The sequence below is a fragment of the Erpetoichthys calabaricus genome, chromosome 3 (assembly GCF_900747795.2).
Source record: "Erpetoichthys calabaricus chromosome 3, fErpCal1.3, whole genome shotgun sequence".
In the NCBI taxonomy this organism is placed as follows: domain Eukaryota; kingdom Metazoa; phylum Chordata; class Cladistia; order Polypteriformes; family Polypteridae; genus Erpetoichthys; species Erpetoichthys calabaricus.
This window is the reverse complement of record NC_041396.2, coordinates 276,539,794-276,828,151: the sequence shown is the minus strand read 5'-3', so window position 1 is coordinate 276,828,151 and position 288,358 is coordinate 276,539,794. Positions and strand designations below refer to the sequence as shown.

Below are 288,358 nucleotides of genomic sequence, written 5' to 3'. Positions count from 1 at the left end.
CAGCTTGCTCTGTCAACGCAAATGTTGTGTGAACAACCGCCCTCTTTCACCAGCTGCCGTTCATCCATTATCCAACCCGCTATATCCTAACTACAAGGTCACTGGATGAATATATGCGGGCGGCTTGTGGTGGATGACTTTCAGTTTTAGAGTTAAAAGTTATAAGGGTTAAAAACTAACAGCAAGAATATTAATTCAAAAACGAAAACTAAAATTATTTTATTTCAGTTAGTCTTTCCAGCTACTTTAATAGTTTCGTTTAGTTTTAGTTTTTCATTTCAGTTTTTTTTAATTATTTTGTTTCATTTTACGAAAATGCTTTTTTAATAATAGTTTCAGTTTTGATTTTAGTTTTCGTTAACTATAATAACCTTGGTGCCCACTCAGGGAAGATTGCGGTCTTGTGCATGATGCTGCCAAGATAGGCTGGAGCCTAAGAAGCCGAACACTCTGTGCTCATTATTCTTTTGACAAAGCAACCCCCATTTCTGCTCCATTATTGAAGTGTAAACAAAAGAAATTATTCACAGTCTCGTATTTAGGTCATTTCTGTCTCTTGAAGCAAGTACAGTGGTACCTCTGGTCACGACCGTAATTCGTTCCAAAACTCTGGACGCGACCCGAACGTAATTTCCCCTTAAGATTGTATGTAAATACAGTTAATCCATTCCAGACTGTGCGAACTGTATGTAAATATATTTTTTTTAAGCACAAAAACAGTTAATTATACCATCGAATGCACAGTGCAATAGTAAACTAAATGTAAAAACATTGAATAACACTGAGAAAACCTTGAACAGAGAAAACTAACATTGTAATAGTTCACGCTACACCCTTACGAACCGCTCGCTGTAAACACCTTTTTTATGAGTTTTAAGCACAGGGAATAATGTTTAATACCGCTTCTCTTGCAAAACTTTTCAAACCATCCTCTACTGGCTTTAAATTCCTCACCTTCGCCACTCAAAGAAGGATTTTTTTTCAGCAAATCACCATGAATCTTCCTGGCTTTCGCGCATATGATCGGCTCGCTTACGCTATCCCCTGCAAGTTGCTTCTCGTTCTACCACACTAGCAACAGTTTTTCCACCTCTTCCAGCACTTGAGTCCTCTGCTTGGTTAACATTGTAACTCCTTTTGCCACATCAGCTGCTTTGTTAGGCCCTGTATATGCAAACAAAAGAAAATGGGAAATCATTGGCGTGTAGGGAAACTGGCTGCCAGTGTTTTTGTTCGCCACCAGAGTGTGTGGTTGTGAACACATGCAAAGTTTTGGCAAACTTTTTGATTGTAACCCGATTTTGTAGGTGTTCAGAAACGTTCCTGACCAGAGGTTCTACGGTATTAGCTTTATCAACGGTCTAATCACTCTGCTGGCTTTATAATAATAACAATAATTCTTTTCATTTATATAGCGCTTTTCTCACTACTCAACGCACTCTCCATGCAGGGAGGACCCAGGAAGCAAACTCGCAATCTGAAGGAAACACTGGAGGTGGTATGGCCAGGTGTGCTTCCCTCATAGAGACAAATGATCTGTAATAGAAGTATGACTTCAATAGAAACACTTCCACAGAATCCTCAAAGAGTTTTCTGAGACCCCAGGTGATACATTGCTGGAAATGAAGGTTACCTTATTGTATAATCATTGGCGGCAGTGAACGCGCATAACAAAAATAATAAATACTTGACAGTATATCACATACTGGATATTTTTCTACCTGAGACTCTAAACTGCTCACCTTAGATTTCTGTTCTCTTATCTTCATCTTTAATCAGTCATTCTGTTTTCTGTATAGCACATTTCAATACTCATGGGCTGCTCTGTGAAGCACTTTTAAGAGTGAAATATGCAATAATAAGGTGTAGTAGAGACTTTCTTCACTCATCCACTATCCGTCTTCCAAACTCACTTATCCTGGGCATTAGCATTGCTCTAATGGCACTAGTGTGTGTTTGCCCTGCAGTGGACTGGTGCCCTGGCTCCTGCCTTACACCATATGATTGCTGAGATAATTATGGGGCAGCTATAGTTTATCAATATTCATTACATGTAAAGATTTTTTTATTTACATGCAGACTTTGTGATTTTGTTTTTCTGCCATCAACCATTAGTGCATATTTTAAAAGTCTTTTTCTTTTGAGTTGCTATTCAGTATATGGAGGATTTTGAGTCTCAGCCTAGCTGCTATCTGTGCAGGGTTTGCAAGTTCTTCCTTGTCTTGTGTGAGTGCTTATCAGATACTCCGGTTTGTAATTGCATCACGGAGATCTCCGTTGTAGGTTGACTGTGAATTGTCCCTTTACGAATGAATGTGGATGTGCTATGCATGGAGCTCCAAACCGAGGGTGATTGATGGTTATGTTTCTTCCATTTCTGAATAATTGCACCAACAGTTGTCACCTTCACACCAAGCTCCTTGCTGATGCTCTTGTAGCCCATTCCAGCCTTGTGCAGGTCTACAGTCTTGTCCCTGACGTCCTTTGACAGCTCTTTGGTGTTGCCCACGGTGGTGGTGAAGCTGGAAGAAATTGATTCTGTGGACAGGTGTGCTTTCTACGCATCACGAGTTAAGATCAGGACTATCTGTGACTGATTGATTGGCTGGGCACAAACATTGCAATCAATCAATCAATCAATCTGTGGAAGCCAGAATTCTGGCTGGGTTATAGGGGATCAAATACTTATTTCACTCAATGACATGCAAATCAATTTATACCTTTTATGTCATGTGTTTTTTCTAGATTTTTGGTTGATATTCTGTCTCCAGTAAAATGAAACTACCATAAAAATGACAGACTGATCATTTCTTTGTAAGTGAGCAAACTTACAAATTCAGCAGGGAATCAAATAATTATTTCCCCCACTGTACATCTGGCTTCAGCGGGACAAGGCCAACGCAAACTTGACTGTAAATGGGAGAAAAAATATGTCATTGAAGTGTTACTAAGTTCACGTGGCATTGATAATTTAAGTTTTTTTTTTTTTTTACCAAAAATAGACTTGGCCAAACATTTGTTAGACAGAAGCCTTTCTCATTGTAGAAAAAATAAAAAATTGCAAAAAAACTTGAATGGGGGTCATACAGGTACTATAGGTGCACAAGAGAAAAATATTTGCCCCCCTCTATATTTCCTCTATTATTGTAAATTTGTGAAACTGAATATTTTTAGGTCATCAATCAAAATCAAGTAGAAGAACACCAGCATGATGAATGTCATTTATTGAATGAACAAAATTATCCAGCACTAATGTGTGAAAAAGTAATTGTCTCCTAGTCAAATAATCCCAATTAGATTGATAATTTGGTGTTAACTGGTTGAACACACACAGCCCTGCTCATTATAAACTTCACTTATTTTGACCCTCATCATCAGAGTCGAGTTGCTAGCACATAAGGACATTTCTGCAGAGACCAGAAGGAAAAAACCAAAGACTGATGAAAAAGTGTGGAAAAGGCTACAAAGCCAAACATATTCTAAAAAGAGCTGTAAGGAGATCACCCCTGTCTGAACACAGGGTACAGACGCCTTACGTGAAATTTGGTGATGGGAAGCATCTGTAATCCATAAACGGGTCTGGGAGACGAGGCAAATGGCCCAACTCTGTCCCATAATAAGTGGTGTTTCACAGAATCTCTAAGGACAGAAGAGCTCTACTACCTTTTGATGGCAGAAAACAGAACCCCCAGAGTCGTGTGCATAGACTGTGAAGAACACAACTGTGGTGTAGCGGGTCCACAGCTCAAGTCAAAAAGGCCACTTTTTAAATAAATAGTCGCCGCACTCGCTGCGTAGTGAGGGAGTGTGGTGGGAGCAGTTCCCGGGTGAATTTGTGATGTGGGTGGTCCTCGCTTAAGTGCACAGTGAGGAGTCATCCACATCCGTAATTGATGCCAGGAGCTGCCAACTGCCACACCTGATCCCTGTCCCCGTGATAAATAATAGAAGCATGAGGCGGGTAAAAAGGAAAAAAAAAACAACATGAAGGGAGGTTAAGGGAGAAGGAGAAAGCCAGTGCAGGAGAGTGCTAGCGAGCGCAGGCTCACGCTGATTGTAGGCAGCATGGAGAGGTGAGCCCGAGTGGGGTGTTTGGCCGGCACCCGAGGGCCGACGGTAGTGGTCGCTCCTGCTGAGCGCTTGTTTGGAGCAGGAGTGACCGGGAGAACGTTGGCTCACCGCAGCGAAGGCAGCGGGAGTCGGGGACTTGGAAAGTGGAAGCCCCAGCGTGAGCGTCCTGGTCACTGGGGAGCCCAAGTCTCGGTCTGGGTGAGCAGAACCGGAGCCAGGGATTGGAAAGGCCACCAGACCAGTACAGTTAAGAAGGTCAGCTGCTTGTAGGGTGACTCCCCTGGTGCATAGCCTGGATGGGAGAAACGGGGGAGTCACCAGTAAAAGAAGGCACCGGGCTTTGTTTTAAAAGAGTGCCTCCAGCCATTGTTTTAACCTCATTGTTTTTAAAAGGATTTTTTTTCCTATTGGATTTTAACCTCCACCTTTCACCTGTTTTATGGATTATTTATTTATTTGAAGACTTTTGAAGCATTGCATTATTTATTTGATTTTGTTGATGTTAAAAAAAAGCACCTTTGCACTTTTTGCACCGTCCCCTTGCTTCATTGTTGTGCCTCACTGTCCAGCTCATCAGTGACATTACTGACGGTGTCTGGTTCAGAGCTCCCAGAAGCAAGATGGGAGCATGGAGTGGAACCCGCATCGTCACAACAACACCTCTGTGGGTGTCTATGAAATCAAGCATTAGGAAGTGGAAAAACAAGTCAAATGTATTGATTTTTATTGGTAGATCGCTTATCAATGCAGAATGCAGAAAACAGATTATCACTTTTATGGAGTACAGAGGTAAATGGATGGAAACCAAAGAAATTGGGCATATTCAAGAAATTTTAAATAATAAAAAAAAAATTGCAGTAAAGCAACAAAGGCTTGAAGGGACCCGTGAGACACACTGATGACAAGTTCCTGTTGTCATTTTCTGTTACTACAAGAACAAGTTGGAATGCCACGGAAATCGATTCAATAAAGAATGTATGCTGCTATATGCTGAAGCAGTCCTAACATCGCTGAACACTCGCATCGACGACACTCAGTGGCCGAATGCACCTTTTCAGCAGGGCCATGGAGCTGCTAGCCCAGCGTTTCTCAACCTTTAAGTATTTGTGACCCGAGTTTTCATAACAGTTTTAATTGCGCCTAATGTTTTTTTGAAACCCTAATAAATTGTATTCCTATACTTTTTTGCTGCCGATACACCACTACAAGTTTAAAATTTCCCTACGAATAGTGAAATTACGCCACATATGGCAACATTCGCGCCCCCTTTTTTGTTACTTAGGGGGCGTGGCCCACAGTTTAAGAACCACTTGTTTAGCCTGAATGGATTTTTTTAAAAAGTTTTCATCCGACCACTGATTGGTTTAAATAAATCACATGATCTGCAAGCATTACAGGTAAACTCAGTAGCAACCTTTGTTGTTAGATGAGACACCTGCTGCACAGCAAGTATTTTCTAGTCAAAGTGAACAGTTATCTTCAAAGATGACAATTCGTCTAATATTTCATTGCCACATAATAAAATTGCAAATCCCAAACCCAAATTAAGATCTATAAACCAAAAGTGAATACCAAAAAGGTGTTCTGTTGTAAAGAAAAGTAACTCTACATGGAGTAACATGCAAGTATAACACAAAATCTCAACATCAACTGAAGCCTAAAGGGTACAGCTACTGTATATATAGGAAGGACCCTTTCTGTCACAAATGTAGTGGCTGGCCCTCTTTCCTAGGTGTACCCCATTCCCATTACCGCCCTTCTACTACTCATCATAGTCTTCTGTAATTAGTGGTGTTACTTCTCACTTGTCGCCCAACTCCAATCTCACTCATCCCTAAAATGGGATCACCACCAGCACAACTGTAGGAATTATTCTGGGCTCATGTAAACTGAATAGATTCCCAGCTGCCACTTGTCTAGAGACCCTTCTGCCAGCCCCAGGTTATCCTGCAGTTCCAAGCTCCTACAATTATTTAAAGCAGTGGTTCACAACCTTTTCTATACCCCGCACTGCAAAGAAAAAGGATTAATTTATGTTCAGACCCTCTAGAAAACTCAACTTTCTCATTTTTGAACCACATACAGTACTGCAGGTGAACAAACTGAACTCAAAAAAAAAAGATCTTTTGAAATGATCTTTGAACAATTTACCATTATAGATCTCAACGGTCTTGTAAATGTGTCCCCTGTGAAGCTTAGACACTTGAGTGATGATCCAGGGGTTAGGGTGTCCCACAAAGCCATCCAGCACGGTGGGAAAATGACACACAATCAGTGATTGAGGGGTTTGGGAGATTTGGAGACCCTCGTGAAGTAACAGGTGCTGGTCCACTGCTTAGCAATGAAACCCAGTCAATGAGCTTTGTCCCCCGATAACACCGGCACTGCAGTTCAAAAACAGGTGGGGCGCAGTTTAAATTGCTGTGCTACTACCAGGACCACCAGCAGGAGAGTTGAGCTGGATGAACGCAACAGGTGTTGCAACCAATGCAGACCCCCTTATCCAAGCAGCCCCCTGGAAAAATTGTCAATTAAATCATAAAATCAGTGACGTTTCACAATCATGGCTTGCACGGATCTCGTGATTCATTTCTTGTTAAAGACGACTTTAAATGTATTTGAAATATCTTGCAATAAAATTCAAGATATTTTCAAATTGAGCAAATACCTATTTAAAGATATCCTGAAATGATACCAAAATACAGAAAACGTAGGCCCACCTCATGAACATTTAACATATATGGACATATCAACATTTGATCTTCATTTCTTCAGTGTTTACAGGTAAAGGTGATACACTGTGATAAGACAGACATCATGTCACAAGTACATTTTGTAGTCCATTGTATAATTTATATAAACATAGTGCAAAATTTGCATGTGGAAAAAGTAAGTGCCCCCCTCAAATACTTAAAATTAGAATCAGGTACAGTAGGTGCACCAGATCAGGGGTCACCAACTCCAGTCCTGGAGGGCTGCAGGTTTTCATTCTAAGCCTTTTCTTAATTAGTGACCTGTTTTTGCTGCTAATTAACTTCTTTTGAATTCATTTTAATTGACTTATTTTAAGATTTGTTCCTCTGAATTCCTTCAATTCTTTCCTTAAATGGCATTCAAACAGAAATGAAACGTGAAGTGAGTGAGCAAACAGATGACTAAATAAGTCAGGGCCTCAAACTGCAACCAATTTCACTCCGACTAGTTGACTAATTAGGCGCAGAGTCTTCTTGTTAATTAACCTTGTTCTTTAATTCCATTGCTTGTTGCTGTTCTCATTGTGCAATAGGAGACATTTCCAAAGTTGTTGATTTTCTCTTTTCTAAGATCACTGTTGAAATGTTTAGGGGACCTGAGCAGATCAACATTCCTGACACCTTCACCTTTCTTTATTTTAAGATGTTGTATGATGGATACAGTCTGCTGGACCTGTTTTAGCTCATTTTATATCTCATTATTGTTTGGCTGCTAGTTAAGGAAAAAGACGTTTTCAAGAGCAAGTCAATTAAAATTAATAAAAAAAAAAGTTAGTTAGAATCAAAAGCAGGTCACTAATTAAGAAAAGGGTAAAAATAAAAACCTGCAGCCACTGTGTTCCTTCAAGACTGGTGTTGGGGACCCCTGCACCAGATCATTGGTTAGGATCTTGGAAAAACTGTCATATTTAACCCTCAGATATTTAGTTTGTTGTTCAAGTATATGTTATCACCATATCATTGCCTAGATCTAAAGATCTCTCTGTGGTATATCTGAATAGAAGCTCAGACCCAATTAGTCAGAATAACAGCACATGGAGAGGACTGTTTAGGTGATGCATTGTTTTAGCTTTCACTGCACAAAGACATTTGCCAGAGAGAAGACTTTGAAACAAGCGATGCCCTCAGTGAATAAGATCAGCTATGATCTTTGTGGGAGGTGTGCCAGAAGGAACCCTTTGTTCTCCAGAAAGAACATCAGGGCAAGACTTAAGTTTGCCATGGACACCCAGGCAAAGACTAGGACTTCAGGGGCAGACAAGGTATGGACTCCTTTGGTACTGTGGCTTCCTGTCCATTTTCAGATATCTGACACACACTTCAAAATATCACAAAGTACCTTCCTGCTCATTTGGAGATATCTCCTATTCACTTCAAGATATCCATAAATAGATGGGAAGTCTCACTGAAAAACAGAGGCAATGTTACGTCATTTTGCCATTTCCTGAAATGTATCTGAGATATCTCTAAATGCACAGGAACTTATTTCAAGGGTTAGGGTTAGTACTGTTTGCCTCACCTTGTGCCTTTTCACTGCGGTTTTTTACTGCCGATCAGCAAGACTAAATATGTCACACACATTCATTAGAGATATTAGCCAGACAGTGGAAAGTCAGGGTGTATAATAAACGTGTCTGCAAACATTATATTGGCGACGTATAGAGAGACAGCAACAGGCACGCACCAAATGCATGCATTAACCCAGTCAGAGGTGAGGTGAGTCTCGTCACTGCCGCGCCTCGCATTTCTCCTGTTTGAACAGGAAATGTGCCAATTCAGCGATTTTGACTATAAAAATTATCAAAATTATTGAAGGAAACAAATTTATAGCACAGACCAGTAGACAAATTAATTTTATGTTATCCTTATTAGTTATTTTACTTTTTATGATGATGCCTCCCCTGACCACATGTCCCTGCTTGTAGATAGATAGATAGATAGATAGATAGATAGATAGATAGATAGATAGATAGATAGATAGATAGATACTTTATTAATCCCAATGGGAAATTCACATGTGTTAACATACTGTATACAGTATCATATATTTTTTTTTTACTGTATACAGTATGTTAACACATGCAGTGCCTTGCAAATATATTGAATATATTGAATCCCTTAACCAATTCTCTAATTGTACTGAATAACAAATTTTACACTGAAATTTTGTTCTCTGTAATACTTTTATTTCAAAACACCAAAACCCCAAATGAGCTTTTTTTGTATGTGACACATATCACACACATGTGCCTGGGAGACAACTTAAGGTCTCCTCTGGTTGTTATTCCACCCCAAGCCAAGGGTTGGCGCTGGTGCCTGATTCTTCCCCTCCTTTTGCTCCTGCAGATCAGATGACTGCCAGAGTCTGTGACGCCACTTCTGGGTTGTTGTCTCCTGGCCCCGCCCCTTTCAATGTGGCTGCCTGTTAAAGGTCAGCACCGCCATCTTTGAGTCAGATGACATTCTGATTGTCGTCTGACCTTTTTGCCTTCTTTACTTATTTTTGACCATCAAATAAAAGGGGTTTGCCTTCTTTCTAACTGTCCTGTGCTTTTATTACACACGCTTTTGTGTTTCAAAAATCTTAAGAGGAAAGAAAAAGGGAATATGTTGCTTAGTTTTTCAATCTATACACATGAGATATGAAATATGGAATATTATGTGTGCCGAAATTAAACGTAATCCAATGATGATTAATCATTTATTTTTACTTTTGTAATATTTAAGGTGTTGTCTCAAATCGAAATGTAACATACAAGGGAGTTACCGCTAAGTGAAATGCAATGTGTCCACTTTTCTTTTAATTAAGACCCATGATCTATGAACATGAATTAACACGCAGTACACTTTTGTATTGTATTATAAAGTGACACAAAAAATGTGCTTGCTGTAGTGAAAAGCAATCAGTCATTTGGTTGATGTGTTTTTAATTAGGACACGGTTAAACGGTGCCAAAATTAAATGTCCCACTTGCATATGTGCTGCATTTTAACGTATTTAACACGTTAGACTGCATTTAATTTTGACTTGAATAACCTTCCATAATCAAAACAGTGCACACCCTGAGTGAAATTTCATCTTTGGATGTTGTAAAGGGAAACCGTTGGCTCAAGGGTACCTCTGGGGAAAAGACTAAAGGAGTGGTTCTGGGGATTTCCCTCCCAGGAAGGAGTCCCATGCTGGCATATAAAGCCAGCACAGCAACTCACACCAGGGAGGAGGAAGTGTGAAACCAGACCTGAGGGTGAGAGAAAGAGAAAGACAAGAGCTACATCTACACTACTGCGTTTTCATTTCAAAGTGCGGATATAGTCTCCATTTTTGCCTTTTGTCCGTAATACCCTGGCGTTTTTAAACCCCGAAAACAGAGACTTTTGAAAATGCTCTTCAGATTTGTTTGCTTATAAAAACGCAGTAGTGTGGAAGTAGCCAAGGAAGGATAAAAGGAGTTGGTGCCATACTTGTTTAGAATGGTTAAGTGGTTAGTCACACCATTGGTTAGGAAGGGATATACGGTAAGCTGGCTAGTATGGTCCCGAGAGGCAGCAGGGTTTTATTTCCTGCTTATTAAGACTGGTTGTCCTCCCTTTTGTATACTTTGTGTATAATAAATGTCCTCACTATTGCAATTCTTAGGTCCCTTTGTTATATTTTGTGGTTGCAGTGGACTTGCATCCTATCCAGGGTTCTTACCCTCCTTGAGGTCAGTGCTGCAAAGTGTTAAGAAATGAGAAAATAACAAGAAGGTGATTGCAAAACATTGAGAGTGAAGAGGGGTCGAGCCAGTGTCAAAACCAGAAAATCATACAACGGCAAACCGTCAAGTTTAAGGGGAAACAAACACAAAAGTGAAAGATGAATGAAATACAAAACCAGAAGAAGGAAACGGGCATTTGGCCTACTTGAAAGAAAGCTAATTAATGCTAAAGACAGACCTAACACTTTTTTCCATCGAGGAATACTGAATGATTTGATTGCACCTGTATTTATACCGGAGAGCAATGATGTCACTAAAGACGGTGATACTTGTCCAAAGGCAAGGAAAATGGTGGCATCCAAAATGGTGTCAGAAAATGAAGGCAAAATAAATCCACAGAGTCAAAACAACATCAATCTAAAAGTCAAAACTAATAATAAAAAATCATTTTATAATTTAGAAAACCCCCAAAGGGTAAAGAGGCATTTGCAAAAAGAATCTCTAAAGTATAAAGAATGACAAGACAAGGATTAAGGTCTTAAATTCCTTTTTCCCTTAAAGTGTCGCACTTCTGCGACTGGGGATCATCTTCCTGGCTCGACTGAGGTAAGTAATACTGCTCTGAGACGAGAGAGGGCGCTGTCAATAATGGCATCTTCTCTTTTACCCAATGGCACCCAGTGAGGGTACCCAACCCCGTGATGCCCAGAGCAGGCCTCTTCTGGTTGAGACACCATAAAATCAAAAATGCCACCACCAGGAGGCAATCGTGACTGAGATGGTTAGAAAAGAGAGAACTCTCTGTGGGCTGATTTTTCTGGCCAGCTGTCTGTTCTGTTGTGCTGCAGTGCGCCCTTTTGTTTTTTATTGCAGTTTGCTCATTAAACGGGGTACCGGCTTGGTACCTCAATGATTTCTGCAGCAGATACACACTGACAAAGCCCACCACTGACTGCAGTGTATGTGGTATATGTATATATAGGTGACTGTATATGATTTTTATAAATAATAGTGGAACACGTGGATCTAAGGTCTCCCAATATCATAATAAAGTTGGATATGAATTTTAGACACACAGGCTCCACGTCCTTGGGGCACCATGTCCTTGATGGCAGGTAAGTAGCTGTTGATACCACATATGTGTTTGTGCGATCCTCAAATAAAAAGCAGTGGAAAATGTCATTAGAGGTAGTGTAATGTACCAGTCCAAGATAAAAGAAATGTGTTATACTGATAAAAATAAAAGGTAAAGTACCACTTCTGGTTAACGGAAATAACCCAAAAGTTGATAGAAATCTACATTTTGTACCTAATACTTGTATGCAAAATTTGGTAGAACTAAGTGAAAGTGTACTCAAGTTATCGTTTTTTACATACACACACACAGACAGACACACAAATATAATTCCAAAAATGGTATTTTCGGACTCGGGGAGGACTAAAACATCGAGATTCATCAAAATCTCGAATCTGAATTTTTGGACAATTACAATACTTTCCCAATACCTCGTATACGAGAAAATAAAAAGAAAAGAGAAGCAAAACACAAAGATGAAGTGCTGAAATATTAAATATTATACGAGAAAGTCAGGGAGGTCTAAAAGACATCGAGATTCATCAAAATCTTGACATCGAATTTTTGGACGATTACCATACTTTCCCTATACTTCGTATACAAGAAAGTCAGGGAGGTCTAAAAACATCAAGATTTATCAAAATCTCGAATCGGAACTTTTGGACAATTACAGTACTTTCCCTATACTTCACAAACGAGAAAATGAAAAGAAAAGAGATGCAAAACACAAAGATGAAGTGCTGAAATATTAAATATTAAATATACAAGAAAGTCAGGGAGGTCTAAAAACGTCAAGATTCATCAAAATCTCAACATTGAATTTTTGGACATTTACAGTACTTTCCCTATACTTCGTATACAAGAAAATAAAAAGAAAAGACATGCAAAACACAAAGATGAAGTGCTGAAATATTAAATATTATACAAGAAAGTCAGGGAGGTCTAAAAACGTCAAGATTCATCAAAATCTCAACATTGAATTTTTGGACATTTACAGTACTTTCCCTATACTTCGTATACAAGAAAATAAAAAGAAAAGACATGCAAAACACAAAGATGAAGTGCTGAAATATTAAATATTATACAAGAAAGTCAGGGAGGTCTAAAAACGTCAAGATTCATCAAACTCTCAACATCGAATTTTTGGACATTTACAGTACTTTCCCTATACTTCGTATACAAGAAAATAAAAAGAAAAGAGATGCAAAACACAAAGATGAAGTGCTGAAATATTAAATATTATACAAGAAAGTCAGGGAGGTCCAAAAACGTCAAGATTCATCAAAATCTCAACATTGAATTTTTGGACATTTACAGTACTTTCCCTATACTTCACAAACGAGAAAATAAAAAGAAAAGACATGCAAAACACAAAGATGAAGTGCTGAAATATTAAACCAAAATCTCGAGATACTGTGTGTTGTAACAGCATCGGTCTTATGGTGAGGGAGTACTTTTTAATTTGTGGACAGTGTGGGATGCTTTTCTGTGCCTGTGTTCTGTCAGTAAATGGTGGTGGGTACAGACCGAGGAAAGTAGCTACAGTAAGGGGGGTAGTACAGGACATCATCAGTGGCAGTATTCAGAAATGTTACAGAGGTGATTTAAAGTTGATTCACTCAAAACCAAAAAGTGGTAAAAATTCTGGCATCAAAGCCTAAAATTAGTACTAACTAATTATACAGTGAATTTAAATAAATGTGTAACAATAAAAAAACAAATAAAATGTAATTACTTCTAGTCACTAAAAGCGTTGGTCTGTTTCTATCACATTCTAAATAACAGCAAGTCCATGAGCTATAGAAAAAATCGGCGTTCCCTCTGTTTCATCACAACTTTTTTCTTTCGTTTTGTTTTTATTAAATTCTGTCTGTGTGTTTCTTACTTCAAGACACGGTTAACGCTGGTTGTTGATTTGTATTGCGAACTTAATGGCGATTTGCAGGTGGGCAATGGTGCAGATTTATTATGACAGGTTGTGCACACATTAAAATGAAGTACACGTGTGACCAAATGCAGAGCCTCACTGCGTAGATGATGCCAAATATAACATCATAATAGGCAGTTATTGGTTAAGACTGCAGCCACTTTTAGACTTCTACATTTCTCAGAAAATGGTGTAGATGATAATTAAGGGGTGAAAATGTCTTTTGTAATTGCAATTTGGCTAAACAAAACCCAGCATGAGTGTAGCAAGTCTCATAGAGAACATTTGTGAATGTGGCCGTCAGGAGAGACAGGAACCCCAGTGACACCATGTTTGTGAGCGGAAGGCAGTGAGGACTTTGTGAGGGTGCAGACATGCCAGACTCACGTGATGAAGACGAGCAGCAGGCCTGTGTGACGCAGGTCGCAGTCAGCACTTGGTAGGTCATGTGGCTCAAATGCACGCCGGAGCAGGTGGTGTGTTCGCCACTCATGAAAGCCAGCTTGCTGGTCACTGCACTAAAATTATTGTAATGGTCTTCTGTCGCTGAGGTTGTTTTCATGCTCTGCAGGAGTCGGCGGGTGTGATTGGTCAGCCATACTTGTGGCAAGACTTTCCCAGCAGTGGTGAGTGCAGCCTTTGTTTAATTTGCACATACGCCTCCATTCTTGTTTGTGCAGGGCCATGTGTCTCCTGCCTAGGGATCAACGCTGCTGCATCTTGGGTGGCAAAGAGAAGGAGTCAAAGACAAATTTTGGGGTTGCCGTGAGCCAGACGCCCCAAATCATGGGTGGCATTGTATGTGTCTTGACATAAACTGTTGATGGAGACCAAGATCAAGCTTCAAGCTTCAAAGGCCAGAGGTGCACAAGTTCTTGAGTGACAGACAGACAAAACGTACAGTTGTATTTATTTAGCTAACTCATTCACTTTTCTAAGCTACTCTTCCTGTAATAGAGTCGAGACAAGGTAAGTCATGTAAGGGCCAGTTTTAGTGTCACCAACATGACATACATTATTAGCAATTTAGCAAAAATTAGAAAAAGATGGAGAAAGTCTACGTGCAAGCCAAAAAAAACAAAATGCTAGCTCTACTCAGACAGTGAACTCTGGAAGTGTAGGTCAGCAGCACTTACAGTACCAGTGCACCACTGTGCCAAAATCTGACGCAGCTTTTTTCCAATTATTAATTAGATTCAGATTCCCAAGCCGACAGGCCATAAACCTTTTACTTTTCATGCGTGAGGGAAGAAGAAGAGGAGATACTTAACTATCAACAGCACCACAAAGAACTTCACAACAATGTAATTAATAAAAATAACTATATTATGATTAGTTTAAATAACAGTAAATTTATCCTGAGGTAAATAACATTTTTAAATCCAACTAACCCAATTTAGGGTTGCAGGGTGATCACGCCTCTCCTAAAAGGCACTGGGTGCAAGGCTGAAAACAGCTCAGTAGAAGGTGCCAGTTAATCCCTGGATGCTCTCACAAACACTCAAATTAGAGTCGCTAATAAACCTATACTCCATGTCTCTGCAGACACAAGTAGAACGTAGAAATTCTACACAGATAACATCGAAGTGCAGGATTTAAACCCAGGACTCTGGATTCCCCCATATTGTCTTATATAAATACTGCAATCAAACACCATCCCCGGTGAAGGTACTGTATGTCTAATGTCTGTTTGCCGTCAGCGCCTACCGGGGTGTTTCTTGTCCTGTCAGGTATGTGGGGTGAACGCGAGTCAGAGCAGGTGGTGCATCACTCCCAGCCACTGCACTGACATTATTGTAACGGTCTTCTGCTGTTTTCATGTCAGAATCAGATTTATTGGCCAAGTATGCACGCATACAAGGAATATCGCTTCGGTTTTGGTGACTCTCCAATTACAAGTTACAAAATCAACCTACACACAACAGCTAATCAGATGCCTGAGATTAAATAAAAAGAAATCAAAAAAGAAATGTCCGTGTAATCGCTCTGCCGTAGTTGACAGATGTCATTGGTCGACTATACTTGTAGTGTCAGCTGAGCGCTGGGCGGTGTGCACCGGTGGCCGTTGTTCATTTGGTGCATATGCCTCCGTTCTGTCTGAGCACAGCCGCTTGTTTCCTGCCTGGGAATCGGTACTGCAGCATCATAAGTGGCAGTGAGAAGGAGTAGGAGCCAAATGTCAGGGTTACTGTGAGCCCAAAATCATGGGTCACGTAACCCTGAATAGTACTAGAGCCGGCCCTAGACAATTTCGGGCCCGAAGCAAACTGATACCGAGGGCGCAGTGGGCCCCCTCCATCTGTGGGCCCGAAACGGTCGCTTCGTTCGCTTCGCCCTAAGGCCGGCTCTGATGGTACCCAGCTGCTCAAGGTCTAAGAAAATAACAAATGATACATGGATGATGTCAAAGTTAAGGATGATTTTTCAATAGGGAATACATTTACATTTACATTTACATCATTTAGCAGACGCTCTTATCCAGAGCGACTTACAACAGTGCTTAGTAGTCTACGACTGTTCTTCAGTCTTTAAGGCTAGGATTAAATCTACTGTCATTAAACAAGTTACCGCTGACCAAGTTGTATACAAAACCCTGCTAGAAGAAAATAGTAAGTTAGTACAAAATTTATTTATTTATTTTTTTTTTTTTGAAAAAAAAAAAAAAAAAGGGTAGAAAAAAAAGTATGGGGACTTTAGTCCAAGTGCTGTTGAAAGAAGTGTGTCTTCAGGCGACGTTTGAAGACAGTGAGGGTCTCCGCTGTTCGTACAGCAAGAGGAAGTTCGTTCCACCACTGAGGAGCCAACACTGCAAAGAGTCTTGATGCATGTCGTCCTCTTCTTTTAAGTAAGGGTGGTTTGAGACGTGCAGTGCTTGATGTTCTGAGACAGCGAGAAGTGACACGCTGCTTGACCAGTGCTGATATGTAAGGTGGTGCAGCTCCAGTTTTGGCCTTAAAGGCAAGTGTTAGGGTTTTGAACCTGATGCGGGCAGCCACAGGGAGCCAGTGCAGGTTCCGCAGCAGAGGTGTAGTGTGCGAGAATTTGGGAATATCAAAAACGAGCCTTGCAGCTGCATTCTGGATCAGTTGAAGTGGTCGTGTTGCCTTTAGTGAAAGTCCAGACAGCAGAGAGTTGCAGTAGTCCAGCTTAGAGATGACCAAGGTCTGGACGAGAAGCTGAGTAGCCTCTGTAGTGAGAAAGGGGCGGATTCTCCTAATGTTGTAAAGGAGATATCTGCAGGACCTGGAGAGGTTGCTGATGTGTGGAGAGAAAGACAATTCTTCGTCTAGAGTGACACCAAGACTTCTTGCCGTTTTTGAGGGGACGATAACCGAGTTGTCAAGAGAGATTGCAAGGTCAAGATTCGGAGATGAGTTGCCTCTGATATACAAGAGTTCAGTCTTGCTGGGATTCAACTTGAGGTGGTGGGAAGTCATCCAAGAGGAGATATCAGCAAGGCAGTTTGAGATGCGGGTTGAGACCTGCTGGTCATCGGATGGAAAGGAGAGAATGAGTTGACTGTCATCCGCATAGCAGTGGTAAGAGAATCCATGTCTAGCTATTACCTTCCCAAGAGAATACGTTTGTGTTTCATTTTAGCTAAAAGCCCAAGGGGGAATCTTGCTTTGAAAAGACAAATGTTAAATGTCAGGTAAGGAAAAGAGACTTTATACAGTGCCTATAAAAAGTATTCACCCCCTAGGAAGTTTCCACATTTTATTTTTATAAAACACTACAGATTTAATTTGGCTTTTTTGACACTGATCAACAAAAAAGAGTCTTCAGTATCAAAGGAAAGTAGATCTCTGTTAAAGTGGTCTGAATTAATTACAAATATAAAACACTAAACACTTTATTGCAGTAAGTATTCACCCCTGTTAGGGTTGCCAGATTAGAAAATTAGAAATATGGGACACTCTTAAAATCTTTCTGTATATTACTATATACAGTATATACATTTACTGTATACATGCCCCCTACACACCCAGACCAATATATTGTATAAAAGTAGAGACATAAAGTTAAAAACATAAAGCAAGGATTTTAATGGGTTATGAGGAAAACAAAAGTAAAATCATTTGAAAATGATTTAATAAAATCCATCCATCCATTATCCAACCTGCTATGTCCTAACTACAGGGTCACGGGGGTCTGCTGGACACAGGGCGCAAGGCAGGAAACAAACCCCGGGCAGGGCGCTAGCCCACCACAGGGCACACACACCCACACACCATTAATACAAGCTAAAAAAAAATTCTGTAAAAGTGAAATCATTTGAAGATATTTATTTAATACAGACAACAGAGAAATATTATTATTATTTAATACAGGCAGTTATAAAAAAGTGGGCCGTGGCGAGTAGTAACAACACCCTTTGTGGACAGTCACTGTATGTCGCAATGCTGATCCAGAACTGCACAATAGCGCGGCTGGAGAGCAAAACGGTAAGAGTGTCGCCGTCCTCAGCCAACCATAGCAGCTGAACAAGTTACAAACTGGCAGCAAACACTACTGTAGTTTCCTCGTTACATTTGGGTTATTTTCATCTAGAGAATCTGAGAAAAGAAAGTATAATTACTTATAAAGTTACAACTAAGTACCGTAAGAAGTAGTAAAAATATATTTTTATTACGAAATTTGAAAATGAACTAAATACGGGACATTTGGGTGTCCCTGAAAGGTCAGTATGGGACAGGAGACAAAATTATCAAATATGGGACATGTCCCGTATATAAGGGATACGTCTAGAAACCCTACCCCTTTTAATATGACACACCTAAATCATTACTGGTGCATCCCATTAATTACTTTAGTGGAGATTGTGGAGATCTCCTGGAGGCTCGTGGCTATACTAGCAGATGACGTTTCCGGTACCGTAATGCCATGGGAAAACGCGCTTTTGTCAGAAGGCAGAACTAAGAAAAGTCAATAAGTAACACAGAAGATGCAGAATGATTCAATCACAAGCGATAGTAATCATTTTGTACAAGTTTAGTGCTAACTAGGATCTGTCATGCGGGCCGCACAGATTTCTGTTGTGGGCCACATGTTTGACATGCCTGGTCTATAAGGTCAAAGCAATGTAGGAATGGCTGAAAATAAACATGTTAATGTCCTGAAGTGGTTAAGTCAGAGTCCAGATTTCAGCCCAATTGAGAATTTGTGGCAGGACTTGAAAAACGCACTTCACTTGCAATCCCCATGCAGCCTGACAGAGTTTCCCAAAAAAAGAATGAAGACATGCAAAACTGATATGAGCACGAGAAGCCATCATGGCTGACAAAGCTGCGTCTGCTAAATCCTGACTTGAAGGGGGTGAGTACTTATACAGTCAATTCATTTTTGTTTTATATTTGTAATAATTAATTTTACATGGCAGCGGATGTTTTTAATTATGAAATCAGGAGAATAAGTGGGAAAAATAATAAGAATAACCCATGTAACAGGGTCAAAATGGGAGATGTAAATTGTAGTCAAGGAAAGAAAGGATTGTGAAACCAAACAGCTTTTCAAAAGAACAAACAGAACGTTGAGTGAATCTAAACTTGGAAAACCAGACCTTTATACCACTTGACATGTAATGTCATGCTGTTTGTGACCTCCAGTGTCACCCCAAACAACCACATAGGCATCATCAACAGTAGAGTCCCAATGCCAATATGGCACCACAAGATGATGCAAAATATTATCTCTCTATTATAAAAAAAAAAAATCTTGGGGAAGGAGACTAGGGAGACAAGACGTGATCTTCTCGGAAGACAATTTGAAGTCCCGTGAGAGACACTTTAACTTTCTCCCAGCTCTTAAAACAACAACAAGCGACAAGCAAAACATGCAGCACACCAGCAGTAGAAAGACAGCAGATGATCTGATGGCATCTTCTTAGCATGCGTTCAGCCGGCCCCCCTTCACAACGCGAGCAGCGTTATACATCCTGCGAGAAGGAGTTTTAACCATGCCCGGGGCCGGAAATAAAGGACAAGTATTGTTTTTACAACATCACGCGAGACAAGGCAGTGAGACATCAATTAAAACAAGTCCATAGACATCTAACCTAGCAATTGTTGGATTGCTGTTGGCAGACACGCTTCATGTGCTCCCAGCTCTTAAAACAACGACAAGTGACAAGCAAAACACACAGCTTGCCAGCAGCAGAAAGCCAGCAGATGATCCGACCGCTTCTCCTTAGCATGCGTTCAGCCACCCTAAACACCCCCCTCACAACACGAGTGGCAGAAACGCAAAGTGGCAAAAGGACAGCTGCTGTACAGGCTTTGAATTGATCGATGGGCAGCGCAACAAGCAGAACAGGCAGCTCGCCAGCAGCAGAAAGCCAGCAGATGATCCGACCGCTTCTCCTTAGCATGCGTTCAGCCACCCTAAACACCCCCCTCTCTCCCCTCACAACACGAGTGGCAGAAACGCAAAGTGGCAAAAGGACAGCTGCTGTACAGGCTTTGAATTGATCGATGGGCAGCGCAACAAGCAGAACAGGCAGCTCGCCAGCAGCAGAAAGCCAGCAGATGATCTGACCGCTTCTCCTTAGCATGCGTTCAGCCACCCTAAACACCCCCCTCTCTCCCCTCACAACACGAGTGGCAGAAACGCAAAGTGGCAAAAGGACAGCTGCTGTACAGGCTTTGAATTGATCGATGGGCAGCGCGACAAGCAGAACAGGCAGCTCGCCAGCAGCAGAAAGCCAGCAGATGATCCGACGGCATCTCCTTAGCGTGCGTTCAGAAAAAAAGAAATAATTAAGGGGGACAGAGTCTTAAATAGCAAGCCACTTAAAATGAAGGTAGAAGAAGATAATAAGCCGCAAACAACTGGTCACTAATTAAGAAAAGGGCTAGAATGAAAACCTGTAGGACCAGAGTTAGAGACCCCTGCTTGAATTAAAAGTCATGTGGACTGGCACCCCGTTCATAGGTGGGTACCGCTTTGTTCTTAATGTAGCTGAGATAGCCGTTGGTAACTTGCATAGATGAAATGATTATGGAGGTTGGAAAGTGTATGGAGGAATGGATGGACGGATCAAACAGGGGACCCTTCTGCCCTCTGTGGAGTGCCAGAGGGTATGGACTCTTGTTAAGAGGAACAATTAAAATTAATAACAGGGGTACAGACATGGCTGAAAAAAGAACTGTGATTTTTAGACAAAGCAGGACTTCTATTTTGTTATATTTTAGCGTGCTGAAAGATTTCTTTTGGGTCCCAATGAATTTCAGCAGCAACACAATCTGGGAAGAAAGCAGCGTAGACTATCCCCCTTGAGGAGTTATTAATAGCTTCCAAACCTGTCGGCAGCACTGTGGATTGCCAACACTTGCATGTTAATGTTGTTTCGATTTTAGTCTCACTAGTGGTGTCAAGTGTGGCTTTGTCTTCATTGTTTTGCCAATTTCTCTCTTTCCTTCAGGCTGTCTGCTCTGGTGTTATCATTTTAATGTTGAAAATAAGACTTTGCTGTTTTCAGGAGTTGCCAGGAATCCAAAGCCCAACTGCACACAGCACTCAGCCTTATTTAAGTTTAAGGGAGGGGGTGTTGGGGAAAGGAACCATGAGATTTCTGAACTTGAACACTGCGAAGCATAACAAGTCCTTCTGAGATTGGTAAAAATACTTAGCAACCTCGACAAGCACACTTAATTGGATCCCGTGGTCAGAGCAGCTACCCACGTGCCCACTGCCTTACTATGTTTATTTATTCCCACTGAGATATGGCATTCTGTCTAATAGAAAGGTGTCTTGAATATAATACTGAAACGGGATTTTCATTGCAGCATCGCATACAAATGCGGAAAGGTGACGATTGTTTCATCAGTACAGCATGTTCATCCTTCCAGGCCTCTGCCTGATGTTTGATCCCCGTTGCCGAAGGGCAGGATCTGTTTTGCGGCAGCATTGCTGATGCGCAAGTTCGACTCTTGAGATGGTTTGCAGGCTCTTGTATGAGCCCTGCATTCCTGAGTACTCCTTGATTGGCACTACGTGACTCAAGTCAGTCCTTCAGTTCTTTAACGTGGTGTGGTGTACCTCCGATCTGCTCTGGCCATTTCTTCTAGTTTTGTCTTTCTGGCATGTTATTGCACTATATCTAAAGCAGTGGACAGTGTCAAAATTCTGAAATAAAAACAGTACCTATAAAAATATGAATTCTCCCTAATCCTCAAGGCTTTTAAAATTTTTATTATGCTACTTTAGAGAGTTATGATGTATTTAATTTGGGATTTTTTTGCAAATTTTACTGTGCTGCAATATATACTGCTGAAAAAAATTAAAGGAACCCTTTTTAATCCGAGTATAGCATCAAGTCAATGAACCTTCTGGGCTATTGATCTGGTCAGTTAAGTAGCAGAGGGGGCTGTTAATCAATTTTAGCTGCTTTGGTGTTCATGAAGTTAACAACATGTGCACTAGAGGGGCACCAATGAGGTGACCCCCAAAACAGGAATGAATGGTTTAACAGGTGGAGGCCACTGACATTTTTCCCTGACTGTTTTTTCACTAGTTTTGCATTTGGTTACAGTCAGTGTCACTACTGGTAGTATGAGGCGATTCCTGGACCCTACAGAGGTTACACAGGTAGTCCAACTTCTCCAGGATGGCACATCAATACGTGCCATTGCCAGGTTTGCTGTGTCTGCCAGCACAGTCTCAAGGGCATTGAGGAGATTCCAGGAGACAGGCAGATACTCTAGGAGACCTGGACAGGGCCGTAGAAGGTCCTTAACCCATCAGCAGGACTGGTATCTGCTCCTTTGGGTAAGGAGGAACAGGATGAGCACTGCCAGAGCCCTACAAAATGACCTCCAGCAGGTCACTGGTGTGAATGTCTCTGACCAAACAATCAGAAACAGACTTCATGAGGGTGGCCTGAGGGCCCCAACGTCCTCTAATGGGCCTTGTGTTCACTGCCCGCCTGGTACCGTGGAGCTCGATTGGCATTTGCCATAGAATACCAGAACTGGCAGGTCCACCACTGGCGCCCTGTGCTTTTCACAGATGAGAGCAGGTTCACCCTGAGCACATGTGACAGACATGAAAGGGTCTGGAGAAGCCGTGGAGAACATTATGCTACCTGTAACATCATTCAGCATGACTGGTTTGGTGGTGGGTCAGTGATGGTCTGAGGAGGCATAACCATGGAGGGACGCACAGACCTCTACAGGCTAGACAACGACACCTTGATTGCCATTAGGTATTGGGATGAAATCCTTGGACCAATTGTCAGACCCTATGCTGATACATGGGGTCTTGGGTTCCTCCTGGTGCACGACCATGCCCAGCCTTATGTGGCGAGTGTATGCAGGCAGTTCCTGCAGGATGAAGGAATTGATACCATTGACTGGTCCCCACACCTCTGGGGCATTATGTTTCTGTCCGTACAACGCCGCCAGGTTGCACCTCAGACTGTCCAGCAGCTCAGTGATGCCCTGGTCCAGATCTGGTAGGAGATCCCCCAGGACACCATCCATCATCTCATTAGGAGCATGCCTCAGCGTTGTCAGGCATGCATACAAGCACGTGGGGGCCATAAAAACTACTGAGTATGATTTAGAGTTGCTGTAATGAAATTTCGGCAAGATGGACTAGCCTGCCACATCATTTTTTCATTTTGATTTTTGGGTGTCTTTGAATTCAGCCCTCTGTAGGTTGATCATTTTCATTTCCATCAAACACTGTGGCATCCTTTCGTTCCTAACACATCACCCAGTCCATATCAGTAGAGATATCCTGCAGGATTATTTTTCCCCATTGAGATCTGATGTGTTTTTAAAGTGTTCCTTTAATTTTTTTTGAGCAGTTTATTTACATTGGAGTGTTGTGTCATCCTTTTTTGTGCTACAATATGAAGACTTGCAAAAGGGAATTAAATCTGGTTAATCCAATGCACTGCGCCATTCTGTTTCAATGCGAAATCATGCAATTTCTAGTATGGAAACAACAAATTATGATACATTAAATTTCACAATTTAAATTAGTTCTACTGTAATATGGACTTCCTAAAATATTTACGTAGCTAAATTGTTTTGCCATTTTTAAAATAGAAACTTATACAGTACATACAGTGGATTCAGTGTAAATCCTGTACACTTTATTGTGTTGTAGATTTAACTTTAAATAGATAAATGTGCCATTTTTACCCATCAATCAACACTCAATAACAAATAATGACAAAGTAAATACATGTTTTCAGAAAGGCTGGCAAATCTATTAAAAATCCAAAACTGAAATCTCGCATTCATAAAAGTATCCAGACCCTCTGCTGTGGTGCTGCAAATTGTGCTCAGCTATATCCTGTTGGCTTTAATTCTCCTTGAGGTGTGTCGAGAACTTTATTGGAGTCCACTTGCGGCAAAATGAATTGATTAGATGTCATTTAGAAAGGCACACATCTGCGTATAGAAGGTCCACAATTCACATTGCAGGACAAAAACAAACCATGAAGTCCAAGGAAGTCTCTGTGAACCTCCATGATCAAACTGTGGTGAGGCATACAAAGATCAGGGCAAGGATATGAAACCATTTCTAAAGCTCTCCCAGAAGTACAGTGGCCTCAATTATGGTGAAATAGTAGAACGTTGCTTCCACCACAACTCTACCAAGTAGAGACTGAGTAACCAGGCAAGAAGGACCTTGGTCAGGGAGGTGACCAGGAACTCAGGGTTTCTTTAACAAATCCTCTGCTGAGAAGGATGACTATCACTGCAGCACTCCATCAACCAGACATTTATGGTAGAGTGGCTGGATGGAAGGCACTCCTTAGTTAAAGGCATATGACAATTTGAATGACTCTGAGAACATGAGGAAAGGGGTTCTCTGGTCTGATGAGACAAAAAGTAAAAGCTTTGGGCAAAACTCCAAGCACTATGTCTGGTGAAGACCAGGCACTGCTCATCACCTGCCTATTCTCATCCTCAGGGTGAAGCATAGTGGTAGCAACATCATGCTATGGTGATGCTTTTCAGTATCAGAGACAGGGAGACTGTTCAGAACTGAGGGATGAATGCAGCCAAATACTGAGAGGTCCTTGAAGTAAATCTGCTCCAAAGTCCACATGACTTCAGACTGAGGCAATGGTTCACTTTTCAGCATGACAATGACCTGAAGCGTACAGCCAAGACACTGCTGGATTGGCTTCAGGACAAGTCTCTGTGTATCTTGGAGTGGCTCAGCCAAAGCCCCGACTTAAATCTCATAGAACGTCTGTGGAGAGACCAGGAGATGGTGGTCTACAGTTGCTAACCATCCAATCTAACAGAGCTGTGTTTTCCTTTAAATGCAATGAAGTTACATTCTTGTTTCTCAAGGCTTCTGAGAGTGGAGACTGATAGAAATCTTTTTTTTTTTCATCCCGTTTGCTTCAATGTTGTGATTTTATGCACTCAACTTTTAGTTTTTGGTACATTGACATTTTTTATGATCATTTTCATGACGTCACCACAGCACCATTTTGCATATTGTTTTGGGCTTCAGCTGCTGCCATTTTGGGTAATTCTGTGCAGCTGCAGCCATGTGATTATTATGAGAGATGTCTACTCGCTACCACGTGAATGTCGTTCGAATATTTGACGTCAACCTGGTGCCACTGTTATAGATGGCAGCACAGGTTATTCCAGTGTCCAAGTTTCTGAATTTCACCACAAATCTTTGTCATAAATTTATCTATTTTAAAAAATACTTTGGGGATTTAAGATGTTTGGTTATAGTTTTTCGATAGTTTGGTTTGCTAACTTGTTTCATTTAAACTTCTGAATTTTGAATTACAACCTTATATGTGAATTCTCCATTAGGCTTAAATTTGGGTAGAGCTGCAAAACAAGAAACCATTGGTCAGGAAAAATCACATTTAAACCCCATATAAATTTTGGAAGAGGACACATTCAACCTCCAAAAGTCATGTGAGAAAATGTCTTCTGAAGAGAACAAGGTTGAAGTTTTAGGCTTCAAGTCCAGAAGATATGTCTGGCATAAACGCAACAATGGTCATCAGCCACAGAAAAGAAGAGCTTACTGTTAAGTGTGCTGATGCGTGTCAGCATTCATTCTGGGGCTGAGGAGCAGTCCCCTGGGTAGTAGAACTGAAATATGAATAGTGTCAAATATCTAGCTCTTCAGGAGCAAAAACTTTCTGCACTCAGCCAGAAATCAAAAGTTAGTAAAGAACTACATCTTTCAGCACTCCAAAAATTTAAAGCACCTAGCCAAATAAAAACTTGCAATGAGACTTTTTCCCGGGACGAGACGTGATCTTTTGAAGAGAGACAGAGACACAGAGACACTTTCACTTCCCACGAGACGGACAAGTCACATCATACTTACAACCTTTGGAAGCAAGTCCCGTGATACACATGCAGAGCAGGTGAGAGATAATGGAAGTAGGAAAATTCAAAAGTCTCAACAAATGACAGTAAAGATCGCATTAGCGCATTACTCGGGGAAATAACAGAACAGTGAAAAGAGATCGAATATCCATCCATCCATTTTCCAACCCACTGAATCCAAACACAGGGTCACGGGGGTCTGCTGGAGCCAATCCCAGCCAACACAGGGCACAAGGCAGGAACCAATCCTGGGCAGGGTGCCAACCCACCACAGGACCCACACACCAAGCACACACTAGGGTCAATTTAGAATCACCAATCCACCTAACCTGCATGTCTTTGGACTGTGGGAGGAAACCGGAGCGCCCGGAGGAAACCCACGCAGACACATGGAGAACATGCAAACTCCACGCAGGGAGGACAGGGGAATCGAACCCAGGTCCCCAGGTCTTCCAACTGCGAGGCAGCAGCGCTACCCACTGCACCACCGTGCCGCCGAGATCGAATATTCAGGTGCTATACAGGCTTTTAAACGTTCGAAGCTCTGCATAAAATGCAGATCACGCGGCACGCAGCAGCAGTAAGCCAACAGCTTCTCGACCAAAGAGGAGGAGAAAAAAACACCTGTTACTTGTTTCCTAATGTATCACCGTTTAAGAGGGGTTTCGTAGAAGCAGTCACTGGCAGGGGGTGAAAAGGGTTGGCGAGCAAGGGGCAAAGTCCCTTAGTTGTTTAACAAATTAAGTGTATTTGAAAGATGCTATAAGGAATTCTCGCTGCCCATTCCACATATTTATGCACTGAATGCTGGTGGGGGAAACAATTAGTCACACACATTAAATAAAGAGCTCAGTTTGGTTTATCCATTTACAGCCTGTGAACAGCAGGACCAGAACTTGTTCTAAAGTGTGATTGCCATAAGGAGACTCAGAAAGGAACAAGCAAAGTAGATCACATGTCCGATGTCCCCATTGGTTTTCTCCCCAGAAATAAAGTCCATCCTAGTTACAAATCAAATAACTAGACCCTTCTCCATCCTAGTTACAAATCAAATAACTAGACCCTTTTCTGGCTTCCAAAATGTCTGCTCCAGTCTGCCAACCTGCTACAACCACAACAGACTCTACCTAACGATAGTGACAAAAAGTCAGAAGTATTTGTTCTGTGTGTTTACTACTACACTCTTTTGGATTGGTATCTGATGTGTAGAGCATAAAGTCCAAATGAAATAAGTAGAAATGTACTGTACATTTATTTGTATTCATGGTAGTACGCCTCACCCAGGATGGCAAGATGGACATGTCTCCCATTTAGGACTGGGTGCTGCCTTGTGTACAACATTGACTGAATGGACTCTTTGTCTTGGTGGTCAAGAAATAGCGGATTGGCATCCCTTAGATATCTATATCCACATTTTTTTAATATATTGCTCAAACTGCATTGCTTGTAGTGATGGCTAAGAAAATGTCCTCATGTTTTCACGGAGAATTAAAGAACGAGAGAGAAAGGTTAGGAGCACATGCTGATACAGCCCATTGCTGCACCCACCACATGACAAACCACCTCAGGATCCCAGATTAGGACCCGAGTGCAGCCGTGCAACGGGTGACACCTCAGCACCACTAGTTAAGATGGAGTGGAACAGTGGGAGATTTTTTATGGTGGCTAGAGGTTTTTCCCTGGAGGGCCTACATGCAGGGCTGGTATCTGATTAACATCATACCCAGGATGGACATGGAGAATGGAGAAAACAAAATTTCTGGACTTTGGTTGGGGACCCAAAATAAACAACAGCAAACAATATTAGAATGAATCAAAACAAGGTGTGAGAAGGATCTTCATTTAAAAAAAAACTTGATCCTGTTTGAACATTATTCATAGTCATGCCCAAAAGGGTTTTCCAGAAAATGGTTTATTGAATGATATTTTTTTCAAAATATGTGTTTGGGATGGCGTGACCATTTGACTGGATACCTGACATGTGTATTATGTAACAGAGTTTATTTGAGATTTCTTCATGGACATTTTGTTACTGTTTGCTGTTGTTCAATGTGGGAAATCATTGAAGCCCTTTGCGTCAGGAATTTTGTTATCACTGTTCTCTATGAAACTGTTCTTTCTGCCATCCAGAGGTGCCACTAGAGATTTTGGTCCCTATGAAAGGATATCATATTGGGCCCCCAACCCTGACCAAACTACCCTGTACACTGGCTGCGTCGCCACAACAAGAAGCCAAAATCCAATCAAAGCTTTTAATGGCTTTACCTTTGCAGGCTGCTAGGCCCTTGGAATTATTTTAACATTCGGTCCCTCTATTGGCATCACTACCAGAGGTGGGTAGTAACGAGTTACATTTACTCCATTACATTTACTTGAGTAACTTTTTAAAAAAATTGTACTCTAAGAGTAGTTTTACTGCACCATACTTTTTTACTTTTACTTGAGTACATTTGTGAAGAGGAAATGCTACTCTTACTCCGCTATATTGGGCAACACTCAAATCGTTACTTTTTTCCATTAAATACGCTATATGTTTGCCAGAGAGAAGCAGCCAGTGGATCTACTGCATGACTGTTTCACCAATCAGACGTAGCAACAATAATCACAGGACTCTGTTTCACCAATCAGACGTAGCAACAATAATCACAGGACTCTGTTTCACCAATCAGACGTAGCAACAATAATCACAGGACTCTGTTTCACCAATCAGATGTAGCAACAATAATCACAGGACTCTGTTTCACCAATCAGATGTAGCAACAATAATCACAAGACTCCGTTTCATAAATCAGACATGGCCATTCAGTCACATGACCACACAAAAACTGTGGCGGCATAGCGGCACAAACTCCTCACAGACAGCGGACAGGAAAAGAAAGAATGCATGAAAAATGAGAGCCAACTCCTGCTGAGGCTTAACCACCACTTCACTGAGTGAAGAACAAGCAGGTTTTAACCAAACATGCACAGACACAGACAGTCATGGTAAAGTGAGACTTCTTGTACCTGCACAAGCTACCTTGTTCTAATGTTATTTTTTATCAGCTGTGCTATTTGGAGGGCAAGTGAATATACAGTATTATACTGTCAGTGTACAGGTTATCTTGTCACTGTAAGTAGCTGGCACTGTTCAAACATCCATGTTACCTACTGTAGGTTTTGGCTTCAAAAGCTTTGTTGTGAAAAACTGAGATTTGGAACTTTGTGTTATTTGTGCATCTTTATTTTGTAAAGATGTTATTTATTTTTTACAAATTTTTTATTTTATTATTTGGAAATAGCAGAATTTGCACATTATTTTACATTTTTGTCTGTCTTATTACAACATTTCTAAAAAACAAATCATTTATTATGATCAAGCAGTTACTCAGTACTTGAGTAGTCTTTTCACCAAGTACTTTTTTACTCTTACTTGAGTAATTTTTTGGATGACTACTTTTTACTTCTACTTGAGTAATATTATTTTGAAGTAATGCTACTCTTACTTGAGTACAATTTTTGGCTATTCTACCCCCCTTTGATCACTACACACAATTCAGGGTAAGTAACAGATTTAAAATAAAGTTTTGGATGCATCATTATTTTAAGAGAAAGTGCATCAAGAACAAGTACAACCCATAAACAATCTCTGTTTGATCAAACCATTAGCCTGTATTTGTAAATTTGCAATTAGGAAAGACATATTAACTGTGAACTGGAAATGGTGCAACATAAAATAAAGACTGACTAGCTTACCCATCATGTACGGACTAACAGACATGAGCTTTTCGATTGTATGCTCTCACATGAAGACACTCGGCAGATTTGTTTTTGGATCTTTTCAAATCCAATGGCTGCACAGAAAGACTATAAACCAACCTGCCATTAGTTGAACGTAAGTCACTGTTAGACAAAAATAATTGTCCTGGTAATTTTGCAGATCAACAGTTTTCACTCCTGAGTATTTCAGGTAAGAGGACATTGATACTGAATAGTCATGTGCCGTGATTATGACAAGAAGTCTGGACAGAAGATGTATATCCAATTGATTATAATAACTATTCATGGTGGCTCTAAAATCTGTACTAACCCCTATTCTCTCTTCTGTTTCCTTTTCTGGTGTCCTTTTGGTGGTGGCTTGTGCCACCACCATCTACTCTAAGTACCATGATGTTCCAAAAATGATGGATGGATTAAAAGCCAGAAGTCTGTATGACCATCAGCATCAAGTGACCCCGTGAGAACCCTAACTACAAAGAGGACTATTTCATTTATGTTAGGTAGAATGCCCAGAGGGGACTGGGTGGTCTCGTGGCCTGGAACCCCTACAGATTTTATTTTTTTCTCCAGCTTTCTGGAGTTTTTTTTTGTTTTTTCTGTCCACCCTGGCCATCAGACCTTACTCCTTTTCTATGTTAACTAATGTTGCCTTATTTTAATTTCTTATTTTGTCTTTTATTTTTCTTTTCTTCATTATGTAAAGCACTTTGAGCTACTTTTTGTATGAAAATGTGCTACATAAATAAATGTTGTTGTTGTTGTTGTTACAGTAGTGGCAATGAGGGCAAAGAGAAAAGAACAAAAATGTTTCCATTGATTTCCTGTATTCACTAACTTTACATTTACTTATTTGGCTGACACCTTTATCCGAGGTGACTTACAACATTTATGATACAATTGGTTACATTTTGTTTTAGTGTTCCAATTGGAGCACAGGCAGGTCACATGACTTGTTCATAGTCACACAGTGATGTCAGCAGCAGGATTTGAACCCCCAACCTCAGGGTTTGAAGTCCAAAGCCTTAACCACTACACCACAAACTGAGATTGAGATGTTACAAGACATAATGGTGTTGAAAAATGATGGATGCGAGAAATGGGTGGGTCACAGTTCATCAACTTAAATCAATTCTTCTAAGTGCCTTTGTTATCCTGAAAACATATTTAGCTTCACTCTGGAGTCAAACTTTAGAGTTCTGTGCCAAGGAGACAAATTTAGGGCTTGTAAACTTGTAATTCTACCCTGAGTCAAGAGATGGCACTGCCTTATAACACATCTCCTCTCCTTCCCTCGGCAGATCCAAAAATCAACCTCTCAAGGGCACATGACATGACATCATATCCTGTCCTGGTGCTCCTGGCCCCGCCCCTTCCGCCTCATCGCCTTCCTAACCAGCACCGCCACCTAACCCTTTATCCAGGGCCGGATTAAGAGTTTTGGGGGCCCGTAGCACATTTCAAATTTGGGGGCCCTTTTGGTCTGCATCATCTGAAGTTTAGATTCTGAACAGTTCAAACCGGACTAAATAATTATTTTACTCTCGATTATAATAAGAATCTTATAATATTTATGTGAATTTTATGTGTTGGGCCCCTAAAGTTTTGTTGTGTAAGAAATTAACAGTTTAAAAACGTAAAGATAATATTTTTAAAGACCAGTTTTTCAATGCTACACTTTTTCATTAAATATTGGGTCCACCATTTGGGGGACCCCGAAATGGCGGGGCCCGTAGCATATGCTACATGTGCCTATTGGTTAATCCGGCACTGCCTTTATCTCATCTTGTCATAGAGTCTTGTCTGAAAAGACGTCCTTCTGATACACCTTAACTCTTTTTATTAATTTGGCAACACATTTTATGGGGATCATCTCTGGTGCCCCAACCCTTTATAATCTCTCTTTGTCTTTTGGTAGAATAAAACTGAACGGTAATGAATAGGAACCAGCAGCTGCATGTTCGCCAGCACCATTTATCGTGAGATTATGACATTATGGTACCATTTAATGCTGACATAAATTATCTTATGGTTATGACACACAACATCGAACCAGCCATCTTCCTAACCCACTTATCCAGGGCAGGGTCATAGGGTAGTTGGAGTCTATCCCAGCAGTCATAGGGCACAAGGCAGGAACAACATCTGGCTGCGACACACACACACACACACACACACAGGACAATTTCGGAATGGCAATTCACCTAACCTTCATGTCTTTGGACTGTGGGAGAAAACCAGAGCACCTCCACACAGACAGAACTTGCAAATTCCACACAGGGAACAGCCGGGATATGAATCCTGGTCTATTTACTACTACCACCACCATGTGCCGCCATGCCATTAACAACAAAATTAAGATGCATACAGTACATCCATACATATTAAGAACAAAATGCATGTCACAGTCCTCATGTGAATTATCTGGTGCTCACAATAAAATGTTACCTTTGAAATCCACAGTTATAGTATAAATGGTGATCCCATCGTAATCTAGTACTGTATTTCCAACCAAACAATCGTCTGTACCCATTTTGTCCAACTGAAGATTAAGGGAAGGCATAACCTATGGCAGCAGCAATGGGGTGCACACATCAACCCACCTACATACTCACAGCAGGCCAACCTTACAAGCACATTTTAGGATAAACTTAATATATATGTAAGATCAAAACTATAAATAATCTTACATTCACAAAGGAAGAGACAACATAATTTGAAAACCCTGAAATAAACGATTTCATAATCCCAAAATAACAATATGGTAGCAGTGATGTCTAGAGCTGTATTATCTAACAATTAAAATCTATTGACATAATGTGCTGCTGGCTGCTGTCCCTCACAACACCCACACTCCTCCTCTGCTTCGCTCTCCTCACAGGCTTCCTAGTGCTGCTCAAGTCCAGCTTGTGTTGAGCCTGTGCAAATGTGCAGAGCCCAGATTTATTTATTTACTGTACAGTTGCGAGAGGCTTTCAAGGGGCAACCCAAAAAGAGTAGTCATGCATAATGGGTCAGAAAGCGTTAAATTTAACACGTTGACCAAAACTAAAGGGTAAAAGCTGAAGTCTTTAATCATGCAAAAGGTTCAAAAAATCAAAATAAAAAGAGGTACAAACACGTAAAGATGGCTGCTGTGATGTCATGAGCACACACACACGTGCAAATGCATCCTAACCACATGCAATGTCACACAGAATGGTGCTGGTGATGATGTCACAGATGGAATCCATAAAAAAGAAACAAAAACAAAACAGCATTATTACTTCATTCCTGTTAGTTGCATACCCTTAAGCCCCAGTGCTGGTCAAAGCGCATCTGGAGTTCTAGGCGGGGTGGACAGACAACGTCCCTCATTGTCCACAGTATTATTTGTCTTTGATGACCTGTTAGATTCCCACTCCTTGTATGGAGCGCGTGCCTCTTCAGAGGCAAAAATGGCGTCCCATTGTGTGTATGCCACAGACTTTAATGAGTGTGCGACCCTTGGAGTAAAGCGCGTACACAGCTTCACTTTCACATACCGTGCCAGCACTCAGTATCATTAGAGTTTGACGACTTATGGTCCTCCCTCGGTGTTTGGAGAGCGCTCCCCTTAACTTTCATAAATGGCACTTTTGGTAGCCACCTATGTTGTCCAATAGATTGGCCGGCTCTGCTTAGCCCTGATTTACAGGTGCAGGCATAGTTCTGCCCCCTCACAGCCCTCATTCTCTTGTTTCATTTTATGCTTCTCAAAAAAATCCATCTTCTGTTTCTGCCTGACTCTCGACTGCCACCGCACTGTCCAGATTCATTGAAACATGCATAGTTTCTCAGCTCTTGTTTCCAATTTGTGAAAGAAGCTTTCCAGAGCATCCTAACTGCTTCCACTCCATTGCTGTTCAGGTGCTCTAGAGCAGGGGTCGCCAACTCCAGTCCTGGAGGACCACCGTGGCTGCAGGTTTTCATTCTAACCCTTTTCTTAATGAGTGATCTGTTTTTGCTGCTAGTTAACTTCTTTTGAATTAATTTTTTATTGACTTGCTCTTGAAGACTCAGACACATTGTTTCTTTTTCCTTAATTAGCAGCCAAACAATAATGAGATATGAAATGAGCCAAAACAACTGGTGTCCGTCATACAATATCTGAAAAATAAAGAAAGATGAAGGTCTTGGGAATGTCGATCTGCTCAGGTCCACAAAACATTTTAACAGTGCTCTTAGAAAGAGAAAATCGACAATTTTGGAAATATATGCTAATGCACAGGCGGCACGGTGGCGCAGTGGTAGCGCTGCTGGCTCGCAGTAAGGAGACACTTCTTGGGTCCTCCCTGTGTGGAGTTTGCATGTTCTCCCCGTGTCTGCGTAGGTTTCCTCTGGGCGCTCCAGTTTCCTCCCACAGTCCAAAGACATGCAGGTTAGGTGCATTGGTGATCCTAAATTGTCCCTAGTGTGGGTGTGTGTGCCCTGTGCTGGCTGGGATTGGCTCCAGCAGACCCCCGTGACCCTGTGTTAGTATATAGCGGGTTGGAAGATGAATGACTGACTGCTAAAGCACCACGAGAGCAGCAACAAGCCATGGCATTTAAGAATGGGTTTAATTAACAACAAGAATCAGCACCTCATTAAGCAGCTGGTTGGAATGAAAATGGTTGGAGTTTGAGGCCCTGACTTATTTAGTCTTCTGTTGGCTCACTCACTTCACATTTCATTTCTGTTTAAATGCCATTTAAGGAAAGAAATGAAGCAATTCAAAGGAACGATAAAGAAATTCAGGGGAACAAATCTTAAAAAAGCAATTCAATTATAATGAATTCACATGCAGTTAATTAACAGCACAAAGAATACACTCATTAAAAAAGGGTTAGAATGAAAACCTGCAGCCATGGTGGTCCTCCAGGACTGGAGTTGGCGACCCCTGCTCTAGAAGACCCATCAAAGAATCTTTGAGGCTACCTATCGCCAGAGAACATTCTAGTTATCTACAGCTTGTTCAGATGATGTCAGCCGACCATTAAGTTGATTAAATTATCTGCTAGCTTGTCATATAGCCCTCACAGAAACTGCTAAACTTCAACATCTGGTGCTTTGTGCTGTGTTGCTAACAGCCTAAATGGCATTATACGTATATTCATTTTTATATAACACTTTGGATAAAGGTGTCTGATAAATTCATAATACAAAAAAAAAAAAAATACCCTGAAATAAAAAAAAGCATAAGAATCTTTATAACAAATTACATCCATCCATCCATCCCTTTTCCAACCTGCTGAATCTGAACACAGGGTCACGGGGGTCTGCTGGAGCCAATCCCAGCCAACACAGGGCACAAGGCAGGAACCAATCCCGGGCAGGGTGCCAACCCACCACAGTATAACCAATTCCCGCTCTCATAATTAAAACAAATATGGCCATCATGGCTATCTTTAAGTTGCATTGGATAAAAGCTTTAAAATGAATGCAAAAGTATAGATCCTTTTAAGATCGTAATGTTTATTTCTCAAGGTGTAAGAAACTACAAGCTGTAAATAGGGATAAATGAGAGAACTCCTGGAATTATTAGTAACAGAGACACGCTGAAGAAATGTCAGGGCAGTGCTGTTATGTTGACGATGGGAAAGAGGCAAGTGCAAGTGAAGGAGAAAATCCCTACATGGAATGATGGCATGGAGCAAAAGACTGCAGGTATGGTGAAGGTGATAGTTGGTGGCATAGAAGCGATGAGGACATGGCTGGGGAGCAGAGCTAAGCTTCAAATGTACTGGGATTTGAGCACATGAACTCTCACAAACCCAAAGGCTGCGAGTTTGGCTTTTATTTTGACACTTTCTTAATTAAACAGGAACAAAGGAAAGGCCCCTTGGTGACTAAGTCGCTCCCTGGATGAGCACTTAATGGCAAGTGATCTTAAGCAGAACAGGGATGAAAGATTTCTGTCATGAATTGAGGATTTTAGAGGGGCATGAGCTTGAGAAAAAGCATTGAAAATTACGATTTGGTTCTGAAAAGTATCAGTGATCTGGCAGTATTTTCTCTTACTAGTCAATCTTGCAGTATTGCGTCTTTAGTCTGTTCTAAGTCGCTTGGACAAACAGTGTAATGGCACTGAGATTAATGAGATAAGAACAGGAACATATCCATCCATCCATTTTCTGCAGGCATTAAGTGTAATTAGTATTTTTTTATTGGAATGACAATATGCAGCTAATCCACAAAAACACACCTTAATAAAAGGATAAATGTCCGTGTGTCTGTCTGCGTGTTATGTCTCTGTCTTTACAAAAGATGTCTCATTACAAACATTTTAGTAGGGTCAGCTCAGGTTAGACGATTTGGAGACAAAGTCAGAGAGGCGAGATTGCATTGGTTTGGACATGTGCAGAGGAGAGATGCTGGGTATATTGGGAGAAGGATGTTAAAGATAGAGCTGCCAGGGAAGAGGAAAAGAGGAAGACCCAAGAGAAGGTTTATGGATGTGGTGAGAGAGGACATGCAGGTGATGGGTGTAACAGAACAAGATGCAGAGGACAGGAAGATATGGAAGAAGATGATCTGCTGTGGCAACCCCTAACGAGAGCAGCCGAAAGAAGAAGAAGAAGTAGTAGTAATAAAATGCATTGCATTTGCCATTCCAACAGTCAGCGCACCACAAACATTAACACTGCTTTAGATAGATAGATAGATAGATAGATAGATAGATAGATAGATAGATAGATAGATAGATAGATAGATAGATAGATAGATAGATAGATAGATACTTTATTAATCCCAAGGGGATTATCCCATACCAAATGGCATGTAACAGAGACATATGCACTGCATGCTGCATTGCTAAGGTCTACCAAATCAATGTGATTTCAGCTCTTCTTAGACAGGTAGCACAGCTAGTATAGTATAAGCTCCAGTCACAACAATGGAAAAGGTAAATGTGAAACAAAAATGATTTTGATTGTGATTATAATTGCAAATATTTTATTGAAATAACAACACCACTTGCATGCAGTAATCATCATTACCTAACTGTTAAGATACATGTATGCCAGTGTTTGTTCATTTTTCTTCTGTTCTAAATCCATTTTTAGACCTCTGAGGATTTCCACTTATGAGAATCTGATATTATAGTTTGCTTTATATATTTTGATTTGAGGGATTTAAATTTCTACTCACATTATGCTTTGAAAACATCTGTGATGCCATTCTGTGGTTTGTGGCAACCATCATTTTGTACAGTATGTGCCATCCCACTGCTAGGGGAGTTGGCCTGGAAGTCACGCAGCATGACGTCATTTACACACTGGCACCACACATGTCCTGCAACATCCAAGATTGTGAATAAACTCTGAATGACTTTTGCTATGTGTAAAGAAAATCTCAATTCTGTATTAGGACTTTGACCTTCACTCTTTCTCTCTTTAACGTTGATTCCTGATCTAAGTTTTAGTTTAGTGGTTTCTGTTTGTAATATCATGACTCTGCCCTGGCACGTCTTTGCTTTATGATTCATCTCATTCGTTTATTATGGCCAGCCGTTTATCTGCTTTAGGGCAGAACACTAACATCTCAGGAATTTCTACAGAGAGCTCAGAAAATAAAGGAAACATTTTGAAGATACTGATTTGATTTACATGGTGGTGTTGCTGCCTTGCAGTAAGGAGATCTGGGTTTGCTTACCAGGTCCACACTGCGTGGAGTTTGCATGTTCTCCCCGTGTCTGCGTGGGTTTCCTCCCACAGTCCAAAGACATGCAGGTTAGGTGCATCGGTGATTCTAAATTGTCCCTAGTATGTGCTTGGTGTGTGGGGGTGTGTGCCCTGTGGTGGGCTGGCACCCTGCCCGGGATTTGTTCCTGCCTTGCGCCCTGTGCTGGCTGGGATTGGCTCCAGCAGACCCCTGTGACCCTGTGTTAGGATATAGCAGGTTGGACGATGACTGACTGATTTGATTTAAGCAAAATGTTTGGGGAAAGCACCTCCAGGTGTTCTGAAGAGGCGGATTGTTTCTCCAGCACCCCAGCACATCTGCATATAACTCCCATTTCCTTGACTAATTTTCAACACTTTCCTTATTCACTTGAACGTTTGTGCTTAAATGTGCAACATTAGTTGGTATTTGTTGAATTGCTTCAGCACTTTTTTGCCGTATTATTGTAAAATTGTATCAGCTTCTTCTTTTTCATACAGTTTTATTTGGCTGGTGCTCCTTCTACAGTATGAACACAATCAACCAATACGACTGTGACGAAGGTGACACTACATGGTAGACATAATCGCACCATCGGTGAATGATGTCACAACTGTCATTTTTCCTTTAAAAAAGCAGTAATATTCCTTAACAATTCATTCCATTAATTTGTAAATCTAGCTAAATGTATTTTGGTGTTTTGTGTTATTGTTTTTTTATTATTTTTATGGCATCTTTCTTTTTTGCTGTGTTGGTGACAAACATGGCTGGGCAGATGCATGTGTTTGGTGTGGCATTTGCATGCATGCGTCCAGTGTGGTGCAAAGTGTATGCACTGGCGTCTGGTGTCAGTTTTTAAAAAGGAATGAAAGTATAACTGTAAGCTGGCAGCCTGTCCTCATATTTTTTACTTAGTAGTTAGTTTTTTAAACGCACAGTACATTATTGTTTTTTATCATTTATTTTTCCTTTCATGCACTTTTTGATATTCTGTTGTGCATTTTTTTGCCTACGGTATTGGCATGGATCTGGAGTTTCTCTGTTTATCTAGAGTGTTATTCAGATGCCACCTCCAGATCTTTTTGGGGCTAGATACTGTAACTGACTTGTTTCATGTTTATTTTCATGTTTAGTAGGTTCAGTTCAATACATTGTAATCCTACTCTAACAGCCACTTCTTTGGTTTTATATAAAACAAACATGTAGAACTCCTCAAACTTACTCTGGAGATGGCTTAAATGTTTGGACATGTTGTCACCAACACACCTACACCTACTTAGTTTACACGAATCAATTGGCAAGAATTGTGAATAAATTACAATGGAATCCAGCAGTGATTAAAGCTAAATTACATAAACACCAGCAAAAATCTTCTTCTTCTTCTTCTTCCGGCTGCTCCCATTAGGGGTTGCCACAGCGGATCATCTTCTTCCATATCTTTCTGTCCTCGTCATCTTGTTCTGTTACACCCGTAACCTGCATTTCCTCTCTCACCACATCCATAAACCTTCTCTTAGGCCTTCCTCTTTTCCTCTTCCTTGTCAGCTCTAACCTTAGCATCCTTCTCCCAGTATACCCAGCATCTCTCCTCTGCACATGTCCAAACCAACATAATCTCACCTCTCTGACTTTGTCTCCCAACCGTCCAACTTGAGCTGACCCTTGTGAGAAGCTGCCCGGACACAGACAGACAGACATCGTTACGTCACCCAACACACGTTTATTATTTACACTATTTACAAAAGTCACTGCACAAACCCAGTGCCTCCAGCACCAATCCCCCAAAGTCCAGGCCTCTCTCTACAGTGCCTGCTTCCTTCAGGCCGCCTCCACTCCTCTCCAACACAACTCTCGTCCACTTCCACTCGACTCCAGTCTTCTTCTGAAGGGAGGTGGCCCCTTTAAATAAGCACCCGGATGTGCTCCAGGTGCTTCCTGACACTCCTCCGCCGACACTCCCCTGTGTGGCGGAAGTACCGGCTGTATCCCCGGAAGCACTCTGGGTGTCCCTGCTCCTCTTCCCCCCCAGCACTTCCTGGTGTGGCAGAAGTGCTGAGGTCCAGGGCTCTCTAGGCACTGGGGCGCCCCCTGGCGGTGACCACGGGCCCCTACAGGGTTGAGCTTCCCAGCTCTGTACCCGTGGCCCCCAAAGCAACCAGGGCAGTCGCCCCCTCGTGGTCTGGAGGAGGCACAAGCCCTCCTCTGGTCCTCCTGGGCGTCCTGGCTGGGTACCACCCCCATCCGGGTACCACACCCTCTAATGTCTTCTTCTTCTTTTGGCTGCTCCCGTTAGGGGTTTCCACAGTAGATCATCTATTTCCATATCTTTCTGTCCTCTGTATCTTGTTCTGTTACATCACCTGCATGTCCTTGCTCTCCACATCCATAAACCTTCTCTTAGGCCTTCCTCTTTTTCTCTTGCCTGGCAGCTCTATCCTTAACATCCTTCTCCCAATATACCCAGCATCTCTCCTCTGCACATGTCCAAACCAACGCAATCTCGCCTCTCTGACTTTGCTTCCAAACCCCCACAAAAATAACAAAGGAAAACCTCTGACAATGCTGCAAACAAAAATAATTCAATAGAATTTCAAAACCAGAAATAAACACGATACAAAACCTCCTTTTGAAACATTTGAGGCCATCTTTCCACTACAAATATAAAGAATCATTAGTTGTTTTGTTTGGCTGAGAGAGATTTGCATGATGTTGGGACAAGCAGGGGATTAATCTATTAAGCGAACTTTCACTATAGGGGCTGTCACACACGTGCGCTTAGGAGGCAGTCAACAGGCCTAGAGGTGAGTGAATGGTTATCAGATGGGGGGTTGTATGATGGTATTAATGCCTCTCTTTCTGACCTTACAGAAATAAAGAAGACAAATAATGAACTACCCGAGATAATTAACATTGCAGATAAAGATCCATCATCTATTTCACCATCCATAACACTTCCGGCTCCTGTTTACATCGTCCCTTCCGATTCTGCCTTGATGACGTCACTTCCGGCCATGCAGTGATGACTCACTTCCGGTCATAACTGACGATGACACTTCCAGCCATAACTGATGACGTCACTTCCGGCCATAACTGATGATGTCACTTCCGGTCCCGTGCTGATGACGTCACATCCTGTTTTCGTCATTTCCTGTACCCATTTTTGATTGCCATGTTGTTGTATATAAAAGCTGACAGAAGAAATAACGGTTGTCGAATGTCTGATAAATGAAAATCTATCATCTTGACCAAACAAATTATTACAAGGGGCTAATCCCCAAACCTTTATATTTTGTTTTGTGTTTTAATTGCATCACAGGGCAAATTAGAAATTGTTGTCTTGAAGGCTTAGGTGGGAGCCTGTAATTCTTTTACACTCTTTTTGAATAGTGTCCTGCCTTTAGTTTTTAATTAAAGTGAAGCAAGTCAGTGCTGCAGCCCTGGCCATAAACCATGCCATTAATGGACGTGTGTGCAACGAAATGCTTCAACACATCCGTAGATTCTGAAACCTGACATTACACTATGGCATGATGTTATTGAGATGCAAACGAGCAAAATATGGACAAATAATGAAAGTTTGGAAAATAAACAATACATAGAAAAATTCCAAAAACAGATCTAAAATACCTGCTAAAGATGCTGAATACTGCACAATGTCCAAATTCATGCTCATTTGTCATGCTGGCACAATGCTTTCTTTTTGAATAAGCAGATTCAAATACACCATTTACACTTTAAAAACTAGGGGGCTCTGCCCCCAGCTCACTGCGTTTGCCAACCCCGGGGCGGGCGCTACACACTAGCCACTTCGCAGATCTTCCGTTCACGTATGGGGAAGCGGATGTACAATTTAAACAGATTGTTATTTTCATGGGAATTCTTACATATGCATAATAGAACTAACTATTTTACATTATAGCAAGTAATTAACCATAGTAAAAAATAGTAAAACGTAATAATATAAAAAAGAAAATTATGTTTCATGTTGCGTTAGAGGTATTTGTTGCCTTGTACGTTTTTGTTCTGTTTGGCTATGAAATTAACACGCAAATACTTTTTAAATTTACACTTTTACTGTAAAACATCAGTAAAAACAATATTTGTAATTAACTTTTCGTCAATATCGCATTGAATTTTGATTCTGTGTTTAGACTTACATCGTGGCAATGCAACATATAACTGCCTGTGAGTGAATATCATTTCTTTCTCTCTAATAAATAAGAATGTTTGTCCCTGTGATTTGTTAATTGTCATAGCAAAAGCTATTCTAACGGGAAACTGTAAACATTTTAATACGAATGGCATATCAAGATCTCCTTTAGTGTCTAATGTTATCCGCGGAAGATGTACTACATTACCTTTCTTGTCTCCTGTTAAAATTTTACATGTCAGAATTGTTCGACCAATTTTGATCTTGTCCAATTGCATAGCCCATCACTCAGACATAAATTACACATTATGATACATCCTTCTTTCGACAGTAATTCGGCCGGTGGAAGACCAGACGGTGTTAACGGTTGTAGATATTCTATGTGATATTGTAAGTTGATGTTTTGATCTTCCGCACCATCACCACCAACTCTTTCAGCTTAGTCTATTGATACGCACTTTACCAATTTGTTGTGTAACCGATCGACAATTTTCATGTTAATTCGTTTGACTTCATCGTTTCTCTGTGCTAGGATTGCCCGTGTACTCATTTCTTCTGTTGATAACCCTTCGGGATGAAATTCTTCAATAAGATTTGGACTTAATAAGTCTTCTTTTATTGGGAACTTAAAGTGAGGAAAACGTAAAAATTTGTAAGAGCTAAGAGTGCAAAAACTGTGTGTGACAAAAGCATTCACACGAATGAGAGGTGAGAGGACCGTGGGTGTGGGCCGTTAACCTGAAATGGTTGAGAGGAGGGTGAGACTTGAAAAAATCTCTTGGCAATAGTCTCGTCTCAAGATTTTCTTTTATAATAGAGTGAATGTGTGGGACAGACAAACAAAAGAAGGTAATTTATTTGTCAATGCTACAAATTTGGCACCAGGACAGGGACCCCTTTCCCCTTCTTATTACCTTACTGTTCAATAAAAAATGTTTCCTTCCAGTCCCACTGGTGCAAAGACTTTACAAAAATGTGGTACCACAACATAGCAGCTACAAATTTACAGTATAAACAATAGGAATAAATAAGTAGTAAATAAGTAATTCATATAAACATGAACTACCTGTAACTGACCTACAAACAATCAGTAACGCTATTAACAAGTTATTAGTACAAACTGATTGGTGTTATGATTGCTGCATTTCACTAATTTATTTGCTCCTTTTCCGGGGATTTTTTTGGAGCTAATATGGTTTCTGAAACCAAGGAATTTGATTTTGACAGTTTTTAGTATATCATTTCCTGAGGAAGCCATTCATTTTTACCGTTTTTCCATGATGCCATCTTGAAAATCGATGGCCAGCACCATTTCAAGATTTTCACGTTGGCCGTTGAATTACCCGAACATGCTCTTTGTATGACGTCATCAGGGGGACCCTATAAATAGTCATATTTATCTGCTGTTTAAGCATCCATTTTAGGATTCTCTTAACGTTTTTATGTGCAGTTCTTGTGTAGTTTCTTCTAACAGCTTTTGAACATTTGTTTTGTATTTCAAATCTTCGGAAGCGTTTACAGTTTGGCAAAGTATTGGTTTGCCTTTTTAGTAAAGACCCTTGCTTGTATTTTTGACCTTCCTTCATCTCGTGATCCTAAACTAAAATATCCTCTGCTGCGACAGAACAATTTATATAGCAGGAGGTTGCATAATGGAGTCTTAGTCACAGGTTAAATAGATGTGTATTTACACCATGAGCGGTTTTCAGACTTTCCTTCAATTTATATACATGTCTTGTTTTCAATGCCAGATGATCTCTGACAACAGTCTTACAGTGTGCAGTTCAATTCCCTACCCACTACACCATGTTTTCTGTCAAATATTACATGTAGGACACCACTAGAGTAACTATTTCTACCTGCAGCAATCATGTTATACTATTTTCAACAAATTTATTTCTGGTTAAAAATACAAGAAGACTTCAATTTTGGCCCAGCCACAGTCTGTGCAGAGAACAGGTTAGGTTATTTGTTTACTAAAAATCAGCCTCTCAGGAATTTATTATTAACATGTGTTTATTTTCTGTTTATATTTTTAATCATTCTGTCAACATTGTGTGCTTATTCACGAGGATTGACATTTGGTCAAGTAATTCTTGTGGATGCCACCATTCAGGAGTTTGGTTCATAAGAGCTCTGCGCATTGCAGAGGATATGATAAAATCATTAAATCATCGCCATCATGCTATAAAATATAGACGTGTACACCAAATAGTCTTTGAATTCCATTAAAATAAAAGAAACAAGTATTTAGATTTTGGTCGTGATTTAACTTAATTCTCTTCCTTACATTTATTATAGCGAGCTTTGTGCGATGCGAGTATTCTTCTGTTTAACTCCTAAGGAAAGTCCTCACAGATCTTTGACTAATAAATTGTCTGTGAGGACTTCGCTTCACGTTCTTGTCAGTCACCACACTGTCCAGTGTGGATGAGTGTGTGATGGACTTGTATGCTGTCCAAGGCTGTTTCCTGCCCTATGTGTATGTTGCACTCAGGATTTATGTGAATTTTCCTTTCATTGCTGTTTTTTCATGTTTTCATGTAGTTTCCATGATGTTATTGCTAATTATTTAGTTCTTATGTACTGCATGTAATGTATTTAGGTGTATTTTTGTTCCTTGTGTTTTGTGTGTAGAACCCTCAAGAAGTGGGGCCACCCTGACGTCACTAATGGAGGACCAGTTTTCGCCTTTATATCTGAGACTGGGAAGTTGGGCATTCAGATGTTTATTAACACCTGCAGAGCGCTCTGGTTTTGGATTTATTGCTTCTGTTTTTGGCATTCAATTATTGGTTTACATTTGGGACTTGTTTTCTCTGGGTTGTCTTTTTTGGCAAACCCTTTTCGCCTTCTTCTTCTCCTCTTTTTGCCATATTCTTATTCTTTGGATTAAATCCAAATAAATACACTCTAATATATAAAGGTTTCATATGAAATGGGTTTAATTAGACAGAAGTTGTACATTTCCTCACTCTGGAAGGGTATTTTTGTAAAATTTATTTTGAAATTTAGGCCTGTGCAGGTCGAAGCCTGCCTGTGGTGGTTGGGGCTGGCTGCCTGGGGTGAGGACAAATCTGGAAAAACTAGTGAAGGTCAGTCATCGTTCAACCCGCTATACCCTAACATAGGGTCACAGGGGTCTGCTGGAGCCAATCCCAGCCAGCACAGGGCACAAGGCAGGAACAAATCCTGGGCAGGGCGCCAACCTACCACAGGATACACCCACACACCAAACACACACCAGGGACAATTTAGGATCGCCAATGCACCTAACCTGTATGTCTTTGTACTGTGGGAGGAAACCGGTGCACCCAGAGGAAACCCACGCAGACACGGGGAGAACATGCAAACTCCACGCAGGGAGGACCTGGGAAGTGAACCTGGGCCCCCTTACTGCGAGGCAGCAGCGCTACCACTGCACCACCATGCCGACCCTAGTGAAGGTCCTAACCTGTTTTATGGGATGTTATGGAAGCCGTACACCCTCTCGTCATGTTTGTGTCATCTGTTTACTACTGTATACTGCTCTTAGGATAGGCTCTGATTGTCTTGTACCCTGTATTAGAAGAAGGTGATTCAGAAAAATGGATGTATAATCTTTTAAATTGACCAGTGTAAATATGTATGTGACTATATGGGTACCCCATACAAATATGGCTTATTGTGCCTGCTGCTTTTGATTCCGCTTTGACAACCTGTCTTCATCTTCCATAGATATTCCCCTTTCTATATGGGGTTGCTACATTTTTGACTAGACTTCTCCTGTAGATTTTTTGGCTTGATTTTTACAGCCTGATGCCAACCCTCCCCACCTAAAAACCCTTCAGTGGATAAATAGTTTCAGAAAATGATAGAACATTGGCATATTTTATGCTTCTCATTGACTGGAGGTTCTGGCTCCCTGCAATCATGAATTGGATAAGTGTGTTTGGAAAACAAATGGATGAAACGTCTGCACTGCATACCTGTAATAATGTCATGATCACTTCCAATAGCATCATTATTATAAATGGTATGGTTATAATCCTGGACCCATGGAGATTAAAAAACGGAGGAGTAAAATGAACAAAGCTTTACGTAATACCGCAAGCAGATCCTAGTTAATTGGCTGATCTGTACTTTAATTAATTCTTGAATGACCACAAAAATAAAGCTTACTTTGTAACTGGCAGTAAATGAATGACATGTGGATTCTGCCAGATAGACAGATCAATGAAAATATTTGACAATGTGAACTAATTAAAAAAAATGTTCAGATATTCTAACCATTCTAACCAAGTATTCAAAGTAAGTTAAAAACAGTCCTGGGGTGCAGCCAGTTTGTTGCAGAATGTGTGTGTGACCAGCAGAGGGTAGTCATGGCTGTTGTATGTGGGTACGGTTTGTCTGGAAACCCCCTGTGATGCTGAAGGCAGAGCAAGGAGACATGATAGCTCCACGTGTTTCGAGTTGTTAATAAAGTGAACTGCACCAACTGCTAAATGTTACTGTGTAAAAAAAGGAGAAACAACTATCATTAGGTCCAAGGGGTTTTTTTTTGGAATGCAGGTCCGAGCCCCTAATCCCACATCATGAACAATGAGACCTTGATGTCATGTTCATTTGATAGATAAAGGAGTTTTACCTGCACCACTGATGCCACCAGTCTCCGTGGATGTGGAGCCCATGCTGAGAGTCATTGTATTTTGGGTGCTCTTTCACAGTACAGGCATTCTCAAGCAGCCATTACGAAGTAAACTCAAGTGTCACCTTCACTAGGGGGTGGCAAAACAGCTTTCTCCTCCTGGCAACTTTCAGGTGTTTCTATGCTGTTTGGTAAGGTATTATGCCTGACGCTCTCCACAATCAGCAGTATGACACTGACCACAATGACACAGCTGCCAATGATCTCAGAGACAGAGACTGCTTCCTTCAGTATGACGGACTGCAGCACGAAGGACACCACCACCTCAGACTGCAGCAGGCCACACACCAGGACGGGGTGAATCTTGGTGACAGCATAGTTGGTGGCCAGGAAGATCACCAGTCCAAGGATGGCAACAGCCGACATGCATAGCCAAGTCGGGACCCTGACGGGCCAGATGAGTGGGATGAAGAACAAGGCAGGCCCACAGATTATTGTCCCCACCAGCCCAAAGGTAAAGAGGGAGCTATTAAATTTGGCCTTGTGAGTGAAAGACTGAAAGATACTCAGGCCAACCGCGCGTGCAGTCCCTCCCAAGCAGGCTAAGGTGTAGCCCAAGATGGCTTTCATGTCAATCCTGTTGTGAGAATGGATAAAGCTGGGGAGTGTGGTGATGACCAGCCCCAGTAACGTGCAAAAGAGCCCAAAGTAGGTGTAGCCAGAAAGGTGCGAGTGGGCGATGCAGAGGACCATGACTGTAGAAGAGATGGCGAATGAGCCTTTCCTCACGGTGGCAGCGATACCCGCAGAGACTTCTATGAAGGACGTGTAGGCGCAGCCGACTGAAATGACCTGAATGAATCCAAAGATGATGCTGCGTTGCCAGGTGACTCTGGGGCCCAGGCACAGCAGGGTACGGTTCTCTCTGTGGCATGGCAGAAATGCACACACCACCAGGTGCAGGAGGCAACGCAGCAGTAGAATTTGCAGAGGAGAAACAGTCTCGACGCTCTCAGCCAGCTTACTCAGAATCGGGATGAAGCCTGCTATCACCCCACCCACCAGCAGGGCCACCAGAACTCCTTTGGCAGAATCTGACAGCTCACAGTAACGCAGGTTCTCCATTGGTGGCGTCTCCTTCCTTTCTGACCTCTGTGACTCATCTCCCGAGGAAGTGGCATCCTGCGGCCAGTCTCCATCTTCTGATATTACCTCCACGGTCCAGATATCTGTGATGGATAGGCTGTGGGGAAAGAACATCATCAGTTACCGTGTGCCTTTCACAAATATTAGACTGCTCTGTGGTATAATGTCATTTAATTACGCACATTTATTTCTGTCCAATAAAAATTATAAACCATTGTGCGGCAACACTATCTTCATACTTTTGCAGTTCTGTCGCTGGCAGGTGAAATGATTCGCTAAATGATGAACTGACCACCTTAAGATAACAAGGCAACGTCTCAGCCAGTAGGCCCCATCATCTGAGGTGAATCGTGTACTTGAGGACACGGGGGGGGGGAACTAAAGGGAAGTGCATTGAAGTCTGAAGCGAGGAAGCACTCCTTCACACAAAGAGCCATGGAAACCTGGAAAAGACTAATGAGTGTCACATACGTGGGCATGGGAGGCTCAAATGAGGGGGTACTCCATGCCAGACCAGAGGATGGCAGAATGCGCTAATCCTTTCTATCTTTCCACTGCAGACTAGTTTTGGGAAATTCCACCAGGCCCTGATGACATCATTTCTGGTCCCGAGGACGCCACTTCCGGTCACAACCCTAATGACGTCACATCCGGTCCCGGAGGACATCACTTTCGGTTCTAGTCCTAACCCCAATGACATCACTTCCTCCGCCTTGCTTTAAAACCACCATCGTTACCTCACCAAGTCAGTTCTGTTTTGGACTCCAGTCTGTACACTACTGTACAATTTATGTACCAATTTTGCAGCCGGGTTCAAGTATACGGGAGGCTGCCCCAAACCTTTTTGTGGCTCTTTTGTCGTTCTTTTGACAAGTTGAAGAGGAAACTTTTAAAATACTTGGATGAGATATTGGGACAAATTAGCTATTAGCTCACCAGATGAACTTTATTTTTATTTTATTCTTTATTTCACCTTTTACAGTTTCTTGTATTGGGAATTTGTTAGTTTTCGCATACCCCTTGGGGTCAGAGCGCAGGGTCAGCCATTGTACAGCGCCCCTGGAGCAATTACAGGTTAAGGGTCTTGCTCAAGGGCCCAGCAGAGTAGGATCTCTTTTAATAATAATAATTATTCATTACATTTAGGCAGTGATGGGGATTCGAACCAGCAACCTTCAGGATACCAGCACAGATCCTTAGCCTCAGAGAACTGAATGGCCGCCTCTTATTTGTCAAACCACTTAATGTTCTACTGTCACCCTGTAGTTTCACCTTTAGTAAGATCTTCCATCTAACATATCTTAGTTATTATTTTCATTAATTATTATTATTATTACTTCAGGAAAAATAATTGAAAATAAAAAACTTTAAATTGCTTTCCATTTATGATATGAGACTTTGGGTAGTGTAATCAATTAATATAGCTCCTTTTCTGAAATTATATAACAGTCCAGTCAATATACAGTTGTATTTCTCACTTTTTATAATGTAAATAAATCATGTAGAATGTAAATGTCACCACTTAGAGAAAAATCTTTCAGAAAGTTTGAACTAAACATCAAATTACTGTAATCCCATTATATAGCACCTTTCATAAAAATCCTATAATAAAACAATCTGTATGATTGCAGTATATGTGTAATTGTACATAATAAAAAACTCTGCTTTCAATTTATGTGATTAGCTTCACAATTTATATATACAGTAATGTCAAAAAATAAAAACACCCCCTGACATGGTTTGTTTTTTAACACACAATATAATACAATTTATTTTTGTATAGCCCAAAATCACACAAGAAGTGCCTCAATGGGCTTTAACAGGCCCTGCCTCTTGACAGCCCCCCAGCTTTGACTCTCTAAGAAGACAAAGAAAAACTCCCAAAAAAAAAAACCCTTGTAGGGAAAAAAATGGAAGAAACCTTGGGAAAGGCAGTTCAAAAAGAGACCCTTTGCCAGGTAGGTTGGGCGTACAGTGGGTGTCAAAGAGAAGGGGGTCAATACAATACAATACACAGAACAGAACACAAGTAATCTTCAACATACGTCAACATATCAAAATTTGATCTTCATTTAAGTAATATCTTTCAATTACGGTGAAATTTGACCTTGTGATAATTTATTCCCTGGAAAATTAATGGGTATGCCATTTGCGTCTATGAAAAAAGTAAGTCCACTCTTGGCTCTAATAGCTGGCATTGCCCCTCATGCAGCCATGCCCGGTAACTACCTAGTAATCTCTGGCCTCAGCTGAGAGAATGTTTATCCCCGCTCGTCCATGCAGGCAGTGTGGTGCAGTAGTTAAGGCCTTGTACTTCAAACCCCTGAGGTTGTGAGCTCAAATCCCCCTACTGACACTGAGTGACTAGAAACACGTCACTTCACCTGCCTGGGCTCTAACTGGAAAAACTAAAGAAATGTAACTGATTGTACCTCAAGTATTGTAAGTCACCTCAGATAAAAGTGTCAGCCAAATTCGTTAATAGTAACCGAATTCTTGAAGCTGTGTGATGATGGAGGGCTGTCCTGCATGCACAGGCTGTTTCATATTCCTCCACAGCATCTCAATCAGATTCAGAGTTGAGCTTTGACTTTGCTAATTTCAGAACCCTCTGTTTCTTTCTTTTTGGACATTCCATGGTGGATTGACCAGTACATTTAGGGTCATTGTCATGTTGCAAGGCCCACTTTCATTTGAGCCTCGATCTTCTCACAGATGGTCTCACAATATCTTCAAACACCCCCAACACAATGTAGAATTCATTGTGGATGCTGTGATGGTAAGCTGCTCAGGACCCTGTTACAACAAAGCAGCCCCAAATTACAACATTTCCACCACCATGGTTAGCATCTGGAATCGGCTCATTCTGGTCAAATGCTGTCTTTAAGTTTCACCAAACATACCTTCTGGTGCTGTGATCAAATACTCGTCTTGGCAGAGTCTGTCCAGAGCACATTGTTACTGAAGTCCTGGTCTTTGCATTGCTGTTCATTGCCTGCCTTTAGTCTTCTCCTGTTATTCTTTCTGGGCAGCAAAGGTTTCCTCCTGACAATCCTGCCATGTAGATCTCATTTGTGCAGCCTCTTTCTAATGGTAGACTTGTGCACTTTGAAATCAATAGCAGCAAGAGCTACTGTAGGTCAAGAGGTATAATTCTGAGCTTCTTAAAGACCTCTTTCAGCATCTTGTGTTTTTCTCCCAGGGTGAACTTACTAGCAGTTGTTTGAAATCTTCGCTACTTGTAAATGATTTCTGAACTGAGCAATAGTTAATTTCCACTTATTTGGAGATCTTTTTCAATTCCTTTCCAGGCTGTTGGGCATTTATCACCTTCTTCCTGAAGGCCTCAGAGAGCTCTTATGATCTACACGTGGTGATAACACACATATCAACAATAAAGAGCAAACCAAACTAAATATCTGAAGTTTCAGACAGACAGACAGACAGACAGACAGACAGACAGACAGACAGACAGACAGACAGACAGACAGACAGACAGACAGATAGATAGATAGATAGATAGATAGATAGATAGATAGATAGATAGATAGATAGATACTGTATTAATCCCAAGGGGAAATTCACATACTCCAGCAGCAGCAAACTGATAAAGAAACAATATTGAATTAAAGAGTGATAACAATGCAGGTATAACAGACAGTAACTTTGTATAATGTTAATGTTTACCCCCCCGGGTGGAATTAAAGAGTCGCATAGTGTGGGGGAGGAACAATCTCCTCAGTCTGTCAGTGGAGCAGGACGGTGACAGCAGTCTGTCACTGAAGCTGCTCTTCTGTCTGGAGATGACACTGTTTAGTGGATGCAGTGGATTCTCCATAATTGATAGGAGCCTGCTGAGCGCCCGTCGCTCTGCCACAGATGTCAAGCTGTCCAGCTCCATGCCTACAATAGAGCCTGCCTTCCTCACCAGTTTGTCCAGGCGTGAGGTGTCCCTCTTCTTTATGCTGCCTCCCCAGCACACCACTGCGTAGAAGAGGGCACTCGCCATAACTGTCTGATAGAACATCTGCAGCATCTTATTGCAGATGTTGAAAGACGCCAATCGTCTAAGGAAGTATAACTGGCTCTGTCCTTTCTTACACAGAGCATCAGTATTGGCAGTCCAGTCCAGTTTATCATCCAGCAGCACTCCCAGGTATTTACAGGTCTGCACCATCTGCACACAGTCACCTCTGATGATCACGGGGTCCATGAGGGGCCTGATCCTCCTAAAATCCACTACCAGCTCCTTGGTTTTGCTGGTGTTCAAGTGTAGGTGGTTTGAGTCGCACCATTTAACAAAGTCATTGATTAGGTCCCTATACTCCTCCTCCAGCCCATTCCTGATACAGCCCACGATAGCAGTGTCGTCAGCGAACTTTTGCACATGGCAGGAGTTGTATTGGAAGTCCAATGTATATAGGCTGAACAGGACCGGAGAAAGTACAGTCCCTTGTGTGGCGCTCCTGTGTTGCTGACCACAATGTCAGACCTGCAGTTCCCGAGACGCACATACTGAGGTCTGTCTATAAGATAGTCCACGATCCATGCCACCAGGTATGAATCTACTCCCATCTCTGTTGGCTTGTCCCTGAGGAGCAGAGGTTGGATTGTGTTGAAGGCGCTAGAGAAGTCTAGAAACATAATTCTTACAGCACCACTGCCTCTGTCCAAGTGGGAGAGGGATCGGTGTAGCATATAGATGATGGCATCCTCTGTTCCCACCTTCTCCTGGTATGCGAACTGCAGAAGGTCGAGGGCGTAGCAGACCTGTGGCCTCAGGTGGTGAAGTAGCAGCCGCTCCATGGTCTTCATCACATGTGACGTCAGAGCGACAGGCCGGAAGTCATTCAGCTCACTAGGACGTGATACCTTTGGGACTGGGGTGATGCAAGATGTTTTCCAAAGCCTCGGGACTCTCCCCTGTCCCAGGCTCAGGTTGAAGATGCGCTGTAGAGGACCCCCCAGCTCCGATGCACAGACCTTCAGCAGCCGTGGCAAAATTCCATCTGGACCCGCTGCTTTGCTGGCACAAAGTCTCCTCAGCTCTCTGCTTACATGGGCTGTTGTAATTGTGCGTGGGGAGAAACTCTCTCCTATGTTGGTATCAGTAGAAGGATGGGTGGAAGGTGCAGTACTCCGAGGTGAGAGTGGGTTAGGGTGGTCAAACCTGCTAAAAAAGGTGTTCATCTGGTTTGTTCTCTCCACGTCTCTCTCGATGGTGGCACCCTGCTTCGAGCTGCAGCCAGTGATGATCTTCATCCCATCCTACGCTTCCTTCATGCTGTTATTCTGCAACTTCTGCTCCAGCTTTCTCCTGTACTGCTCCTTCGCCGCCCTGAGTTGGACTCGGAGTTCCTTCTGCACGCGCTTGAGTTCATGCTGATCACCACCTTTAAAAGCCCTTTTCTTCTGGTTCAAAAGGCCCTTGATGTCACTTGTAATCCATGGCTTGTTGTTAGCATAGCAGCGTACAGTTCTTACTGGAACTACAATGTCCATACAGAAGTTGATGTAGTCAGTAGTGCAGTCAACAACCTCCTCAATGTTCTCACTATGTGATCCCTGCAGGATATCCCAGTCCGTAGTTCCAAAGCATTCTCTCAGAGTATTCTCAGCCTCCGGGGACCACTTCCTGAATGAGCGTGTAGTTGTAGGTAGGACCCTCACTCTTGGTTTGTAGTGAGGCTGAAGCAGAACCAGGTTATGATCTGCTTTCCCAAGTGTAGGCAGCGGGGTGGTGCTGTATGCATCTTTAACGTTTGCATACAGTAGGTCAATAGTCTTATTTCCCCAGGTGTTACAGTCCACATACTGGGAGAAGGCAGGTAATGTTTTGTCCAGCGTCACATAGTTAAAATCTCCAGAGATTAGCACAAGCGCCTTGGGGTGCTGTGTTTGTAACTTAGCAACAGCACAATGGATGATGTCACTCGCTGTCTCCACGTCCGCCCGAGGAGGGATGTAAACAATAACAACAATGACGTGTCCAAACTCACTGGGCAAGTAATAGGGACGCAGACTTACTTTAAATAAGACTAGGGGGCTTTGCGCCTGCTTGCTTCGCTCGCCAACCCCCCACCTTACGTCTCTGCCACTTGCGCATGTGGATTTCAATTTCACCAAACAAATCTTTAAATTCTCGTGGATACGCCTTTTCATTGGGAAGAAACACTACTTTTCCCTGATGGTAACACAAATGAGACAATCTACAAGTCTCCAACTTAAAGTTTAAATCCAAACAATATATTCAATCTCTTTTCGCTGTTCCGTTATTTCACTGAGAAATAATTTCCGTTTGTCTGCAGTAATGCGATCTTTACTATCATTTTTTTAAGACTTTTGAATTTTAGTACTTTCATTATCTCTAATCTGCACTGCATGTGTATCGCGCCAACGTTTTTTAATTCTTTAGGATGTTCTACTTTGTCACCTACTCTTTGTCTTTTATTTCCGGCCCTGGACGTGGTTAAATCTCTTGGCACAAAGTCTCGTCTAGCGGGACGTAAAAGTATCTCTGTGAGAAAATCATGTCTCGTCCCAGGCTAAAAAGTCTCGTCTCATCCTAGGATTTTTTTATTATAATAGAGAGATGGGTTCAGACAAGATCCTTGATAATGATGTGCTAAACATTTACACCTGATTCTTGTTTGAAGTATTTGAGGTTGTGATAAATGGAGAGGTGTACTTACCATTTCCACATGTAAAATTTGCATTTAAGTTTATTTAAACTTTAGAATGGACTATAAAATGAAGATGTGGTATGATGTTTGTTATATTACATCTCACTTATCTATAGGAACTCATTAGATTAAGGTCACATATTGATATTTGATCAAAATGTAGATTTTTATAGAAACTCAATAAATAAATATTATGACAAACAACCCCCCCCCCCCCCCCCAAATACACACCAGAATTACTAAGAGAACTTCTGATACGGTTAAAGATAAAAAGAGCAGTCCCTGTGCTGCATTATGCAAGCATATTGTCGTTGGTATGAAGGAGCCCCTGTGGCATTTCTTGACACACTTCTTCTGAATAATTTGTTGGCTGACAGTCCTCAGTGTTAGTGTGTCAGGAAGGATGCGCAAAATTATTCACAATGGCAATCAGTTTTGTTTTAATTCTCTCCTCTTCTACGACATCCAGGGAGTCCAGAGTGCATCCCATAACTGTGGCTACCCTTTTAATCAGCTTGTTAATTCGGTGGGCTCCTCTTGAAGTGATGTCACCAGCCCAGCACACCACAGTGCAGAAAATCAACATATAGATTGCATCGTCATATGTGGCTGGATATTTATTATATCAAATATATCTAATAACAAAGGAACATCTTACTGTTTGTTACTTAGTGAAAGCAGAAAATAAGCAATGATAGTCTTTCTCTCTTTTTGTAGCATGGGAACCACGAGGGTCTGAAAGACAATAAGATGCTAACAAGGGTTCAGATAATAACCGACAATCAGTGCCTGCTTGCTTGTGTTTGCTTCATTCTCTCTTAAGAACTTAAATCTCTTTTTAGCCTAATATATTGACTAATGATCAATAAAAATGAGTTTATCATGTAGACGTCTACGGCTTTGATAGTGATAACAAAGAACCAGTAAAGAGGAACAAATGAAGCACTTGAAAATTGGAAAAAGCTGAAAAAAGAGCGAGCTCCGTCAGCCAGAAGCCCAAAGAAGTTACTACAGTCCAGGCACAAGAAGCTGCTTCCCAAAATCAACTCCATCAGTCTGACACCTAAAGGCTGCAGCGCAGGTTCAACTCTACGTGTTCATTAATGACCAAAGAAATGTACCTTGTATTTTAATGTACACCGTTTTTAAAGGTTATTTTAACTGTACTATTAACATATGACAAAGTATACAGTGCAGTATATATGCATCATGCTCATAGACATATAGATAAACAAGTATATATATATATATATGCTTATGTATGTATGTGTATGCAGATATTATAAATATAACTACAGCTCGCATTCTTTTCTGTGCCTTTCACTCCTCTGGGTCCTTGCATTACTTTTTTGGATGGCCGGAGAATTAAGCAATAATGCTGATGGATTCGTGACTGCAGCGCGAGCCAGCTCTGTGCTTTACGATTGTCGGAATAAAGACGGAGTTAACACCAGCAGAGAACAATAAATAAATAAATTCATTCATTCTTCATTTTGTTTTAATATGCCCCAGACCTGCCCTGTTATTGACTAACAGTCTCCAAGAGGATCGATGCCAGCAAACCGAAACGCAATTCCTCCTTCAAAGGATGGAACCCATACAGCTTCTTACAAATCACTGTCAGAAACGGCGGACGACTTGGAGATGTTACCTAGCAACAGGCGCGACTCTTCTAGCCAACTGCAAGCGTACTGGAATTTGGTGGGCGGCCCCGCTGCGATTCGCCTCAGCCTTGTCGGCCGTTATTTATATGCAGCGCGCTGTTCTACGGGCAGAAGAACAAATTAAGGAGGTCGTTTATAAAAAGATTTAATTCATACGTGCCTTGACATAATTCATTCAAGAGTGAACGAGTTTATGAATGAGAGCTAAAATTTCTAAATCTGCGGTTTAATGTTATATACTGGTTAAATTAAGATGTATCATGATTTAAAAAACACATCTATATACCGCCAGTTTTAAAAACAACTCGTAATTTTAACCTTTATACATTATTTAAATAACGATTAATATATCGAATGTTACCATACCGTTAAGAATGTGTATTTTTTGAATTGACATCGTTTTAACAGTACGGTAGTCTCATCTAAGATGCACTGGCATCCCATTCTGGAATGGTTTCCGCTTTGCACGCGATGCTGTCGGGCCTAAGCTGCGCCTCCTTTAATTAAAGGAATTAATGTCCCGTCTTATTTGGACATTTACTTTGGTTGTCTACTGGCTCCCGGAGAGGTTGAGAATATGGGTTCAGAGATTGGATTGCAGGTAGATCTTCTGCCTCACTTCAGAGGTCTCGTTTTTGAACCCCTTGCCCAGATAGACATCTATGTAATTTACACAGTTTCCCCTTGTGTACGGGGGTTACTTCAAACGTCTCAAAGAGGAGATATTAGGTTATTTGCCGACTGTAAAATTGCCCATTTAGTTTAACTGGCGATTGTCTTGAGTTCTACTGATGCCCCTTCCAAGCTGGTTCTTGCCGGAATATCGAGCAGGCTAAAGGGTAAATAAAGAAAATGTATGCAGGGGTTTCAGTACTTCTTACATCCGGACCTGATAAATTACCAGCGCGTTTAGCTTTCAGCTGTTTCAACTGTTTAGTTCCCACAGAATGCGTTGAACCTGTTTATGTTAGTATCTTTCGCTATTGCATGCTTTCCCGTTGCTTTATGGATTATTTTTGCCATCTCAGTCCAATAACAAATTCCTGAAATAACTGTAACACTTTAGATAAATGCGTAAGTGTATCTAGTTTAGGACATGTGTTTCTTTCTGGATTAGTTCGTGCACTACAGGTATGTCTGCCGGTGTAGAGGCTGGTTTCAGTTTACCGGTGCAAGATCAAAACAAAATCCAATGTTTAACTCAGAAGCACTTGAACTGTATTTATGTGACTGTGGCGCACTATATGTGCTGGTGTTTACTAATAAAGATGACATGTTTTGACTGGAGCCCTTACCTCTCTTCCTCACTCTCCTGCTGCAGCTGAGAGTATTGAGCAAGATTGGAATGGGACATCCCTGCTGATCACTTTCCTGCTGTCTTCTCATCATGATTTAAGAAATTTAAAAAAAAAACAACAACAACAATCAGAACGACAACTGGCAACTCTAACTAAGAAAAGGAAAATCTGCACTATCTTCACGATGTTATACATTACGACTAAACCACTAGAGGACATGGGAGGGTAGAGTAGTGGACAGTATCGTAGCTATGACGACAGAAGGAAGAAATGGGTGGGCTGATGAAGGGAAGTGTGTTGAGTCCAATCAGAATTTCGGAGAGGCGGGCACAGCAGGATAATTGGCTGATCTCATGTCAATCTTGATAGAAACTTTCACGCGGCCTAAAGAAGACACGTTAACATATTTCTGGCTTGAAAAAGAAGTGGCTATGAAAAAAGAACATACATAAGAGACAAAAGCCGAAGATGTTAATGTAGTAATCAAAGAACTATCAATATTTAAATTTAACATTTGATGCTGCCCCAACCACACAGGAAATGTGCTCGCTAAATGTGCTGCTTTGTTAACGGGAAGCTGAGGCGCCGTACTAAATTACTTAAATAATTAATATTTATTTATTTGTTTATCTGTGTATCTTTTATATGACGCCTTCTCAATCTGTCTAGTTATCTATCTTATATATTGTCTTTTCCTACTATCTATCTATCTATCTATCTATCTATCTATCTATCTATCTATCTATCTATCTATCTTGTACCATTTTAAATAATGCTCTGCCGTCATTTCGCTATTTTATTTATTATGTAAGTTTTGTAGAGATAACTAGTGGAACGTCTCATCTGAAACGCGCCATTCTTTCAAGTTTTTTTGCAGCAAGTTATTTTCCTTCACCACGTGGTTTCACGTTGGCGTCTGTAAAACGATATTAACTTTATGCCTTACCATCTGGCGCCATCTTGTGGTTTGAGTTAGCAATGCGCCCACTACACGGTGTACTGTAATCGCTATTGTTTTTCTTCGAAACAATGCTGTTTATTACAATTTTACTCATTTTCTTTATGCAAACGAGCGGAATCTATATTTTATGTGCGAGTGGACTGAACACGCGAGGTTTAATTGGTAACATTTTAGAATTAGGGTTCCCTATAGTGTTTATTGCTGTGTGCTGAATTACAGTAATGGCTAATAGAAGTACTATAGATATTTCTATTCTTTGAGCTACATACAGTTTATTTGAAAAATTGTTATACAAATATATGTTGTCACAGTTGCTTTTTGAATCTTGTAAAGCACTAATGTCTTATAAGTCATATACCACATTTGTTAAGTTACTGTTATTTAGCAGTAAGTGACTACTAAGATGCCACTAGAAAGCTTCATTCTAAAGAGTTACTGTTTCAGTTTCAGTGCTTTAGTCAAACTCCGTCCATCTATCTGTGTTCTGGCCTTGCTTAACTCATATTCAAATATACATGAAAGCCAATGCTTATTGGACACAAGGCAGGACCCAGTTCTAAACAGGGTCTTAATTCATGACGGGGTACATTTGTTTAAATAGACCCAAGCTAGACTCGCCAGTCACTCCAGGTTGTGTGTTTTTGGGAAGAGGGAGGAAACCAGAGTATTTGGAGAAAAACCCAGATGGCCATAGTATTGAAAGAGACAGAGAGAGCAAATTCCATACAGAGAGAGTTACCAGACCAGGAGTTAGACTCCTGAAGATGTGAAGCAGAGGTGCTCATTTCAGATTGCAGTGACATTCATTCATGCTTGATCTAAGGCAGAAGCTTGAGCCCAGTTAAATTACAGAAATCCAATAGCCCTATAAGACTAGACCATTCAATATTGGTCCTCTACTCTACTTGGCACAGCAACAGGTACATGGAAAGTATCAGTTCTGTATGGGACTGTAAAAGGCAGCTCACAGCAATTGTCACACATTTGTATCCACGTTAGCACAGGCTCAGGTGACCAATGCAACGGTCACTCCTCCTCACAGCAGGCCCACTCCACTTGAACCCTGCTAAACACTCTCTCACAACAGGGGAATTAAGATTTGCTTTTTGGACATTTCTTTCAACAATTGTTGGCACTCTGTCCAAGATTTGTTTCTGCCATGCAGCTAGTGCTGCTAAAATAATCTTCTGTCAACCATGACCCTGAACTGGATGAAATGGGTTTGATAATGGATGGATAGATGAACATGTAACATTTTTGCTTAATCCATCTTAGAGTCATGGGGGTTAGAGCCTATCCCAGCAACACTGGGTGCAAGGCAGGAAGGAGACCTGGATGAACAGCCAGCCCATTGCAGGGTGGATTGATGTGTGCAACTCTGAACATGTCTCCTTTAGTCTTAATACCTTTAAAAGTAAAGTGTAATTCTACTGGCCTAGAAAGAGCATGTATGTGTGTACATCTTTGTTTAAAGCAACTAACAGGTCAAGTATACTGAAAACAAAGATGGCAAAGGGCTGAATGTTTACAAGTTTTGCTGAGTTCCAAAAACATAGTTTGTTTTGCTGGCATAATGAAAATGCTTCTAGTTAACTCCCCATTTGTAAGTCACAAGTTTATAGTGTATTTGTAGGACATTTATTATACCATGATTATACCATCAACATCTATGCAAAGTGAATCCATGAGAATGTAAAAGCAACACTACAGTTTCAATGAAAGAGCGCACGATAAAACTGGTCCCATACAATTTGAATTTAATGTCCATTAATGTATTTAGTCTAAAAAGAGTATAAATTATGACATGTGGAGATACCTCACTCACGTAAAAAAATCACTTAAACCAATTTTGAGTTACTGTGGGCCTGAGCCTATCTGGTCTGCAAGACATGAACCAACTTAGAATGGAATGCCAGTCCATTGTAGGGAAAGAAACACAAATAACAGCCTAACCCAGGACCCCACAACAGCCACAAAGCCATTTAAATTCAATTCAGAGCTGCATGTTGGGGTTAGGTGTCCTGGAGCCTGTCCCATCAGCATTAGGCACAAGGCAAGAAACAGTCTGCAAGGCCATTGCAACGCAAAGAGCACACATAACCTAGCATAACATAACATATCTTTATCAGAGTCGCTTAACCAAATTCAGAGATAGGTGGGACACAAACCTATCCTGACAACACTGGGTGCAAGGTAAGGGACTAGCTTAGTAAATGGTCGCAGTTCAGTGCAGTGCACTAGGCCTGTTTGCCAGACTGTTAGTGCACAGAACAGAAACTGATCTCTGTCTCTAAAAGACAGAGAACTGTCATCTAAGGATGAAACTTAAAGAAGGGTTTTTGTGCCAGACCCCTTGGCACATACAATTTACAAACACCTGACAACTACGTTATTCTTATTCTATTGTGTGTGTGAAAACTAAAATTTCAAACAAGCTACAAAATAATAGCCTGCACATGACAGAGATCAATCTTTTTATGCTCTGGTATACAGAGAAGTGCACCAATTAGACAGGCCACCATATGTCCACAGGAACTATAAGCTATGTGAAAAGGGCAACAAAGAAAGAAAGAAAGAAAGAAAGAAAGAAAGAAAGAAAGAAAGAAAGAAAGAAAGAAAGAAAGAAAGAAAGAAAGAAAGAAAGAAAGAAAGAAAGAAAGAAAGAAAGAAAGAAAGAGGAAAAATTAAGAGTGTAAGGAAGAACAGGCCATCAGTGATCTCTAAAAATGACTTCCCTTTTTGAGAATGCCCTGAATTAAAGAGTAGCTTATATCATTTTTAGAGCACTTTTCAATAGTGTACACAATTACAATTATATATAATAATGTGTTACTAAGAATTAACATCCTCAAGCACACTTCCAGTCCAGGGTTGCAAAGGGCCAAAGCAGTGCATGGGGAACCAGTCCATCACACTCACTCATTCATACTGGGCCAGTTTACAGTTGATAATGAACCTAATGCGAATGTCAATGGGGATGTGGAAGGATAAGCAAAGGTCCCAGAGAAAATCCTCACCTGAACACATACTCTGCATACTCTACACAAAAGTGACATGATTCAAATGCAAGGCATTGCCTCCACGAGGCAGCAGAGCTAACTACAGTGTGACACAGTTGTTTAAACAACAGGAGCACAGGCAGGTTAACAGATAACAGACACCTTTATTTTAATAGCACCTTTCTTAAAAGAGAAACATCTCAACACTCAGTGCAAGTACAGAGATATAATGGCATCGCCTGCATATATTGTACAATTAAAAATTTGCAGGTTAATAAACAATGACCACCTTTATTTTATATTGGGAATCTGTATAGAAAACTCCACCTTAAGGATCTGTACAGGTAGTGAACTATTATAAAACTGTTTGCTTAAATGTTTTGAAACAACAACCACCTTTTATTTTAATTTGCAGCTTTCAATAGTGAACACCATTTCAAAGCTCTGTGCAATTAAAGAGTACAATTTACATGCATGTTACATGCATAGTTACACAGATTTTTGACAAATGCAACAAAAATGTAATAAAAAAAAACTTTATTTTCTATAGTGCCTTTTTATTTTTAAAAATATTTAAAAAAAATGGAGCACAGTCAATCAGAGGTAAAAAAATAACCTAAAGTACACCTGTAGTTCAGAGCCTCAGTATAACTTGTCCTGTCCTCACCCTATGCAATGAGGGTCTCTCATTTGAATCTCTAAGAAATATTTGTAGCTACTAATACAAAATGGGATAGAAACAAAAGTCAAACTTGCCAACCACATTCTGACCTGAAACTTCAAAATGGAAATTCTCATTCATCCCATGAGATTAAGGCAGAAACCATTCTTAACCATTAGTGCTGTTGCTTCTGTAGCCATGTCCAGATTACTTGTTTTCTTGAGCATACAACCACTAGATATATCAACACATCTCATCTGTACCGACTGTAGCACCAGAAATCTGTAATTAGTTGTACCTACCTGACAGGGCTGATACAATTCTTTCCCGTTAGGTATACAGAATATCCCACATTTCTTTTTCTTTTTTTGCATTTTCTTGATTTTATTAAAATCAAATAACATTCCATACAAGCAAGTCAAATTTAACAACTAACTGCGAGGCAGCAGCGCTACTCACTGCTCCACCGTGCCGCCTGGTGATGTATAAATTAAAATAAAATCAATAATAGTTATTGAAAAAATTTGTGTTACAGTATATTGAATACAGTTTTTAATATTGTGTACACATTTATATTTCCATGATACAAAAAAATGTTTAAATAAAATACTACATCCAGTGGAGTAATTTTTCTCAAATTTTTCATATCTATTTGCTTTGTATCATTATAAATATCTATACAAAATTTGAATGATCTGTAATTATAACCATAGTTTACTTGAAACTTCACAAAAGTATTCAGTTAAAGTACCATTTCCAGTTGCCAGAAGTGGACCCAAAGTTGATAGGATTCCTAACTTTTGATATAAAGCAGGTGTACAAAATCAGCATTGACTGAGGTCAAAGCGTATTCGAGTTGTCGTGTTCACACACAGACAGACATAATTTCTAAAACATCAAGATTCATCAAAATCTTGAGGTCAAATTTTTCGCAATTCCAACACTTTTTCTATACTATGTATATGAGAAAGTAAAAAAGAAGAAGAAGAAGAAGAAGATAATAATGTGATGGAAGATAAGATATTTAACTTCTCCTCTAAAGAAAATAGTTGGGAGACAACGACAAAAAAAAGAGATAAAGTTAATTTTTAAAGAAAGAAAAAATTAACTCTAGGAAAATGCAAAGAAACAATAAGGTGGAAGAGACAGACTAAGAAAGAGAATTCAGCAGACATAAAAATAGTGAGAAGTCAAGTAAAATGACACCTTTGATTGGCTAACTAAAAACAATATGCAAGCTTTCGAGGCAACTCAGGCCCTTTCTTCAGGTAAGATGTAAACTGAGTTGCCTTGAAAGCTTGCATATTGTTTTTAGTTAGCCAATCAAAGGTGTCATTTTACTTGAATTCTCACTACATCCATAATGGCTAACACGGTACAACACCCTAGTACTACAGGTAATGGTGAAAAAGTGATAATAGGAGACTTTTTCTACATAATTTTTCTGCATAATCTGTTTTAACTGCGCTACAAACTTACACCTTAAGAAGATAAAGGACGTTCAGTATAAAGATTATCAATGTGAAGCAGAGTGCGGTTCATCCTGGGATTTGCAAGATCACCGTAAAAGGCTCTTATAAGTTGCCCTGGTCAATGCATAACGTCCAATGAGAGTGGCAGTGAAAGTAGGGTTCAAGAGTATTGAAGTAATAGTAAATGGGATCTAAAAAACAAAATAAAATTGAATCAGGTGAGGCAGGGATGCCTGATATCAGCTATTTTATTTTTATACTATACTAGCTTTCCCCACATATTAGTGAATTAGGACAGCGAGGAGGGCCACGCCCAGCTCTCTACTCCTGATGTCACTCTTCCCCCTCCCCTCGGCCCGTAGCCTCTGTCTCGGATTAGCGTGAATATATCGCTCATGCAAGCGAACTATGATACTACCCAAGGTAGACTCATGAGTGAGGAGGGCCTCGATGATAAGTCTCTTGGATTCACGCTAATAAATCAGTACCGCAAGCAAACTATGATACTTAGCGCAATGAGAAAAGTCACAAAATCATCCGGAATGTTCAAGCAAATACTAGAAAAAAAAGATTTAAATCCGTTAAGTAGTTCTCTAGTTCGCAAACTAAGAGGAGCTAAGGTTACGCCCCGAGGCAGACGCGTGAGTGAGGAGGGCTCCGCCCCTTCCCAGCAGCCCGATAAGTCTCTCAGATTGGCGCTAATAAATTGGTACCGCAAGCAAACTATGATACTTAGCGTGAATGAGAAAGTCGCAAAATCAACGGAATGTTCAAGCAAATTATAGAAAAAAAACGATCTAAATCCATTAAGTAGTTCTCATATGAAAAGCGGACAGACATACAAATGGGTCTACAAAACTATAAGAAATTTTGCGTTTGGACAATGAAATTTCTAAAACCGTTTCTTAGTGAGCAACTATGCGCCAAGGGTAACCTACATTCCAAATTTCAAGTCCCAAGTCCTCATGGTTTGGGAGATTTAGTGATGAGTGAGTCAGTGGTATTTGGCTTATCTACATATAATTTAGAAAAGAAGAAAATGGGTGGCACGGTGGCGCAGTGGTAGCGCTGCTGCCTCACAGTTAGGAGACCCGGGTCCTCCCTGCGTGGAGTTTGCATGTTCTCCCTGTGTCTGCGTGGGTTTCCTCCGGATGCTCCGGTTTCCTCCCACAGTCCAAAGACATGCAGGTTAGGTGCATTGGCAATTCTAGTATGTGTTCCTAGTGTGTGTGTTTGGTGTGTGTGTGTGTGTGTGTGTCCTGCGGTGGGTCGGCAATCTGCCTGGGATTGGTTCCTGCCTTGCGCCCTGTGTTGGCTGGGATTGGCTCCAGCAGACCCCCGTGACCCTGTGTTTGGATTCAGCGGGTTGGAAAATGGATGGATGGATGGACAAATTCCAGGAAGTCATGGAAGGGAAGTGAAGTGCTTGTGCTATATGGACAGAATAATAACAGTTTATAGCAATGGTGAGTCTGCTAGGAAAGCACTGCTTCTAGCAGAAGGGTTCTATGATGCTTCAGGTCTGTCTATTAAAAAAGGAGACTGAATGCCTCTAGAATGGTACACGGGAAACAACACCAGAAAGTGAGATCAAAACCAAAAACACATCAATGAGAAAATTTGCTGTAGGAGTTCTGTTTGGGGAATTCAATGCTGGAAAAACAAACTGGAAAATGTTACAAGGTAAAATTGGCACTCTATTGGTCAAGAAAATTAATTGAAGGAAAGGTTTTACTATTAAAGTGAATACTTTTAAAAATTTACATCTTGGAACAGAATATATATGCCAAGAGAAATCATAAATTCAGTTATAAGACAGTTATTCTTATTTTTTTGTGGGGATCCTTATTTGAACTTTATGTAACAAAATAAAACAAGAGATAAAGATGTTTAATGAATGGTGAAAGATAAAAAGACTGAAAAAGTATAAAGTAAGAAATATGGAGAAAAGGCATACTGAAAAAAAAAACAGCAAAAGAAGCCTGGAAATTGATTACAATAAAAAGATGATTATCAAATAGGATTTTGCATGGAGGTGTGCCCACAGTATACTTTAAAACCAATTGTGTAGGATGGGAAGGGTGCCATGAGGAAGGTAAATGCTTCTTTGTCAAACAATTTTGGGAAAAAAAACTGGAGAACTAGTTAAGGTTGATAAAATAACAAAAGAAATGGTTATACAGTACATGGGACTCTTAAAGGGTAAAGTGGAAACGACAGATAAATGGTATAAAAGAAATAATAATTGAAAGTGTGATGTAGATTAACAAATCTAATAAAGGTTTTGTCTTTGAAAGCTGTGATACAAATAATTAAAGCAAGTTTGGAAAGATAGAATAATAATCAAATATGGAAAACAAAAACTGTCTTCTCCCCTTTTTCTTCCTATGGGTAAGGAGACCCTTTTCTTCAATTTTAATATAAAACAACATGAATTAAAGATTTGTCATTCTTTTTCCTAAATATAATGGTAATAAATACATAGGCTGAAAAAATGACTGACAGAGTAAAGTCTAATTGATTTTAATTTGAAATGATCGAAATAAAGTAATTGGTATAAAATTCAAATTAAAAAAAGTATGAAAAGGGTGACATTTTACTGGGGATGCTCCCATCAGGTATTTTACGGCCGATACCAATAACTGATTTTCATGTTACTTGATCAGCCAATTCCGATACCAATTTTTTTTCCTTTATCCCTTTAAAAAATGTTTTACACTAAGCTCCTGCATGACCAGACACATAGGAGTCTTATGTCCTACATTAAAGTACATTTTATGATTAAACTGTAGACCACAGGTGTTAACTGTTCATTTTTTGTTAACAAAATAAAATTCTGTTCAGTGACCATAAAATACTAAAATAAGTAAAATTTCCTTAAAATACATATTTTACCTAATAAAATATGTACAAAAAGGGTTACTTAAAAATACACAGTTCTGACCATTTCTTTAACAACAAATATGCACGGATATATATTCTCACACAGTCAATTGATTGGTATTGGCAATTAAACACTGCTTAGATATAAATATATATGTACTTATAGGTTTTAATCATTTTAAATCATTAATTGCACTAGAGTTTTTTGCTCTTAAAATATACATTTACTATATTTATACAGTTGTGTTTTCATCCTTCAATGTATCAGCTAGGCATTCTTGAGGTGTAATTATAAAATATGGATTACCATTTTAAATATGTAGTACTTGTATCTTACCGAAACTTATGCTGTATGACACACACCAACAAATAATGAACACAGTATAAATCTTTTAAAAAAGCGTATTGTTTACTAAGCAGCAATTTCAAATTCATCTTTATCTTTTCTTTTTCCAATTAAAAGCGTAAGCTGCTGCATTTTAAACAAGCACGCTGTCCAATCTCAAGTGATGTCCATTTTAATTTAAAGGACAAACTTAAGGTCTGAATTCCTCAAAGCAGCTTTTCTTGCCATTTGTCTAGTTGCACAAGATGACTTCTCCGATTACCTTTTTTTCAGTTTATTAGGCCACTTTCTTTAATGTAAAAGGCTAATATACCTTTGGCCTCTCATTCAGTGATAAAACAAACTTCCACTCACTGCTCTTTGTTTACACTACAAAAAGTCTGCACATCTACCATAACACCTTCTGTAAAGGAGCACTGCAACTAAATTACTGCAAAACTTGGAACATCAAGGGCCAAAAATATCAGCTATTTTACTGATCACTTCTGATTCCTTGTTGAGGAAGTAACAGGAAATCTTATCAAATAAAAGTCAAAGTTCAACAGGTACAGACAAAGAGAGGGGTTGGAAATGGAAGACAGGTGCCCCCAGAGCATTTTTAATAATCTATGTATGTGTTTCTCTGTAAACCCTTCATTATAAGTAAACTATATTGCCATGGGTTTTTATACAAGCTTCTAGAGATACTTATAACTTTTCAAGATGCTGAGAAATTAGTTGACGCTTTTGTTTTCAGTCGACTAGAATACTGTAGTGCACTCCTCTCAGGACTACTCAAAAAAGACATCAATCGATGTCTAGAATCTTAACTAGGAAAAGAATATCCGAGCACATCTCTCCAGTTTTGATGTCACTACATTGGTTACCTGTGTTATTCAGAATTGACTTTAAACTCCTGCTTATGGTTTACAAAGCCTTAAATAATCTCGCTCCATTTTATATTTCAGAATGTCTTACACCTTGCACTCCAAATCATAACCTTAGACCTTCAAATGAGTGTCTGCTTAGAATTCCAAAAACTAAACTTAAAAGAAGTGGTGAGACAGCCTTCTGCTGTTATGCACCTAAAATCTGGAATAGTTTACCGATAGGAATTCGGCAGACTAATATGGTGGAGCACTTTAAAAAACTGCTAAAGACTCATTACTTTAACATGGCTTTCTCATAGCTTCATTTTAGTTTAACCATGATATTCTGTAAATGCATTTAATTATCATCATTCTTGGTGGCTCCGAAATCTGTACTAACCCCTTCTTCCTCTGCTGTTCTCTTTTCAGTTTTCCGTGGTAGCGAACTGCACCACCATCACCTGATCAAAGCATCGTGATTTCCCTGCATTGGTGGACTGAAGGCCAGAGGTCCATATGACCATCATCATCAAATTCTTACACGTGCAGCCTGAAAATCATGATGAGTGATTGAGGTCATTTATGTTAAGTAGAATGCCTAGAGGGGGCTGGGGCTGGGTGGTCTCGTGGCCTCAGAACCCCTGCAGATTTTGTTTTTTTTTCCAGCCGTCTGGAGTTTTTTTTTTGTTTTTTCTTTCCTCCCTGGCCATCAGACCTTACTTTTATTCTATGTTAATCAGTATTGCCGAAATTTATTTTTATATTTTCGTTTTGTTCTTTTTTTTCACTTCCTTCATCCTGTAAAGCACTTTGAGCTACATCTTTTGTATGAAAATGTGCTATATAAATAAATGTTGTTGTTTTACGAGACAAATACTGTATCTAAGGGGAGTATTTTTGAGTGTTCAAATACAATCTTGTTTAAACGTTTTTGCCCCTTTTCACTTCTGTGTTAATGCAATTGTTTGACAGTGATAAAGGACACCTTAATGAACAATTGACACATTTTTTACACAGTTTAACAAAGTTATCCAACACTTTGTGAAATGTCATTTGCCCTTGTACACCCTTTATCGTGACCAAATGCTTCTTATAATTTAATATTAATCTTTCATATCAGTATCAAAAGCTTACCCACTCATCCTTGCTGAACGGCTTTAATTAGGATACACTGCTCACTTCTGTACCTGCCATACCATCTTCTGATTTAGGTCTAGACTTTGACATGGCCACTCATAAACTTTAATTTTATTTCTTTTCAGCTATTGTAAACAAGCTGTTGTGTCTTGCTGCATGACTTAACAATGCTCATAGATGGATGTCTGATATTCTCCTTAAGAATTTTCAGATACAGTTCATAGTTCCTTCAGTTATGGCTGTGCAGGGTCAGTGCTACTGTAGAGGAGGGCAGCTACTCAGTGCCAGCACTTCCTTGTTCTGCTCTTAAGAGTACCTATGTGTACTGGTACCCCTCACAAGGCACACTTCACTGCCAACCTGTATTTAGAAAAAAAATGTCCTTTCAATAAGCTTTTGCACTTCCAAGGGGACACCTCAGCTCTCTCAAAATAATTTCTGTATATCAGCTCACTTTTCAACCTCCAACGGGGACCCAAACCCAACCCATATCCATTTATCCAGTTTACATCCTCCTTGTGTTTAGGACATTATACAAGTGGGAAGAGGATTAAAAAGCAGATAACAACATGGAGTTCCATCAGTTCTTCTTTCCATCTTCAGCACTGTTCCACTGAGCTGCAAAAGGACCGAAGGACTCATTCCAGATTTATAGCCTGGAAGTACTCCCAAGTCACAAGGACGGGCTGAAGAAAAAGATAATTCTCCATCTGACCTGGAAGTGCCGACGAGTCACGTGGACGGAAGGAAAGAAGCACTTCCGGGTCGAGGACTATATAAAGGACTGATGGACACCCAGCAAGCGAGCCGGAGTTGGGAGGAGTGTGACGGAGCTTGCTGGGAGGTGTAGTGGAGAAAAGAATTGTTTATTATTGATTTAATTGTGTTTATTGTGGCTGTGCTGCTTTGAAGGCGCAATACAAGAAGGCAAAATAAATTAAAATACTGTTAGATATTTTAAATAAGATTATATGACAGGATTTTTCTTTTTGTAGGGTTCCTTATTAAAACCTTTTTCATAAAAAAAAGTTATTTTAAATAAACCATGGGGCGGGAAGGATTTTCCAAATTAACTAGCTTTTGACATATTATTCTTTCATGTGCCATATATAATTTATTTGTACTTTAACATTATTGCATTATATTGCTTGCTCTTCCTTGTCTCATGAATAATGGTCATGATCTACACTAGTAAGAGAACTGGTTATACAAACTCCATAAACTAAAATGTCTTCTGTAAGAATGTGCTTTGGTCCAGGGCTTAGTTTGTATTATCATTTAAGTCAGTTTTGAAGCACCTCTAAATAACATAAAAGTACACTCTGCATATTAAATGCACCAGGGTTCGTGTCGCAGTTTCTCCCTGCTTGGAGTTTGCATGGGTTAGGTGGATTGGTGGCACTAAATTGGCCCTAGTGTGTGTTTAGTGTGTGTGTGTGTTTTCTTGTGAAGGACGTACGTCCTATCCAGGGTTTGTTCCTGCCTTATGCTTTGTGCTATCTGGGATAGTCTACAGCCACCCCACAACCCTGGTCTGGACCCTGGTTAGAAAATGACAAGGCATGAATTCACCTTGTCCCTCTGTCAGTGCCTTAACTGAAGTCTTACAATCACAAAGGGAGGTTGAACATTTTTCTGGGATGTTTTTATTACTATACTTAACATTTTAGAAAACGATGATCCGAATAAAAAAGGTGTGTTTATCTGCCTGTATGTTTGTCCTGTGTCGTCAGCTTAAGCCAAACAGGCTATCTCCTATCTGTTTCAGATCGACTGTTTCTTATGTTTATGCACAAGGCTGATTACATTTTAAGAACTTCCAGGTACTGTACATCCTTTCAGTAGCAGACAGTGACCTTGAATAGAAAATGTTGTTTCAATTTATTTCAATTAAACACATGCAACATATAAGATATACATAATAACATACATAAAAGATGGGACAAGTATCACCAATATCCAATAAATATAATTGATTATTTTGCTTCTGTCCTCCATTAAAAATGTAAAAGCCATGCATTTTACACTTGTGGCCAAAGTCACTGTTAATGTGTTTTGCTTGTAAATGTTTGCTTCCATTACTAAGGGCAAGTGCTAAAAAGAATTCCATTACCTTTATGCCATATGGCAATGAAGCAACTAAACTAATGAATGCATAAACACTTACCTCCCATCACTGATAAAGGGTACAACATTTAATTTAAAAATTATCCTCAGGCAGGCAGGATGAAAAGAGAGAAGAAGGAGGAGCACAAAAGCCAATCTTTACACATTTAGATGTTTAACTTACATTATGTTTGACAGTCTGTCAAAGTGATTCAATAAGAGAAGGTGGGAACTATGGATAAATGAAGCCATTAGCTTCCCAAGCACCTACATTCAATTTTAAATTTTACATTAGACTAAAGAAAAAGAAATGGTTAATTTCATGAATCCGTGTTGCAGGTTTCAGAATTTAGACATTTGAGAGTTTAAATTATGTTGTATTGTAAGATGTCCAGAGTGGACATCTGCTAAGAGTGGCAGAGTTGGCTTGTTGGCCTAAATCACCTGGGGCCTCATGTATAACGCCGTGCGTAGAACTCACACTATAACATGGCGTAAGCACAAAAGCGAGATTGTGCGTACGCACAGAAAAATCCAGATGCAGGAATCTGTGCGCACGCATACTTTCACGTTCTTCCACTACATAAATCCCGATCAGCGTGAAAAGTAACGCACGTGCACGCGCCTTCTGTCCCGCCCCAACTCCTCCCACAATTACGCCTCTTTGAATATGCAAATCAATATAAATAGCCTTCTGTGAAAAGACAATGGGAAAAGCACAGGGGAAAATATAAGAATTTCAGCGAATACCAAGTGGAGGCAAAGGAAAAACGTACTATTTGTTGGTTTAAACAGTGGTATAATCAACAAAAGAAAGTTGATCGAGTGACAGAGTGTCGGAAAAACTCGAAAGATCAAATTCACAAAGTCGCACAGTGCCCGAAATAAAAAAGAAATCATATATCAAAGTTGCCGTGAAAAGGCAAGTCGTAGCCCACAGTCTGAGTGTCCTATGAAAGCGTATTAGGGTACAAACAAAAAACATAGGCACACAGTGGGAAAAAAGCACGAAATGTCAACTTTAATCTCGAAATTTCCACTTTAATCATGTAGTTTATTTTGCCATTAAAGTAGAACATCATAAACTTCATCTTAAAATCGTTTATTTTACTAGTTTCTCAAGTAGCATGTTAAATGCTTTGTTCTGTGTTTGATCTTCTATGTGCTCTATGTGTGTGAATCACTACGTGCTTCCGTTCTTTCTCTTTCTCCGACAGGACACAGAATGCATTACATTCGAGATATTACAGCTCTCTGAATAATTAAAATACTGAGATGTATACGTGATATCATCTTCATGAGATAGGAATGAAAGCATGTTATTAAACATGGGAACACGGTGGCGCAGTGATTGTTCATATCTCACGCAAGAGGCTTGCTGCACCATGTGCGACCTTCGATGAAATAATTTATTACAGAAGTACTGTCTCTTTCAAACGTACTAACCTCCAATTCCTGTCCATACTTTTCTTTCTCCAATCGCCACACAATCATCTCTGTAATAGATGTTAAGCCATTTGTAAGCTTAGAACGCCGATTCTTCAAAACTTTTAAGGAACATTGAAATATCTTCGTAGTACATGTTTCATTATTCTATTCGTCTATCCTTCCAGTGTCACATCAGCACCAGCAAGAATACAGCACAAGGCAGGAGCTATCCTTGAACTAGCTATACGCTGTGGCACCGTGTCCTCACATGTTTAATTATTAACAATACAGATTATTTAAATGAAGTTAAAGTTTTATCTGTATACTATAAGCAACATATTTTGCTGCATTTCATCTTAAAAATGATATTGTCATCATACGCGCTTTATAAAGTAGAGCAGGTTGTGCAATATTATAACTGTAGTGTAAGTTTACAGTGAGGTGATTGTACTTATAAGTACAAACAGTTCTACAAGGAGCACTTGATGGACTGATTGAGTGCGTTTATAGTTCTTGGGATGAAACTGTTTCTGAAACGCGAGGTCCGTACAGGAAAGGCTTTGACGCTTTTTGCCGTGGTTGAGGTAGTGTGTACTTGAAACTGTATACCGATAATTCTCTTTCTGATCATCTGCTGCTGTGATTCACACTCAGATACAGTGATATAAATACTCCGAGTGGTGCAGTGAGAGTAATATGGAAAAAGATGATCCGCAGTGGCAACCCTTAACGAGAGCAGCAAAAAGAAGAACAAGATGCAGTGAGCGTAACAACGCTAAAGCAGTTATGGTATTTGGAATACTATGGCTATTCCCTGGCCCATTATATTGCTACAGGTTAATTACGATCAGATGCATTACACTAATAAACAATATGCAGTTAGTTTCAGTGGATTTATAAAGCCGCCTCAGGAATGATCCTGTGATCACACAGGAACAGTAGCACTGCTTTGACGCTGGGTGCCGCCAGTCTGCAAAACCGAGCGGAGAAATTGCGTACGCCAAGTTATGAGTTACCGTGGAAATGTGCGTGGCTTTACGCCAAGTTTAGGTTTTATACATCGCAATTTGAGCGTGGAAAGGTTCGTACGCAACATTTCTGTGCGTACGCACCGTTTATACATGAGGCCCCAGGACTGAGACATTGTCTGTTACATTCAACCATGGACCCCTCCCCAGAGGCGTATCTGCTCCAGGAATGCTGTTGAGGGAGTTTCTTGTGTTTCTGTCCTATACGGTCAATTTGTCATATCATATTTATGAAGTAAATTTTACAGAGTCAACAGAAAGTGTTCACCTTCTTAGACATTTTCACATATTATTATTTTTAAACATTGAATCAAAGTAGATTTAACTTGGAAACATATCTCTGCAAAGTGGTCTAAATTAATGACAAGTATAAAACACAAAATAACTGATTGCATAAGTATTCAAGACAGTATTTAGTAGGTGCACCTTTTGCAGCCATGACAGCCTTGCATCTGTGTGCACAGATCTCTATCAGCTTTGCACGTCTGGACTCATTTTTTCACCATTCATGTTTGCTAAACTGCTCAAGCTCTGCATGGAGATCTGAGTGAACACTCTTTTGTAAAGCCCAGCCACAAATACTCTGTTGGATTGAGGTCTGGACTGGACTCTGACTCAGTCACTCCAGAAGAGTAACATTGCTGTTTGTAGTCTACTCCTGTGTAGCTTTGGTTTTATGTTTGGGGAGAAACATACAATCTGAAAAACTGAAATCGGGGTCACACAGTAAGCACTGTATCAGGTTGCTATAGAAGTCATTAGAACATTAGAACCCTCTAGACAAGATCAGGCCATTCAGCCCAACAAAGCTCGCCAGTCCTATTCACTTATTACTTCCAAAAAAACAACAAATCGAGTTTTGAAAGTCCCCAATGTCTTACCATCTGCCACACTACTTGGTAGCTTATTCCACGTGTCTATTGTTCTCTGTGTGAAGAAAAACTTCCTAATGCTTGTGTGAAATTTACCCTCAACAAGTTTCCAATGGTGTCCCTGTGTTCTTGCTGAACTAATTTTAAAATAACAGTCTCGATCCACTGTACTAATTCCCTTCATAATTTTAAACACTTCAATCATGTCACCTCTTAATCTTCTTTTGCTTAAACAGTAAAGGATCAGCTCTTTTAATCTTTCCTCGTAACTCATCCCCTGTAGCCCTGGAATCAGCCTAGTTGCTCTTCTCTGGACCTTTTCTAGTGCTGCTATAATAATAATAATTCATTACATTTATATAGCGCTTTTCTCAGTACTCAAAGCGCTGTCCTTCTTGTAGCCTGGAGACCAAAACTGCACCCAGTACTCCAGATGAGGCCTCACCAGTGTGTTGAAAGCTTGAGCAGAACCTCCTTGGACTTGTAATCCACACACTATAGCAGGGGTCTCCATCCTTTTGTCCCCTGAGAGCTACTTTTACAAAATGAAAATGGCTGAAAGCTACTCATGTTTTCTAACATTTATTCTCATGGCTTAATTCAACCCAAACAAACTGAATTGGCTTGTTTTGCCTGAATATTTACAAAATGTTGGGAGTCCACAACTTACATTTTGCATTAAACATCACAAAAAATATTTACTTCACTTGCAAGTGCATTTTTGTACGTCTGTATGCATATTTTAGTGTATCTCGCACTATTGAATTAAGACATGAATGCTGTCAAAACAAAACAATGCAATTCCAAATACACAGATATGACTTATTCATTTGTCATTTTGTCACATGTCACTGTGTCACTTCATTCACATGTCCAATTGCATGTGTGATGAGTTTTTAATCAGTCAGATGACTGGCACTGTGTGGAGTCAACAAGAGAGCTGTTGAGACTTTAACTGCACATTATTTTGAAGGTTTAGTAATATATAATATATAAAATCCAATGTCTCTCTGTCTGTGTGTCTGTCCGCTTTTCACGAGAGAACTACTTCACGGATTTAGATCGGGTTTTTTTCTAAAATTTGCCTGAACATTCCGGTTGATTTTGCAACTTCTGTCATTTCACTATGTATCATAGTTCGCTTGTGGCACCGATTTATTTGTGCGAATTCGAGTGAGACGCAGCGGGCACAGTGGTAGGGGGGATTGGGTGCAAGTGGGCTCTCCTCACTCACTCGCCAGCTTCAGGGTGTGTTCCTCAACTCCGCTTAGCTAGCGAATGAGAAAACAATTTCATTCAACTTTGTTTGATATTTAAAATTAATTGTTACTTAGGTCTTGATGAGTTTGAGTCCAGATATTCTCTTTAAGTGTATGCCACATTGAAAAGATAGATTGCAATTCAGACTGTGGATCGTGATATGATTTTTTGGAGAGATTGTCCACCTCTAATTTGACTAATCAAGTTTTTAAATTTATGTAGGATTCATTAACCCTTTGGCGAGCTACTTGGAAAGGGGTTGCAAGCTACCGGTAGCTCGCGAGTGACGTGTTGAAGACCCCTGCACTATAGCCTTAGCTTTTTCACTCTCTGACTCCTTAAGACAGGTTCAATGTTTCAGAGCAGAGGGACGGTTAACGGCAAATATGACAGGGTTGTCTTGTCTCTCTTGCTATTATGATGTCTTTGCAAATGGTTTTAAAATCCTTTCATATATAGGGTGCATTAGCTGAAACATGACAACTAATAAATTCCCATAGTGTACTTAATTGCCAGTGTTTTTAGCTAACTATGAGAAACCTGTTGACTTACAAAGTCACAAACCCCTGTTTCACATCTTCTTACAGGCATATTGTGACGATGCGGGTCTGCTCCATGCTCCCATCACTCTTTCAGGGAGCCTCTTGAACCCGACACCATCAGTAATGTAACTGGATGAGCTGGACAATGAGGACACCAATGAAGCAAGGGGAAAGGAGCAAAGTGCAGAAGTGCTTTTTTTAAAACAGTCATAAGCAAAAAGTGTTCAAAACAAGTGCAGTGCTTCTAAAAGTCAATCAATAAATAATCCATTAAAACATTGAAAATGTAAAGGTTAAAATCCAATAAATAAATCCAACTAAAACCAAGGTTAAACCAATGGTTGGAAGCAGTCCTTTAAAAACAAAACTTGGTGCCTTCTTCAGCTGGCTGCTACCCTGCTTTTCCCATCCAGGCCATGCACCAGGGGAGTCACCCTACCTGCAGATGACCTTCTCCTTTTGATCCCTCTCACCAGACCAAGACTTGGATTCCCCAGCATCCAGGGCACGCACGCTGGGGCTTCCACCTACCAAGCCTCTGACTTCTGTGGTCTTATGCGGTGAGCCAAGCACCTTCCGGTCACTCCTACTCCTCTAAAGTGCTCAGTAGGAGCAACCACTTCTTGCTGTCGGCCTAACACTTCTGAGTGGCTCTCTTCGCAGCTGTCTGCTCTTATCAGTGAGCCTGCCTTCGCTCGCTCACTCACTCGCACACTGTCTTTCAGCTTCCAGCTTTCTCTTCTTTCTCCTCTAACCTCTGTTCTCTGCTTCGATCTTTTTTTTTTACTTTTTCCCCACTGCACTTGTGCTTCTCCTATTTATAATGGGGAGTGGCACAGGTGCAGCAATTAGCAGCTCCAGGCATCAATTACGGATACGGATGATTTCTCACCTGTGCACTTAAATGAGGAAACGCCCGCACTACTTCCAATCCGAGAACCGCTCCGACCACACTACCATGCCCCCTCTATAAGCCGCGAATGTGGCAATTATTTACTTAAAAACTGGCCTTTTATTCTAAGCCGCAGACCCGCTATACCACATATATACACAATGGTTAGTTTTTCTGTGCTGAACCTCCTCATGTTTACTCCTGGAAAAGCAAGCCCGAAGTGTTGAATTTTTTTTTCAACAACAAAAGTGTTATTGTGTTGTAAATGAGTGGACGCTAGGTGGCACTATTGCCCCTTTTAAACCCAGCAGACAGATACTCTGGACACAGGTTAAAGCACTATGAAGACTTTTCATAATTTTCTTCTTCAAAACAGTGCCTTCAAAGCACCACAGCCATAATAAACAGGTAATAAACACAATATTCTTTCTCTTCCACACCTCCTGGCAAGTGTTGTCCACCTCCTCCCGACTCAGGCTCACTTGCTGGGTCTCCAACTCTCCTTTATATAGTCCTTGACCCGGAAGTGCTTCTGTCTTTCCACCAACATGACTTGCTCGCACTTCCAGGTCAGATGGAGAATTGGCTTTTTTCTTCAGCCCAGAAGTACTTCGGGGCTCCCGTCCTCATGACTTAGGAGTACACAGTTCCTCCTAGCAGCACCCTCGGTACCCAACAGGACTGAGAAATTACACTCCAAGTCCCAGATTGTCCTGCGGGATTCCGGGGCACCGTTACACTTCAGGGGAGCTGCCATGTACTGTTTTAGGAGAGGGAGTGTCCTGGAAAAGCTGTCCTTCCCCCATCCTTCCATCTCAGGGGCATCCCAGCCGGGATGAGCTGTGCCGTCTGCCACAGTGTGTAAAAGAAAAGAAAGAAAATGTGTTTTTATGTGTATTTACTGTGTGTAAATACCCATACAGTAGGAAAAGTATGTTTAGTGTCCACTGCTATTCTGCTGCAGATTTAGTATCTGTGCTTCATGTTTTGAAACAGTCACCAGCCCACAATGACATTGTTTAACCAAATGTTGACAGATTTTTTGTAATATTATTTCTGTTGCTTGTCCAGGAGAGGGTAGAATGTCAGTCCCTGATCGACACCATTAACACTGCCCATTGTGTTATTGCAGCTTACCATAGCACAAGGCATAGTGACTTCCATATGTCTCCTGATGCAAACATTGACAATTGCTGCATTGTGAACAGTTCTTAGTAGGCAGGCATCTGTCTGGTCCTTCACTTGATCACAATTGTGCCTTCTTGCCACACACCTACTGCACCACGCAGCTTGACATGTTCAGAAGACCGGAGTTTACAGGCATATTACGGTGGTTCAGTCGTACAGTGCTGTAAACATCAGTTTTCCTTTGAAGCAAAATTTCAGGCAGTTCAGGTGAGGTATAGAAACTGTCCATCGTTATTCAGTAACTTTGGCCAAGCATAACATAAAACATACAAATTAAGCAAACTGTAAATGTATATCTTTGTTACATGTTACACAACTCATACAATGTTACAGCCAGAGTTGATTGCATAGGCAGCCTTATGGTTTGTACTGCAAAGTCTTCCCACTAGGGGGCAACACCACAATGTATCCATTTTGAAGACTAGAATCCCATCCAAGGGTGGCTTGTATCTGGTAGTTCCCAGATGCAGTAATGAAAATCTGAGTTAAGAAGAGGGCTGTATGTATAAATGAACAGGTTTTTTAATGTTTGATTGAGTTTCTCTATTAGTTAGCGGTTTCAAAAAAGTGTCTGACAAATTTCCAGGTTTAATAAGATATATTAACAGTGTATCTTCTGTTTCTCGCCTTTTAATTATGTCCTAAAAAAACACGGAAAATATGGATTGTGACTTATAGTTTGGTGAATTCAAAGAAGATCTCCTGTATTTGAAGGGCGCATAGTGCTTACATACACAGGTTTTTCTTGTTCCTTTTTATGAAGGACAGATGTTTGGCACACTCTCTGCCACAGAATGTACTGTAGAGCCTGCAGTCATTTTCCACAGGACAGTTTATCCTAGTTAAGGGTTATGCTGCACAACTGGCTGCTAAATGAGCATTTGCCAAACTCTGAAATGATCTGTTTTGTCTTTACTTATATAATTCCATTAATAGCCTGTACTATATTGAGCAAACAGAATTACAGATCAGAATCAAATACAGTATAACAGTAGTTTGATAACATCTTCTTCTTCTTCTTTTGGCTGCTCCCATTAGGGGTCACCACAGTGGATCATCTTCTTCCATATCTTTCTGTCCTCTGCATCTTACTCTGTCATACCCATCACCTGCATGTCCTCTCTTAGCACATCCATAAACCTCTTCTCAGACCTTCCTCTTTTCCTCTTACCTGGCAGCTCTTTCCTTAGCATCCTTCTCCCAATATACCCAGCATCTCTCCTCTGCACATGTCCAAACCAACGCAATCTCGCCTCTCTGACTTTGTCTCCCAACCATCCAACTTGAGCTGACCCTCTAATCTACTCATTTCTAATCCTGTCCATCCTTGTGACACCCAATGCAAATATTTGCATCTTTAACTCTGCATAATATTCTCAAATCTGCTTGATTCAGTTCAGGTTTGCTGAGATCTGGAAACTAGTAGCTGTGGGAGCAAGGTAAGAACGAACCCTGGACAAGGACACCAGTTCATCGAAGGGCTTTTTTACAGCAACATCCACACAGCGCTAATTTAGCACATGCGTCGTAAATACAGAATGGGCAGCACCAACAGCGAAGCCTGCCACCATAAATGACACGTGACTGTTCATGCTTTACAGAGCAAACATTTCAACCTACAAAGAAAGTGGGAGCTAGGAAAGTGGCAGAATGGCTAACACAGTTATCTCACAGCTCCAAAAAAGCAAGGCTCGGCTCCTGGCCCAGTCACTGACTTTGTGGTGTATTCACATTCTCTCGGTGCCCATGTGGATTTTATTAGACTTCTCCAAATTGTTCCCACACCCCAAAGATTTGTAGGTTAGATTGACTGTGACACCAGGTTGTTCCTCCATGTGAGAGTGTGTGTGTGTGTGTTTGTGTTTGTATATTATATGATAGCATAGCACCTCTGCAGAGTCAATTTGTGCATTACACCTGATAAACTCCATCTTATCGTTAACCCAAGAAATTAGATTAAGAGAATAAAGAAGAATAAACACAGGTTGTTAAAGATTCATAGTGGATCACAGTCTCAAACCTGTTTAATCCAGTTCAGGGATGAAAGGGGACCAGAATCTACCCAGTAGCACTAGGAGCAAGGCAGGAAACAGCACTGGACAGAGCACCAGTCCATCACAGGGCTAACTCACATGCACAGAGGGGCCATTTAGCAATACTGTAGCTGACGGTATATGCTGCATGTTGATTAGCACATACAAGTAAGAACGTCCCTGTACTCTATACGTGACAACAGCGATCCTATAGACTTATAAACCTACATACATATTTGTGTGTATCTGCAATATAAAGTAATACCTCTAGTTACCTTTTATTCACATGATTTGCTTTTTATTAAAACTGTCTTTGTGCAGTGTGTGGTGGAGAGCTGGGGCTCCTGCCCAGCTGGGACACCTGGAGGACGGAAGGACCGGGAAAGGGACAATACCTCCCCCGGGACACGATAGGGCAGCCACCCCGGTTTGCTTTGGGGCCACGGAGCTTGGAAGCTCAACCCTATGGGGGCCCGTGGCCATCACCAGGGGGTGCCTGGATGGTTACAGAGCCATAAACTGCAACAGGAAGTGCTGCTGGAACAGGAACCAAGTACACCCGGAGTGATTCCGGGTGCCCAGGCAGCACTTCCACTACACCAGGAAGTGCAGCAGAAAGGCCATCAGGGAGCATCTGGAGCACATATAAAAGGGGCCGCCTCACACCATTAAGGGAGCCAGAGTTGGGAGGTAGAAGACAGAGTTTGCAGGAGAGGAGTGGAGGTGGCTGAAGGGAAGGAGAAGAAAGTAAAGTAAAGTAAAAGGACTGAGCATTGTGGGTGAATTGTGCATTGTGTGTGTGTGTGCAGTATTGAACAAAGCAAAATAAACGTGTGTGTTCTGGACATTGGGAGTCCTGTGTCTGTCTGTAGTTGGGCTGATCTTCACAAGTGAAAGACACTATATGCAATAAAGGAAGTCAGTCAGTCATTGTCCAACCTGCTATATCCAAACACAGGGTCACTAGAGCCAATCCCAGCCACCACAGGGCGCAAGGCAGGAACAAACCCCGGGAAGGGCGCCAGCCCACCGCAGGGCACACGCACACTCTAGGGGCAATTTAGGATTGCCAATGCACCTAACCTGCATGACTTTGGACTGTGGGAGGAAACTGGAGCACCCGGAGGAGAACATGCAAACTCCACACAAGGAGGACCCGGGAGGCAAACCCAGGTCTCCTTACTGCGAGGCAGCAACGCTACCACTGCGCCACCGTGCCGCCCCAACAAAGAAACTGTGAATTACAATTTAAACGCATGATTTACAGGTCTTTTGATATTGATGGATATTATTTAAAGAGATGTTTCCTGAATGCTGAATTACAGCAAATTGTCTATTACGTCATTGTATCTGACCAGAAGGAGCAGTTGCTTGGTGACTGGTGGGCTGGCCATAATGTAACTTGGTTTGGGAGCTCTGTGACTTTGAACATAAACTCCATTCAACTATGGTGAACGTTTATATTTAGCAGCACATTTAAAATGGGAAAATCAATCCATCCAACTGTATTTTATACAGCAGCTGTCACTGAACACATCAGCACAACTTCATAAATACAGAATATGTACTGTATATTTTTGTGTATATTGAATATTACTTTGTTAATGTTTCAACAGTGTACTTTGTGTTAAGGTTGCACTTTTTTTCACACTATATTTATTATTACTGTACATTTACTTATTTATCCATTTATGAATTGGTTACATTTCTTTGGGTTTTCCAATTGGAGCACAGGCAGGAAAAGTCACTTACTCCGCTCCTGGTCACACAGCATCAGTAGCAGGATTTGAACCCACAACCTCAGGGTTTGAAGGCCAACCACTATGTCATAAAGTGAAAGTGCAATTAAGAAGAATACATTTAATTGAATTGAACTGAGAAAGTATAAAATGTCTACTGGATATGTTTGCCTATAAAGTTATCATCATGGATAAAACTTTATGTTGAAGGCTGCAGGATCACAGGTTTGAAGCCTTTGGTTACTGCATAATAACTGAATAATTGAAAATTGAAGCTGAAAGTTGGCTGCTGTCCAGTTGGTCACTTCTAATTTGGGATAGTAGAGTAGGGTCTGGCTATTTCACTAAATTAATACAGCTTAACTGAAAAATATATTCCATCATTCATTTACAGTATTTTTCTCAACATGATGCAGAGGACAGAAAAATATGGAAGAAGATGATCCGATGTGGCGAACCGTAATGGGAGCAGCTGAAAGAAGAAGAAGAAGAAGATTATTTTAAGTGGTGTAATAGCACAATGTTTAGTGCTGCTGCTCTGCAGATCCAATGTCTAGGGTTTGGATCTTGTACTTAAGCGTTGTCTGGGTTGAATCCGCCTATTCTCCCCATGTCTATGTAGGTTTTCGTTCAGATACTCTGGGCTTTTCTCCTACATCCTCAAAGATATGCAGGTTAAGTCAATGGGCAGCTCCAAACTGACCCATGTGTGAGTGTGAGTGGGCCCTGTGACATATTAGAGCCCTGCCTGAGGTTAATGCTGCCTGTCACTTAATGCAACAGGGATTGGCTGCACCCCCTCCACCCCAGTGACCAGAATTGGATTAAGTGGGTTTGAGAATGAGGTTAGATGAGAATTTTCTTGTCCCTCACATTATATCTTACTGAAAGACAAGGCACATCATCCTAACCTGAGATATTGGAGAAAACTACAGTACCTAGAGAAAAAGAACATGCACTTTGGGAGAACATATATAATCAACATAGACAGAACTCTGGAGCTATGAGGTAGCACAGTCTACCACTGCTATTTATCATGATAAATCCATCCTTCCTTTTTTTATAACCCACTTAATCCACTAAATGTTGGTAGTACCCAGAGCACTGGGCACAAAGGCACAGAAATATTGGATGGGATGTCAGTTCATCATTGATTATAATTTACCGATCCTATTTGCTGCTAAGTGTGTTTGGCACAATGGAGACCACTGCTGACTACAAAAAGACAAGGTGCACACAGACTTATGATCCATGCATTCAATTTCTTATTGTAAAGCCAATTCAAATATTTGACCTCTTTTGTTCAATGGTGAATTTTAATGTTCAATGTTGTCATGAATATTTCTTAATCATTACTACATACAGTATATTATATATCTGACACATTTTTTCCTGCTTGAACTCAAGTATATAATTTAAGGTTTGATGCCACTGAAAGCTCTGGACTCCCTGCAAATTACCCTTTATACAGAGCTATTCAAAATGAAAAAGCAGATTGCAAAAATTTATTTCAAACAAACTGTGAAAAACCAGAAACACCTTCCACACATCACTAGATAGAAGAAAGTTCAAAGTTTGGGTCCTATGGTCCTTGAGGTTGCATGCACTCAACACGAGCACCACATGTAGGGCGACAAACATCACAACGGTAGACCATTTCTTGCCACACACGAGTCAACTGGTCCCTAGTTACTGAATTCACAACTTCCTCAGTTCGATGTAGCAAATCTTGTAGATTAGCGGGCATAGGTGGAAGAAACACTCTTTCTTTAATGTACCCCCATAGATAAAAATCGCAGGGGGTAAGGTCTGGAGACCTGGGAGGCCATAGACGATGAGCAAGATCTTGTTGTCCACCTCTTCTAATCCAATGTCCTGGAATGGTGTTGTTCAGGTAACGCCAGACCTCCACGCAAAATGATTTCTCTTGTGGTGTTGTTGCCATTTAACTAAAAATGAGAAACAACACTCAGTGGCATTCACTGGTACTTTTAGGCGGGCTTTTAAACTTTGAACTTTCCTCTATCCAGTGATGTGCAGAATGTGTTTCTGTCTTATACAGTTTGTTTGAAATACATTTTTGAAATCTGCTCTTTCATTTTGAATAGCCCTGTATATCTCGGCTCTTATCTAAAAAAAATACATACACAGCCATCTTGACATATTTACCTTTTAATTGTGGACTTCTGCCAAGAGTCATATTTTATAATGTGCACTCTCAGATAAATATTAGAATAATTTGTGACTTCTCTAGGCTTCTTAAAGAATCTTTAGTCTTTTTGTAATACCCATAACCTAGACCCACTCCTGTGATGTAATATTGGAGTACTTTAAAAGTGTGGCATAGTTTATTTTTCAATTTTTTTATAAACAGGTAGTCAAGGATCAATAACCACAATGTTGAGTTTCTAACGTTTTTTAACTTCTCACACTTTCACATTAGTTTTTGAAATACTGAAAATTGACTACTTCAAGCATTTGTGAATTTCAGAGGAGTAAGGCAAGAATAAACAATAAACAATCTAAGATAACAAGCAGCTGAAAAAGACAAAAGTGGGGGATGGCCACTGCTGACAGCCTGAAGAAAAAGAGGTACATTCCCATTTGCTAACCACAAAAAAGTATAAAGTACTGTCCTCTTGTTAAATTTCACCTTAAAAAAAATGCTTACATTTGTTTCAATGCTGCCCTCTGCTGGCCAGACATTACACTTCAGATGATTTTATTTTAGGCTGATTGGGCCACATGTAATAAGTTATTCCATTGATCAATGTTCATATTATTTAGGGACTTTTGCAGTGATTGCTATCACTAACTGCTTTACAAAACACATATAACTACAATTTAAAAGACATAAGTGAAATATGTAATAAACTACAGGAACTGATAAACACACAAACAGACAGAGAGGCTACAAATGAACTGAATGTCTATAAGAAGAGACTGGCTGAAAGGAGTGACAAATAGAAGAGTAAAATACAAATGCTAGAGAGAAGACAAAATACAAAGAGGAACAGGCAATCTGAAGTGCAAGAGAAATTTAGGCCTTTCTAGGTTTATAACTGCGCCACTGGCAGGTAATTAGACTTGCATGGATCGACCAGTAAGCCAGTGAAAGTGAATGCTCCCTTATAATATAATATAATATAATATAATATAATATAATATAATATAATATAATATAATATAATATTCCCAAAAATGTATAATTCTGTTCAGGGGACAGCATCAGAAGACATTAACTGGGCATAGATTTCAAATCCAGAATGCTAGACCCATGATGCAATCCAATAACAGTGACATCCTGTAATATAATATAATACAGTACAGGGCAGAACAGTTGTACAATGGTTATTACTACAGCCTGATGGATTTAGAGCCCAGATGTATTACTATCAGTGGGTCATTTGCTCAGTATCCCATTGTACACATGGGTTTTCCTACCTTATCATACAAATTTGTATGTTAATTCATAATTCTGAATTAGCCGTGTGTGTGCTTGTGTGTGCGTGAGACAGGTTCAGGTTATGTGCCTAATGCTGGATAAGTGAGGTTAACGGTATACAGTAAGTTTAATTATTAATATAATGGGGGGGGGGGGGGGATGTTGGAAGCAGGAATAAAACCTGGACAGGATGCCAGTCCATTACAGGGTGGTAACATAACATAATATAATATAATATAATATAATATAATATAATATAATATAATATAATATAATATAATATAAACTTTCCTCCGGGTGCTCTGGTTTCCTCCCACAGTCCAAAGGCATGCATGTTAGATGAATTGGCGATCATAAATTCTCCCTAGTGTGTGTGTGTGTGTGTGTGTGGGTGTGTGTGCCCTGCGGTGGGCTGGCACCTGCCTGGGTTTGTTTTCTGCCTTTTGCCCTGTGCTGGCTGCGATTGGCTCCAGCAGACCCTCGTGACCCTGTAGTTAGGATATAGTGGGTTGGATAATGGATAAATGGATGAATAATATAATATAACATAATATAATATAATACAATATAATCTGTAGCAGAAAGGTCTAGTAATAAGTATTTCTCTGGGTTTTCTGTTTCTCCTCCCACATCTCTAAAGGCAAAACATGCTAGGTTAACTAATGGCTCCAAATTGGCCATGTGAGTGAGAATGTGGATGTGTGCACGAGTGGGCCCTACAATGACACAAATACACAATGTAACTCCTTCTGGCCTTCTCTATACTTCTCCGTTAACATCCTCAGAGCAAATTTTACATCTGTTGTGCTCTTTCTTGGCATGAAACCATACTGCTGCTCACTAATCATCACCTACCTTCTTAACCTAGCTTCCACTACTCTTTCCCATAACTTCATGCTGTGGCACATCAGTTTTGTACCCCTGTAGTTTCTACATTCCTGTACATCCCCCTTATTCTTAAATATTGGCACCAGGACACTTCTTCTTCATTATTCACACATCCTCTCACTTTCCAAGATTTCATTAAACAATCTGGTTAAAAACTCCTCTGCCTTCTCTCCTAAACACCTCCATGCTTCCACAGATATGTCATCTGGACCAACGGCCTTTCCATTTTTCATCCTCTTCATAGCTGTCCTTACTTCCTCCTTGCTAATCTGTTGCACTTCTTGATTCACTATCTCCACATCATCCAACCATCATCAGACTCTCAAAGTACTCTTTCCATCTGCTCAACACACCTTCCTCGCTTATGACTATGTTTCCATGTTTATCCTTTATCACCCAATCCTGGTACCCTATAATGCTAAAAATAACAATTATTAAGTTAAACTGCTAAAGTTTGCTGATGATACCACTGTGATTGGCTTGATCACAGAGGGCAATGAAGTGACATATCGAAGAAAGGTAGATTGCCTGGCCAGTTGGTGCAGAACCTTTACCCAACAAGGGGAACTTCTCCCAGCAGCACCTAACTTGAATTCCTTGAAAACAGTGAAAATGATTGTGGACTTAAACGAGACACTCTTCACCTCTTACACCCTTAGCTATAATTTGTTTAACACAATTATCACTCACAGTCTTAACTGGGATAAAAATACACCTGCTCTTATTTAAAAAGCTCATCAGTATATGTTATTTTTCTCAGTGCTGGTATTGATCTATCGTGCGGTTATTGAGACATTCTCACTTTCACCACTCAAAACATAACATTCTGCATGTTATTCAGACAGCAGAAAAGATTGCAGGCCTAATATTGAACTCCTGCATACATCACGGGTCATGAAACATACCAGAAGTACAATCCAAGACTACACTCACTCAGGCAACCATCTCTTTCGGTTATTACAATCGAAAACATGTTACCAGTGTGTAAATGCAAGAAGTACTAGAGATAGAGACAGATTCTTTTATAATGTAGTCACTATGGTTAAAAGCAGTTTCTGGTCCATCTCCATCTTTTTCTGATTTCTAAACTCCTCTATCCAAACTAAATTATGTCTTTTTTATTTTCCATTTATATTATAAGGACTTGCTCAGTATATTACTGGCAGGAATGCCATTCTGTTTTACTATATTGTCTTATATATTTGTGTTTTGTGCAATATATTTTTCACCACTACTGTATATAATGTTGTGACGGTGTTACATGTTATTTAATTTTATTGAGTAGTGATAAAAGCCCTATATAAATGTCAAGAATTATTATCATCATTTTCCTTTTTATGTGTATGGATGTAACACTGGCATAAATTCCTAGCAACTAAGTTGTCTGGCAATAAAGTTCAAGTTCAAATGTTGCAGGGATTCTGTTGCTTGACCTCATAAGAGATGTCTATGGGCTATTAGAGTGACATTCTGTTATCCGAATGGAAGTGGCAGGAGGAACTGAGAAATGATAGGATGCTGTTGTGGGAATATTAGTGTAAAATGAAAAGCCTGTCATTATAAAAGTGTGTGTTGGTGGGGGTACCAAAGATCATTTGATTCACGAAGAAGCAAACAGTTCTATAGATTGCTAGAAAGGAAGATGACAGAAATGTCCTTTAAACTGGTGAATAAGGAGTTAAACAGCATGACCATTAAAGCTAAAGGATGAAACAGCCATGCTAGCACTATGGCTACACTATAAGCAAGAACTACAAACTTGTTCTCAGGGCTATTTTTGCCTTCTCTCTTCTGGTGAAAATGAAATTCCCTTCCCCAGTAAGCTTAAAAATGTTTGTTTTGGTGGTGGGTTGAGTGTCCTCAACTATGTCAGATGGGTAAAGGCCCAAAGCCACTAGTACTTAGGCCTTCCCTGGCATACAGCCTTACTGGATGCCAGTTTGCCGGCAGCACTGTATTATTGACGATGTTGTTTATGTGTGTCTGCATATTTGAGGGGTAAACTTGCAGGGGGAGCTTGTTGGGACTATCCATCACTACCTATCACCACCCCCACACCACTTCACCACAGTGCTTCCGAGTAAACTTTGGCTGAGCAATGCTTGCAGCAGATGATGTCAGTGCTTGCCTGGTTTGGTGTGCGTGTGTGAGCGAGCAAGCGAGCGAGCGAGAGAGAGAGAGAGAGAGAGAGAGAGAGAGAGACATAACATAGCAAAGAGTGCGTGCGCAAGAGAGAGAGCGAGCGAGAAAGAGAGTGTGCCAGGCGCTGAGCACAGCACAGGGGAAACAAGGGACTCCATTTTGGACAGGAGACTCTGGAACCCTTATGGAAGCTGTGCCTCCTCCACCCCCCGTCTCTACTGAGAGGTAAGAAACTACATAGTGCACCCTTTCTCTCCTGGCAGAGTTAAGGCAGGTGAGGGCATTCCCGAAGTGCTGCATGCTTGAGCATCTATGCCAGCTCTGGGTGGAGTGGGCAGGGTGTTTTTACTTAAAGGATATGTTGCTTAAGGGGGTGGGGGTTTGTGAGCACAAGATGATTTCGGATGACTATTTTTGGCATAATTCACAGCGTCGACTACCTTCCCTCTCAAACCAGGCCTGTTGGAATTGTGCACCTGCAAAGGCACTGAGCAGCTCTGGTGCCAGCGTGGGCAGTCAGGGGTTAGATGTAGAGCGCAAAGGCCAGACTCTAGAGTCAATGAGGAGGGTTGAGGACAGTTCTCAATTGTAATTTATTTCTAGAGAGAGGATTTAAACAACATCAAAATACAAGATACAGGGAATGTCTAAATTAAACCTCCTCACCTTCCCAAAATGTAAACATTAGCCTCAGCAGAGGGCATCCTTCACGGTGAGAGGTCCTGGCAAAGTAGCCAGGTAGTCAATGCCTTGCACGGCTAGGGTACTCATTCTTTGATGGGAAGGGGAAATGGGCATAAGGGCTACAATTTTTATTCGATGGTGGTGTCGCAGTGTACCAGGTTACTGACAGCGACTAAAAATTTCCAGACTACAAACTCATCTTTTTTACCTCTGGGCTGCAAAGGAAAGGCGATTTGCAACCCAAACAAAAATGCACTAGACAAAAACAGCCCTGCAGCCTGACCTGCCTTCACTACATGAGAAGAATCTTAGTGAAAATGCAGCCACTGGACAAGAGATTCTTATTACCTTCATCAACTAATTACCAAATGGTGACCCCAGGGCCGTATGCAGCTGATCATAACTATAGAGCTGAAAAAAAATCCTCAACCTCACTTTAACTGCCCCCAATCTCATTCTGCAGGCCATTTAACTCAAACTGGACTGCAGAGTGATATGGGAATCCTTATTCAGCTGCCCACTTATAAGTAGACCATAACTCCTCATCAGGTTGTAATGTTAAGGCTTAGAGGAGTGGAAGTGGTGGCACACATCATACTCTCAGAAGCTGTGTACTTACAAAAAATTCTGGGATCTTTCCAGTGGAGGTCATCAGTGAGTCAGTCTTCATATCCGAGAGCAGGGAAAGCAGTTCTAAAGCAGGAGTCAGAAATTTGTTGGTGGGCAAAGTCAATTGCTAATTTCCACGCAGAGAGGATGGTAAGGTTGAGGGTGTGACGTGGAGAAGGTGATCCACAGGCATTAAGTGTTGAACCATAACCACTAGTTCATATATTGATTGAGGAGTGGACAAAAAACCTGACTGAAGGAACACACAGGGGGCACCAGTCTGAGTGAGAATAAGAAACAAAAAGATTATTTAGGCAACTGTATAGACAGAAGTAGTTGTTTTTCTTTAATACAACATAACATAATATTCTCAAACCTTCTTAATTTAATTCACGGATGCAGGCTGGAGACCATCCTGGCAGCTTTACACACAAATGATATCATCTTAGTTTTATGATATTCTGCTTTATGTTGATGCCCCAACCTCCCCAGGTCACTGTCCCTGAATAAGATGTCTTACCCAATTTACCTCTCGGTGTGTTGTCACTATCAGCCTTGTTTTCCCTTTCTTCCTTTTGAAAAAGAACAGATAGAGCTCAACTGCTTTTCAATCACAGTTGGAAATCAGCTGTGGAGAATGGTAGTGGTGCCAACAGCATGTAGAAACATGCAGGACACTCCACCTGCCTCCCCAAACTTTTCAAAGGTAATTGCCTTGTGAGCAAAACAACCTGTAGCAAATTTCAGTAGGGAAGAACAAGCACAACTGGGCAGAGTCATAGAAAAATGTGGCCAGCATTACTGGGGTTCATTGGCACAATATGAGTTTTCCAGCAGTTACAGCACAAATTCCCCTGAAGTGAACTTGGAAATAAAACTTTTGCCTTCCTTCTGAAATTCATTTAAGTAACTAACACAGGTGAAGAGGGAGGATGCACCTCAAGTAGACAAGTAGGTTTGTCCTCTTTTAATATTTTAGTCTTAAACTGGATGTAACTTTATATAAATTGGGAATTGTTTTTACAGAATGCTTTGCCTTGCCCCTTTACCACTGATTCCATCACTTAACGTTTCCTCAGTAGAATTTCTCCCCATTCAGTGCCCTCAAATCTTTGACTTACCCCTAGCAATGGTCATTCTTCTTATCTTGGTAACTTTTATGCACAAAGTGTGTTATGTGCACATGAAAAATGAGGCACCTAGGGTTGTGTGCCTGTGTGTGAGTTATACACCTGGAAGAGATCACAGCTTTCAGCATCATTTTCTTGAAAGGCTCTCTGTCAGGTACTACACAACAACAGTCATGATACCTTAGGTTTGAAAAGCTGATCTGCATTTTGTGATTTTGCAGAGTACTAATTTACAAAATGTTGCAATTCTGTCCTAATGGCTGCTTCCAATTGCTTTCATCAGCAAGAGCCTGTTGGTTTATTTACTGTTATCCTGCACATACTAGGTACCGTAACTAAACAGGCTAACTTTTCTAACTTATTTTTAACTCTCTGTAATAATTATACACTCATTTTAAGAGAATATATTTAATCTTCCCTTGGGTACTCACATTTATCTTCCACAGTCCTAAAATATGCATGTTAGGTTAACTTAAACATCTACATTGGCCTTTTGAATGAGTAAAATGCAAATGTGGGTCCTGTTACAGTTAGGTATCTTGCGCAGATTTGGTTCCAGTCTTGAGCCTAATAGCCTGGTGAGTGGGAAAATTGTGAGGGTATCATGGTGACCCAGTGAGTAGTGCTGATACCTCACTGATCCAGCATCTTGGGTTTGAATCTTATCTGTGAAGTTTGCATCTTCTTGCTGTCCCTTTCCCCTGGGTACTCTGGTTATCTCAAAGATATGCAGTTTAGGTTATCTATCTATCTATCTATCTATCTATCTATCTATCTATCTATCTATCTATCTATCTATCTATCTATCTATCTATCTATCTATCTATCTATCTATCTATCTATCTATCTATCTATCTATCTATCTATCTATCTATCTATCTTAGAATAACTAAAAAAGACATTCTGTTTTTCTATTGAGGCCACCAGGAGTCACCAGAGAGTCCCAAACCCAAGACACAGTATAACACTTTACTTTATATGAATAAAACAAAAGGTATTTATTTATTCCAAGCCTCCTTTCCAGACCTCTTTCCAGTAATATGGCACAATTACACAATAAATGACAAAAAAAAAAACACTAATTCTTCCTCCTTCTCTCCTCTATGGTGTGTTGCCAGTTGCCTCCCAACTCGTCCATATGAGGTAGCGGGCTCCTTTTTAAGCCGGATCCAGGAATACTTCCGGTGTCATGCTGTAGCTTCCTGGGAGCACCTCAGGGCCTTGGAGAAAGTAGGGAAGTCCTCCGCTCTCTCCATCCACAAAGGAGCATGACAGGGCTGCACTTCTGAACTCCATCCCCCACGTACCCCTGCAGGTGTCCCGACTGGGTTCCCATATGAGGATCACTGCCAACTGGCATATGGGGAATGGAACCACTCCAAATCCTTTGTTTTTCTCAATCTGTCCATTATATCACTCTGGCCGGACCCAAAGTTATTTTCCTGTCTCACCAGCCACTTCATCTGTCATTCAACTCTGGCCTCCCGTCCGGGTAAGAAACTGTCCTTCTTTCTGGCCGGGACGCCTGTTCTACTCCTACCCTCCCACACTATGTTAGTACACATATGTAAATAAATGGCACATAATTTTTAAAGCTATCAACACTGTCATCAAATCAAGCTAATAATGTTTAGCATTTTTTTGTCTTACCCCAAGGGATTAAAGCTTTGGTCTGTAAACTACATGGTTGAGTCACAGTGTGACGCTGATTGAGTCAATGCTTACTTTGCAGACAGAGGAAGGCATTTTACATTATCAGTAAAGTAACCTTGGGTTTGTGTTCATAATGGAAAGCCTCTATATTTTTTTCCAACACTGAGGTCAAGTGCCTCAGATGTTAAGACTATAAACAAAAAATTGTAATTTTTGACCCCCATTATTGGCTTCTTTCATGTACTTAACTTATAGGGTTACCTTTGTAGAAATATGGAAATGTAAACAACTGTACATATATGATTTGTAAGTAATACTGGGTGAATGTAGCAACTAAAGTTAACAATATTAATAAATTAGTTTCCAGGGTTAATTATTTGATGTTATTTCCTCTCTGTTCTTCATTGAAGGCTATATTCAATTCAAGTCCCTTCATTTTTTTTATTTATTGACATTGCTGTTGTTCACCATATTGCTAGCTTTAACTTACATAAAATATATATTCATTGATATTTCAGTGCAGGAGAGTAGAATTCCTGGTGGGGCGGGGTGCGTGCAATACACCAGAGTAGCCACCCAGCTGATCAGAGAGGTGCACATGGGGAAGGGAGACCTGGTCATGCGTTAGCTTGATTTCACCAGTACTAATGGGCCAATACACCACATACTGGTGAAGATTACACTGGACCAACACCATATTCTCAGAAAGGTCAAGGACCTCATCATGAACTACCATGGCAACTTCAGACTAAGAGTCACCCCTGGTGCTACGATAATAACTGGGTGCACGATTTCGTTATCCTCTTTGCTCTTGTCATGACAATGATTATCAAGGCAGCCAAAGGCAGAGTGCAGAGTCCTGCTGATCAAGTCTGGCATCCAGAAGCTCCTGATCAGAGTCTTTATGGATGACCTCACTGTCAGCACAATATCAGCAGTCCAGGCAGCAGGTGGATCCTATATGGCTTGGAACAGCTCATACCCTGGGCAAGAATGAGCTTTAAACCAACCAAATTCAGGTCCCTGGTGTTTTGGAAGGGTAAAATGGTGGACAACGTTCATTTTACCTTGGATGTCACTGCAATCCCATCCATCACTGAGAAGCCAGTGAAGAGCCTGGGGAAGGACTTCAACTGTAGCCTCAGGGTTGCAGCTGCCATCTAAGCAACTACCAAGGACCTCAAGTGCTGGCATAACATGGTGGACAAGTCAGGTTTACATGGCAGGTTCAAAGCCTGGACCTATCAATATGGTATCCTACCTCAAATTCTGTGACTTCCATTAGTATACAAGCCACCCTTGACAATTGTGGAGCTGCAGGAAAGAATAATCAGTATCTACCTATGAAGGTGGCTGAGCCTACCCTGCAGTCGAAGCAGTGCAGCACTGTATGGAAGGAGCAATAAGCTGCAGCTTCTCTTCAACAACTCAATGAGTTTGAGTTTTCCCACATAAGAGAGGCACCATAGTACAGGTACTCCAAGGACCCTAAAATGGCAGTAGCCGGGCATTCAGGTATGGATGGGCAGGAAGTGGAAAGAAACAGGGAGGCAAAGTGATGGCAGAGTCACAGCCTAGACATAGGGCTGTGGTGGGGACAGTGGCAACTGGATGAGTGGGGCTGGGCACCTTCCCACAGCCTCGCCACAACAAGGCCAAAGGCAAGGACAGACTCCAGCCAGTGCTAGAGTCATTCAAGAATTCATTTGCTGAATTTTTGCTTTTGCTTTACAGGGATATTCAAAAGTGTTTTCTCTTCATCTGCCTTTTACATCTTGATTCCTTTAATGCCAATACGGCAAATTTGACAATATTCCGGCATAGGTGCAAATATCGGCCTATTCCTAATGCATGTGCATCTGTATTTAGAGGTCAACATACTCTAGTGTTCAAAAGTCTCTCTGAGAAAATCACATCTCGTCTCCTTCCAAGATTTTTTTTTTTTATAATAGTGAGATTATTCATATATGACTGCAAAACCTCATTTTCAGCAGCCATTCCTTCAGTGGCCTAATGGTCAATTCTCATAGCTTATCCTTAATTAGTCATCCTTAAAAGCTTATTGATTATTAGAGAACCCTTTGTAATTGCATTAGCAACACTGAAACCAATGTCTGTATTCTTTTGCCGATTTTAACTTTTTCTTTTTATCTGTCAATTTCAAATACAGCTTTTTCATTAAAACTCTGCCTCTAAAGCCAGCATCCCAGGGTCATCTTTTCAATGTTGTAGATGACACTAGTATTCAACATTTATTTTAGGAAAAAGCCTATGGAGAAACTTAAAGTAGTTTGTTTATCAAACTAAGCACTCTGATGTCCTTGTCCTCTTGTACAGTTGAGCATCAGGGCCTTCCCCTTCTTTTTCTGTCCTGGTTAGATCCGGTTTGCCAATTACTCTCAAGACAGTAAAAAGACACCTTTGTATGAAATAGACAGATCCTTGGCAATAACAATAGACTGACATGTTTGTGGAGAAAGCTGTTTCATTTTGACCATTTTTGAACCCAGAACTAAACTTTAGGAATGCCAGTATCTTGCAACCTAAGGAAAAACAATTTAATTGCTTTACTGAACAGAACAACAGATTTCAGGGGTGCTAATGCAATTACAAAGGTTTCTCTAATAACCAATTTGCATTTAAGCAAGACTAATTAGGGATAATCTAAGGACGTTGACCATTAGAGCAATGAAGTAATGCATGCTGACAATGGGGCTTTGCAGTTATATGTGAACAATAAATTTAAAATTTGGTCTTTTCAAGCAGTGATATCTTTTAGAAACACTAGTAATGTCGTGTCTATATCTTTAAACTGGTTTAATGTTATCTTGATAAAAGAGGTTTCAGTCAGAAACACAACAATTTCTGGATGTCTCCAAACGTTTGAGTGGTAGTGTATGTGTCTTGCTTGTGCTTGCATGGGGTTGTCCGTGCATTTTTGAGTATGTCTCTGAATCTGTTATTTTTATGGTTGCATGGATCTTTAATTCACTGCGTCTCATTCTAAATCATTGTGAAGAAGCCTATATGACCACCACCCTCCACTACCACACTAAAGACACCTTTTATTGCATTGCCACCTACTTGCTCCCAGCAAACACGTTGCCTGTTCTGCTTAAACTGAGTTTTTATAAGTTTGCTCTGCATATACAAAATAATTAAACACTGATGCAATAAATTACCTATGTAGCATGAATGTGACACCTATGCCACTAAAATACAAATCTGTACATGGGTAACTTGAGAAATATTTTATTAATTTTTTGTATAATTGAATATCTGAAAGACGCTTTACTCCAAGGCAATTTACACGATTGGGGTATTGCACATTTTTTTACATAGCATTCTTTTAAAAGAAAGCAAGGTAGGTGAGTTTCTCAGCGCCACATAAGGCCTCACAATTTTGATGCTGTAAATGAGAGTATGTGATTTTAAAATGAGCATCTTGAATTCCCCCGAGAGAAAGGCTACACACTTGATTGCTGTCCATACTTCTCCATTGAAAAAATGTAATTTTGAAACTTAGCCGATAAACTGCTTTGGTTAAGAAATTTATTTTGATTTCTTATTGATTAATATTACAGGCAATATGAAAAAATGTACCTGTGTAGATTGAATCCACCAGATGGTAGACCCGGGAGGTTAAGAACTGAGGTTTTATGCATTTACTGTCAACAGGGTTTAGACATAGATTGAGTGGGATAGAAACAAACGCATATATTTATAAAATGACCAGTAGCTAAGCCAATGATTCTCTGTTAGAAGTAAACAGAAGAAAAAAATTGTCTTTTCTCATTATACTCACAAATAAAATCAACATTGCCATTGCCTCTCTTGAGTGCTGCTCTTGCAGATGTCTTGTTGCCAATACAAATGACTGAACCGTTTCTCTTAGACTGAGTTGGAGCGTCTGTCTCACTGCATGGACTGGGCTCTTAGAAGCAGGCATGTTCTGTGGAGGACCTGCCAAGCATCATCTTTTCCCTGTTAATGCACAAATGACAGGTTTGCAGTTGCTCTGTGCAGGAATCTCCTGCAGTTTCTTTGGAGGCATATTGTAAATTCTGTACATAAAGGACAACCTACTGAGAATCAAAATTGTACAAGTGCAGGTATTTAATTACAGTGCCTTCTTTTGTTACTATTCCTTGCTATTTATTTTCCCTCTTTAGATGAGTTCTCTGTCACTTACACCATTAACTGAGTAATCCAGGGTGGCAAAAAACAGCAACAAAACAATAACTAATATAGTGATACACTGGCTCTAGTAAGGCTCTGAAACCCCTACTTGATATCAACAAGACTTTGAATCCAATAACCTATTAGCTTGTGAACTATGTAGCTAATCATAATAAGACTGTTAATGTATTCAGTCTAGTTCTTCTAAAAAGACCATTTTTGTTTTTTATTTGTGGCGTGGTCTTTGCATGGCCATGGTAATGTTGTTTATTATTGCTAGGCTAGTTGCCAGTCACAAGCCATGTTATATCATCAATTCAATTCAATTCAGTTTATTTTTGTGTAGTGTTCTTCACTGAATGCCAACTTAGAACACTGTAAGAAGTTCACAAGTACCCTAACTGCCAATTTAAGATGGCTGCACACAGCTTCACACATCCAAGCTGTTGTATTTTTTGACAACTACTTTTACAGTAGCTAGTATGAAGATTAAAGATTTTGAGCTCAAGTTAGGATTTTTGCAACATATAAATAGACTGGGCGTCACGGTAGCGCTGCTGCCTCGCAGTTAGGAGACCCGGTTTTGCTTCCCGGGTCCTCCCTGTGTGGAGTTTGCATGTTTTCCCTGTGTCTGTGTGGGTTTCCTCTGGGTACTCCAGTTTCCTCCCACAGTTCAAAGACATGCAGGTGAGGTGCATTGGTGATTCTAAATTGTCCCTAGTGTGTGCTTGGTGTGGGTGTTTGTGTGTGTGTGCCCTGTGGTGGGCTGGCGCCCTGCCTGGGGTTTGTTTCCTGCCTTGTGCCCTATGTTGGCTGGGATTGGCTCCAGCAGACCCCCGTGACCCTGTAGTTAGGATATAGCAGGTTGGATAATGGATAGATGAATATATATAGACTAGGATTTTGGGTTTGAGATTCTGGCTTTAATCAGACAAATCAGTTCTGTCTGCCTTTCACATTTTCTAGACCCCGGCCCGATCTTTTGACTAATATTATTGCCTTTGTCATCATTAGGGTCGAATATTAGGGTCTTATGGCCTTTTTCTATATTAGACGCCATTGTACATAACAATCATTAGAGTCGTATCCCGTGTTTCTTGGGGTGCAGTCTCCCACGTTGTGACCTTCAGTTTGTCAGCACACCAGGATGAAAGGTCATCATTTGCACCAAGCTTTTTCTGACCTGCAAATAAATCCTTTAAATTATAAAAGAAATTCTCTCTTTGTTATTGATATTCATGCTGTGCCTGGTTGTTGACTTCTTGACTGATTTTTGACTGTGATTCTTGCCTCTGGTGGGTTTCAGTCACTTTATTTATATTTTATTTCTTTTGTTTTATCTTTTGCATGCATCTCCTGGTTCGACTTAAAAATGAGCTATCTGTTTCCTGCCAAGTCAGGTCAGTCTGCTCCTATTACCTTTATTTTTATCTCTTAATTTTATTTTTTATCTGCTATTCTTCTACACATGTATTTATCAGTAACTCCATAACAGTTTAGGACAGAACCAGAGAAAATTTAAGAACAAAATTAATATGAAAAACGACAACAGGTCATTCAGTCCAGCAAGTTCACTTGGTCGACTAAGAGCTAAGTTACTGCAAAATCTCATCCAGATATTTTGTGTTATGTTTACCAAGGTTTTACTCATTGGCAGAATGTTTATTTTATATTTTACTGTGGTTTTTGTTTAACTTGAATTATTACTGTTCATGTCTTCATGTTATTACTTTTCATTAATTGTACACTATTTCTTTAGATATAATCTATTCCTTGTGTTCTCTGGGTGGTTCTCCAAGAGATGGGGCCACCCTGAATTCATAACTCTTCACACCACGCTCTGGCTATTAAAGAGCCAATAAAGAGGATCTCAGGAGTGATGCACTGAGGTTTGCAGGCGTCATTTGTAAGTTTTGTTTTTTTGTGTTGCATATACTGATTTTTTGGTCTTTTTTTTTTTTGCTCTGATTATTGCATTTTAGCTGTAGACTTGTTTGCTTAGATTTCCTTTCAGGCAACTCCTTTTAACCTTTTTCAAGCTTTTTGTATTTGACATATATCATTTATAAAGGTTCTTTAGGTGATGTCTGTCTCTTCAAGCCAGTGTTTTATCACAGTTTTTCTCCCTTAAGAGACTTGTAAGATATTTTGGGACTTTAAAGGCACTTTTGAACTTTGAAGCCAAAACCCCTTTTAGGAACGTGTAGGCCAAAAAATGACCAGTAGATTTTGGGGTGAGATCTGTTCTAGGTGGGCCAGAGAAGGCCTCAGACTGTTATTATTATTATTTTTTGTTTCTTTTTTGATGCCTTGCACCCTTTTTGCCAAGTCTGAGACTCTGTATCATGACACCTTTTAATAAACAGTCAAGGTTACTGCTGCAGCTATAACACACAGTAATACTACTGATGGAATTTAGTATGTAAAAGTACAGTGAAGCCAGTATCTGACAGCCAATGCCTATTGCCAATAAGACTCTAAAGCCTGTGCCTGATGTGACTCTGAAACCAGTACATGATGCCAGTAATGCTCTGAATGAAGTGTTCAGTGAGTCTTACAAATCTTTAGCTGAGCAGACTCTGTAGACAGTTCTTGATGCTAATAAAGCTCTCAAGCCAGTACTTGACAAGACTCAGAACCAGTCTTTGTTGCCAGCAACTCTGGAACCAGTGTTTCCTGTCAATAAGACTAAGAAAAAGTATCCATGGAGACTCTGAAACTATTGCATAATGCCAATAACTGTTACACCAGTGCTTGGTGAGACTCTGAAATCAGTGTCTGGCAAGATCCATAACTAGTACCTAATTAGAATCTGAAAGCAGTGCCTAAAGAGGCTTTCAAAGCCAGGGCCTGACTTCAATAAGACTCACAAGCCAGTGCTTGATCTCAATAACAATTTCAAGGCACTGCTCGATGCCAACCAGTGTCTGACTAGACTCTTAATCTAGTGTGTGGTGATGCTTTGACACCATACACTGGCGACAGACATTGGATTTTGAGCTTTATCAGACATATGACTTTACTGATCTGAGAAGACTTAACACGGTAGTTAAAACAGTTCTTGACAAGAAGACTCTTATATCAGAGCTACGTGTCACCTTGAAACCAGGTATTGCTTTAGGAATCTTAAATAGAGCATTGGTCTAGGGGCTTTTCAGGCACTATCTTGAAGCTTATTGTCATCAATTACTGGTTTAAGAGTCTTATTTATATCAGGCACTAACTTTGGAGTCTTGTAAATCACTGCTTTCATAGACCCATCAGGTAATAGTTTTAAAGTCTTATTAAGCACTAGTTTAAGAGTATTACTGGCATTAGAAAGTTCTTAATTCACTACCTGACAAGATGCTAAAACACATTTCTGATGCCAATAAGACTCTTAAACCCGTGCTGGATCAGACTGCTAAATCTTAAAATAATGGCCTTTGGTAATAATATTCTTAGTCAGTGTCTTTACACTTTATGAGATGTTAAAACTAGGCACTGGTTTAAAATTTTCATCTGACACGTTTATTTCATAGCCTTATTAGGCCCTGGTTTGAATCTTGTAGGTACCCGGCAGATGTTTCAGTTTCTGGTATTCAGACTCTTAAACTAGAGCCTAAATCAGCACCTGACAAGGTTTTGATATCAATGCCTGATGCCAGTAGAACTCTTAAACCAGTACCAGGTGTTCATTGTATTATGAATGTCATTAAGAAAAAGACTGTGATCCTGGTACCCGAAGCCTATACAACAGAAAAGAAGACTGATGAGGGACAGAATCTGAAACAAGCACACCCTACCACAGTGCTTTCTCACACCACCAAAGATGACGGCATTTGCCAGCGGCCACTTACAGGAAACGCACTTTGCTTTTTCTCTTAGTGCTGGCAAGCTGTAGCCTTGCTGATTAGGGTGCCTTTGATAAAGGAAAAAAAAAGTCAATTAGAGCACAGCTGCTATCGAGAGGCTTGCTGTGGCGCAGTCTAAAGGAAAAAAAATGTAACTGCCGACTTTCCACTTGCAAACAAGAATAAGGAAAACAGGGCACCTTTATTAATATTGCTCCTGGCTTCCTGCATTTGACAATACAGCCATTAAATCCTGACCTTTAACCTCTCCTTCCACGCCATAGCCACTCTAACCACTTCTTTTCCGCTCTTTAGACACGTTATCTTTTCCATCACTGTCTGCCATTCCACTTGGCAAATGAAATAATGAAAAAGAGAAAGCATGAAAGGAAAAAAAAAGCCTCAGCGTCTGTCTTTTTGTCTCTGCATTCTGGCGAGCACCGACAAGCGTCCTTGAGGGTGTGATTTCCGTCACAACGTTCCAGCTCTAACGCATCAATTTTAACCCCCCACCAACAGAAAATGTTACATGGCGCAGCACCTTTAACTAAAATCCTGCACGCCTCATCATTCCTGCACAGTGGAAAGAAAAAAAAATAAGCCGACGCAAGACATCCGTCTAATTCAGGAGCTACGTTAGAGGCAGCCACCGTGAGATTCAGCGAAAGCAATTTCACAATTCAGGCTCAAGCTGTTGTTAGACGTCAAGCTGAAAGTGTTGGCTTTCTTCCCGCTCTCTCTCTGCCCTTTTTTACTTTCATTGAGATGTCAGAGATTTGGACAATTTGATGCCCAGCTTCTCCTTATCATTTTCTCTGAACCATGAAACAAGAAAGAAAGAAAGAAAGAAAGAAAGAAAGAAAGAAAGAAAGAAAGAAAGAAAGAAAGAAAGAAAGAAAGAAAGAAAGAAAGAAAGAAATATCAATATTATAGTTTAGATACAAGACATAAAATGCTGACAAGTCATCTCATGGCACATCGAGGAGAGCACACACGAGAAACTTAAGGGAGGAATACTTAAAGCACAAAATACTAATAAACGAAAGTAAAAAAATAAATCTGCTGCTTGTCTGGACCAAATTATATAGATCTATTCAGCGTGATGGCTTTGCAACTTGCCCATCACCGTACCATAGAAAATCCCCTTCTCATCTTTCTCTCTCTTCCCATCTCTTTTTATAGGTCCTGGCCTTTCCTCCTCACGCCAGTTAAGTGTTTGACCATTCTCCTCTCCACTTTACTCTCAATTAGCTTCTGCTGGTGAGGAGGCTTTAAACTCCATCCTGGGAGTCACTAGCTTCCTTCCATTTCCTTTAGGTAGATTAAGCTAGAACTTCCTATTCTGTGGCCTTGTGTCTCTGCACCCAGGCTTTCTATTGTCTTTAGAGGGCCAGGCCCTCAAGATAGCTCTGCCATCTTAATCTGCTCCCTTTCAGAGACTGTGTGCCCTTTAGCTACCCCATGACTCTGCCCTGGATAAGTGGGCTAGGAAGAAGGATGGATGGACTGAGTGCCTTGTGAGGTTGTGCTGCCCCCACTGGCACTTCCTTTCCGTCCTCAATTTGTCTTTAGCCAGATGGCCCAGGACCTATACCCACTGCTGGACTGCTCGTGCTGTAGAAACCTAGTGGAACTTTCTATGCTTTCACCTAGGTTGCAGCCCACTCTCTACCTACTTCTTATTCTGATACTGGTGCCCCAGCCTATGTTTCTACTTGAGCAAGCAATAAATATACATAAAGTACTGCCTCCTCCACCCCATTGATATAATGGCATATGCACGAAATGTTCCACTGCCCATGTCTCTTCTCCTCTCTCCACTTATCGTTTACTCTCTACCTGAGCCATCATTAGGGGTGTCTTAAACCCTGACCATCTCTTGGCACCCAGACTAACTCTCACAAAACATATTGCAATTATTTCCATTTTTGTAAGACATGGGCCTGAGTATGTTAAGTAACTCACTCAGGGTTAAACAGTAAATTCGAGTCAGGTACTGACCCGAAAAATGCATGATTTTCAGCCTAGCTCCAAGCCTAGTGTGTAATTCTGAATCAAAGGATGAAGAGTGTTTGTTTTTTGATTGTTCGTTTTCTTGTCCAAGTTCAAATTTGTCATGTGTATATAGTACATACTGTATATAGCACAATAAAATTAGTACTTGTATGTCTTCTCAGAACAGCAGCAATAATAGCAGTAAAACCAACATATACAGTGCTTTTAATGTTATAATATTTTTATTATAACTGGAAATTCAGCAACCTTAAAATCTGTGGATAGGCACTCCCCGTATCTAATTGTGGGAGTGGCAATGACTCTGTACCATTTGCCAGAAGAGCTTTCCGGAAAGGACTGTCCATTTATGGCTATTTAATTTATTCTGGACTAGAGCACCGTTTCTGCTTAGGGTGTTGTTCCCTCTCCCAGTTGCTATCCTTCCTGAGATGGCACTGCTAGGATGTGAACATGGATCACTGGAATTACAAGTAAATAGGCTGGCCACCATCCATCCATCCTCTTCCGCTTATCCGAGGTCGGGTCGCAGGGGCAGCAGCTTGAGCAGAGATACCCAGACTTCCCTCTCCCCAGCCACTTCTTCTAGCTCTTCTGGGAGAATCCCGAGGCGTTCCCAGGCCAGCCTTGAGACATAGTCCCTCCAGCGTGTCCTGGGTCTTCCCCGGGGCATCCTCCCGGTTGGACGTACCCGGAACACCTCACCAGGGAGGCGTCCAGGAGGCATCCTGATCAGATGCCCGAGCCACCTCATCTGACTCCTCTTGATGCGGAGGAGCAGCGGCTCTACTCTGAGCCCCTCCCGGATGACTGAGCTTCTCACCCTATCTTTAAGGGAGTGCCCAGACACCCTGCGGAGGAAACTCATTTCAGCTGCTTGTATTCGTGATCTCGTTCTTTCGGTCACTACCCATAGCTCATGACCATAGGTGAGGGTAGGAACATAGATCGACTGGTAAATTGAGAGCTTTGCCTTACGGCTCAGCTCCTTTTTCACCACGACAGACCAATGCAGAGCCTGCATCACTGTGGACGGCGCACCGATCCGCCTGTCGATCTCACGCTCCATTCTTCCCTCACTCGTGAACAAGACCCCGAGATACTTGAACTCCTCCACTTGAGGCAGGATCTCGCTCCCAACCCTGAGAGGGCACTCCACCCTTTTCCGGCTGAGGACCATGGTCTCGGATTTGGAGGTGTTGATTGCCATCCCAGCCACTTCACACTCAGCTACGAACCGATCCAGAGAGAACTGAAGATCACGGCCTGATGAAGCAAACAGGACAACATCATCTGTAAAAAGCAGTGACCCAATCCGGACCCCCTCAAGACCCTGGCTGCACCTAGAAATTCTGTCCATAAAAGTTATGAACAGAATCGGTGACAAAGGGCAGCTCTGGCGGAGTCCAACTCTCACTGGAAACGGGTTCGACTTACTGCCGGCAATGCGGACCAAGCTCTGACACCGGTTGTACAGGGACCGAACAGCCCTTATCAGGGGGTCCGGTACCCCATACTCCCGGAGCACCCCCTACAGGATTCCCCGAGGGACATGGTTGAACGCCTTTTCCAAGTCCACAAAACACATGTAGACTGGTTGGGCAAACTCCTATGCACCCTCCAGGACTCTGCTAAGGGTGTAGAGCTGGTCCACTGTTCCGCGACCAGGACGAAAACCACACTGTTCCTCCTGAATCCGAGGTTCGACTATCCGACGGACCCTCCTCTCCAGAACCCCCGAATAGACTTTTCCAGGGAGGCTGAGGAGTGTGATCCCTCTGTAGTTGGAACACACCCTCCGGTCCCCCTTCTTAAAGAGGGGGACCACCACCCCGGTCTGCCAATCCAGAGGCACTGTCCCTGATGTCCATGCGATGTTGCAGAGACGTGTCAACCAAGACAGCCCTACAACATCCAGAGCCTTGAGGAAATCTGGGCGTATCTCATCCACCACCAGGGCCCTGCCACCAAGGAGTTTTTTGACCACCTCGGTGACCTCAATCCCAGAGATGGGGGAGCCCACCTCTGAGTCCCCAGGCTCTGCTTCCTCATTGGAAGGCATGTTAGTGGGATTGAGGAGATCTTCGAAGTACTCCCCCCACCGACCTGAGTCGAGATCAGCAGCGCACCATCCCCACCATATACAGTGTTGACACTGCACTGCTTCCCCCTCCTGAGACGGACCAGAATCTCCTCGAAGCCATCCGAAAGTCGTTCTCCATGGCCTCCCCAAACTCCTCCCATGCCCGAGTTTTTGCCTCAGCAACCACCGAAGCAGCATTCCACTTGGCCTGCCGGTACCTATTAGCTGCCTCCAGAGTCCCACAGGACAAAAGGGACCGGTAGGACTCCTTCTTCAGCTTGACAGCATCCCTCACCGCCGGTGTCCACCAATGGGTTCGGGGATTGCCGCCACGACAGGCACCGACCACCTTACGGCCACAGCTCCGGTCAGCCGCCTCAACAATATAGACATGGAGCATGGCCCATTCGGACTCAATGTCCCCCACCTCCTTCGGGACATGGTCGAAGTTCTGCCGGAGGTGGGAGTTGAAGCTACTTCTGACAGGGTGCTTTGCCAGACGTTCCCAGCAGACCCTCACAACACGTTTGGGCCTACCAGGCCTGACCGGCATCCTCCCCCACCATCGAAGCCAACTCACCACCAGTTGGTGATCAGTTGACAGCTCCGCCCCTCTCTTCACCCGAGTGTCCAAGACATGTGGCCGCAAGTCTGACGAAACGACCACAAAGTCGATCATCGAACTGAGGCCTAGGGTGTCCTGGTGCCAAGTGCACATATGAACACCCCTATGCTTGAACATGGTGTTTGTTATGGACAATCCATGACAAGCACAGAAGTCCAATAACAAAACACCACTCGGGTTCAGATCGGGGGGGGGCATTCCTCCCAATCACGCCCTTCCAGGTCTCACTGTCATTGCCCATGTGAGCATTGAAGTCTCCCAGCAGAACGAGGGAGTCCCCAGAAGGTATGCCCTCTAGCACCTCCTCCAGGGACTCCAAAAAGGGTGGGTACTCAGAACTGCTGTTCGGTGCATACGCACAAACAACAGTTAGGACCCGTCCCCCCACCCGAAGGCGAAGGGAGGCTACCCTCTCGTCCACCGGGGTAAACCCCAATGTGCAGGCTCCAAGTCAGGGGGCAATAAGTATGCCCACACCCGTTCAGCGCCTCTCACCGTTTGGCCACCAACCAGCTAAATGTAAATCTCTGGGGTGATGACACACAGAAGAGACACGCATATCATTTTCTTTTATGACAATATGGTTGTTGATTGCACATTTTCACTTCTAATTATCTTTTTAATATTGTTTAAAATATTTAACTCACAGATTAATGTGTAAATGGATCAATTACATAAATACATGCAATCCATCATGACAGCATTGTGGAAAAGGCATGAACTAACTGTAACCCTTCTCGGCTTCATTAGGTACCACAAAGCTCTTCAATTTATTGCAGTATATAATAAAAATATATTGCATAACATTTTATGATATTATTCTCCTATATAAAAAAGCATCAATAAAAAGTATCGACCTTAAGTGACCTAGGAAACATTCCCACAGTTTCAAAAGAAGATTAGATTAAATTAGATAAACAGACTCTTTAAGACAAATAATACAATAAGTCAATAGATAAATAAACAAATAAATAAATGAAAGAATGTATATTGTGCAGAATTAGCAAAATGAACTTAAAGGGTATGAATATTTAGTATGGAACGTGGGAGAGAGCATTGAATTGCCTGATAGCAGTGGGCAGAAAGGATCTCCAGAGGTGCTTCTTAGCACCTCATGGAGGAATGAGCCAATGGTTAAATGTGCTCTAAGAGAGCACATTCTAGATGGAATTAATGGGATTTTTCATTATTGCATCCAATTTTGCCCCTGTTCTCTTTTCCATAACAGCTTCTAGAGTGTCCAGGGTTAGCCCTGTGATTGAGCAGACTTTCCTAATATGTTTGTTCAGGCATTGTGTGTCTTTTGAACTCAAGTTGCTTCCCCAGGAGACTGTAGTGTAGAACAATACACTGGCTGCTACAAACTGGTAAAACATTTCCAGCAGTGTGCTGCATACATCAAAAGACCTGAGTCTCCTCAGGTAGTACAGGCTGCTCTAGCCTTTTTGGACAGTGCCACTGCGTTGTTAGATCAGTCTAATTTGCTGTTTATGTGAATCCCCAGGTACTTGTAACTCTGTACCACTTCTACATCCTCCTCTTGAATGGTGACTGGTCTTAGAGACTCTTCGGCATACCAGAAGTCCACCACCATCTATTCTGTCTTGCTGAAGTTCAGTTAAAGGTGGCCGTTCCTGCACCACAACATAAAGATCTCCACAAGTCTCCAGTACTCTGACTTGTCTACATTATTATTATCTGTTGTGTAGAGGGTAAACAGGAAGGGAGATAGGACAGTTCTTCGTTGTGCTCCAGTATTCCACACCACAATTTCTGAAACACAGTCCTTAAACCTCACAGACTGCTGTCTGTTGTTCAAGTAGTCCACAATCCAGGGTATTGAGGGAGCAACAAGATGGATAGCCTGAATAGTGTTAGAAGGCCCTGGAAAGATCAAAGAACATTATCCTGACTGCGGTGCTGGCTTTCTTTAAGTGGGAGTTGGCTCTGTGCAGCATGTATATCAGAGCATCCTCCACACCTATATGTGCCTGATAGACAAACTGCAGAGGATCCAGATGTTCTGAAACCAGGGGTTGAAGCCATTTCAGGACCAGCTTCTCAAAGTGTTTCATAATGTATGAAGTAAGAGCAACTAGTCTGAAGTCCTTGGCATCACTGCAATGCCCTTTCTTTGGCACTGGGACTACACAGGAGGTTTTCCACATCTGGTGAACATTCTGCACCCTGAGCTAATTCCATCCGGCTTTGTAGTCATGTTTGTGCAGAGTTTCCCCAGCTCTCTCCTCACTTGATCAGCAAAGGCAGACAGTCCTGGAAGTAGAAGGGGGCACATTACCACAGGTATGATATCATTTTAAGGAAAGTCATGCAGGGTAGAGATGGCATTTGGGATTTCAGAACCTCCTCAGCCTGCACACAGAGACTAGCAGTGTTGGGGGAGGGCTAGACTAACAAGAATGAGTCAAATCTGTTGAAGAACTGGTTCAGTTCATTAGCTCTGTCCTTCTTACCTCCTCCTGCAGGATTTACAGTCTGCTTGTAGCCACTGAAATTCTTTATCCTGTTCCACACTTCCTTCACATCGTTCTGCTGTAACTTGTACTCAAGTTTGCCTCTATAGTGGGCTTCCCCCATCATTGACCTGCTTCCCCAGTTCCGACTGCACCCGCTTGATTTCTTCCTTATTACCAGACCTGAGGGCTCTCTTCTTCTTATTCAGCTGGGCTTTCAGATTCTTTGTGAAACATGGCATGTTGTTAGGAAAACAGTACACTGTCTTTGTGGGGACAGTGTTATCCACACAAAACGTGATGTAGTCTGTGATACAGTGAGTAAGTCTACAGACGTGTGACTGACAAATCATGTTCAGGTCAGTTTTCTCAAAAGCATCCTTCAGAGCCTCCTCAGGCTCCATTGTCCATTCCTGCATGGTTCTGGTTGTGGCTGGCAGCTTCTTGACAATGGGCATATATGTGGGTATGAGCTGTACTAAATTATGGTCAGAGTCCTGTTTTCCTTTGTCCAGTCTACAAACTGGTAAACACTGGTTTATAGACAAGTTACTGTAGTATAATGCAAACAATCATTCGTTAAAAAGAACATCAGACAATAGAAATAAAAAATACAAATCAGACAGAAAAAAGGTATAGTTTTATGAATATGGCTGCTTAGTTAGCATACCTTATGATCAAAGGTAAAAAACTGTCTCTGAGCCTAGTGGTGCTGGTGCTAATGGTTTTGTACCTTTTACTCGAATGGAAGAGTAAGATGAATAACTGTGTCCCTTTACAATAATGTTTGCATTTCTGAGTTAGCAGGATGATATAAACTGTATGCTCTGTGCCAACTTTGCTCACTTCTGTAATACTTTGAGCTACTGAGATAAACAGGGGCAAGACCAGGAATTGTAATTCAACCAGTAAAGGTAAACTCCACTTTTATGGAAAGTTGGTAAGCATAGATGGAGAACCCTAGCTTTCATGATAGTTGAGATGCACTGGACTCCCTCCATGTTGTCATTGATGGTGCTTCCATGAAATTCAAAGCTGTTGACTATCTCCACAACATCCAAACCAATGAAGATGGAAGTGCTGCTTGTGTCCAATATTTTCCAATCATTGACCAGCTCTTTGGTTTTACTGACTTTAAGGGAAAGGTTGTTGTCCTGACACAAGTCTTCTGGAAGGCAAACCTCTTCCCTGTATACCATGTTAATAATCTTTGTGATCAGGTCTATGAATGTGGTATTATTGACTAATTTAAAGATGAGCAGCGTTCATGTTAAGAATCAGTGTAGAGGAACTGACACTTCTAATTTCCGCATGCTGAAATTTGCCAGTTAAGAAAAAGAATATACTGTAAATCTCTCTCAACACTGTGATTAGGGAATCCATTCCTGGACGGGTTTATCCATTCCCAGAAATTCGGGAATCCCGCATTTCATTCCCGGGAATCCCAGGCACCCGGGGATGACACACTGCACGGGCATCTCACATGTGAATGGTTTTAGAATGACCGGCACTTATTTTTAATAAAACTACTGCAATATGTTGACACAAATAAAAGACTAACCTTATCTACAAGCAGTTCATGCTGTCATATAAGTACATGTATCTTTAGTTGCGGTAATAAGAGCGTAGAAAGCACAACGTGTCCAGCATGCAGTCGTCCAGGCAAGAGCGCACCTTCATGCAGAAGTATGCCAGCCACTGAGAAAGCACGCTCTGCCTTCACTGAAGTAGGCGGCACAATCATCAGATACTGATACACTTGTTCTCAACAACGCCTGCGCTTGCCGTTGATCTGAAACACCGCCATTTCAACTTTTACTGATGCATCCAGTTTCTTGTCATCATTCTGTGATGGCAAGTTTCTTGGCACAGATAATGCGGATGCAACAGACTGATGCATTGCAATTCCAAGTTGCTGTTCAAAGCTGTTGTCTGATGAAGTGCAAGCTGCAGCAACGGAGCCACCTTAATTATTTTCAACTATAACTCTGTTATTTTTTGATTGATTTTTACACTGTTACACGCTATATATGCGAGCTTGGCCGTTCCCGTTTTCCCGGGAATTACAGCAGTTTCATTCCTGGGAATGGATTCCCTAACTGTGATAGTTGACTGTATTAACCTCGTGCATTTGTACCTTAATCTTATAGTCCTTTGACAGATATCCCTTGCTGTGCTGCCCTACCCCAGCTCTCCCACAGACAAAGGATATGACACCAACAGAAACCAAGTATGAGGATCTTTACAGAGAACAGCCAACACTTCCAATTATCAGTAACTGAGAGAAGTCCAATGTAACCGTATGTACGACTGTCCATTTGGCTTTCTAAATGTCCTGACTCTGCAGGCCAACAGCAGTATTTAAGTAATAATGGAAGCAGAAGTCAAATTATGTTTTATTAACTCTTTCAGGGCGGATGTCGACTTCTGTCAAAATTCATGGGTAGAGGATGGTAATCAGCTGTAAACGGAGACAAAACTTGCTGACACGTTTTAGTTTGACTCTCTTTGCTACAAGGAAAGTTAGCTTCGTTGATTTGACTTTAATTTCCTTTGCGTGAATGAGTAGCGAAAAAGCAAACAACGTCTAAAATGGCATCAACATCTGGCGAGAGACCAAAGCAAATGTGTGTTACCGCTCAATCATACTCTGACTTGTTGGACTCAAAAATGAAACTGACATACCAGCATCAGCTGATCGTTGTGCTGAACACGTTCACGTAGCTTATGTGCCCATTAAGGGCGACATTCGCCTAGTAGGATACTACCGCTTATGATGACAAGAGGTACGAATTAGATTGCATTGCACTGCAACTGCCACCATCACATGAAGATTGCCAGGCAGCTAGAGCCCGCCATGACATTCCTTCTGGCCGCTGAGCTGCCCCTGAGCAGCTGCCAGAGATGAGAAACAGGTCCGGCAGCAGCCACGGCACACAGCAACAGACATTTTATGTTGATTTATGTGTGAAACCATTGCTTTGTTAGCAGTTTTATTTTTTGGGAAAAATACTCAGCCCTCAAAGAGTTAACAGTCAAGGGTCAATACAGGGAAGACAATAATCTTATGAACAAGCACAAGATGTAAAACCAAAATTGTAAATCAAAGAACGTAGTGGAGGAGTGAAAAGCCAAAATAACTTCACAAAACCAAGGCCAAAACTTAGGACAAAAGTAATTGTCAACTGAAAAATATATTTGTTGCTTAAAAATTTAATAGAAACACAAATGAGAATACTAGTGTTTTTTTGTTGTATCCACAACCTTGTACTAAATAGAAAATGCACAAAGCTAATCTTTGTAAACTGACCTAGTGATTGTTATGTTTCAGCCAGGACTTCCTTGCCGGCTGATGTTCAAATGTCGTTTTTAATTCCATTTTGTTCATTTTAATTCTTTTGTTAATGTTAATATTGTTGGTCATTTAGTTTATTCGCATCTATATATTTACTGCTATGTTTGAAGTGTCTTGTGGGTGGTTCCCCAAGAGGCAGGGCCATCTGCCCATCACCACAAGAGACTTGTGGTTCATTGAAGACATTAGGTGGGTGGTGCGTTTTCTTGTTTTTTTCACTATTTTGATCATTACTGATTTTCTGGCTTTCCGGCTTTTTGCGACCTTTTGCTGTTTTTTTTGACTTTTTTGTGACTTCACCGCTTGGATTTCATATTGCATCTGTGACTGCTATTTGGATTGCCTATTTTAAAGGCATTACCTTCTGTTTTTTCTTGGAGCTTATTTTGTTACAAAGCATTTTTGATGATAATACATCTTTTTATTTATAAAGATTCAACTTTTGCCCTCTTGTTACTAGTGGTGATTTGATGTTTTTTTCCCAGTCTATAGTGTTTCTGAGACTATTTTGCTTCTAACCCTCTAGCCCTAACAACTAAAATGGTGTAGCTCAAAACATATTTTCTTTTAAATATTAGTAAGAATGTGTCTAAACAAAAAATAAATTAACCCATTTGTTATGATTCTGTGTACTTTAAAGGATTCCTGTGCACTTGTTTCAGTTTCTTTTACTGCTGTCCCATTTTGGTTTTTCTGAAGTGCTACGTCATATTTTGCACTTTCAGCCATCCATCCAAATCCGCTGAATCCGAACACAGGGTCACGGGGGTCTGCTGGAGCCAATATTTTGCACTTGTTTATTATTATTATTTTCAGTTATTAATAAATGTAATTGTGCTATTGTTGTTGTTATTTTGTTTTAAAGGGCACTGCCATTTTGAGTTGCCATTGTTACAGCATGGTGTTGGTTTCTTTGGAGTACATCTGTGGAATTAATATAATTAATGTAATTGATATAAACAATATAAAAAGTGGCAAATTAGACACATCATTATCTGAATTTGCAGATATATCTAGAAAATTTGGCTTTCATGCATCTGTGTATTCCAAGTACTTTAGTGCTCCTGGTTTCTGGCTGTTGTTTCTTTACCAAAATTCGGTGACTAACATTTTGTAAGTGACAATCAATAGGACAAATCTTTGGCTTTGGTTATTGCTTTCTCTCCATTTCTCAATCAGCCTTCCCTTGTTCAAAGCACAAAACCTTTGTGTTCCTTAGCTTCCCAACCCCCAAAAACAATACTTTGGTTATTTGTTTGCAAAGGCCAAGGAATGATTGTAAAAATTTAAAATATAGCTCAGATCGTGACACTAAAGGTCATGTCAAATTACATGACATTTGTAGTGATTTTCAGTTGTAGACTTCATTTACATAAGCTTGAGTGAGTATCGAGTCTTGGCACATTGGCCAGTCATTTTGCCTGACTTACCCAGCGACTCAGTTCAACTAGTTCGTGACTCACCCAATTTTGCCTCCATTGAGTATAACTGTCGCAAATTACCAATACATGAATAAGTAGCAGGGTGGGGGATATTGTTCCCTCATGGAGCATCGAGCGTCAAAGCATAAACACATGAATGACAATTTCCTCTGTGGAGTTTCGGGAATCACAGGTGAGAGGGAGGGAGTGTGAGTAGCATGATAATAGCTGTGAGGCAGTTCTAAAGTGCTGCATGGCCCCTGGAAAAAAGGTGTGCAGGCATGCATCCGTGCACCAGTGCAGCTTAGAGGGAACACAGGCCTTGTATGTAGGACGGCTTACAAAAAAGGATCAGTTATCTGAAAGAACAATACATATAATCCAGATATGAGGAATAAGGAATGCAGGGCTTTAAAAATACAAGACAGGCATATCCGTGTGATGTCTCATGTTCATATGTGTACCATGATAGAATGGAAAAAAAAAACAGGCCAGAAATTGTAGCTGAACTTGTCCTATCTCTAAACCCTTTGCACAGGAACTGGCTCCATCAGCCAGCACGTTATTGACTGTCAGAAAAAGGAGCGAGTGCATGATACTTTGGAAATGTGAAACTGTGCTGGAAAGTTGTCTAACTTGACTTGCTGAGCAATTTCTAGTTGTGTAATCTGAAATGTTCCAATGACAAGACCAGTATAACATACCCTCTGACCAGAATTTGTATAAAGTGACATCGGCTTATACCAGGTGTAGTAGTTACAGGTGCATGCTCGATTGTCATTTGTAAGTGAGCTTAAACTTGTCAGGGACCAGCTGGTTTGCTTTATACCAAATCCACCAACCAACCACATTCGATATAAGTTGTTTTTTTTCCCCACTATGGCTAACACAAAAAGTAACTAGTTACTTATTTCTTATAATTCCCTATTGGTGCTGTCCTCTGAGTGCTGGTGTGTTTGTCCACACCACGGCCCACAATGCAATAGACAGCTTCTGAAAAGCACAGCACGCACCAAATTTGACTCTGAAGTGGTAACACTGGTTAGAAAAGCACTTGAAAATGAACAAAGAACACCAAACTATATGGAAACTTCATGGTTGTCTAAAACTATCAAAAATTTTATATTATCGTATTGTATTATATGTCTTTGAGCTGAAATCCCACAGTCCAATTAATAATTAAATCTATCTCACTTGGTTACAGAGGCTACTCTGATAAGTGGAAAATCCTTTTTTCCTGCCTACCTGTCACACTAGTAGGCTTTCCATTCAAGTTTACAAGGCTGCAACTCCTATTTAAATTAAGTTTCCAAAGAGCATAAATCTTCCTTAGAGCCAACGTTTAAATAAAGTGGAAATAGACTTGAAGAATGTTATTTTCACATAGATAGTTAATTATATTTGGGTTGCTTCAGAATGTGAAAGAAGAATCATGGTCAAAAATTACATTCAGTTTACATAGAAATGCTGGTGTTTTACTAAATAAATAATTTAAATGAATTTGATACATTTATACATCATTGTCCAATACACTAATAAATTTGCTCCAGTTCAATGTCACAGAGGACAGAGTCTGCAGTAGCAGCCTTAGGTGCAAGACAGGAAACAAACCTGGCATGGGGCTCTTTTATTTATATAATATAACACACATCTTAGATTTTCAAATGTGCTTGGTCAATGGCACCAGGAACCTTCCATCTTGATTTCTTTTTATACTTGTTTTACAAAGCTAAATCACTTCATATACACTCAGTGGCCACTTTGTTTAGTCCAACTGCTCACAAATTCTGCTCCTACAAAAAGCAAATCACGTGGCTGCAATATAGTACACATAGCAATAGTCAACATGTTTAGCTGTTTTATTTATCAAACAACAGAATAGGCAAAAAGCACAATCTATGCTAGCATGATTGATGGCTCCAGTTTCACCAGTTTACAGAGGGTGGTGAGAAAGCTGACTACTACAGAGCTGATATGGACCATACACAACAAGCTCTGAAAACTAAATTATAAAAAGAAAACTAAGAGAATTTTTTGGAAAGGTTTCACAGACAGCTAACTGGCAAGGACAAATGGCAAAGAATTTGAACTTGTAGGAGATAGGGAGAACTAAAGTGAAGGCACTTCTACAGAGACTAAGAAAGAAAAAAGGACAGGGTTGCTTAAAATTACTTTTGTACTTTGGAGTCTCAAATAAGGAAAGAGCCAAAACTGGAGTTGGGTGCCTCATGACCAGAGAGATTATAGAAAAAAATAAAGGCTGGATCCTTTTGAACAAATATTTTGGTAGGTAATAAGACTACCGTATATACTCACAGATAAGTTCTCCCGTGGATAAGTTGGGACTTGATTTTACCGTATAATTTCTGGTATTTTATAATGTCGGTCATATAAGTCGAATGCGGAAAACTCACGCTATTGGTCCAAGAGATTATGATATGCTAACGCCCACCTGAAAGAGTAACCACAGAGCACACTGTCTTTTTGTTCTATGTGGGTGTGGCAATGCTCTGTATCAGTGTGTGCTCCTAACCTCTCTCTCTCTCTCTATTGTGCCTACTTGACCACACAGTAATACCCAAACTATTCCGGAGCACTGATTTGTGTTTTTTGAATCTCACACCCTCATACACCTTTATCATAAGAGCATCCCTTATCTACGATGGAGAGTTTGATCAGAAGAAAATATGAAACTGGTTTTAAATTAAATGTCGTTGAAGTAGCAAAAGAAACTGGTAACTGCACTGCTGCAACAAAATTCGATGCGTCTGAGAAACTGGTGCAAGACCGGAGGAGGCAAGAAGATGTTAAAAAAAAAAATTAAGTGTCGCATTTTTGAATGGGCGCATAAGTCGGGGTCTGATTTTATGGTCGATTTTTTGGGTTTGTAATAAGGAGTCAGAAACATCAAGAAGGTTTGGGGTTTCCGGCCTTGTATACTGTACAGAAATTATTTCAAACAAAAAATTATGGTCAAACTTATGACATTCGATCATTACTACAGACATCTTCATAGTGTCTGGAGGGAACTTAAATAAGGAAGGACCGGAAACTGGCGACAGGAATGCTGGGAGGAACCGAAGTGTAGTATGGGAGCCATGACGTCATCAAGGGGGGACCAGAGAAAGGGACGGAATGCGGAAGTGGCAGCGCGTGTTTTACTGTGTCCAGGGAGAGTTACGGTGGCGTTGTTTCTGTCTTTCTGTGGGAAGAAGAGAAAGAAAGGTAAGTACCTTAATCCCCTGGCACGATGTGTTATGCTGCTCGTCGGGTCTTTCCGCGGCTCCCCATGCGCACGTGCGTGACATGACCCCCCCCCCCCCCCCCCCTCAACCCAGACCCATCGGGTCAGGCGGCACGAACCGAGAGGTCGTGAACCTGGGAGAGAGCGTCAGCGTTGGCTTGCAGGTTACCTCGACGATAAGTGACGGCAAACTTGTAGGGCTGTAGGTCCAAAAACCACCTGGTAACTCAGGGATTCGACTCCCTGTGTACAGCCATCCTCTGGAAAGCGGCATGGTCCGTCACCAGAGTAAACTCCCGACCCAACAGGTAGTACCTCAGGTGCGTTACCGCCCACTTGATGGCCAAGGCTTCCTGCTCCACCACAGCGTACCTGGTCTCCCGATCCAGCAGTTTCCGGCTCAGTTAACTCACGGAGTGTTCGACACCGTCGATGCTTTGGCTCAGCACGGCGCCTAGACCTGTGACCAAAGCATCGGTCTGGAGGATAAAAGGGAGAGAAAAATCAGGAGTTCGTAATATTGGTGCCGTGGTCAGGGCTGTCTTTAGGTCACTGAATGCCTGTTCCATTAGGTGATCCCATACCACGTATAAAGGGGCGTTTTTCTTTGTCAAGTTTGTCAAGGGTGCGGTCCTCTCGGAGAAACGGGAAACAAACCGGCGGTAGTATCCCGCTAACCCCAAGAAAGCTTGCACCTGTTTCTTGATAATCGGACAGGGCCATTCCAGGATGTCTTTTATTTTTGAACATTGTGGTTTCACCAATTCTCCGCCCACCAGGTAGCCCAAATACTTAGCCTCGTTAAACCCGAAAAAACATTTGCGCGGTATTATCCAGAGGCCGGCCTTCGCTAGTGTTAAGAGGACGGCATAAACCTGCAAAATATGTTCCTCCCAGATGCTGGAATAGATGACCACGTCATCCAAGTAGGTGGCATAATAGGACTGGTGGGCCTTTAGCACTCTGTCTACCAGACGCTGGAAGGTCGCTGGTGCTCCGTGCAGTCCAAATGGGAGGACCTTATATTGCCAATGCTCACTAGGGGTGCTGAAAGCTGTTTTCTCTTTAGCGGATGCCGTTAAGGGAATCTGCCAGTATCCTTTAGTCATGTCAAGAGTAGTCAGGTAATGAGCCATACCCAAACGCTCGAGGAGCTCGTCCACTCGCGGCATAGGGTAGACATCAAATTTGGAGACCTGATTAAGACATCTAAAGTCACTACAGAATCCCCATGAGCCGTCGAGCTTGGAAACGAGGACGATGGGACTGGACCAGGGGCTGTGATTCTCCTCTATAATATCCATATCGAGCATCCTTTGTACTTCCAGCTCCACCTCAGCCCGTTTCGCTTCCAGGAGGTGATAAGGGCGTTCCCGTACCACCACCCCCGGGTCTGTCACAATGTTGTACTCAATCTGCGACATGCGGCCGGGTGTCTCGCTGACTACTTCCGGAACGGACAAGATAGAACATTCTAACTCCTGCCTCTGAAGGGTTGTCAAATTGGGGCTGAGGTTAAGGATTGTTTTTTCTGAGAAAAGGGAGAGGGCGTTCGCTGGGTGAGGGCGGTCATCCAGATCCCTCCAAGGTTTCAGCAAGTTAACATGACACACCCTCTCGCTCGGTCTCCTATTCGGTTGTTTCACTAAATAGTCGACAAGCCCCTTTCTCTCTTTTACCTCATACGGGCCCTGCCAATGGGCCAACAATTTGGAATGGGAAGTAGGCACGGGCACCATCACACGATCCTCCGGCTGAAACTCTCAGAGGGTGGTGTTTCGGTTATAATTTCGCGCCTGCGCAGCTTGAGCTTTCGACACGTGTTCTTTTCTCTAGCCTTTTGCGCATTTGCACGATGTACTCCAAAATATTGGTGCAGGGAAGCGCCTCCCCTTCCCATCCTTCTTTAACAATGTCTAATAGGCCCCGGGGTTGGCGGCCATACAAAAATTCAAATGGGGAAAAACCCGTGGAGGCTTGAGGCACCTCCTGGTAAGCAAACAGGACAAGGGGTAAAAGTTGGTCCCAGTTCCTACCGTCCGCGTCGACTACCTTGCGGAGCATCTGTTTGAGGGTTTGGTTAAATCGTTCCACTAACCCATCCGTCTGAGGGTGATAAACAGACGTTTTAAGATGTTTAATACGGAGTAACTTGGCAACCTCCCTGAACGTATCCGAAGTAAAGGGCGTACCTCGGTCCATGAGGACTTCTTTAGGTATGCCCACTCGGGAGAATAAAAGTACCAGTTCCCGTGCTATTTTTTTAGTAGTAGCGGAGCGTAATGGAACTGCCTCTGGGTACCGAGTCACGTAATCCACCATGACCAGTATGTATTTATGGCCATGTGTTGAAGGCACCAGGGTTCCTACAAGATCGACTCCGATCCTCTCAAAAGGGACATCAATCAGGGGAATTGGAACGAGAGGAGCACGGTCCCGCCTGGGTATCTGACGTAACTGGCAGTCCGGGCACGACTGACAGAAACGAGGGACCTCCTCGTTGATTCCGGGCCAACAAAATCGGAGTTTTACTCTCTCGAGTGTTTTTTCGGCCCCGAGATGGGCACCAAGGAGGTGGGCGTGAGCCAGTTCACAGACCTCCCGCCGGTAGGTCCGCGGCACTAGCAGCAACTTCCGTACCTCGCCTTCGTGATCTGCGACTCGATACAACAGATCGTTTTCTAAGACAAAGTAGGGTCCCGGTGGTATGGGAGCGATCGGCGAATTGCAGTCAACCGAAACAATAGCATTGTGGGCAAACTTTAGAGAGTCATCATTCCATTGCTCTCGTTTAAATGACGCCGGTGTGGACTTAAACTGACAGTCCATGTGGCTTAAAGGATCGTCTGGAGCCGGAGGATTGTCATTGACCTGCTCCTGACTGTACTTCCGGGTCAAGGTCCGTCAGAAAAAAGTCTTCCCCCTGCACGCCTGCGTCATCAGTACTCACCGAACTGCATGGCGTGGGAGCCGCGGGGATGGTGCCCTGTCCGTCCATAATTAAACCCAACCCGGCGGTAGGAGTGGTAGTTTTTCTACCGCAATTGTTTTCAGACCAGTCTTGTCCTAAAATAACTGGACAGGGCGGTTCAGACAACACGGCCACATAACAGCGTCTCGGTTCGCCCTTCCAGGTTATATAACAGTTAGCGGACCTATATGATTTGGTCTTCCCATGTACACAAGTTACACTCACATGCTGGGCTGCCCACTGCCGCGGTAGTATAAAACGGCGAGCAACAATGGTAATGTTACTCCCGGAATCGAACAATGCCACCACTGAGTGCCCATTAATCAAAAACACTCCCGTGTTCGGGACAGCCAGAGGATTAGACAAAGCACAGTACCTTTCTCCTTTGGCCCAGGTGGAGTCCATCATTTCCACGTTTTGCGGACAGGCAGGTAGGGTGTGCCCGACTTCGCCGCACTTGAAACAGCGCGGCAAAGCTGGGGTTCTTTCTTTTGGCTTACTGGGAGGCTCCGTGGGGCGGCTAAAGAGCTCAGGAGTAGCGACACGTCCCTGTTGAGTACCACGAGCCGGCCTCTCCGGCCCCCCGACTCAGTTCACTGCTAGCTGATGCTCCATTACGTCTAACAGGCTCTTCATATCCTTAAACGGATGTCGTCAGACATGCTGGGCGAGATAATCTGGCATAGCGTTAACAAAGCCTTCACAGGCCACTTGCTCGACTATCTGTCGACCCTGATTTATATCTGGTCTTAACCAGCGCCCCATTTTATCCCAGAATTCAAAACCCTGGGCTCGGCCTGGGCGATCGGGATCATACCTCCAGAGCCTCCACTCACTCGCCTGCTGGTCTGATGTAACGGCGTAGCGACTCAGGATTTCAGCCTTAAGGAGGTCATACACAGCGGCTTCTTCGACGGGGAGGTCGTGATAGGCCTTCTGCGCGATACCCTTCAAGTACGGCGCGAGTATGGATGCCCATTCCGCCCGCGGCCATTGGTTTCGAGAGGCAGTCCTCTCGAAAGTGGATAAATAGGCTTCAATATTATCCGCGTCCATGAGCGGTACTATCGGAGGAGGTGGAGGCCGCGCAGGCTCCGGCCTAGCCGCTTCTGCTGCCGCGAGCCGTGCCTTGGTTTCCGCCAGCTCCTGCTTCGTGGCGGCCTGTTCCAGCTGTAGGACTTGAAGCTGGCCCGCCAAACTAGTTAGGACTGTATTTAGGTCTTGTCCTTCCGACATTCTTCGGACACTGTATCCTGCCAGCTACGCCACTGTAATAAGGAGTCAGAAACGTCAAGAAGGTTTGGGGTTTCCGGCCCCGTATACTGTACAGAAATTATTTCAAACAAAAAATTACGGTCAAAGTTATGACATTCGATCATCACTACAGACATCTTCATAGTGTCTGGAGGTAACTTAAATAAGGAGGGACCGGAAACTGGCGACAGGAATGCTGGGAGGAACTGAAGTGTAGTGTGGGAGCCGTGATGTCATCAAGGGGAGACCAGAGGAAGGGAAGTGTTGATCTGAATGGTTGAATGTGAAATGATCGAGACAAATGGAGAAAGGTGGATGACAGGAAGGAGGCATGACTGTCTACAACAAAGGAGGTTATGTGTAACACACATCTAAAGAAAACTTTCTCCAAACAACAACCACAATATTCCCTCACAAAAACATACACAAGTATACATGAGCTAAATTAATCCAGAATGAGAGATGTACGATAGACTTCACTACTGTTCCAAGACAGTCATGCAAGTTTACCAGAGATTTAAAAGTGAAAAGAGGCCTAAAGTATAGCAGTGACCATCCCCTTTGAATTTAAACAAGCTTACCAGAAAGAAAGGAAAATCAAACCTGCCAAAAAGAGCAATCAGAATACAAGCCAAGTATATAAACTAAAGAATCCACAAGTACAGAAGGTGTTAAAGAATGTAGGAACGTAGTGGAAAGTTTAAGTGAAGAAGAGGACCTTGAGCAATGTTGCAGAAGGTTCAAGATTATTATTAGAGCAGCTGCAACAGAATGCTGCAGAAATAGGAAGGTGGGAGATCAAAGGAAGACGTCTTCCTGGTGGTCAGGCAGAGTGACAGAAGATGTAATGAAGAAGATCAATCTATGAAAGAAATACCTGAAAGAAAGAACTGAACAGACACACAACAAGTATAAAAAACAGACACATGCCACTAAGGAAACAGTAAAAGCTACGAAGCAATGGGCATGGAAGACGTTTGTGAGATCTGAAGAGAAAGGATTAACAATGTTTATGGGGTTCTTAAAAACAGGAGAAAAAGAAATATCCATTGAAATTTGTAAAAGACAAAAGGAGAAGGCTTATTATGAAAGATGTAGATGTTATGGAACACTGACAAAAACAGCTGTTGGTGAGTGAACTTCAGGAGAATAAAACAGAGAATGCCACAGAAACAGAGAGGGAAGTGGTGCTGGTAGAGAAGGCTAAGAGGAATATAATAATGAAGAAGTGATGAATACTCTGAGGACAACAGCACATGGTGAACAGACTCCAAAATGCTGAAATATATGGCTCTCAGGGAAAAGAATGACATGTGTGAGACTGACGCAGGCAACAAAAGATGTCCCCCAAAGACTGGGAAGATTGTTATAATCCCCATTTTTTAAACAGGAGATAACAGAGAAATTATAATTCTGCCTCGTCGGTGTTCCAGGCAAAATGTTTTAAAGAAAACAGGAAGTTATTCTTCAAAGACAGATGGAACAACTATTGAGAGAGGGCCAATTTGGATTCAGACCTGGTTGAGTTTTTTGTCATTTTTACCCGGAGGTAAACCTCAGCGAAGAAAGTAATATACAATGGGGGAACTCATATATCTTTTTTGGATCTGGAGAAAGCCTTCAATTGGGTACTATGAAAAGTTCTTTAGAAAATTCTTGAAAAATAAAAGAATAAGTCATTAATTGCAGGTAACTTTTAAACACTGTGCAAAAATACTACTAGAGAACATCAAACGCACAGTCTACTGTGCTCAAAACAACAGCTGGCATGAGACAAGGCGATGTTTATCAACTTGATTGTTTAGAGTGCTGATGGATGCTGTGAAACCAGAATCAAGCCATTTTAATTGGGTAACGAAAAGATGAGGCTGGCCTTCATTACATAGCTGGCCTTTGTTACTGATGTTACATCTATAGCCAGTTCTCAATAACATCTATATTGAACCCTTGTCGTATGGGTAAGAGAGTAATATTTTTGGAAGTGAGAAGAAGTCTAAAACCATGATAATTACATGAGATGAGAGGAATTATTCAGAATGACTTTGGGAGTTTAGAGTTAGAGTAGATGAAGAAATGCAAGTATATGGGACCTACTATCTTCCAGTACAGAATATTATAAGTAATCAATTAATTAAACTCTGAATAAGGAATTTACAGGGAAGAAGAATGGCCACATTGGTTGTATATTGATCTGTCTTTCTTCCTGCATTGACCTACAGCTGTAAATCATAGACATTGATCAATAACCATAGAAGTTAAATTCAATCAATTGAGATTCACTATCACAGATGAGTGGAACAGAAAATAAGTGGGGCAGAATTAGGAATCAGACTACAGACAGAACCTAAATTTAGTCCCCATACAAATGACAATAGGTATGCTTTGATGGACATATAAATAGGATGTCTGAGTACAGACTGACCATGCTGGCATGGGAGGCAAGAATGTAGCTGAACCTGAACAAGAGTAGGGTGGAACAGCAACACTAAAGAAGCAGGAAATAATTCATTGTCAAGGCGGAAATTGAGAAATGATGTTGACTGGAGGTCAAATAAACAGGCAATTCTTTTGAAAAACTCTTGACACTAGATATACTGTACGAGGTATACGAGGACTGAATAAGTAAATAAGTTAGTAAAGAGTGGCAGTCCATTTGAAGACTGATACTTCCAGCAGATCAACACACTATGCTACAAAACCTCGTCTCAAGCTGGTTTCATGAAATGACAGTGACTTCAGTTCACTCCAATTCTCTGCATTGCCCCACATTTCTAAACATCATATTTGGTATGAGGTAATAGAGGAGATTCACAGCATATGTATGTGTCTGAAAAGTCTGAAGGAATAGCATGATGTTGTCAAGTCAGCATAGACCAAAGTTCCAAAGGAATGTCTTCAGCACTATGCTGTATACAGATCTATAAAATAAATGCTGTTTGAAAGGCAAAAAGGACCCTACCTGCTTTTAGATATGCATACCTAATCAATTCTCTACTTTCATGAGCATAGATCTATTTTGTACTCCTAAGCTATACACCTGCATCATAAAATCATGCTCCATTGACTATATGTAACCGCTTAACCCAGTAGGACATAACCAGACAATGAGATTACAATGCTCATTGAACCATTGAGCACCATCTGCTGTGTTTAATTAGTATGCACAGGATAACAGGCAGATAAATGGTTACAAGTGAAAACGGTATGCGAGATGGAAAAACATGAAATAATTAAAATATGGGTAAAAGAAAATAAACAAATAGTTGAGAATCTGTCCCCTTAATGAATCTTGCAAATCCAGACCACTTCTTTTTGGTAAAGTAAAAATTAATTTCATTTTGGGATTTGGTCTCTGCCAATTGATAGTATTCAGTTGTTTTTATAATACCTTTATGTTTTGTGATGCAATGCTTGCTAGAGCTGTATGGGAACACTTTTTTCAGTTTCTGCAGGGGTTTTTAGTGGAGAGAATGTACTATGCTGCTTTTGAGGTGACCAGGATAGGCTCTTTTCTCTATGGTGGTACAATAATAAAAAGTGGGCACAGAAAATGAATGGAAACAAATATATAATCACAGAATTTATTGATTAACTAATTAACAATTTTCTGGAGTATTATTCATTTGACTGTTTCCTAACATTATTTTTATGTGTGTAATCTTTGGTAATTTTCCAGAACCACTTATTGCAGTGCAGGATGACAGCAGCTGGAGTCTGTGTGACCAGACACAGCTCCAATTCCGTCATTAAATTAGCTGATGACACCAAGATTATTGGCCTGATCACCAATAAAAATGAAAAACCTTCCAGATAAGAGGATAACCTGCTGATTCTGTGGTTCCAGGACAACAATCTCAGTCTTAATGTTAATAAAATCAGGGAGCTGGTCATAGACTTTAGGAATCAGAAGGCATAGCATGCTGCCATCTACACAGTGGTGGAGATGCTATTGAGAAGGTGGAAAGCAAATAATTTCTTGGAGTAACTATCACTGATTAACTGAAGTAGGCACAACACATTTTGGTTAAGTCAAGAAAGCTCATTAACAGCTCTACTTCCTCAGAAGTCAGAAAAAAGCCAGTATTTTCCCATCTGTTCTCATAACGTCTACAGGCACAGAGCAGAATCCACTCTCACTTGGTGCTTAGCTCAAGATCATAAAGCCCTGCAGGAGGTGATGAAGGTGGCACAGGATATTACCAACACAAAGCTGCCTTATGCTTAGGTCATTTACAACACTTGCTTCCTTATAAAGGCAAACAATATTATTAAAGGCCTCAGCTATCCTACACAGTTGCCTTTATAATTCTTTCATTTTGGCAAACAATACAGGACAATTGGCACTTGCACCAGTTGATGCAGTTTGTCTCCATGGATCCATTGAAAATGGAAAGGTGCAAAACATGAAAATATTTGGTGTTCCAGCCAGGACACACCGTTGAATTGCAAGTTGTTAGTGAAATTAAAGTACAGAATTACAGAGAAACAGTGAAACACTACTGAATGTTATTCAGAGCTCCATTTTAGGAATGATATCTGCTCTTGTTGAGGTCTCTTGGTCAACTGACGTTATCCTGTGATGACGTGGTTTTTTCAGTCTTTGGGGCCAGAATGGGCAGGTCAGAAATGGCGCCTGTCTTCTTTCAGGCTTTGCTTCTCCATTCCAGACAGAGAAACAAAAACTGTGAATAACTGCTTTCATTGCTGCACCTGGGACATGGTCCCCATAAGGGACTCACCATGCTTTTGTGCTCAAAATATATATTGCGTACTTGCATATTTGCAGGTCTACAGGCCCATTCACACCTAAGCGTTTTTCTAGCATTTTAGAGTTAGACCAGAATGCACTTAAACTGCTTTAAAGTTATTTCCCATTGTTTTCATTGACACTATTCCCACCAAAAAATTTTACTAGCGAGCAGTATAGAAAACTCCTGCATGAAGCAGTTTTTGAGTGTTTTCAGCAAAACGCTTAATCCATTGAAATCGATGGTAACACCCTTATAACGCTAGTGAAAGAAAACAAAAGTGCATTTTTGAAGTGTTTTTTGTTTACGGTAAGTCAGTGCCCCTTCCAGGGTGAACCAGCTCATTGAAACTAGAAATAAAATTACCTTTGCCATCATGCACATGCATGGTTTGGTCATCTAGTGACAGCTATTGAAGGAGAGGTCAAGTGAGCATGTACCTTCGAATCAAGTGACAAGAATTCAAAAAAAGTGATAAGTATATATCTAGTTCTAATCATGTTAATGTTAGTATGGATGTTTAAACATATAGGCAGAGTGGTAGTGCAGAGATGGCATTTCTACCTCATACTGGCCACAGAATGGGATTTGCATTTCCTGGATTGATCGGTATTAGTGAGCATGTTTAACTGAGTATTATTACCTGCTTTAACACTGAATACTGGAAATGCGTCAGGCAATACTTTTTAATTAAGAAAATACGTTAAGCCCTTTGTGATGAAAATAACATCCATCCTCTTTTTCGATCCCGAATCCAAGCCCATGGGTGAACACTGGCCAGTGCACCACTGGAATGCACTATCTCATGATATATATAGCAAATAACTGAATTAAAGCTAAACACATATTTTAATAATACGTTTCTATTGCTGGATTGCATGTAGCACAATCTTTTTAGCTTGGCTGTGTGATGGTTTCCTACAAAGGATCAGCGTACTGTCCAACACATTTGCTTCTTGCCTTTCACCTAGTACTGCTGTGATAATCATTGGCTCCCTGTGACCCTAAACAGGCCAGATTAAATTTAACTCTCAGCACATGCAGGATTAGTGGTATATGAGTACAATGTACTGTACGTTCAATTCTTTTTAGTTGATTACCACTGCACAAAATAACCCCTTCCTCGCTAGCCGTTACTCGATGACCAGATCAAGTGTTGCATGATATTGCACTGACAGCAGCAGGCGATTTTTTGTGAAGTAACACAATGATTTTTTTTTCACATATCACTACAATATAATACAATACAATTTATTTTTGTATAGTACAAAATCACACATGAAGTGCTGTAATGGGCTTTAACAGGCCCTGCCTCTTGACAGAAGCAGAATTTAACAGTAGATGATATCACATAATATGATTTGGATTTGTTTAGCGTCCTGGAGACCTCAGCCATCAAGCTGCCTCCACCATTCAACCATTCCACAGCTGAAACAGCGCTGGGCCAGCCAATCCGATGAAAGGACCCCTCTACCCCACTATTCCTGCAATCCTCCATCAGGGATGACTTTACCTTACCAAGTGCCACATTTGAGTAGCGAGAAGAGAAACAGAATAGGTGAGGGTTAGTAACAAATTATAACGATCATGTTACTTATATTTTAGTGCTAATGACTAACAACAGAGATGCAGTCTGCACAGTTAATCAGCAGCTCTAGTCAGGATATGCTAAACTGAAGTAGTGAGTCTTCAGCCAGGATTTAAAAGCAGAGACCAAAGGGGCATCTCTTATAATAGCAGGCAGACCATTCCACAGTTTAGGGCCCTGTAACTAAAAGCTCAACCTCCCACTGTTATTTTATTAATCCTTGGAATCATAAGCAGACCGACATCTTGAGATCTTAATGTGTGCTCTGGTTTGTAAGTCATGATAAGTTCAGACAAGTAAGCCGGACCTTGGCCATTTAATGCATTATATGTTAAAAGGGGGATTTTGAAATCTGCCCTAAACTTAACCGGGAGCCAGTGTAAGGATTTAAGAACTGGAGTTATGTGTTCGTATTTTCTTGTAATAATTACACTACTTACATACTTATGTGCTTATCGATACCTGTGTGTAATTCTGGAATTTTTCAGGATGCTGCCTGCTTCATAGAGAGCCAAGAACTGTCCACTCAACTCCCTTTGCTGCAGAACAGGGTACACCTATTATGAGTGATTGTGACGTTGACAATGCCTGTTCTTCCATACTGTGATTGCCAGGATTACAAGCTCTAAAGTCATGGAAGACATTCTGGAGACACAACATTCACATCACAATATGACAATACCTCACAATCTACAAAATGGTAATGATGTCAATCATATTTTCCTAACAAAATTCTTTTTTGAAAACACCAGAAAAATACTTGGAAAGCGATTAAAAAGCACCTGAAAAACAACCAAAAAGCCTGAAAAACATTTACAAAAAGCTATTAAAATGATGGAAAAGTGTTAAACAAATGCAGGAAATTTACAACACACAAGTATGAATGGGCCCACTGTCTTTACAATAAGCTCCGAGGAGACATGCAAGTAAGAATTTCATGTTTGTACACTATTTTCTATGTACACCTGACAAACCTGATCTTGAAATGCAGCAGAATAGATTGGCATTCTATTGTACAGCACAATGATGTGTGCACCGACATAGGCCAAGTCATATGAAAGTTGGAGGAATCTGGATTAACCTTAGAAAAACACTATTAGCTACAGATAGAGAACAGACTGAGATTTAAAAACAAGGCTGACACTGTGAGACAATAGTGCTAACCATTGAATAATCATGCTGCCTTGGACGAATAAATGTAAATTACATTTAATCCATCCATCTATTTTCAATCAGCTTAATCCAGTACTGGGTTAAAGGGGCAAAGTACATCTCAACTGGATCCGGAGCATTCCAGGAATTAACCCTGGATGAAGCATCAGTTCATTGCATTGCTGCCCCAATTATATGGGGCTAATTTACAGCTGTTAATTAACCTAACATGTACAGCTTTGGTTCGGAATAGGAAAAATCATATATCTAAAGAAATGCCCAAACAGACAATGGGAGAATGTGGAAACTCCACACAGTGAGTGGGATAGGATTTTGAACCAAAACTCTAGAGCTGTGAATCAGCAGACATATCCACTGTGTTCCCCCATGTCACCTAAGTTGTGTAAATGTTTTTTTAAATAATAGGCCCTACCAAATTTATATGCATAAAAATGTATCACTCCCAATCAATAAAATTGTACTCTATTTTTTATAAACTATTTTTAAAATACAAGCAGCAATTAAGATAAACATGTTATTCCATGATGGAGTCCTTGATTTTTTAACCTTTATACAGATTTAATACCACTGTGTGTTCAACCTAAGCAGCTTGACTGTATTGTTGTGTTTTTGTGTGCTACCAGTCAATCAGTCTAGCATCATTTCTAGGACCTGAACAGTGTAAGCAAGACTGCAGTACAGAATCAAATACAGGAACTGATCACTGAAATATAATTAATACTGAAAGCAGACATACCCCACAACCTGAATTTTCAGCTTGTCATGAATAAAAAGTAAACTAAAGTGAATATTTTATTGCTATAGTACAATATTTCCTAAGGACAGCCTCCATTCAGTAAATGTAAGCAAAAAGAAGCTTAAAAATGTTCATCTAATTACTGTGGATGACTCTGAAGGTCAGAATGTTTTATTAGTGAGTCTCACAGGTTGTATATACAGTCAGCTCCCTAAGTATTTCGAAAGTGATACAATTTTCACAATTTTGGCTCTGTATCACCACCATTATGTGATTGAAGTGTAGACTTTTGGCTTTAATTTAAGGGGTTTACCAAAAATATTGTATGAACCGTTTAGGAATGACAGCCATTTTTCTGCATAGCCCCCTAACCCGTCCAGCCGAAAACAACCAAAAACCCCCCACCACCACATAACCCGCATTTCCAGGGTCTCAAAAGTATTTTGACATTTGACTGACAAGCTGTTCCATAGCCAGGTGGGTGCAGTTCTATCATTATTTCATTAACTATTAAGCAGATAAAAGGTCTGGAATTGATTCCAAGTGTGGATTTGGCTGTCACTGTGAACTCTTAATATGAGGTCCAAAGAGATGTCCATGCAAGTAAAAACAGCCCATCATTAGGCTGAGAAAAGAAAACAAACCCTTTAGAGAGATCAACCATTTAGTATATTCCTTAAAAGAAGGAACACATTGGTAAACTCAGCAACACTAGAAGGTCTGGAAAACCACAGAAGAAACTGTTTTGCATGATTGCAGAATTCTGTCCTTGGTAAAGAAGAAAGGCTTCACAAAATTTAGCCAAACCAAGAACACTCTCCAGGAGGCAGACCTATCATTGCCAAAGTGTACAATCAAGAGAAGACTTCATTGAAATAAAGACAAAGGGTTTACCACAAGTTGCAAACCACTGATAAACCTCAAGCATAAGAAGGACAGATTAGACTTTTCCAGAAAACATTTCTTAAAAGCCTGTCCAGTTCTGGGACAATTTTCTTTAGACAAAGGAAACTAAGATCAATATATACCAGAATGTTGCAAAGAGAAGAGTATGGAGAAGAGAGGAAAGAGCTCATGATCTGATGAATACCACATCATCTGTGAAGCATGGTGGAGGCAGTTTTATGGGATGATCATGCATGGCTGCAAACGGAAATCAGTCACTAGTGTTTATTGATGGCATGATTGCTGGCAAAAGTAGCTGGATGAACTCTGAAGTGTATAGGGCTATACTATCTGCTCAGATTCAGCCAAATGCTGCAAAAACTGATGATGTTTCACAGTGCAGATGGACAATAAGCCAAAACTTACTGCAAAAGCAAACCAAGTGTTTTTCAATGCAAAGATGTGGAATATTCTTTAATGGCCGAGTTAATCAACCGATCTCCACCCAATTGGACATGCATTTCACTTGCTTGAGACAAAACTGATGGCAGAAAGACCAATGAACAAGCAGCAACTGAAGACAGCTGCAGTAAAGGCCTGCCAACGTATCTCTATGGTGGAAACCTAGCACTTGGAGAAGGCCATGGGTTCAGACTTTAGGTAGTCATTGACTGTAAAGGATTTTCAACCAATTATTAAAAATGATCGTTACATTTATGATTATGTTACTTTGTACAAATACTTTTGAGCTCCTGATAAAAGGGGACCATGTATAAAAATGTCTGACTTTTCTAAACAGCTCATACAATATTTTTTCTAAAATCCTTGAATTAAAACTGAAAGTCACTGTCCAAATACTTATCAACTTGATTGTAATAAGTTTGTGATATCTGTTAGTACAAGTCTTGTTGTTTACAGTAGGAAGGGGAATAATCAGATGATGGGTTGGAGTAGGAAAGTTCTTAAAGGCTTCACAGACCAATCTGCGAAAGCTGAGTTATTCCAAAGTGGGTTAGGTGAGGGCACAATAAATAAAATACATAAATCTCACTTTCACTTGTGACAAAGTCTTGCTATTCTTGAGTTAAAAACCTGCATGAGGAAACTCACTTGAATGGAAATCAAAAGCGGAAGATTCTATATTTCCGCAGGACCCTACAGACACCAGATACATTCAAAAACGAGGTCTATGAAATTTGTCAAATGTGGCAGGACAATAATCATTTTTAATATTATAAATTCTTAAAAGTCCCACTGTAAAAAAGTTGTACTGGCATGTATTGTAAGTTAGAAGGTGAAACATTGACTTCTTCCCTGACATCTGTACTTTTTCTTCTCTTGGCAATGACTACCCAGTCCTGATGGAAGTGCTCCATTACAGCCAGGTGCTGCTACTTCACCAATAGCTGTTGAAATCAGCCTTTGTGCTTCTGCCTTAAAATGTCTGTAGTCTTATTTCCCTTCTGTCAAAAGCCCATGTCTCTGCCACTATCTTCTCTTAAACCTCAACCTATAACCCACATTTTCTCTCACTATGTGGTCCTGTTACCTCTTCTTATCCTTTTCCATTGAGCCAATTTGTGCTTACCTATGGCTATTCTCACTCATTCAGTCTATGAGAGAATTTGGGTTTAATGTACAAGACTACCATGACAAAAATTATTACTACAGTACAGTTTATAAATTCTAACAATCATCACAATCAGGCTTGTGAGGCGATCTCCTCAGACTCACATGTTAAGGCACCAGTTAAGATTGCAGGGCAGCTGCAAACTGCTGGGTTTCAGGCCATGTCCTTGGGCCACAACTGTCTTCAGGTTCCATAGCAATAAGCTTCTCTCCGTTAAGTGCCAAGCCCTTCACTTAATGCTATTCTTCTCTTTAAACCTCTCATCTTCAGCCAGCTGGCTGCACTTCAAGCCTCCCAAAGTGAGGTGAGGTGCGCCTTTGCTTCCTTTTCAGCTTGCCCTTCAGCCACCCACTGATCTTGCTGCATTGTCTGTTCACCATTCAGTCCCATCCAGTTGGCCACACATCCACCAATGTGACCTGTACTTGTCTCTTCATCATTTGTCCCTTCAGTGGCTCTATTTGTTTCCCTAATTTGATGCTGGCTCTTTTCTTTTTAATAACCCTCTTTCCCCTTATTGCCCTCTCCTCCATCTTCCTATCTCTTTAATTCCAGCTAAAAATATCTTTCTCTTGTGATTTCTCCCTCCTCCTTTCCTTTGTTCCTTTTCCCCTACTTCACTTTCTTTTCTTCTTGGCCTCTGATTCTTTTACCTCTTTTCTTCTTCCTCCTCCCCTCCTCCTCTTTTTCCCATTTCCTTGTACATGTTCCCCCTGCAATTTAGTCCCCCCCTTACCCTAACTTTGCCCAAACTATCCCAGTAAGCTGCTCTTCTGATGTTAAGCTTTGAAAAATGTTTTTTTCAACATCTTTTTGTGTTTGCTTTCCCCCCCCCTCTCTCTCTTTCCCTGGCTCACTTCCAAACTGCTACCGTCGCTCTGACATCCAGTCAGGTTCCCCCTAACGCGGGTTTGATTTGCTTTGTTTCACAAAGCAGTGATTTCCTTTCTGAAAGCCGCCTTTCTTTTTTCCTTTTATATTATATTCTTTCCTCCCCACTTTGGCTGCATGCCTGAGTGACTGCAATGAGAAGTAGAGCTAATTAATTTGATTTAATCCTTCTTGCAGGCGGTAAAAATTCACACAGAATCCCCTCTGAGTCCCCCAACACTGCCCCACTCTGAATATCACCCCACCTGCTAAAATTTTTCTATTAAGAAATACAGAGAGTGGAATATAAATGATAAAAAAAAAGAATTCAGTGAACTACAGGGGTGTAGAGGAGGAATTTGAAGATTGTCTGTATCCATTTTTTTCTCATACCTTCAGCTTCCTCCAAAACAAAAAACCATGTGCTGCTTTTGCAGCCCTCTGAAATTGTCAAAGAGGGTCAGACTACACCAGGTGTTATATTCTGTCAAGCACACATATTGATATAAATTGAGTTATGTTTCAACTAGATGGACCACTATCCCTAGTCTATTCTGCTGCCCTAGAGCTTCAGACCCCTGTGATCCTGACACATCTCAAAGCTAAGCAGATTAGGATGACTCTGTATAATTGATGGAGTGGTGCACCCAGACAGACTTCCTCTGTTGTATTAAGCAAGTAGGGGGATATGAATGAATGAATGAATGAATAAATGAATGAATGAATGAATATGCTTTATTTGATCAGGGATCCATCGTGAATTTTTTCTTTGACTTTTACCCTTCACGAATTTGTTTAAATCCAGTAATATTCAAGGCTTAATAATGATCCTTTGTAGTCACAAACATCAAATCAATACTTTTTAAAATAGTTGCCTTGGTTGAGAATTCTTGTTTAGAATTCCCAACCAGCCCATAGTATATAAAGAACATACAAATATTGCTTGGTATAAAGCGTTACTGATAAAAAGGTCCATTCTTAATCATATTCATATTTGTAGTTTATCATAGTTTTTTTTATTTGATATTTGGCTGAGGCATTTATACAAGCTGATGCTATGTTAGAACTGTTTACAGATATTTTTACAGATGGAACACAGGCAGGCTAAGTAATTTGCTCAGGGCCAAAAGTCAAGGAAAAGACTGAACTGGCAGACTTGTGGTTTAAAGTCCACTACCTACCATGCTATTAACTGTAGTCAACTCCATGGGCAGGCCACAGTCATTGCTAGTACTCATTCTAACAATTTCCTTAATTAGAAGTGAGTTTTGTCACTATAAACCATGACCTTGATGAACATATTCTAAGAACATCTAAGTGAAAAGGAGATATACCTCCAAGACTGGCATGAGGCCATCAGAACTACTCCAAGGTCTAAGAAATGAAGGAAATGAAGAAACCCCACTAAAGATAGGGGTAGGTGGCACCCAGCAAATAAGGACACTTTCTATCAATTAGTAGATAAAAAGGTAGGGACATAAGAAATAGTAATTATTTTTGCATGTCTACATAATAAGTAATATTGTTTTTCAAAATGTACTTTCAGAATAAGAGTATGACATAGACCATATATTTATGAAGAATAATCTAATGATAAAGCTTTCCTGGCAAACATTACCAACACTGTCTCTCTCTCTTTAGTGCTCTAATGTGATTTTCACGTGCATCTATCCGTCCAACAAGCTGAACCCACACAAAGATGCTGATTCTGGGTCCCTCCTGGACTGAGATGTTTAAAAAATGTATGGATGAAGAGATTTTCTAAAACATACAAATACAAAAATGAGAATATTCAGAAAAAGCAAGTACTTCCAAAAACAGTAATATGATTAGCTAGGTTGTTTAAAAATAGGTAAAATAATTATGCAATTCTGCATGATACATCCATCCATCCATTTTCCAACCCGCTGAATCCGAACACAGGGTCACGGGGGTCTGCTGGAGCCAATCCCAGCCAACACAGGGCACAAGGCAGGAAACAATCCTGGGCAGGGTGCCAACCCACCACAGGACACACACAAACACACCCACACACCAAGCACACACTAGGGCCAATTTAGAATCGCCAATCCACCTAACCTGATACATATTATTTATTTATTTAATATGTAACAGAGGACTGCACGATAACATGCAGTGAATACACCTGACTTAGAGTTTTCATCCTCTTTCTCTGTATGTTTAGCATTCGTTTGCTCAGAGGTGGATGTGCTTGCTGCTTCCTGAGAAGCTCTTCTTTTCTCCACACTACCGGCCCGTTTCTTCTCTTCTTCTGTCGGCATCTTTTCGCGTTAAAATTGATTAAGTCCGTTTTTGTGTTGCAATTACTTAGAACATTTTTCTTAGTTTTTCAGTTAAGCTGGCACTTAAGTGCTCAATCTGCCTCAAGAATGAGTTAAGATATGAAGAGGTAGAGGAAGTGACGGCGAAGGTGGTAGGGATGAGAATGGCACCCGTACACATGCGCCGCACGGTCGCCCTGCTGCCCGCTGCCGAGAGTTGATTCTACAATAAAATAAAAATAAAAAGAGTAATAAAAATCATCACACCAAAAGCGGACAGTAGAGGTCACATAGTATATGTGTAAAAACTTTCAGGTCAATAGGTCAAACTGTTTGCAAGTTACAGGTGATTTAAATCCTGGACAGACAAATGTATAGCCACGGTTGCGTATTATATAAGAAGATTATGTTTCCATGCCTGACACCCATCTGTCATTGCATCTATCTATCTATCTATCTATCTATCTATCTATCTATCTATCTATCTATCTATCTATCTATCTATCTATCTATCTATCTATCTATCTATCTATCTATCTATCTATCTATCTATCTATCTGACCATTCACTTTGTGGGTTTTAAGCCAATATAGCAGGTACACACAGCATTTTGGGCTTAGCTAACTGTACCTCCAAATCACCAGGGGCCTCATGTATAATGCCGTGCGTAGAACTCACACTATAACATGGCGTAAGCACAAAAGCGGGAATGTGCTTACGCACAGAAAAATCCAGATGCAGGAATCTGTGTGCATGCAAACTTTCACGTTCTTCCACTACATAAATCCCGATCAGCGTGAAAAGTAACGCACGTGCACGCACCTTCTGTCCCGCCCCAACTCCTCCCAGAATTACGCCTCTTTGAATATGCAAATCAATATATATAGCCTTCTGTGAAAAGACAATGAGAAAAGCACTGGGGAAAATATAAGAATTTCAGTGAATACCAAGTGGAGGCAAAGGAAAAACGTACTATTTGTTGGTTGAAACAGTGGTGTAGTCAACAAAATGAAGTTGATCGAGTGACAGAGTGTCGGAGAAACTCGAAAGCTCAAGTTCACAAAGTCGCACAGTGCCCGAAATAAAAAAGAAATCACATATCAAAGTCGCTTTGAAAAGGCAAGTCGTACCCACAGTCTGAGTGTCATATGAAAGCTTATTAGGGTACAAACAAAAAAAATAGGCACACAGTGGGGAAAAAAGCACGAAATGTCAACTTTAATCTCGAAATTTCCACTTTAATCACGTAGTTTATTTTGCCATTAAAGTAGAACATCATAAACTTCATCTTAAAATCGCTTAATTTACTAGTTTCTCAAATCCCATTGTAACTAAAGTAGCACATTAAATGCTTTGTTCTGTATTTGATCTTCTATGTGTGTGAATCACTACCTGCTTCTTAAACGGCTTTCTCTTTCTCCGACAGGACACATAATCCATTACATTCGTGATATTACAGCTCTCTGAATAATTAAAATACTGAGATGTGTACATGATATCTTTTTCATGATAATAGGAATGAAAGCACGTTATTAAACATGGGAACATGGTTGCGCAGTGATTGTTCCTGTCCCAATTCCTGTCCTTACTTTCTTTCTCCAAATACTCAAACGCCACGCAATCAGCTCTGTAATAGACGTTAAGCCATCTGTAAGCTTAGAACGCCAATTCTTCAGAACTTTTAAGGAACATTGAAATATCTTCGTAGTGCATGTTTAATTATTCTATCCGTCTATCCTTTCAGTGTCACGTCAGCACGAGCAAGAATACAACGCAATGCAGGAACAATCCATGAACTAGCTAGCGCTGCGGCACCATATCCTCACATGTTTAATTATTAACAATACAGATTATTTAAATGAAGTTAAAGTTTTATCTGTATAATATAATCAACATATTTTGCTGCATTTCATCTTAAAAATGATATCGTCATCAATATGTAAATACGTGCTTTATAAAGTGGCGCAGGTTGTGTAATATTATAACTGTATCCCAAGTTTACAGTGAGGTGATTGTACTTATAAGTCCAAACAGTTCTACAAGGAGCACTTGATGGACTGATTTAGTGCATTTATAGTTCTTGGGATGAAACTTTTTCTAAACTGCGAAGTTCATACAGGAAAGTCTCTGAAACGTTTTGCCATGGCTCAGGCAGCATCTGCTTCATGCTGTATACCGATAATTCTCTTTCTGATCAGCTGCTGCTGTGATTCCCCACTCAGATACAGTGATATAAATACTCCAAGTGGTGCAGTGAGAGTAATATGGAAAAAGATGATCTGCTGTGGCAATCCTTAACGGGAGCAGCTGAAAGAAGAACAAGATGCATTGAGAGTAACAACGCTAAAGCAGTTACAGTATGGTATTTGGAATACTATGGCTATTCCCTGGACCATTATATTGCTGCAGGTTAATTACAATCAGATGCATTACACTAATAAACAATATGCAGTTAGTTTCAGTGTATTTATAAAGCCGCGTCAGGAATGTGTCCTCACAGGTGGTGCAGTGGTAGTGCTGCTGCTTTGCAGTAAGGAGACTGTGGAAGATTGTGGGTTCGCTTCCCGGTTCCTCCCTGTGTGGATAACGCTTTGAGTACTGAGAAAAGCGCTATATAAATGTAATGAATTATTATTATTATTATGTGGATCTAAGAAAGAAAGGGTGATCACACAGGAACAGTAGCATTGCTTTGATGCTGGGTGCCATCAGTCTGCAAAACCGAGCGGAGAAATTGCGTACGCCAGAGCATGAGGTACCGTGGAAAAGTGCGTGGCTTTATGTCAAGTTTAAGTTTTATACATCGCGATTTGAGCGTGGAAACGTTCGTACGCAACATTTCTGTGCGTACACACCATTTATACATGAGGCCCCAGGTGAATATAAAGCCTAGGTCTGGCCCCTGGTGTAAAAGCTTTTAATTTACCAGTCAATCTTAATTACCACTCTCAGCTATTGTTAAAAGCTCTAGATTATGACCAAAAGAAGGTAGAAAGTGTAAGCAGACAAATAACATTCCTATGCAGTGTTTTTGGGCTTAATCTCTATGGTAAGGTGAGGAACATGGCACTATGCAAGGACCACAGGATAATATTGCTAGTGTTTTAGACCAAGAGGAGTCAGCTGAGGTGGTTTAAACTTATAAGTAGGTTGCCTTTGGGCCTCTCCTATGAGAAGTAGCATATTCCTGATATAACCTACTGAGAGAAGTGAAAGGAACAGATCCAAGACTTGCTGGAAAAGTTTCATCTCTTGAGTTACATAGGATGTGGGAGCATCCAAATGTTCTTTAATGTAAGCAGGAGAGAGCTGCTGTAGAAGTGGCTGGTCTATTTCATCCAGCTCGAACTGCTGCAACTGCAACTCTGACCAGGAAACGAGGAATGAAAATGATGACTTTATATTTATGGTTATTACCTCACAGTACAAGGAACATGGGTTTAAATCCGTAGGCATGTCATTGTCTGTGTGGAGTTTGTTTATTCTTTTCATATTCATGAAAGAATATGTTTTTCCAGATACTCCTACACCACAAATATATGCATGAAAGGTTATTTTGGGTCTAATTTTTATTTATTAGTTTATATTTACAGGTCGTTACTAAACTACCTGGTTTTCCAGGTCTGTAAATATGACTGAGGATATCTTTTTTTAAACTTTTGTATTCAGTTTTTTCCAGAAAAAAAGAATTTATTTATTAAATCAGATCATATGACAAAATATCAAAATCTATTTATTTAAATATATATTAAAAACTGATTTTGAGATTAATGGATTAAATGGTTATAAAGAAGGTAAGGTCAGCTCCTACCGAACAAGAAAAGAAAAAACAGAGATCAATAGTATGCTATAATCAATGCAGAAATCATGAAGAGGCAGAAAATGAGAGGGAACAGCAAAACTAGGCACAACAATACACCCATTCAAATTTAAAGCAAGGGACAGATTTCAAAGTCAAAGTCAAAGTGAACTTTATTGTCATCTCAACCATATACAAGTATACAGATAGACGAAATTGCGAAGCTCAGGGTCCACAGAGTAACAACTTGATGTGCAAATAATAAATTAAAAATAGAATTAAAATGTAAATTTAAAATTAAACACAAACAAGACGACCAAGACGAATAAAAATTAACACTAAACTCCGCACACTCGGGAGCTCTGTAAGCCATAGCCTGCACAGGCGCCGCCATGTTGTTTATATAAATTTATAGTTCAGTTAAGACCTTATTTAAAAATGCCCATGCCCATACATTTTATTAATGTAAATGGTTGGTACTGTAGCCTATTGGCTAAGGCTATGATCTTTAACCTAGAAGACTATCAGATTCATTCCTACCTATAACTCACTGTGTGATACTGCGCAAGTCTTGTAACCTTCCTGTGTCATTATTAAGAAAATACATACCGTATATAAACAATTATGTATCCTGTGCTTGCAAGTGATTTTGATGAAAAGAATTTTCTGAATAAATAATAAAAAAAAGATTTACAAGTTAAATAAACCTCAGTTGTTTTTATTCAATGACTCTAAACTGCACCCCACTTATTCTCTACCTTGCACTTGATGCTGCCAGGATATGCTATAGATCCCTTGGACCCTAAACTTGGATCAAGCCAGTTCAGCAAATTAATGGAAAAACATTCTTCGGTTATGTATGACAAGTTTTATATCAACAAACAGCAGACTTGAAACATTTACTGAGTGGTGTGATTCCCTTACAGACAACCCACAGGAACATTCAAAGTTTTCAAATATCATCTCACTGACTTTTCAGTGGAAAGTGTACTTTAGAGTTGCTTTAGAATTCAAAAAAGGAAGCAATGGCTGGAATAGGAGTGCTACAGTAATTTTTGGAAAGGGATAGGTCTCCATTATTTTTCTAAAAATTGGAAATGCTCAGCATATGATTATTCCGCATAATTCTCTGATTTCAAAATTCATAACCCTTGACAATATTTAACTTATACATACCTAATAGCGTATGTTATTTTATGTTATGTTAGTTATCTCTGTCGAACAAAATCTACCAGAACAATTTTGCTCAAAATCAATTGACTCATCACATTTTACGTTGCTAGTAACTGTGTCAAATTTCATCTAGATAAAGCAATTTTCTTTGGAGTCTGCATCCTCAAACTCATGCCCTGACACACACACACACACAAAGCCAGACATTACACAGAAAGTGGTCAAATCATGCTCAGAAATGCCTAAAACATGTAAATTTTATCCCCATCATGATGCTTTACATACTTAATATTCTCTCTTTACGGTACATTTAGGGTCGCTTTGGGGAAATTGGCTCTGTGATGAGGGAAAGAAGATGCTGGCTTTGAGACGTGAGAGCTAACTGTGTGAGGGCTTGAATAAAATGAAGGTGCTGCTGTAAAAGTGAAATAGGAACTGTCACTAATTATATTTTTTGCTTGCTGCTTTTTAGCAGTTTTTCTATCTGCTGATGCCTTTGTACTCAAATTGATTTTCTGATTACATTGTATGCGTTGGCTGTAAGCGTTTGCCAGTTTTCCAGTGACTGCTGAGGAAAGTGAACAGTGGTGGTGGTGGGTGTTCAGCAACAGAGAGGGTGTATTTGGCTCATTGAGTGACATTTAAAGATGGTAAAATAAAGTGACGCTACTAGCCATTCTCTGGCTGCCTGACCCCGCGAACCTGCCCCCTGTTCTTCTCTGCTGGAAGGATGTGGCCAGGATCCCGCAAACTCATCATCTGCCAAGATGAATCCCAGAAGTGAATCAGGCTGTGCATTTCACGGCTCATTTTAAAACAATATCACAGTGCTGCACATTTTGTCAGTTTTTTTCCTTTTTTTAAACCAGATTTCCTTGGTTTTAAATGTGAATTGCTTCACACAGTTGACAGACTGAGAGATGTTATCTTCCTTGACCTCTTGAGTGAATGCATTCTGCTAGTTACCCACATTTTGATAGTGTATTTTGTGCATCTTGGACTGACTCCCTAAAGGTAGCCTCATTGCCTTTTATCTGTGGCTCCATAAGTGACAGATGTGTGTGTGACTGGCTTATATGCTGGAAAGGTTCACAAAAGGGTGAGTAGCCTGTTACCAGGGGTTGGATGGCTGCCACTTCCTTCCATCTTGGAATGCTTGAAAGAAGGTGTGTTGTTTATTTCTAGCAGCTGGGCGACTGACATGCTGTGAATCTTTTCACAAATACGCATGAGCTAATGTTTAGTTACTCTTTGTACAAGTCAAGCAGCAAAGCAACAATGGCAATTTTGTAAACCATGTTTCTTTTAAACATTCAGGATGAAATGAACATAAAAATAACAAATTGGGAAGGTGTGGCGCTGAGAAAAGTATATCCAAAAATTTCCATCACACTTAATTGCTGCCTTAATAAAGCAAAGTAGGTAGTGACTGTTGCTTAAATTTTGAGTTTGGTTTCTGCAGTTCAATTCAATTAAAATTTCTGTGCTTTAACCTTAACATGAAATATTCATTTGTGATTTCATGTAGTACTCCTATTCCACAATAACTCTTTAGTATCGGTTGTAGGCACAAAAGCCATGTATAAGAAGGTTCTAAATAAAGAAGCTATTGAAAGTATGTATACTGCCTCCACTAGTTTGGAAATCTCAGGAAGCAGAAGCCATTTCTTTCCTCGTTAAACTGTATGGTAGGATGTGTACTGCCAGTTGCCTATATAGCAAAATGACAGAAAGGTGTCTCCATTGACAATGACTGCTCTATGTGAGGCCTGTTACCAGAGGCTGGACAGCAGATGGCTACACCTTATACTTTTATAGACAAGTGAAAACATAAGTACAAATACAACCACTTTTAATTCTATGGTTTTATATACATTATTAAAGAGAAATTGATAATTCTCTAGTCTACCAATGCTTAAAATCAGCTAAATCCAACCTAGGAAGCTAACAATACATAACAGATACTTCACATACTTGTTCTGTGTGGAGTTTGTATGCTCGTACCCATGTCAGAGTAAGTTCTCCCCCACATCTCCAAATGCACGCAGGTTAGGTTCATTAACCATTCCAAATTGGGTGTATGTGAATATGAGTGTTGCATGAGTGGGCTCTTCAATGCCTTGGCACCTAATCCATTATTGATTACTGTCTTGCACCCAGTGCTGCTCAAATAGAGTCCATCTCCCTTTGACTCTGAATCTGATTAAGCATGTCTTGAGAATTTTAAGTCATTATTCATATATCAAGAAATGAAACGACATGCAGAAGCTACTGCATGTATGAAAAACTCATCACACCTTTCATGGTTTTATAAGAGTTGAGAGATAAATTGAAAGCCAGTTTCAGTTAATCAAAAGCACATCATTAGTAGGTGACCAGGAAACATTACCACAATATAAAAGCATGATCTTTGGTAGCTTGGTTTGAAGGAATTCACTTTTATGTCCTCAGAGAAACAATCATTACTGTTTCTCAGTCAGAAAAGGTTTATGAGGCCATTTCTACACAATCTGATGTCCACAGTTTTACCATGAGATGGATTATTTACAAAGTGAAAACATTCCAGAAAGTTGTCAGTCTTTCCAAGAGTTGGCATCCTTGTAAAACCCTCTCAAAGATGAAGCTGTATGATATTTCACAAAATCACAAAGAACCCAAATATTTTCATTCATGGACCTATAGACCACTGTCAAGATATAAACTGCAATAGCTTTTGACTCCATCATCAGAAAAATTATTCAATAAGCATGGCTTTCATAGAAGAGAAGGCAGGAGAAGTCCTATTCTCTCTAAATGTAACATGGCAGGACAACTTAGGTTGCAATGTTGCATGTAAATTAAATATATGACGTCTGGAACAATGCTCCTTAAAAAGACAAATCAAAGTGGAGTTGCTTGGTTTTTATGAACAAACCATGTTTGGTTAAAAACAAATCAGAGCAAATATCAACACAAAAATATACCATCAGTCCAGTGCCATGATTGAGGGTTGCTTTGCAGCCATATGTATGCTTCAAGATCATTCATCAATTCACGATGAATTCCTTTTTATCTACTCTCTATATATAAAATCCTAAGCCTAAAAGTGCAAGAATTTTGAGCAACGATTTTATGTGATGTTTTTATGTCACTTTTTTGTCACGCTTTAAATCTGGCTTATTTTAAAACCTACATATATATTTTTGGTGTAATTCTTTTCAGAATATATCGTACTTTAATGTGATGTTGTTAGATTTTCAGATTCTTATTCCGTTTTTAAATTATAAACTAAAAAATATCAAGAACTCATGTCCCGCTAGACGAGACTTTGTGCCAAGAGATTTAACCATTCTCGGGGCTGGAAATAAAAGAGAAAGAGTAGGAAAGCTGCTGTACAGGATTTTAAATATTTGAAGCACCGCGTGAGATGCAGTTCACGTGGCACGGCAGCAGCAGCAAGCCCGCAGCTGATCAAGCAAAGATGAGGTAAAAAAAATGTATTTGTTTCCCATTGTATCACCATTTAAGAGGGGGTTTCGAAGGAGCAACTGCATCTCCTTGGGGTGTGTTCAGCCCCCCTCTTCACAACGCCAGTGGCAGAGACGCGAAGTGGCTGGCGCATAGCACAGGCTAGAGGGTGTTGGCGAGCAAACCCCCTAGCAGCAATATATTTTAAAGGGAAGCATACAGACATCTCTCTGACAGTTCAAACTTGGGCAAAATTGGTATCAGGAAAAGGTACAATGATCATAAGTACATCGGAGAATCTTCAGCTGAATGGCTAAAAAAGTAAAAAATCAAGCAACCTTAAGAGAGCTGAGCTTAAACAAATAGCATCACACATCAATGAACTGAAATAGTGCAGTAGGGAGGAGTGCGCCAAAATTCCTTCAATGCAGTGAAACAGACTAACTACTTTAAGTTTACTTTATGTAAACTTTATTGTTTGTGGTTTCCACAGGAAGATACACTTATCTGATTATAGATTATTTAAAGCACAAAATGATTGTTATCTATGTCCTGATATGTAAAACCACAGAAATGAAAGAGGGGGCGCTTATTTATTCACATGACTGTATATTAGACACTTACTGCTAGAATTAAATGTACCCTCTGTTTTAACAGCCCATTGTTGGCAGTATAGGAGTAATTGCTTTTCATGGCTGCTCACTGTATTCTGTTGGACAGCATAGGGGTGTGGGACATTTCCTTTCATAGTTGATCACCTGATAGAAAGCCTGTTGCCTTCCACAGTACTATTAAGAGTTGTAGGTAGTTTATCTAGAGAGTAACTGTACGATAGCCAGCAGGAGTGTGCTTTTCAAGTAGCTGTTTCCTGAACAGAAGCCACAGTCCCTCTCATCAACACTAGGACCACCTGGGGCATGGAGGCAACTGACTTTCACATCTGACCATCTGATTGGAGACATGCTGCCTCTTACTAACAGCTTGACTACTAAGAAATGTGGCCCATGACCTTCATCTTAGAGACTGACAGCCTGAACATGAACTATTATTTGTCACCAGAAGATAGAAAACTTAGAACTAAGGGCCTGCGGCAGGGTGACTAACGGGGTACCCACTCCTGCCTTTGATTTCAGAGACAAATGATCCTCAAGGAAGTGCACTGAATTTGCTTGTGAAGTTAGTAAGGAATGAAGCAGGGAAGTGCCACATTTTCTTTTTTGAAACACAAATGCTGAAGACAAAACGTGTGACGTAATGCTGCTTCTATTTTGGTTTTGTCAGTTTTTAGAATGCCGCGCTGTTGCTTGTCAGGTTCTTGCGCACGCCAAACCCGGTGCTTTGTCTCTGGATAACACATCTGCGTCTGTGTCTCTGCAGCACAAAGGGCCACTGCTGAATGGAGTCGACATCACCTCCCTTGCTGAGAGTTCCTCTCAGAAGCTTCTCATCACACAGGAAAAAGACTGCATGGTGAACTAAAGACACTGCCCAGGTCAGACATTTTAAGTTCTTAATGCACTTTTTTTTTTTTGGAAGCCGTTTAAGATGACTTTTTCTATAGGACACCTTGGTAAGCTATCACCTACTACTGTACCAGTGGGGTTAATTCCGTGGGAAGTCTTGCATTTTAGACACTTGTGGTCAAGAGAATATGACAATAGAGGGTGCTGTTTCTAAACCTGAAATAGAAAAAACTTGGAAATGGTACTTACTAGGGAGATGTTTAACATAAACGATGTTTACCAGTGATGCTTTTTGTGGTGTGTCAGGGAAAGAGTTCCCTAGTTACTAAGTAAAAAAAATAAAAACTGATGTGGCCAGCAAAATGACTTTCTCCATATTTACAACATAAGTACATCAGTGTGAATTTACCAAAATATATGCAAAATACAATGCCACAGAAGTTTGCTTTTCACATTTTAGTCCAGTTTAAAGGTAAATTAATTTAAAAACTAAACATTTGGACTTAATTTTTTTTACCTAAATTTGAACAATTAATTAATGAATTGATTCACCTTAAAATAAGTGAAATTTGTAATAAATCCTTTTATCATGCTTTGTTTCATTTAAGATGTTAAAAAAATTGGAGGTGAAGGTGTAGAAATCTGAACCTTCTCTCATGCAGCTAGGATGGTCTTGAGGCTAGGACCCCCAACCTGTAAATTAAAGGTGCCAAGTAGAAAAACATTTGTAAACAAAAATGAACAAGTACCTACCACAAACAAATATACATCTTGGTTAAATGATTAGAATTTAATCAACGTTTAACTGTAATTAGGGTTGACAACTGCATTCGAAAAGTTTAAATTTTAAAAGCTCAAAATTCAAGCTTTACAATGAAATCAAATTTCACATATGTCTTTTTTCAAAGTCAGTCAGTCATTTTCCAACCCGCTACGTCCTAACACAGGGTCACGGGGGCCTGCTGGTGCCAATCCCAGCCAGCACAGGAACAGACCCCGGGCAGGGTGCCAGCTCACCGCAGGGCACACACACACACACACACACACCAAGCACACACCAGGGACAATTTTAGGATCGGCAATGCACCTAACCTGCATGTCTTTGGACTGTAGGAGGAAACCGGAGCTTTTTTTTCTGAGTAGTGGTTTGGCTGCTTATGGTATTGGTTTTAAAAATTTTGATCTTTAAAAATTCAAAGCTAAATAACTGGAATTCACTCAGAACCAAATTTACTCTTAAGACTATGTTGTTCACAATTTTTATTAAAAATCCATCCATTCATTCTTGCATTACAGTGTCCATAAACTTATTATGACAGACACAAAAAATTTCAAAACATGCTTGAAGGGTATCAAAAAATGTTTTTCTGTTGACTTTATTTCTCCAAAAACAATATCATTTCCATGTATGAAATATGGAGGAAATAATATAAATTAGTAAGTGAATATTTTAATATTCCCAACTGTCTTGCCACTGCCATATCTTTGTAACTCCTTAGGTAGATTTTAAACATGTGATTTCTTACAATGGAAAGCATACTTCCAACCAATTCTTTTGTTTAAAAAAATACATAAAAATGAAGAAATGCCTATGTTTGTAATTTTTAATAAAAATAAGTCACTATATGCAGAGAGGCTGGCAAATTTCTGCACTTTTTGGTGAAAGGATAGAATAGAACTTCACAGTACTATTTTTTCCCCAAAACAGACTCTCTTTTTTAAATATATTTTTATATGTTTATTATACTTGTACCATAAACACATGTGAGTGATGGGGTAGTTGTGGTGGGTATTTTATTGGAAGCTCCTGTGAAAACAGTAAGTAACGCTTCAAGCTGAATAACTGAAAAAGTAGTGGATGTAGGGAAGGAGTTTGGTCAAAGAGATGGACAGCGTCTGTGCTGTTTTCAGTTTCAGGAACCCAAAGGTACATGATGACTATAAATTTCAGACACAGAGATCTATTAATAGACAGAATGGTTGGACAATGGTTAATACTTCTGCCTCACACCTTGAGACTTCTGATTTCACATCCCATGCCTAGTCATTCTCTGTGAAGAATATGCACGTTCTCACTGTACTTGTGTGTTTTTTCTTTAGGTACTCAAGTTTTTTCCCATATCCCATGTAAATGTGTTATAAGTGACAGTCAAAGGCCCCATAGGTGCAAATTTGTGTGTGCCTGTGTATGGGAGTGTGCCTGGTGATGGACTGACATTCCATTCAGTGTTGGGTCCTACCCTCTGTCTGATGCCGATGGATTAAGAATGCTTGATACCGGACAAATATACAGTAGATCTAAAACTCTGTCATGAAAATAACAATCAGTAAATGAACTTTGAAAGGTGTTGCTAGTTTATCTTATAGAGGGTCTTTCAGGTTGGGCCAACTTGAATTCAGTTTGCAATGAAGGCGGGCTTATCTTCAGTATGAGTGATGTCGAAACACTACAATGAAGTGTGTCACATCATTTTCTCATATATACGGTGATGGGACTTTAGCTATTTGCTGCATTTTAAGAAGCATTCTACAGCTGTGATTCTGCACAAGAGTAATTATCACATAAGTTTCCCACATCAATATTTCTGAAGAGACAGGGCATTAGGAAGTGGGAGTGTATGATGGTTGTCAAGGGAACAGTAGGGATGCAGATGCTGTAGGCTTGTAATTGCAAGGGTGGGGGGGAGGCACCTTAGTGATTCACCTCTCAAAATCACAACATACTCAGCATGACTGCTTTCCAGAATTATTATCATCTATGTTATATGATAGAGCCATTATGTGGTTTGCCAGGTGTGCTGGTCACTACCTGGACAGTGAGGTCATGCAGCAGCTGGGGCAAACCCCTGGAGATCAGTTCATCCATTTGGCAATCCATCTAATATAGTCAACACCAGGAAACACAAAAGCCTAAGACACATGTTTCCCTAACAGTTAGAAGGTCACAACTATACAGATTATTTAGTGAGCAAAGCAATATTTTTCTTCTGTGTTCACTTTCTAAAGTATGTATTGAGTCCAATGAGAGAAAACAGAATGTTTGTGTATAATCTGCATCTAACCAACAATATCAATTTTTCACTAGTGAAGTGACGGGGCACCACAAGCACTAATTAACTTAGCTTGGTATGGCACTTGAGTACTTGTGTTTTCCACTATTGATATAGCAACAGATGAGTGAGGATTTGTGTCTGGTCACAACAGTAAAGTGCAATGAAGGTCATGAATCTGACTGTAAGAAAATGCAGAGTACATTTATGTGTCTGATCGTCATCTGAATGAAGGACTATAAAGGACAGGCATATGAATCCAGCAATACGATAAAGATAATGAAGAATAAATCATGATTGAAACAAATGAATGGGAGTATGAAGATTTGATCTCAAATATATATGGAGCAATGAAGATCACACCTCTAACTAAATGATAGTGAAGGTAATATTTCTGGCTGTAGTAATGTGAAGAAAAATGATGCAAATGCACTGGATTGAAGACCAGTGAAGGTTGTGATTCTGACAGGAACACAAAGTGAAAGTCATGTGTTTGATAGTAACAACACAGAGAAAAGAAGGCCATGCTCTAGGGCAATGGCAATCATGCACCTTATTATAAAACAATTCCTCTGTATGCCACGTAGTATTTTTAACCAATTGAAATAATCTACACTTGAAATCTCTCATTTTAATTGTCTAATTTTAATTTAAATGGTTTCTCATATTCACTATAAGGTATGTTCTTTTTTACTTTTGATAGCTGAAATTAGACATGAAAATGGACAAACAAGACAAGAACAAAAAGACTAAAAAATACTGCTGAGTGATTCACAAAAAATGGTCAAAGTAATGTCACATGCACACAGACCTTCTTTATAAAGAAGGTTCATGAAAATGATAGTGAATAGCCATCCACCCTAGCAACTAAGCTAGGACCACAGACAAAGAATAATAGGTAAAGAGAGGAGACCATGAGCTTCAGTGATGGAGGTCTGGAATGATTATACAATAAAATGTTAGGAGGTAAAAGTCATGCATCTGACTACAAGACTGTGAACTTCAAACATTTTATTACAGAGCAGTGAAAGTCATGTGTAGGGATTTTAAGAAAGTGAAGGTTATGCAGCTGATTGACATGATACACAGGACAATGAAGGACAGGCATCTAAATGGAACAATATAGCAAGTACTGAAAAGTAGACATCTAATAGAAGGACAGAAAAGTTCCTGTGCTTGATTGTATTCCCAAGTCAGACAACTAATTTTTACGTGCCTGAGTGAAGCATACTGAATGTCATTGGTTTTTTAGGACAGTGAAAGTTATTCATCAGATTGGAACAATGCACAGTGAACCGAAGACTTTCTGTCTGACTGCAATAGGATTTTGGGTACGAAAGGTCATATGTCTGACAGCAAGTGGAGAAAATCATGTATGTGCTTGTAACACAATGAAGGTCTTTTGTTTTATTTTGTCTTACTGCTGATTGCCAAGTTCATGTACAGTATCTAAACACAACAATATGCAGAGCAATATAGACTGCACATCTAATTGTCGGACAGTGGAGGTCATTATTCTGATTTTAATATTACCCAAATCAGTAACTGTCATACATTTGACCATAATAATATACATGTGTTAAAGGCCCAACATGTGATTGTCAGTATTCTATTATTATTTACCAGGTTGCGATTAAGTTATCACTAACACCATTTGTGCATTGTTAGGGCACTTTGCCTACATACAGTATATAACCGACTGTGGAACTTCCCCAACCCAACCCCCAAATAGTTTTGGTTTCACCAGGGATGCTGCTGAATAGATTTTTTATTTTGATCTCTTCCATTGTGAACTGGCCACATCTCAACAAAAGCATTAATGGATACATATTCATAGATCTGTTTATGTTAATCATTTTTTAACTGTTTACTTGTATTATGCAATATGTAAGATATGTAATTTGTACAAATTATATATGCAAATGTTTTACAATGCTCTGAACCTGTACTCAGATGAACAGCATTTTACAAAAACAAATGGAGCTAAATGTGCATGTTCTTTTAAGGTACGCATGATTAAGCCCATCACAAAAAAATTGTTTATCTGGCATCCGCACTTTGTTTATCAAGGAAAATAACTTGTTGGCACAAGAACACACGACAAGATTCTTCAGCAAGTTTGTTTTGCCGTCTATGTTTTATATTTTGGTTTTGGACCTTTGTCTGAAGACCACAAATATGTCTTGCTTTAGGTCTTTGTCATGAACATAGTGTTTCTGACCTGGCCAGACCAAATACTCATTTGGAACCTCCCCTTTAAGTAATATCCCATCATTTTCAAATGAACTAATCACCTTATTACAATCAATCTACACATACATTCATGGCCGAAATTATCGGCACCCCTGGAATTTTCCCAGAAAATGCGCCATTTCTCCCAGAAAATTGTTGCAATTACAAATGTTTTTGTATATACATGTTTATTTCCTTTATGTGCATTGGAACAACACAAAAAAACAGAGAAAAAAAGCCAAATCTGACATCATGTCACACAGAACTCCAAAAATGGGCTGGACAAAATTATTGGCACCCTTTCAAAATTGTGGGTAAATCAGTTTATTTCAAGCATATGATACTCGTTTGAACTCACCTGTGGCAAGAAACAGGTGCTGGCAATATAGCAATCACACCTGAAGCCAGTTAAAATGGAGAAAAGTTGACTCAACCTTTCTGTTGTGTGTCTGAGTGTGCCACACTAAGCATAGAGAACAGAAAGAAAAGCAGGGAATTGTTTGAGGACTTGAGAACAAAAATTGTGGAAAAATATCAACAATCTCAAGGCTACAAGTCCATCTCCAGAGATCTTCATGTTCCTTTGTCCACTGTGCACAACATAATCAAGAAGTTCACAACACATGACACTGTAGCTAATCTCCCTGGACGTGGACGGAAGAGAAAAATTGATAAAAGACTGCAACGAAGAATAGTCCGAATGGTGGATAAACAACCCCAGTCAACTTCAAAACATATTCAAGCTGTTCTGCAGACTCAGGGTGCAACAGTGTCAGCTCGAACTATCTGAATGAAATGAAACGCTATGGCAGGAGAACCAGGAGGACCCCACTGCTGACACAGAAACATAAAAAAGCCAGACTGGAGTTTGCCAAAATGTACTTGAGGAAGCCAAAATCCTTCTGGGCAAATGTCTTGTGGACTGATGAGACCAAGGTAGAGCTTTTTGGTAAAGCTCATCATTCTACTGTTTACAGAAAATGGAATGAGACCTACGAAGAAAAGCACACAGTACCTACAGTCAAACATGGTGGAGGTTCTAAGATGTTTTGGGGATGTTTTGCTGCCTCTGGCACTGGATGCCTTGACTGTGTGCAAGGCATCATGAAATCTGAAGACTACCAAAAGATATTGGGGCGCAATGTAGGGCCCAGTGTCAGAAAGCTGAGTCTGCGTCAGAGGTCATGGGTGTTCCAGCAGGACAATGACCCCAAACATACCTCTAAAAGCACTCAGAAATGGTTGAAGACAAAGCGCTGGAGAGTTCTGAAGTGGCCAGCAGAGTCCGGATCTAAATCTGATTGAACACTTATGGAGAGATCTCAAAATTGCTGTTGGGAGAAGGGGCCCTTCAAATCTGAGAAACCTTGAGCAGTTTGCAAAAGAAGAGTGGTCGGAAATTCCAGTTGAGATGTGCAACAAGGTTGTTGATGGTTATAGGAAGCTCTTGATTTCAGTTATTTTTTCCAAAGGGCGTGCAACCAAATATTAAGTAGAGGGTGCCAATAATTTTGTCCAGCCTGGTTTTTGAGTTTTGTTTGAAATTATGTCAGATTTGGCTTTTTTTCTCTGTTTTGTTGTGTTGTTCCAATGCACATAAAGGAAATAAACATGTATATACAAAAACATTTGTAATTGCAACAATTTTCTGGGAGAAATGGCGCATTTTCTGGGAAAATTCCAGGGGTGCCGATAATTTCGGCCATGAATGTATGTGTAGATTGATTGTAATAAGGTGATTAGTTCATTTGAAAATGATGGGATATTACTTAAAGGGGAGGTTCCAAATGAGTATTTGGTCTGGCCAGGTCAGAAACACTATGTTCATGACAAAGACCTAAAGCAAGACATATTTGTGGTGTATACCAAAACATTTGTAATTGCAACAATTTTCTGGGAGAAATGGTGCATTTTCAAGGAAAATTCCAGGGGTGCCGATAATTTCGGCCATGAGTGTAACTGTATAATCCCCAAATAACTTCAGACTGTTACATTGAGTGGCCAAGAGGTCCAAGGCTAACTTCAAAGATATCTCCATTGCATGCAAAAACAAGCAATTAAGAAATCTTAAATCCATGCTTAATGAAAAGACCTACATGGCGCAGCAGCTTGTTTGGCACTTTGCAGAGGGACTGACTGCAGTGTGAATAGTTCTATTAAAGGAACTGTACATATATCTTGCAGTGTGTTATATAGGGGACTGGAATACTTGCAGTGTGTACACCAGTGCAAAAACATTTTTGACACCTATCTGAGCTTGTTCAACTCAGAAAGAAATAATCCTTCCCCTAGAAATTTAGTAGAATTGTTGCATGGATTCAAAGCAGAAAGAAAAGCAGTGTCCACACATTGTATATTACATTTAAAACTAGGAGATACATCAATGAATGTCTACATTCTTATGTTCAAAACACTGTCTACTGATACAGATGGCAATGAGCGGGCACTCATTTCACTTTTTCCATAATAAGCTGTCTGATGAATTAAAAGATGAGATCACGGGTCATAATGTGGGAAAGAATTTAGGTAATATAATAATCTAGCTCTATAACTCGGCACATAGTTTAAAGGAAGAAAAGAAAAGAGACAAACTCTAATCGAATTAGGAAAATAAACTGTAGTTTGGAAGAACATAAAAGATGGCCTAAAGAGGGACTTTCTTTTTGTTGTGGGCGTTCTGCACTACCTGCACTGCTGAAATAAAAATAAAAAAAAACTGTTAAACCTATTGATGGGGAACTCATAAGAAAAAGATTAATAATTAAACTGACTACCTCTCTGATAATGACAACTGGTATTTGCCATGAAGAGAAAATGTAATTTTCAATTATTGAATCTGGTCCTCCTACATTCATTCAGGGGCAGATTCTATCCACTAATCGTAAGGTTACTAAACAGCCATTCATAATAACAAATACTGTAACATGACGTCTGCAGTCATGAAAACCTTTGAGAGGCTGGTGTTAGCTCACTTGAAGGACATCACAGGTCCCCTGTTGAACCCCCTTCATTTTGCCTACTGAGCAAATAGGTCAGTAGATGATGAAGTCAATACAGGTCTGCTCTACATCCTGCAACATCTTGGCAACCCAGGGACCTATGCAAGGATTCTGTTTGTGGACTTCAGCTCAGTGTTTAAACAATCCTTCCTGAACTCCTCCATTCTGAACTTACCAGCCCTTCTGTCCCTATCTTCACCATCTTAGTGGATTACCAAATTCCTGAAAAATAAGATACAACAGGTGAAACTTGAGAAACTCACCTCTACCTCTTGTACAATTAGTACTTCTAGGGACCTCTCTGTTAAGCTCCTCAAATATGTAAATGATACAACAATTATTGTACAATTTAGTGTGCTGAGAACAATCCAGAGCTAAGCATGTTCAAAAACTGTGGAAATGACAGTGAACTTCAGGACCTTTCCATACTTAACATTAAGGTGGCGGTAGTGGAAATGTTCACACTTATGGGCTCTATGACCATCCGGGACTTGACATGGAAGACCAACATAGACTCCATAATAAAAAAGGCAACACAGCAGACATACTTCTTGTGACAGCTGAGGAAGTTCAATCTACCACAGGAGCTGCAGATTCAGTTCTAAACAACAATCATTGAGTCCACTTTAAGATCATCAAGCACAGTGTGGTTTGGATCAGAATCTACACAAACAAGATCAGGCTACAATAAATAGTCAGGTCTGCAGAAAACATCACTGGCACCAACCTTCCCACCTTACAGGACCTGGTCTGTTCCAGAGTCATGAAGCGGGCAGGGAAATTATCACCAACCCCTCACATTCAGGCCACAACTTCTTTGAACGTTTACCATCTGCCAAGTGTTACAGACTAAACTATGACAAAACAAGCAGATATAAGAACAGTTTCTTTTTATAGGTCATCAAGTTCTAAAATAGTTAATTCAGCTGTCCTTGCTCAGTATGGACACCTCCTCCCATTAATATCTAGCTAATGCATATATACTTCAGTATTTCCTGCACTGTCTTATACTTTGTATGAATATACATACATTGTTTGTCTCATATTTATCTCAGGTGTGTACTATTTTCAGGTGTGTAAAAGATTTTCAGAATAATCTGAAGCATGTACTTGCCTTATCAGAAAGTTGTTTTTTAAAAAATCTAGTGCTACTGGATTACACCCCTTTTGATGTGTTATGGGTACAACCCCCTACTTTTCACTGTTTTCCAGTCACTGTATCTAATATATAAGGATTTCCAAAAAAATTTAAGTTGATTTGGCCATAGCTGCATGAAACTGTTGAAAGAAAAATGTATTGGATATCATCAGTTAGAAGGTCTAGCTATCAAGCAGGGATTTTTGGTTAAGGGTCCAATTACAGAAGCTGGCTTCCAATTTTTTTGGTTCCATTAAGAAACTGAAACAGTTCAGTCCAGTGACTTATAAGTGAACTATACTGTAACAGCCCATTACAGGATGTACTTATGTTTCCTATTTGAAACCCATATTCACTATTTCTAATATTCTTTCTCTGGTACTCTTTCTCCTATTTTAGCAGTTTGAGAACCAGATTATAAAATTCAAAAGATTATGGACTTTTGCATACTTTGTTCAAGAGCTTGGTACCTTGTACATTGGTGAGATTAAGGTTCTGAATAGTGTTTTTGTGTTCCTGTCAATGATATTCATGACCAAACTTTGACATGAAAAGATCAAGAGTATTTTCCAGACAAACCTGATGAGTGCATTCAGAGCTCAAGTCTTGGAGTGGAGTCCTATCAGTATTCAGGTAATTTGTATTATTATTTATGGTACTGCCAATAACATCGTTATTGTTGTAATTTTGTGTTTCATTGCTCATGATGTTGTGCTTTGTTAGGGTGCTTCTCTGTTTATGTACATTCATTTCAGGTGTTCACATTTAAGCCCCGTCTATAAAAGAACAAGGTATTTGTACCTGGCTTCGGCACTGTTGCTGAAAGAAGAATCATTGGCAAACGAAGACAAGCTCTTGAGAATTTTTGCTTTGCATTTTAGGTTTTGATCTTTTCCTGTTAAAGCTTCACAAATCCTGTTTATCTTCTTTGGCTTGGGTTGTTGCGTTGAATGTAGTGTTCTGTCTGTTTTGGAATCTCCACTTTAACTCCTGTAACTAATTAAATAAAACAATTAACTCAATATAATTGTTCTTTGGATGATCATACAAGTATAGAACTGACCATGTTAGTTCTAAGACTAAAGTAGGACAAGAATCTGACTGCAGGGTGGAACATACCTTCCATTTAATTGCAGGAGACTGAAAGTCATATGTCTGTTTGAGGGACAGTAATACGTATGTATTTGATTGCAGGTTATGTGCCTGTTTACAACAGTAAAAAGGACACTGATGGTCATGCATCTGATTGCATCAGTTATCGGAGCAATGTAAGTCATGTGTCTCATTATGGGACATTTAAAGTAATAATGCATTTGACTTCAAAAATAGGTAGAACAATGACTGACCTGTGGCTGGTCAAGCAATACAAAAGGCAATGCAGATCATAAAAATATGCTGAGCAATGGAGGTCATGCATTCAATTGCAAAATGAAACACAGGTAGTAAAAGAACCTCAAATACTAAGGTGAAAACAAGCATTGTCCCTACAACCTCATGACAACAATGCCTTAAGTTTAGCTGGATTGACCCACAGACAGCTTACTGGATCCTGGAAAGGGATGATCATAAAGCCATGTAAATCTCACATTTCAAAAAATTTGCAGATATAAATGGATAAAAATATCAAACCAAAAACTGATTAAGGTCATATTTTAAAAAGAGATACTGTACAGTATTGTTGGACAATAGCTTAAAAGAAATGCCTTTGTCTCTAAATGGACTCAACTACACAATAGAAATCTTTCTTCTTAACCTAATTTTTTATTTTTTAATTCTTGTTGAGCAAAGCTTGAAGGCTGGAAGGCTATACCATCATGGTCATTTCAAGGCCAAGGGTAGAGACCTCTACTTAGAAATACTGTACTTTGTGATTATAGTAACAAACTGAGTCCTATAGTAAGCAGAGAAAATACTGCTTTGTCATTTTGTAGTCAGGTACATTTGGAGCTTAGTGAATACCAAGCTATCCGTTAATCAATCATTACTCTATATAATCCCTTTTGTAGGGCACACCAACTAAGAAAACTATGGTGCAGAGATTTTGTGAGGGCCAGGTAACTCGGGGATTAATGTGCATAAGACCAGCAATGTAGCTTGTTGTTATGCTGAGCTACAGGCTTATCTTATTAGGTTTTTTTCTAGAATTTCTATATCCAATTGTATCAAATATTATTTTCTTTCCCAATCAGGCACTCACATTTCCTTGTTTCTCTTGAGGGTTCTTCTAATTTGTGGTGGACTGAAACATAACCTTGTATCTGTTGATTAAGTGCAATTCTGCTGGAAGCTGTAAGTCTCAAGAGTTGATGTGTCGCTTTAATGGAACTAATACCACTAAATGTATATATGTAGCCAAGGAAGATGGCCACTGCTTGCTGTGTCACCAGACTCATGTTTCAAAAATATACTGATGTGGGCCTCTGAGTTAATGCTGTTTTTAAGGGTGAAAGAACTGAAATCCATTATGAGAAAAAAGAAAATAAAGATTTGAACCTACTTTGCTGCTACCACCAGCCTCAACAGGATAATAAATAGTTATAAAAATACTGTAGGTGGGATTATTTTGAAATACTTTAAAATTAAATTAATACAGATATCTGTAACACTACAGCAAAAAAGATAAAGAAAAAGATGTAGCACATAAGCACATACTAGACGCAATGGGAATTTGTATTAAATGCTAGAACTTTTAAAGACAAACTAACATCCTGTTAAATATTTTTGAAAAAGAAAAAAGGAAAAAAAATTATCCAAGTGCCAAAACACTAATCTAAAAACTATGCTAATAAGATATCAATTTACTGTTTGTGATGTTTGAATCTGCAGTTGACAGAAGAGGTATAAAAAGCATTCTGTAATGTAGTATGTATTGTAATTGATTTCTCACATCACTGTCTGTTCACCTGAGGAAGCAATGTTATTGTTAGAAAGGAAGACCAGAATTCTTTAACAGAGAGCTGTGAGAATTGGCTTTAACAAAGCCAGTTAGCCCTCAGTTTAACAGGGTGGAAGCATGGATATGAATAGCATTTAACAATGTACTGGACAACCATTCATTCGGTTTCTGATACCATTTCACAGAGTAGAAAGCGTCTGTTTGTGAATAACAGGACTAAATGAAAAAGGCAGCAATAAACACTAAATCTGATAAAATGCCTTTCATAATGAACTAAATTGATAGAACATAGCAGGCCTCATCACCAGCCTGTATTCATGTTTATTTCCCCACTAAAATATGGTATGGGGAACCTCAGATAACACTCATCCTGGGAGTGTACCTAAAAATAGTCACACAAAACCGCTGGCACAAAATATAATACTGTAGTGTTGTAGTCGGAGTTGGGAAGGGCCATCCTAAATAATTCTATTGGCACTGAATTACACAATGTATTCACATTTTATTTGAAAAGGTACTGCAATAAGGGCCTAATAGCAGATGGACAAGACAGGTGCTTCTGATTGATCAACTTCACCATTTACAATGAAAGGTTGCCTTTACTTGGAAAGCTTTAAACAATATGCTATATGAATTATTGACCTTGAGTATACTTTATGTTCAATGCAGTTGGAATTTCAGTCATTGGCACATTTTCTTTGGGTAAAAATGTAATAGCAATACATTAAGCAACAGACTTGAGAACCAGTAGTTCACCAAATGTGATTTACACTAATATAAAAAATATATAATCTGTCTTATTTTAAAACCTACATATATATGTTTGGTATCATTCTTTTCAGAATTTATCAAACTTTAATGTGATGTTTTTAGATTTTCAGATTCTTATTCCGTTTTCAAATTCTAAACTAAAAAATATCAACAACTTACGTCCCGCGAGACGAGAGTTTGTGCCAAAAGATTTAACCATGCCCGGAGGTAGGACAGCTGCTGTACAGGCTTTTAAATGTTCGGAGAGCTGTGCGAGATGCAGATCATGAGGCACGGCAGCAAGCCAGCAGCTGGTCAAAAAAAGAGGAGGTAAAACAAAACTGTATTTGCTTCCCACTGTATCACCGTTTCAGAGGGGGTTTCGAAGGAGCGAACGCATCTCCTTGTGGTGCATGCAGCCCCCATCTTCACAACGCGAGCGGTAGAGATGTGAAGTGGCTGGCGCGTAGCGCAGGCTGGGGTGGTGGTGAGCGAAAGCGAGCAGGGAGGACCCCCTATATACAGTGACTTCACTGTATGTAGTATGAGGTACATACTCCCTGAAACAATAGATGCTTTTATTTATGTTTATCGTTCACTCTGGAACAGCACGCGTCCATGACATACATTTTTTCAAACATTTTCCCAATATGTTGCATTTTGTCTGTAAGTTTTGTTTGTATTTACTGCAAAGCTAAAATGAACTGGTAATGGTAGGCTTTTGAATATCAATGTAAAGTCTCTAGCTATGAGAAGAATCAGACAAATAATATTTTGCCCAACTACTTTTCCAATAACCACAAGTCCTTTAAATTTTGGTTACAGAGATTTGTAATTGTTAATCTTGTGCCATTAAAAAGTAATGTAGAATTACATTTTGGAGACATTTAATAGGGAAAAGTGTTCCATTTTTTTAATTTAAGGATGTGCTGTGTGTTGTAATGTGAGATTTTGCATATAAGTTGATAAATATTTTGTATGTCTTTATTTGTAACTTAGGCAAAACTATGTCAGGAAAGTGAATTTTACGACAGAGTTGGGGGAAGTGTTTGAAACAAATGTTTCTCTGCTAAAGTCTCTCTCTCACGTCCGCAAGAAAGCCAGGCTGCCTAACTGCCAAACTTTACCTTAACATATGGTTTTGGGGGATGGCAGGTGTTAAGATGTTCTTTGCCCCATTGGTCTGAAGTATGGCTGTTTGGAACTGGCTTGTATCAGAAGCCTTTAAGTACTGTGACATCCTATTGGCTCTATGGTTTGGACAAAATATCTATAAATTTGCTCACTCCCTCACTCTCTCTCTCTCTTACCAAACTGCTGAATGACCATCTCACACCATGAACTGAAAAGAACAACACAATGAAGAGCACAGTCATATTGAGACAGGCATGCGGCCTGCTCTTAAGAAAGCTGACCACAAACGATGCTTTAACTAGAGACATTTTTAAGTAACTAACAAGTCTGTGTGCCGCCTGAACTACACATCACCATTTATCACGTTGTGTGGTTGCCAATATTCAAATGTACTTTGCATATTGTTATTATTTATGAATATAACCAAAAATACATTGTTTAAATTGTAACTTAACTCCTGCTTGTCTTTTACTACACCTAATTGCCTGAGCTCATAAATGTAGAAGGGAAAGTGGGGAGAAGTTATATACTATAATACCTTATAAACAGTGGTAAGTCTGGGAGATTTGAGGCATTCTGACAAAGGCTACATATTAATAATACAAAAGGGGAAAGTAGAGTAAAATATTACTCTACCAAGACAAAAAACTGTGGCAATTCTCAAACTTTACAAGAGTTCAAAAATGTTATGGAATAGAGAACAATCACTTCATCATCTACCACACTATCAACAGATTTATTGTATGCTCTCTTAAAACAGATGTAATTTTTCTTCTCGTATTTCATGCTGCGACCCCTTTATTGATGATTTTTATGTCCACTTAGCCACCTTTAAATTTACAACTAGCATTCCTCTTCAGCACCTCCTAATTCTTTTTCATGAAGACCTGGGGGAACACTGCCTGCACTCACATTGCACCCATGGTCACATGTCTTTGTCTTCTGTATTACTTCCCGTCTAATGTATAACAAAGTCTACCACCCTCAAGCAGATTCCCAAAGTATGTCTTGTTTCTGACTCTTACCAGTGGTGTCAGCCTTTCATGGAACTTTTGTCCTTTTCTTTGCCATTCTCATTTTGCCCTTGCCCACAGAAACTCTTGTCATCCCATCTCTCCCTCACTAATATGTTACGTAGTAGACATTCTAAACATGAATCAGCTGTCAAAAAAAGGAAAAGGTAGAATCACAAAAAAAAAAAAACAACAAACTTTTGTCTTGCACCCCTTCCTTACTGTAGTAAAGTGGTTTTGTAAATTTTTTTTATATACTTTTATTAATCCCCAAGGGGAAATTGCTTTTTCACTAGACCTTTGCAGGTCAGAGTGCAGGGCCAGCCATTGTACAGCACCCCTGGAGTAATATTCAGGTTAATGGCCTTGCTCAAGGGCTCAATGGAGTAGGATCCCTTCTGGAAGTAACAGGATTTGAACCAGCAACCTTCCAGACACCAGCACAGATTCTTAGCCTCAGAGTCACCATTACACCTTAAGATAATGAAACAAGTATCTACGTGTTGTGGCAAACAGCCAGGACTCATGCCCGGCTGGGACACCCCTTTAACACTGGATCCGGGGGATCAGCCATGGGATGCACTCTACGTCCCCTGGAACACTTGGTGGCAGCCCCCCTGGGTTGCATCGGGGCCCATAGCATGGAACACCGGAGCTCATCCTGGTTGGGCTCTGTGGCCACTGCCAGGGGGAGCTGAAAGGCTTCCTGAGCCTGTATGGGTGGCAACGCAGCCACACCCGAAAGTGCAGCATAATTGAGGTTAATTACCACCTGAAGCACGGGTGGAATATAAAGGGAGCCTGCAGCCACTACTCAGGGCGCCAGAGTCGGGAGGAGGAGGACGAAGCTACCCTGGGAGGAGTGGGGGAAGAGAAGAGTGTGATTTGTGTTGTCATTTACTTTGGGGTATTTTTGGGACTGTGTTAGGGCCAGTGGGACATTGGGAAGTCGTGTCCCACAGCTGAAGAAAAAATAAATCTTTTGTGTTTATTTTACCCGTGCCTCTGGTGTCAGTCTGTGTCAGGTCAGCGCAAATATATCGCCTTTATCACAGTGTTTAAAATCTCTCTCTCCCCTTGCCATTATACACATATAGTCATATCCTAATAAAGCAAAAGGAAAAATGTAATAACTTACTGCAAAAAAATGCAGTGCTCGGAATATTTTAAGCTTAAAAATGCAAATCACACTAATTATGTCATTTACTTAATATGACTGCAGAAGCTTAGAAATTGATCACCTCCAATGCTTGAACAATTTTGGCTGTGCTTTTTTTCACCTTGAACTTTCAAGTCTAATTCTGTTTAACTGATCTAAATATAGTTTTTCATTAGGCAGTTGGCTGGTATTCCATCCAGGGTATGGGTTCATGTTGCTGGGATGTTTTTTTGTGATCCTCATCATGAATATATTAATAATATATGTGATGGCTTCCCCTCTCTCATTCTCCTATATACACTCACTATGCAAATCATTTGGAGCGCTATAATAATACTGCATAGGGCTCCTATTGCTCTCAAAACAGTCTCAGTTCTTCATGGCATGGATTCCAAAAGATAATGAAAACCTATAAGATTCTGGTCTGCATCCCAAAGGTGTTCTATTGGATGCAAATCCAATGACAGGAAGGCCACTGAGGAACATTGAATTCATTGTCGTGTTCACAAAACTAGTTTGAGATGAATTTTACTTATATGACATGGTGCATTATTTTGCTGGAGGTAGCCATTAGAAAGATGGGCAAATGGTGGCCATGAAGTGATGCACATCGCCAGCAACAATACTCAAATACAAACTGTGGAAGGAACTGTGAAAGATGTCAAAGTGTTTTTAGTATGCCAGGGATGGAAAGAGCTGTAGAGAAGGTACTGTGCAAATCAGTTTGTAAGTAACACTGAAATGATTGTGTGAGACAGATATGTATTCCCTAAGTCTAACAGTATCAAGTCTACCATTCAGGGAATGTTGGATCCATTTATACAGGGACATGTTCAGTCCAAAGGCCCTGAGCTGTGCGATTAGAATTAAGGGATTGATGGTCTTGAATTGTGCGGCAAAGTCAATAAACATGATTCTTACATTGTTTCTTTTGTCAATGTGGGCTAGTGCTGCACAAGTGGCTATAGAAATTGTGTCCATCTTTTTTGCATGATAAGGAACCTTATGTGAGTCCATGAATCCAGTATGCTGCACTTCATCACAATAAAGGTGAGTGCCATCAGCCATAGTCATTCAAAAATATTATTGTAGATTTCTTTGGCAGTAGAACAATATCACTTGCTTTAAAGCAAGTGGGAGCTATAGCTAAAGCCAGGGACATATTGAAGATGTCACAGAAGAACATCTGGCATCTTACCAGCATATATTCTGAGGGCACATTTCAGAACACTATCTGGACCTGCAGTGTGATGAGTTACCAAAGCTCACTCTCATTAGAGATATTTTCAATTTGTCTATAAACATTGCAAGAACCTGGTCACCTGGCAGAGCCATATTTCTGTAGGCTGATTGTGTGTTGTTGAATTTTAAACGACCATAGAAAATGTTCAGATCATGGCAAGGAAGCATCAGTGACCATGCTCTTTTAATTTGTAGTTGCCTAACCAGACTATCACATTTCCAGCAATTCTGACTTTTTAGTGAAATTGTTTTTTTACCTGTTTTTTATGTTTGCTCTTTTCAGTTTTGATGATACATTTGATGTTAGTCCTGTATGCTCTTAACACGTAGTTGTGGACAGATTTAAGAGTTGCATTACAGGGTTTGAGTGTTTATGTATGGTTTTTTTATTAGGCAGTGTTCTTAGTTCTTTGGTGGTTACAACTTCCTCAACATATTTCCACAGATAACTATTGATGAGGTGTTTGTTTATATTTCTTATATGTTAGATTACGTTGCCTTGGTAGCTTCTACTTTGAATACATTTCAGGCAGTCCAGTCAAAACAGTCCTACAGCACTGATTCCGGCCAATCTTGCCACACTTGCATTGTTCTTACTGTGGTTTGATTCGTTTCAACAGCTGCTTGTATTTAGGATCCTGGAACACACAGAGATATCATGATCATGATTGATCAAAGATGGGGAAGCAGCTTGTCCTGTGAGAAAAAACAATATTTGTATAAACATGATCAAAAATGTCTGCTCTTCCTATTGGATAAAACATTTGTTGATGAAATTTTGGAAGAATTGATGTAAACATTTGTAAGAATTATCCAGATGTATGTTTGAGTGCCTTCTTAGCATTAACATGTGAAGGAAAGTAAAACAGTGGTAACTAAAACTACAGCAAACTCTCTAAAAGGTAAAAGGATTTTTTTATTCATTAAAAGTTCCAGATCAGGTGAAAAAAGGAGCCATTCAGTGTATGTCCAATGGGTACAATTTTTACAAACATTAAATGGTTCAAATCTATCAATAATCAATACTCATTTTCTCAAATGTCCTGTAATATAAAGGTGGAACACAACATAGATAGGCAAAAAAAGGTCAAACAATAAATAAAAAATATGGAAAATAACTTATCTTAGTAAGTATGCTGCAGTGGTGCAATTGTTAGCACTGCTGTCTCAGAACTACATGGATGTGGGTTCAAATTCTGGCTGTGTGTGGATGTGCCCTGTGATGAATGTTGCCTTAATAGTTTGGTTCTTGCCTTTTATGTAGTTATGTCAGGATAGACTCTAGCTTCAAACCATCATGTCCTTGATTTAGTGGGTTCAGAAGATGGATGCATGGCTGGGTGAAGATCATGTTTTTATATTCACTTTCAAGCTATATTCTGAAACATTTGCACAGTATTATAAAAAAAGAAAGATTATCAAATACAGCAAAGACAGAAGGTAAAAGAAACATTTATTATAAACAGAAGATGGCAGTAGCAAAGCTGAAAAAAGCATGAATTAAAACATTTCTGGGTAGGGTGTGGTTAATATGTACATGATTACATCCCAAGAGATCCCATGATTTCTGAGAACCCATGCCATAAAGAAAAAAAAAAAATTCTATTCCTCATAGACTCAGCATTCTGCATTCAAATCTTCCACCTGTTTGCTGTCTATGAGGACTTTATATGTTCCTTCCATTTGTGCATGGGCTTTACTCCAGACCACCCACATCCCAGAGATGTTTGTTAAGTTAAATGGTTATTCCAAACTGTCCTTGTGTGGCTATGTACGTGTGTAGACCCTGTGATTGATATGTGCAACATCCTGGGTTGCCTCCTGCCTTTCAATTACTAGAATGGCATCACACCCCTATAACCCCCACACTGCATTAAATAGGTTTGTTATATTATGCTTTGTAAAAAGCCTATCTGAGTATAAGAAAGTGCATACTTTTATTCCCAGTCAACACAGGAGCATTACAAAGTTAAACCTTTTAAAAACTCTCCTTATTTTTACAGCCCTCAGAAAAAGAATAAGAAACAATAATAATTATAAACTCAATCCTACAGCAAATATTTACAAGAAATGTACATTTCATCAGCTCTCATGTATTAATTGTGATTGCTCTAATAGTAGGATGAAGGCCAAACAGCTTCACAAAAGTCAAGTGACACTCCCTGCCTTTAGAAGCCCTAAGTCGTATCTTACTTAGCTTGTATCTAAATCTGACACTGATTCAGGGCTATATGTTGACACAACGTTCTCATCCTCCAGGCAATGTGCAAAAGCAATTTGAAAAGGCTAATTAAATGTCAAGTTATATCATAAAAACTGTAGAATGAAAAATCAACGGATGCTCTGCTTGAACTCAAAAATGCACTAACGAGACCACATTTTCAGACATGCATGTAATTCTAAGCACTGCCCTACAAAGCCAATTGCCAAGCCTTTTTTCTAAAACAGCCATTTTATCAGTATTAGCAGCAAAAAGTCACCAGTCCATGACTTGAGCATGCTACTTTTTTTCTGGCTCCCTTTCATATGACACCAACACTAGCAGAATGTTGAAATTGTTACTAGATCAAATACTTCAACATTTCTAGAAGTGAACAGGTAGTAAAGTTCAGGGATTAATCTTTTACCCATTTTATGGATCACTTGGTGACAGTGATTATTGAGTGCCATGTGCAAGGGTCTAATTCTTGGAAATTAACAGCTTTCGTGTGTTCTAAAAAATGACATAATTAATCCAGCATATGTTTATTTATTTTTCAAACCCAGTTATTCTAATAACACCCATGTTTGTGTGTATCCCTGACAACCCCCCCCCCTTTCTAAGACAATATGCTAATTCTGTGTTTTTCAACCAGTGTACCATAGCACAGTGGTGTGCCGTGAGTGCTACAGAGGTCTGCCGTGGAAATAATAATGTAGTGCACCTGGGTCTGAATCTGAGAGGGACAAAGTTCTCAGGTGGTTGAGACCTTTCTGAGGAGGACAGGACTACCTGTAGAAGCTTGCATAAAAGCAGCTCCATGATTGCTATGTTGTAGAAGCAGCACATAGAGTACTTCAGATGAGTCTCCTGGCTGCTAGAGTTCTGCCTGGATGTGTGGTTGCCAGCAAGTCTTACAGTGCCGGTGGATAGTGGGCACACAAGTTACCCCTGAGGTAGAGAGATGCAGATAATGGACGGAGCAGCTGAGAGATGCCACCAAAGTGCTCACTAAGTGTTGTATCTGTAAATGCTGATTTCACAGCTGCTTTTTTACCAGCTTCTGCGGTAGCGCCACTCCTTCCAAGAGCTGAAGATGTACAGTATATGAGGTTAAATATTCTTGTGGTTAGCATAACAGTGGTGTGCCTTGGGATGTTTTTGGTTATAAAAAGTGTGCCACCACAGAAAAAAGGTTGGGAACCACTGGGCTAATTGATCACTCTAAACTTGCCTAGAGGAAATGCATTTTGGTATACATACAGTATGTCAATGTAAAAGATTGTATATTCCTCCCACCTAAAATGTTAGGGTAAATGATGGCACCTTGTCTAGAGCTGATTTTTGCTTTGTACCCACCGACATGAAGACAAGTTCTGGATTTAGAAATTAATTGATGGTTTTAATCTTCTACAAGGTCACGGCAGAAACTGACTCTGACCAGGAATTAATTTCATCAAGGGCCACTCTCACACATTCACCCACTCTTACTCATCTTTAGGATGCATGAGAAATTTAGAAAACCCATAAAAAACTTACTGGTACATGTGGGGGGGGGGGGGGGGGGCATGCAAGATATAAATAATAATAATAATAATAACAATAATATTTATTTGGTTGATGTGCTTATTCAAGGCAACTTACAAGTTCAGGATACATTAGCACTGTTTACACATATTTTTTAAACGTTCCAGCACATACAGTTTAAATGAGTTCTTCATAGACAACAAATTGAGCCAGAGGCAGGAAATGAACTAGCAACCTGGTGGCTCAAAAACCAGTGCTTTAGCCGCTATACACTGCTTAGATCAGAGTTCCCCAACTTCGGACCTGGAGGGCCCCACTGGCTATTGGTTTTCATTCTAACTCTTTTCTTAAATAGTACACTGTTTTTGCTGTTGATTAACGTCTTTTGAATTAATTTTAATTGACTTGTTTTTTTTTTTAATTTGTTCCACTAAATTTCTTTATCATTCTTCTGGATTGCTTAATTTCTTTCCTTAAACAGCACCCAAACAGAAATGAAATGTTAAGTTACTGAGTCAACAGAAGACCAACTAAGTCAGGGCCTGAAACTCCAACCAATTTCACTCCATCTAGTTGCTTAATTAGGCACCAATTCTTGTTGTTAATTATATCCATTGTTTAAATCCATGGTTCATTGCTGTTCTCATTGTACAATAACATACAGTTCCGAAATAACTGATTTTCTCTTTTCTAAGAGCAGTATTAAAATATTTTGGGGACCTGAGCAGATCAGCTTTCCTGAGACCTTCAACCTTTCTTTATTTTCAAATATTGTATGATTGATAATGTTGGTCATGTTTTGCTGGTTATGTTTTGGTTCATTTTGCTTCTTATTATTGTTTGACTACTAATTAAGGAAAAAGAAACAATTAATGCGCCTGAGTCTTCAAGAGTAAGTCAAATAAAATGAATTCAAAAGAAGTTAATTAGCAGAAAAAACAGGTCACTAATTAAGAAAAGGGTTAGAATGAAAACCTGCAGCCACTGGTGTCCTCCAGAACCGGAGTTGGGGCACCCCTGGCCTAGATAATGCCTAGGCCAGGTATTGAACCCAGGTCAATGCAACTTTAAGGCCGCTGAAGTAATTATTATCACAGTATTTCTTACAGTTACATAATGAAACCTGCATTTAATAATGTGCAGCTGTGACTCAGAAGCACATTTAAGATGGAAAAAATAGGACGCACTTTTTTAAACAAATGAGCATAAACTACATTAGGACATAATGGACGTGCAACATATTGCAGTCTTTTAAGTGAAAACTACATAAGAAACTGGGGAAGAGAATGTATCAGTTATCACAAGGAGTTAAATAGCTGGCCAGCTTAGCAGGTATTGTGGTATAGTGGGTAACTCACTAGACTGTAGCCCCCAGAGCTGCAGCTTATTTTTCCATCTCTCTCACTGCATGACTCAAGTCGCCTAACGAGACTATGCCTTAATTGTAAAAAAGTATGTAAACAAATTGCACTGCACCTTGATCTTATAAGCTGTCTTTAAGAAAGGCCTAAGCTAAAAATAATGCAATTTTCAATGGTCTTCCCACTTATATTACCTTCCTTACGTTCTTATTACTTTATATCTATATTTACAATTATACTGCATTTGTTGTTTGATATATTTATTTCTTTCTTACTCTTGGTGATCTAATAGGCAATATCTCATTAGGACTTTTTAATAATAAAAAAATGATGAATTTCAGTATTCTTCATGATCTTTCCTATCTGTCTTCTTGTCTCTCTTGTCCTACTTGCTTTTAACCATGTACTTTTACTGTAAATGCCTTCTCAAACTTTTTTGCTCTTTATGAGGAAAAAATATTTTTGCTTCAGCATGATTGTGTTTGTACTTAATTTAAACTGATATGACATTTTGCAGTTTTGAAGATGCTGTGGTCTTATCTGATATAGATTTTATTTTATCAAGCTTTCTTGATAGTCCAGACTCCAATGACATATTTTTGTGCTAGTAGGCTAATGTTTTGAATATTGTGGGGTTTTGTAAAATTAAAAATCTCTAGATTTCAAGGCTCTAAGCAGATTTGTCATAGCTTTTCTCTTTAGTACTGTAGTACTGTACTTCTTTTTTATTTTGGGAATGCAGTACTGAGCCATATGATTCTGCTAAACTACAAAGATGGAATCTTTAACAATCACTACTACTTCATTACCTACTTTCACTTGGCCAATGAAATTAGTTGTCCCAAGACTAGTCTTTTTTGACCCATTTCAAAATCTTCCTCAGTTTCAGCTACCACAGATATATCTTATATATATTTATGATTACTAATAGCTGTTGGCGGCACAGTGGCACAGTGGTATTGCTGCTGCCTTACAGTACGGAGACCTGGGTTCGCTTCCTAGGTCCTCCCTGCGTGGAGTTTGCATGTGTCTGCGTGGGTTTCCTCCCACAGTCCAAAGACATGCAGGTTAGGCGCATTGGCGATCCTAAATTGTCCCGTGTGTGTGTCCTGAGGTGGGCTGGCACCCTGCCTGGGATTTTTTCCTGCTTTGCACCCTATGTTGGCTGGGATTGGCTACAGCAGACCCCCGTGACCCTGTGTTACGATATAGCGGGTTGGATAATGACTGACTGACTGATAGTTGTTTAGTTGTTCTATCCTTTTTTCCAGCATCTTTTTTTTTCCATATACAGTATATAAGTGGCTTCTGCTTCATGCAGTAAAGAGGTGATACAATATGTAGCAAAGATAATTGTGTGAGGTCAAATGTACTATAATGAATAAAACCAAACATGACATAACATGAGGGAAAAGAGGATAGTGTGGAGGAGCAGCCAGAGATGGCAAACATCCTCCTTCAGAACAGCACCACTCCCTTGTCAGGTGATTGCTATTTGACAGCTTGGAGTTCCTCTAATAGCCAAAGCAAATCCAAACAGGCTACTGTCAAAACCTAAGCAAAACAGAATCCCTCCCCCATTTGCGCAAATTTAAGTGGCTATATTAATAATATATTTCTTTTGCATTACTATTTTTAATATTACTTGTGTATTAGTATGAGAGTCACAGCAGCTGTAGATTTTTGTTGCAAACAATTTTTAATTAGTCTTAAAAGATCCTGGCTCCTTAAGGCGCTTTTATCAATAGACTGCTTTTGTCTTCGTAATATTCTTTAATGTTATGCACTAGATTCTGAAACCATAAGACCTTGTGCCTCTTTTATGTTCATGCATTCCCTTACTGGGAGTAAGGTAGGAAGATGCACAAATGTCATTTGTCCTCCTACAAAGTTTATTTTTTAATTGTGCTTGATTTCTAAATCTTCTTCCTGCATTTTTTAATTCTGCTAAAAAAGAAAAAAAATGGGTACATGTTTTTTAAATTCAGTTGATGTTTTTCACCAAATCAATTTAAAATTCATAATGGTACAAAATGTTCCCACATTTCTAACAATGTAACGACCTTTTACGATATTTTAAGCAGCTAACTTAGTGTTAATAACTGAGTGAGTACCCTACTAGTCTGCAGTCCAACAATGTTCAGAGTTTTTTTGTTTTCCATGCCTCAGTCTGCACATTCTTTGATTACCATAGCTTCCTTTAACTGCCATTTCAAACAGATGTATGCTAGGTTGACTGGTGACACTACTTTGACCCTGTAAGAGACAGTGTAGGTATGCAGGCAAGCATGAGCTGCAAAGGATTGATACACTGCCAAATTTCATTCCTACCTTGTTCCAGATAATGCCATTATAGACTGTGCCCACCTGAACTGAATGATTTATACGTTAGGCTATATGAAATGCAACAATGCTGTACAGCAAACTTTTTATAGGTTCATTTTCTTACACATACTCATATACTCTCATGATAACAGCAGCAATAAAGCTATTGAAAAATGGAAAAGCACTAAGCATAGGTGGAGTCACTGTCAAAGCACTCAAAGTTGGTGACAATTTTCTGCTCCTAGAATTGCATTCGCCGTTGAAACTAATTTGGCACTAAGTACATTTCTATAATGTGGAAGCAAGCACTCATTGTCTGCTTTTAGAAAAAAGTGAACAACTGACAGTGTAAACATTACGAAGGCATAAGCTTCCTTTTGATTGCTGGGTAGGGCTTCAGGAGACTTATTCAATCACATTTAAAGAAACATTATGAACAACCAAGCAAAGAAGAGAATGCTGGATTTCAGTAAACTGAGGATACTGCAACCACATTTTCATTATTAGGCAGCTCATGGATGCATAATCCAACGTGGCAAGTGAATCTCCCTATTCAAATTGGAGTCAGACAGGGTTGTGTGATTTGACCAATGCCATTCAAAATAGTTAATGATGCCATAATGAGGAAAACAATGATGCCATAATGAGGAAAACATTCAAAGGCAGAAGATGAATACAATTTCATAACCAATCATACGTTCTCAACAATAGTGCCACGTTTGTCGACAAGACTGCTGAGGGCACAGATATTCTGCATAGTGTTTTTAGTGTCATGTACCCGTATATTATGAAAATGAACACTATTATTGAGGCAGTGACCACAGAATGTAAGGTGAAACACAGTACCAAGGTAAACCTGGGTAATGCAAATTAAAAATGATCTAAAAACTGAAGACTATTGTCAACAGATGCAAGAGTAGCTATCCAAGTTTGAGATGTATGAAAGGTGATTATGAAAGATGTCTGTGGCCCAGGGGCACATACAGCACCATATTTGTTCCAAGGCCTGCCTCATCCAGGTGTTAGCTAAGGGATCAAAGAAAACGAAAGGCTGTCATGATGATATTGGCATATGGTCAGTATACATTATTTAAACATGTTTGACTGGACCCAATACCAATTAACAATGTTAATCACTGCAGCTGATGATGTTACTTTACCTCCTTTAACTCCCAGTTGTTGAACTATAAAAACTTTCACTCAATAGCCATGATTGGAACTTGCTTAGATAAAATTATCAACATAATTAGGGTCTGCAAGTTATACAGTATAACCTTGCGGACCAAGCCACCCACTTTTTAGAGTGTGAAGATTAGGGTGGTGCTTTTGTATCATAGCACAAATACATCTCTGTGCACAATATGAAACTATGCCTCATAAAATAATTGTAAACTGGTGCTCCCTTATACTGCCCAAAATTTTTGAAAAGAGATCTCCATGGGAGAGATAGCACAAAATCTGCGACCAGCCACCTGGCATCTGGCCCACCATGATTTATATTAAAATAGCTCAGGCTTAAAACATGTTTGAAGACTTCAGACACCAAAAAATAAATGTAAATCTTTTTAATTACTGAATGCAAAAATAATATATGAAACTTCATACATCAAAAAGATATAGAGGTTAGCACGACTTGTAACTACACCGGTGTTGTACAAGTGAGTGAGTGTGTGTGTGTGTGTGTGTGTGTGTGTGTGTGTGTGTGTGTGTCGGAGAAAGTAGTCTACAAAAAAATTTACCACTCAGCTCCTGATTTGCACCAAGTATAACCAGGATAGACTCTGAGACTCATTGCAACTCTGCAAAGGGACAGATAGATCTGACTCTTGTACATCTATCCACCCTCAAACATCAAAAGACAATTTCAAGTTGGTTGTCACTTTCTGAACAAACCAGTCCTGAAAAATGATGAATCCAAAGGTTCCAAGGTAAGATCTGCATTAGCTAGTAATACGTTCTGGTGATGATGTTGCAAAATAGCAAAATATTGCATGTGAGTTAGACATACAAGTGTATTTTCAACACATGACAATAAACTTGAACTTGCAATTGAATCCTAAAATTCATAGCTTCATAATGTGGAAGGCGACTCTCTTGGAAAGAAAGGAGAAAAAACACAAATATACACGTGATGTGTGGATACCCCTCCAAATTATTGGGTTCAGGGATTATGCACTTTTTGTTAACAGGAATATTAAATCAAGGACAATGTCATGTAATATCTATTGACAAATATTGGCAATAGAATGAGTCATACTGAAAAGCTCAGTGACTTTAGGCATAGCATAGTCATAAAATGCCACCCTTGTCAGTATATGAAATTTCTGCTCTTCTAGATCTGCCACAATCATCTGTGAGCACTACTGTGGAAGGGTAAAGAACCAACAGCAGCTCAGCCACAAAGTGGTAGACCATGCAAACCATGGAAACTCACAGAGCAGGACATCCAAATACTTAAGTGCATTGTTCGTAAAAATCTTCTAGTCTCTGTTGTATCACTCGCTTTCACAGACTTTCTAACTGCCTCTGGAAGCAACATTATTATAAGAACTGTGCATCAGGAGTTTTGTAAAATGGGTTACCATGGCCGAGCAGCTGCATACAGGCCTAAGATCACTATGCACAATGCAAACCATCACCTGGACTGGTAAAAGCACACCGCCATTGGACTCAGGAGTGGTGGAAACATGTTCTCTGAAGTGATGAACAGCTCAGGTCAGGTCATGTTGGGAATCTTGGTACAGAGCATTGCCGCACCCATCACACAACAAAATAGCTTGGGATCCTGGTTGGCAACAAATATGCAGTCCAGTCCCACCCTCCGGAAAAAAAACATCTATCTGCCGCCGCCAGTTGTTACATGGGCATCCCCATGGCCTGGTCCAGCCGCTCGGGTCCTTAACAATGAGGATCATGTGAGCTGGATCACCCTCTGGGAATTGCGACACATGCTGTAATTGACGCTCCATCACAATGCAGGTAATGTGCCTCATTTGGGACTCTGTGAGCAACCGCACATTTGACACAAAGTCAAACCAGCAGTACCCAAGGATTCTCCCAAGAGACACAGTACCGAAGAAGTCCAGTCTTCGGCTCAGGTCACTGGATAGCGTCCATGTCTCGCAACCATATAGCAAAACAGTCAGCACCAGGACTCTAAAGACTTGGACCTTCATCCTTTTGCAGAGATATTTGGAGTGCCACATACCCCTTTCCAGTGACCTCATAACCCCCCACACTCTCCTAATCCATCTACTGACTTCATAGGAAGAGTCACCAGACACATGAATGTCACTGCCAAGGTAAGAAAACCTCTCAACAAGGTCGACACTCTCTCCGCAGACAGACACACTGCTGATGGCTGTGCCCAAGAGGTCATTAAATGCATGGATCTTGGGTTTTACCCAGGATACTCTCAAGCTCAGTCACTCAGACTCCTCGCTCAGTCTCTTGAGGGCTCCAATCAGAGCTTCCATTGACTGCATTGTGTCAAGATCAGTGAATACCTCTTCACCAACAGATGCCCCACAGCTGCTGGACCCCACGACCCTGCCCAACAACCAGTCCATGCAAGCATTGAACAGAGTAGGAGCCAGAACACACTCTCTGACAAACCCCAGAATCAACTGGGAAAAATGTAGAGTCTCCGCCTCCACTCTGCACAGCAATCACAATACCAGCCATAATACCCAGCAGCTTCAGGGGGAAGTTGAATGCTTTATGAAAATCGACAAAAGGATGCAAAAAAACTCTGCCGATATTTGCCTTTGCATTTGATGAGAATTCTCAGTGCCAGGATGGGGTCGATGGTAAACTTCTTAGGCATAAAACCAGACTGCTCCAGTCACAGGGAGGTAAGCAAGTGATCACGAATCCTATTGAGGATGATCCTAGCGAGGACCTTACTAGGCACCAAGAGCAGTGTTATTCTCCTGTAACTGCTGCAATTCAGGTGATCACGCTTCCTTTCCAGATAAGAATGACAAGTCCTGTATTCCAGTCAGTTGGGATAATGCCCATCTCCCAAATGGAACCAAAGGTTACTCCCAAGTGCCAAGAGGGCAGCCTTATCACCAGCTTGGAGAAGTTCAACCCAGATCCCTGCAGCCTTCTCTACCCTCCGCTGGTTCATCACCTGTGCAATCTCAGTGTGACTGAGTGTTTCACAGCAAATGGGAACATCAACCTCAAGAACTGTGGAGCCAGAGATGTCCAAGCCGAAGGATCAGCTTTAAACAGCTGCTCAAAGTAGCCAGCCCAGTTTGTCACAACTGCTGCGTCATCTATAAGGACTGTTCCATCACCCATCCTGACTGAAATAGAGTTAGGTGAAATTTAGATGGCAGCAGTAAACAGGGTGTCATTTACATCAATGTGCACGGTCACACTCACTCATACTGGACCTATTTAGATTCATATAATAAAGTATGGCAACAGGATGTAGTATTTAGATTCAAATAATAAAGTATGGCAACAGGATGTGGGTAGATAAAATAAATATCAACAGAATGCCTACAAAAACTAGAGGAAACATTCAAACAGCACACAGTTTGAGGGTTGTGTCCAGACTCCAGCATCCGCTCTAACTAACAGTACACCACCATGCTATATACTTTATAAGCATGCCTTTTATTAAGAAGTTTATGCTGAAGCTAAGCGATAAAATTGTTTTTATTCTTGGGCATCTTCGCTTCTGCTCCAAGTAACACCTCCTCTCCACCCCACGTTTTTATATTTTCTGGCTTTTTTACACTGATCATAGCAGTTAATCCAATTTTGAAAGCGTCCAACAAAAAAAACATAAACTTGCTCCAAAGCACGATTGGGTCAAGGGAGCACGCGGCATTCAAATACGGTTTCCATAGCAACCCGCCGGCAGTCTCTGGCGCGCGGGGACAGGAGCTTTCGTCGTGGGGTGGGGGCTGATTAGAAAAGCTCGAGAAAATTCCCGGACGCCGCGGCTCTCCTTCTGCGGTTTCCGTCACACGCGCGCACACACTGCCTGCTAAAATAAAAAAGCACAACTGCAAACTGGTTCCCAATTCAGGTGAGAGAATAAAGAACGGCGTGGGCGGACAGAGCCGTTCGCGTCGGTTATTCGTTTAACCCTTTCGTAGCTGTGTCCTTTTTTTTTTGAAAAGGTTAAAATGAGCTGGTCGCAATAACGCACTTAACTACATAAGTATTTCATATTGCTGTACTTTTGAAAGAGACAACTTACTTTAGTTCTCCTTCTTTCCAGTGGAGCGGAGGTTATTTCTGTGTACGCGACTCTGGCTGGCGGGTAAGCTTATTTCCATGACGTCACCTGACCGAGCGCGCTTTCCCAGAGGGCGCGGGTTCGAAAGGGGGTACGCACCAGACTGCCGAGCGAATTTGCCAGGTTCTGGGGATATTAAAATCTCATCGTGAGGTTGCAAGTAAATGATACCCGTGTCTGCTTAAGTTTGCGCTAGTTTATTGATGTTTTTCTTTTTTTTCGGATGTAAAAAGTGTCCCAAAATTGAGTATTTCACAAATCTTTTCATGATCAAATACCAACAAATGCTTTTCTCCCCCGTTTTTCAGAACTTTGAAGTGTAGACTTGAGAATCTAAGTTTCCAGCGACCTGGAAGATGGTTTGGTTACGTTTGGCGAGCATCCTTCCATTACGATATCAGCTTAATCCAGTTTGGTATTGCAGGGCTTGGAGTCTGCCTGAAGAGCTAAGCAGGAACAAACACAAAGCAGGCCTCCAGTCCATATCCGGTCACACATGTAGTGTAATGCACACATTTTTGAGATGCAGGAGAAAAATAGGTGTATTTTGAGAAAACAAAATCACACACAGATATGGAGAGAGCATGCAAACACCACTCAAACAGTACTAAGGCCAGGTTTTCAGCCCAGGATATTGAAGTTGTGAGGTGGCACTGCTAATCACTTATCTGTCAAAGTTTTTCCAACAAGGAAACATAAGCCAATTTATTATTTTGCCGCTGTTTACTGAGGCTGATTCAAGTTTTGAACAAAAGGCAGGATCCAGTTTTGGACCTGGACCACCCTGGCTCCAGATCAAAATGGTAAAGGGGGCATGCAGTGATAAAGTCCCAGAAATCCAACCAATCCAAATCCAAAGTAACAATGTAATGAACAGCGTGGGTATATGGGTCTGACATGATTTTTGGGGGGTGGGTGAACCAGAGTCTTCTGTTAATATATTGTGTTACTGGAACTTTTTGTCAAGGGTGTGCACTGTACCATAAAGTGTATGCTGTGTGATATTTGTGTGTACACACTAAATGGAAGTAATCTGTAAACTGAAACTAGCATAACAAAAAAGTACCAAGTAAAGCTAACCTACATACATGTTTCATTTTATTAATGTAGAATGTTGTAAAGATACAACAAATAGTAATAATGATATTTAATGATTGTGAAGATACCTTTAGTAGTGACTTATTAACATCAATATGCATGCATTTTATTTATTTGTTTGATAAGCTAGAACAAAGTTAACTGATAATAAAAAAAAACAAAATTTATGTTAGCAAAAAGTAGGTTTGTAGTACTACAGTTAGTCTACAACATAACAAAGGTGCAAATTTTGCTTTGATATTAAAAGCTTGGAATAAATATAAGTACAGTAATGTTCAAAAAAGGTTGCACTAAGAGTACATTAAAATTAGCAGGATTTTTTGAAGTTGATTTTTTAAGCAGTAATAACAAAATTAAAACTATCTCTTGTATTTTACCTAAAGTTGGGACATTCCTTGTACCTTCTGCTGTCAGGATAGGCAGAGAGTCCAGTATTCACAAAAAAATGGATTAGTATTTCATTGGAGATAAATTATGTACTTGGTATCAGACAAAACTACAATGCAGTGGCCAAAAAGAAAATTAGATAACAAAGATACATCACATATTTCCCTGTGTCTGTGTGGTTTTCATACAGGTGTTGCAGTTTACTCCAGTGGTCCAAAGACATGCAGGTTAGATGAATTGACATTGCTAAACTGGCTTTAATGTTTGTGTGTGAGTATGTTCACCCTGCGGCGAACTGGCACTCTGTGCAGGGGGAATTCCTGCCTTGCCTCCAGCTTCCCTGCAATCCTGCTCAGGATAAGGAAAATGGATGGATTGGTACATCACACTGTATCAGATGAGAAGTAACCATCAGTGTTTCTTATAGTTCATACTCACAGTCTCATATGGCTTAAATTTAGAGCAGCCAAACAAGCAAAACAACAAATGTTCAGGATGACAGACAAAATCCAGGGTTTCTTGAGAATATAAACCTTGATATCAGGAGAATGGACAAACTCCACTCAGTCAGTGCCCAGACCAGAATCTGAACCCAGGACTCTGGACCTGCGAGGTCTCTTTGGTCTCTGCTGCTGGTGGATAGTAGATAACAGCACAAAGTGGTCTGTATGTTGAAACTCTGTTTTTCTCTAGTATGGACACGCTTGCAAATTAAAAACCTGTCTAGTCTCTGAAAGAGCCATTACTTCTGATCTTGGCCTCATGCGATAACTGTACATCCCAATTGCTAAAGAATTATCTAAATAATCACTAGGTTGCAGATTAACATCTAACTGATTGTTCGCTGTCAGATTTGTGTTTTAGTTGTAAGAATTTGCATTTACTATGTAATGTTGTGTCCATGCAGCAGTTAGGAATATGTATATGTTCTTTTTAAAGCTTTTTGTTATATCTTTATTTTCACTTATATGTACCTCAACTACACTTTGTCAGGGAAATGATTCTCAGTAGAATCTGAGTGACGGAACCAAACTAGGACAGAACGCCAATCCATCACAACTCACTCACACATAATTTGGAGTTGGCAATTAACCTATTACTATGTTTTTCAACATAAGGGAAAATACCTTTTTTAACATGATTTATTTTATGTTTTATGATACATTTCATCTGGTTGCTATCTAACAGTTAAACCAACTTTTTAGATCTTTTATTATTGTTCATTAAACAGATCCATATTATTATATATGTATATATCACATTATTATGTTATTTACTTTCACTGTTTTATATTTGGAATCTGTAAGAGTTTTGAGCTTGCCTTCAGTGAAGGGAACTATATAAAAATAAATTGGATCTGGGCAGGAGAGGCCTTCCAGCTCCAGAGTCCTAGGTTTAGATTCTGTTCTAGGCACTGATTGAGTGGAGTTTTTCTGTTCTCTTAACATCATAGTTTATATTCTCAAGGAACCCTTGAGTTTGTCAATAAACCTGAACATTTTGCTTGTTTGGCTTCTCTTAACCTGTATGAGAGAGTGCACGTATGAACTATAAGAAATGTACGCAGACACATATGGAAAATCATGTAACGTATCAAAGAGGTCACTTTAGTTGGAAATCAGACTCGCCAAGTCTGCATAGTAAGTTTGCTGTGAGTTAGTTTTTATATGCCTTTCATATCAAACAACATTGAAGAAATTGTTAGAGTAATAGGTGGTAGCGGACTGCTGTCTCCAGATGTGGCTTTAGATGCAAACTCAAAAAAATGGTTCAATAATTAATTGGTTTACTTTTGTGCTGTTTTCAAAGAAGCCACCATAATTAGTCACTTAACAAAAGAAAATTAGTGTAAACATGTTTGTTTGATACATGAGTGTACATCCTTATTTAATGTCTAATGTGTAGCATTCCTACTAAAAAAATCATAGTGAAGGCTATCCCTCATGTCTATTTATAATGTAACTAGCCATGCCCAATATTTGCAATGGTCAGTGCTGTTACCACCTACGAAGTAGTGAACTTGAAGGATGCAAGCATAACCTATTGCAGAATAACTGTAAAGTGACTTTGGAATTTTTTTTCACTACAAATTGGTTGGTTCACAGTCAGTGTTTTAATTTGTAGTCACAACCAGGATAATCTTTTTATTCGTTTAGCAATTACTGTATATCCACAACAAAAAAATCAAATCATGGCTTTCAGCTTTTTAGTGTTCTCTACCCAAAGCGCAATGTAACATCCCTTGCTTTATTACACTTTTGCAGCTGCACATCTACAGCATTGATCATCCATACATTGTGTTCTTTCTCTAGGTAACAATGCTGCTGCACAGCCTTATCCAGGAAAGACAGCAATCCCTGTGTTTCTAAAATTAAATTTAACATATTGGATCTGAGGTTGGGCAATTTTTTTCCGTTCAGACATATTACTTTAGCTTGATGTTGGCAATTCTTTCTAACTCTTAATACAGTGTATGTCTTTAAGTGAAGTTTCTTCTCACTCTGCATTCAAAGGCATCCTCCTCTCTTCTCATTTGAAAACCAATAGGATTAAGTCCTTAGTGTTATCTGTAAGTAGAACTACTTTGTTTTCTATTTCTGACTAATTCTTCGATTGCCATATTATCAGTGATTTTTGCACTCTGCCCCTTGTGTACAAATTTTTCAATGACATATAAAAGCTAATTCATAATTTTAGAATATACATTAATATTTTGTGAAACATTTTTTGCCAGTGTTTGGTATGAAAGGTGATATGTAACGACAGACTGACTGCTTAATTAAACCCATGTATCTACAGAGCAGCAAATGAAAGGAAGTTCTTCCGGATTTTCTAAATGGCAGACTGATTAGCTCTCTGTGTATCCAGTAACACTTCAGACCTGTCATTTTAGGGGGTATACATAAGAACATCTCGGTAATGAGTTGCACATTGATTAAATAGGGGTACAAAGTGTGTGAATTTTTTGAGAGGAAATATTATTGAAATGAGTGTGGTTCTCTGTTGACTAAGTCATTAATCAGTAAAGCCTATAGATGACAGAGAGGAAAAATAACTAATAGGTACAGGAAACTATGACCAGAAGCCATGGATATTGTCAAAGCATGAATAATTGATTTTCATTACCATATAGTACAGTTACGTAATATATATACAAGAATTCAAAAATACACTTGAACACAAAACATTGTGGCTTTCTCTTCCATTTCAATGTGATCATAGTGATTAACAATTAAGAGATATAATTTAAGAACTATGCATTTGCACTTTTAGATTTATTGTACATTCTTTTGCAAAACACCAGACAGATCAATCCAGTCATTTTCTAAACCAATAAATCCAATTCAAGATCTCAGTAACCCAGGGACTATCAAAATAACCATAGGCATAAGACAGAAAGTAACCCTGGACAGTGAGTAAGCACAAATAGGTTACATATCCCAAAATGCATTGATTCTAAAACATATCACAGGGGGAAATCACAGCCTGCATAGATCAATCTGATTGTCTCTCAAAAATGTGTTATTAAATCATTTGAATTCTGGATATGCATTGCTTACAAATACGACAGAATGCTATACCCCACTGGCATTAGCTTTAGAAATGTCCCAATAATTGATCTTCTGAGGATCAATGGATCACTTATTTTTAAAAGTGTTGAAGCACATTTGAAAAAGTTACATTATGTTATAAAATGCCTGTTCTTAAAAAAACTAAAATATAATTTGAAAGTTTACATTTTTTCTACCAAAGTCAAATACATGTAAGAAGTATTATTATTATTATTATTAATGAATGCAACTGCTCTTCTGTAATTAATTGTAATTGTTTTAAATCTCTGTTGACAATCGCATGCAGCAGAAGCTACCTGCCTTCTGCTGAATTTTTCTTGGTCAGTAAGACAGGTAGCTTTACTTTTAATCTGTAAAGTAGCCATAGGCTGTTAGAATCGGGTACAAGACAGGATCCAACCTATGATTGCAGCGCAATCTATAATCTACAATTATTAATTTATTACTAAGTTAGATTTCCAATTTAACACAAGTTGCAACTCATATTGTACTATGAGAGTTTATTTGTACTGACTGCCCACCGTGTATAAACAACAATGACATTTTTATTTGCAGTTACACCCATTAATACCACATTTAGTGATGGCTTCTGTCTTGTGGTCAGCACTGACGGGACAGACATTGGCTTTCTGCTACCATCAACTGGAGTAGCAAATTAGAAATATTTAAATAACATTGCAATAAAAAGTATAAACTGACAATATAGAAACAGATTGAAAAACAGTAAGTATATGTTGGGCAGGATAATAATAATTTGACTGTCTCTATTTTAAGAATACCAGTAATTTAATTAGGATGTCCCTGTTATTCAAGACAAATTCTGCTTGGGCGACAAAAACGTTTTCATTGAGCCTGCTGGTCTGGGTTTTGATGCTGCCTTCTGCCAGACTATATTCATTAGGTGAAAAGAAACACATGCCTCGGCTACTTAGAGTTCTTTATTATGGCTGAAGCTTTATTTTGACAGTATGTGGAATAGATCTTTTTGAATGCAGGCAAGTCTAGTTCGATGACTTCTTATGTATAGCTCTCTGATTTGCCTTTTCGTGTTTGTGGTTGTGCTACCATACCACACAGTGACGCTTTATTGCTAAGTTATTGATCATCATCTTTTTTTCATTACACATTTCCTCAGATGCTCTTGTACGTTTTCAATTAATACTTCGGTATGGAGAGTACATCTTGGGGCATTGAAATAATTTTACCAATGTAGTCTGAAGCAGCTGACAGTTTTCAGTGCTGCCGGCAATACGCTGTATCAGGATATGCTCCTAACATCTCATTCAGAGTAAACTCTCTGTCTCTTTCATTGACATTGATTGTGGTACATATGTCTCTGTCTATGTGTCCTCACTCCAGTGTACAGTTTAATCATCATAGTCTCTGAGATGTCTTTAGCAGATTTGAAGAAGTTATAATTACTATATTTGGTTGTACAGTGATGGGTGAAAAGTGAATGCAGTGTGTGGCTGAAGCAGCTGCCTTGCCTTGTGTTGGAGGAAGAGGTTTTCTTTCCTATTTTTTTGCCATCTATGATCTTCCTATTAACAATTCTGTTACCTAGTTGCAGATGTAGTAACACTGGCTAAGGACCCACTTAATAGGAACAGTTGAGCTGAAAGTAGGACTATGATCAATAAATAACGTACTAACACATCTGTTCTGCCCTTCAAGGTGTTTAAGGTATCTAAGGCTAGCAGTGCAATGCCCTACACTGATGTGTTAACTTGATAAGCAATCTGAAGTAGATCTATGGTTTGTTAGATTGCTGTTTTATACTTGTGATAGTTATTATCCTTTCCAATCATTTTGTACTTGTTTTATTTCTTTTGTTTTTGTCAATGTGCCATTGCCTTATATGCAGTAGCTCTATAAACCTGTAGGTTAACTATATTTAATAAATCAATTAAGTCTTTTTGTAGGCGGCACGGTGGCGCAGTGGTAGCGCTGCTGCCTCGCAGTTAGGAGACCCGGGTTCGCTTCCTGGGTCCTCCCTGCATGGAGTTTGCATGTTCTCCCCGTGTCTGTGTGGGTTTCCTCCTGGTACTCCAGTTTCCTCCCACAGTCCAAAAACATGCAGGTTAGGTGGATTGGCGATTCTGAATTGGCCCTAGTGTGTGCTTGGTGTGTGTGTGTGTGTGTCCTGCGGTGGGTTGGCGCCCTACCCTGGATTGGTTCCCTGCCTTGTGCCCTGTGTTGGCTGGGATTGGCTCCAGCAGACCCCCGTGACCCTGTGTTCGGATTCAGCGGATTGGAAAATGGATGGATGGAAGTCTTTTTGTCAAATTATGTGTAGTCCTCAAAAAAGAAAACTTTTTATTTTTTAAAGTAGTACACCGTCAGAAGCTCACAATATAACAAGACAGGTATATATTCCCCACGATAGGCCGCTATTAGGTCCAAAATAGGGCGTGATTATTGGCTACATGTATACTACCAATTTTGTATTCTTGTCTACTGTCCCATATAACCATATAGTTTATGGGCCTTAATTGTTTAATTAGGGCGGCACGGTGGCGCAGCGGGTAGCGCTGCTGCCTCGCAGTTGGGAGATCTGGGGACCTGGGTTCGCTTCCCGGGTCCTCCCTGCGTGGTGTTTGCATGTTCTCCCCGTGTCTGCATGGGTTTCCTCCGGGCGCTCCGGTTTCCTCCCACAGTCCAAAGACATGCAGGTTAGGTGGATTGGCGATTCTAAATTGGCCCTAGTGTGTGCTTGGTGTGTGGGTGTGTTTGTGTGTGTCCTGCGGTGGGTTGGCACCCTGCCCGGGATTGGTTTCCTGCCTTGTGCCCTGTGTTGGCTGGGATTGGCTCCAGCAGACCCCCGTGACCCTGTGTTCGGATTCCACGGGTTGGAAAATGGATGGATGGAATTGTTTAATTACTGTGACTGGTGCTATCAATTTAGGTGCCAGCTTTGTTGTGTATTTTGGTGACGTGTTCCAGAGGGGATAGACTCTTAACCAACCAGGTCTCCAGCAGTGCACTTAACAGAGCGCTGTTGCTTGTTGTAGTGACTTGTTCTAAGACTGAGCCTGCTTGGCCAGGGAACCCATCGCCCTTTCCCATACTTGATTCTTGAGCTGTTTGAGTGAACAGACGTTCGGATATAAATGTGCAGATGGAACAGAAGGTGACATGAGGTGTTCTAGGGGAATGAAAATCTGCAGGCCGAGAGCTAACTGCACAGGTGTTTCACCAGTACCTTTGTAAGTTGCATTGTTCACAGCAAAGCACAATTCTGAAAGAAATTAATCTCAGTTTTGGTGGTGGTCTCCTGCATGGGAAGTGATCACCATTTTTATAGCCTGATTTACTTGCTTGATGAGGTCCGGCTAAGGATGGTACATGCTAAAAGAAATCTCCCAGTCACTGAGCTTGTTGGCTTCAGTGCCCTATCCAAGACTTTGGTTGTCCCCAATGGGTGAGAATCTAAATTTTTAAAATACTGCAAATATTATCAGTCTTTGGACAAATAGCTCTACCTACTTGATGATGTTATTGACTGCCACCATTAAATAGGTCTTCATAGCCTTACTTACAGCGAAAGTTGCCATTAAATCCAACACAATCACCTGTCCTGGTTCTTGAATGAATGCAGTAATCCAATTGTATGATCAGGGGGATTTTCAAGTAGTCGGCACAGCCGACACTCCTTGACATACTTCCACGTGGCCTTCCAGAGTGTTGGCCACCAAGCCATCTCCAAGATATTATTTAGTGTTGTAAATTTCCAGAAGTGACCACTGTCTTGGCTTTCATGAGAATATCCAAGGAACTCAAGGATTAAAACTTCAGGAGCTTCCTTAATATTGATGGCCCTTTTCTCCTGACTTTTCCCTCACTTTTCAGCAAACTGAACTATGTGCTTGGGTTTTAGTGATGTCCTGCCAGTCAAGAGGGCGTTCAAACCAACAACTCAATACTTTGCCACACACAATGTTACTCCTGCTTGCTTGCTTGTTACTACTGGGATGGCACATATGGAACCATGTTTTCTTACCCCTTCCAATAGTACACCTGGAAACTGAACTATTGTTATCGAAGGATCCACTTGGTCAATAGACATAATGTCTTAGTGAAGTTGAATACCCACATCAGAGCATTGGGGTTAGCTCTTACCTGAAATAGCACTACTTCAATGTGGCTGCACTTTTTCTTTGTCTATACAACAACCAAGAATTGCTTCTCAGTTGTAGATTAGTTGTTTTTGGGACAATGGAGTGACTTTGAAGTATATGTGATCATGCACATCTTACTATCTTCATTCTAAGTTGACAAGGTCCGGATACATGTTCCTTTTTGCGAATCCATACTAACCCCTTCAGATGGCACCACATGGCCTAGAAAGGGAAGTAGAGGCTGTAAAAAGTAACAGTTCCTGATGTTAAAGTAGAGTTCTGCCGGTTCAAGACGATGGAAGATTGTGAAGTTGTGCAGATGTTGGTGTTTGTTTGGAGAGAAGATAGTGGTGTCTATGTATACAAAACAACAACCTTTCAGTCCCCAAAAGAATTCCTCCATAAAACATTAAAATATGGCTCCTATGCTTTGCAATTCAAAATGCATGACAAGGATATGGAATAATCTCTCTGGAGTGATGACTGTGGTTTTTACAACATGGCTTTTGTGCACATGTACCTGCCAATTTCCAACCTGCATACCACTGCACCATGTAAAGATTCCAATATCTTGTGCACCAGGGCAGTGGGATTTGCATTATGCTGGGTGTTGGTATTCAGTCTTTGTAAATCATGCAGAAACAGTAAATTCCATTTGACTTTCGATTGAAAGGCACCAGTGAATCACAGCTTGAGGAAGAGGGTTTGAGGATGCCATCAGCCAACATCTTATTCACCCATTCCATTTGTGCTATGCATGGTGCCCCTTTTTGTGAGATTTCGGACAAGGCTGTACCCCAGCTACTGGCTTCTTACAGCTACATTGGCTGGATAACTTGGCAGCCTAGTCACTTTCTATCAAGGAGCCCACTCACACCAGCAAACTGACCATGCCCCATTTGTGACTCACAAGCACTAAGAATGCAATGTGAAATTTCTTCTTTGGAATGAAGAACTTAACTGAACCTCCTGCTACTCATACACAGATTACCTAAATAGTTGTCCCTGTGTATGTTTACAGGATCATACCTTCTCTTACATCTCCAGTTCATAAGTGGCAGTGGATTAAAAAATACAGCATGGAATATGGGCCAACTCCAAATATTACTCCTCTCTGCCAACCACAAACTGCATGCAGGAACACATAGAGTATTGATAAGACATCCTACCAACTCTACATAGTTAAATGGGGACTCAACTCTGTAAGTGAATCCAAATTGCAAAAAACTGAGCACCACACCATGATTTCCTGCATCATCAAGCTTTGAGATCTATACATGTAGCACAATAGCAGCAGTACTGGAGTATGTATAACATTTCTTCACCTTCCCTGTATGTAACAGACATGATTTTTGGGTGGCAAAAGGAGAGAACGCTCAGTCTTAGCCTCATCCTGCTCCTTTGACCAATGGTGATCCCAAAGCAGGACACAATCCACAACAATATCTTGCTCCCAAGCCACACATACATTGACATACAAGCAAGCTACCTTCATGCCTACAGCAGTGCTCTCAGCTAATTCTAAAAACTGCTTTTACAGACTTTTAACGTATTGGTGTAGGTGAGCCAATGGAGATCATATTCTGACATTCTTTTACTTGAATTCTTTGAGAGACAAACATGGAGCTCATTGAGCATACTCAACACCTCAACCATCTCTTGATGGTCTCTGAGAATGACATGCGGGACAAATTTGCACTCACTTAAGCCGGAGTTACCCTGCACAAGACTCTTGGTTGGTATTCTGTAGTGAATTAGGTAGAGAGGAAAATAAATATGGATTGTTGAAAAAATATATGGAACATATGTGAGATATAGTACTATCCTGTCCCTGTTTGGGCACCAATATCTGTAACTGTCCTAGAAACCTGGCAAAAATAAATAACCACTGAACGGTGAGTATGAGGGAGGATTACAGACAAAAGAGAAAATATACTGTAGATTTGTTAATGAGAAATATCGCATTGTGGCCTAGTGGCTCAGGTGTTTGATTCTAAAGGACAAGCTTAATAGTTCTCTTCTGCTAACTGTCTATGTGAACTTTAGCGATTCAATTAATCTGCCCGTGCTTACATCTTAAGTATATGGCAACATTTGTACCATTGTGGGTTATAAGTCATTTTGAATAAAACATTAGCTAAATAAGCACATGTACAGTATACAACTTGCCTTCTAACGTATATTTATAATAAGTAAAGTGGAGAGAATTAAAAAAGGTGATATATATACTACACAATCCTCCATAACACACATATCAGTTTTTGAACGCAGCTGCTTTTTTAACATCAACGTAGCATGTGTACAGTGTACAGTATTTCTGTATTTCACATTTATTCTCAAAAAATGTTTTATTTCTTATACAGCTTGATTTTTTTTGGTATATTTATTTGCTTTAATGCTCTGAGTTTTGCATATACTTTCTCAATCTTCAGTCTACCAGAGCATGTCTTCCAGGGTCCACACACACTAGAATCTAACTGATTCACTCCTGCACCGAATGACTCCTGCAGACTTAGAGTGTTAGGGTGGTAGCTCTTGGAGAATATTTATATATGAAATATTCTGAATGACTTATAAAAAAGCAGCAAAATAAATTAATGCAGAAATATTTAGAATAATTTTTACAAAGTGCCTGTCCTCAAGATTCAGCTCACTATTCTGCACTGGTTTTAATTTTCTTTTTCTTAATATAACTTGTTATGTTATCTAAGTCAAGATGTTATATAACATAGCAGTTAATTACAGACAGTGATAGACTAAAAAATCATTTTTCTTGGTGCAAAACTTTACTCATGATTGTCACTTTCATTTTTCATTTTGGTCTAAGGATTGAGCACATAGAAAATCACACCATACTTAAGTCCTGAGCTGAGCCATTGTCTGGCTATTGGGAAATGAATTCTCTTAAATTTTTTGAAGAAAGCATGTGAGAATGAGGACTTATGTGTGATCTGTAGGAGGACCATTATTAAAAATGGTAACTTCTTATAAGAGAGGGACAGTGGTACCTATTCACAGTTTAATTGTTCACATTCATATTGAACTTATTCCATATATCTTATTATACTCTACTTGATTGTGACTAAAAGCCATGGCATAAGAAACTTCAGCACTAATTTTGTTTTGTGCAATGCACTACTGAGCTGGTACTGCTTCTGGACTTGTACCCAGGGCTGTCAAGATAGGGTATTGATACCCACAACCCTGAATTGAATTGTGCATGTCTGACATTGAAATGAGACACAATTCGTACTTGTAAAGCTAGAGCTGTGACATAACAACCTTTGCCAGCAGCCTTTGTTATATAACACTTTTCTATAGAGAAACACAATCCCAGGGTACCCGTAAGTAAGATCTCTGGAAACCTTATTAGGTAGACATATCTAGTAATGTGTAGGACCCTCTGTTGCTGCAAGAACAGTATAAAGTGACTGAGGTGTGGATTCAAAATTGGACTGGAAAAATTCCTTAGGAATTTTGGTCCATTCTGACTAAATAGCGCAAAGTAGCTGGATGGAAGACCATCTAGGAAAAGGTTAGGCTGCTTCTGGAAGAGGTGTTAGTGAGGCCAGCAGGGGGCACTTATGCTGTGGTCTGTGTGAAGGTCCCAATTACTCTGTGCAGAGATGAGGATTCTGTGCTTTAAAAATGGCACTCTCCTTCAGATGAGAGGTAAAACTGAGGTCCTGGCTCTCTGTGGTCCTTTAAGATCCCTGGTCATCTTTTGAAACAAGTAAGGTTTATGCCAATATCCTGGCTAAACTGCCCATCACATCTTGGTTATTTTGGCCCTGTAATTATCCACTTACTCTAATTGGATATCTCTCTCACCCATTCAAAACCTAATAGCTCATGTGTGGTGAGTGTACTGGAGCAATAATGGCTTACCAGAAGCTTCAGTTTGTATTAACAAGATTAATTCAGACTACTTGAACGTGGTATTAGACAAGGATGTCCCTTGTCACCACTGCTTTTTGCAATCGCCATTGAGCCACTGGCAGCTCACTGTCTAAATGCTTATGAGATAAAGGGGATTATCAGAGAAGGACTTGAACAGCAAATTTCTCTATATGCAGATGATATGGTATTGTATATATCCGATCCACAAAATACTGTGCCTGCAGTCCTAACAGCACTTAACAGAATTTCAAAACATTTCTGGTCTCAGAATTAATTTGAACAAAAGTGTGCTCTTTCCAGTGAATTCTCAAGCACGCAATATTAGATTGGACACCTTCCCTTTTATCATCGCAGATCAGTTTAAATACCTAGGGGTAAACATCACAAATAAACATAAAGCTCTTTATCAATAAAATTTTGCTATCTGCATAGAGAAAAATTAACTTTCATAGATGATCTACCATCCATCTCACTTTAGCTGGAAGAATTAATATTGTCAAGATGAATATCCTTCCTAAGTTTCTTTTTCTATTTCAAAACATTCCAATATACATCAATGAATAATTTTTTAAGAAATTATATTCAACCATAACCTTGTTTATTTGGAATTTAAAACATCCACATATTCAAAGGTCAACCCTACAAAGACCTAAGGCAGAAGGTGGCATGGTTCTACCTAACTTTCAATTTTATTACTGGGCGGTGAATATACAAGCTATAAAAACTTGGACATTGACACACATAGATGAATAGACACAGGCATGGTCCACAATAGAAATAAAATCCTGCAGTACTTCTTTATATTCCTTGCTTTGTAACCCAATAAGTACAAGTCATTGCCAATATACTAACAACCCAATTCTGCTTCACCTACTGAGAATATGGAACCAATGTAGGAAGTATTTTAAGATAGAGAAGCTTTTATCTGTGGCACCTTTGCACGAGAATCACCTTTTTCCACCCTCTCAAACGTACACAGTTTTTAATGTCTGGAAAACATGTCTGGAATTAAATCACTTCGAGATCTGTACACAGACAACGTATTTGCATTCCATGAACAATTACACTCCAAATTTAACCTTACAGCAACACATTTCTTTCACTACCTTCAAATTAGAAACTTTGATAAACAAAACCTGCCCAATTTCCTTCACCTCCCACCTACTTCTATTCCGTAAAAAATATTGATCATTTAAAGTCCCTCCCTTTCAAAGATCCCAGAATACAGTGGAAAAAGGATCTCTCACTTAACATCTCAGAAAAGGAGTGGAAGGTAGCAATGCACAGAATTCACTCAAGCTCCATATGCGCAAAGCATACAATTATTCAACTTAAAATTATATATTGAGCACATCTGTCTCGTTTAAAATTGTCCAAAATGTTTCCAGAGTAAGATCCAGCCTGCGAACGTTGCAATCAAATTCCAGCCTCATTGGGCCACATGTTTTAGGCGTGCACCAAATTAACATCATTTTGGACCAAAATCTTTAAATGCCTTCCAGACAACCTGGGTGTCACAATCCCTCCTAAGCCACTAACAGCTGTGTTTGGTGTACTTCTAAATGGGGCTTAAAGTATTTTTACAATTATTGAAGTTTTACTCTGCTGGCCCAGCTCTGTTTCTCATGGGTGGGGGTTGATCTGTTTCAAACCTAGTTTTGTTAAACTTGACTTGCTTGTATGGAATGTTATTTGATTTTAATAAAATTAATAAAATGGTAAAAAAATAATAAATAAAAAAATAATGGCAGCCATCACAACATCCAGGTGGGTGGTATACATTGGTGATGGCTGAAGTGGTTCCTCTCTGTAAAGCGCTTTGAGTAGTGAGAAATGTGTATATAAATGTAATTATTATTAGATAGATAGATAGATAGATAGATAGATAGAGAGAGAGAGAGAGAGAGAGAGAGAGAGAGAGAGAGAGAGAGAGAGAGAGAGAGAGAGAGAGAGAGAGAGAGAGAGAGAGATAGATAGATAGATAGATAGATAGATAGATAGATAGATAGATAGATAGATAGATAGATAGATAGATAGATACTTTTTTAATCCCAAGGGGAAATTCACATACTCCAGCAGCAGCATTATTATTATTATTATCCATTTCTACTTCATCCCAAAGGTGCACTTATTGGATTGAGATCTGGAGGCTGTGTGGTCCATTGGAGTAAACTGAAGTCACTATCGTGACACATTATCCTGCTGGAAGTATACATTTGAAAAACTGAAGAGTAGCCAAGAATTGTGATGTGGATTACAATTCACAATGTCAGTAAATAGTTGTGCTGTGACATTCAGATAACGCTCAGGTAGTAATAAGAGGCCTAATGTATGTCAAGTAAATACTGTATTGCCAACAAATTTACCCCACCACCATTAGCCTGTACTGTTGACACAAGGCACAATGAATCCATGGATTGTGATTCTACAGTCTGCATGTCTCAGCAGAGCTGAATTTGTCAGGCTAGGTGAATTTTTTTCTAGTCTTTAGTCATCCAATACTGATGCTCTGTGTAAGAAAGGACAGAGCTGGTTATACTTCCTTAGAAGGCTGGCGTCCTTCAACATCTGCAATAAGATGCTGCAGATGTTCTATCAGAGGGTGGTGGCGAGCGCCCTCTTCTACATGGTGGTGTGCTGAGGAGGCAGCATTAAGAAGAAAGACGCCTCACGCCTGGACAAACTGGTGAGGAAGGCATGTTGGCATGGAGCTGGACAGTTTGACATCTGTGGCAGAGCGACGGGCGCTCAGCAGGCTCCTATCAATTATGGAAAATCCACTGCATCCACTAAACAGTATCATCTCCAGACAGAGGAGCAGCTTCAGCGACAGACTGCTGTCACTGTCCTGCTCCACTGACAGACTGAGAAGATCGTTCCTCCCCCAAACTATGCGACTCTTCAATTCCACCCGGGGGTGTAAACATTAACATTATATAAAGTTATTGTTTGTTTTTATGTGCATTATTATCAATCTTTAATATTGTTTTTTGTATCAGTAAGGTGCTGCTGGAGTATGTGAATTTCCCCTTGGGATTAATAAAGCATCTATCTATCTATCTATCTATCTATCTATCTATCTATCTATCTATCTATCATCTATCTATCTATCCAGTTTTTGTGGTGATAGCCTGCAGCCTAACCTTTCTGTTTTGAGCTTACACAAATGGAAATTAGATTGTTCACTTCAAGGTTCTGTGTGTTCAGGTTCTGTTAAGAAAAGCTGTTGTTTAATATTTGTGGCCTTTCTGTTATCTTAAATTAGTTATGTTCATTCTCTTCTGACCTCTTTCATTACCAAGTCTTTTTCGCTCAGGGAATTGTCATTCACTGGATGTTTTTTTTGTTTATTCTGCCATTCTTTGTAAACTTTAGAGACTGTAGTACTATACATGAAAATCCATGGAGGGCAGCTGTTTCTAAGATGCTGAAACCACCATGTCTGGTACCAACAATCATGCCACAGTTAAAAAGTCACTTAGATCATGTGTCTTGCTCATTATAATGTTTGGATAAACAACAACTAAACCTCTTGACTTGTAGCAGTATGCTCAGTTTATTGAATTTAAACCACATAGTCAGCTGCTTTGAGGAACAGGCTATTTGCATTTATTGCCAGGTAGACTTAAAGAAAGTAGCTACTCAAAGTATTTTTTTACATTTGGAGCACCAACAGGTTAAATCAAAGAGTGAGGCAGTGGGAAGGTTAATGTTCAGTGCCTTAGCCACTACACCATGCTGCATCAATTGCACAGGGCTTTGAAAGCTTACTTTTAGCACATATAGACATTTGCAGTGGCTCCCACTTTTACTTCAGCTGCTTGTGAAAATTTCTGAACGCATATCTCCACTGAGATTTAACATCCAGAGTCTGTAATGAACAGGTTGTGCTTACTGGTACCCCTTATAGAAATAATGCTTTTATTTCTGTTTCACCTTTAAATGTCAGTTGTCATTTTCAAGAATGACTTTTGAAACCACTTTGCAAAGGAATAGGTGCCTATTCTCTCCTTCAGAATCAACATACCTGCATAAAGGTGAAATGTCACACAAAAGTCTGTTGTAAAGGAAACACGTTAGCAAAATTTAATTTGGATATGCAATTATTTATTCATCACAAATTTAAAATAAATAAGTAGAGTAATACATAATGTGTTTATCTGACACAAGCCTCGCTGTTGAAAAAGGAAGTTAGTCAAGCCGGGCTTTTGATCAGGTTGTTTTACTGACCACCCCTCAACCCGTACGCTTTAAGAAGATTGTTATGACAGAGGCAATGAAAGGAGTCAGATTGTTTAAGCAGAAACTAAGGTGAGAGGGCTTCCTCCTGATTTACACAACTTGGATTAGTGTATTAATAGTGAGTAGTCCTACTTTTGAATCTCAACTAATAGTGAACAATAAATTAAAATCATTATTATTTTGCTCCGTTGAAATAGAATCAGTTCTTTCACAGAATACTTTATAGCCTAAACTTGTTTCACATAAGCTCAAAGCTTTCTTGCTTGTTGTGTATTAGCAGTGACTGGACTTTTAAGTGCTCTAGGTGAAATGTATTTAAATCTGAGGAAAGTGCAGAAAATGAAACACTTAATCCTTAACGTTTCAGCAAGAAAAAAAAACATAAAAGAACCCAATTTACAAAATAAACATGCTGTACATTACACGCAACTGTTTATATTTTTTAAGACTGGAGCACCAGCAACTTGGAATCACACAGCAAATCTAAAAAACTGAAGTGGCAAACTTATGCTTCAAAGTCCAATCCTCTTTAGAAACAACTTTAAATATATCTTTTTCATTTCTTAGGAATTACTTTTAAACATTATAGTTTATGTATTTTCTATAAGTTAACAATTGTGCCCTGCAATAACATGCATCCATACAGAGTCGATTCTTGCCTTACACCCACTTTCACAACAGTTTGCTTGCAGCTTTTTAAAAGAAAAAATGAGTCAGAAAATGGATGGTTGTTTGGTTGGTTGATTGCTTGCTTGCTTGGTTATTCATGTTTTGTGAAGCTGTATGAGCCCTTGTCAAAGTTATTTTCAGTATTCTAGTTTTATATTGCAATGTTAATAGTGCCCTGATTAGGTTTTGCACAAAGCAAACAAGAGTTCAGTTTATTAACTTGTACAATAATTGGAGGCGGTGAGCGTAGGAATAAATGGGATTTACACTGAAAAGGAACAAGATAGAGATTACAATCACTCATTCATTATGACGTTCCATTTATACAGTCTAACGGCTTGCATACTGTTTTCAAAGATGTGTTTCTCAGCAAAACAATGTTATCTTCCTGACAATAAATTTTCTATTGCCACAGTATTAATTACACAATAAAAAAGTGTATGCTCAAATAAATCAAAATAATTGTAAACAAGCAACATCAATATCTTCGAGGACATTTCCATGCTTAGAATGCAGAGTTTATCTGTTGTCTGTCAGTTTGTGGCAGGGAAGAACACACTTAAAAGTATTTATTCCCATTTTTACATATGAAAATCATTAGTGTTAATTTAACACTTAAAATGAATTTAAAGAAATGTTCCCACATGCACATTTTAAGTTTAATTTAGCAGTGGTCATTTTTTTCTGTGCAGGTTCTTGTATAATGTAGTCACTCATTTGGATTATCCCTATTCAATACTTAAGACTAGAAATATGTGCATGGAAAGCCCATAAAGTAGTGGTGGACAGTCCTAACCCTGAAGTTTTTTTATCAGCTAATTTTACTATCGGAAGCTAGATTATACTACCAGTTGCTTGTTTTCAACATTTTGTTTTTTGGAATGATTTTGTTTTGGTTTCCAAACAGTTACTGATGTTTTAGCTTCTTCATTTTAAAGTACTTTTTCTTTTTTTCAAATGAGCAGTCACAGGTGTAAATGATAACATTTTAATTCCTAACTGTCCCTCATACCCATTAACCAATAACAGAAATTACCTACTGTGACCTGTAGAGGACTACACAATTCCAGGTTTCGACTAAAAATGTATTTTAGCAAATACCTTAACACAGATTATTTTTATTTTTCTAAGCACTCACACAAACACAATTGTTTCTTCTTTCTTCTTCCTTTCCTTCCACCCCTCCAGGTGAGCTTCCTCTTCCTGACTTGACTCTCCAAATAGAAGTGAGGTGACTCCTTTTATACAAACCAGGATGGATGGATGGATGGAATCAGCCATAAATGGGACATTTGTACATTGCAGGGCACTCTCATGCATGCACTCATACTCAAGCCCCCCCCATGCAAATTTATAATCAATAATAAAACCTAGCAGAATGGGTCTGGAAAGTGGAAGGAAAGTAAACTGGCATTTTACCATTTCACTCCCAGATTGGTTCTTTTTCATCTTTTTGAAGTTATTATTATTAGATTTAGTAGCCTTATCTAGAGCCATTTCGTCCCTTGTGCTCAGTTCTACTTTGAAAGTTTCTGCCTCCACTGTGACCATGAATTGGACTAAATGGTTGTAAATATAAAATGAGATTATTGTATATTTGTTACAAGTGTGAGTATACCCTGTAAAGAATTGGCATAATATTTAAGGACAGTTCCTGCCTTGTGCCAGAAGCTGATGGAATATGCTTTGGCCCATGCTTCCAAACTGGAATTTGGCAGAATTAGTACTGGATAGATTGATTCTAAGTTGGCATGGTGACACAGTGGTAGCACTGCTTCCTCGCAACAGATAAGGATTCAAAGCCCCGGGTGTTCCCTGCATAGAGTTTGCAAGGTCACTCTAGGTCAAGGTGTGATTCCTCTGGGTGTTTTAGTTTCCTCATGCATTGGAAGGACATGCAGGCTAGTCAGACTGGTGATGTTAAATTGGCTCCTGATGTGTGTGTGTTTACCCTTTGATGAACTATTGCCCTCTCAAGGATTTGTTCCTTACTTGCACACAGTGCTTGCTGGTATTGGCTCCAGCTTCCCTGTGACCATGCATTGGATAACCAGGTTTGGAAAGTTGATGGCCGGATGGACTTTTACCCAAGGTGACTTGTAAAATTAACATAATACACTTTAAATATTTTTTTCTCTTTATTTATTACTTTTCTTAGAATTAGATAGATAAGGCATGCAGGTGTTTTTAACAACCATTTCATCATAAAAATGCATATAAATAACATTTGGTATTTTCTAGGACCTGAATGACTGTTTACTGCGTAACAACATCAATAAACAGAAAAATGTGCTCCGTGTTTAGGAAAAGAAAGGCTTTCAGGCATTATGCAAGAAATAGAATTAATGAACTGAAGAAGAAGGGTTACAGCAACATGAAACAATAGAAATATACGAAAACACAGTGTCTCGTTTATTCTTCATATTAAGGATGGATAACGGAAAGCCTCTTCGCTAGAAACGATGTGCATAAATTAATAATTATTCTTATCCAGATTTCGAAAGCGCTGTTTATATGCATTTCGTTGTGTCACTGTGTTTAGTTGCTTGCCTGCGCGGCTTAATAACGTTTCTCATTGTGCGGTTATAGCCAGAGGATGAGAAGCGGGGGTGGGGGTGTCGAATCGCGCTTGTGACCTGTTCATCTTCACAAACACTTCCATAAGCCGGAGCAGCCTTTAATCGCGCTAAACTTGCTCTGACACCTGCCCGGCTATGCTGCTGTTTCTAACCTTTTGATTTCCGCTGCGTTGCCTGGCAGCGGTCGATGCGCAGATTGCGCACATGCTTAGCCTTGACGCTCTGGCCCTGTGCTCTCTCTCTCTCTTAATATCGGAACAGCTGACGGAAATGTGTGTCAGTCTGTCAGCGTCTTGCTTGCCGTTGACGTCCCAGCACGCAGGGGACGGCCTCGGTCGATCAAGCGGAATCTTTTTTTTTGTTTGTTTTGGGGTGGGCTCATGCTCATGTATGTTAATTTCGCCTGTTTTCTTTTCAAAGGAATCGGATCTTTCAATGCGCAATAAGTGGTATATTTCGACCGACTCCTCCTTATCATTTACCGACTGCTTTTACTGGCTTGATGTATGATTTTGAACAATTTTGCGTTTTCCATATTTACTCCTGATTATGTCGAATGCTGAAGTGTGCTGTAGAAAAAAAGGCAAACATTAAAAGAACACAAGGCACAAAAACATTAAGTCTCAGCTGCTTCATCCAGCAAAACGAACTCAGCAACAGCAGTGACGCTGAACCGTTACTTAAGCGAGTACAATACCTCACTGGTCATCCTTTAAATATTTTTAGATATAAACTTGACTGTTACTTATTTCTTTTGTAGACTGCTTAGTTCACGGTAGAGAATGATGGGTTTCCCGGTCACTGATTAAACATTTTGGAGGAAAGTATCTCTGTTTTTGAGATAAAAATAGATGCCATTGTTGTGCTGGTGCACCACACGGTCTCAACAGTTTTACAGACGTGATTTTATAAACTCTCCCACTGTTATGAAACGAACAAATTGATTATATTAAAAAGACTTATGCCTCCTTTAAAAAAATACCCTAAGCACCCGTGCTGCATGGATCCTGCAACTGTTGGCCACCAAAATCGAGATCTAACGTAATGCCTTCGGAAGATGAGAGTCGGTGACTAATGCCTATATGAATCAGCGGCCTGTGCCGTAGTCCAACGGCCATTACATATAATGTAATGCCTACGCACTTAAAAATAAAGGTGCCTGCGGTGGTCCGTCAGAGCGATGCCATGACATAGAGGAACCGTTTTTGGAATCCCTAAAAAACCATCCGCATAAAGGTTCAAGAAATATGATTTATTTAAACCAGTAACAGACTCCATAAATAACCATGAATAGGTAATAAAAGATTTGTAAAATACTAATGGGTTAATGATTTGAAAAGACTCCTGCTGTTTACAATGACACAAGCAAAGTTCGAGTTTTCTTGATCAGTTAGGTAGCCACAGTTCAGATTTTTCCTCGTTATTAACCTTTTCAAAACCCAACGAACCAACTTCATATGCAAAGAATCCTTCCCATAATAAAATGTGAAACAATGGTTCTATGACGCACCCCACAGCCCAGTAAATTGCCATTTTTGGACCTTTAATTTTAAAAGTGATATCATATAGGTTTTTAATGCTAGCTGTTGTGCGGAAATTTAGAATGTTTAGAGCTGCAGCATACGACGATTGTGATCGGTAGAGTTATTAGGACGGACGATGCAAAATAATAGGAGCCTTAAAACTACAGGCAGTTATTAATAATGATTACGAAACGCTACGTTTTTTTGGATAGTCTACTGAAAGGATGTATGTGTTTGAATAACTAATAATTCACGACTATATATTGGCATCAGAGCGCAAAAGTAGAGCAACCACATTACACATATTTACTGGGCAATAACCTATTAAAGATTGCGTTAAAATTCCACTATTTATGAATACGTTTTGGAATCCGTTTAATCACTTTTGGGGCGTCTGTCATTGTAGCATTAGTCGAAAGGCGATAATCAGTCATGAACACAACTAATGTTAGATCCCCGAAAGACGAGAAAGCAAATCTGAGCACCCGCACTAAAGGTCAAAATCATTTGCCAGTCTTTTCAAAAGCCAGTAAGGGTCGGGTCATCAACACTTCTTGAAACGAGCGAGAACTCCGTACATTTGCAGTTATCTCGAGCCATTTCGGCCAGATATCATCCTCATTTTACTGTAATGAAATAGATTTCTATAGTAAATAATAGTAGGTACAGTGCGCTAATTTTGGCGCCTGTAATGTTTTAAAATTATCATTAAAGAATTCTTAAGAAAATCATTGAATTAATACAAATAAGTATTTTATAAAGTGTTACGGTGGCGCAGTGGGTAGCGCTGCTGCCTCGCAGTTGGGAGACCTGGGGACCCGGGTTCGCTTCCCGGGTCCTCCCTGCGTGGAGTTTGCATGTTCTCCCCGTGTCTGCGTGGGTTTCCTCCGGGCGCTCCGGTTTCCTCCCACAGTCCAAAGACATGCAGGTTAGGTGGATTGGCGATTCTAAATTGGCCCTAGTGTGTGCTTGGTGTGTGGGTGTGTTTGTGTGTGTCCTGTGGTGGGTTGGCACCCTGCCCTGGATTGGTTCCTGCCTTGTGCTCTGTGTTGGCTGGGATTGGCTCCAGCAGACCCCCGTGACCCTGTGTTCGGATTCAGCGGGTTGGAAAATGGATGGATGGATGGATAAAGTGTTACATTACTTTTAGTGCAGTTGCGCATTTTACTAGATTGTTTTTCCTACAAGTTTGTGCAGTATAAAGCATGATACAGTACATTCGATATATACACGTGATTTGTTCAAGTGATGAATGTATGTTAATGAATGTACAAAACGCCGAATTGTATTTCTGAAACACATGCATTCTAATAACATGTCATGACGTCAAGAATTAACTTTTAGCCTGCCGCTTCTTTTCCTTAAAACATCTTGTCATGTCAGCATACCTCAAATAACTTAAGCATAACACCAAACTAATCGATGTAAATTATTATTTATCGACCACTGAAGACTGAACCTCAAAATAGTGACATTGGCAAACAAAAATGGACTCTTGTGCATAATAAATTCTAATAATGCCAAACGAATTTATAAAAAATACTGTTAAGTAGTAAAACACTAAAAATAATGTTAACCAAACGTTAAAATCGTGTACTTATGGTAAATGTAAATAATTACTCTACGCAATGCTGAAACGTCATAATAATAATAATTGCATTTACAGTGTACAGGTATAGCACTTTTATAACCAGCTCAAAGCTCTTTACATAATCAGTGGGGAACCACTCAGCTTCGCTGTCAACCCCATCAATTCGCAGCATCCATCAGTGGGCTCGCCACACATTAGCTGTTAGGTGGTGAAAGGGTGAGAGAAAGAGAGAGCCAGTAAAGGACAGGGGATAATTAAGTGTAATTACCAGAACGTCGGGAAACTCTCAACTCTTAAGGAAATATGTCTAGGGATCTTTTCAGACCACAGAAAGTCAGGACCCCAGTTTTACGTCTCACCCCAAGAACGACACAATTTTCAACACTTCATCCAGCAGCAACCCAAGTAATCAAACTTGATTTCATATAGTGCCTCCGAACATCGCAGTACACTTTACAAGCAAACCGGAGTTGAAATTGAGGGCAACAGGATAAATTTAGATGAAATGCGAGATCGTCCAATACATGATTAATTACAAATACACACATAACTGAGTCAGTACAGTGTATAAAAAATGAAATCTGTAAACACATTAGCTTAGTCTATTGGTATAAAGCGACAGTACAAAAAGATTAGTTTGAGTTGGTAGGGAATGCTCCAAGATGAGGAAATGTTACAGGTGTTCCCAATGAACGGGTTATATTATTGACAGTGTTAACAGGCGTAAGCAAGTTGCTTATGAATCCTTCAAACTGAAAGAGCACTGCTGGGGGCATGCAATGACGGAGACATTTCGCAGGCACCTGTATGCATAAAATGCAAAAGATGTTAATTTTTAAAAAGTATGTGCGTATGTGTTCAGCCTCACTTGCTACCAGAATGACAGTAAGGAATACAGTTGATTTTGAGAGATGACAAATGAGTCTGTCCTCGAAAAGGTTGAGAATTCCTATATTATTCTACTTGTTCTTAAAGTCCTGTTCAAGGTTGGTTACTCGTACAAGCTCCTTTCTCTGTCGCTTGTTCGCTCTAATTTTGGAAATGGTGCATCTCTCTCTCTCTCTCTTTCTTTCAGAGTCTCTCTCTCTCTCTCTCACTCTCGCTCTCTGTACGGTTGAGCTGGCATCGTTCCTGTTTGTTTTCAGCCATTTTGGGCTGCCAGACTCTGAAACAAACTGTTAAATGGCTGCCTCTTTTTCTCGGAGCTCGTGAGTCCCAGCGCTCCCGCAACTCTTCTTCTGCTGAGCAGAGAAGACGCTCCAGTGTGCGTGCGTGCTTTACGAGCGAAGAGCAGCTTAAGTGAAGCAAGCAGTCAGTCAGTCAGTCTGCCAGCTAGTTTGCGCTGCGCTCTGCTCTGCTGGGATTAAAAAAAAAAAAAAAAAAACGGAACTACCTGAGATGTTGCCGCTGCAAATGAAAGGTATGTGTTTCTGTAATTCCCTCGCTGTCGCTTCTAAATAAAGTAAAGTAAAATTGAAAAAGTAAATATAAGGAGATTGCTTTTTAAATGTCGAGACAATTTTTAAAGTAAAACGTGGCGTTCTATTTGCACAGTTCTGATGCCACTTCACCCCTTCGCCCATCAAGCAGTCTCCAAATTTAAGAAAACAACATCCAATTAAAAGCTGCAGAGGCAGATTTCAGTAAATTTAGTTGTCTAATAAGTATAATGTGGATGGAGACCGTTTAGGGTTCGTTTGTTTATATTTAAAACCTAGTAGCTGCCCAGTGTACACCTGCAGGAAGATTAATGAGAATCACAGGTTAAAAAATTAAACTTTTACATTAAACATTATTTGACACTTCGCAGAACATCAGAATGGTATTGAATATGTCATGGCATCATTGTTTCACCCCTCACTTTTTCTGCTTTATAGCACATGTTCCCTTCTGGGTTTTCTACCATATAATTGGATATCCCTCTCATCATCATTATTCTTCTCTTCCATGCCTCACTCTCTCCCTTTTTGTTTCCATATCTCTCTCCAAACACACCCCATTTCGTTTTCCATTCCTGCCCCCATACTTATTATCAGATGTCTCTTTTCATAACTTTTATCAACCATTAGTATACTTTCTTCAATTTAAACCCGGCAGACTCTCTCCCCTTCCTCTTTATTTTTTTCACTACTTTCTCTCATCTTTACTGGCCTGCTGTTTTTGCATTTTAGTTTTAGTTTTTATCCTTTTCGTTGCTGCTCTTATTTTACAATCTTTACTCATTTCTGAAGTGTTAGTATGTGACTGCAAACCTTTGTCATGTTAAGTAATTAAGAAAGATGGTGCTGCAAAAACATACAGTCTTCTAAGGCCTGCATAGATCAAAAGTGTACATAAAGCAGGTGCTGTGCATAAAATAAACCCCTGATGTATTTTTATACAAAAAGAAAAAAAGAGTCAAAGGAAATAATTTCTTTTTTTTATATATGAGAAATGTGTAATAATTACAGTATTTTAATAACGTTTTAAAAAATTATTTGAAAACCACATACTTCTGAAGTTTTATGAAGACCTTATGCTCAATTTAATAATCTCTGTTCTGTAATCCATCCCCAGTTGTATCAATTAGTTCAGCTGTCTTGCCTTGTTTGTACTTGCTCAGTCCACTTTCTGTGTAATCTCATTGTTTATTGCCTGTCCATCAACATTACTCTTCCCATCTTTAATTCTATGTCCTTGTCCAGCTGCCTGCTCCTATGATCTCTCTCATTTAGTTTGATCTGACACTTTACACCTGCCACTGTCTTTAACTTCAATGTATATGCATGCACCTGTTCCATTTGTGCTTCAAGTGCAACTCTAATACATAACGTTATTAGCATAATATATGCATTTCAGCTCCCTGAACACCAATAATACGTAGTAAATAATGTTGAATAATTTACATGCTTTCATTCTGTTCATTTGCCTTTTGCATCTTTATGTGTTCTTTGTCCAGCTATCCTTCTGTTTATTCTGATGATCTGTTTTTAGCCCCTATGTCTTCAGGTATGTCCATCTTTTTAGCCATTCTTTTACCTTCTGATGCTTTCTGTGTTTTCTGTTGATTTGTTTTCCACTTGTCAGTTCCTTTAACTGTTGTAAGAGTGTTTTTTTATTTGGTAATAAATTTATGTGTTATACATCTGTCTTAACTATCATTATACCTGAAATATCTTTTTGACAGAAGCGATTATGCTGAATCCCAGAGATAAATTTAATAGAAAAAACTGTTTCTTCTTTCCTCCATTTTGTAAACAAACTTATCTGGGTTGTGGGAAAGCTGGAGCCTTTTCTAGCAAGCACTGGGTGCAAGGCAAGAGCAATCACTTGACCCATTGCAGCCCATTGCAATATTGTTTCTCCAACAAAATTAAAGTAAACGTCTCTCAAGAAATGTTATAGACAGTTTATATAAACACATTTATATGATATTGCAAGACCAAGTTACATTTATTTGCATATAGAGATAAATTCCAAATGGCAGCCCATGCCCACATGAGTTGATTTTCCTTTAACCCTGTTCTCTAATAAAAGCCCTTCAGAATGAATGTGCTAAATATCAGTTTATGGTCTCTACTTTCACATCTTGTAATGGCATTAACTATGTAACAACTGTCTGTACTTTATACATGCCAAGTGTGTGTGATAATCACCCAGGTTGAATTAAACATATGCCAGTGCATCTTTCAAGTTTGGCAGGGTTAAGGTGTTAAAAATTGTAAGTAGAAGAAGAATCATAGCAAACATGAGTGTTATTCGAAAACCCAAAACTTGCAGTTTAATCAAAATATCCACAAGAGCAAACTGGGATTTCTATAGTTTGTAATAGATGAAGATAATAGTAATATAGTAATCCAAAGGTAATCTAAAATTTATATATAATGTTTTTCATAATTTCTGGCCATTAAAGGGTATGGACATTGTACATTATATTTATATGTGTACAGTTTTTAATGTAGATTATATTATGGCTTTGAACTATTACTTACACAGTTGTAATAACACATAAGCAGTTAAAATCCCTTATAACCAAAACTATATCAAAATGACAGCCCTGAGGAAGAAGCATGTTAAGCTAATCTACAAATGTTTGTTCATATTTCCATAATAAGATGGCTTTGAACAGTGATTATTGAAATGGATGTGATCATTTGGAATGGATCTTGTTATACTGTCCCATGGATGATTATTACCACACAGAAACCTCCAAATAAGTATAGTCTGTTATGCAAAGAAACTGACACAATTCAGATCAATTGTTGCCTTTTATTTAATGCTTCAGTTAAGCTTACACATACAATTTGTTTTTTTACAGCCTGTAACATTATTTTAGATTTTTTGTAATCTAGATTCTGATATACCCAACCAACCTGGAAAGGGGTCTGTTTTTGAACTGCCTTTCCCAAGGTTTCTTCCGTTTTTTCCCTGCCAGGGTTTTTTTTGGGAGTTTTTCCTTGTCTTCTTAGAGGGTCAAGGCTGGGGGACTGTCAAGAGGCAGGGCCTGTTAAAGCCCATTGCGGCACTTCTTGTGTGATTTTGGGCTATACAAAAATAAATTGTATTGTATTGTATATGTATGTAAAAATGCAGTCTAATATTTCTCTCAGTTGATATAATTTTGGTATCATCATTTATTGTAATTATTGTTATTAATTTTCTCTATTGCAAAAAGAAGTCTCAACTTGCTCTTGTGGATGTCATGGAGAGGAAGAAACCTTGATCCAGAAACAAAATTTTCAATATTCAGTTGAATTCAAATTTAAGGATGGGATAGTGGCACAGTGGCTAGTGCTAGCTTTAGAGCCCTAAGCTCAACTCTTAGTCTGGACACTGTATATGTGGAGTTATTTTGTTCTTTCCATATCTTGATTTTTCTTCCACAACAAAAGCATTGAGGTTACGCAGATTGATGGGAAAGTGTCAAGGTTGAAGTAGTTGATTTCCTACTTTGTGCAAGATGCTGCGGGGATAGGCTCCAGTAGCTCCATGTTGGACTAAGAAGGTTCAAGAAATAAGTGATTTATGCTAAAAACCAAGGTGGCAAAGTGAACAGTCTTACCACATCATATCTAGGCATCTTCTGTAGAGAGTTTACATATTCTTTAAATATTTACTCTGCTTTGGTTTCCTCTAGGGACTAATTTTTTTTCCTACAATTCAATAACATGATGTCAGACTAATGGGCGACACTAAAATGGACCAGTGTTGGTGAGTGTATAATTGAGCCCTGTGATCGATTGGCTTACCATCTGTGTTTGGTTCATGATTTGTGGCTGTCACTGCTGAGATTATGCTCTGGCAAACAAATAACTGAAGATTTTTTGAATCCCTTTCTTCAAAGTCTTTTTTGTTCACTGTTTTATAAGTAGCTGCATTTCAGATAAAAAAACTCAGCTTAATATATGTCAGCATAAGTCATGAGAATGGTGGGTGTTGATGGGTAGCTCTGCTTTTAATATTTATTAGTCAGTCAAATGTGCTAGAATGTCCTCTATAGATTTGCTTCTTCATCCTAATACTTATGGAATTTTAGGCATATATGGTGTAAAGGCATGGAAATTCCTTTATTTTGTCCAGTAAATGAAATTTTTGAAGTTTTAGTTAGAATTTTGGAAGAGTGCAATTTTAAATGAGTACCTCTAATGAAGGGATTTTTCAAGATTGTCTGAATTTAGTGGTAAGCTGCTCTAGGGAGTGGCATACATCCTGTAACATTTCAAAGTTCATCTTGAAAGTTCTCTCATTGCAGTTTCAAGCTGATATTTGGAAGTCTTCTTAGAAGACTTTCAGTTTGTGCTTGATGGTGGGGATTTTTATAATGACACTACAGGTCAATCTGGGTAATATATTTCTTCCCAAAAGAATTTTAAGTTGTTAGGAAATTTCCAAGCGTCACATTCTGACTGTTAGACATGCCTAGTCTCTAAGCAACAGATGCATCCCACATCATTTCTGGCCTTTAATTATCAGTGATTTAATGGAAAGTGTTTGTGGAGTGGCAGATACTTAGTCTTTGATCCAATGACTAACACTGGCTTGAAAAATCTACCTAGAATAACTAACCTCTAATCTTTGCCTCATATAATTGCCCAGAGTTTGGGGAATATCTCTATAAACAATTCCTTCCAGTGCATTGCTGACTTCTAAGATAAAAGTCTTAAATTCTGTCCTCCAATAATTATCATATCACACTTTTAAGATTAACACTTCTATATTGTCTATAAAAAATCCTGGAAAGTAACCACCACCACTGACATCTAACACCAATGTGCAGAAGAAGACCCACACATCAAATCTATGGAGTCTTTCAAAAGAAATCAAGTAGTCTGGAGTTGCAAGTAACTTAACCTGTTCAATTTTTGGGATATCCATTTTACTCAATGAAGTTTGTGTTCTTTTACCATTGCATTTTGCTTTTTGTTTTGAGCTGAGATGAGTGAGTACACCTGCCCCACCACTGAAATTATTGTGACTGCTTACCTTCCAATATTCCATAAATTTACTGGCATAAGCAATAATCTATCTTGCCATTTCATCACTAACCAAAAGGCATTACTGCATAACTGAGGGGGTGTTAGTGGTTGATTAATGTTTTCCAAACCAGACCTGTTCAAATATTGTATTATTTATCATAAAAGGTAAATTAACCTGCTGTTCCCACTAAAACACAGACCAGGCATTGACTTAAAAGCATTGAGGAGGGCATCCATTTCTGGGGTCTGTTCTGCCAAGCTCATTTATCGAGCAAGTCTTCTCTCACCTTAGGGATTTATCTGTGCAATATGTGCTCAGGCTAACCTGTAATTATAGTAAGGTGGTTGGTTTCACAAATCTCCCCCATTTAGTTTTGGTTTCACTGCTAACTCTGTATAGGAAATTTGAACTGACAGCTTTTTACATTACATGAATGAACAGTTTAAACATACGTCAGTGTCTGGTCATTGTGAATATAATACTCGGAACAAAACACAAGGACCAGCTCTAAATTTGGTGAAAGCATAGAAACTGCACCTCTTTGTAAGGTGGAGGGGTAATTCTTTGTGAGGTTGTATTGTAGAAACCCTCTGTGTAGCACTTCATTTACTGAATGGCTTTCACAGAAATAATATACTCTTCATAGTATGCCTGGACGAGAGAGTGATGGTTTATGCTTTCAAACAGGACTCGAGATATGTTCACTTCCAGATTAGGAAAAACAGCCTCTTTATTGGTGTGCGTCTGGGTTCATCGGGGGCTGTTTTTCTTCTTGATTATTTCCGTCTTGTGTTTTTCTAGCAGTTAATTTTTCAGGAGCAAGCCTGTGCTTTTCAGTGGCATTAACCATGAAAGGCAAATATCAAACAAAAATTTAAAAAGTTAATCTAAAGGGCTGAATCTCTTCAGAAAATAAAATAAAAGGAATGTTGGGATTATGCCAACCAACTTGGCTTGTTATTCTTCCCCTCTATCAGACATATCTGAAATTGTTTGTAAAAGCCATATATTTGGAAGGTGCTATACAGTCAATCTGATTGATGCTGACTAAGCCTGCAAAATGACTGGACAGCTGCAGAATAAAATAAAAATTGGATTGGTCAACTGAGGAATGTTATGCAACTAACAGTAAAGTCTGTGAAAGGTGGCATAGTGCAAAAGACAGGACTGTTGCCAGCTACTGGTTTAGCTTTAGTTTGGCTCCCTCCTAGGATGCCAATTGTGAGGATTTTACAGGTTTTCCCTGTACTCTTGGTGGCACTTTTGTTAGAGACTCTTAAATTGTATGTGCTGTGCATGTGATAGAATGAGGATGTGAATGGCAGGAGAGAATGTACATATGAGTGAATGTATGCAAGTTTGGGTGTACTCACACTAGCAATTCGTTCTGTGCCTGAGCACGTTTGTCTCCATGTAATCCCACAAAGTCTTGTTCATTTGACTGTTGTGATTGCTCTGTGCCGGACCAACCGTACCGTGCCCTGGCCCGCTTGGAAGAGGTGGGCCTGAGTAAGGTCCAGTATCATTCACCAAATGTGCCCGAGCACAGAAAACAGACATGACATCAATGATGCAACAAGTCAGGTAGTACAATTCTCATTTCATTCAATACCTTTTGAGTTAAAAACAGGTTTATATTTTCACCTTACACATGAACGTAAATTGTAGTTGGCAAGAAAAGCTGCAGATTCCTCCCTCAAAATCATTTGTCACTGTAAAAATCTTCTCGTACATGCAGCACAATTAACAGCAAAACAATGCACTGCACACTCAATTAATCTGTAAGAGGGTAGAACGTTATCCTGCCCTACACAACTCCAAAAAGCAACCACAAAATAAATAAAATTGCTTTGACATGCATGCTGTCACTCCATGTTCGGATCTCGTTTTGGCTTTACATGAAGTCACACGGTCATGACAAAACCGTGCCCAGGCCCAGAACATTAAGCGCAGAGTGAGTGTAGGCCAGTGGGGGAGTAGGGAAGGGAGTAAATAGCACTTGGGTAAAGTACGGAACAAACGTGGCTAGTATGAGTACATCCTATGAGTAGGTGAGGTAGTGTGCAAGTTGTGCATTCAAGGATACTTGTGTTTGTTAACGTTTGTGCATGTGGGTGATTGAGTACAACCATGAATGGATAAAAATGTATGTTCATAAGGGAGTACAAGCATATTTGTGTGCACATGCATGAGTGATTGTGTAAATGTCTGAGTTTTGAGTAAGTAACTGAGGCCATGCATCATGAATATGTGATTGAATGGGTACGCACATGCATGTTTGAATATCTTTGTTACTATTTATGTGAGCAAGTGTGAATTTTTACAAATTAGTGAGTGGGTTAAGTGTGTATACATATGAGTGAGTGCAAACAAAAGTTAATAAGACTGAATGTTCTTGGGTGAGGCCAGGCATTTGTGTGGGCACATGCATGAATGAGTGTGTATTTATCTGAATGAGTGTGCGCGCAAGTGCAGAAATTAGTGAGTAAGTAAAAAGTGCCCGCTGAATCCGAACACAAGGTCACGGGGGTCTGCTGGAGCCAATCCCAGCCAACAAAGGGCACAAGGCAGGAACCAATCCCAGGCAGGGTGCCAACCCACCGCAGCATAATAATATTGTAAACGTAAAATGGTGCTTGTTCAATATTTAATGCATTAATTAATTTTTTGAACATTCTTCATCCCATTTAGGGTGATGGGGACCAAAACTTATTCTTATTCTGGCAAATGTTGCTGCCTCCTGAGTGTGAGAGCAGTTATTGCAATCTGGTGCCCATTAGTTTGATTATGGTTTTAGAGTACACAGTTTTCTGTTGGTTGAAAAAGTAAAACGGATGCATATAGTCAAATTTTACAAATTGGTAACTAAAACGGTAATTGTAGTAATAGTAGTAGAGGTGTGTGAAAACCTGAAAAAGACTGTTGATATTAAAAAAGACACAACAAACCTATTTAAAGCCAAAAACAGTTCACAATACTGAACTTCTGAACTGTTTTTATGTTTTAATCTTGAACACTATCTGAAATGTCCTTAGGCCATACAATGAAGTCACTGACTGACGCGCAACTAAAAACAGCTGTCTGTGTTTGTGCAAATAATTATGTGGCAATGTAACAAAACATGCCTGATTATAACGCACAATTGGAAGATTCAGTCTTGGTAAATGATTGCTTTAGTTTGCACCATATGAACAAAACATTTTACATTTAAAATTGTAGACATAAGTAAACAAATGAATGTTTTAAATACAGGATAATCATGTTTGTTTATATGCTGGTAGGGTGGCCGCAATTTCAAACAGAAAACCAAATACTTTTGAATTTTAATTGCATCATTTGAATTTGATTATTTTGTTATTTTGATGTCTTCAAATGCTGACTTAATGCTGCACCTTACGTGCCTTTTTTTGACCTGATTCTGACACCCCTTTTTAGATGCCCTGGACAGGAGATATATTTATTTTCTTTAACCCCAGACCTGTTTTGTATTGATTGACCATCTTAATCTGATGATCCTAAGTTTTAGAATAGATAAGGATGTTTTTATGGAAAGTACACAAAATGAAAGTAAATTACATCAGTGTATATGATGGGTCAAACTTTACCCAATTGACTTTGCAGTAGAATTTTGTTTTGCTATTTGGGGCACTTCATATTCATATTTGGGAACTTGAAAGATTAAATTTATCAATTTTTTTGTGAAGGGAATAAACAAACTACCCTAAATTCATTGAGAAATTTTATGGTGAGCCAAAAGTAACCCAAAAGACATTTGAATCTGTACAAATTATGAAATTTTCATTTTGCTGTTTTTTATTGGGGAAATATGGAAGAATTCACAAAGTTTAATCCTGAACTGATCGAACTTAGAGTATTTTTGCTGATTGCATACACAAAACCAGGTCACATTTGCCACTGAACACTTTATACAGATCAAGCATTACACTAGTCCTTCTTTAACAATTAAGTTTAGCTTTACCTATCTGGGAAGAGGATTTTCCTCTTAGTGTTTAAGGTGGTTGATTCACCCATATCTGTCAGCATTCTCTTCTCTCACTTTCCGTTTGAACTCTACTCTGGAGGACGTTGATATTGACTTTTTTAACTAATACTCAAAGGAACAAAGAAGCAAAATGGCTGATGCCTATTCAAAGCTCCTAGGTTCTAATCAAAGCCATATTCTAGTCATATCTTTCTTATGTATGTAATTTTTTTTCCCGGTTGCTTTGTTTTCCTGTCCAAATCCAAAGATGGGTGATACATTAATTGGCACACTGTCTGTGTGTGTGTGTGTGTGTGTGTGTGTGTGTCTGTGTGTGTGTGTGTAAGAGTATCCTTCAGTGCACCAGCAACTCCTCCAGGGTTATCTCCTGCCTTGTCAGGATGGTCTCTCTACCCCAAAACCCGTAATTAAATTAAGTGGGGTTCATGGTGGGTGGATGGATGGATGGGTGAATGGGCAAATAAAATTATTTTTTCTTAAAAAGCAATGAACCTTAATTTACTACTGCTAGTTAAAAGCATCATTTCTTGTAGTCCTCTCTATCTCTTTGGATTTTAGAATAACACAAACACATCAAGAATGATAAAACCAAACTGAAATTTCTGGACATGCATAATTCTAAAAAACAAGTTAGTTCTTATGTGTCTAGTTCATCTAACTGCATATGAAATAACTGAATGAAATATGGTTTTATTTACATAACTGATAGGATGGCATAGTGGCATAACTGGTTAGTTCTTCAGCTTCTGGAGGGTTTATTCCCAATCTTCTTTATGGAGTCTCCCTGCATTTTTGCAAGTTTTTACTCATGTACTTCAGTTTCCTCCTACATCCAAAACACACACGTGTTAATTTAAAAGATGACTTTAAATTAACCTGATATGAGTTAGTGTGCCTTCAGATGAATTGGGGCTCCACACAGGGTGGGTTTCTGACTTGTTCTTGATGTATTAAGCGGGTTAAGAAAATCGGTAGATAGAGAGATGGATATCATACAATACCTATGCCTTGAAATAATGGAATAGCATTCCATCTAGGGTTGTTGACTGCTTCTGTGTGTGCCTAAATTTTCTTGACATACACAGTAGTGAGTAAGTTCTTTATAACCTTAAAATGGAAAAGGTGGGTTAAAATGATGGGTCACTGTCTGGCTGAGACTTTTGTCACAACTGGCAATGGAAGTGACTCACACATGGTCACATATTGAGTCAGCTGTGAAAATTTAGCCTGTAACCTTGTGTGACTGACAAATCAAATATTTGTTGCATTGGGCGGAACGGTGACGCAGTGGTTGGTAGCGGAGCTGCCTCGCAGTAAGGAGACTGGGTTCGCTTCCTGCGTGGAGTTTGAATGTTCTCCCCGTGTCTGCGTGTGTTTCCTCTGGGTGCTCCAGTTTCCTCCCACAGTCCAAAGACATACAGGTTAGGTGGACTGGCGATTCTAAATTGGCTCTAGTGTGTGCTTGGTGGGTGTGTGTGTGTGTGTTCTGTGGTGGGTTGGCATTCTGCCTGGGATTGGTTCCTGTCTTGCGCCCTGTGTTGGCTGGGATTGGCTCCAGTGGACCCCCGTGACCCTGTGTTAGGATTCAGCGGGTTGGAAAATGGATGGATGGATGGATGGATGGATGGATATTTGTTGCTTTCTGTTTTTTTGAGAAAATTGCTTTTCATTTCCAATTTTATATATGTTTGCTGTTTTGTATCCATCATTTCATCTATTCATTAATCAATCAATTTATTTTTAACCTGCTTAGCCCTTCCTGATTATCAGTCAGTTTATCTAACAGTATTACAATTTAATTGGATAGTGTGATTATGTAATCTGGTTGGTTTGTAAAACTGATATCTTATTGCTTGCCACATAGTGTCAGTCTTGCTCGCAAATGGAAGTATTGACTAGTTGGTCTTTAGTATGATGATTTGTATCTGAAATATTGAATTTAATTTGCTGATAGAAGTCAATAATCTCTTTGGATTATGCATTTGTGGCATTTGAATGGTAGAATAATTAAATATGATTGGTTGATAGACCAACTGATGAGGACATACAGCAATTATTTTGGCCAATACAAGTCAGCAGCCGAACAGACTGACGGAAGAATTAAATCAGATAGATAGATAGATAGATAGATAGATAGATAGATAGATAGATAGATAGATAGATAGATAGATAGATAGATAGATAGATAGATAGATAGATAGATACTTTATTATTCCCAATGGGAACTTCACAATAGGAGTGATCAATAAATAAAAATAGAAAAATAAAAAAATAAATAAAAGTAGAAAAGTACACATACAGTCATACACGGAGCTGCTGAAAAGGCTGCCACTCTCAGCTGCGTGGGATGTATATATAAATCTGACTGAAAAATGAATTTGCAAAATCTTACTTAAGTGATAACAGTGATTGGTGGGGGGGAATCCTACTTGGTTTGATTTCATATTGATAGAAGTGTCCAAGTAGACCAAATATCTGAAGTGACTTACAAATTGCAAGATTCATTATTTCTATATTTCTAAAGTTGAAGATCTGTCAGGTTATGTGATTCGCACAGAGTCAAGCAACACATAAGTGAATGAATGGTGCGACTTGAAGCATCATCCAGTCCAGTGTCTTAACCACTAGGAAACTATGCAATATTAGTTATTGCTTTTAGCGTTCTTGTGTGCCAAGCAAACACATTTCTAATTGTCAGTGTTTTTCTGTATAGACTTTGTGGACCACCAGGGGGCGCACCGCTGGCCAAACCTGACACAGACAGGCGTGGGACACAAGTTCAAGGCACACAAGTTTTTTTATTTTTCTTTTTCCTCATGGGAAACACCTTCTCCCGTTTCCTACAAGTCTGGCACAGTCCCCAAGCACAGCACTACACAAGTTTGTTCTTCTTCTCTTTCTCTTTCTCCTCCTCCACTCCTCCGGACAAGCTTCATCTACCTCCTCCCGACTCTAGTGGCTCCTTTTATAAGGCACCCTGAAGTGCTCCAGGTGCTCGTTGCTCCATTTCCAGCAGCACTTCCAGGTGTTGTGGAAGAACTGCCTATAAGGGCTCCACAGCAGCTGCAGCACCCCATGGTGGCACCCACGGATCCCAACAGGGCTGTGTCACACTCCAAAGACAAATAGATCTCGGACTGTCGTACTTAGGGAATACTCATCTAATAGGCTCTCTTTGAGCATTGGAGCAAAACCCAGCTGTGTGTGCTGCCCAGTGCTGTTTTTCCCTGTTCACTTGAGATTGGGGTGCCTAACAAACCATAAATATCTGTTACTCAATTTTAGCAAACATATTTAATTAACTTCCCCAAGATGGCCAATTAAACCTTGGAATTACACTCTCATCCCATTGGATGAGAATGTAACGTTTAAGTCAAGAATTGCCTTAAGAAAACACTTTCCTTTGTGACAGACCCCAGCCATCCAGCAGCTAATATCCTGTCAGTCCATACTGTACCACCAGACCTCCAGTTTCCATTCCCAGGCTTTTAAACTGTTAATTGCCCTACACTGTAAGCACCAACACTAGAAATCAGTTTGTTGTAGTAATTCAGTATTTCTGTCTTATTGTTATGTGTTGTGTCTAATATATCTTTTATGCATTTATATTATATATTTAAATTTGGAATGGTTTCATATTACTTAATTTTAATTATCATTGCTCTGTTTATTAGTTTGTTTCTGTGGTGCTGTTTTACCTTGTACTATATCAGCGGTTCTCAAACTGTGGGTTGCCATATGTGGCGTAATTTCGCTACTTGTAGTAAAATTTTAAACTTGTAGCAGTGTATAGGCAGCAAAAAATATTGGAATAAATTTTATTAGGGTTTCAAAAAAACATTAGGGGGGCGCGATTAAAACTGTTATGACAACTCGGGTCGCAAATACTTAAAGGTTGAGAAACGATGTACTATATTGTTGTCTCATGTTTTTGCATCTGCGGTACCAGCAATAAATGCTTTTCCTTGGACTGTTATCTGTAATGACAAATTAATGATACTGTAAATTGCATTGAAGTCTGGACAGGGCATCCATCTACTTCAGAGCATAATTATATGCACATCCACACTCACTCACTCACTCAACTCACTCACTCATTCACATGCACCTTGTTCAATTCAACATTTAGCCTAACATGGACATGTGAGGGTTGTAGGAGGAACTTAACATTACTCAGAAAAAAGCATTCTGCAGACACTTGGAGAATGTGCGAATTCCATCCATCCATCCATTTTCCAACCCGCTGAATCCGAACACAGGGTCACGGGGGTCTGCTGGAGCCAATCCCAGCCAACACAGGGCACAAGGCAGGAACCAATCCCGGGCAGGGTGCCAACCCACCGCAGGACACACACAAACACACCCACACACCAAGCACACACTAGGGCCAATTTAGAATCGCCAATCCACCTAACCTGCATGTCTTTGGACTGTGGGAGGAAACCGGAGCGCCCGGAGGAAACCCACGCAGACACGGGGAGAACATGCAAACTCCACACAGGGAGGACCCGGGAAGCGAACCCAGGTCCCCAGGTCTTCCAACTGCGAGGCAGCAGCACTACCCACTGCGCCACCGTGCCGCCTGCGAATTCCATACAGACATAAATTGGGCTGGCATTTAAACAGAGTATCTTGAAGTCTCTAAGTACTTTGTCACCATGCTGCCAAGGTAAAATATTGCTTGTTCAATTAATTAAAACACATCTCCCTATTATACAGTAATAAAAAAATCCTGGAACGAGACGTGACTTTCACAGACAGATACTTTCACTTCCCGTGAGACTTTGTGCCAAGAGATTTAACCATGCCCGGGGATGGAAATAAAAGACAAAGAGTAGATGACAAAGTAGAAAGAATTGAAAAACGTTAAAGCAATACACATGCGGAGCAGGTTAGAGATAATGAAAGTACTAAAATTCAAAAGTCTCAAAAAAATGATAGTAAAGATCGCATTAGCACAAACAAATGGAAATTATTACTCAGTGAAATAACAGAACAGCAAAAAGAGATCAAATATATTGTTCGGATTTAAACTTTAAGTCGGAGAATTGTAGAACGTCTAATTCGTGTTGCCATTAGGGAAAAGGAAAAGTAGTGTTTCTTCCCAATGAAGAGGCATATCCACGAGAATTGAAAGATTTGTTGTTTGGTGAAAGTGAAATCCACATATGCGAGTGGCAAAAACGTGAAGTGGCTGGCAGGTAACGCTTGGGTCAGGGTTTGACGAGTGAAGCGACTCAAACAACAGTGTTGACTCAAATTTCAAACTGATATCTGTACTGTACATCTACATATATGTGTAAGTTGTGTGCAGTACATCTGAGATGGGTTGATATCTAAGTAATCGATGCAGACCTCAGTGTTGATGTTTGTAGTATACCATGCAGTATGAATATCTTTGTTATATGCTATTTGATATGGGATTCATTACAGTAGTGTCAATGGCTATGATATTTTGGAATGTCAAATGTAATGTACAGTATTATAAAAATGTTTGTAATGCTCCATCTTTTGGAATGACAGAGACTGCCGGATGGACACAGACAGACACACAGACATTTATCCTTTTTTTAAGGTTGGAATTTTAAGAAGTTTTTTTCTGTTGACTTTTAAGTGCTGATATAACTGCACATTTATTAAAATAACGTCTTTAAAAACACCACCAGGAGCTTAGACCAACACATGACTCTGACAGTGGCTGTATCATGTTCATTCCTCTGTGCAAGCTTTGTTATTTTGTACTGTACTTTTAAAATGAATTGGGGAGTGTTTTCCCAGGGACATTCTGATATGAGCAGCATAGCCATTTACAAATTAAAGAGCTGTGTACTTCAAGTTGATTTAAGAATACCACTTTATAATTTCTGAAAAGTTTCAGGTTCCAACTATCTGTAATGAATGCTTAATTCCTGGCATTTCCTCAACAATCGAAGAAGTAAAGTTAAATGACCAGTGTCTTCCTTCACTTACTGCCGCACTATAAAAGAGAATGAACTTTTAATTAACTTATTTTTTTTACTTTGTGAATTGTGAGTTATTCTTGTAAGTGCCAAATGTATATGATGCCTAATGGAATTCACAACAACAGCACCTTGTCTTAATGTTCCATTGTCTAATTAGTAAATATTTTACCATTTCAATATACTGTAGTTATAATCATATCATTTTGAGTGGGACATTTACACATGACAGCTGCATTCTCAGTATTAATTTCTGTACACACTGTAGTGAACTCTGATATTTTTGCATGTTGCTGATTCTGGAAACCCCTGTGGACTTTGAGCAGCGTGGCAGAGCAGTGATTAGCTGTGGTGCCTCACAGATCCATCATCCTAGGTTTAAATCTCATGGCCCAATCATACTTAGTTTACAGTGTGCACATTCTCTTGGTGTGTAGGTTGTCTGAAAGATGTACAGGCTAGGTTGATTGGCGATTTTAAATCAATTCCACATGCAGGTGGTTGGTGTGGATGTACTTGTGTGAATGGACCTTGAAGTGGAATAGAGCCCAACCCTCTGTTGATTCCTACCATGTGCTTGATGCTGCCAGTATAGGCTATGCACCACGATTGGATTAAGCGGACTTTAGAATGCATCATGTCAGAGAAAATGAGTGTTAGGTACTTACAAGAGTGCAAAATAAAACGGGAACTACTTTATTTTTAAGCTATGAGCATTAGGGTAGGGTATGAATATATGGCTAAAGAGAAATATTTGGACTCCATTTCTTTGGCTAAAAGCCCTATAGTCATATGATGTGCATCACATTCTCCCTCCTTTCCTTCCCTCATGCATTTAGTAACAGGGATTTCTACAGTGGCGTCTACTAACAGTGTAATTTTATACCACCAGTTCTAAGGATTTTAGCTTTTAAATGCCATTTTTCACTATTGTTGTGTTTGTTTTAATTTTTTTATTGTCAACATCATGTTCTGGTAATGTCAATGTACATTTGGTGGTGATATTTTTGCTGTAGTATTGGTGAATGCACTGTTTTCATTGAGAAATTGTTAGAACTGTGCCTAAGCTTAGGAAAGACAAAACTATGAAAATTTTGGAAACAAAAGACAGTGAATCAAACAATGTATAATTAGACTAAACACTACTTTTACCAGTGAATATTAGCTTTCTTTGTTGATTAATAAAGATCTTTCACTTGTTTTGAGGAATTACATCAGGGATCGGCTCTGAGCCCTGTCTTATTTGCAATGGTGACAGGCAGGTTGACAGACGAGATTAGACAGGAGTTCCCATGGACTATGATGTTTGCTGATGACATTGTGATCTGTAGCAATAGTAGGGAGCAGGTTAAGGAGACCCTGGAGAGGTGGAGATATGCTCTAGGGAGGAGAGGAATGAAGGTCAGTAGGAACAAGACAGAATACCTGTGTGTAAATGAGAGGAAGGTCAGTGGAATGGTGAGGATGCAAGGAGTAGAGTTGGCGAAGGCGGATGAGTTTAAATACTTGGGATCAACAATTCAGAGTAATGGAGACTGTGGAAGAGAGGTGAAAAAGAGAGTGCAGGCAGGGTGGAATGGGTGGAGAAGAGTGTTAGGAGTAATTTGTGACAGATGGGTATCAGTAAAAGTGAAAGGGAAGGTCTACAGGACGGTAGTGAGACCAGCTGTGTTATATGGGTTGGAGACAGTGGCACTAACCAGAAAGCAGGAGACAGAGCTGGAGGTGGCAAAGTTAAAGATGCTAAGATTTGCATTGGGTGTGACAAGGATGGACAGGATTAGAAATGAGTACATTAGAGGGTCAGCTCAGGTTGGTAGGTTGGGAGACAAAGTCAGAGAGGCGAAATTGCGTTGGTTTGGACATGTGAAGAGGAGAGATGCTGGGTATATTGGGAGAAGGATGTTAAAGATAGAGCTACCAGGCAAGTGGAAAAGAGGAAGGACTAAGAGAAGGTTTATGGATGTGGTGAGAGAGGACATGCAGGTGATGCAGAAGACATAAAGATATGGATCAAGATGATCCGCTGTGGCAACCCTATCTATCTATCTATGACAATAAATTTGTGTAGGTTTTTAAAATCAGTTTGTGCTACCCATTTAAAGGAAGATAAAAATGTTTTTCAAATATATTCATATACAGCATCTCTCAGAACACAATACATGTGGTCAAATAAGCAGTATGCTGTGGTGTCCATGGCACTGGTTGATGGTTCAGTTGCTTTTGCTAAGTGCGCAACGATCACCACCAAATACTTCCTGGTCATGCGAGATTGTGGATATTCAAAACAATCTTTTCTTCAGTGGTGTGGTATTGTTTTCGTGTATTCTGGTTTTAGAGCCCTTGCTTTGTTTCAGGACTATAGTTTCTTTTTCACATTTGATTATAGACAAATGTTGACCTGACTTCCTAGTAACAAATTTTAGCTTGGTTTCTTCTGTCCCGTGGTTGCTAAATATAATCTGACTCTGCCTCTTTGTGACAGCTTTACATTGATTTAACATTAGACTTTAGTAATCTAATGGGTCAGTACACATAGTGTCTAGAGTAAACAGTGGCAGCATAATTCACTAACCTTCCATGTTGTTGCTGCCATCTTGGCTGTAATTTTACCAATGAATTTCATTCTGTTTGCCTGCCCTTCTGTGGTTTAGTCATCAAATTTACTGGTTTAGTGAAAACATCAAACAGCAAGGAGTAATAAGAAGTTAATGAGAGATTATGACGACTCATTTTAAGCTTTCTTTAAACACCTAACTCTCCAAAGACGTTGGAGGATTAAGTTAAATAAATGCATCCTGCACTCAAAGAAGAGGATAAAGTTTTCGGAATGTACATGACTCACCCAGTTTCGGAAACTGCATATGGCCGGCTTACATCAGGGAAGGTGACGTGCAGTGTCTAAAGTAACATTTTCCCGACAATGCTGAATGGCAAGGCATTGGCACCATGGTCTGAAAACTACTTTGAACAGCCTCCTATAGCTGCTTCTCCTACCATCCCTCTGATCTACACAGGCTATAGTGTCCTGTTCGACTTATGCACCACACATCTCAATCATCCTTTCAAGACTTTCAACATTAGCTTTAGCATAACCTCAAAGGTAATACTGCATGCCATCAAACTGTTCACAAATTCCCCCATCTGCCATTTCAATCAGGGTACCTGATCTTTCATTTCTGCCAATGGAGATGTTACACTGCTGTCCTTGTAATGGGATACTCTGGTTCACCACTGTATTGTGACTCCAACAGACTCCCTGTCTACTTGAATAGGCTATATGCACATTGTAGTGCTGACGTACTTCCAGTGAGATCTCACCCATACTGCAGTTGTGATTTTTGTTCAGTGGCAAGAATGTCAGAGATAAAGAAGTTTAAGTTTCAGCATACAGATCGCTCTACAGCCCAAAATTGTTGTGTACCTTTATGTTGAACATCCAGTAAGTACAACAAAGTACTTAGTTTTCATATGTTTCCCTCTGATGCGGAAACCTGATCTAAATGGATCATCACTATCCAGTGAGAGATCTTTACAGTTAGTCCCCATATCTGAGTTTGTAGCCGGAATTTTAAAAAAGAGGAGTTTTGTGAGCCAGAGTCTGAGACAGGGCAGCAACTGTTTGAGCAGAGCAATCTCACTTTCAAACCGTGGGTTTGGGAGAGGAGAAAACGACCAACAGAGGATGACACACCGGGCGAGAAGAGGATGATAAAATCCTCAAAGACTATGACTACACTTTGGCTCCAGATCTAGCAGTTGTTGACCTAGTGCTTGATGGAAACATGTCTCTGAGAGAGGAGATCCTCCACCTGAGGAAACACATTGAGACCCTTAAAATGAAGAAGCAGTTTGGCAATCTCTGTTTTGCTGGCTCAGAAAGAGACATTCACTTTTTTACAAGGTAAGATGTCCATCAGACTCATGCTATTATGTATTAAGCTTATATAAATATTCCTCCTGTCCCTGAATAAAGTTTAATGACTAATTATTGAAAGTCTGTTTTTTTTAAAGAAGCCTGAAGTAATCACATATTTGTCCCATGTAAGTTCATAGTAGACAGAGGTTTTTAATACATCCGTATCTTACCTTCGTAATTGTGAATGTAGCTTGAAACATATAGTTTGAAGCCCTTCTCCTTTTTAGCTCTTGATGTTTGGCACAATGTTTGAATAAAGAGATGTTCATCATTTACCGTAAGTCTGGTCACATCTTGAAGCAATAAGGTGAAAACGCCATAGCCAGTCTGGTTTGATTTCAGCTCCATAAGTGCAGCAGCTGGCTGACGCAAAATCCAGAAGAGAGTGTGCATATAGCCAATTGTAGCATGGACTCTGACCATTACATGTGGGCCTAAAGCTGCTAGCCATTCAGCCTACAGTGCACTAGCACTTTTCATACCAAATACCACAGCACAATATATACATAAACTTCAACAAATAAAACTATTTAATGGGAGTTGTGGACTTTGGTCTATGTTAAAGAGACCACACTTTTAATACCATGTATAGTGGATGCAGAAAGTATTCAGACCACTTCACTTTCTGCACTTTATTGTGTTGTACATGTAATTTTAAGTGGATATATTTGCCATTTTTGCCTATCAATCTACGCTGAATACATGTACATTTACATTTACTTGCTTAGCAGACGCTTTTCTCCAAAGTGACTTACCAAAGAAGTAAACAATCAAGTAACATTAGGCTGGAGCCTGTTTATTTAGCAAGTATAATAGGAAAGGTAACAAAAGTAGATTGCCACAAGTGAAAAGATGTAATAACTCATACGTTTACAATCAATAAAGCAATTCAACTTAAACAAATAACAAAGAATATAAAATATCGCGGCACAAAGTTTTTTTTTTCTTCTTTTCAATTAGGCATATATTCACAGAACAGATGGATCTTCAGTTGCTTCTTAAATACATTGAGGGAGTCAGCAGTAGGAATGGAAGTGGGCAGCCCATTCCACCAATGCAGAACCACACACGAAAAGAGTCTGCATTGAAACTTGATGCCACATAGAGGTAGCATCACCAGACACTGTTCCTTGGCAGATCTGAATAGGCGAGAAGGAGCATGGAACTTCACCCGTGTCTCCAAATACGCTGGTGCTGACCTATTGACTACTCTGTAGGCAAGCATCAGGGATATAACTTAAGGTGTGCTGCTACAGGATGCAATGTAGCGAACTGAAGAGAGGAGTGACAAGTATCTGTCTCAGCTGGTTAAATTCAAGATGGTCCGCCACATTCTGATAAAACATGCAGGTACTCCTGCCAGACCTGAGTTGTAGTAGTCCAGATGCGACAAGACCAATGCCTAGACCAGAAGTTGTGTTGCATACTCTGTTAGAAAAGTTTCTAGTCTTTCAGATGCTGTATAGCACAAACCTGCATGAACGAGAAACAGTAGAAATGTGGTCAGAAAAAGGTAACTGCTCATCAATTACCACCCCAAGGTTGCAAACTGACCTGGCGGGTGTTAGCGACAGTGAGCCAAGCTGTATAGAAATGGGGAATTTAACAGACTGGCTGGCTGGGATCACAAGAAGCTCAGTTTTTGTCAAGTTGAGCTGTAGGTGGTGGTCCTTCATTTAGGTAGGATAACAGTAAGACTTGCAGAGACTCTAGCCGATACTGTATTGTCCTGCGAGGGGAATGACAGGTTCAGCTGTGTATTACCAGCACAGCACTGATAAGAGAACCCATCAGATTGGATAATGGAGCCCAGCGAGGTGGTGTACAAAGAGAACCCATAATAACCCAGAATGACTATGTGAAAACGTGTCTCCAGAAATGTTTGCAAATTTATTAAAAATCAAAAAATGAAAACTCTTATTCATATAAATATTCAGACCCTTAATTCAGAAGCCCCCTTTGGCAGCAATATCAGCTTTAAGTCATCCTTGTCAAGTTTCTAGAAGCTTTGCACACTTGGATTTGCGTAGTTTATTCCATTCTTTCTGGCAGATCCTCTCAAAATGCGTTTGATTGGATGTGAGGCATCTGTAAACTGCTATCTTCAGGTCTTTCCACAGATTATCAGAGACTTGGCCCAAAGCCACTCCAGGATTGTCTGGCTGTATGCTTTTGGTCATTGTCATGTTGAAAGGTGAACTGTCGACCCAATTTGGGGTCACATGCCCTGTGGAGCAGGTTTTCTCCAGGGATCTCTCTGTATTTACCTGCATTCACCCTTACCTCAATTCTGACCTTTCTTCCTGTCCTGGCCACTGAGAAGCACCTCCTTGGCATGATGTTGCCACCACCAGGCCTCACTTTAGGGATGATATTAGGCAGGTGATGAGCAGTTCTGGTCTTTGCCAGACATAATGCAAATACAGGAAAGGCTTTGAAGCATTTGCTGTGTGAGAGCAGTTCAATAGACAGCATGGCTGAGGCAGCGTGTGCTTGATGTTGTATACCGATAATTCTCTTTCCGATCAGCTGCTGTAGATCTGTGATTCCCCACTCGGATATAGTGATATAAATACTCTGAGTGGTGCAGTGAGAGTAATATGGAAAAAGATGATCCGCTGTGGCAACCCCTAACGGGAGCAGCTGAAAGAAAAAAAAGAAGGTACAGTGAGAGTAACAATGCTAAAGCAGCTATGGTACAGTATGTGCAATACTTTGGCTATTCCCTGGACCATTATATTGTTACAGGTTAATTACAATCAGATGCCTCAAACCAATAAACAATATGCAGTTAGTTTCAGTGTATATGATAAAGCCGCGTCAGGGATGTGGATCTTTGACGCTTGGTGCCACCAGTTTGCAAAACTGAGCAGAGAACTTGCATACGCCAGGGTTGGAGCTACCGTGAAAATGTGCGTGGCTTTACGCCAAGTTTAGTTTTTATACATCGCGATTTGAGCGTGGAAACGTTCATACGCAACATTTTTGTGCATACGCACCGTTTATACATGAGGCCCCTGGTGATTTCAGACTTCTTCCACTTCATCATAATTGAGGCCACAGTGCTCCTGTGAACACTTAAAGCTTTAGAAATGGTTTCATACTCTTGCCCTGAACTATGTCTCAACACAATGTTTTTTATAAGTTTGCAAACTTCTCTGAAGACATGGTCACTTGGTGAGTGTAAATTGATGGGCAAAAATGGCAGATTTATCCATTTAAAATTAAGTTTACAACACAATAAAGTGTGCAGAAAGTGATGGGCTCTGAATACTTTTTGAATCCACTGTAAATGTAAAATATACAAGAAACTCTGTCAGCAACCAACTCTCAGCTCAAACAATAATTATTTACCCATGATTACAAATATTTAAAAGTCATTAAAATAATGATCTGTAACAGAACATATAAATCCCTCCAATAAACTGATGGGAATGAATTTTTGTATATTGAATAAACGTTACTTACTGTACAAATACGGATATCATCAATTAGCTCTCACTGTGTCAGATGAAGGTACTTGCTGCATATGTTGTTGCTGTCCTGTGTGAGCCAAACTCACATGAAACTCTGAGCACAAGTGCAGACAATGTCAGTCAGTCAGTCATTATCCAACCCGCTATATCCTAACACAGGTTCACGGGGGTCTGCTGGAGCCAATCCCAGCCAACACAGGGCGCAAGGCAGGAACAAATCCCGGGCAAGGTGCCATCCCACCGCAGGCAGACAATGTTGTTATAAATAAACAGGTGTGCAGGCAATCTCTCTCTGCCCTTTACCTTTTCTTCATTCACAAGTATATAAAATATTTGCACCATTATTTCTGACACAGATTCAACAAGGTAAATAACAAAAACAACATTTATTTCTATAGCACATTTTCATACAAAACATGTAGTTCATAGTGCTTTACAAGATGTTAGATAAAAAAACTGCAAGTAAAAAGACAATAATAAATTATAAATAAATGAAATGCCAAAAATAATAAATAAGAATAAATCAATATGCACTTATACAGGTAGACAAGTAATAGACATTTTAGAGTCTCCAGTGACTATAATGATAAGTCTAATGCTATGGTCAGGTGGTCAGAGAGGAAATTCCAGCTGGTGAGGTGCCTGAGAAAAAATTAGCTGAGGCTCCAAGGCCAAAAGGCTGCACCGTCCCCACTGGACATTCTACCAAACAAACCTGCTTAACTTGTTCTTTATTATTTTTATGCTTCGCCCTAGAAGGTTAGATGCAATTTGGCTGGTCAATGGTTGAAGTATCCAGAAAATACAAAATATTCATCGACTCTAATACCAGCACCGCAACTGTTTGTGTGAGCCAGTGTAAATAAATTCAAACAGGCTGTCACCGTCTATTAGCAGCTGAAATGGTAGGATCCTGTGACAGCAGGAAGGAAACTTGTACTCTTAGAGGGATGCCACACTACGCACTACTCCCAAATGCATTAACAAAATCAGACAATGTAAGAACATAGATTTAAAACTGAATAAAATATGTGCTCCCATATGTTACTCCTCTACATATTATGGATTAAATTACCTTTATATCCATCCATTAACTGAACCTACATTATTCAGTTATGCTGTCTTAACCAGCTGCTGCTCATCCCAGCACCCCTGGCAATAAGGCAGGAATCTACAGTACACTGGGCAGAGTACACATCCAAACTCATTCACAAAAATGAAAACTAGCAGCTGCACTAAACATCAAGATCACTGAGGTGACTGCAAAGTTAGTTGCTGTCTCAATTACATGATTTGGCCATCCTGTTCATGTTCGAGTGTTGATTCACAGTATATCCTGTTTTTTTGTTTGCTACAAGGAACTGCACTTAGCATTTTCTTTCAGCTTAAGATTCTGTTTGTTATCCCCATGTTTCCAAAGTAGAAGACTAGCACTCACCCTGTGATCACAAATGGGATCAGTGATGTCTCATAATAGCTACACCCTAATATGTACTTCTCCTGCACTACTTTTGTGCCACTTGCTCTTCATAATTATAGAAAAATTCCTTTGGCCTCTGTGATCTCAATCAGTGGCAGTGTCAGGTTCTAATTCCAAGGCAGGTTACTGCCCAGTTTAATTCTCTTAATGAAATATTGGAAAAACAAAAAACATTAAGTGAGGAGATCTAGAATTAGAGATATTGAAGAATGTTTTAATAGTAGCAATATTCTAATGTACCCTTTCTGTAGGTAAAAAAAAAAGTTAAATGTCTTGAATCGGCTAAATTTTAGCAAAATGATTTTGTTGTAATATGTAGGGAGTGGGATTTAATATGTCACAATGGTCAGAGGTCTCCCCATTAGTTTTCCTCTGTAAGTTAGTGATAGGAAAGGGTGGTCTTTTTCAATCATTTTCTGTAGTTCATAAAAGCCATGAACTATAATTTTTATCCTGTTTTGGTAGTGAAATTTTCTGAGAATAGATATCAGCCTAGCTCCCTAAATATTCTTAACAAATCAGAAATTAAATGATCCCCCGGTCTGTTAGAAAGTTACAAAGTACAAAGTATTAGAAAGATACCTCCATCAACATGCATCCATCTAAGTAACTGACATGAGCTGTCAAAAATAAAGCACTGTCTCTTTTCTCCCTGACCATTCCCTTAAATTGATAATTAAAACACATTGGGGTAATAAAATGTCCACATATTAAGTTGTTCTTCGTCTTTCGGCTGCTCCCGTTAGGGGTTGCCACAGTGGATCATCTTTTTCCATATCTTCCTGTCCTCTGCATCTTGTTTTGTTACCCCCATCACCACATCCATAAATCTTCTCTTAGGCCTTCCTCTTTTCCTTTTTCCTGGCAGCTCTATCCTTAGCATCATTCTCCCAATATACCCAGCATCCAAACCAATGCAATCTTGCCTCTCTAACTTTGTCTCCCAACCATCCAACTTATCAACTAATAAAAGATACCATCCATGTTAGTATCTATTGATTTCTAGCATTTAAATGTAAAAGATATATGCAGGTACTGTATGCAGATGGATGAGCCTGTGGTGTCCTGGATAACGGACTATCTGTTGGGCAGACTGCAGTATGTGAGACTCAAGGGCCATGTTTGTGATATGGATGTGAGCAACAGTGGAGCACCACAAGGAACAGTCCTGTCTCCTTTTCTCTGTAAACCTCAGACCATGTATATAACACCAGGTGATATCACTTGTGGAAATTCTCAGGTGATTTTGTACTTATGGGGTGTATTGATAAAGGGAGTGAGACAGAGTATAGGAGTCAGGTGGGAAAAGAAAAGTTTGTTTCTTGGTGCAAAGAGAATAGTCTGCATCTTAACATTAGCAAAGCCTAGGAACTGGTTACAGACTTTCGCTGCACCAAAATGCATCTATGTCCGGTGACTTATGAATGAGTGGGTGTAGAGGTGGTCCATTCTTACAGGTCCTTGGGGGTCCACATTAATGACAAGTTGGATTTGTCTCAGAACATAGAAAAACTGTATAATAAAGAGTGGAGTAGGCTGTTTTTCCTTAGGAGACTGCGTTCCTTTAATGTAGGAAGTGACATTTTCACATCTTCCATATCTCTGTGACAGCCAGTGCGATTTTCTATGCTGTGGTGTGCTGAGCTGTTAATGTCACTTCAGGAGAGGCCCACTGAATCAATAGGCTAATTACAAGGGCAAGCTCAGTTGTAGAACGCACTCTGGACTCACAGGAGGTCGAAGCGATGGAGAGCTTTTAAATAAAACTAAGTGCCATTATGAACAGTGCTGCACATCATCTCTCTGACACAATAAAAATGAATACTTTCAGCCAACAAATTATTCAGCAGAAGTGTGTCAAGAAACACAACTGGAGCTCCTTTATACCAAAACAAATACGTCTGCATAATGCCTCACTGGGACTGTGACAGCCAATCAGAATTTTTCTTTCTTTTGAATTTTTTTGCTTTATAGTCATTCTGGTGTGTGTTCAGACCCAAATGTGTGTATATACAGTGTATGTATTTATTTATTTACTTACCTGCTTATCTACCTGTTTATTTACAACCTTAAATCAGAAAACGCTGGGTTGGGTTAGGGTTATGGAAAATAGAAATGAAAGAAACACAGTGATTCTTAAATGTACTTTGTTGACTTTCATTTAATTGCAGACAGTATGAACCCAGGATATTTCATGGTTTGGCATGTTTTTCATTTCCATTTCTGCATTTCAGGCCTGCAACTCATTCCAACAGAAGTTGGGACTGGGGCAAATTAGGGCCAATAATGAGGGTAAAATAATTAAATAAAGAGGTGATTTCAAACAGGTGATGTCAACAGGTGATTCTAATCATAATTTGGTACAAAAGCAGTATCCATGAAAGGCTGAATCTTTGAGGAGCAAGGATGGCAGAAGAGCATCAGTTTGTCAACAAATGTGGGAAAAAATTATGGAAGCCATGAAAGCCATGTTCCTCAAAGAAAGATTGGATGAGATTTGCATATTTCTCCCCCTACAGTGCATAATATTAAAAGATTCAAGGAATCTGGAGGAATTTCAGTGTGTAACGGGCAAAGGGCACAAGCCTAAGCTGAACACCTATGATCTCTGATCCCTCAGATGGCACTGCGTCAAGAACCATCACTCATCAATAGCTAATAGAACCACATGGGCAAGGGATTACTTTGGCCAAACTTTGTCAAGCACTACAATACAGAGTTTCATTCACAAATGGCACTTAAAACTTCACTGTGCAAAAAAGAAACCTTATGTTAAGCATGTCCAGAAGCAGCATCGACTTTTCCAGGCTCAGGGGCATCTGGGATGGACCCTCACACAGTGGAAACATGTATTGTGGTCAGGTGAATCAGTATTCCAGATATTTTTTGGAAGAAGTGGATGCCATTTGCTCTGGCCCAAAGATGAAAAGAACCATCCAGACTGTTATCAGAAACAAGTACCAAAGCCAGGGTCTGTTATGGCATGGATTTGTGTCAGTGTCCTTGACAAAGGTAATTTATACTTCTGTGCAGCATTAATGCAGAAAAGTACATTGAGATATACAGCAACATATGCTGCCATCAAGACGACATCTTTTTCAGGGACATCCATGCATTTTTCAGCAAGACAATGCAAAACCACATTCTGCACACATTAGAAAGGCTGCGGATAAAGAGGGTGAAGGTACTGGACGTTCCTGCCTCTGCAGTCTTGAAGTGTCCCTAATAGAGAATGTTTGGAGATTTCTGAAATGAAAAATGCGACAGCGATGACCCTGTATTGTTGCACACCATAAGATGTGTTTGTAGGAAGAATGAGATAAAATAACACCTGGAAACGCTTCATCGCTTGGTTTCCTCAGTGCTAAAACGTCTTTTAAGTGTTGTGAGAAGGAATTCGACATTACAAAGTGGTGAATGCTTTACTGTCCCAACTTTTTTTGGTACAAGTTGCCAGCCTGAAATGCAAGAATAGATGTACTGTATATTAACAAATGAAATAAAGTTGCCCAGACAAAAAAATAAATATCTTGGGTTCATACAGTCTTCAATGAAATAAAAGTCAAGATAAATTTAGGAATCACTGTGTTTTGTTTTTTGTTTTTTTTTGTATTTTCAATACTATCCCAATAAGTCCTGATATGCAGTTGTATTTATTTATTTTTAGAGCTTCTGTAAAAAGCCAAATATTCTATCTATCTATCTATCTATCTATCTATCTATCTATCTATCTATCTATCTATCTATCTATCTATCTATCTATCTATCTAATCATATAGTGCCTTTCATATCTATCTATCTATCTATTCATATAGTGTCTTTCATATCTATCTAATCATGTAGTGCCTTTCATATTTATCTATCTGTCTGTCTGTCTGCATTCCTGAAAGTCTATCTACTATATAACAAAACACTAAGCAGTCCCTCAGAGCAATCTGATTGGTCGGTTCAGCTTTGCTGTGATTGCACAGTTTGGCTTTGGTGAGGCGATGAAAGAGGAAGTGCGAGTTTGAGGAAAAGTAGAGGCGTACAATGAGAGAGTCACCTTCAAAGGCAGAAAGTATAAAACCAGACCAGAGGCGCCTTGAAAATAATGACATTCTGAGAAGAAGGTTTTATGGGAATGTGCTTGAGAGAGTGGGCATCGGTGAAGGGAGATTCTGACACACACAAATACAGAGGAAAGGCACTGAAGGTACACGTAGGGCAAGAGAGCAAATATTTTTAAACAAATATATTACCTGTCTTCAACAGGTACAGTGGCTAGTAAAACAATAAAGTATGTAGACAACTTGGAGAAATGAACATCAGCAATTGAAGTTTCAAACCTTCAGAGCCAGAATGTAGATGAGAGGTTTCAGTTCTGCGAAACCAGAGTGATGAAGTGGGGTGGTAAATGGTAAAAATAGACTGAGGGATTGGAATTCTAGACTTGTAAGATCATAGAGTTCAAGAAGAGCAGCAATCTGAAAGGGGTGCGATAGTATGATGTGGTGCTATGATGAAGTGGGGCACCAGTCATTACAGGGCAGTAGTTTGAAATGAGTGCTGCCCCCCCACCCCACCCCCCAGCTATTAGCAATCAAAATAATCATTCATCCATCCATCCATTATACAACCCGCTACATCCTAACTACAGGGTCACGGGGGTCTGCTGGTGCCAATCCCAGCCAACACAGGGCGCAAGGCAGGAAACAAACCCTTGGCAGGGCACCAGCCCACCACATCAAAATAATCAATAACAGCCATATTTCTGAAACAAGAACAACAAAGAGAGACTGCAAGCCTAATGGAACTTTAGTAAAGAAAAGGTACTTCATCCTTGAGTAAAGAGAGTGAGGAGTTAGGGTGTCAATCCTGAAGACTAGAGTGGTAACCTGGAGAAACTGAAGTGAAAAATGTAAGTACCTCACAAATAAGGCCTAACTACAATAACAAAGGCCCATATATGACAAACTACAGTAAATTAATTGAGAGGCAGGGATATAGTCATGCTTTTTGGCCAGTTGGGGCAAAAATAAGCAACAAGCTTAAATAGCCACCGCTATGCTAAGGAAAGGTTAAAAATATTTAAGTTGGCTAATTATCAAGTAACTAAAAAAGAAGAACAGCAAAGCAGATTATTCTATTAAAATTCATATTGTATCACTACTCCTATCGATCACTCTCCTAACGATTTAAATCTTATTCTTTCCATTGTTTCAAAGCAATCTGTAGACATCAGCAGCTTTTTCACTACAATTAATGTATTGCATTTGTTACATTTATTTATGACTAGATCATGCAGGCACGCTTTCATTAATGAGATTTGGAAACAAACACATGTTGGTCATCAGTGTTGAAAAAACTTGGCATGGCCATACAGTGAGAAAAATTCTCTTTTGATGACAGGCAGAAAAAAGTTGAGGTGCATTTGAGTTAATGAAAAATAATGAAGCTGAGATTTTTTCTCTCTTAAAAATGAAATGTACCCATTTGTGACATTTCATCAGGCAGTTCAACTTCACTGTAAGGCTCAAAGAGGGTGTGGTACAATGATCAACTCTGTGCTTTGTGTTATTAGGTCCTGGACTGCTATCAGAACAAATTTAGATATACCATAACAAGTATTCACAGTTCACACCCTTGAATATTTTCACATTTTATTATTATTCAACCTTTGATTACATGTGGATTTAATTTTTTGACACTGATCAGCAGAAAGTGTCTTTAATTTCAAGGTGAAAAAAGATCTCTGCAAAGTGCTATAAAGTAATTACATCTGTCAAACACAGAACAATTGATCACATAAACATTCACCACCTTTAAGTCAGTATTTGGTAGATGCACCTTTGGCAGCCACAAAAGTCTTGAGTCTGTGTACATAAGTCTCTGTAAGCCTTGCAACATCTGAACACTGTCATTTTTCCCCCATTCTTCTTTGCAAAACTGCTCAAGCTCTGTCAGGTGTCATGGTGATCCTGAGTGAACAGCCATTTTCAGGTTCAGGCACAAATTTTACAATTGGATTGAGATCTAGATTCTTACTTGGATACTCCAGCACATTCACATTGTTATTTTTAAGCCATTAATAATAATAATAATAATAATTGTTTACATTTATATAGCAACTTTCTCACTACTCAAATGCTTCAGTGAGTGGGGAGCCACTTCCATCCACCACTAGTGTGTAGCATGCACCAGGATGATGCGACAGCAGCCATTTTTGTGCCAGTATGCTTACCACACATTAGCTTTTAGGTGGTGAAGTGGTGAGAGAGATAGCTAATTAGAGACAGGGGATGATTAGGGGGCCAGAATGACTAGGCCATGGTGGGCAGTTTAGCCAGGACATAAGGATACACCCTGCTCTTTACGAAGGATGCCCAGGGATCTTTTGTGACCACAGAGAATCAGGACCTCGGTTTTACATCTCTTCTGAAGGACAGCATCATGTTTATAGCACAGTGTCCCTGTCACTGCACTGGGACATTGGGATCCACATTCAAACCACAGGGTTAGCGCCCCCTGCTGGCTTCACCAGCACCTCTTCCAGCAGCAGTCCCAAGTTTTTTTCTAGATGGTCTCCCATCTAAGTACTGGCCGGGCCTGAACATACTAAGCTTCAGGTGGATGACCTGTTCTGAAGTGCAAGTGGTATGGCTGCTGTGCCATACCACAGTGTTATACCAAATCATTATTAATTATTATTATTATTCCTTGTGTAAGTTGTCCCACCATACTGGCTCAACACAAGTTGGACCTTTTACATACAGATGCAACTTAAATACAGTCAATTGAAATCCCAGACAGATAATCTCCAAAAATGTTGATATATATGTTAAGATATTAAAGGGGGTGAATTATTATGCATTCAATGTTATGTTTTGTAATTCAATGTTGTATAGCAATAAAATATGAAAACTTCCAAGGGGGTGAATATTTTTAGAAGCCCTGTAGTTTTTAAGAAGACAGATGCAACTTCTTAAAGTAATTTTCATTCCCCCCTTCTTTTTGAACTGACTGTTGTCACACTCTGTATGTCTTTGCTTGAATTATCACCAGAAGCAGGGTTGTCTTTCTTTTAAATGCAGCAAAGAGAAAGGAGATGGGGAAACATTTACTGAGCTAATTGTAGATTTGTCAGTAATACCACGAGAATGATCAAAAGTGTTTTTCCATTATAAGTAACAACTCGCAGGGAGGTATTATTTTCAATTACCTTAAAAGTAAGTGAGAGATACATAAGAAATTTCTGTGATGCTAGTTGTTTATTTTGCCGCTTTTATGCTCTTAGTTTTAGTTTTCCTTTTTATTTTCTTTTTCATTTGCCACATAATGCCAGTTTATCCCAGTTTTTCCCTGATGATCACCTGTATATTTTCTCATTACAGATAGAAGGTTCTAGTTTGCAATGATGAAGCGCTTGCACTATGTCTGAGGTGAAAATAGAAGTTCAGGTTTATTTAATAAGCAGAAAAATGTGACAAGGCACCTGGAGCAAATAAGCTGAGAAATTTCATGGCTGGTAACAGGAACCTTTAGAAAAAAGACTATGAAAATAAAACAGTAACAGGACATTACCTGGTCCATGACACAAGATGAAAAGTTGCATTATAGAAACAAAATTGACCCACCTTTGTATTTGTAGGCCCACATTAATTATGAATCCTGGCTACTTACTCCCCTGTTTATAGAAACTCTTTATTTGAGAGGATAGCAAAGAAGAGAGGCTGCAAACCAACTAACCACAGTTAGAAAATAATGTTTCATTCCAAATCACCTAAAGTGATGAGGAGGGTACAATGTCCAAGAAACTAAATTAAAGCGAGACCCTCATATTTGAGACACAAGAATAAAAAAGGACGGAAACAAAACTGAAAACCGGCAGACATGCATCCAGTCCTAAGCTGTCAAAGTGATGATTCATTCATTCATTCAATGATTTTCCACTGCTTATCAGAAACTGGGTCACGGAGTTATCAGTCTTAGCAGTGAGGCCCATACATCCCTTTCCCCAGGTGTATCCTCCAAGTGACACTATGGGATATGTAATCCTCCCAGCGATCCCGGCGTCTTCTTCGGGGTCTCCTCCAAGATGTTCGTGCTTGAAAAACCTCCACAGGGAGGTATCTGTATCAGATTTCCGAACCACCTCAACTGGCTCTGCTCCAAGCCTCTCCTGAATGTATGTGCTTCTCACCTTTATCTCTAATTTTGGCCATCTTGACCTCTGATTTGGAGGTGCTGATCCTCATCCCCTTTGCTTCACACTTGGTCACGTGCTGGTTTTCATAGCCTGATGAAGCCAACAGAACCATGTTGTCCGCAAAAAGCGGTGACACAATTCTAAGGCTACAGAACCTGACCCCCTCCTCTCCCTGGCTTCTCCTTGATATCCTGTTCATGAACGTCACAAACAGGATAGGAGACAAAGCCCAGCCTGGGAATAGTGCTGATGTTTTCCCGTGTGTTTGGACACAACTTTCACTGTGATTATTTTTCTTCTTCTTTCAGCTGCTCCTGTTAGGGGTTGCTATAGCGGATCATCTTTTTCCATATCTTCCTGTCCTCTGCATCTTGCTCTGTTATACCCCACCACCTGCATGTCCTCTCTCACCACATCCATAATCTTTCTCTTAGGCCTTCCTCTTCTCCTCTTGCCTGACAGCTCTATTCTTACCTCCTTTTTCCCAATATACCCATCTCCTCTGCACACGTCCAAACCAGCACAATTTCATCTCTCTGACTTTGTCTCGCAACCGTCCAACCTGAGCTGACCCTCTAATGTACTCATTTCTAATCCTGTCCATCCTTGTCACACCCAGTGCAAATCTTAGCATCTTTAACTCTGCCACCTCCAGCTCTCACTGTGGTAATACAGGGAACATATAGCCCTTATTAGAGTGATGATGTAATTCAGAAAACATGATAATTCAAAGTGATGAACTGGACCTAAAAAGTGAAAGACCCATGTTATAAAGTGAGCCCTTAAGTTTACTAAATTGGATAGAAGAAAAATGATTCTACCGATAGGACCAAACCTGTCTGATAAAGTACAGTTTTGAAATCTATATGACCAGAGTGATAAAGTAAGGATCCAAGTGTAAGAGAACAAAGTGGGACAAATGTGTGTGAGGGTGATGAATAAGGTCTCAGCCAGTGGATCCAGAAGTACTGTAACCCTCATTCTGTACAAACCGAGTGATAAAGTGGAGGGTTATATGTGAGACAACATATTGATAACATGCAATGGTACATGAGTTTCACTTGTGGTACCAGAACAATATAACGTGTCTGTAGGAGCATTAAAATGAAGATGAGCTTCAACCATGAGAGGAAATAGCAATCTAGAGAAGCTGAAATGGTGAAGATTTGTGGAACTAAGTAATAGGCTGAGGCTTCAAGCAGGACAGAAAATACTAATAAAGCTGAAATTTACAAAAGTAAAGTGGTGATGAAGTGGAGCTACATTTGTAGAACTAGGAAAATGAAAATGGGCTAAAAACCTGATTGAGTAAAGTAATGAAGATAATGGTCCACTTGTAAATCATGAGGGTGAAGCTAAGGCTCAAAACCAAAGGCTGCAGTTTCATGAGACCTGTGCTTGTAAGAGTGACCACTCAGAAAGCATAACTCTTAGGTGGTACAGAATAGGAAACAAGTGCTGCATTTGAAAGTAGCATATAAATAACAAGAAGCAAGAAAAACACGAGAATGAACGATTGCTAATTTTGCTTGCTTGATGAACCACTTTAGCTTTCACCCTATGGCTACCTCTTGGCATCTGTAGATTCCTTTCTCTGCCATTTGCCTAAGTTTTTATAATGAGCTAATTGGACTGAAACACATGGTACTGCAGTAACAAAAGGCCAGCCTGCACATGACTGGCACAGCTGGCCCAATCATTGTGGGGGATCATGGTGTGAGACTCACCAGGCGGGCTCTTGTTTTTCTGAAGGTGCTGTCTCTTGGATGAGCAATTGGTTCTAGTTCCTACTACTGGGGTATTTATGATAAGCTAACTAGAAGCATGGAATATGGTGTTTTTGATGCCCTACAGACTTTTTTCGAGTCTCATATGTTCGGCAGATGCTAATTATTAATAAGACACTGTAAAAATAATCAAGCCGGAATAATGGATTAAAAGGCTGTGTGACTACTAGCTGACATGTTCTACAGCTTTGAATATCAAGGTTTACTGTTGGGAGTTGTGTAACAACATGTTATTAACAGTGCTTACTTGTGAACAAAGAGCACTTTGAAAAAGATGACATGAAAAAGAAAACGTTAAGTTTTTGATGGGCTGGCATAAACACACAGAAAAAAATTAACATTGTTTAGGCTTTGAAAAATTTTCATCTGAAAACCAAAAGGATTCTACAATAATAAAAACTGTTTGGAAAAGCAATTAAAAAGAAGTCCCTACAATGTAAAACTAGTCCAAGGCTAAGGAGGTCAGAATTGATTGTCTGCGAAGCTGTGCTGTTTTTCAGTTGTAAATGATGAATTTTTGTGATAATTATGGAGGAATTTGGCCGGGACTGAACTTGCGGCGAAATAAAAAGGTCAGAAACGGTGTCAGCCTGAGCCGGCAGTGGCCTGTTGAAAGGCGTTTTGTTCTTTTCTGGTGTGGAGGAGGGTAATGCATCTTTACGCCCGCATGGGTATGTGTGTTTGCCTTTCAATTCAGGTCTCTCTCCTTATCCCGCTCTTGAAGATCTGTGCACTGACCTAGTTTCGCCTTGTCCAGGCCAGCAGAGCGCAGCTCTGGAATTTTACAGAGGCCCGCTTGCTGTGCTCTGCAGCAAAGGGAAGAAGATTAGAAACGTGGACAGGCAGCCAAGCTAAAGGGAAGACGCAAAGGGATCAGCCGCAAAGGCGGCTCTTTTATTTGTTGTGGAAAGCAGCCACCCAAGCTGAAATTCTTTCTCAGTGCTTTTTTTTCACCCTCTTTGACTCAGCAAACCTCCTGTGGTGCAGTAGGCATCAAAACAATCTTCTCCTGGACTGATCTTTTTTTTTTTTTTTTTTTTTGTATCTTGTCCTCTTTCCGACAGAGCAAGAGTCTGGTTTTTGAACATTAATCAGTATATCTGCTGCTCCCCAAAAACTGAAGTGACGTAGAACCCATTTCTATTCCAGAAGGGCCCTTGTGTTTTCCCAAAACTAGTATACAATGGGTAAGGTTTAATTCATGAATAATTGTTGAGATGCTATGAAATACACATCAATCCAACCATTTTCAAATGTGTTTGAACCAGTGCAGGGTGTTGAGGCATGAGCCCAGAGTTTTATCTGGTGCAGTACAAAGGAAAAGTGAAAAAACTGAATGAAATATCTTGAAAGGGTGAAAGTGGGGCCTTAGACTGTATAGCACACCCCAACATCAGTAAAATAACAGCAGATAAAAACAAATTCTGAAGTGAATGACGTCAATTGTGCTCCAGGCGCATACCACTCACATGTACTCATCTGTTACACAATTAATTATTTCAGATCACCTCCACTCAAGTAAACAGACATGATTGGCAATGCTAAGCCTGTGACTGGCACACAATGTATCAGCGTCTGTCTCCTATCAGTTTGCTGTTTCCATTTGCTTTAGCTGTATGTTTAAAGAAATGACATGTTTTTCTTTTCTTTTTGTAGATACTGGGGAAACAGCATGGTGTCCACAGCAGAGACAACCGACACGGGTCATCCCGATGCTCTCATCTCACACTTGAATGATCAGCGTCTAAAGGGTCTTTTTTGTGACATCACCATCATTGCAGGGGACACCAAATTCAAGGTCCATCAAAACATCTTGTGTGCCAGCAGCTTGTACTTCAAAGAGCTGCTCAGCACTTCCACCAGGCGTCCCACTCACCTGTCAGAAAACATCTTGGAGCTGCCAGAAGTGAAGGCTGACATTTTTGCAGACATCCTTGATTACATTTACACTTCTAGGGTGTCTCTCAGAGGCCCTAAAAGAACCAAGGATCTGATCAAAGCAGGGAAGAAGCTAAGAATTCCATTTTTGGAAAAGCTGGAAGAGGAGCCTGGCTTTAGAAGTGGCAAAAAGAAAAAATACGACTTACCCAGCTCACCTAGCTCACCTTGCCTTCCCTGCACCCTGTTTCCTGGAAATAAAGACGAGAATATGTCATTGAACTCTTCACATGTCAGACCTGATGATGCCAATGACATGCAGTGGAAAGCGACAACTGCAGAGGAAAACTTCAGGGCCTTGATACAACCACTGTCTCCTATAGACCTAACGGCTTCAGCTAGGAAAGATTCTGAACTTCAGCCATCTTCCTTGCCCAGTTCTCCTTTGCAGAGTACACCTAATGAACTTCCTACTCACAGCTCTTTACAAACTTTGATTTCTTCCACCCCTTCTGTATTGGTTTCAGATCCCATGGATACTGAGTGTGCTTCAGTAAGAGACAGTCCTATTTTTAAGGCTAAAATACCAAACTTAATGACTGTTGAACCTGACCATTCCACCACAGAAACAGCTAAGATTCTGTTCAATTTGAGCACAGGAGTATTCCAAGGAAACAAAGTGAGCAAAGAAACCAGTACCCAAAGTGGAACTCGTAGTGTCCCTTCCAAGGAGAGATCCAAGGTCCCATGTCCAGACAATGATAATGGTACAGAGTTCACTATAAGCCCTTCACAACCAAATTCAGATCCTATTCCTGTTGAGAGACTTTATTGTGGACTTTGCAACCGTTCATTCAGCTCAGCATCTTCTTTAAGTCTGCATATGAAGCTGCACCGATCTGGGAGGGCACTGTCCTGCAAAATCTGCAGTAAGGCTTTTATTCATAGCAAAAGGCTACAGTCACATGAAGCTTTGTGTGGAAGAACGCAACACAGTTCAAGTATAGTAACTATGGCCAAAGATGAAGAATCCCAAAATACAGGTGAAAAAAAAGATGGAGAAGATGGAGAGCAAAGCATCAAGGAGCCCAGGGAAGATGAGGAGGAAGAGGAGGAGGAGGAGGAAGAAGAGGAGGGGGTGGTGGCTGAGGAGGAGGTGGAGATGGAAGATAAAGAGTTAAAAACTCCAAAACCCCTATTGTTACCTGGAAAGACTTCCAATAAAAAAGGGCGTAGTTTTTTAGTAAGACATCGAAACTTCCAAAGGATGGACATGCTTCCTGAGGAGGATCACTTTGTGAAAGTGGTTGATGGGCACATTATTTACTTCTGTACAGTCTGTGAGCGGTCCTACATGACACTTTCTAGCCTTAAGCGTCATTCCAATGTCCACTCCTGGCGTAGAAAATATCCTTGCCGCTACTGCGATAAAGTCTTTGCTCTTGCTGAGTATCGCACCAAACATGAGGTCTGGCACACTGGTGAGAGACGCTACCAGTGTATCTTTTGCTGGGAGACTTTTGTGACTTACTATAATTTAAAGACACACCAAAAGTCCTTCCATGGCATTAATCCAGGACTCATCACAAGTGAGAAGACACCCAATGGTGGCTACAAGCAGAAACTCAATGCCCTTAAACTTTACCGGTTACTGCCTATGAGATCACAGAAAAGACCTTACAAAACCTACAGCCAAGTTCTTTCTGACAGTATTCTCATGCCATCTCAGAATATATCTTCCATCTCCTTGACAGCCTCTTTAGATAATGAACTTCCAGTAACCCCCATGACTGAGGACCAACAGTTGTATGGTAATGAAAAACAACCCATAAGCTTAAAGCAATCCTCTAGTGATTATATCCTCTTGAATTCTCAAGAGCATATGTCCCTTGAGGTACAGGACATAACCAATCCTAGTTCCACACATAGCCAATCTGATTCCATTCAGTCAAATAGTGATATGGATGGCAATGACCAAGTATCAAGTCAAAATTTACCAGGAAAAGAGGAGTCAGGGTCAACTGTCATTGCATATGGACATCCCAAACCCTCCGTTATAATGCACAGCACTGCAGTGTCTTCTGTTATCATGCACAGTAACCAAGTGGGAAAGTCCTCCGTAAATACTAACAGTAACTCAAACACTCATCTTTCTCCCCCAGTGTCAGGTGATCCACTTTCCAAAAAAGTAGCCCGTCCCATCAAGAAGCAAGTTCTTAAACAATATATCCAATCTCAGAGCAGGTCTTCAGCTGAGAGATTGGAAGAAGAACAAGGAATGGACCTTGATAATGAAAAGCCTATGCAGAGGCAACTTAAGGCTGCTGCTGATGGCAACAGTGTAACCTATGTGGCCAAGCCAGCTTGCGTAGGGGCATCAGAAACCAAAGGAGGAGCTCCATTGTGTCAGATAACTGTTCGCATTGGGGAGGAAGCAATTGTGAAGAGAAGTATTTCGGAAACAGATCTGATGCGTGATAAAGGACCTCCTGTCAGCAAAAGTAAAAAAATAGAAACTGTCCCAGAAGATGAGAACCAGCACCATCATCACCGTCATCACCACCGTTTTCGCAGTACAGAATCTGATAGAGAAAAGGAGAAACCTAAAGTTGGTAAACAAAAAGAATACTACTTGCGTCTTGAAGCACGAGAGGAAGACAGTGACCAGGATGCCGAGGACAACCTGTGGAGACCTTATTACACTTACAAGCCTAAAAGAAAGACCTTGCATCTGCAAAAAGTCAAAAAATCCAGTTGGAGAAGGAAACTACGATTTAAGCGTTCTTTGAGACTTATGAGGCGAGCGGAGCGTCTTATGGACCAAAATTTACAGAAGAGTAGCACTGATCACTCAACCACATTATCTCAATCAATCAATGAACCTGGAGACCCTGAGGAGCACGATGACAACGTCACATGCTCCGTCTGTGATGAAGATTTTCCTGACTACTCATCGCTAAGGAAACATGAAAGGCACCACCAGTCAGGTAAATCTTTCAAATGTATTACCTGTGGCAGACAATTCTCTACATTGAAGAAATTGGACAAGCATGAGCTAAGCCATCTGATAGAGTTTGTCTGTATGCAGTGCCAAGAGTCCTTCCATTCCAGGGAGCTTTTAGAGGAGCACCAGAAAGTACACCAGGTAGAGGCAGATGGCCAAGTTGTTGACAAAATGAAGGAACCTGGCAATGTGGACAAGTGCAACCTGCCTCGTGTTGGTAGGAGACCCTCTATTCGCCATGCTTGCACATATTGCTCAAAGATTTGTAAGACTGCAGCAGCTTTGGGGAGGCACATGAAGCGACATGAGATTGATAAAGAGGGTTCAGCAGACCCAACTGTTGAAGTGTCTGGTCAAGCAACAGATGGTGACCCAGCAAATGTGAAACCTGAAGAAACTGATAGAGAGCAAGAAAAATCAAGACCAGTAATCAATTGTTCTGCTTCAAATATGGAGACATGCGAGGTAAGCAGTTTTGAATCTCCAGAGAAAGTTGCAGTGTCATCTGACTTGTTGGTTTCAAAGCAGTTAAACAAATCGAGTAATAAAGAACTTACTCAGAATAAAGATGGTGAAAATTTGAGCCCAGCCCTCTCATCAAGTGAGACAAATCAACTGTGTGGCAGTACCAAAACTGAAGCTCCTGTGAGAACAGAAGTAATGGATAGCACTCCTCCAACAGTTCTAGTAATGAACGGTAGAGACAGTTTAGATTCCTGCAAATGGGAAACAGTAACACCCATCAGAGTACAGGGAAACTCAACAGAACTATCTGGGGGAACACTCCAACTGCCTTCAAAGCTGTTGCACACAAAGGACAGTATGTTTGAATTTTCAGGTGATAACCATATTGACCAGGTTGAGAGTGTTCCTCAGAAACACCATAATAATACTACAAGTACAAGACATCCAGTCAATGAGGCTGTCAATAGAATTTCAATGAAGGATGAAGACAGCATCATTGAGAATGAGCCCAAACAAGAACATTTGAGGCCTGGTCCTGAATGTGATGTTGTATCTCCACACCTTAAGAAAGACAAAAAGTCTGAGCATGCTGCACCTTCTCGAGCAACTACAAATTCCCCACAGAAATCAACCCAAGTGTATGTTCAGGGGGAAAACTTGGAGTTCAAAAAAACAGTTTTGCACATCGGTCCAGACATGTCTCAGCCCAAACCAATGCGCCATAAGGGCAATGATCTTCCTTCAGCTTCACAAGAGCTCATTGGACATCACTTGGCAAAATTAGGTCTTCCTGTACAGGAACATAGGACCAGGTCCCATTATGGGAGGGACACGCCTACTCGGGATCCACTGTTATCCCACACAAGGAAAGAGGCACAGGAGGCGCATGGGCTGCTGTTGCCACATAAAGAAGAGAAGCTGTCACCTTCTGTGACTGACCTGGGGAAACCACAAACCACTCCAAGTGCTGCTAACGTGATTACTTCACACGAACCGACATTGGCACAGACCACTTTAAACAAGTGCACCCAAAAAACAATGAAATCTCCCAGTCTGGGCCCAAATAACCCAACACAGGAACTGCTGATGTCTTGCATGGGGGGAAAAGGGACTGGCATACAGGACATGTCTGGACTACTTCCTAGTGGCCCAGCGCCAAGCCTTATGATGTCCCATTTGGCAGGAGTTAATGAGAACATTTGCAAAACGATGCTGATGTCTCAGAAATCTGAGGACCTCCAAGCATCCACTCCACAGGACCTGCGTATGCACATGAGTTATCCAGTTCAGGACTACCCTTTGCCACTTATTGCACCAGGGGGCTGCCGTTCCAGCAAGAAGCAGGAGGAGAACCTCTTGGTTTCTTACCCAAGCACTGCCATCCAGTTTGGAGACTTTGGAAAGGTCTCAAATGGAGAGCTGGCCAAGTTGCCCTTTTATCCTGACCCCTACCAGCTTATTTATGGACCGCAGCTACTAGCATATCCATATAATTTAACAGCACTTCCCATGGCTTTAAACATGGTTGTCCCAAATGAGAAAGGAGATCCTCTCCCTTTCCTCCCCACCTTCTTTAGCTATGTAAACCCCTGCTCAAGCCCCATGCAGGAGTCACCTCTTATGGCCAGAGCAAGTCGTAGCAGCAACAGCCGAGAAGGGACCCATCAGTAGATCAAATTAACAGACAGGGCAACCCCCAACCCTCCCACCCTGACCCTCTGGGATTTTGGCATCCCTTAACCTTTCCTCCTTAATGAGTACTCCTGAACAGGAGTGTCTCTCCACCGTACATCTCTGTCCTGTTCCATCTTAGGATTTTATAAATGAAAAACAAAGAACAGCCGCCTTTTAAGGCACATTACAATAAACAGGGTGTATGTGCTCTTATTCAGTCTGCTTCTCATAGTGATTGCAAACGTTATTTTATGGCTGTTGTTTTTTCTGTCTATCAAAGAAAAGTGATAAAACTGGCAACATTTTTAGCAGGTAGCAAGTACCCTCAGACCTGCCCCCTCTGTTCAGTAACTTCACTCTTTAGGGGTTTGCTGCTCACTTTACCAGTACAAGATCCCTTTTGTTCAGCTGTCTGTAACTTGAGGAATGTAGTCGATCCCACCCAGGTTTCCCAGCCCAGCTACTACCCCCACCATCATATCCCAGGCTTACCAAGTAAAGGGAGCATCCTACAACGGCCCAGAAAAAGAAGCACTTTCATCTCAGCCAAGGCAGAGGAACCTCACAAGAGAGGAAAGCTATGGAAGGACACTAATAGCATGAAGCAGAATGAAGACAGGTAAAACTCCAGGCAGGAGTTCACAGACTTTATTGGGGAGGGGGAGGTGTGCTATCATATGGTACCCAAAAAGCTAAAATCAGAGGTACCAAATAGGGCAATTTTTTAAAATTGTCAACTGGTGTTAAGTCAGTTGTTCTTTGTCTGTTTTTTAGTACAGTTCTCTAATGCTGTGTCTATTATTCATGCCACATCTGGCAAGATTTTTTTTTTGGTCAGTTCTCACTGACATTAGTTACCTCGACTTCCTGTACTGAAAAGCCACCCATTTCTGGCCAAAACCAAACTCATGACTCTTCTTTGTATAGTAGATGACCCTGGATAGCATCCCAGATTTTGGCTAGGCCTCCGGGAATTACAGTTTGCCTGCAGTTTGCTGGTCTGTCAGATCAGCAATTTGTGGAAAAATGACAATGCTCTGATCTGGGTTTCTAGACAAGCATTCGTCAATAGGAAGAAGTCCAAGTGGCATAAAAAGAATGCACTAACAGTGACTACAACCCTAAAAACACACTTGTCTGCTGCCTTTACAGGAAGCGGGTGATCAACCTTTTCCACGTTATGATAACTTAAGACAGAAAGGGTTCTGACTGCACAGCCTAAGAGTGAGAGAACTGTATGCACTGAGATCTGGTAGATATTACTTTTCCTATTTAGGAGAGCTTTATGGTTTTAACTTTATTAAGTTATATATTGTAGTTCCTGCCTAAAGCACCGATTCTCCACGGTTCTTATTAGGGACCACCAACAGTCTTGGTTTCTGTTTCTAACAATTTGTTTGTATACATTGTCATTGAAAATAGGGAAGGAGAGGGTCTTAATAAGCTCCATATTTCACATGGAGCATAACATAGGGAACTTAATTTTGCTGCCAAAGGCACTTCACTTTTGTGGTTGGGCAGGATCCAGCTCATCCACAGAAGCTCTAAAATCTATCTATCTATCTATCTATCTATCTATCTATCTATCTATCTATCTATCTATCTATCTATCTATCTATCTATCTATCTATCTATCTATCTATCTATCTATCTATCTAATAAAATACAAAGTACATTTCATAAAACGTGCACTAGGTAATCAGTATTATCACTGTCTATCTAACTAACTGTGTATACCATAAACGAGCCGAAAATTGCAGCAGGAAATCTTTATTTATCCTTTATCCTGCTTGTCTGTCTGTCTTTCTGTAAACACCAAATAAAACATGTACTGCTCTTTGTGTCTACAGCCCCACGTGGAATAGTAACCTGATGCATTTACCTTTCTGTCTGTCTGTAATCTGCTTAGAGACAGCTGCAGTGAGTCTGAAAATGAAATCCATCTGTCTTTTGGCTTGTTCTTAAAAGCAGAGAAGACTGCTATTATATTACTAGTTTAACCATCTTTAAGCTTGTTAGAGATAACAAAATGGAATCTCTGTGATCATCTTTTGCATTTGATTGTATATAAACAGATCTGAGACAGCCACAAGCAAACTCCCTCCACATTCCTCTCTGACTGTCTATAGGCTGCCTGGACCCAAGCATGGTTCACTTTAAACCAGGCTCAGTGAGCCACATGCTGTCCATCTCTTTGTATGTGCGAGTTAGAGAAAACCATAGAGAATCTTTGCCACATAAATCAGTCTGACGGTGTGTAAGGTGGTTATTGATGCCTACAGAGAATCTATAATCTTACACATGCAATTGCCTGAAAACTGATTACAGACAACCATGTGCAATCTCCTAGATTATGTTTCTGTCAGTTTGTAACCTTGTTAAAGCATCTACTAGGAATGTATGACCTTTGGTCTGTCAAAGGAGCTATCTATTGATATTAGGGATAACTAGAGTTGACCAGAAAGAAAATCCTCTTCATAGGATAATGTTTGAATGGCAGCACACATAAAAGGTACTTTTAAGCACTTTTCCATGGATCTGCAGACTAGCATGCAAATAAAAAACTACTTATTTATTTATCTGTATGTCTCAACTTGTTGGGGACAGACAGAGGAATCTGGTATATCTAAATGCAGACTGTAGACGACAACAAGAAAATCTGTCTTTCTGAACTTGTTAGGGAGATAGCTAGTGAAACCTATCTGCCAAAAAGCTGAATAAAAACCTCACAAAGGAAATGTATCTAGAAGCTGGCTGCAGACTCTATCTATCTATCTATCTATCTATCTATCTATCTATCTATCTATCTATCTATCTATCTATCTATCTATCTATCTATCTATCTATCTATCTATCTATCTATCTATCTATCTGTCATATAGACCCTTTCATATCCATCTATCATATAGACTCTTTCATATCTATCTATCTATTATATAGACCTTTCATATCTATCTATCTATTATATAGACCCTTTCATATCTATCTGTCTATCTATCTGGTTAGCAAGTGTAACAGGAAAATGTCTATAAGAGGTTGCAAGATCGCAACAGGAAGATCTTTATTTGGAAGCTTGTTAGAGGTGTTAAAGTAAAGTAAAATGACTTCCTATCAAACTATATTAGTAATAGCCAGAGGGATCTGGCTATGTATGGGGAGTTTAAAGTGTAATAGACATTTTCAAGCATAATATTTGTTCACATATAAAGTATATCTATTGATTCATCCTTGAAATATAATGTACTTTTAAATAGTGCGGTAGGCATTCAAGATTATCTGGGCTGCAGTTAAAATTAAAGAAGAAAGGCATGAAATTGAAAGGTTGTACACAAACAACCCCCCAAGACAGTTTGGAGAATGGTAGTCAGTTAGTTTCCTCCATTAATAGTGCCTAGAAGTTAATAGTGGCCATTTTGAACATCTGCATTTGTTCAGCACATGTATGAAACCGCTGCTCCTACACTCAGAATCATATATTTGAAGTTTAACTTTCTTCGCAGGAAGTATTGATTTCATAAATTCAATTGAAAAACATGTTTGGAGTGTTTTTGGAAAGTTGTTTGTCTGTGGTAAAAATTCTGTGGATGCTGTCGCTCAAGAACGAATGGATTGATTCTTTTGAAATTCTGTGGACAGCATGCACTCGTTAGCCTTGAGAGTTGATTAGGTTTTGGGTAAATTCCAACTCTTCAACTCTGAGCTTTTTAAAGTTCGGGGTTTTTACCAACAATAGCCAAACCACTGCTCAGAAGTTCACAAATTTTGGCATACGCCTTTCGGACTTTTTAAGAAAGACTTTTGTGAAATTTGAATTCAATCCAAAATTCGAGCTTTTAATGTTCAAAATTACTAAATGCAGTAGCCACAGCAGCTAAGCTCTAATTACAAAGAAACATTTGATTATTTTTTTATGCCTTTATTAAATTACTAGGATGAGAATTTATTTGTGGCGAGTACTGAAATTTGTTATTAAAAAAGGTTTTCCTAATTTGAACTTTGAAAGTAGCACCTTCAGTTTACGAGTCTAGGTGCTAGTTCCAAAACCACCCCGGGTATGTGACAGGTTTGTGTTTGTACTCTTTTTCCTGTCATTTTTTTAAATCTGAAATTAACCAAAGCATTAAGAAATTCATACACAATTCCTGTAGTTACAGGTGAACTGATCCTTTAAGTTAAATTAATCATATTAGAACATAAGAACAACACATTTGACAAACGAGATGAGACCCTCAGTCCATCAGGCTCGTTTGTTTAGCTGATAGCTAAGCTGAACCAAAAATTTGTTACATAAAAATATCTTATTTTTTTCTTTTAAATACATTTGCCTTTAAAGATGACTAAAACATGAAAAGTGGTATTGCCTCTTGCATATATTTTGGTAAATTCACGCTGTAAATTGTACTCGTGTTGTAAATATAGAAAAAATAATGTGCTGGCCACATTAGACTTTTATTATTAATTGAATTCATATTTGTGATCCATCTGTCTACCCATCCAATAATGTCTGCTGATAAGGCTATCCCTTCCCAGCTTCTGAAATTTGCATTGCAGGAGGTTATCATAACAAGAGAAAAAACTCAAATGCTTTCATGATCTCTTGCATAGATGAGCACTTGTAGCTCCATTTGCACTTTATTGTAAATATTTTAAGTGCCTGATGGGAAAACTCTTTAACATAAAGTGCACCATTATTCCTGAATTTTATTCTACAATTCATTTTGTAGACATAGTGGAGCATGCCCATCCACTGGCATGGCTCACAACTCTGTATCCTGGCATAAAATCCTAGCCTGGTCACTAACTCTCTCTGCGATGTTTGCACCTTCTTCCCGCTTCTGCATGGGCTTTTCGTGGGTTTTATGGTTTTCCTCTCAAATCTAAGAGATGCACTTATTAGATTAGCTGGTGCCTGTAAATTGGCGCAGTGAGAGTGTGCGAATGAATGTGTCCTGCTTCAGACTAGTGCCAGTCCAGGGTTAGATCGTCCTTTGAATTGAATGTTTTCAGAATAGGCTCCTTTCTAAAAGTGAGTTTAGCATAAGTAAAAGTGAATGGATACTCCTCAGTTACCGATTGCATGAACATTGTGCGAGGTGCTGTGGACACGTATTGCAAGTAATTTTGTAATGTAGGAGGCATTTACATTGTTCCCTTTAAGTTAAAAAGATACTCGCATCATAAGCCAAAAATGAAGACAGAAAGCACTCCACGTCACGTGTTTTCTAGTTATTGTACCAGAATGACATCCCATTTAGGGGCAAGTCTGCTGTCGCTGTCACACTCCTCCATGACTTCAGCTGGTATAAAGTAGGTCTAGAAAGTAGATGGTTTACAGCAGGGTGCCATCCTGCTTCTGTGTTCCCTGTCTGTTGAATCTCTCAGTCTGTTCATCTTTCCCTCTCTCTCTCTCTCTTTCTCTTTCTCCCAGCATCCCTGCTTTTCTGCCCTCTGTCTATCCAATCACTTGCAGGTGGAGCCTAATTAGTAAATGTGCCAGGGCAGCAATAATAGGGAAAAAAAAGTCTGCTAGGTTTCCAGATGAAGGGGAGCCAAGTGTTAAGCATTTCAGAGTTTGCCAGCCATCCAGCAGATTAAGAATCTGACATGCATCTCTGTGCTGATACTAAAGATAAAAGGCAAACACAGGAACACTTGTGCGAACATGGAGACTGTTAGGCAGAGAAGATGTTTTATCTTCGTTTTTGGTTTCTGTCTCCTTTTTCATTTACTGCATTAATGTTCTGCATATGTAGTTTGACACGAATGTATTTTTTAAACACGTTAATGATAGCACAATTTTTCATCACTGATGAATTTCAGATGATTTGACTATTCTAATTTTATTATTCTTGGTTTGTTTTTGATTGCTTCCAAGCGTTCCCAAAGTTGAAACAGTGACATTTGCTTCTTTCGCAAGTTCCAGTCAAACAGAATCAGATGCCCTCCATCCCTCCTGAAACAAAAGCCTTGACTGTTACTCCCTGACGCCAGAAGCGTGAGTCATTATGCTAATAAGCAGCTCTGTGCTGAAAGCCGCTCTGTATTGGCTCACGATTAACCCCCTAAACACCCAGATTCTATTTTTTTAATCAAGACACGATCATGCACTTTTTTTAGAATGTTGTTTAGCGATTTCTTAAGGCAGAAGAGGATAATTAAAAAACAAAAAAAATCCCCATGCAAAGACATAGAGGACCAAAGGGCATCCATCACCCAATGCAACGTCAACCTGTTAGATGACTCTTTGAGAAACAAAAGGAAAGACATAACAAAGACGTAAATAACATGCAAACTTTCCTGGCAAAGCATTCCAAACAGCTTGCAAATTTAAGGTCTGGAAGGCGAGTGGGATTTGTTCTTGGGCTGTGAGGATGGAAAAAATGGAGAGACTGAGGGCTTCTTCTAAGCATGGACCTCTCTTGAAATTGTTAGAAGAGTAGGATGAAAGACTGTTAGTGGAACTGAGGCAAGCGGCCATAGTAGGCATGAAGCACTGGTGGCGTTGAGGACCATCTAATAGGGGGTTGGTGGCGGGTGTGAAAATCTCCCAAATTTGTTGACACTCACGGGCTCAGTGACTGAACTGCAGATAATCTCTTAACCGTTTGTTTTAGAAGAAGTAAAATTATTCTGGTCTGCTTATTGCTAAGCACGCCAGGAGAAAGACTGCCTGGAGGAGCAGCTGAAGCCTGCCATTAATCTCTTGAGTGGCAATGCAAAGCGATCCCAAGGGGGATTAAGCAAAGCAGGAAAGTAGTGAAATGCTTCCAAATGGGGAAAAATATCGTAAATGCATCAGGCATGTGGGAGACAAAAAGGAATACCAATTTCCTGTCACCCATTCAAGTGAAAAATAAACACATTATCTTTTAGGAGCGTGCCTTGCTGGGCAATGAGCAAGCTCTTTATTAGGAGAGTGCTCTAAAAAAATTATTTCCCCACTATTTGTTTGGATCACTTCTCACAAGATAGATGATGGAAATCTGCAGATTTTAGACACACGTCATTTGGCTCCAGGCAGCAGAGCCTTTCCAAACGAATGACGGCGAGCACGGCAACATGCGGCCATGTGGGGGAGGCTGCATTCTCTGCCTAAAACCCACACTTCACCCCTTCTTTGAGCAGAAAATGATACGGCATCCTGATGTGGGCACCGCACATATCCAAGAGACAGTCCTTGCCAAGTCAGTAATGGGGTGGGGGGTGGAGGGGACAAGTTTCTGCGGCGCAACAAAAGCTGCTGATGTAATTGCTGCTGGCAGACTGTAAGTAACAATGTGCTGCAGGAAAGGAAGATTTGTGCCTTGTTTTTTTGTGTGTATGTTTGCTGAACCATTAGACCAGTCTTTATCTGATATAGCACCTATCATAACTAACTCACAGTACAATGGAGAAAACTGTGAAAGCAACTCAAAAATGAAAGGGGGCTTCATACCCTGTTATGAAAAAAAATAAAATCGTCTGTGAAGGACGCTATATAAAATAAAGATTGACAACTGTTCTTTTCCCTGTGTCACCCTTAGCAGGTCACGTCCTCCAACCTATTCAATTTGAGGTAATTATGACCAGGGCCACACCCTACCCATACCCTCCTGGAAATCAGATGATTTAGAAATAATAAAATCCCCCCCCAACCCCCCCCCCCCCCCCCCCAGTTGAAAGCTGTAGGCCTTTTTTGAAGTTTCAGGCTGTTTGAGCAAAATATGTTATCAATACTGTATAAAAACTGCAACAGCACTTGATATTCAACCTTTGTTGTATTACAAACATTCTTAATATAACATTTAGTGAGTTACAATATGAATATACAGATTTCAGAAAATTAGTCTTGCAGCAATCGCCCAAGTATTTATTGTCATTTCAGGCTTTGAATTGGTTGACATGAAAAAAAGAACAAGAAAAATAATATATATATATATATATACACACACATATAACAAGAATACTATACATTCATGTATACAATACATGCATGTCTTATGTATACATATACATACAGTATGTACACATATTCACTCATATATATATATGTATGCATATAAATATAAACACACGTGAGCAAAAGGACGGCACGGTGGTGCAGTGGTAGTGCTACTGCCAAGCAGTAAGGAGACCTGGGTTCGCTTCCCGGGTCCTCCCTGCGTGGAGTTTGCATGTTCTCCCCGTGTCTGCGTGGGTTTCCTCCGGGTGCTCCGGTTTCCTCCCACAGTCCAAAGACACACAGGTTAGGTGCATTGGTGATCCTAAATTGTCCCTAGTGTGTGCTTGGTGTGTATGTGTGTGTGCCCTGCGGTGGGCTGGCGCCCTGCCTGGGGTTTATTCCTGCCTTGCGCCCTGTGCTGGCTGGGATTGGCTCCAGCAGACCCCCGTGACCCTGTGTTAGGATATAGCGGGTTGGAGAATGACTGACTGACATGTGAGCAAAAGTATATGAATACACACATTATATACATATACTTTATTTAGAGGGGACTATACACAGCATACATGTACGTGTGTCTGTGTATATACTGTATGGATATACACGTAAATAATAAAGGTTATTACAGAAAGGCTACATTATTGAAAATAAGTGAATAACTTGCTTTTTATTTTTTTAGTGTGCAGTTAACTGTTACCAATTATATATTATATATATTCAAAGTACGGTCAAAAAGAACGACTGCTTTGCATACTATTGCACTATGATGGCAAATGTTGCTATACAAAAGGCCCTGTGGCAACATCATTTAGGGGGAAGATTATCCATTTCTGTTTAACTCCAGGAAGTCCAGTCTTTGGCCCAGTTTTCCAAAACTGTGCATGTAGGGCTATTTGGCGTCTCTAAACTAGCCCATTTGGTGAAGGTATTTATGTTCTCAGCATTGCTGTTAGAATAGACTCTGACTCCCGCGATCTTAAATTGGATTAAGCAGGCTTAAAAATGTATAGATGGAAAATATGTGACAGTGGAGGACTAAGAAGTAAAAAATTAGTCAACCTTCACTAACTCTTTTAACAAGTGTGTTGTAATGAAATCTTCTCTCTTTAACAAAACTGTTCAGTGTGTCAGGAGAGTATGAGCTCCACCCAGGGAGACCTGCTATTATAAAAAATGAACAGACGGTCACTCAAGTACGGGAAGACATCAGACATGATTGCAGGTACAGGTTTTATGAAGTTTTTTGACGATTCATGTATGTGTCTGAGCTCTGTGATCCCACTGTATGTTCTTGCAGTCTTCCTCTCTTCTTTGACGTGTAGATTGTTCTCTATATTGATTAGAATGTTAGAAAAATGTTGACATGAACAGGTCGTTCAGCCTAACAAAGCTGGCCAATCCAATCTGTTTAATTCCTCCAAATTAAAATCAGTTGAAGCTTTGAAGATCCCTAAAGTCCTCCTCTCTATCACACTACTTGATAACCTGTGCCATGTGTCTATGGTTCTGTGTGACATACACACCCCGTCATCGTCAACTAAATGACTTATTAGTGACAGATGTGCTAGATATTGGTAAGCAGACTTCTGAACCAGTATACCACGACCATTCTTTTTGTCACATTTCTATATTTACATCATGGTATGCAAATTTCTGTTTAATTTTGACTTTACTTTGAATATTCATTTTAAACACTCAAAAGCACTTGTTTTTTTTTTTCAACAGTATAATATTGATTCTTGGATGCATTTTTTCAAATTTAAAGAAATCATTGGTTGTGTCTCATTATGTATTGTAATTTTTTTATATGGCGTAGGATGGCCTCTACTTATTACCCTGTCTTTGTTTTTATTAGATTTTAAAAGCTTTAAACCATCAACTAATAGAACCAAGCGTGTTTAGTATCAATCAGAAAAGGACGTCTCGTTGGTTACAGAGTGAGACGCAGTACCTTTTCCTGTTAATGAGTTGGTGGCTGTCACAAATAATAAAAAATAAATAAATAAAAATGGAAATAGCAGAAGTGTATATTTTACCTTTTTATGCGCACTCTATCTTTTGTTGAACCAACATTATAAGGCTTTGAAATAAACACAATAAAAATACTGTTCTGGGGATTCAAGCATTGCTGCTTGTCTTTCTGTTGTATTGTCTTTTTAATTCTAATGTATGCCTGCCTTAGACTGGTATGTAGGTGAGACTGTGATCCTGAACTTGCCTGTGACAGTGACATATGTGGCATTTTGAACACCCAGTGTTGCTTGATTCCTTATTACTCTCTTTTTCCAAGCCAATCCCTGGTATTGTGCTACACTGGTGTTCATTGTGATGTTATTTCAACCTCTCTTTTACGTTGTTACAACTGTTCACTGAGAAGTGCTGCCAAACTGCATCTCTCATGGATAATCCAGTACATCAGAAATGTATTTAGTGATCGTTTTTTGCCTGCTTTCCCTCTGTAGTGAAGCCCAATGCATGACATCATTAAAAAGTGCTATCATGTAAGCCCCCCAAGTAAAGCAGCGGCGTGCCGTTTGCTTTAACTCCACTCTGTCTTCTTATTTATGTTCACCATAGGATGCCATTACTGACACGATGGCTGCCTATGGAGTACATAGTGGTTAAGACTTTGGATGTCAAACCTTGATGTTCTGGGTTCAAATTCTGCAACTGACTGTGTGACCATGTGCCAGTCAGTTCATCTGTCTGTGCTCCAATGGGAATACATAAATGTAGTCAGATGTCACCTCTAGGGGGGCTCTCAGCAGTCCCCATGTGGCTGCAAAGTGACCTCTAGGTGGTGCTGGTGAAACACCAGACCGAAGCTGATGTCAGAGGGGATACCTACGGAAGCCGAGAGAGGACGTGCAGTATCATTATTTTTTTAAATTGTTTCCTCGAGATAACGGACTAATTTTATCGAGATCTCAATAAAACAAAAGGTCTTGTTTTCTCAAAATTATGAAATAATTGTATCTAACATTTAATGTTTAGCTTATTGAAGCCACGTCCTGTTTGAAATGGCAGAAGAGCAGAACTGTACTGATCAGCGCGTCACATTTTTGTTCAATCAAGGGCTGACGCAGGCTGAAATATGTTTATGCCTTAGTTTAGAAAATAATAATGTTAGTGTCTATCATTTAAGAAGACAGTTAGCAAGGCTTCAGCTGTATAAGCGTTGCAGTCTAAGTGAGAATAATGCCAGGAGCAAAGGTTAAGTTTCATTTTCTCGAGATCTTGATAAAATTAGTCTTTTATCTCGAGGAGACAGTTTAAAAAAATAACGATATTGCACGTCCTCTCTCGGCTTCTGTAGATATCAGACTTGTTGACTGCATTTGCTGATTTCATCAGCTGAGTTTGTTAGTTTACACGACTAGAAATTTTAGGGTGTTTCTAATTACTTGACTCCATAAACATTTTCATATTTCCAGAGTATCACATGCTCACCCCTTTTTCAGACAGCCAATAATGTGCAACCTGATGGAGCAAAGACTTTACAGATGCATCAACTTCAGCCGCAATCTCTGCTATTTTCTTTCTTTTTTTCCATTCTGCTGTGGTAAGTAAAAAATGCAACATTCAACAGGTGAACGTCTCTTCTACTTGTCAGGCCCAAAACACCCACATTCCTTATTCCGCATAGCTTTGTTATATGCATCGAATGTCTGGATGAGCATTCAGTGGTTGTCAGCTCTCATGTACATAAGCCCACCCCTGCAACATTTGATTTTGCCGGGGCTAGTTACAGACTAGTTGGACTGAGTCGCTGGGCATAACAAACTACATGACTGTCTCCGATTCAGTAATATTATATAAATGAAGTCTGCAAATGAAAATTGTGGGGAAAAGTCGTGTAATGTGACATGGCCTTAAAAGTGAGCAAACTGTGTTTTAGGTGGTAGGAAAGTGAGAACCCAATAAGTCAAGCCAATTCCTTGGCTGCTGCCTTTATGCAAGTCATCTGCTTACATTTCTTTAGTGGTTTCCAGTTGGAGCTCAGGCAGGTCAGGTGACTTGCTCAGGGTCACACAGTGTCAGGATTTGAACTCACAACCTCAGGGTTTGAGGTTCAAAGCCATAACCACTACACCATACCTACTGAGGTACTCCAGGTCAGGACAGAGGACAAAAATCACACCCAAAATTATACACACATCCATCCTTAAGGGGCAGTGGTGCCCCAGAACAGACCAAATAATGAAAAGTCAAAACAGTGAGAATCAAAATAAGGTGGTACTTGGACAGTGGGCAAAGCAAATTAAAACAGATTTTTCCTGCAACTATTACAAGTCTTTTTTTCAAGGCATTCAGAACAGACTTTCATTTTAAAGTAATCAAATGCATTATGAGTAGTGTGAGAGCCTGAAGGTGTTCATAGCAGTAAACCAGATTTCAAATTAAACTCGTGAACTAATTCTAATTCCCCATTTTTAGCACTATTTGTATGAAATTAAGACATTAGTGTACCTATTGATTCATGCATGAGTGTTCATTCTTCGCACTTTCTCCTGATGCCCTGCAGGTGGTCAGATTTCTTTCCCTCAAGCCAAACTCATGCCCAGTATGGCCCAGTATGAATGCATGTGCCTTGTGACAGACTGCCGTTTTCTCCAGAGCTGGTTCCCACTTTGCACCGGGTATTGCTGAGGTAGACATCAGAACGTTGAACTTGATAAGCCGGTTAGAAAACTCTATTGGCTCCAGTGTGAGGGTATATTGTGACACCTGGCACTTCATCAAGGGCTTGTTCCAGCCTTGTGCCACCTCCTCTGATCCTTTTCTGGTTTAATAAATGAATGAGTTGATGAACTTCTTCATTTCACTTTCATGTGGTGACAATTCAGCATTAGTGGGTGTTTGCTTAACATTCAGACTGTGTATTTTTCAGGGGTGTATTTGTATATCACTGTTATGCAGTAAATCACAACTAATACTGAGTTCTCTCAGGATAAATGTGAGCAAGAATTTTCAGTCTTATTTTGTTGTGGTAGGGTCCTAAGGTGACCCTGTTTTTCTTTTTAGACTCTTGATTATGTAGACCCTAACAGAATGCCCTAAATCTGATACTCATCACATTGTCAGGATTGCCTACTATTGTAGTTCAACACTCCCCCTTTCTGTTACATCTCTAACTCCAGCACAGTACGAGAACAGGCGGGAGGGAAAGTTGCAAAACTATTCATAGATTAACTTAACATTTCCAATTGTACCCAAAAATAAGCAAAATGAAAAATTCAGCATGACAAAAATACCATTATAACTGAAGTAGTAGTTCATCTTATGTCCATATGCTTACTACCAGGTGGCTGTTCGACTTATGTATTCTAGTCCGGCTCAGTCTTTGCTCCCTCATGGCCTTTGACTGGAATGGCAGAGAAAGGCAGCATGGTCTGTCCTTCTCTTCTCAGGATGGAAAAGGGCAGAGACAAAAAGTCTTTGTTACCCCTGTCTCCATGTTGGTCCAGTTTCCTTGATTTTTTTTTTTAATTTGAGTTGTTAATCCCCAAGTGGAAATTATCTTTTCACATGAACTCTGAAGGTCAGCCATTGTACAGAACCCCTAATGTACCTCATGGATATCATATTACAGACTGACTCTCCTGCTATATTAAAGCATGATTCAGCTCAGGTCGATTCAGCCCCCATTCCAACCTCTTGGTGTCATCAATTTTACCTTTCTCATTCATTTTAGGCTATACCGGCCTGTTAATGGCTTTCCATCTCAACTCACCTGTATTCCCCCCAGCTAGCCATCTAGTTAGTTTCTGACATTTAATCATTACTAGTTTTAACCTGTAGTAAGTACAACAATTGGTTTTTAAAGTGTTTGTCTTTTGTATTAAATACATATTTTTATTATAATATTATCCCCACAAATGGGTCTGCTGTATGCCTTGCAAAGGACAGCATGTGTTAAGTAACTAAGTCTGAATTTTAAAGACATTCCCAAACTGTAACCTGTATAAATTGAGATTTTATTTACAAAAAATAGAAAAAGTAATGAAGAAAATTAAAATAACAAATTAGGATGTGCCTATAAAAGCAATCTGAGGCAAGCAAGTCTCATTAAGAAAAAGCCAAAGACAGCAGAAATCATCAGAAAAGCCAGCAAATCCACACATAAAAACAATCCTCCCTATAAACTCCTTTACACTTCAATGCGCCGCTGCTGACTCCTTTCCTCTGGGTTACTTATCAAGAGGGAGAACCCTGCAGCAGTGATGTCAGGGTGGCTCTGCCTCCTGTGGCTCGACCCACAAAGAGCAAGAAACCGAGTTACACAGTTACAGACATTACAGAAAATACATACCCCAACACTAGTTCGAATGGAGTGGAAGAGTGTGAGGATTTTTACAGTGGTTGGAGTGGTAACCCTGCCACCAACTCCTGGGTTTTTCCAGCATGTTGGAGGACCTGCTTGCAGGACTGGACGGAGGTAAACGTCGTACCTAGAGAGAGAAAAATTAAGCTGAGGATGGATGAATATAAGGCAGGGAGAAATTTCTGGCTGTAATACAACACACTCATTTTGTCCATAATTCTAACATGGCCTTAAATGAAAACATCTTCTCTGCCAGGTCAACAGTTACCATTTTCCCCTGCAATTCAAGGCAGAGCTCATTCACACAAGTATGTTGGCTTTGTTAGCCATGTGTGGGACGTGAACTGCCAGAGGAGGTTAATTTTCGGAAGGGAATCACAGCAGCAGATCAAGCCGTTTGAATATGTACATCAGGGAAGTGTCTCTTGTTAGCCATCAAATTATCATGGATTAGAAGTCCCAAAGCACATAAATCCCAATAAGTTCCGAAAAACACTTCCCAAAAATGTCCGCTAAAGGGTTTGGGGCTATACTGCCCAAAAGAGCAACACAGAATCTTTATAAGAATAAAAACATTTTCACAAAAATGCTCTGTCACAGTATGAAGCTCTGAAGAGCACAAAGGGCATAAAGGAGTTGCCAGCAAGGCAATCCAAGGGAAACAATTTATCAATATAGTTATCCAAAATGAAGCCAAAAAATAGAGCATGGTTTCAGAAAAAAACACAAGAATTCACCCGCTCCTTAGCACGTTTGAAATGAACTGAAAGAAACCCTCTAGATTTATAGGGCAGAGAGCAGTTCCTGGAGGTGATTGGCAGGTGGACCCACCTCTTGGGGAACCACCCATATAGTACAGTACACAGAACATAACATAGGCAGCTTGTATACATACATAGACAAAAGCAAAAATAAACAAAGATGCACAGAAAAAGAATCAAAAATGAACACTCGAGACATCACCCAAATCAGGGGAGGGACCCTGTCTGAGACGTGACACACATTTTGGAATGCAAAAGCAGATGGCTGCACTCCTCAATCGTGTCTTCACAGAGCTGCTGAAACTCTCAATTCAATTCACGTAGTATGGTGTGATGTTAAGACGGGGTGGCAGTTTTCTACTTACATGTGACACAACTCACATTCAGGCAGCCAGCTGGCTCACTCTCCAGAACTGTGACCCTGTCTTTTGACTCTCTAATGCGGTGAACTTTATGCACCAGTGTTAAAATGGCTATTTATATGCACGCTGTGAGGTTGTAATATAAAATATTGCAATCATTTTAAATTGTACGTGTTTTAATGTAATTTAATGCCATATTACTGAATAGTATGACAAAGTCTAGGACTATCAGATGTCGTACACAATAAATCGACTCCAAGTTGCTACAAAGGTTTGGGGAATAGCCCCGTATAATGTCCAGTGGACAGGTCAAAGGAATTTGAAACATAGGGTTCAAAATAAACATTCGACAAAATAAACAGGTAAGACTGGGTATTTATACAAAAACAAGATGGCCACAGGAAGTTATATGGGCGGAAGTGATGTCATCACAGCGGGTCCTGGAAGTGACGTCATCAATGGAGAGACGGAAGTGGAAGTTGTGGAACAGCCATTTTGGGTTCTGGAATGGGGTAAGTGGAGTTATTGTTCTTCTTTGCTTCTGAAGAGAGAGAGAGAGTCATTAGTACCCTTCAGTAACCCTTCATCTCATGATGTTTCACTCACCTTGACGTTTGCTGACTGCCTCCTAATCACGCATGCGTGACACTGAATATAAACCTGATCCACTTCTCCAGCACTCATTCATCACCTGTCACACTTTCATCCACTGGCAGGATTTGCACGTGTATCACATTTCACTGCAGTTGTTGAATGTTCTTTGCAGACAAAGTCATTGCAGGGAGAACATCTCATCATTGCCATACATACGTAAGTACCAGCGCGGCCTACCAAATCCACCATATGGAAGTTGTGACTGTGCATCCACTCATAAAATCGGCTGGGAGCACACTGGAGGGAAACCATTGCGACCCTGTACTTGTAGTGAATCAAGCTGAGAACAGATGGCGGATACTGCCAGTAGGTTCAAGTAGAAGGACACTGGACAAAAATAAGTGAGATTTGTGTACAAAATACACCAGCGCCAGTAGTTAAGGGTTAATGGACTGATATTTTGAAGGTTCTTTCAACATTACTCAGTGTGAAATTGCTTTATTTTACTGTGTTTTTAAACCAATCCATACTTTTCTATACGTTGTAATTATGTAATTACTGATTTGTAATTGTATTTTGCACATGAACATGTCGCGGAGCTCCAAGTGTGCACAAAATGAGCTGAACTGAATTAAACATGAGAGGTGAACCCAGACAGCCTCCCCATCACCATCACAGACGACACCAACACAGTGTGACCAGCCCAGTCAATCGCTGAACACTTTCAAGATGTTGGCCCCTATTGTGTCACGGTAGTCAGCAGTGACAGCACACACAACACATCTTCAGGCAGATTATCTTGAAAGGCATATCTCACATACACCAGTAAAATTGCCTTGTCATCCACATCTATTGATTCGTCAACCTGAATGCTGTCCAGGATTGAATTATTAATTCTCTCCAGCGACTGAGCGTCAAAGTCCTTGGCTGCGTCGTCAATTCTTCGAGCTTACAGCGTTGTCAAAAGGAGTTGACGCTGCTTACTTTTCAGGCTGTCTCTTCTTCCCAGCATTTTCAAAGAAAATATTTTTGCAGCAGGTAACATTAATTCATTCCCAAATGTGAACACTTTTTTTAGGTTTAGCTGTGCAGTCTATGAGGTTTGATGATGTTTTCAGCCCACCAACATTTATCTGAGTTTTTGCTTGTGCCTCTTGATCGAATTTTTTTTCTCCCCATAAGGTGGAGTACTTTGACTCCAAATGTCGCAGAAGTTTGAAAAGTTTAATTGCCTTTTTGAGACTTTTTTTGGCCAAACACAATGCACAGGGGATTTAATGCTTGTGAGTTCCCAGCCACTGTAAATCAATATTTTAGATAAGAACTGACTTTTCTTTACACCTTAATTGACACCCTCATCACTGGTTTATCCTAAAGCCCCAGCTTTGTAAACCTTTCCAATGTTAACGTTTCTCATTTTGTGTGTACAAAGTGAAATGAAAATTAATAAACGTTCAGTCGTGTGATTGGTTGACATTGCACTTTACAAAGTATGAAAAAGAACCAATCGTAATGTCTGTACTTACATTTACATTTATTCACTTAGCAGACAACTTTTACCAAAGTGACTTACAGTACAAAAGATGTCAAACATAATCGGGTAAACATCAGCCTGGCGGACAAGTATTACAGGACAAGGTTATAAAGTTGACAATCACAAGTGAAGAGCTGTAAACCAAACAGCATGACATAAGAATAGTTCATCTCATCTTAGCTACTTAAGGCTGATTTAGACTTCTGTGTCAAGCTTACATCCATAGTCTAACCTCGTCAAAAATGTGAAGCGTCAATGCGGACCCTACGCAGACCCCCTATAACTCTTATTGGCCAGTTTGATAACTAGGTATTTCCTGAATTGCATTTCCATTTGTCTTCCGCTCTTCTGAAGTAAAAACATTGAGCAGACTGAAGAAGTTAGTGTGATGGATGGCCGAGGATGGGGTCTTGTCGGGAAGCCTGGGAGAGCAGGGGACCAAGAAAAGGGCAAGCCATTCCCCGGGACAGGAAAGGACAGCCACCTTGGGTTACATCGGGGCCATCAGCATGGGGCTATAACGCTCAAGCCTGTTGGGTTACGTGGCCACCACCAGGGTCCACTGGGATAATTCCGGAGCTGTGGTCTGCAACTGGGAGTGCTGCCGGGACTTAATTGAGGAATATCTGGAGTACTTCCGGGTGTGGTATGAAAGGGGCCACCTCACTCCACTCGGTGAGCCAGAGTCGGGTGGAAGAGGACGGAGCTTGCAGGAGAGGAAGAAAAGAAAGATAAAAGATAAGGACTGAGTTATTGAGAGTAATTGTGGTTGCATTGCGTGTTGCAGGCAAAGTAAAATAAACTGCGTGTATTTGGGGACATTCTGAGTCCGCCTGTCTGTGTCTGGGGGTCAAACTCCAATTAGAAAATATACACAAGTGATACCTCATCACAATGCTACAAAGACAATCGGCATAAAATAATTACAGTGGTGCCTGCGGTTCACAAACACAATCCGTTCCTGAAGTCTGTTCGTGAACCAATTTGTTCGTAGCCCAAAGCAATTCTTCCCATAAGAATGTATTGAAATGTAATAACTTGGTTCCCAAGCCCACCTAACCCTATTGTTTTTCATTATTTTTTTGTTTTTTTATAGTAAAAAATCTGAAAAAAAAAGACATTACAGTATAAAAAAAACCTTAATAAAATGAAAATTAAAATAAAGAAACACGTGGGTTTTCAGAGTGATAGAAGAGTAAGGGTGAGCCTGTCCTTTACTGGCTTGTGGTTCGGCAATGCCTTCTCCTCCTGCGTGATGTATGTCCTCTTCAGCATCTTCTTCCAAAACAAGTCTGTCTCGTCACAATTAAACACTTGGTTTGGAAGATACCCTTCCTCATCCACAAACTTGCCAAACGTTTTCTGGAAAGCTTCCGCAGCTGCATTGTCTGAACTCGCAGGTTCACCATGCCTTACCATACTATGAATGCCACTTCTACATTTGAAATATTTAAACCACCCCCACTTGCTTTAAACTCTTCAAGTTCAGCACTCATACAGGGGGTTTTATCCTTCAAATCGCTGTGCAATTGTCTTGCCTTCTTGCAGATCATTGCCTCACTAATGCTATCACCAGTCATCTGTTTTTCATTAATGTATAGTAAGAACTAGTATGTACAGTACTGCGCTCACGTCTGACCACGACCGAAGACTGGGAGAGTGTGGACAGGATGCTTGGCTAGCGGGGATTTTATTCGTCAACCAAACGTTGTTCGTTAACCACAGCAATTTTTTTTACAAAATTTTTGGGTGTGAACCAATTTGTTTGTGAACAGGGGCATTCGTGACCCGCGGACATGACTGTATTAGTGTTTCTTGCGTGCTACAAAAAAACACCAACTGGAATTCAGCGTAAGTTTAAACTGTTTGTGATGGTGCAGCCCAAAGTGTGGGTTTGATGCAGAGGTATAAATCAGAATACAGAACTGAGGATCAAAGTCATTATCAATTAGACAGTGTGATATATGGCTGGCAGTTTATCCCGGCCAATACCCCCAGGCCGGCAGATGGAGCCCTCCCTGCAACATGGAGGTGCCCAAAATTCCAGCAGGGCCTCATGGACATTGGAGTTTTAATTCACAGCCCTGCTGGATACCATGGGGGCCGCAAGGGGACGCTGCAGGGAGGCCCAGGGACTTCTTTTTGCCTTATAACCTGGAAGTACTTCCCAATCGAGGGGACAGAGGCAATGATGTACTTCCGGGTTGAAGAAAAGGAGTTTTCATCCGACCCGGAAGTGCTGCAAAGTCACATGGACAGAGAGAGAGAAAACACTTCCGGGTCAAGGACTATAAAGGACTATGGGAAACCCCAGCAGATCGAGCCGAGTTGGGAGGAAGGGTGACTGAGCTGCTGGGAGTAGGAGGATTGATTAGTGTTTTGTTATTGTGATTATTGTTTATTTAAGTATAGTGGAGTGGAGGTGCTTTGTGCACATTATTATTATAATAAAACCATTATTTGGACTTTTATCTGGTGTCTGGCGTCTGGTCCGAGGGTTCAAGGGGACGACAGTGCCCCCTATCTGTCACAACAGACATTCGCAAATCAAGAGAGCCTTCAAACAGAGGGAGTGAGCAGTTTCGGATGGAGGTGGGTGGGATTGTCGTCCCACCAGCTAGGAGCTGTGCATGCAGAGAGTCCATATTGAGATTCAATGCCATGCAGAGGTGGGGTCACCAGATGCCATTCACGACTAGACCTGAGGTCCACAGGATTTGATAACTGCCTTCCTATGGGTGCTGAGCACTCAGACCACTCTGTAGGCCAGCATCCTGCTTTTGAACTTAACGTGTGCTGCAACAGGGAACCAGTGGAGTCACCTGAAAAACTGGAGTGTCATGTGCCTGTTTAGGATGGTTCAATACAAAATGTCCTGTTGCATTTTTGAATCATCCACCTCAGTTTGTTAGAACATGCAGATACCACTGCCAGTAAAGAATTGCAGTAGTACAGACATAACAAGACTAATTCTTGGACCAATGGTCGCTCTGTCAGATATGTATCAGACATCTGGTGGATGTTCTGCAGAATGAATCAGGATGAATGAGAGAGAGTTGCAATGTGGTCAGTGAAGGCTAAGTGGTCGTTGGTCACCATTCCTAGGTTACTTACTGACTTGGTGTCAAAATTGAGGTTTTATAGCCTTTTCCTGTTAGGGAAGCCATTTTGTGTACCGTTGCCAGGGTCAACCCACGTTTCTAGGGGTGTGGTCTCCAAGGTCGTGATCTTGAGTTAATCATAAGACAGGATAAAAGGTCAGCCTTTTGTTCTGAGCCTTATGCTTTCTGCAGATAAAACAAATTTTGACATTTCATGCAATTACTTTTCAAGTCTTGCCTGGTTTTCGACTTACTGCCTGACTGTGTATTTTGCCTCTCGTTTGGGTTTCGGTGGCTTCTGCGTATTTTTATTTTCATTTGTTTTGCCTCTTTCTCGCATCTCCCGGTTTACTCTAGAAACTAGTTATCTTTTTTTTCCCTTTTTTCCCGTTGAGCTGAAAAGAGATGTGGCATTGAACAGATACACTGGCTGGCATAACAAGGAGGTACATCTTTGTCAAGTTGAGCTGGAGATGTTCTTTCATCCAGAGATTCTAATGGAGACTGTGTGGTCCTCTGGAGGAAGTGACAGGTACAGCTGCCTATCATCAGCATAGCATGGATATGAGAAACCATGGGAATGGTGTATCAATGCAGGTTCTGTTTCACATTCCCACTTCCCTTTTGGAAGCCTCTTGAACCCGACACCGTTGGTAATGAGCTGGACAATGAGGACACCAACGAGGTTAAAAACAACAATGGCTGGAAGCGGCCCTTTAAAAACCTAGTGCCTTCTTCTGTTGGCGGCTCCCCTGCTTCTCCCATCCGGGCTCTGCACCAGGGGAGTCGCCCTACCTGCAGCTGACCTTCTCCTTCTGGTCTGGTAGCCTCCGTCGGACTCCGCCAGACCGAGACTTGGGCTCCCCAGTGACCAGGGCACTCACACTGGGGTTTCCACCTCCCAATCCTCCGCCTTCCGCGGCAAGCTGTCCTCAGTCGTGGTCATTCCTGCTCCTCTGCAAAACCCAGCAGGAGTGGCACAATCCATCTGCTCCTGGGTGCCGGCCAAACTCTCTACTAGGGCTCACTTCCCAGCTGCCTCTCCTTAGTATGGTGAGCCTGCTCTCGCTCACACTGGCTCCTTTGCCTCCCGCCTTCTTCTCCCTTAACCTCCATTATTTTCTTTTATTTTTATTCCCTTCCACTGTTCTTGCTCTTCTCCTATTTATAATGGGGATGTGGCACAGGTGCGGTGATTAGCATCAGTCATGGACATGGTCGATCCCACACCTGTGCACTTCAGTGTGGAAACACCCAAAGCCCGCGTCGCACCAGCCACACTACCACGTCCCCTCCTTTTATTTATTTAAAAGCTGGCCTTTTATTCAGAGCCGCAGACCCGCTATACCACAAATGGATCATAGGGACCTAGTGAGGAGGTGTATGGAGAGAAGGGGAGAGAACCCAGCAGCAATCTTTAGGGCATCCTGTTCTTATCTGGTACACCCATGGCATCTCTCCTCTCCTGGACACACGATTCGATCTTCTCAAGAGGTAGGACTCAGACCACCTTATGGATCAAGAAGGGAGAGGACAGGTGACGCATTGGTAGCTCTACTCAGTTGTAATGTGTCAACAACTGTGAGGAGAGCCACCTTGGTGGAATGGTCCCAGTTGAAGCCACACTGGTTAGGATCGTGCAGTCTGTTCTCTAGGAGGAAAGAAGAGACCTGGCTAGAGTTGGCATGTTCAAGTGTTCTGGATGTAGTTGTGTAATGATGTTTTGTAGCAGTACACTGTTATAGAATTCCTCCAGACCTGAACACACAAAAGAACTGCAGATGATTTAAGTTTGTCATTTCACAACATAAAGAATTTTACATTTTTTTTTCTCCCAAGGCCCAAGTTTCTTACAGACTGCATCAGGTTTTCCTCCAGGATTTCCCCGTATTCTGCTGCACTCATTTCTCCTCTCACAAGCATTCCAGGGCCTGCTGCAGTGAAGCATCCACACATCCTGATGCTGCCACCGCCATACTGGTGTGCTTTTGATAATGTGCAGTGCAACATAAGGTTTAATCTGCTTGATGTTCTCATCTCATCAGACCATAGAACCTTCTTCTAGCTCACGTCAGAGCCTCTGTGCTTCTTGCAAAGTCGAGCCAACATGTTAGGTATGTTTTTTTTTCTCTTAGCCTCTGTCCCATAAAGGTGCAACTGGTGACGCACCCAAGCAACAGCTGCTGTCTACACCGTCTCTCCAATCTCCATCTCTGTAAATTGTAAGTCCTTCAGAGTTCTTACACTTGTCTTCATGGCCTTCTTCACTTGTCTTTTTCTTGCATGATCACTCAGTTTTTGTGGATGGCCTGCAGTAGACGAATTCCAGCTGTGCTATGCTCATTCCATTTCTGCACAACTGGTTTAACTGGTCTGCACAGGATATTCAGTGACTTGGATATTTTCGTGTCGCCCTCCCCTGACATGTGTTTTTCACATTGTTGCTTGGAGTGTTCTTTTGTCTTTATGGTGCAGGTTAGCCCACCGTTTTCACTCACCATAAGCTGCCCCTTCCACATTCAGGTGCATTTAGACGTCAATGAACTTTAACCCCAGACAGACGACCTCCACTGAACTAATTCTGGGACTTCTAAACCAACTGGCTGCACCAGAGAAGGTTTAAGGGTATCATATTAAAGGGTTTGTAGTACTAGGGTGTTGTATCGTGTTAGCCATTATGGATGCAATGAGAAGGTCAAGCAAAATGACACCTCTAATTGGCTAATTGAAAAGATCACGATATGCAAGCTTTCAAGGCAACTCAGGCCCCTTCTTCAGGCAAGATGGTGTAATTCAGAAACTGCAGTTCCCTGTGGACAGTAGGACAGAGACAATACTTAAAGGTTTTCCAATATTGTTATCTGTCCTGGTGTCTTTATAGATAGATAGATAGATAGATAGATAGATAGATAGATAGATAGATAGATAGATAGATAGATAGATAGATAGATAGATAGATAGATAGATAGATAGATAGATAGATAGATAGATAGATAGATAGATAGATACTTTATTAATCCCAAGGGGAAATTCACATACTCCAGCAGCAGCATGCTGATAAAGAAAATATTAATATTAAATTAAAGAGTGATATAAATATAAACACAGGGAACTCCAGTACTCTATTACATCTTGCCTGAAGAAGGGGCCTGAGTTGCCTCGAAAGCTTGCATATTGTAATGTTTTCAATTAGCCAATTAGAGGTGTCATTGTATTTGACTTCTCACTATATCCATAATGGCTAACACGTTACAACACCCTACTATTAAAAAACCCTTTAATATGAGCACTTTGCAGATATCTGTTTTCGGTTTGAGTCTTATTGTACAGTTCAAAACACCCAAATTCAATCCACTGTGACACAATGTTGTATAACAAGAAAATGTAAAACCATGAAGACGTGAAGACTTTTTATGGCCATTGTACCAACATTATTGCCTAAGTTGCCAACATTGCATAACATTCTTGAGTATTTCATATAATCCACGTTTCAGGGAAGTCAGAGCACATTCTGGAAGCATCGGGTGCAAGACATTAATCAAAACTGGGTCCATTAACATTAGCGAGTCCACTTCAGTATGGCGGGAGCTGAAAATGAATTGGATAGGCTTTGTGTGCAATAGCAGCTAGCAGCTCCTGAGACCTCCTGACCACAGGCTTGAATCATAATGCTGACTCACGGGGTGACTTTGAGCAAGGTAACAATTACCGTGTGTGACTGCTGACATCTCAGAATGGTGCTCTTTCAGAAAGGACTGTATAAAAATAAAAATGAAGGATGTATTGATTGGGTTTAGCATACATAATCAGTACCACCATTAGGCACGATCTGAACTCTAGGGGTCCTCGCAATTTCTGGCCTTATTATGATGGCAGCTACACAGATCAGTAATAACCAAAGTATTAACATGTATTACTAAAACACAAAATAGCTGACCTCATAAGTATTCACCCCCTTTAGTCTGACGCAACTAAACCTTCACTGGTGCTGCAATTAAAATGTGAAAATGTCTGGGTGGTGAATACAGGCCCTAGCTATCTATTATATAGTGCCTTCTATCTATCTATCTATCTATCTATCTATCTATCTATCTATCTATCTATCTATCTATCTATCTATCTATCTATCTATCTATCTATCTATATCTATTATATAGTGCCTTTCACATCTGTCTAACTATCTATTATATAGTGCCTTTCACATCTGTCTATCATATCTATTTATCTATCTATCTATTATATAGTGCCTTTCACATCTACCTATTGTATAGTGTCTTTCACATCTATCTATCTATTACATACCTTTCACATCTATCTATTATATAGTGCCTTTTACATCTATCTATCTATATATTACATAGTGCCTTTCACATCTATCTATTTATCTGTCTATTATATACTGCCTTTCACATCTATCTACCTATCTATTATACAGTGCCTTCTATCTGTCATTGCCACTATTTCGGTGGTTCTCGCCTTGGGCCTGACACTGCCTGTGAACTCCTAATGGGAGGCCACTGCGAGTTCCGAGTCGAGAAGCTCGATGTATCACCTTCTGTTTTTGCTTCTTGTGAAGCTGGGAGCCGGTTTGGGTGATTCATGCCAGCCTGAAAACTCAGCTGTCTTCTCCGAGGTGCACGGCGCAGTTGGCAGCCTGCCTGGCTCTGTTGTTTACGGTGCCATTCCTTCCTGTCCACGTGAGGGAGACCGCAGAGCAAGATGATTTGAGGGGGGGTTAGTGGTAAACCAAAGTCACGCCATTCAGCTGCGCACCCTGCTGTCCTGAAAGGAGCACAGCCACACAAATCAACAACATAAGGAATCTGACAATGGAGAGGGGGCCATTCAGTCTGTTAAGCAATTCTGCTGTTCTGAAGTGTGTCTTAGCTGTGCTTCATCATGTAATTTGAAGTATGCCGCAATTCGCATTCATTCTTGCCACGTCAGCTTCTTGTAATCCCATAAGCTACCTCACCCGGTTCTGAAATTCTACAGACACACAGTTTAAAAGCAAACCACAATCAATTGTGTTGTTCTTTTACCATTACTAATCCACAATATGCGTAGCTGCACATCCTGGAGGGGATGCCAATCCAAGGCCAGAGGGATCTTAAAGACACATGTGACAGCAGAGGACAGCAAGGCAGCTGAGTGGCTGCAGTACAACTCTAGGAACAACTCCTAGTCACACATCCCATGTTAGGTGAACTGGCGTTGCAGTCTGCCAGCCTAACCAGCATTGTGCCTCCTCTGTGCCTGCTGATGGAATAAACTTCAGCATTACACACCAGTAATGAAATAAGTGGATTCAGAATATTGATTAAAGGGAAAAGTAACAGTACCACATTCAGGTCTTGAGGTACAATACTATCACCCTTGATGGACGTCTTTAACGATAGATAGATAGATAGATAGATAGATAGATAGATAGATAGATAGATAGATAGATAGATAGATAGATAGATAGATAGATAGATAGATAGATATGAAAGGCACTATATAATAGATAGATAGATAGATAGATAGATAGATAGATAGATAGATAGATAGATAGATAGATAGATAGATAGATAGATAGATAGATAGATATGAAAGGCACTATATAATAGATAGATAGATAGATAGATAGATAGATAGATAGATAGATAGATAGATAGATAGATAGATAGATAGATAGATAGATAGATAGATAGATATGAAAGGCACTATATAATAGATAGATAGATAGATAGATAGATAGATAGATAGATAGATAGATAGATAGATAGATAGATAGATAGATAGATAGATAGATAGATAGATAGATAGATAGATAGATAGATATCTGTGCCTCTTAAATACACACAAAAACTACAAGAACGATTGGCTAAACAGAGGAGCAGTCCCGGTGAGGTATTTTGCTGTTGGTGTAAAGGAAGCCCCCACAGCGTTCCTCACACACTTCTGTTCAGTAATTTTCTGGTTAAACATCCTCAGTGTCACAGAGGGGATGTGCAGCATTGTTCATAATGGCACTCAGTTTTGTCTCCATTCTCTCCTCCTCTACTACCTCCAGGGGGTCCAGAATGTGTCCCATAACTGAGGCTGCCATTTCAGTCAGCATGTTGATTCGGTGAGCCTCTCCTGAAGTGATGTTAATAGCTCAGCACACCACAATGGCCATCCCAGAGTTACAGAACATGCAAACAAGTTGAACAAGTCCAGTCTCCTAAGGAAGAGTCCGCTCTGCCTTTTCTTCTATAACTCCTCTGTGTCACGAGAGCAGTCCATCTGATCATCGATGTGGACCCCCAAATCTTTGTAGCAGTGCACGTCCTTCATATCAACTCCCTGAGTAGTGACCGGGCATAGAGGCTGTTTGTTGTGTGAAAGTCCAGAAGCAGTTCCTTGGTTTTGATGATGTCGTGTTGCAGACAATTCTCAAAGTTCTACCTCTGACTGCTCTTCTCTGTCTCATTCCCTTTCATCAATACATCTTTGTACTGCAGAATTATCAGAGTATTTCTGCAAGTGACATGACCTGGTATTATATTTATAGTTGGAGGTGTACAGGTGGAACAGAAAAGGAGACAGGACTGTTTCTTGTGGTGCTGCGGTGTTGCTCACAATCCTTGACTCTAATGAACTTCAGTCTGTCCGACAGCCAGTCCAGGACCCCATAGACTTGTCCACCTGCATATTTCTGAGCAGGGATAGCTGGATGGTACTGAAGGTGCTGGTGAAATAAAAAAACCTCATCCTCACAGTGCTGCCAGCTTTGTCCTGTCTTGTGGAGCGGGTGGATAACTGCACCTTCCACTCCAATCTGTCCAATAGGCAGACTGCAGTGGATCCAGGTGATCTACCACAAGAGGACACATTTAGTTCAGGCCAGCCTCTCGAAGGTCTTCATGAAGTGGGACATAATGGCCACTGGTTTGTAATTGTTAGGGGAAGAGACCCCTGCCTTCTTTGGAAGAGGAACAATGCAGGATGTTTTCCACATTACCTCACTCTTTCTGTAGCCTTAGTGAGAGTCAGCAGCCATCCCACCTGCACTTCAGAATAGGTAATTCAACTAAAGCTAAGCCATTTTTAGGCCTGGCCAGCACTTGGATGGTAGACCATCTTGGAAAAGCTTGGGTTGATACTGGAAGAGGTTTGGTGAGGCCTGCAACGGGCACTTACCCTGTGGTCTTTGAGTGGATCCCAATGCCCCAGTGCAGGGACGGGGACACTGCACTCTATAAACTGGTACTATCCTTCAGTTGAGACATAAAGCTCAGGTCCTGACTCTCTGTGGTCATAATGAGTAGGGTGTTCCCCGATGTCCTCGATAAAAACTGTCTCACTCTTTTACCACCGTATAGCTGATGTGGGGTGAGCATACTGGTGTAAGAATGATTGATGTCCCATCATCCAGGTAGATGCTGCACAGCGGTGTTAATTAAATTTGAACTGCACTGTCAATGTAAAGTGCTTTGAATAGGTGAGAAAAGCGCTATATAAATGTTATAATTATTATGAATATTATTGTTATTAGTGACAGAATGAAGAGGTGACAGAGGACACCACAAAGATAGTCAGCACAGGAATTAAGAACTCGAGGACTGACTCCATGTGGTTCTGCGGCTTGTCCCGTGTGTAGCCTCCCTCAGTTGTCTCCTAACTTGGTCATTATTTATGGACAGCACATTGGACCCAAAAACTCTATCATTTTAAAGAGTGAAGAGGCAGGTTTGTAATGCAGGAGATCCACCCACCTCACAGACTGTGTGGAGTTTGTTTGTTCTCTCCATGTTTGTGTGGGGTATCTCATCTCCATCTCAGGTTATCAAGTGTTCCAGCGTGCTCTGCCATAGCCTGGCACCCCTTGCAGGGTTGGTTCCTGCCAGTAGGGACTCCTGCCCCAAACCCTAATTTCAAAGAGGCTGAATTAAAAAGTTGATTGATGACTTTACAAAGTGAAGACCCCAGAAAATGTTGACGGGACATACATAAGTCTGTCAGATTTGACAAATGAGAGGAGGCCATTCAGTCTATCCAGTTTCTTTGTTTCATGACACAAGTTCAAGAGACAAGCAACACTACAGCATTATGGGGGAGTGGAGAGGATGAACAATATTAGCTATTTTCACAGTGGACACCCCCCACCACCACCACAATCACGTTGCTTGTTTTCGTGTTTGTACAACAGGAGCCTCAGACTGCCGAGTGACTCACGGAGGATCATATCGTGATCGTGATGGAAACTGAACCACACTGTGACTGCGCTCTCATGACGTGTCACAGGGCTCGTTTGTCATTATGCTGGCCTTAATCAAAAGAACGCAGATGTTCGCTGAGTCAGCTTTGCATTTAGAAAGCACTTCAGCTGAGGATTTCCTAATTATAATGCAGACACAGAATTAAACAGACATCCATTTGCTCAATTTCTAACACAGCTAACCAGATCAGGATGTCACGGGGCCACAGCAGCATTGGGTACGAGATGGGAACCAACCCTGGATAGGGCGCCATTCCATCACAAGGCACACAAACTCATACCAGAGCAATGGAGAGTTGTCCATTAACATAACACAGAGATAGGAAGAGTGTGCAGACTCCACGTGGACAGCAACCAGAATGGGGTTTGAACCTGCTATGATTCACACACACACACAAGAATGGCAAAGAGGTGTGAGGGTCCCAAAGAAGAGCCCAGACTGCCCACTAGCCTGCCCAGGTAAGCTGCTTTGGTCTACACAGGGACAAATGGACCTTTGGCTTCAGAAGTGCTAATGCAGGGGTCTCCAACCTTTTGTCCCCTGAGAGCTACTTTTACAAAATGAAAATGGCCGAGAGCGGCTCATGTTTTCTAACATTTGTTCTCAGAGTTTATTTCAACCCAAACAAACTGAATAAGCTTGTTTTGCCTGAACATTTACAAAATGTTGGTGTCCACAACTCACATTTTGCATTAAAACATCACAAAAAATATTTACTTCACCTGCAAGTGCATTTTGTACGTCTGTATGCATTTTCTAGTGTATCTCACACTATGGAATTAAAACATGAATGCTGTCAAAACAAAACAATGCAATTCCAAATACACAGATATGACTTAATCATTTGTCATTTTGTCACATGTCACTGTGTCACTTTATTCACATGTCCAGTTGCGTGTGTTTCTTAGTTAGTCAGATGACTGGCACTGCGTGGAGTCAACAAGAGAGGCAGGTGTATGGTGGAGTGGAGTCACTTAGGTTCACTCTTCTGGAGTCATTTCAATGCTCGTCTGTCAGTCTTGTTCTGAACTTTGATTTCATGACATTCATGTCAGACTCACAGAGGTATGGAGACCCAAACAGAGCAGACATTTTCAGAGCTGCTTGGTGAAGATTCTTATAGTTATCTGGCTCTGCTAAGCTCCAGAAATGCTGAGAATGCTGTTGAGACTTTAACTGCACATTATTTTGAAGGTTTACTAATATATAATATATAAAATCCAATGTCTCTCTGTCTGTGTGTCTGTCCACTTTTCATGAGAGAACTACTTCACGGATTTAGATCAGGTTTTTTTCTATGATTTTCTTGAACATTCCTGTTAATTTTGCGACTTCTCTCATTTTGCTATGTATCATAGTTCACTTGTGGTACCGATTTATTTGCGCGAATCTGAGACGCACGCAGTGGGCCGAGGAGCTCTCCTCACACACTCGCCAGCTTTCTTCCTTAACTCCGTTTAGCTGGCAAACAAGAGAACAATTGAATTCAACTTTGTTTGATATTTAAAATAAAGTGTTACTTAGGTCTTGATGAGTTTGAGTCTGGATATTCTGGATATGACCCCGGTCTCCGGTATTACAGGGGAGCCGCACTAAACGCTGCACCACACTTAGATAAGGAGCTTTAATTGTCTATGGCTAATGTCTAGGTCAGAGCTGTAGTCACATAGCGCACAGTATACATACGTATCCAGCAGGGGGCGTTAGCTCTCTGAGAATGAGATCTTTTGTAAATGCGGCATGTTACATAACCCAAATCTATATAGATATAATATAAAATGGCGATACCCCTCCCTTAGTGATACAGCGGTAAGAAATCACATAGGAGAAATAACTTAGCTTTGTTTAATGATAGCTTACGCGGCATAACAGACGAAGGAAGCCAATAGCAAGAACTCAGTTCTGCCATTTTCATCTCTGCGTTGGAAGGATTTTCAGGATTGGATGACGTTATCTTCCATCCATCCATCGGCTTCAAAGGTGTGCCGGGCAATGTTCCAAGGCTTTATACTCTTTCTTCATATGCAGGCTCCCACTATCTTGAATCATGCCATTCCAAATAAGGCAAAGAGGATACAGTTTCATGCTGAGTTTGACACACAGAAATAGCGTACAATGGTCCTCAGTCGGACTACCCATTTCGCAGTTTTCCTTATCTGTCTTGTCTTATTATGCTTTGCTTAGCAGTGCTTATATGGTGAATTCTAGACCCCTGTGCCAAATCTGGCTCTGTGTCAACTGTGCATGTGATTAGGAAAAGGCAGATTTATAAAATATATTTGCACAGAGCACAGTGACATATTAAACTTATACTCTTATTACAACATAACACACCGTACAGGGCCCTGCATAGTAATTCAGAACCTTTCACATCTTTTCGTAACTTGCTGGGTTACACACGACGTTTCGATATTTTGATCAAATCTGATTTTATTTATCACAAACTCAGATACTCAAGTGTTCTGCTAAAATAGGAGAAATGCTTTGAATCGAGGACCAGAAGATGAAATGCCAATCAGGAAACACGCTAAGTTCTGAACCCAGGAGATCACCAAAACAAAACACTAAATCATAATCAGAATACCGTCGACAAAGAATCGGACAGCAAGAAAGCCGGTATAAAGAAACAGAGTGCTGCGTCAAGGAGGTCATCCATCAAACAAACTTGGGTAAAGAGGAAGTGGAGAGCAGAAGCCTTCTACCATCTTACTGGTGACGTCACAAGTCGCGACTTCCCACCTGATCACCATAGCAGTGCATTAAGAACAGCATCACAAAATGGCGGTGCCCATAAAAAACAAAATGGCCTTGAGAAAAAGAGTCAAATAATTTCTAATGATCCATCCATCCTCTTCCACTTATCCGAGGTCGGGTCGCGGGGGCAGCAGCTTGAGCAGAGATGCCCAGACTTCCCTCTCCCCGGCCACTTCTTCTAGCTCTTCCAGGAGAATCCCAAGGCGTTCCCAGGACAGCCGAGAGACATAGTCCCTCCAGCGTGTCCTGGGTCTTCCCCGGGGCCTCCTCCCGGTTAGACGTGCCCAGAACACCTCACCAGGGAGGCGTCCAGGAGGCATCCTGATCAGATGCCCGAGCCACCTCATCTGACTCCACTCGATACGGAGGAGCAGCGGCTCTACTCTGAGCCCCTCCCGGATGACTGAGCTTCTCACCCTATCTTTAAGGGAGAGCCCAGACACTCTGCGGAGGAAAGTCATTTCAGCCGCTTGTATTCGCGATCTCGTTCTTTCGGTCACTACCCATAGCTCATGACTATAGGTGAGGGTAGGAACACAGATCGACTGGTAAATTGAGAGCTTCGCCTTGCGGCTCAGCTCCTTTTTCACCACAACAGACCGATGCAGAGCCCGCATTACCGCAGATGCCACACCGATCCGCCTGTCGATCTCACGCTCCATTCTTCCCTCACTCGTGAACAAGACCCCGAGATACTTGAACTCCTCCACTTGGGGCAGGATCTCGCTACCAACCCTGAGAGGGCACTCCACCCTTTTCCGGCTGAGGACCATGATCTCAGATTTGGAGGTACTGAACCCATCCCAGCCGCTTCACACTCAGCTGCGAACCGATCCAGACAGAGCTGAAGATCACGGCCTGATGAAGCAAACAGGACAACATCATCTGCAAAAAGCAGTGACCCAATCCTGAGTCCACCAAACCGGACCCCCTCAACGTCCTGGCTGCGCCTAGAAATTCTGTACATAAAAGTTATGAACAGAATCGGTGACAAAGGGCAGCCCTGGCGGAGTCCAACTCTCACTGGAAACGGGTACGACTTACTGCCGGCAATGCGGACCAAGCTCTGACACCGATCGTACAGGGACCGAACAGTCCTTATCAGGGGGTCTGGTACCCCATACTCTCGGAGTACCCCCCACAGGATTTCCCGAGGGACACGGTCGAATGCCTTTTCCAAGTCCACAAAACACATGTAGACTGGTTGGGCGAACTCCCATGCACCCTCCAGGACTCTGCTAAGGGTGTAGAGCTGGTCCACTGTTCCGCAACCAGGACGAAAACCACACTGTTCCTCCTGAATCCGAGGCTCAACTATCTGACAAACCCTCTTTTCCAGGACCCCCGAATAGACTTTTCCAGGGAGGCTGAGGAGTGTGATCCCTCTGTTCTAATTCTAATGATGTTAAAATGAAAGTGAAAAAGAAACCAATTAGCAGAACTGGATTCTGCTTCCCAAACAAAACCCCAATACTTAAATAATAATTTAGAAATACGCCTCCCCAAAAAAACATTATATACGGAAACAAAATCACAACATCAAGGAGTGGCATGTTCTTTTCTCACAAGCAAACTGAAAAGAATCTCTGACATAAAGAAAGAAAAATAAAATAAAGGTACCCTCAAAACTCACCCCCAATAACAATGATAGACATAAATGGAGAAACTGACTAAAAAGGGGCCTGTGTGACTAAGCACAGCTGGACTGAGAAAGAAAGGCAGCAACGACGAGAAGTTCCCATCGTCTCTAGCCACCAGATGACCAAACACCTCGAAGCTTGGTGACCGAGAGCCACTCCCTGATGTTTGGAGCTGGACACACCGTTAATCTTTAGTGCCGAGAGTTCAAGGAGAATTTGGTTAGAGAAAGAAGAATCCACCAGGACACAACAGGTTGGACTTCCATCAAGAGCCCAGAGCCGTGTTGTGTGTGCTGTGTTATTTATTGCGTTTTCTTTATGTCATTTCTTCTTCTGATTATTTACCATTAGATTCATTTCACTATCACAATACCATTTGATTCATTTATTTTTTGGTGGTTGTAGCCTTCTTGGGACATTTCTCATGGCCACGGCCACCTTGTTTATGGCTGCTATGCCCATTTCTGTATGTGACTTGACTACATATGATGTCACCGTGCAAACTATCATGTTCAGCCATACCAAAATAGAAAAAATGGTGAGCAGAACCTACAATTCTGTGCTTGACTGTGTCTTGGTCTGTGGTGGCACACTGCCTATGTGGTGGTACACAAAATATAAGAATATAGGAAGAAAAGGAGCACAGAGAGGTGACGCTACTCCCTCAGTGACTCTGTGAATTGATGGTGAGGACTGCTCCTTCACCTCTGTTCTTTATTCTGCCTCCACAGCGCCAGGAAATACTCAATGACCAGCCTCCCCACACCATACCAACTACATCAACAAACACCTCTGAACATCAGTATGGGCCGTCCATAACTGAGGACCAAGTGAGGGGACAACTGAGGAGGCCACACACAGTCTAAACGGAGACAGTTCTCGACTTCTCAAGGCCTGTGATGACTAACTTTGTGGAGTCCTCCGCTACCTGCTCACTCCGTCACAATGGCTGCATTGTTGAGTTTATGTCTCACATCATAAACACCTACAAGGGGATGGGTCATGGACTATATGAGTCCTCATGTGAAAGGCCACCTGGACAGCAGCAGTTTGTCTGTCAGACAAAGATTGGAATGGAGGATGCGATTATCTGTCTGCTCCACAAGGCTGGACAAAGCTGGCAGCACTGTACGGATTATGCATTTTGATTTCTCCAGGGTGTTCAGTAGCTTCCAGTCATCCATGTTACGGGGTACTCAGAGATATGCAGGTGGATGAGCCTGTGGGGTCCTGGATAATGGACTGTCTGTCACGTAGACCGCAGTTTGTGAGACTGAAGGACTGTGTTTCTGATATGGATGAGAGCAACACTTGAGCACCACAAGGAACAGTCCTCTCTCCTTTTCAGTTCACTCTGTACACCTCTGACTATAAATATAACACAAGAATCATGTCACATGAACAAATTCTTCAATGATTTTGCACTTATGGGGTGTGTATTGGTAAGGGGGATGAGACAAAGGAAAGGAGTCAGGTGGAAAAGTTTGTTTCTTGGTAAAATGAGAATTGTCTGCATCTTAACATCAGCAAAACCAAAGAACTGGTTATTGACTTTCACCACACCAAAAAGCCTCAACGCCCAGTCACTATTCAGGGAGTGGATGTAGAGGTGGTCCACTCCTATAAGTACAGTATTTGGGGGCCCACATTAATAACTGGTTGGGCTGGTCTCAGAAAACAGAAGGACTGTATAAGAAAGGGCAGAGCAGACTCTTTTTCCTTAGGTGACTGCATTCCTTCAATGTGGAAAATGACATCCTTCACACCTTCTACAACTCTGTGACGGCCAGTGTGGCATGTTGGGCTGGTAACATCACTTCAAGAAAGGCCCACCGAATAAACAGACTAATTAAAAGGGTAAACTCAGTTATAGGCCGCACTCTGGACCCCCTATAGTAGCGAAGGAGAGAATGAGAACAAAACTGATTGCCATTATGAACAATGCTGCACATCCTCAATATGACACAACAACACTGAGGGCTTTCAGCCAATGAATTATTCAGCAGACGTGTATCAAGGAAGACAACTGGGGGGTCCTTTATACCAACAGCAATACGTCTGCATAAGGCCTCACTGTGACTGGGACCGCCAAGTGAGAAGCTTTCTTTCTTTTTACTCATTATGGTGTGTCATAATATAATATTTATTTATTCATTGAGCTTCTGTAAAAAGGAAAAAGTCCTCTGAGAGACAAATACAGTTCTATCAGTTCCAAGCCAGGTGGTTCATCGTGTGGTGGGTGCAGCGTATTTAAGGGGCACAGATATCTATCTATCTATCTATCTATCTATCTATCTATCTATCTATCTATCTATCTATCTATCTATCTAGATTATGCCTCCTCCAGGCCACAAGGGGGCGACCACCCTGGTGGCTTTGGGGACCACGGGAACAGAGCTTAGATGCTCAACCCTATAGGGGCCTGTGGTCACCACCAGGGAGCGCCCAGATGCTTGAGGAGCCCTGGCCCTCAGCACTTCTGCCACACCAAGACCAGGGACACCTGGAGTGTGCACAGCCGGCACTTCCGCCACACCAGGGAGTGCCAGCAGTCGCTCATTGGGAGGCACCTGGAGCACAACCGGGTGGGTTTAAAAGGGGCCGCCTCCCTCCATTCGATGGCTGGAGTGGGGTGCAAGAGGACGGAGCTCGGAGGAGAGGAGAGGAGAGGAGAGGAGTGGAGAGGAGAGGAGACAGACCTGAAGAGAGAAAAGGCATTGTGAGGCCTGGACTTTGGGGGTGAAAGTGGGTTGTGTGCTGTGTTTCACTTGTATATAATGAATAAACGTGTGCTGGGTTTGGAACTATTGGTGTCCAGCAGTCTGTGTCCAGGTTATTCTCAACACTATCTATCTATCTATCTATCTATCTATCTATCTATCTATCTATCTATCTATCTATCTATCTATCTATCTATCTATCTATCTATCTTCCAATGCCTTGGACACTACAGGGAACAGTGCCTAACTGCTGAAATATAAAAATTAAAACAAAAAAAGAGAGTAAAGCAGAGGCGGGTAAAGTGACTGAGGATAACGCGAGCCTTGTTCTTTACTGAGCCCTGCTCCTAGGGGAGGCACCGCCTACACGTCAGTTCATAAAACACTTTGTAGAGCTGGCGCTCAGGCGGCCACGGTGACAGGCTGAGGAGCGAACTACAGTATTAACTACTGCTGTGCTTTCCAATTCGGTGCGCTGGCCACTAGAGGGCGCACTGCCTTTTCAAATGACGCCATTACCTACCGTAGAAGATGGACGCCTCACTCAGCGTGTGCTTTAGAATCCGGAAGAATCGGTAAAGCGGTCACATGCAATTAAAATCAAGCAAGTGTTAAATACGAGACTCACTCACACAACATTCGATCCGCAATTACAGACGCACATATTGCTCTGTCTTGATTTTGCATTATTGCCGATTCCGATTTAAACCGTTAATAAAACTCTTAAAAGCTCGCGAGATTTAAATTGACAACAGAAAGGTTTCTAAATTTCTAACGTTATTTACTGCAAATCATGAAACCACACATTTTCTTAATAGCTATTGATAATAAATTTTACATTCACAACACTTTTTTCCAATGTCCTAGTGACTATGACTAAGATGTTAGCTTGCTAACCACCAGGCTGCCTGTGTGACCCCAAGTGAGACCCTTTACCTTCCCATTCTCCACATGTACTACAATTTATAATCCATCCATCCATTATCCAACCCGTTGAATCCAAACACAGGGTCACGGGGGTCTGCTGGAGCCAATCCCAGCCAACACAGGGCACAAGGCAGGAAACAATCCTGGGCAGGGTGCCAACCCACCGCAGGAACAATTTATAATATTTTTTTTATTCTAGCAGGATATCTCTAAAAGATAAACCTCGGCATGGCTTTTACCATGGTAAGGCGTTATATACAAGAAGGTGTGAGTGTGTGTTCGGGGGTCTATCCGACTAGGGGTGGTCTCCGATGCCGCTGATCTCCACAACGCTAAAACCTGAATAGAGAGGGCCAGAGGTGGTAGAAACGTCCGTACCGCCGGTTTTTCTTTTTTGTACTTGCTGCTCTTTTTCACAGTCACTTCCTTCTTTTATCCGCACGGGGGTGCTGTTGCTTCACCATAAACGTAAGTTCTCTTCACTGTCTCCCGACACTCAGGATGCAGTTATCTGTGACTCCTTTCCTTTTGCATCGTCATTTAAAGACTGAAGATCAGCTAAAGCAGAGGGACATTAAGGGGTCCGCGAGAGGACAGGGCTGTGGTCATTCTGGGCGGCGCAGTGCTGCTGATACACAATCCCAGCCGAGTCACCGTCTCTGTGGAATTTGCAGGTTTCAAAGAAGAGTTGGCCTGTTACTTCTAAACTGGTCCGTGCAAAGGACTGGCATATCCCGCTCAAAGTTCACTCCTGCCTTTTGCTGGAACCCTAAAGTCCATTCTTCCTCAGTTCAGACCTGCTTAATGTAACTTTGGCATTGCATTGGGGGAGAGCCTGTCCTGACAATATCGGGTGCAATTGGAATCAACCGAGGATGGGACATGGCCCACTGTGAAGAGCTCATAAAATGGATGGGTGGGCAGACAGAGGAGACTGTGAACTCACAGGAGATGAAGTGACAAAAGGAGCTGACAAAAATCAGTGCCGGTCATCAGGCTAAGCTCTGAATACTGGGAGGTCAAAACATTCTGGGGACAAAACTGGAATGAGAAAAATCTCCACGCTGCTGAACGGGAGCAAAAGGGGGTTTGTTAAGAACATCCGAAAGGTTTGGAAGCCATCCTCACCCCCATGCCTGTTAGGTTACGTCATATTTTGCTACTTAATTTTACGTTTTCTGTGTGAATCTTCTGGAACCGTTTTTGGCCTTTTTTTTAACTCAATACAAATGTTTTGCTTTATCACTTTATCACTTTATCACTTTATCACTTTATCACTCCCCTTTGCATCCATGCTTATCATTCAGCACGCACGCCAGAACTTTTACCGTAATTGCTGTTGTTTTGGCCTCAATATTTACTTCATCACATGGTGTTCTTCTGCCATCAAGCAGACTGACGTCTTGTATGATACGTACTGTAACTGCAACAAATCCTCAGGACCCCTCTCTGGGTGAAGAGTTATGAGGCAAGAGGGCTTATTTAGTTATTTAGAAAAGAAAACGATAGCTCACCAGTATGGCGAGGAGATGTGTGTGAGTTTGGAGTCTCTTCTGCTGCCAACTCACTTAAATGTACCCTTAGTATAACAGGCATAACTTTGTAGGATTGTATTAATTAATTAATACAACTGTATACAGTATGTACATATATATTTAAAAATATATAAATATGGATATCTGGACACTTTTACAGTTGTGTGTGTATGCACAATACATTAGAACATTAGAACACTCTCGACGAGATCAGGCCATTCAGCCCAACAAGCTCACCAGTCCTATGCACTTAATTCTTCCAAAAAAACATCGAGTTTTGAAAGTCCCCAACGTCTTACTGTCTACCACACTACTTGGTATCTTATTCCAAGTGTCTATCGTTCTCTGTGTAAAGAAAAACTTCCTAATGTTTGTGCGAAATTTACCCTTAACAAGTTTCCAACTGTGTCCCCGTGTTCTTGATGAACTCATTTTAAGATAACAGTCTCGATCCACTGGACTAAGTCCCTTCATAATTCTAAACTGTTCAGTCATGTCACCTCTTAATCTTCTTTTGCTTAAACTGTATAGGCTCAGCTCTTTTAATATTTCCTCATAACTCATCTCCTGTAGCCTTGAATCAGCCCAGTCGCTCCTCTCTGGACCTTTTCTAGCACTGCTATGTCCTTTTTGTAGCCTGGAGACCAAAACTGCACACAGGACTCCAGATGTGGCCTCACCAGTGTGTTATAAAGCTTGAGGAGAACCTCCTGTGACTTGTACTCCACACATCAGGGCGCTACAAAAGGAGAAACAGTAAAGGCTATTCCCATAACAAAAAACAAAAGTAGGTGAAACACACAATGCTTTGGCCGTGCAGCCTTCATTATGTGTGTGGCTGAAAAGGAAAGGAATGTGTTAGACATATAGGAGAGAAATGGGGGACAAAGCTGGCGGAGATGCAAGAAGTGTGTAATGTTTAAAAAAGAACAAGTGGAAAACGTAGGGTGACACAGACAACCGCGTTTAATGGTGTCCATTGTGGTAGCTGGTGTGTCTTGTTTCTGCGTGGTCTACAAGTGACAGGGGCTTCCAGGATTGGTGCTTATTTAAACCATGGAGATCAAAAGAGCTAGGAGTTAAGGAATGTCAGGGCTGCTCAAGATGGCTGGGGTGCCTAGATAGATAGATAGATAGATAGATAGATAGATAGATAGATAGATAGATAGATAGATAGATAGATAGATAGATAGATAGATAGATAGATAGATAGATAGATAGATAGATAAAGGCACTATATGATAGATAGATAGATAGATAGATAGATAGATAGATAGATAGATAGATAGATAGATAGATAGATAGATAGATAAAGGCACTATATGATAGATAGATAGATAGATAGATAGATAGATAGATAGATAGATAGATAGATAGAGGCACTATATGATAGATAGATAGATAGATAGATAGATAGATAGATAGATAGATAGATAGATAGATAGATAGAGGCACTATATGATAGATAGATAGATAGATAGATAGATAGATAGATAGATAGATAGATAGATAGATAGATAGATAGATAGATAGATAGATAGATAAAGGCACTATATGATAGATAGATAGATAGATAGATAGATAGATAGATAGATAGATAGATAGATAGATAGATAGATAAAGGCACTATATGATAGATAGATAGATAGATAGATAGATAGATAGATAGATAGATAGATAGATAGATAGATAGATAGATAGATAGATAAAGGCACTATATGATAGATAGATAGATAGATAGATAGATAGATAGATAGATAGATAGATAGATAGATAGATAGATAGATGCACTATATGATAGATAGATAGATAGATAGATAGATAGATAGATAGATAGATAGATAGATAGATAGATAGATGCACTATATGATAGATAGATAGATAGATAGATAGATAGATAGATAGATAGATAGATAGATAGATAGATAGATAGATAGATAGATAGATAGATAGATAAAGGCACTATTAGATAGATAGACAGATAGATAGATAGATAGATAGATAGATAGATAGATAGATAGATAGATAGATAGATAGATAGATAGATAGATAGATAGATAGATTACAAAAAAGAAAGCAAATTGACTTGGCTAAAGGTACGAGAGCAGCATTATGTGAGGCTTTATGCAGGCACATTGCTGTTTGTATAATGGAGCCCCCGGAGCGTTTCTTGACACACTACTGCTGAATAATTTGTCAGAAAGTCCTCAGTGTTAGGTGTGTCAGAGAGACAGCGTGTAGCATTGTTCATAATGAACTTATTTTCTATTTTGAGCAGAGGAACCTTTGGCTTGCTAGAGGTAAGGTGGCGTTTGCTGCCATAATCTTTTTTGTCTTTTTGTTTTAAGTTGTATTCAATAGAAGTAAATAAGACCTTTTGTGTATGAGATGCATACAATGCAGTAATATATTTGGAAGCATGCTTTGAAAGCCCCTCCTCGAACCGCCACCTTATCGTGGTGGAGGGGTTTGCGTGTCCCAATGATCCTAGGAGCTCTGTTGTCCAGGGCTTTATGCCCCTGGTAGGGCCACCCAAGGCAAACTGGTCCTAGGTGAGGGATGAGACAAAGTGCGGTTCATCAAAACCTCCATGATGAATACAAAATTTGGATGGTGTTTTCCCTCGCCCGGATGCGGGTCACCGGGGCCCCCCTCTGGAGCCAGGCCTGGAGGTGGGGCTCGATGGCAAGCGCCTGGTGGCCGGGCCTGCACCCATGGGGCTCGGCCGGGCACAGCCCGAAGAGGCAACGTGGGTTCCCCTTCCCATGGGCTCACCACCTATGGGAGGGGCCAAGGAGGTCGGGTGCAGTGAGTTGGGTGGTGGCCGAAGGCGGGGACCTTGGCAGTCCGATCCTCGGCTACAGAAGCTGGCTCTTGGAACATGAAATGTCACCTCTCTGAAGGGGAAGGAGCCTGAGCTTGTGCGCGAAGTTGAGAGGTTCCGGCTAGATATAGGCTCACCTCGACGCACAGCTTGGACTCTGGAACCAATCTCCTTGAGAGGGGCTGGACTCTCTACCACTCTGGAGTTGCCCCCGGTGAGAGGCGCCGAGTGGGTGTGGGTATACTTATTGCCCCCCGACTTGGAGCCTGTACATTGGGGTTTACCCCGGTGGACGAGAGGGTAGCCTCCCTCTGCCTTCGGGTGGGGGGACGGGTCCTAACTGTTGTTTGCGCGTATGCACCGAACAGCAGTTCGGAGTACCCACCCTTTTTGGAGTCCCTGGAGGGGGTGCTGGAGGGCACACCTTCTGGAGACTCCCTTGTACTGCTGGGAGACTTCAATGCTCACGTGGGCAATGACAGTGAGACCTGGAAGGGCGTGATTGGGAGGAATGGCCCCCCCGATCTGAACCCGAGCGGTGTTTTGTTATTGGACTTCTGTGCTCGTCACGGATTGTCCATAACGAACACCATGTTCAAGCATAGGGGTGTTCATATGTGCACTTGGCACCAGGACACCCTAGGCCTCAGTTCGATGATCGACTTTGTGGTCGTGTCGTCGGACTTGCGGCCACATGTCTTGGACACTCGGGTGAAGAGAGGGGCGGATGGTGGGGGAGGATGCCAGTCAGGCCTGGTAGGCCCAAACGTGTTGTGAGGGTCTGCTGGGAACGTCTGGCAGAGCCCCCTGTCAGAAGCAGCTTCAACTCCCACCTCCGGCAGAACTTCAACCATGTCCCGAGGGAGGTGGGGGGCATTGAGTCCGAATGGGCCATGTTCTGTGCCTCTATTGTTGAGGCGGCTGACCGGAGCTGTGGCCGTAAGGTAGTCGGTGCCTGTCGTGGCGGCAATCCCCAAACCCGTTGGTGGACACCGGCGGTGAAGGATGCCGTCAAGCTGAAGAAGGAGTCCTACCGGTCCCTTTTGTCCTGTGGGACTCTGGAGGCAGCTGATAGGTACCGGCAGGCCAAGCGGAATGCAGCTTCGGTGGTTGCTGAGGCAAAAACTTGGGCATGGGAGGAGTTTGGGGAGGCCATGGAGAACAACTTTCGGATGGCTTCGAGGAGATTCTGGTCCACTGTCCGGCATCTCAGGAGGGGGAAGCAGTGCAGTGTCAACACTGTGTATGGTGGGGATGGTGCGCTGCTGACCTCGACTCGGGACGTTGTGGGTTGGTGGGGGGAGTACTTCGAAGACCTCCTCAATCCCACTAACATGCCTTCCAATGAGGAAGCAGAGCCTGGGGACTCGGAGGGGATCACACTCCTCAGCCTCCCTGGAAAAATCTATTCGGGGGTTCTGGAGAGGAGGGTCCGTCGGATAGTCGAACCTCGGATTCAGGAGGAGCAGTGTGGTTTTCGTCCTGGTCGCGGAACAGTGGACCAGCTCTACACCCTTAGCAGGGTCCTGGAGGGTGCATGGGCGTTCGCCCAACCAGTCTACATGTGTTTTGTGGATTTGGAAAAGGCGTTCGACCGTGTCCTTCGGGGAATCCTGTGGGGGGTACTCCGAGAGTATGGGGTACCGGCCCCCCTGATAAGGGCTGTTTGGTCCCTGTACGATCGGTGCCAGAGCTTGGTCCGCATTGCCGGCAGTAAGTCGAACCCGTTTCCAGTGAGAGTTGGACTCCGCCAGGGCTGCCCTTTGTCACCAATTCTGTTCATAACTTTTATGGACAGAATTTCTAGGTGCAGCCAGGGCGTTGAGGGGGTCCGGTTTAATGGACTCAGGATTGGGTCACTGCTTTTTGCAGATGATGTTGTCCTGTTTGCTTCATCAGTCCGTGATCTTCAGCTCTCTCTGGATCTGTTCGCAGCTGAGTGTGAAGCGGCTGGGATGGGAATCAGCACCTCCAAATCCGAGACAATGGTCCTCAGCCGGAAAAGGGTGGAGTGTCCTCTCAGGGTTGGGAGCGAGATCCTGCCTCAAGTGGAGGAGTTCAAGTAACTCGGGGTCTTGTTCACGAGTGAGGGAAGAATGAAGCGTGAGATCGACAGGCGGATCGGTGTGGCGTCCGCAGTAATGCGGGCGTTGCATCGGTCTGTCGTGGTGAAAAAGGAGCTGAGCCGCAAGGCGAAGCTCTCAAATTACCAGTCGATCTATGTTCCTACCCTCACCTATGGTCATGAGCTATGGGTAGTGACTGAAAGAACGAGATCGCGAATACAAGCAGCTGAAATGAGTTTCCTCTGCAGGGTGTCTGGGCTTTTCCTTAAAGATAGGGTGAGAAGCTCAGTCATCCGGGAGGGGCTCAGAGTAGAGCTGCTGCTCCTCCGCATCGAGAGGAGTCAGATGAGGTGGCTCGGGCATCTGATCAGGATGCCTCCTGGACGCCTCCCTGGTGAGGTGTTCCGGGCACGTCTAACCAGGAGGGAAGACCCAGGACACGCTGGAGGGACTATGTCTCCCGGCTGGCCTGGGAATGCCTTGGGATTCCCCCAGAAGAGCTAGAAGAAGTGGCCGGGGAGAGGGAAGTCTGGGCATCTCTGCTCAAGCTGCTGCCCCCGCGACCCGACCTCGGATAAGCGGAAGAGGATGGATGGATGGATGGATGGATGGATGGCATGCTTTGAAAGAATATTATTTATTTTAGAAGTTGAAATCCACAAGCATAACAGGGTAGTCATGGTGTGGTGTGTTGTGTACCCCTCAATGTTTATAAAAATTATAACACAAATATTTCTTCTTTTTTCCTTTTTTGACCTAACCCAGCTGAAAGTGCAGGAACTTGATTATTGTCATTTGTTTCACTTTTGCCAAGTATTGTGCATGAAACTGAACATATTCTTTTAAAATTGGTTGTAAATACAGCAGATATGACTACTTCATTAAGTCATAAGGTCCCAATATTGCTGCAGTTATGAAGAATATTCCATTGATACAAGTATTCGGACCCTTTACTCTGTGCTTCATTGAAGCACCTTTGGCAACGTCTTCTTGGGTCTGACGTGACAGGCTTTACACACCTGGATTTGGGGATTCTGTCATCTTCTCAAGTTCTGTCAGGTAGGATGGAGATTGTCAGTGGACAGCTGTTTTCAAGTTTCTACAGATATGTTCGATTGATATCAAGTCCTGGTTCTGTGCTGGGCCACTCAAGGATATTCACAGCTTTGTCCCTAAGCTGCAAATGTGCTGTCTTTGCTTTGTGCTTAAGGTCATTGTCCTATCTCAAGGTAAATGTTTGGCCCAGTCTGAAGTCCAGTGCACTCTGGAGCAGGTTTTCATTAAGGACACCTCTGGGCTTTTTTGCTCTGTTCAGCTTTGACTCAGCCCTACCTGCTCTCCCAGTCCTTTCAGCCGAAAACTAACCCCACAGCACAATGCTACCAGCACCATTCTTCACCATTGGAATGGTATTGACCAGGTGATGAGGGGTGTCTGGTTCCCCCAGACTTCCATCCATCCATTACCCAACCCGCTATATCCTAACTATAGGTTCACGGGGGGTCTGCTGGAGCCAATCCCAGGCAATACAGGGCGCAAGGCAGGAAACAAACCCTGGGCAGGGTGACAGCCCACCGCAGGGCACACACACCCACACACCAAGCACACACTAGGGACAATTTAGAATCACCAATGCACCTAAAGTGCATGTCTTTGGACTGTGGGAGGAAACCCACACAGACACAGGGAGAACATGCAAACTCCACACAGTACCACTGCGCCACCCTCCCCCAGACGGGACAATTAAAAGTGAGGCCAAACAGTTCAATCTTGGTATCATCAAACCATAGAATCGTGCTTTTCATAGTCTGAGAGTCCTTTAGATGCCTTGTTGCAAACTCCAAGTGGGCTTTCATGTGTTGTCTGGCCACTTGATTAGTGGAGTGTTGCAGTGATGGATGTTCTTCTGCTAGTTTCTCCCATCTCCACACAGCTCAGAGTGACTATTGGGTTTTTTGGTCACCTCTTTTTCCAGGGCCCTTCTTCCTGACTTCTCAGTTTGGCCGGGCAGCCAGCTCTATGAAGAGTTGTGGTTGTTCCAAACATTTTCCCTGAAGAATTATAGAGGCCACTGTGATCTTGGAACTTTCAAAACTGCATCTCCACACAAGTCCTTTTTTTTCCTCAGCCAGAGTGACCATCATCTCCTTGGTCACCTCTCTTACCCTGGCCCTTCTCCCCCAATTGTTCAATTTGGTTGGGTTGGCAGCTCTAGGAAGAGTCATGATTATTTCAGACATCTCCAATTTAAGAATTATGGGGGCCACTGTGCTCTTGGGAACCTTAGAATTTTTTGAAGCCTTCCACAGATCTGTGCCTCGACATAATCCTGTCTCTTAGCTCTGCAGGCAATTCCTTCAACTTCATGGCTTGGTTTTTGCCCTGATGCACATTGTCAGCTGTGGGACCTTCTATAGACAGGTGTGTGTCTTTCCTAATAATGTACAGTCAACTGAACTGACCACAGGTAGACTCCAAACCTGGTGTAGAAACATCTCAACGATGATCAACAGAATGGGATGCACCAGAGCCACATTTCAAGTGTCATAACAAAGGTTCTGAATACTTGTGTCAATGGGATATTTCAGTTTATTTATTTTTAATAAATTTGCAAAACTTCTTAATATATATTTTCACTTTGTCATTTTGTATTTTGGGTATTTGATAAGTGAAAAAAAAAAAGTAGCTTAAGTTTGCATCATAACAAAATGTGAAAAAAGTAGAGGGGTTTGAATATAGGGTGGTCCAGATCTAACTATGAAATTATTGCATTGCATAGTTAGATCTGGACCACCCTGTACTTTCTGAAGACACTGCATGCAGTAAATAACATTTCTGGATTGGCAGGAGGTCTGCTGTTAGAACTTAAAATCTCCATAAAGGCCACAAATAATTGTATTGTTGGTGACATACTTACAAGTGATATAGTATCTCCAGTTAAAATAGAAAGTTCCTGGTGGGGAAAGGGACCCTACTTTGTGAAGTGAGCTGCAGACTAGAAGTTTCCATAAGTTAGGTGATCTAAACAAAGAGATCAGGGGTGAAATTGGAAAAAAGGCTCCTGTGGAAGCGTCCTTCTGAAACGTTCTGTTGAATTAGGTGAAAAAGGTGGACAAGCAGATTAGACGTTGGGGTGGATGTTCCAAGGTCTGCTCCTGGCTTGGTTGAAGGCACTGTACACAATGTTTAAAAGGGAATCCTCACTGGCAAGTAAATTCCTCATTCTGATTGCTTGATTATGTTTATTTCACAGAGGCTGAGGAACCGTGAGGAATGAAAGGAAGAAAGTTTTTAGTGTGCTGATGGCAGAAGGCTAAGTGGGGGAGTCCATTGGCTTGTAATAGATGGAGGTCCTGGAAAGTCTGACATCAAGAAGGAGTAAAGGTGTGGTGGATGTGATAGCTGTGAACCTGAGAGATACTGTAGATAGAATCTGGAAAAATAATCAATGAATTCTTGATGCTGCCTTCTGGAAGTTAATGAAGTGCATGAATCTGCAGAGCTGCAATGCCAGTTTTAGTACAGCAGTTTTAGGGTAGACATTTGAATATGGAAGTGGAACTTTTATAGACATGGATAGAAAAGCAAACAGAGAATGGCAAAGCCAAGGTTCAGGAGGCCCAGAAGGAGCGGGTTCAGTTGCCCTCAATGGCCATCTTCTTGGTGTTGATGGTAACAAAAGAGACAGACAAGTCAATGATTGCACCCCCTGGTGTCCAGGGGTGGTAGTGCTTACCTCTGATTATCCCAGAAGGTGACCCTCTGATGCACATGCTTGACACTGTTTTTAAGTACAGGCTATTATTGTTAATGAGTAGGGGGAATCTAATAAAGTGGCCACTGAGTATGAGTTAAAAACAGTTACTGTTTATGCTTAGTCTAGAATAGATTAAGGCTGAGGACAGATTATGGAGTTCCAGTTAACAAGTTTCTTTGTGGAAAGCTACTAGAATATTCCACTCTATTAAAATAACAGCCACACTGCCTTGAACAAGATGTTGGTTATGCTTGATTTGTAACGTGCTTTAGAAACGAGTCAAATTTTGGCTGTGAGTCAAGAGCTTAAGAGTACAGGATCCAGAATCAGGATTGAATTACTGAGACTCATACATGCTGAAAGAATAAATATTAAGAAAATGTTTATTCCACACAGTCTAGTCACTAGTACTCCCCACCTGCATGCCTAAAGGGCTGTCAAACTCTTTAGAGTTCTTGGAATTCTTCTTTTTCCTTGAATTAACAGACAGCAGCAAAATGAATAAAGAAAAACACACAAAAGAAATGTCTACTGCTGATTATTTGGAATTTCAACAAAGACTTGAACAGAATTTCCCCATAGACTTCATCAACTGGGGCCCACGCTGCCTGCACACAATTTAGCAAGCAAGCAAACAAGCCTGTAACAGTCAGCAGTTCATGCAATCCGCATGTTTACTGAGTCCAACCTTCAAGAAGAACCTGGCCGAGATACTGGAATAGCTTAGCTATTAGCGAAACAGGCTTGATGGATTGAATGGCCTCCTCTCATTTGTCAAATTTCTAATGCTTGTGTGTTTGGTGGGGGGCGAGGGAGGCAGTCCATCACAGCAGAACTTTAACTACAAAACTGTTGGGATTTATCTTATCAGACAGCAGGAATGGTAAGAAAACATGACAGCTCTCTGGTCTGAGAAGACAGCTTCTGGGAAATGTGACCTACAATACTCGGACATGCTGAGTGACCTAGTTGATTTTTTTTTTACTGTAACCATTAAAATATATATATTGTAACTTATGAACAGAATCAGTGACAAAGGGCAGCCCTGGCGGAGTCCAATCTCAACAGGAAACAAGTCTGACTTCTTACCAACAATGTGGACCAAGCTCCTGCTCCTCCTGTACAGGGACTGAATGGCTCGTAACAACGAGCCTTGTACCCCGTACTCTTGGAGCACACCCCATAGGATGCTCCAAGGGACACTGTCGAATGCCTTCTCCAAATCCACAGAACACATGTGGACTGTTTGTGCAAACTCCCATGCCCCCTACAGGATCCTGGCCAGGGTGCAGAGCTGGTCTAGTGTTCCACGGCCGGGACAGAATCCACATTGTTCCTCTTGAATCCGAGATTCGACCATCGACCAAACTCTCTTCTCTAGCACCCCTGAATAGACCTTACCGGGGAGGCTGAGGAGTGTGATCCCCCTATAGTTGGAGCACATCCTCCGGTCACCCTTTTTAAAAAGGGGAACCACCGCCCCGGTTTGCCAATCCAGAGGCACTGCCCCTGATGTCCATGCGATGTTGCAGAGATGTGTCAACCAGGACAGCCCCACAACATCCAGAGCCTTGAGGAACCCAGGGTGAACCTCGTCCACCCCAGGAGCCCTGTCACCTCAGAGCTTTTTAACTACCTCGGCAACCTCAGCCCCTGTTATGGACGGGCCCCCCCCCGGAGTCCTCCAGCTCTGCTTCCTCTAAGGAAGACATGCTGCTGGGATTGAGAAGATTCTCGAAGTATTCCTTCCACTGGTCAATAACATCTACAGTTGAAGTCAGCACGGCCCCATCTCCATTGTACACAGTGTTGGTGGAGCGCCGCTTTCCCCTCCTGAGGCGCCTGACGGTTTGCCAGAACCTTCTCAGTGCCAACCGAAAATAATTTTCCATGGCTTCCCCAAACTCGTCCCATGCCCAAGTTTTTGCCTCTGCAACAGCCAATGCCGCCACACACTTGTCCCGCCGGTACCCCTCAGCTGCCTCTGGAGTCCCACTGGTCAACCA

The 288,358-nt window shown here is 40.6% G+C and overlaps 2 protein-coding genes and 1 long non-coding RNA gene across 8 annotated transcripts; 2 read left to right on the top strand and 1 right to left on the bottom strand.

The window, feature by feature from the left end:
- Window positions 1-46,161: 46,161 nt before the first annotated feature.
- On the bottom strand, window positions 46,162-47,307 carry LOC114649562 (solute carrier family 35 member G3-like). The gene has a single exon (XM_028799054.1). It carries the CDS (start codon window positions 47,305-47,307, stop codon window positions 46,162-46,164), a length of 1,146 nt encoding a protein of 381 aa, XP_028654887.1.
- Window positions 47,308-87,414: 40,107 nt separating this feature from the next.
- On the top strand, window positions 87,415-240,879 carry zbtb4 (zinc finger and BTB domain containing 4). 6 transcript variants are annotated; one of them, XM_051925655.1, is made up of 4 exons: window positions 87,415-87,933; window positions 142,945-143,059; window positions 233,329-233,451; window positions 233,921-240,879. In XM_051925655.1, the coding sequence occupies exon 4, from the start codon at window positions 233,937-233,939 to the stop codon at window positions 239,280-239,282; it is 5,346 nt and encodes a 1,781-aa protein (XP_051781615.1). In that variant the 5' UTR covers window positions 87,415-87,933; window positions 142,945-143,059; window positions 233,329-233,451; window positions 233,921-233,936; the 3' UTR covers window positions 239,283-240,879. The 6 variants fall into 6 exon arrangements, with proteins under 6 accessions (XP_051781615.1, XP_028654204.1, XP_028654206.1 ...); XM_051925654.1 differs by lacking the exons at window positions 87,415-87,933; window positions 142,945-143,059 and adding exons at window positions 197,673-198,415; window positions 202,112-202,185; XM_028798371.2 differs by lacking the exon at window positions 233,329-233,451.
- Window positions 240,880-242,137: 1,258 nt separating this feature from the next.
- Window positions 242,138-249,323, top strand: LOC127527312 (uncharacterized). Its single transcript, XR_007934612.1, has 2 exons — window positions 242,138-247,315; window positions 247,686-249,323. It is a non-coding gene; the product is annotated as an uncharacterized LOC127527312 (long non-coding RNA).
- Window positions 249,324-288,358: the final 39,035 nt, after the last annotated feature.

Excerpts from the sequence above, each read along its gene's own strand:
- LOC114649562 (XM_028799054.1), bottom strand. The coding sequence starts at position 47,307 with ATGTTCTTTCCCCACAGCCTATCCATCACAGATATCTGGACCGTGGAG.
- zbtb4 (XM_028798371.2), top strand. The coding sequence starts at position 233,937 with ATGGTGTCCACAGCAGAGACAACCGACACGGGTCATCCCGATGCTCTC.